This window comes from Notechis scutatus, chromosome 2 (assembly GCF_049901735.1).
Source record: "Notechis scutatus isolate UNSWTSFEM ecotype Mainland chromosome 2, rNotScu1.2, whole genome shotgun sequence".
Classification (NCBI taxonomy): Eukaryota; Metazoa; Chordata; class Lepidosauria; order Squamata; family Elapidae; genus Notechis; species Notechis scutatus.
In genome coordinates, this window is record NC_142010.1 from 221,413,776 (window position 1) to 221,702,133 (window position 288,358).

Sequence of the window (288,358 nt, forward strand, 5' to 3'; positions counted from 1 at the left end):
ATTCTTTGAGGAACCTACCTGTCTCTGAGCTTTTGCTTGCAATGGATCTATACTTGGAACTCTGAAAACATTGCCTTGCTAAATTACTTTTTTGTTCTTCATTTGGTGTTTCTTATAGACCAGTGTAGTCTCTCCAATACTCAGTAAGCCTTCATGATGCATTAACGTCAGTGCCTCTTCTTCAGTATCCATCAAGTATTCTTCCAATGGGCTTTCTTCTTCTTCTTCAGTTGTCTTCCATACTTGCAACATTCCATGCCCATCTATTTTTATTGATAACTAGTTTCTGTCAACATTGCTGCATGGATTAAAGGCATGATTTATTGTCATTATTTTTCTGACCTTCCTATTTAGGGCTTTTAATTCTGCTTGAGTCCAGTCCACTATTCTGGATGTGTATCTAATTACTAGAATTGTCCATGTGTTAATTGCCTTGATGGTGTTTCTTCCCCCAAGTTTGGACTTTAGATCTTCATTTCTCATGAAATATCCACTTCTAACCTTCTTTTTGACTTGATGTTATCAGTATGAAAGATGCCCATGTATTTGTAGTGACCATCTCCATCCAATCTCTTGATGTTATTTTTATAGCATACCTTAATTCCTACAGTTTTGACTATTGATTATTTTTATTATTTTTATTTTTATTAATAATGCATGTTTATACAAGAGTTATGCCCATCACAATTTCTTCCTCTTGAAATGCCATAGATAGAACTTCCATGATATTCTCATATGAATTTATAGTAGCTATAAACAACTGTTGTTCATAACTACAATATATTAGTACATTACATTCTAATTAAATCCAAATAAAAAGTATTGGAGATTAATACTATTCTGGTTCAGTAGAAAAAAAATGACCTCATAAATAAATGCCACACTGAAGTATGTCTATCAGTTTTCCAATAGTTTTTTAATCTTGTCAAATGTTTTTAATTTTCTACTTAATTCTCAGGTTACTTTTTTTGGAAAGTATAGTTATTAGTGTGTGGTTTTATTTAAATCTTCATCAGTCTGCAGCCCACCCTGGCTGTCCCTGTTTTCTATACCTGATGGGAAACATTTCTTTATGATGTAACTTGGCATTTAATTGAGCTATGGAAAAGAAGAAAACTGTAGAGTATTTAATAGATGAATGAATAAAATGAAAAGTAGGCTCACACATACTTCTTTAATTAGAATAAATCTATGAATTCCATATTATTTGCTTCAAATGTCATTCCCCCCTTTTATAGGTGGCAAATTAAAAACTATTTATTTCCAATAAATTGAATAAAAATAATGGCTGTAAGTAAGTCAGAGGAAATGTCTATTGCAGCAGAAATTGTCTTTCTGAGGTATCCTTATTGAACAATGGCCCTGAAAATTGTCTGGCTCTTTAAGCCTGCATCAGATGCTGGATATAGTGCTTTGTTTTGTTTGGTTAAATCTAGAAAGGAATTTTGAATTAAGTTAGAGTTTTCTGTGACAGAGAAAACAGTCTTTAGAGTAGGCAAATTGTATTTCTCTGGTTCAGTGCTTTTGCTGTGCCACAGCTCATGTCAGGAAGAGTTTTGCATTATTGAGAGCTGGTGGGTTTCCTTGTAAATACCCACCAGAAGTACACACAGGAACCATGGGTTCCTTGTCTGCTTCTTATTCCTGTCTCAACACAAATGCACAAGAGCTCCCTTTACATGAACGTAAAAATAAAGTGAGAATATACAAATCTCCATATAAAGTGAGGGTCTAATGAAGGGAAGGAATAACCATCTATACACGCTTCTTTGAGAAAAAAAGTGCTTTTGTTTTCCTTTCTATCTCAACTAGATTTCACCCAGGTAGTTTAATATCTGGTGTTACAGAATCCAATGTGTTTTTAATGGAGTGCAAAGGCAAAAATGTTTCCTCCTCCTAAAATCATTCAGAATGGAAGCCTGGCACAGCTTACCTTCATTCAATTATAGCTAGGAGATCCATGCCAGCTGCAGCAATTTGGTCCCCAGCATGGAAAAGAGCACAGGTTTATCCCCCACTGGTATTCTGGCCTTATTCCTTTTGAGCAAGGATGTTACTCTTAAGGCCAGCATTGGACAAACTCTGACATCTTTTCAACATTGTATGGGACAAGTCTAATACATCTGTGTCATAAATCTAACGATCTGTATCATACAGAACAAAACACTTCAACTTGAGTGGTGCTTAAGGAACTGGAAATACTTACATAGAAATAATAACTTCACACCTATTAAATCTCAATCTTTACCTATGAAAGATGAGGATTCTACTTTTTTTTTAAAGGGATTATTTTGCCTTCTTGGACTGTTTTGGACAGAAAAGGCAGAGAAATAAAACATGCTTAAAATATATTTATATTGTCTACATTTTCTTAGAGACTTCTGTTGGGGTATGAGGGAACTCAGTGGTCCATCTGATATATTTGACATGCTCATCAGCATTCTTGCATATCATCTCTACTACATTAAACAGTTGAGGCTTTGCTTCCTATTCCATACCTTCAGAGCAGAGGTGGTATTCAGCAAGTTCTGACCAGTTCTGGAGAATTGGTAGCGGAAATTTTGAGTAGTTTGGAGAACTGGCAAATACCACCTCTGACTGGCCCTACCCCATCTATTTTCTGCCTCCCGAGTCCCAGATGATCAGTTGGGTCTTCCTTTGTTGCCCTGCACAGGAGACCAGAGCTGGAAAGCAGGTTAGTGAGGTGGGGAGGGAATGGGATTTTGCAGTAACCTTCCCCCAGGAGTGGGGAGGGAATAGATTTTGCAGTATACTTCCCCTGCCACACCCACCAAGCCAAGCCATGCCCACTAAGCCACACCCACAGAACCAGTAGTACAAAATTTTGAATCCCACCACTGCTTCAGAAGTATACCAGCTATAACACAGGTAAAATTTTTGGGTAGTGATTCACAGGTCAGCTGAATTGCTTCCAAGAGATACCAATTTACCTCCTTTAGAAATTGAGGCAATTGAGGCATTACAACAAGTAATTGGTTGTTGTTCCAATCCAATTCATGGAGTGCAGAAGTTGGAACTGCATGTGTATGACTTCAATCAGAGTGATTATGGATGAGAAATAACCAAAATCAGAATGCCTCTTACAGAAATTATTGTCCTCAGTGTTAAAAATGAATAACTGTTGATCTTTGTCAAGAGGAACTTTCCATAACTAGGCTCCTACCATATCCTAGTTCCTACTTTCCCTCATATTTAGATAACAGCATCTAGAGACAATTGAGCAGATCCATATAGGAAATGTGATATCTTAAATAATAAGAAAGGTTACCTACAGTAGATGTCTCAAAGGAAAGACTAGCCTGCAAGACAGATTCTTATTTCTGCCAGCATCTTCATGGTACTTTTTTCTACTGACTTTCCAAAGCCCATATCTACATTCTTATTCTTTCAGAGAAGACATTTGTTGTTGTCTTGAGTGTTGTGGGTACTATTATCTCTCTTATACCACTATTGACTATTAACCATATTTAATTTTCATGTTACTTGAATACAAATGTTTGTTCTTTGTTTTTGACAAACACAAAAGAAGGATACTTCTTTTGGCACTATTCATCCAAAGCATTGCCTTTTTGCTTCAATGACATCTCCTCTGAGCATGAAGCACATTCACAGTAATTTAGATTGTGTTACACTGGCCTTCTTTATTATATCTGAAATGTAAGACTGACTAATTTTATTCTGAAATACAGGAGAAGCTTAGCACCATTTGGAATTAGGTCTCTATTTAAATTGCACATAATCGGGGGGGGGGGGGGGTCTCTCATTGTGGTAAACCCATACTCTTTATTAGGAAATTATACCTGCATTGCAAAAAGTTTTATAGATTATCTTCCATATGTGAGTCTACTCTGCTGCCCTTTGCCCTTTCACATTTCCAAGATAAGACTTTCAGAAAGAAGAAACTATGGTACATTAGATTTTAAAGCAGGTGTGTAATTTTTACTTTTTTTAAGTCATGAGCAAATTGAATTTTGCAGTATTATGACTGGGTAGAGAAGCCAGCAAAAAGCTATGAGAAAAATTTAAATTTAAAACAAAATAATTGAATACAATTAATATGATTGTGCTTTATGAATGTAATACAGTTATGCTTAAAATTATACTTCACTAGAAGAATTTGGAGATATATTCAGGAACTCTAGCCAAGATTTTAAGGCATTTCATTTATTCCTGATGCTGCTAGCTGTACACTCCTATTTTTAAGTATTCCCATTAAATATTAGGAAGTAAGTCTCTGACAGGATCATTAACAAAAGAGTTTTTTTGCAAAGCTAGAGGCATTCAGATGTTTCTAATTGCATAATTATATTAGCGAGCTTCACTATAATATTTGGTTTTTTAAGAGCTCCAAATTTGAGTCATTAGATTAGCCAATTAAAATATATTGATTGACTAAGAAGTCACCCTCAATTAACCATGTAACACCTTTCTTTTTTTAAAAAAAGTTTTTTTTAACATTAGGTATTTACAAGAATTGTAATTGGCAGTTTTTCTTCATTTTCATCTAGGAAGCTGTTGCATATGTGCTTGATCCATCTAAGAAGACAATGCTTTTTTGCCAATTTTTTTTGTTTTATGTTCATTTAAACTTTCATTTTTCACTGCCCAAAATGTCAAATCTTGGAACAATACCATTGTTGCTTATCATTTAATTTCTGGTTAATGGATCAATTGTACTAAACTATATCATCTGTAAGAAATTGTTGATTCCCTTCATTCACATCTAAAAGGAAATAAATATGTAAAGTAAGTAAAAGTAAAAAAAGAAAAGAAATATTTAAAGAAATGACTTCCAATTTTCATCACAATGGCAACAAATTTGTAATCCTTCATCTCCTATAAAGTTATATGCAAGTGCATCTTCTCCCTGTAATTCATTCCTTATTCATATGCAAATTCATACATTATTAATATTACAGTCCTGGTGCCAGCCAAAAATCCAAAAAGGATTTCCAGAATTTTATAGAAACATGTCTTATTTTAACCATGGTCAAAGAAACTAATTTTCTACTCCCCCTTTTTGCTTCTAGCAGCCTTTATCTTTAATTCATTTAGATGTTGTCCTATGATATGATTTCTCTTCAGCTTTTCTTGTGTTCTTTTCCCACAATAGCTTCTTCAAGACAGTAAGGGGTCATTATGCAATTTGTTTTCTTAGCTTATCGTTTGTATTTCCACTTTAATTATCATCTCTGTTTTATAATTCACACTTTTTTCCTAACATTTCAACAATTTGTTTATATTCTAATAGTTCTGCATCACATGAGGTTTATTTCAGATCTTAATCCTGCAAGTCTTCCAGGGTATTCTTTTTCACATCTGTTAGTTCTTCTACAACATCATCTGGATATAGTCTATCCATAGAAACATCATTGCTGACATTGTAGGTGTTAGTTTTTGTTCTATTCTTCAAATATTTTCTAAAATATTTCAACCGTCATTTCATTTTCTCTCATTTTGTCCTAAAACTGATCAAAGACAAAAGACAACCTTCACTCTTTTCTTTTTCTTTTCAGTCCCCTTCTAGTGTCTAATTTTTGAAACCATAATCTATGATATTGCATTCTCTCCTTATACAGAAAGTTTCTTTTGTTATGGTCACAACATGGTCTTCACTTGTTGGAGACATGCTAGTTCACTATTCTTCATCCAGAAGTCTGTAATTGGTAAGGATCCTCATGAAGCAATAAAAATCTCATTCAGGGTGAGAAACTGGAAGGCTGATTTCAGCAAAGCATTTACATAAGATCAACTTGTGGTGTGGTGGCCTAGAGGTGGAGCTCTTGCCTCATCAGGAGGCTGTGAGTTTGATCCTAGGTAGAGGCAGATATTTTGCTCTCTAGGCAGGATGAGAATATTTCTGCTGAATATAATTCCACACTGGCAACAGGAAGGGCATCTGGCCAATAAATACTCTGCTCCATTCAGTTGCCCAGACTCTACCCCACAAGGGATTATGGGGTCCTTAAAGGAAGATGATTTATATAAGATCACCTTATTGGTTACATACCTATGTTCTCAGTTGTCAAGAATATTCTGTGCCTTGACTGCATTCTCTATGAACTGATTCACATCACATGTAAATTTTACATGTTATCACTTATATTCCATCCCCAAAGTTACTTTCTGAAGATCCTATTTCTTCATTATTGCGTTTACTAATAATTGTTTATGTTCTTTTTTTCTCTCACTTCTTATTTTCAGCACTGACCTGTATTAGATCTGAAGCATGTCTGGCTAACTTTGTCTCCAAACCTCCATTGTACATATATTCTAGAATGGACTTGTTTTATCAGTTTTAGATTAATCTTTCACTTTTTGATTCTACTTATAAAACATCACACATAGGTGTTTTATAACAACTTCTGATATGCATGAATGGTTACAGAGATATCAAAGCCATTTGCTAAAAGTACCAGTGATGGGAAATGCCAGTCTTCAATTATTTTTAATATTCGTCAACCATGTAAATTGCCCATACAGAAAAGAAGCAAGAAACTGGACTAATTCCAATATAAGCTTGCATGTGAAAATTAATAATATTTTTATAAGTCCAGTCATATTCTCCAGCATCCTAAAATGAGATAAATTCAGAGGTTAGAAATGAGATCCTGAACATAAAGTTATGATTATCTTTTTAAAGTCATATTGACCCTTGGCAATTTTAGAACAGTAATCAAATTTTAGCCAGCACTGAGTGTGGCCTGTGGGCTACATTAGCCAAGGAAAGCCTTTTTTAACCTTTCCAATTGGGATCCTACATATTTTTTGTTAAATAGACATCAAATACTTTAATCTGATGGCTCGGTTCACAAATTACTGCAGGGTCTTTGATGCTCTCTAAGCTTGGTTGTGTGAAAAATAAATTTTATATTAAATTAACTCCATTCCTGCACTGTCTCTAACTTTCCCTAAACCATTAACAGATCCACAGAGATCCAAGACTATAAACAGTGTTGCAAGCAAAGGTAAATACATTGTTGCAAAAGATCGCTCAATTACGTCTCCACTAAATAATTTGCAGCTGAGCTGAAACTGATTGAATCAAGAAAAAATAGCAAACAGGGAAAATCCTTTACACAAACTTTCTTGAACCCAAAAATGAGTTACCTAAACTCATCCCACAAATCAAAGAAAAGGGTGTCTGTAAACTTAAGAGAAGTTCATTGAAATATTTTTGCCACTGAAGTTACATGGACTCTAAGTTAAACAACACACAAGGCATGTATATACTCACACTCTGATTCCCCACAAAAAACACCTTTCAGTGGTGGGATTCAATTTTTTTTACTACCGGTTCTGTGGGCATGGCTTAGTGGGTGTGTACTGTAAAATCTCCAGTCAGAGGTGGTATTTGCCAGTTCTCCGAACTACTCAAAATTTCTGCTTCTCCAGAACTGGTCAGAACCTGCTGAATGTCACCTCTGCCACCTTCCCTATGAATATTTCTACCCTCTGTACCCCTCTGTACCCCTATATCTTCAAGGGTGGGTTAGTTGCTCTGAAAATAAATGACCTCTTTTCATGCAGCATGTTTGGTGTTCTTCTTGTAAGATCCTAGCTTGGATCAGGACCTCAGAGTTGTTTTTTTGCAGATGTTTCAATGCCAAACTAGGTAACATCATCAGTACACCAAGGTATATGCAGTTCAACCCTGAGCTACAAATAGTTTGTTCTAATAGTAACACAAATTATTGAAAGACAAAGCCATGATATAGTTTTGTTTATTTTACTGCAGCATGGATAGTTAACTATTGTTTTTTCTATAGCATGCTTTAGGACTCCATGTTGTGTGTGAATCTGGTGATTATAGTTCAGTTAAATGATGGCTTTAAACAATGCACAATTTACTATAATTTGAAAAACTAGCTACTGAGAGGACAGTGTAGTTAAAAACAATTTATAAACATAGCTTCTGGCATATTGTTCAAAGCAGTGCTTTTCAACCTCAACCATTTTAAGGTGTGTGAGCTTCAACTACCAGAATTTTTCCAACCAGCATGCATGGGAGTTGAAGTCAAAACATCTTAAAGTTACTGAAGTTGAAAAACACTGGTTTAAGGTGTCCTTATGGTAAAAGAAACTTGCTTCTTAGGGCTTTGTAATTTGGGGTAAAGAAAGAAATCTAATATAGGATTAGATAGCAATCCAATGATTGCTGAAAGCAGCCAAGCTGCCTCACCCAGTTCCTGCATTGTTACAGTTGTGATGCAATGTTCCAGGTTTTTTTTTAAGTGGCCATGATTTATACCTTTTAGGTGATATTTAGAAACACACAACAAAGGTAGTTTTCAATATTACGTTGTGAAATCAGAAAGTTTATCTAGTTGAGAAACTGGTTGGTTTGATTTGCTTAAGGACCCAGATTCCTTGCTTATCAAGGCTGAACATCTGAACCCTGAGCTTCATCCAATAATAATTTAAATTGACAGGTCTGACTAAGAGTTATATTGAATGACTGAATTCTGATCCTTGGAGAAAAGAAAACAAAGTAGAACAAAAAATCTATGGCGTATCATACACACTTGATTTCTATGGCTTCAGCACAGGCATAAATTAATGGGGTAATAACAAGCAGCTGCAATAACATAAGAGGAATGATGTGTCAATGGTGCTGGAAACCCATACTGTGCTTCAGGTTTTAATATACAAGCAGCCCTATGGTTCAAACTATGTTTCACCTAGTCTAGCATTTGTTCCCTAGCCTTGGATTATTTCAGGTACTTCAGAGAAGGTGTGGATACTTTTATTTAGTGATCTGCAGCTGACATGAGAGCTTCGGGGAAAGGCAAGAACACAGTTATAGAACAAATATATTGCTTGGTATCACTAAGTAGGGCTGGGAATAAAGAATAGCAATAAAAATCCTGCAATAAGCTGCATTGTTAGCCAGGGTAACCAATAGTGTAGTAGGCTGACTGGCCATAAACAACTTTTAATAGTCTCTGCATCCAAAGATCTCTGAAACAAACATAGATTCTTTTTGTTATTATTATTTCAATAGAGGAGGCAGATCTGTGCATCTAAACTGACTGATACAAATCACTTCCCCAAGACATTAAGTGCTAGAATTATTTCCTGCATTATGATATTTTTTAACACTCTGTGAAACAAAAAACAAATATTTAGGGAGGGATCACACTGCCTCTATCCCATTTTTTATGCCTGATCCCCACTGGACTTTTCCTGACTGAATCATTAAAATTTGACAACATGAGACCATGAATGATGGGTGATTGTGATTTTTTTCCATGGTTGTTACAGGGAGTCCTCAACTCATGACCACAATTGAACACAAAATTTCTGTTGCTAAGTGAAATATTTGTTAAGTGTATTTTCTCCCATTTTCTGACTTTTTTGTTAACTGAATCACTGCAGTTGTTAAGTTAGCAATACAATTGTTAATTAAGGAAATTTGGTTTCTCCATTGACTTTACTTGTCAGAAGGTCGCAAAATGGACACTGAAACCATCATAAATATGAGTCAGTTGCCAAGCATCAGAATTTTGGTAATGTAATCATGGGGATGTTGCAATGGTTGTAAGTGTGAAAAATGGTCATAAGTCACTTTTAAAATGATGTTGTAACTTTGAACTGTTGGAAGTCAAGGACTACCTGTACATATTTTTTGTCTCTGCTGTTGTAATGGCTTTTATTGTTAATTTTAATATTGTTTGCAGCCAAGGGTTACTTGTAGATATGGGGCGGCTATGCAAATTACTTAACTGAAGAAATTATTGTGCAGCAATGTAGTTTCCTATAAGTGAATCAGGAGATATAAGAAAATTGTTTTGTATGCCTATAATAGGTGTACTTTCTAACTCAGATTAAAAAAAGGGGGGGGGGGAATTCCACCCAGACTCCAAAACAAAATAGGAAACTTGCTTTGCATTACCATTTCATTTCTTATAGCCTTCAGTTTTATATATATATATATATATATATATATACCAGAACAAAGCAAAATCTACTCTTGAAACAAATAGAAATAGAGAATTTGGAAATGATTTACTAGGGACATTCTTCTGCTACAGTGTGTTCCCTGTTATTCATTGTGAACAGGGGCAACCATGGAGGGGGGGTATCAAAAAGCCATGTTAATTGCAACAATATGAGCAATCATGCTAAGCTCCCCTTTAAGCCCATGCATGAAAGGTGTAACATGTTACATTTAAAAAGACTAGGAGTTTGATTAAAAGATCACAGATAGTTGGATACCACAAAACAAACCAGGCATAACTGGTTTGTTGTAGCGCAAATATGCTAGTGCATGATAATAAACGTACATTTGTATACTTATATATGCACATATTTCAGACAACGTTTAGTGAAATGTTTAATTATTAATGGCATTGCTTTTTGAATTGGGTCATGTCACTTCCAGAGAAGACCAAATTGTTCTAAAGGAAGTCCTGGACCACTTGCTATTAGTTATATCGAGAAGCATGGTTTTGGAAGAGCTGTGTTTAAATCCCTGTTCTAACACTTGGTCACTCAACTTTCTTTCCGGCTTCAGTTGCCATTGCAAAATTGGCATATCAATAGCTAAGATGAATTGTGTTGAACTGAAACCGTGTGGTAACATGATTTGAACATTGTAGCTATTATAACAACTGGGAGCAATTTCTGCTTATAAGAATAAACACCAGGAGGTCATAATTGCTCCACTGGAGTTTGAAAGAAAAATATGAGCCTTGGAGTTTGGGACAATAGACTAGACTGGAGAGGATGTTTCCTCCCAGTGTAAGCTTTCTGTTGCTTTGTTTCATTATCTATGTAATATATATCTGCTCCTGTGCTGATGAACCAAAATGTCTAGTTTTATAATGCAAACAAATCCTTAGGAAAGAATACAAGTAGCTCTTTCGGCTGAAACAGATGTAAATTTTCAAATTTGACTTTCCAGACATCCTATGTACGGAGGGGAAATGTTGTGTGTGCAGGAAACAATGTTTGCCTAGAGCCATATGTGCTTTTCTGCTGCTAGGTTAATATACCTATTAGTCTTAATTGTCCTAGCTGAAGGGTAACATTTAAAATCTACTGCTTTGGGCATTCCTTCCCTTCTTAATTTACACATCTCCTTAAATTTGTCTTCTTCCAGAACTTTTTTCTTAATGCAGATTTTAGTCACATCATGCAGCAATCAATAGACTGAATGCCAGTTTAACATTCAGTGACGAATGAGCATATTTTATCATGTTAACTGAGACTCCTGTCTTACACATGACAATGTGTATATTCATCTCTTCTAGTTTTTGTCTCCCTTGTTAGTGGCTGTGCTATCTCTATATCAATGTTCTGGCTGGCTGCAATTACAAGTTTTCCCAGCTGGGAACTTGTTGATTTTATTCCCCTTTGGGCTCAGTGACATACTGATCTGTTTTGAAATGAGATTCCAATTGTTTCACCTCTGTGTTTTGCATCTTGTTACTACTCTGTAGTAGAAGAGAGGGGTCTCATTTCCCCCTTTCTTTCATCAATTGTATATAATCTCTGCAAGCTGAGATGAAAAAAAAATTGTTATGGCTAAATTGCAATGTATTAACCAACAATACCTTTTTGCCTTCTACAAAACTTATTCTGATAAGTTCTGGAACTTACCTACAGCTCACAATCCTAATATTAATTGAACTACTAGTAGGATTATTATACTTTTTATTGTGTAGTGAAATTGCAGATGAAAACATACAGAATCCACATCATCTGATAATTTGAGTTTATTTGGAGAACTTTTTTTCAGCAGCCTTTTATGTTGCCAGCATCACTTTCTAGGTTTGCTAGGTTTCAATTTTTTTTTTACTACCGGTTCTGTGGGCATGGCTTGGTGAGTATAGCATGGCGTGGCTTGGTGAGCATGGCTTGGTGGGAGTAGCAGGGGAAGGATACTGTAAAATCTCCATTCCCACCCCAGTTCAGGGGAAGGATACTCTAAAATCCCCTTACAATCCCCATTCCTGGGATAGGTTACTGTAAAATCCCATTCCCTCCCCACCCCACTAACGTACTTTCCAGATCCATTCTCCTGTGCAGGATAACAAAAAAAGATCCAGACAATCAGCTGGGACTCAGGAGGCAGAGAATAGATAAGGGCAGGGCTAGTCAGAGGTGGTATTTGCCGGTTCTCTGAACTACTCAAAATTTCCATTACAGGTTCTCCAGAACTGGTCAGAACCTGCTGCATACCACCTCTGGTGTAGCCCTCTGCCTATTATATGTTCCTACCTATTTCAAGAAGTTGACTCACCTCACTATGTCCTTCTCCATTGCCTTTTCTGTTCAAGTGGGCACAAGGACTTAACTGTCCCTTTATTAATTGTGTGAGTTTTTCAGAAGGCAACCTTATATTTTTAGAAAATATTGAAAAATGCTCAAATATTGATAAATTTTCATTGCAGTTTGACATTGGATTGCATAATCTTGTTATTTAGACATGGTTGTAAAGAGTTTTAATAATATTGCTTTATGGGTGAGAATTTAGGCAATGAGGGATTTTTGGTTACTTATTCCTATTCTATTCTATCCCATTCCGTTCTATTCCATCCCAATCCTGGAATATCAAATATATTTTCCATTAGATGAGATAATCACTCATCTTCCTACACAAAACACTCTTGATGTTTTAACAGTATCTAATATCACTTTTTCCTGGAGTATTTGCTAAAATAACTGGCTATGGTCCTATGCAGACTTACTTGAGGCTATGATTGTTAATTCGTTAAACAAAATGGAATATAGTTATATTTTTGTTCAGGCTTCTTGCTTATTTTAGTTTCATGAATAAAAAAGTAGTGCTTTCAGAGACAAAAAGAAGAATGAACTGAATGATCTTGTGTATGTTTCTACAGATCTAAGATTGACTGCATCTCACATTTCATTTCTCCAAATTATTTCTGTGTGTATTAGGCCACTCTATATAGGAGAGAACAACGCAACAGAAGAGGTTATTCTACATTCCAATACTAAAATAAAGGAGACTTAACAAAATGTGTGAAGTACCACATAGTATCCCTAATTTCACATGCCAGAAAAATAATGTTTAGGATCATCCATGGGGATTAGAGCCCTGTATGGAAAAAGAGGCTGAAGAACACAAGATATTAATCCTGATGCATACTGGATAATTAGAAAGGCAAAAAATAACAAAAATAAGTAAGTATGTGCTTCAATTATTATAGAAAAGCCTTTCATTATGTCAATCACATCAAATGGTAGAAGTTGGATTTATAAAGCAGCATATTAAATATTTATATTTTCTTTTAACTGAATTCAGTTTCAGGAGGAAACAATTTCTTTATACATCACCTATCTTGTTTACAACCTTTTCTATATTTCAGTAAGATTTGATTGGATGCCATTATTCATTTTTCTCGATATTTGAAATAATAATAAATAGAATGCATTTGGAAAAAGCACATGCAAGCAAGGTTATGCATATGGCTTAGATATATATTCCTTAGGGAAATGAAAGCACTACAGAGGTTGATCAATGTTATTTATACAACTTTAGCAAGAATTCTGTTTAGACAGTGGCATAATCAATGCCATTCAATATAGACCCACCACACAGGGATTGTGGTAATTAGGATTCCTGAATACTGTTTTATATGTTCATCTCTCTGAGCTGCAGAAAGTTCAGAGGTTAACTTTCTGAGGTCTGTGAAACTATTACCCTGTTTCTCCAACAATACAGCCTCCCCCAATAGGAAGTCTCAGCATGTTTTATAGGCATGAAATGAAATTAAGCCCCTCCCCCCAAATTAAGGCCTATATTAAAACATGCGAAATGGGGGGGAATGGTGGGAGGGCTTGCCGTTAGGAAGTACTTTTTTTGCACACCCGGATATGGTGCTGCCTGCGTTGACCCCGATATGAAGTGCCCCACCAACGCCGAGGTCAACATCCAAGCCGTCGCCACCCACCCACCCAAAGATGCAGGGGGGGGATTAAGTCACCCCCAAAAAGACAGCCTAGCCATTTTTTCGGGGCTCAAAAAAAAAAAAGACCCTGCCTTATTATATGAGAAACACGGTAGAAACTCAATTTTTGTAGTCATGCTGCAACATGGAATAATAATAAGTAATGGTGATGGTAATAATAGGGGTAAAATTGTTTTTGAAGATGGGACCAAGTGTATTGCATCTTCACTGGAAGGCTATTTTTATAAAAATAAGCATGATTTACTAGCTATACTATAGTATCCATGTGTTCACTAGTTATTCTATAGAATCCATACTATAGGATCCATGCATACTATAGCTATACTGCAGGATCCTTGTTATAGGATCCACGCATACTATAGCTATACTATAAGATCTGAGCATGATTTACTAGCTGTACTTAGGACTCGGAACTAAAAGTTGAAGTGTGGAATCCTTGTGCTCTATAGTTCTCTATAGGTAAAATTTCCAAGCAGATTTTAGCTTGATTGCTTAATCAATTTGAAAATGTGAAGTAAAAGAACTGTCATTTGGGGATTATAAAGGATGATAAGGCTTTTTTGTTTTTCATGAAACTCAGTGCCTTAAAGAAAAGTATGTAGATCCTCCAGGTCTATAGGAAAATGTTTTGCCAATATCTGAAACAAATGGTAAGTCAAAGGACTTGACTATCACGGCTATTGAAAAAGAACATTGAGTTGCTTGATGTGAAGAAAGTTATAGGCAGGTTTTCACCATGTTGAAGCCACAAATAAACTTACTTGTATTGATTGATTTTAAAATACATCCTGATAAATCTGACAGGCATTATTGGAGGTTTATAATAATCAGTTCAAAGCATCCATAGTGTACAGATTAAAACTTGGATTTAATAAGATAAATAAATTAAAAATGCACTTATTGTGATGGAATATCTCTCTCTCTCTCTCTTTCTCTCTCTCTCTCTCTCTCTCTCTCTCCATCCATCCATCCATCCATTTGAAACCATTTTGATTCCTGGTGACTAGATGAACAAGTACAGGCAGTTGTCTTGACAACATTTTAGAAGTAATTTTATGTAGTATTCTACCTAGGATTGAGAAAGAATGGTTGACTCAAAGGCACCCAAGTACTTTATAGGCTTGCAATGTGAATCTTGGCATACAAATTAAAAACAATAATCCCCAAATAATCAAATATTTATTTAAAATGGCAGTTTTGTTTCTCTGGATAAGGGTGTGTTAGGGCATGCAATAGCTACATTATTTATTTATTTCAGAAAATTTAACAATAATTTAACATAATGGAAAATCCTCACTTCCCCAAAAATAAGTCTTCTTTGAATGAAACTTGGATCTTGGTTATTTTAAGTTTGCCTAATTTTCTTGGCAGCAATACAGAAATACTTTTCTATTCCTTTTTTTTATATACCTTTCCTTGCATGAGTTCTAGTACACTTTAGGAATGAAAGTCAGCTAGATAATTTTGGGCTAGCCACTCTCTCTCAGCCCAACTCACCTCACAGGGTTGTTGTGGGGCGAATGGGGGGAGGAAGGAGTATTAGGAATGTTTGTCACTGTGAGTTATTTATGAATAATTAAAAAAGGTGGCATGTAAACAAAACAAAAAAAAACCACAATTTATCTTTTGTTGCAGTGACATTAGAATACTCTTCCTACTTAAGTGTTGCAATATAAAAATGTATAGGAAGGCAGATTGGGCTTTCAGGTTCTTTCCGACATCCATTTAAAAAGAAGGATAGCCTGATTAAAATGACCGGAAGATTATTCCAATTACATTGTAAATATGGTTCAGAGCTAATTTTATGAAACTTTATCATATTCATGACTCCAATTACATTGTAAGACCTAATTTTATAAAAGCTTATTGTGATTTTTTAAATTTATTTATCTCCTTTCTGCCTTGCCACAATCCAGAGATTTTTTTTTGATGGCTTACATAAAGTATAAACCCAAATTAAATTCCATATAATTATAAACAACAAAGCAACCTCACCAAATGCAAACTACAACAACAGAAATAGAAAATACAAGCGGGTTAACTGAAATCGGGAGACTGTTCTTCAAAACAAGTCAGTCTTTAAAAGATTCTAAATGTTAGCAAGGATCTCTACTGTAGGCTGATATGCAGCATTGATGGTGCCACAGATAAAATCCCCTCCCTGCTTTTGATTGCTGAAAAATGTGGGATAAATAGCAGTTTCTTGTGACTCCACTGAATTGGTTATCCAGGATTGGTAGGAGTATGTGATCCTGCAGATATTCAGGCATCCAGCTTTATAGGTTTAAACTAGCACCTTATTGTACACTTCAAATATACAATATATTGTATATTCATGACCCATTGATGGAAATATATGGGAATACCATCAATTTTCTCTATCCTTTGCATTTTTTAGTGCCAAATTATATTCTAAATAATCTTCACTAAAGTTGCTAAGGTCACGCAGAGAACAGCTGAAAGCTTTTTCAGCAAAGGCATACACATCTCCACAAGTGATATTGCAGAATGTTACCAGATAAGTTTGAAATAGCACTCCAGATACATACACATATACATGCTATTGCAGTGTGTGTGTGTGTGTGTGTGTGTGTGTGTTTTGTGTGCGTGAAAGTTTTAAATGGGCCGTACATCAATGAAAACAGATTTCCTTTTTTTCTTTACCTTTTTAAAAAGTCATTCCGCACAAAAGTCCCCCAAAAACAAACAGTACGCATTCCCTACTTCATAACACATAAATACAACTCATCTCAGTTCATTTCTGTTAACTGATGGGACAGAAATGCATAGCATCCTTATGAAAAGAGATAGTAATTATGTTAGATTCTACTCCTATAAAGGCCATTTATAGTAAACACAGCAGTGAGCTCAGAGTTAAATTAAAATTGATTAGATGTGCAGTGGTTCTTCAAAGCTTTAGGGACTGTACAATTAAAAATTCAAAGGTTGCTATTTGGTTTACTTGTGAGATTGGTACTTGATTTAAGCGCCCAGCAGGCCAGTGATGGGAAAACACAATGGGGGACAGAAATGAAGATATTTCGTTTCCAACACATACCTGTTAGGAAAACAGATAACCACAATTATCAACTAATTTCCTTTATTTAGGCTCTAAATATATAAAAATTGAGAGTCAAATTTTAACTTTTTAGTGTTCTTCAACATTAAGAATAGTGTGTCTATAAGCCATTTTAATTTTTAGTCCACATAAAATGAACTATAGCAAAATACCATTTATTAAATGACCATACAAAACACTTTAAAGTACTAGGGAAATTGCATTTTTTCCCTGGAAATAGCTCTATAGAAATCTTTTATTATCACTCACTGGAAAATAGGTCATATTCATGCTTTTATTACAGAATACAGTTTGTTCATCATATGAACCAAAGAGGAATTTTCAACATATGGTCTGGATAGAATATTGATTCATTGTTCAGAAAACAAACTTATGCAGTTTAATTGGATTTATGGGCAACTGTATTAGCATTAGACCAAATGTAACCACAATTCAGACATCTTTGGGTCACCTATTCACCATAAATTGAAAGCAAGACACACACAAAATACCATAACCTTTTGATGGGAAATAAAGGGATCAAAGTTTTGCCTTCGCAAAGAGCACCCAAAGACAAAACAATCTTTTAAAGATACCATTAAATTGCGATTCATTTTTTAAAATAAATTTTACATTTTGATTTGATTCATTCATTCATACATTCAAATTACAGTATATGCTACCTGATTCCCAACAAATTTGGATAGCTTACAATTAAAAGTAAAGTAAAGTTAAAACAAAAAATAAAAAAATCATAAATGGCCCCAGGAACAATGTAAGAACCTTCACTGTGCCATGAAACCTGGGGAAATAATCAGGTCTTTAATAGTTTCCTGAACATCATCAGGGTGGAACTATCCACGTGTCTGGGAGGGGGGTGGTAGATATCATTCCAAAAGGCAACATTGTGACAGAGAAAGGATGTTCCTGGGCCCTGCAAGATGACACTTGATAGGATCCAGAATGCATTCACTTTGTCTGATCACATCAGATGTATAAGAACAATCGGAGACAGGTGGTCCTTCAAATGTCCAACTCTAAAACAATGATCCTGATGTATCTGACATCCATACCTTCCTCTGCCTATCCTGGTCTTATCATTCCTACATATCACAAGTGGAGTTTCAATCATACTGTTATGTCTACAATCTTGATTTGGTTAATCATATCCTATGGACACCCGTGGATGAGCATCACATAGGAATTTGAAAGCTACTAGTTAGACCAGGAAAGAGAAATGATTCTGAAAGGTGACAGTGGCAAATCTCAAATAAGCTTATTTCAAGAGGGTTCTTAGGTTTTAAATATATAATAAACTAGACAATTTGAAAAGCATATGCTCAAGGGTTGGGGAATTATAATAAAAATGAATTAAAATAATATTTAGTTCCACTTAACTGATAGCCAAGTCACAAAAAGTCCAATCAAACTGTGTCTATGGAAATTCTCAGTCATCCATGTCATGGTTTTCCCAAAGATGCTTTTTCAAGAGGTAGTTGGACTTTCTTGCTTTTCTTTAAAGATGTTCCACTTCTTTACTCTTCTACTTAGATTACTCAGGTGACCCTGAGGACACAGACAAACCTCCAAGTAGCCTCAATGGTTCTCTAAAAGAATGCAAATGACTAGCTGTCTGCAAGGAATATAAACCCAGCAACCAGTCAGAGCTGAAGAAGCTTTTTGAATTAGAAGTGAAAAGTCTTCAAAGAAAAACACGAATGTACAGTTGCCTCTTGAAAAAACATATTTGGAACAATAAAACAGTAATAAATTATGTAGGTGAAGGAAACAATGGAAAAAGAAATATTTGATTTTCTAGTATATTATAAGCATGTACCCAAAACTACATATTTTCAGGTCCATGTATTCTAGTAAAATGGTCTGGTTCTTTGAAGGAAGAGGTATTAGCAAAAAATGTTAAAAGGAACATTTGCTGCAGTTTACTTCAGCCTTCAGGCCTATTCATTATGAATAGAATCTAGTGATCAGTCATAAAGGTATACTACTTTTTTCCTCACCTTGCCCAACTTGTTGTATTTCATTACATTTTTCCCTAACCTCTGTCTTCATTAAGGTTGTATGATAGTTTTCTGTAGAATATTAATAAAGCTCTGGGAGACTTTAAATAGATGTGTATCACTCAATTGGTCTACTTCTCAAATCTTTCCATTATGAATCTCATTAGTAAAATTAGGCTGAATCTGATATTTACATCTTCTGTGAACATGCATAGACACATTCAGGCACTTAGAAAATGGTAGCTTTTGGGGTTTTATCATGCCTGAATGGATATATGTGTTTTAGTTCCATCACTGAATGTCTGTAACTAAGGACGTTGATTTCCCTTCGTCAATTTCCCTCCCAATTTTCTCGCATCAGAAAAGAATTGAGATGAACAGATTAGCCATGTAAATAGTTATTGTATCCATCATTTCATGTCTTGTAGGTTCTTGTTTCCTGTTTTTGAATCAATTACATTCCCTCTCTAACATTTCAAAGCCTATCTGAGATAAAATAATATCCTGTTGTCTTTAGCGTACAAATGTACAAGGGCAGTTTGATTTTTGTTAGCATTTTCTATGTGCTTATCATTGCAATGACCTTTTATCAGCAGACATACACTGGGCATCATTTTATTGGGTTTTTTCCCTCCCTCTTCTACCAATATCCTCCCTGTATAGTACAGCACCCAACTGAATATTGTTAGTGCTAATAATCTCATATTAACTGTCAGTCAAAATGTTATTCTGTGGACCTCTATAAGAGATTTATTATGATAAGGAGAAGAAGGGACCTAAACTGGAATACCATAAAATCTTGCAGCCTAATCCATTACAGTGCTGCAATTGCATAGCTTTGCTATCAAATTTTTATTCTAGCTTAGACTGTGTGTCTGCTAATTAGCATAAATAATAGAAGTGGAGTGGTTGCATAAAGAGCTATGGAAACCACAAGGTTCACAATAAGGCTGTACTTCTATATGCAAATAAAGTAAGCCATTTTCAAATAGGCATGTAGGACCTGCAAAAAAATTGTGGGAGAATAGTTGCTGTTTAAAAATAGTGTTCTTGTACAGGATTCTAACCAATAGTTACATCCACATATGAAACAACAAGGCCAGATATGTGATTTTAATTGAAATAGGATGACACCACAAGAGAAAAGTTGGTATGGTATTTATTATAGAAGATCCAATGGATTCAGGACCAATATTACTAAGGGAAATAGATAAATTTGGCTAAATAGCAGGGTTGAGAATTAACAAAGAAAAGACTAAAATGTTAGTTAAAAATTTAACAGAAAGCAGACAAAAAGAATTTAAAAAAAGTAATGGGATTACAAATTGTTAACAAGATCAAATACCTAGGCATATGGTTAAGACCCAAAACTTTAACTTTGAAGGAAGACAATTATACAAAAATACTACAACAAATTGGTAGAGATTTGGAAAATTGGTGTAAAATGCAAATTTCATTACTAGGTAGAATTGCCACCATCAAGATGAGTGTCCTACCTAAACTATTATATCTATTCCAAATGATTCCTATACAATTAGACAAAGAATTCTTTAAAGATTTGGACAAGATTACTGTTGAGGTAATTCCCCGTTAGGAGAATGAGCACATACAGGGAGACGTATTTGAGAGAAGTGTTTGAATAATACACACACAGTACACAGATACACTGTACAGTAAATGTAGGTTTTTACTTCCAGAAAGTTTAAGCAAAGTTCAAGATATGCAGTCCAAAAGTCATTCACAGGTAAATCAGTCAGTTTTTCAATCCAGGGATAATCCAAATATCAAAGTCCAGTGTCAAAAAACAGTTTAGTATTAGACTTACATTAAATCCAAAAATAGCAGTCAATTAGGAAAAATGGAGCAACGGCAATACTTTCCAACAGAAGGAAACAGAGATACACTCACACTCTCTTCTGAGACTCTGACAAAGACTAAACCACCCAGGTTTCTGGCTCCATCTTATGGCCGTTTGAGAAACCACACCCAACTACAGTTTTTGCAATCTCTTAAAGACATAGTACTAAAATGTCTATCCTGGCTTATATATTTCTAACCCTGTTAGATGACTTATATTCCTAACAATTACTATGAAATTCATTTGGGCAGGTAAAAAAGTAAGAATCAAAAAGACTTATTTACAAGATAATAAAAGCAGAGGCGGCTTTGGACTCCCTGCCTGGAAGACCTATTATAGAGCGACGGCGCTAGTTTGGATAAAGAATTGGATTAAATTGGAAAATAAAAGAGTTTTAACATTAGAAGGTCATGATTTACAAATAGGGTGGCATGCCTTCTTGTGGAATCTGAACACAAAAAGTCATACATATTTTCATAGACACACTCTGCATAAATCTTTGATAAAAATTTGGTCAGCTATTAGGAGAAATCATTATATTAAAATCCCGACATGGTTATCAACAATGGAGGCAATGTTTCATCCCAATACAATGGATATTAGTAAAAAGTTTAAATACAATCAAATTTTAGATAATGAAGGAAAACTTAAATCGATCCAAGAATTAGAAGCTCAAGGACTATCAATTGACTGTTGGTCCTATCTCCAAGTAAGCAATGAGATATGACAGGGATTTAAAAGAATTTGGATTAGAAATTAAAAAATACACAATTGGATAAAATACTCCTGGGTCCAGAAAAAAACATGATATCTAAATTATACAATTACCTGTTAGAATATGACCTAGCTGAGGAAATTATGAAAGGACCAATGATAGCATGGGCATTTTTTTGTGTGCTATAATATAGATCTAGATGATTGGGAAGAGATTTGGAAAAGGAACCTCACATTAACAAAATCAGTATCCTATAAAGACAATTTATACAAAATGTTATATAGATTGCAATTGGCACCCTCTAGATTGGCAAAAATGTATCCAACAGCAAACCCAACCTGTTGGAAAAGTAAGGGACACCATGGTACCTTCTTCTTATATCTCTGGTGGAAATGTCCAGAAGTTAAAAAAAAATCTAGATCAGGATTAAATTATGGATAGAAGAAATAATCCAGGATGGATTGGAGTGGAAACCTGAATTGTTTCTCCTGGGTATAATAAAAGGGGATTATTCACTTAAAGTAAGACATCTGATTATTCACATCTTAACAGCAGCACGAATCTCACTGGCATACTACTGGGTCCAGAAAAAAACATGATATCTAAATTATACAATTACCTGTTAGAATATGACCTAGCTGAGGAAATTATGAAAGGACCAATGATAACATGGGCATTTTTTTGTGTGCTATAATATAGATCTAGATGATTGGGAAGAGATTTGGAAAAGGAACCTCACATTAACAAAATCAGTATCCTATAAAGACAATTTATACAAAATGCCTAATTTACCGCCTATATATTTTGTTATTCAGAAAATATATGAATGCGCTGAAATGGAAAGGCTTACATTTAAATTAAAAGAGAAAGATGATATGGAATATTATCGGATCTGGGAGTGGATAGATCGTAAAGAAAATCAATGTATAAAATAAAAAGAAATAAGAACTTTAAGAAATATACTACCATATATATGTTAAAGGACAGGAAATCATAGAGTACGAGCTTTTATTCCTCTCTCGTTTTGATTAAGCCAAATAAATGATTTATTTATAAAATTATATAGTTGTAATCCAGGAGTAAGAATAGATTAAAACATAATATATATTATTAACATAGGTATTTTACAAGGGATAGAAAGTAAATGCCACTTAATAATCTTGATGGAATATTTAAATCATATTGATGGAATATTTAAATCTATCAAACCGTACTAGAGGAAAACATGATTGGTTGCACTATAGAAGCTGTTGTAATGTTTATTTGTACAATTTTGTATTTTTTACTTTTATATTTGTATATTTTAATCTTCAGTATTTAATAAAGTTTTTTAAAAAATAAAAAAAATGAAATAGGATGACAAATTGGAAGAATTGGAAGGGACCTTGGAGGTTTTTGAGTCCAACCTCCTGCTCAAGCAGGAAACCCTATGCCATTTCAGACAAATGTTTGTTTCTCCAATCTCTTTTTAAAAACCTCCTAGTGTTGGAGCACCCACAACTTCTGAAAGCAAATTGTTCCAGTTCTCACTGTTAGGAAATGTCTCCTTGGTTCTAGGTTGATTCTCTTCATGATTGGTTTCTATCCATTGCTTCTTGTTCTACCTTCAGATGCTTTGGAGAATAGATTAACCCCAATTCTTGTATTCTTCATATGTTTTATTCTCTAACTCCCCTATCATTTTTGTTCTATTCCCAACACTATTTCTATAGTTTCAATAGCTTTGCAACACCTAAGACTATATAGAGAAGTCAAGCTTTCTAGTTGCCATACCAATTACCCTAGATAAGTCTAATACAGTCTACATTGAGATGTAACTGTTTTTTACCATCTTCATTTCCTATTAAAGTTTCCACAATTCTGGATGGAAGAATTATTCAAGTTTCCGTCTAAATATATGATACTGCTCCAACCTTATTGTCCAACAGGAGATATTGGGAATCTCCATAAACCTAAATATAATCGCAGTGCTAAACTTTCTCAGCACATTTTCACAATCTGGTTCAAATCATAATATGCACAAAGATACTTCTTATTTTTAAGTATTTCTATTGAATTCAGTCTAGTTTAAGCAGTAGTGAAAGAATGCATAGAATTGGATAGTATCACTATTGAGTAGTATCACTAAACTAGGGGAAACTGAAGTGTTGAAAAGGATTACAAAATTCAATCAGAAACCTAAAATAATATGATTTGGCTTGTATCAGTTTAAAGTAATTTTGTGCCATAATTAATACTGAGTGTATTGTAAAACAATAAAGTTCAACATAAGAGGTTTTTTGTTGTTGTCTCAGCTATTAGATATAACAGATTTAAAGCAAAAATTCCATTATGTTCTGATTGCAACTATTTTAAATGTATGCTTCAGAGCAAATAAATCTTCAATGATGGTTTTTAGATTAAAGGAAATGTGTTTACTCATTGCTGTGGAGCAGAAAGGCAGCATCTGCTTTTTCTGTCAGGTTGCTGAGGCACAGCAGGTGATGTCCAACAAGGTTTTATTACATAAAGATTTATGTGAATAACCAGAATGCTGATCTAATAACTATGAGGTCCTGCTGGTCTTCCTTCCTACTTGTTTTTTTGAATTCATTTCAATAAATAATTGTCAGGATATAAAGTTCCAGAAGCTTGAATTCAAAAACCCATATTAGGAACACAAGAAATATAGCAGAGGAATCTTAAGTTTTAAACCTTCAAATTAGTATTTGGATGGCTGTAGTTTTTGTTGAATATTTGAAGTATCCATAGGTGTTTCTAGACAGCCAGTTTGCTGTAATGGTTAAAATAATCAGGCTGGAACCCTAGAGATAACATGTTTTACAATAGTGCTGAATGTCTGTAGCTCAAGTGCAGGATGAGGTTGAAGGTTCTTTTTCTGAGCTTGTGGTTTTTGGTTTCTGAACATGTCATTATCAGGCTAGGTAACATCTTCAGTGGAATTTAGAGGATATCAGTGTTGGTGTTCTTTTTATAAGGGCTCAAGTTATGAGTGTTCCAAGTGAAGGTCATGTGATGGGTCAGCTGTGTCCCCACCAAAAAAAATCATATTTTTTTGGAATGGTGGTGGTGAAGAAAAAGGATGTTATAATGGAATTTAAATGAAGTAAAATTTTGTTTCTAAGTCTACCTCTGTCTTTTATTAAAAGGATATGTTTTGTGCAACTTTCCAATTGTTTGTGTTCATGTCAAACTAGTTTTAATGTACAATTAAAAAAAAACAATGTCTCCAAAATATCCACTATTTATTTTTATTTGTTCTTTTTTAGGGAAGCTTTTCTAATGGATGCTATTTTATTTCTAGCTCTTCTCAGTGGATAGCATGATCAGCACTAAAGTAGAAACCACTTTGGTTGATCATGTTATTTTAAGATAACCCATCTCCTTCTACATTCCTAATTTGGAACCAATTTCTGTTCCAATGTCCATGCTTTTTCTGCTGGAAGCTGGGGGAAATATCCTCCCTCCTCTCACCTCCCTCATTCTTACTAATGTTATCCTTGTAACAATTCTAAATATATCATGCAGGAAGTGGATAATGCCTTTACCTGCCCAGTGTAACCTTGTTTAAAAGCAGCTTTATTTTGACAAGAGAATAGTTGACTGCTATTATTTGGATTTTAAATAATGATATTTAATACTGATGTCAGCAGCAGAGCTGAATTTTGCAGGGTTTTACCCACAGCTCATACCACTCCTTCTTTGGAATGAGGCTATTTCTTTTTTACTTTTACTTTATGTAGATCAAAAGATTATGATTGCAAATGCTGAACTTTTATTCAATCACTCCAACCAAAATAAAACTGTTCCCGGAGGTCTTTTTTTTTTTTTTTTTTACTTATCTGAATAGCCAGCATGGGAGTTCATTGCTATTGTAGTAAGACTTTGAAATTATACTTAGCAGTTTCCTGCTTTGTAATCTTTGATTGTGCCTCGATCAATGTGTAGACAACACAATTCAATTCACTTAAACCAGGCAAAAGGGGAAAAATAGTAACTCAGATGTCTGATATGAATTTCAAATTGTACTTCACTATCAATAACAAATGACCTAACAAGACTATTTCTCTGATGTTTTTGTTCTCTGCTCATATATCCTTCTTTCCTATAAACATTTCTAACATATTAATTGGCTGGTTCCCTGTATACATACTGTCTGTCATTGGTTGGGAACATATAATCACTAACTAGAAGCAAACTTAGTTGATGATAGAATTCTCCCTCACGCCTAGTATAATAGAAGTAATTATTTACCTGTAATTGTTATTTATTTACTTCAGCTTTACAGGAACAAAAGCATTCTTCTAAGATTGGGCAAAATATAATGAGCTGGTAGACCTGATCTACAAATAGTTATCCAGCTGCAAGCAAGGTTGCCCTGCTTATCTTGATACTATAATGATGTCATTCTATGTCCTTCCCCCCAGAACTTCAAGCTATGAAGAAAAATGCAGGATATAACCTTGAATAAAGTCCACACTTCATTAATATTTTTCCTGTATGAGTTGGAATTAGAAAATCAGTGCTAGACTCCCACTACAAGAGATAGTTTCAGTTTTCATTGCCTCAGAATAATAAAAAAGGAATCTGTTTATATTATTTTAGCCAGGATGAAAGTGGATGCTCAGAATTAGATTCCAAGAACCAAGTGAAGAAGAGGTGAAAACTGATAATTGTAGCCACAGGATAATCCAGCTTTTTCAGGAATTACTTATTGTTCAGTCACAGCCATAAAGGAAAGGAAAGACTGACAATTTATGTGATGATCTGTAGTCTCTCAAAATAACCCAAAACCCAAAACATATATTAAAGTCTGGTAAGGCCTTCAACTTAACTTCACTGTTTTATTAGGCACAGTTTAAAGTCACAAAAGTAAATAATGAGGCAAAAAGAAAACCAAAACAAACCGCATTGATGAGAGTTCCGAAGCAAGCCAAGATAACTAATCACAAACTCCAGGAAATAACTGAGAAAAGTCCATGGGAAGAACGCCAGCAAAGATAAACCTTTTTCAAGGTGAACACTAATTGACTCCTGCAAATTCTAACTACGCAGTTGCAAACTTATATACATAGCTCCCAGCTGCAAGCCACGAGGACGATCATGGTAATCTCCTCTTGAGTAGACCTCACTTTTCCCTGGTCCTCTCCTCCCTGTGTGACCTAGGATGGATAGGGGATGGGCCTGGATCCTGCTCTGACTGCTCAGCCAGTCTCTGCCCTTCCCCAGCCTCCTCCACCACCTCTGGAGCCACACTCCCACTTCCTGTTGGCTGTTCCTCCTCTTCCTCAGAGTCAGTCTCCACCAAGGGCATGACAATTTAGGCAGCAGAGTCCTTACCTTTTATGGCTTCAAGGGCCCTGTTCCACTGCCTGAGTAGCAAACTGAGCTGATGACTCAATCAAGTCTCTGTGCTACTAATTTTGGCAACATAGAGTCACACTAATTGCATTAAAAGATACTCCATTTGGGAAAAACAGATGCCCTACCCATTTGCTCCAAGAAATTCCTGCATGCTTTTATATGGACAACAGATCTTCATCTCCTGCTTCTTCTCCTTTAGCCAGCCTTTTTCCATCAAATGCCTTGGCTAACATAGCTAGTCAGTATTTGGGAGGTATATTCTTGGCTGCAAGCCTCTGTCTATAAATTCTATAATGAAGAAATTTGCATTTTTCAACTCTGATTTTCTTGGAGAACAATGCTGGAATATATCCTAATAAACACAAATATACATGCCATGTTGAGCAAAAGTGATATTAGGCTAGTTGACTCTCTTCTCCTAATAGGCAACATCTCCTAAAAGGGTCATAGAAAGAAATAATGGCAGTACGTTTTCAGTATACTTGAGAGTAAGCAATGAAGAATCCAGCTTCTCTCAACGTGCATTAGACATTCCAACAAAAAAATTATTGGTAAAACATTCTGCTACCATATTTTGCTTATATCTGTTTTTTTCCCAGTGCTTTTTGAGATAAAGCACTATGCTCAACTAATTTTGATGGTGCAGTCTGTTAGACTTTAAGAATGTCTTTCCCTTACATTAGAACAATTTTGCTGCTGAATTTGCTTCAGGGAAGAAAAAAATCTCATGGATGTCTGTATAATAACCATCTGTTAGGATTGCAATATTTACTGCACTGCATGGAAAGAAATGCTAGGCTTTATGCATTGAACTATGGATTTTACATCTTCAGTTCCATTAAGGTCCAAGGCAGTAATTTTATTGTTCATCCACATAAAAACACAGGAAAATTGGTTCATCACCAGATAATCTTGAATGTCTCTTATCAGGAAGAAAGTTTGTATTAGAATTTCTATTACAAACTCCTGTTCAAGATAATGAAATCCTATGAATAAAACCCTGTAGAAATAGCACATTCACCTTTTGAACTAGGACACTTATTATCTTATATATTGTTGTTTTTATCATTCTCTTTTTATGTGGGAGCTCAACTGGTGTATAAGGAGTTTCCTTTCATTTTACCACCCCCCAAAAAAATCAAAACCAAAACAGAACAGAACAACAACAACAACAACAACAACAACAACAACCCCACCAAATCTTACAAAGGAAATTATTTTGGGCCTTCTCAGTACAACAAATGGAGATTGGAACTGGATCTCCTCAGTCCAAGTCCAGTACTTCAACCACTATTCTAGCCCTTCTTTGTAGCAAAATGAGAATCATTGATTTATATGCTGTTCAACATATTTGAAGAGATTTAAAAGCATGCAGAATGAGCCAAAAAGTGGAAGAAAATTGCACAAAGATTGAATTATTCATGATTCTCATGGGGATCAGATTTGATTTCACAGGCAACCTGATGAAGAACGAATGGATACAAATGAATAAGAATGTGGATCTTATGGTATTTAATTTTGTGATTTCAAATATGGATCATTTTTCATTCACAATGCATTGAGAATAATAACTTGCCTCTTTAATTGGCTGGGGTGAATAAGCAGATTAATGTGGATAACATTGAGTTCTAGGGGGGAAAGTGCGGGGACAATTCTTTTTCGTGTTGGACATTGAACCAATATACATATATAGTAGGAATGTTAATTAATAAAAGAATATTAAGAGAGGTTTTAATCATGGTTACTTAGTAATCAACCAACACGACTATTTAAAGAAATATACTCTTTTGTCAATTTGTACTTCAGCTTTTGTTGATTGTTAATCAGTCTTGCCTTATTCATTGGTAAGTGAGGCAAATGATTTGGCTATCTGACTTTGGCTATTCTGAATATGCAGCATATAGATAACTGTAATTTGTTATTACAGTTTTTGTTCATGTTTAATTGCAGGGATAATGAGACCTTTTTGTCTGATGTCTATTCTTAACCATAAAGAAGGCTTGGCCTACCTTCAGTGTTATGTATAATAGTGCATAGAAGGCAAGGGAAAACACAAAGGGAAAAAGGGGGCTGTATCTTACCATATTGAGTCAGATATCCATGTCAAGTTACATCATCCTGTCATGAAATTGAAATAGGCTGGCAGTATGTCACAGGTTGTAGCTTGCTACACTAATCAGCAGGGGCAGATGGAATTCTGGGGAAAAATACTCTGGGGAGTGGACCCATAAAAGGGAATTCTCATTCCAAACAGCTGCTGTAGTATATAAAACATCACCTATGAGATTGGCCATTCTGTCATCAACTTGGCTTACTTCTCTATTTTCATTAGTTGTTGGTTGACAGAACTTAGTAACAATTTTGTGTATACTTAGCCTAGCCTTCATGATGGGATTGTTCCTTTCCTCATCACATTGTGGTATATTATAATAGGAAAAATGAAATCTCTGGAAATAAGAACCAGTATCTCAAAAATGAGTAAAAAATAACACCATCATCCAAAGACAGCAACCACTATCTGGAAGGAACTGATTTTGTACACTTTACAAGGAGATAGCTGAAGAATAAGAGTAACAGAATTGGAAGGGACCTTGGCAGTCTTCTAATTCAACCCACTGCTCAAGCAAGGAAGCAGATCAAATAAAATAAACAAATGAATGGCAATTAATCAATGTTATATATAGTCACACACAGCCTGCTCTGGAAAGAGAAAGTGCAAGCTAATTGCTTCTTATCCTGATATATTTTCCATTTTCTCAGATTGGCTCTGGGCTGAATCTGGTTGTATGAGAGAGGTAAGAATGTATGAGTGAATGCACTGGTGCTTAGATTGTTAAACCAGTAAACTTCTATTATTGGAACCTAGTAACTTATTGCAGGATCGTGACTGCTTCCTAGAGGAAATTCTAAGTGAAAGTCAGGAACCGACATCTCACTATGTGAGGTATGGAAGTTATCCCTTAATAAATGTTCTCTGTAGACCAAAGCTGTGTATCCTATGGTCTTAAAGTGCCAATTTCAGCTCCACTGGAGTATGATCTAACTATAGCAATGTGGTAATAGAAAACCTCCTCCCATTTCTTTCACATATTTTGAGGAAAATATGAAGGTTGATTCAAATCTGAAATGATATGAGACAAGCCCATGACTGCCAGGGAAGCCATGAATTCCCGATTTTTGCCAGTTATCCTCCAAGGCAAAGAGGTAGAAATAAAAAAAATACCAAAGAGTGAATATTTTCTACCATTAGCAAAAAGACCAAATCAAGAAGGCAGGAAAGAAATCCTGGTAAAATCTGCTACAATACTATCATTCAGTATATTGGTATATTGGTTGCATTGGTTATGGGATTACCAGCAGACTGGAGATCTTCCTTTTCCTGTAATGGTCTATCCAAATCTTTTGCCATGTCTTGCTTGATCCAAAATTTGTGAGATATGGTTCATGCTATCCCATTCCTACTGGGATTCATCAGTCTTTGCTTCCTTAAATGCCCCCAAAAGAGTTTATATATCACTAACCAGGCAATCATAACTGGCTAGCCACTGAGTTGGATCCTTCACATATAACTCAAATTTACTCATCTGTTCTGACCCAACCAGGTTCCCAGAGAGCAAACACAGACAAAGGCAACAGTCCCCACCTTTCAAGGTTTAATCACAAATGCTGTTTCTTTACAGATAAAAGACTGCTTTCTAACAATTATCTTCGACAAGAAAGAGCCTTGCTAAGTTGTTTGTCAAGGCTGCCAAAAACCCAGAAATAAGAACTAATTTACAAGATTCACGAACTAAGATGTCCACCAGTTGAGCTAAGAGCTTCTTTGCTAACTGCAAAGAATGCTTTTTCAAACCTGACTTTTATCCTCTTGAGGAAGGGGCCATTACCTTGCAGCCTTACTCCCAAGTCACCTGTGCTGCTGTAATTGTTCTTTCCTCTGAGTAATCCTTCATGCACGTGCACTTGGCACAGGCTCCTCGGGAACCTCCTCGTCACTGCTGTCAGCCCCCACAATCTTTGAAGGCAGCAGTCCACTCCCTGATGGTCCTGGCCCCTCATCAGAGTCATCGCTCTCCTCAGCCATCTGCACCTGCTGCTGGCTAATCACAATATAATAACACAAACTCTTTTAAATCAATATACTCATATCCTTTCCCCATTCCCTAACCTTCTCATTAGTAATGGGTTTGGTGAGTTTCACCCCAAGTTTACATCACAGAACCTGTTTTCCATCCAGATAGTTCTTAACAATCAATGGAAGGACAATCTACATTGATGTATTCCTAAGGGAAGTAAAACCAAAACATCTCTAGCACATATTACTCTTGATATCAAAATTCCACAGGTCTATCAGAGAGGGGAGGAGATTGCTTAGACAACTGAGTTTAATGCATTGATATCCATGTAGGCACATCTTTTTAAAACTGAGTTTAGTTCCTGAAATTGGCATAAATCCATTACTCAGCTCAATTAATGTTAACAAGTTTATTCTGTCTAATTTGTTTCTATTTGTCAAAGTTCTAAAATCTACTGCACTGATATCTAGAAACTCTTACATTAGATTAGAACTAAGGACACACAGCTTCAGGTTCCTCATCAACCATGAAAACTGACTGACTTACTTTTGGCCAATCATTTTTTCAAGCATCCTATCCTAACATTGTTATGTGCATGAATAATGATAAATCCCCATGTAAGTATCCTTGATCTCCTGAAGAAATGGCAAGCTACAATATCAGTTTCTTCCATTATGTATTTTGGGAGGTACACATTATGGACCTTTTGTATCTTTTTTCTGGAAGTAGTGCAAGGAAGATTTTTATTTATTAATGTCAATGCTTCCTGCCAATCCATAATACTTTTTTTAAGTCTGCCACTTCACACAGAGTAATCTATTTGGCATACCACAGTCCATACCTTGAATGTTCAAATAAATATATAAGTATTTATTCAACTCTGGATTTTGATCATAGCTACTGCTTTGATTCAGAGCTATGATCAGATGATTTCATCATATTGGTGTTGGGCATTTCAAGAGATTCTTGCTATAGATGTAAATCAGTAGACCAGCTTCCATCAAAACGCATAATCTAATGATTGATGGATTGGGAGATATAATATAAAGTATTTGGTACAACAGCATCAGCAATTGCAAAAGAAGAAAAGGAAGACAGACAGGTCATAGAAATTCCAGTTTGTTGCATTTGCAAAGGATTTTCTGGGTCCTTTGCAAATTCTGCTAAATCAGCAATTGTTTAACATAATTGCACTATTCTATAGATAAACTGGATTAGCCACAATAATGTAAACTGAACTATACTCCAAAATTATTCAGTGATTCCTAATGTTAGGTTTTAAAACAAAAGAAGCAGTAGAATGAAAAAGTTATATTCAACATTTAACTGAAAGCAAAACCCTAACCTGTTTAGGTTCATATTGAATTACTAAAACTTCTTTATAACTTCCATAAGTTAGACAAGGGCATATTAACTTTATCCAAGATATGACATTTTCCTGGTTTATTTTTTAACATGGGTGAAAATGAAAAAGTATGAGAAATCTCACTAGGAAACCTTACATTTTTTGAAAGATTGCCAATCTGATTTTTCAAACAGGTTCAGCAAGATAAATTTATGTAAGCTTAAGATAAGCATCCAAATGCAGGGATGTTTATCCAAAATGAATGGAAGTGTGGTGCCTTTTTAGGTTCACACATCAGTAGTTAGGAGACTATCTTGTTTCGGTTGATTTTTGTAGTAAATTACTTTTTCCTGTAGATCAGATATTTCTATCCTGACCAGAGCAACTCATCTTGCTGTGGATTTGAAATAGTTCAAAATAAGATGGTTTTTAACCATATTCTGACTTTGGAAAGAAACTTAGTCATGATGATTGTATCAAACAAGTAAATAAAATTTAATATGAATTTATTGGAAATGCTTACTAAAATTCATATGATATAATGTTCAACGGCATTTGCAAATTGACTATTACTGCAATAGGAAGTATAGACTGTGTGGAAGGTATCTTTTGGTATTGCAATATCCATTTTATGGGATTAATATCCACTTGCCTTGAACATAGAATTCTCTTGTGTCGGTCTGTGTGTGTTTTAAGTCCTTGATTTTTTTAAAAAAATCTAGATTAAAATGTAACCGTAGAATTTACAGCTCACTGTTTGTTCCTTATCCTTCTTTCAGTAACTATGAACATTGTTGATTTATTTCTATGTTCTACTCAGTGCTTTCCAAATTAGATTCCTACTGTGGTTGGAAGGGAAAAGCAAAAAAGCAAAGGCAGGATTATGAACATAGACTGATGATTTTTTTACATGTTTCTTTGTGAAATCTATCTATCTATCTATCTATCTATCTATCTATCTATCTATCTATCTATCTATCTATCTATCTATCTATTTATCTACCTATCTATCTATCTATCTATCTATCTTCTATCAATCATCTTCCATATATCAAGATGAGACCTAAACTAAGGGAAAAATAGCAGAAATTGGTATCTTTAAGGTAGATTGGGGAGCAGGGGTTTTCTTCCCCCTAAATGAGGAAATATTTGGAAAGGTATTCAAAATTCATCTATAATTTGGTGCAGCTAAATTACATTTTCCAACATGTAGATAGTATCCAACATTTATTTGCAAAAAACATAGAAAACTAAGATATATAAGTAAATTGCTTTGATTAAAATGTATAAAATAGTGTAGTGTGTGTGTTCATGTTTTTACATGAAGAAATATAAGTGATTTCAGTATTGGAATAATCAATATGGCTCGTGGAAGCCTTCTACTTCCTGAATCCTTCATGGTTATCAGACACTGCATTTGATCCCTGCCATCATATTATAATTGAAGTAAATGCATATAAATATCAGCATCCAAGCAATGCTGAAGATCTACCGACATTTTTTTCAAAGGAGTCTTACCTCTTCTGCATTTTGCTGTTATTTTTGCTGCAGTCATTGGGATTATTTGAAATGCAGCTTGTTTTCTTTCAAGTCATGGTTTTCAATGCTGCTGTTTGCTGGCCAATTGTTTGGATATAGAGTAAAGGAGGAATACATATAAAATGAGAAGGCCACATGGGCATACTTTCAAATCATCCAAATGGTTTTGTACCTAGCTGGCATCAGCTCTTTAGACTACATTTTTTTTTCTTTATTTAGAATTGAAATCCTTTAACAGACATGATCCCTCAAAATCCTAGATTTTTCTGAAAAACTGTTCTATTTTTTTAACCTCTAAATTAAGAATTGATAATTAGAAGATGTATTATGACACTATGCCAGAATTACAACTGAATCTCATGTGTGTGTTTTTTTAAATGAAGTTAGGAAGCATTTAATCATATAGAACAATTCCGCTATATCATTTGAAATGCCTTTGCCAGTCAATTTTCTAGTGGGAATTTCCCCAAGTAAAAATGAAATACCATCAGCATCAGCATCAGCTCTTTAGACTACTTTTTTTTTTCTTTATTTAGAATTGAAATCCTTTAACAGACATGATCCCTCAAAATCCTAGATTTTTCTGAAAAACTGTTCTATTTTTTTAACCTCTAAATTAAGAATTGATAATTAGAAGATGTATTATGACACTATGCCAGAATTACAACTGAATCTCATGTGTGTGTTTTTTTAAATGAAGTTAGGAAGCATTTAATCATATAGAACAATTCCGCTATATCATTTGAAACGCCTTTGCCAGTCAATTTTCTAGTGGGAATTTCCCCAAGTAAAAATGAAATACCATTTCTTCAAAAGCTGCAGCTAAATGATCAGTGTTAAACATTAGAGAGAATACCTCCATCCCTTCTTGTCAGAAGTAGTAATGAGGCTTCAACTGCTTTGCCATAGACAGTGTTTTGCCTATTATCCATTATCCTAATTGCTTTTTAGAAAGACACATTTAAACATATTTTCTTTATTGGCTTCAATAAAAGTTTTATTTGGACAGGAAGCCTAAGGAAAAGTAACTCCTTAAAAAGACATGCCTTTATTTCACCTGAATTCTATTTGCAGGGCAGTTTTGTCAAGTTCTTTTTAGTTCCATTGACCAACAACCGCTTACATTAATTTACATTTTAATCATCTTTTCTAAAGTCACTAAGTGCACTCCCTCTGATCATTACATGGTGTCCTTGCTGCACCGTTTGACACATGATTAATAAGAGTGATCTTTAATTTGCTTTTTTAAAACTGCTTCTTTCAAATACAATTTTGTCCAAAATATCAACATGGGTGAAAAGATTAAAAGAATGCTGTGAATAAAGCAATTAATTCTGACATGAAATTACAGAAATGACACTCTGTGAAGTCCGTTGCTATACTGTTTACTTAAAAAAAAAGACAGGAAATGAAATATGATTGGATCAACCATTCAATATACTAATAAAATGCCTGTGGATTTGGAGTTACTGAAAACTTAGTCAAAGAATTTAATTTGGGATATTCAGCTGTTCAGTTATCTGTAAAATATTTTAACAGAATCTGAAAAATGTGAAACTGATAACAACACAACAATAAAATGGACCAGTTTGAGGTATGTCATGGTGAATGTTCCTATTATTTTAAATAGAGTAAATATATGGTGGTTTTTGGGTCTCTGATTGGATTTTTAAAAAGCATTTCACAGCCTACATAACTGTAAACAATGTTGCTTGCTTCTTTTGGCTTAAACTGCTTAGTAAGACATGGGTGCATAATTAAAAGGGAAGTAAAATTAATTAAACATTTGGGCAAGGAGAATAAGTTTTTTGAAACATTTATGACTGAGGGCTATTGGGTCATGGTGAACTAAAGATGATTCCATGAAAAATGGACACAACAGTCATGGTGAAATGAAGAGTAGAATAAATCAACACTTCAGTAATTCCTTCCTGGAATATATGAGGACTTGACATTGCTACATGTACTCCAGACAATTACTCCTTATCTAGAATCCTTCCTTTGGGAAAATGCTTTAGTTTTGAATTCTTTTAAAAAAACACCATAATAAGACTTTTAAAGAAAGGATCTTAGAGGGAACTAGAAGAAACTAAAGATTATATTTAAAGGACAAGAGCACTGAAACTCAACTTACAAATACAGAACAAAGACAAATATTTTAACATTGAACATATTTTTGAACAATGGACCCAGAAGTTAATTCTAACAGTGTCTGCATTTATAGATAGTCTGTATTTAAAAGATGCTGTGCAAGAGGAACAAGTATTACCTGACAAGATTGACACTTATTTAAAAGTGGGTTTAAAAATGACAGGCTACAAGAATAACATGGAAAAAAGATGTTGCAATGAACATACAAAAGAAACCATCTGATATCTTAATAATTAAAAGGAATATACAAATAACATACCAAGAGAGTGACCTAGATAATTTATCTATATTGGATATACAACAGACTCTTATTAAAGCTTTAGAGAATTTTGTGAGAAGGAACAAAGAATACACAAAAAGAAATCAAGTTCTAGAACCAATTGAAGGAATTAAAGGTAAAGATTAATAGAAGCAAAAGAAAGAAATATAAAGTTGGTGTATTTGATGAATGTTAAAACTTATACGTTGTATCTATAATAATTCTTAATGGACATTTCATTTTTATTTTTTATTTTGTTTTATTTTGTATTTGTTTTTATTATTGAAATTGTAATTTTTAATAAAACAAAAATGGAGACCTGTATGTTTGAGTCCATATGTAAGAGTCCATGTGAAGCCGAAGCATCCTTTTGGGTGTGGAGAATCCAAAAAGTCAACACTTTTTGACTTCTGGCCTTTTCTTATATATGTAAAACCTATTATTGCACTTACCAAGCAAGCATATTCAAGAGATAAGCTGCTTTATGTTGTGAATGTGCTGGCTCAGGTCTTTGGGATTTATTTTTTAAAATGGAAAGACTTCCTGTTAAAGTTAGCAGAGAGGGATGGTGGCCCTCCTAATACACTTTGATCAAAATTAGCTGATTTTTCAATTAAGAAAAGCAAGGCTATATTTAATTGTTCATTTGAAGGACTTTAAATATAATTTTCAGGGCACAGTGGCCAAACAATTAAGATACAAGGCTTGTTGACCAGAAGGTTGGCAGTTCGAGATCTAGGTACTATGTTATGGCGTAAATTGCTTGCCCCATCTCCTTGCCCATTTTGTTCAATTACTTGCCCATCTCTTGCCAACCTAAAAGCAAATGTAAATAAATGTAAATAAATAAATAGACACCACTTTGGTGGGAAGGTAACAGTGTTCCATGTACCTTTGGTATAGAATCATGTTGACTACATGACCACAGAAACATCTTTGGACAACACTGGCTCATTGGCTGTGAATTGGAGATGAGCACTACCTCACTTGAGTCAGACATGACTGACAGGAAACCTTTGCCTTTTTAAAAATAGTTTTCAAGTAAAGTGTAGCTCAAAGTGGTCAATAAATATACATATTTTAATCCAAACTTTTTATATGGTGCTTATTATTGTACAACAATTGTAATGTGACCTATTTCTGTTTGTATCAGTCCAAAAGCATTTTTGCTAGTCATCTGGGATTTTCGCTCTCTAAATTATAGGTAGCCTAAACATTAAGTGGTGTGATTCATTCTGTAATCCAGGTTATAAAGCTAGTTTGATAATGCAATTCAGGAGTTCCTCGGTCTTTTATTGGACTATATAAAGTCTATGCTTATTTCCAATTTTATGGGAATCATTTGAAACTAAAAATTCAGCCTTGTTTGAATGTTCCTTTTCATGGCTGCAATTCTTCCTAACCAAGAGCGTGTTGGCTCAATTTTACCACATTTTAAAATACCTTTTGTTATATATTTTCTAGAGCTATGAATGATTTTTAAGTAAGTCTTTATTTTTTTTTTCATCAAATAGATTTTCAGATGTTTAACATAAAATATATTTTGGCAGAAATATTAAATCTCATTATTTGATGTTAACATTGCTTTGATTCTTCAGTTAAATCCCATGTTAAAATTGAGTGTTATCCTTATTAATTCAATACCTTGACACTAAACAATAACAGTCTGTATATTCCATAATCAATTTTAAAGTGTACTTTGGCTGAGCAACTGTAGATGCCACATTGTTAAGCTATACAGAAATTCAGAAAAAACACCTTGGTCTTTTCTCAGTAGATCATGTTGAATAAGACAATTCACCTGGCATTTTGGTGTTGCATCAGCCAGCCAGTCCTTAATAGAAAAAGCTTGCTCATGTCTCCTTTGAGAAATGGTTCATAGTTGCTGAAGCTCTGACAACAGACCTTCCATTGGAACATTGGACCTGCCTTGTATGTTTACGAGCAGAGCTTGTCATTCAGACAACTTGAAAAAACAAAGTAAAACTAAACAAATATCTACAATATTATTCAGCTGAATTGAAAGAAGATGGGTTTTTTTCTACATTATTTTCAGGAAGTTTAAGATTGGTTTTGCTTTGTTTCAAATCTCTCTTGTTTATGTTTATTATCTTACTTTACTATTAAAAGTATGTTGAATCCTGTTACACATCATTCCATCACATTTAAATCTTGCTGGTTGTCCAAACTTTCCAAATAAAACAACAACATAGCAACATGACAAAATGATATAGAAATCCAACACCAGTTGAGTGAAGAATTGACTAGAATATTTTGGATATTCATAATCTGATACATGTCCATTTGAAGACTGTACTGAAAGATATCTAAGCACCTCATGTTGCAGTCCATACTAGTGGATAACAGCTCATACAATTAAGGAATTCCCTCTAATGTCAACCTCCTTAACTTTTTAGTTCTAGTCCTGCCCTCTAGGATAACAGAGAACATGTAACAGCCCTCAGATACCTGAATACTACAGTATTGTCATATATATTCTCAGTTATGGTAAAACTATTCAGTTCCTTAAGCTGTCCCCCATATAGCTTAGTTTCCAGGTCCTTTCACCATGTTGCTCTCTCCTGAATTTTGTCCAATTTGCTTCTATCCTTTTTGAATCATGACACACAGAACTGGACTCATAGTTCAAATTTATCTGATCTAAGCAGGGCAGAGTGAAATAAAGACTTTCTATGGTTTAGATCCCATACTTTTTTTTTCTTCATAAATGCTCATACATAGTGCTATATCTTGTTTGATTTGTGGTTCAAAAATATTACATATGTATTTATACTCCTCATTGTTAAATTGAAGCCTACTCATTTTAGTTCATTAATCAAGACTTTCCAGATCAGTCCTAGAGAACATACAGATACATTTAGTTGCCAACAGTTTTTTTTTTTTTGAAAAGTAATAAATTCACTGCTGCCACCATCCCAAAAAACTGTTGTGGCTCACTGGCAGCAGGTGTAGACAGCTGAGGTCTCTGAGAGTGAGGACTTGGATGAGGGGCCTGTGTGTGATGCAGGGATGGGGCCTGGACTATCAGAGAGTGGGGTGCTGCCTTCAGAGCTTGTGAAGTCTGGCAGCAGTGACAAAGAGGACACCGGGGTGCCTATGCTCAGTGCACGGGCATGCAGGGCTTCTCAAAGGAAAGAGCAGCTGAAGCAGCATGGTCAACTTGAGAGTAAGGCTTCAAGGTGATGGCTCCTCCCATAAGGGATAAAAACCAGCCTTCAGGGTTGGCTTCTTTGCAGGAAGCAAAGAAGTTCTTTCAACTCCAAGTTCTCGTGCAAGTCTGTTCTGTTTCGTGTTTGGATATTTTTGGTTTGGAATATTTCTCTGCAGTTAATTTTGTATTCTTGGCAGCCTTTCGTAACCTTGAAAGGGCTTGCTCTTATCAGGAACAATTCGTTTTAATGATTCTTTGCTGTGAATGAACAGAATTCACAGAGACGCATTAAAAAGGTTTGCTTTTATATATACTTTGTGTTTATTTGATTTGAACAAGGCTTAGGTCAGAACAAAGACACACAGCCAAACTCATTGCTGCCAACAGCTCCAAGTGCTGCTGCCACTAGTTTGCTACAAAGCTGCCACTGGCACACCTGGTACTCATTTGTGGCACACAATGATTTTTAATCTATCGGTATGGTCCTTTCTCCTCTACAAGTTATCCAGCCTGTTCTAGTCTTTTAGAGTTATCTAAAATAGTAGTCATCCCACAAAATAAACTTGATCACATCTAGTCATTGATAAAAGTGCTAAACAACACAAGACATAACACAAAGAGTAGCATCTTTGGAATTTAACACAAAAGTGGAAAACCAGGTAGATTGGAGAAATGATTGCACAGTGACATATGTGCAAAAATGCACATATACAGTACCTTCTTATCAAATTTAATGAAATAAATATGAAGACAGCATATTGCATCCATATGAATTTGTCTTCTTTTTTCAAATACCACACATTCTTTTTATCAACTTATCCAAAATCTAGCAAAAAAGTATAGGAGGATTTTTCTGCATTAACAATAAAATATAACTCACATCAGATCATGAAATATTGGAATATCTATTATCTTCAAACACAATCAGACCATATTGCTATATCATTCTATATAAGACTGTTGATTTACCAGATGATTGTCAGAACAAACTTTCTAGTCAACAGCAGACATACAAAACATTAGACATAATGAAATATTCAATTATATGAGAGATTTATATCTGTTGAACTTTTGTCAGTCCTGTATGGCTTGAATGAAACATTCTTTAAGGAAAAAAGATGTTACCAATTTAAACAAGCCGTAGGTTCTCAAATAACAATTTTTGAAAGACATGAGGATGATTCGCAAGCAAGAAATAAAATAACCAAGTCAGGAAATTAATGAAGTGCTTTCTTTTAACATATAACAAAACATTTTTTTTTCTTTTAAGCAATAACTCTGCCATATACAGTACACTGGGTCAACTCTTTCTCATCTGGTACCCTCTTCTGTGCTGACTAAAAAAGAAAGGACCTCAAGTTCATCACCTGTCTGAGACATAAAATTGAGTATGCCAAACTATGTTGCATAAAATCAAAATTATTTATTCAGTTTTGATGCTGCAAAACTCCAACCAAATTGTGTTTATAATTTGGAGAGTTCAAGTGAGCCTCTCTCCCTGTTCGTTGACTTTTCTGTCCATTTTTGTATTGATAAGGTAATTGCATTGCCCTCACCCGGTACTCTTGTTCCAGGCTATGAATGGAAAGGAACAGACTCAGACTCAATCTTGAAAAGACTGAATAACTTTTTTTTTTATTCATATGGTTCCTGGAACTTTCCACTTTAGTTCCATTATGGGGAGGTGCATAGACTGAGTGAGAAACCTAGAGATTCTTTCTGTTCACAGCTCCTTGAAGAACAGGTGACAGTTGTGGCCAGGAAGGCTTTTTGTGATGACCCGTAGTCTCTCAAAATAACCCCAAACCCAAAATACATTAAACTCCGGTAAGGCCTTCAACTTAACTTCACTGTTTTATTAGGCACAGTTTAAAGTCACAAAAGTAAATAATGAGGCAAAAAGAAAACCAAAACAAACCGCATTGATGAGAGTTCCAAAGCAAGCCAAGATAACTAATCATAAACTCCAGGAAAATAACCGAGGAGGGCCCATGGGAAGAACGCCAGCAAAGATAAACCTCTTTCAAAGTAAACACTAAACTTTGACTCCAGCAATTCTAACTGCATAGTTACAAACTTATATACATAGCTCCCAGCTGCAAGCCACGAGGAGGATCATGGTAATCTCCTCTTGAGTAGACCTCACTTTTCCCTGATCCTCTCCTCCCTGCGTGACCTAGGATGGATAGGGGATCGGCCTGGATCCTGCTCTGACTGCTCAGCCAGTCTCTGCCCTTCCCCAGCCTCCTCCACCACCTCTGGAGCCACACTCCCACTCCCTGTTGGCTGTTTCTCCTCTTCCTCAGAGTCAGTCTCCACCAGGGGCATGACACTTTTGCAGAAGTTTATCTTGTTCAACAGTTGCACCTATACCTGAACTGGGAGAGTCTTCAGACAATTGCTCATGTCTTGGTCACTTCAATTGGTTTCTTATAATATGCTCAACATGGTGCTGCTCTTGAGTACTATACTATTTTGCAATCTGTGCTGATTGGCTTCCAGATACAGTTCTAGGTGCTAGGTTATCATTTATAAAGCCCAGCATGGCAAAGAACATAGCTACGTAATGGATCACCTGCATCCATACGTTTCTGTGCATTTGATAAGATCAGCTACAATGAGCACACTTCATATCCCATATATTAACCAGTGTCATCATGTGGGTTCTAGGAAGTGTGTCTTCTCAATGATGGCTTCTGATCTGTGATATGATATTCTTTTCGGAATTCATATGGCTCCAGAATTCACCCTTTTGAATTTTTTGTAAGCTGTTGTTCTCCCAAGTCCTGGAATAGACTGATTGTTTGAGTCCCTCCCTTCATCCCACTTGGTTCTTTGGCAATTTGGACTCCAGTTAATTCTCTTGTCCCAAAGGTACTTTTTCAAGAGGCAACTGAACTTTCTTTTTCTTTGAAGACATTTCGCTTCTCATCCAAGAAGCTTCTTCAACTCATAGTTAATTCTCTTCTTTTCCTTGATAGTTTTTTAAATTTATCTGTAAGCCTCTGAGAGTTACTATGGAGTCAGATAGCCTTAAAATACATAAAATACATAAAATAATCTATAAGTTATTATGTTAGATAATAAATAAATTAATCTCTATGGTGCTAGCATAGAATGTAAGAGTTGGAAGAGACATTAGATGTCACCTAATCTAATCCTCTGTCCAGTGAAAGAACTACTATATCTTTCACAGATCATCATCCACCTCATGTTTAAAGAATCCCTGCAAAGGAGACTCTCTCCTGATGCTACTGGGAAAAAACTGTTTCATTCTTGTTCATCCAAATCTGCCTTCATCCAATTAAACCCTCCGGCAAAGCATGATCTATGTTACACTACTTAAGCAGTATAAGATTGCAAAACCACTGCTTCTTTATTCCTGCCTTGTTCTCTGGAATGTCTCCTCACTGGAGGTTCACCTGATCTTGTTCTTTGGAAATGATCTAAAATCTTTTTTTTCCAAACAGGGCAGAGACCATGTAATTTTGTAATCCTTATCTGTTGATATGCATGATTGGTATTTCACTACTGTAATTCATCAGTGTATTGTATTTGTCTATATGGTTTCATGCTGTTTCTGGTTTGTACTGATGGGTAATCTCGAAATAATGAAGAAAGAAACCAATGGCTTCAACTATTCCTTTCTTTTCCTTTTCCTTTTCTTCTAGGCACATTATTTAGTTGTTTTGTTTGACATACTCCAATTTGTTTTTGTCCTTCCTAAAACCATGATGCCCAAAATTGTTTCATTATTCTACATGTGGTCCAATCAATACTGTACTACGTTTCTGCTGAGGTATCCTTTTGGAACACAAGGGTAACAGCCATTGCTGTCTCTCTTTTTTCTAGTTGGCTGCAAAGAGTGGGTTGAAGAGGGAAGGATCTTTAAGGCTAATACTGAATACTAAAGCAATGGTATATGAAAAGCAATGAATCTTCCTGTGTTCCTATAATGGTTCCCAAATACACAAGCGTGACAGGCCTCTTTGTCCAATTATATTGTTACAAGGGATCCAAACACACAAAATAGTGAATGAACTTAGAAAAGTTTGGACATCTCATAGAGGGGACCAAATATTCAATCAATTCCCCATTACAGTGCCTCCAGAGAATCAAAAGCCTAGAAATAGAAAATGACACTTTTATATATTTATTTACCGCATTTATTTAAAAAACACCAACTAGCAATCAGAAGACATAATGAAAATTCTTTAATATCTCAACATATGCACAGACTCAACCATAGTTTTGTCTGGGAAAAAAATGAGCATCTTAGACTAAACTAAATCCAAAAATGCTAAAGAATTCCTGGAAGTTTGGCATTCAAATATATCATCCATCAGTAGATAACTACTATTCAAAAGAGAGAATTAAAAAAGCTAAGAAGGAAACAAAAAGATCAGAATACACTATCTCCAGCAACCAACAACCAGATAAGCAGGGAAAACACTATACTAACAATCAAACAAACAAACAGAAGACAAACAAGAAAATACCAAAGAGAAAACCATACCCTCACGAATACTGGCAGGAGAAGCTACTGTATATAAAAAAGGAACATACCCCATACTGACTAGCAGTGATGATATTACCTAGTCAGGTAATAAAATGTCTGAAACAAACAACCAAGCTCAGACAGCACCAAGGACTCAAGCTTTTAAATTAATTTTCTAATGTGGTTTCGTTTATTGATTTTGCAGACTTCCAATGTAATGTGAATGATAGAGATTTCTTTTCCATTTCACTCAATATATGCTATGTCTTCCCATTCTTTGTGTCTCAGAATTCTGCTATTCTGCATTTATTAAAGGAAACACAAAAATTACAGTATATTCACATCTTGGTTTTTATTCTCTGTAATTTGCAAAACCTTCTAAGGTTTGTAGACAAGATAAGAATATTATTCTAGTCAAACTATTATTTTTGACTTGGGAAAACTAATCAATATTACTTTCAGAGCAATTACAATACTGACAATCTATACAGTAAGAATGGAAATAGCTGTAACAAACTGCCTATAATTCTGAATTAAATTGCAGACAGAAAATAAATAAATGGAAAAAAAACAATATTGATGGATTGCCATAAGAATTATGCAGATTAAAGAATCTAATCCTGCTAGTCATACAGTTTACAAATCTATCTATAAAAGCTTCATTTATAAATTTTCAGATGCAGTAAGATTAATATATCTGAATTGGTAAACCAAGAAACAGTTTTGAATATCTGCAGTTTTAGAATATATTTTATATCAAATTAAAAATTTATGCCCCCCTCCCCCCATGCAATCATCTCAATTAAAAAAACCTTAGGTGCTGTGACCAGTCCAATTCCAGCTGCTATGGAAAAATCTGAAAAACACAGTGTCACACTCTTCCTGTTTTTAATGTGTAATTTATTTTTTCTATTTTATCTGTAAAATAAATGTCTACCATATCCATTTCTAGCTCTAGTTTCATTTGATTTAAAGTCAGTGTTATGTGAATCTGTACTAAATGATGGAATGTACCTGTCTAAATTTACTATATAGGTATACAGGTATTTCAGCTTGTGTAAGAGAAATAGGAACTTTATGTGTACTTGCATTATATTATTTACTTGTGTCATCACTATCTCACAAGTGAGAGGCTCTAGCACTGTATTTGTCCTTTGATCCAATTGAAATAGACTTTTATGTCTATTCCTATGTCAGGAAATTTGATAAAGCAAGGTGACCGAACACATGGATGCTTTAGTATGGAACTCTCTCCATTCATTTAATCTTTATTCCCCCTTCCTGATTACTGTTCTGTTTCAGTAATGTTTTTTTTCCCTTTTTCTATTTCTCTCTTCAATCCTCACAGTCTTGGAGCTCCTGCATCCTATCAATTGCCAAGAAAACAGTAGTTGTAATCCAACATTGGATTATATGGATGCATCCAGAATAGACCGGCTGAGGCAAGGAACATAAGGATGAAATAGGAAAGACAATATGAAAAATAAGAAAATAACATTGGTCTACAAGGAGAAAGCATTGGAAATTAAAGTAGCTTAATTTTACCAGAATTGTGTCACTAATAAAGGAAAATTAAGTCCTGAGTATTCTAAGATACAGATTCAGGTCAAAATTGCATAAAATAATTCAAAATTACAAAGGGGATTTCCGATTATGCTCCATATTTTTTTCTGCAAAATGTGATATAGGAATGAAAATGGCGTCACACCAACCATTATAAATGTATCTTTTTATTGATATCAATAATGTAATTCCATTCATTTATTGGTTTTTCACGTAACATTTTCATGCGTTTTCCATGAAAAACTGACAAGCTCTAATATCAGATTAAACAACAAGGTTCCGTCTTTATTTGGTATGTAAATTGCAGTTTTGGCTTTTTTCTGGTGAATTGCAGTAGGACATGCCTGGGGAGATTCCTGCAGTAATTGACAAGCGTGGGCACACTCCATTTCCCTTGGTATCTTCTCTTCATGCCTGCCATATCCTGGTGGAATCTCTCCCTATGCCCATCACTCGCTGGCCCACAGTTCACAGGGAAATTGTTTAAATGTGAGTGTAAGAAGTGCATTTTCAGTGACATGTTTGTACCAAGTGCTTTATAGGACCTAAGCAAATTTTCCACACACTTTTCATAGTCAGCTGCCTTGCTCTTCTCAAAGTGAAAATAAATGTATACACTTCCATGTGGTACCATTTCCATTGTTCTACCGTATTTTGTTGAGAAGTTACAAGGCATCATGATCATTAGATACCTCCCTTCCTTATATACTCAGCTGTGTATAATTTTTTTCCGTGAAATATCTTGAAAACTTTAGCCAACTAGCATCTTTATCACCTGTTTTCTAATCCATCTAATCAAAATATGTAAAATTAACACATTTTATCTCAGAGGTCAATAATTTCCCAAAATTTGTAGGTCAGTGTAAGTGTAAATTATAAAACATTTTGTTTCAGGTATCTAACTATTTATCTAAATCTAACTTATGAAAATTTCTTTTGGCCCAATTCTTTACAATGTATTACTTAGACGTTTTAGATAATTTAAGTTTAAAGGTGATTTAAAAATATTACAAGCTTTAAAAGAACTATAAGCAAATTTATTTAATTAATTAATTTCTATAGATAAATAAAGCTGCTATTTAAAGTAAAACTTCAGTATTGCTAGATTTCTTTTTGGCTTTTACTGTAGACAATAAAATGTGTTTCTTATCTCTATTAATACAGAGTTAAATTGGGATGTGAAATATGCAAAAGTAATTTATCAAAAATCTTGCATTAATGCAAATACACAATCTTCACAGTGCTACAAAAAGTTTGATTACAAATTAGCATCTAATAATTGCATCATCGTCTAGGTTTTATTACTACCAAAAATCTGCACCAGAATAAGCAAAGTAAGTGAAAGATAAAACACTTTGTTGGACTATGCTGAATGTGTTTAATCAGCATGAACTTTAAATAGAATCCAAAAGTTAGTCATTTTTTAAAACATGTAATAAATTTCTTAATATCTTTATAGAGAAACAATATGGTCCACTTCCAGCCATCCATTTCACTGGCCATGGTTCAGGAAAGCAACAAAAGATACAATTAGATTTAAGCATTTATTGGATTATTTTCATGTTTATTGGATATTATTGTTTAAATTTGCATATACAGAAATAATAGGTTAATTCAGCATTCTCCACTCTGATGCCCTCCAATTGTGATGGTTTACAGTTTTGATCATCCACAGCCTGTATCTTTAGTGTAAAGCCTTCCAGAAAAGTGATTTGAGTAATGTAAGTGGCAGATAAGTTTTGAAACTTTATATCAGTAAATGTATCTTAAACTTATGATATAATCAGCCAACTATTTAGCTTAGGAGAAGTGGACATATTTAGGTACAGAAGCATGTACTTCTATCAGAATTGTTTTGTTTTATGCAAGAATAGACAAGATAAATATCAAGGATATTTAATGCTATGTTTAGTTCAAGCCCATTCTGGCTATTTATCTTAAATTTTTGGAAGTGGTAGCTCTTTATTTTAACTTAAATCCCCAGCTGCTTTCTTTATTTTTAATTCATATAGAAGAAGTATACATTTTAAAATTAAGTCAATGTGATTAGTTCTTATGTATTCAATGATATTCTATTTTGTTCATATTAAAAATTAAAATTTGATAAATTTTGGAGGATTGCATTCAAGCCTCTTGGAGAACATATATGGCTTTGGAGACTGAGTTATGCAACTTGGTTTTTCAAAATGGCAGGATAAGCGGGTTTTATTTTTGCTACATCCTATAGCCATACTCATACAGAACAAATATTAACAAGAATGGCCTTAATTATGTAGATGAATTTCTTCAGGTGAATTCTGAAGAAATTCAGAAGAACTTCTGCCCCTTTTTGATGAATGTTGATACAAACTTAGCTGCCTTTTTACAATTCTTCCAATCTGTAGCACAGCTCTCAATTAAATATTAATAACGTATTTGATATAATACCTTTGGAATATATGCATGTGAATATATACAAAATATATTAAGTAAAATGTTTTAAAGAAGAGATGTTGCAAGGGGTTCCAGAGAGGCAAATAATTAAATTAATATCATGCTTTTAGGACAAAATCTCTACTCCTTTTGTTAGTGTAATCTGATGTCATAGATGTGTACAGAACAGGGAGGGGGGAGTATGCAGCGAAAGAGTGAGATATCCCACTTACCATTTCTGATTTTAAAAAATGGATCCTGCAGATGTCCCTGATGAAACATATGCAAAACCAGTAAACCCATGTCTAGATGGAATGGGATCATAGATAAAGATAAGAAAATGAGCAGCAGCCTAGAAAGGAGTCTCTTTGAGCAGCAAAATGGATAGCATATAAACTAAATAAATCAATTAATAAAATTCCATGAGCAAGAGAAAGGGGGCAAAGATTTTATCCCACATATTTTCCAGGGGCGAAAAGTGGCTTACATTTGTATAAATATATATTCTTTGTGCAACTTTTTAAATGTATTTTGGATTGATGGAGTGTAACTTGCTCAAAATCACTAAATGAATTTCCATAGCATAGAGTTTTCAGATATTGGAACATAGGTCTCTTCAATTCTACTTTAATCTACTTTAATTTACCCCAATGCAGTAAAATATACCAAATCTTGGCTTTAGAACTCTTATAGTGTGAGTGAAAATGCACAAAGTGATAAAATGAATTATTATTAATTGATCCAGCTATGTAACAAACTTATGGGATTTTGGGAAGCCAATTTCACATTTTTTAAAAACAGTCATCCAGCATGAATAGCATTGTATTGTTTAGCTGTTGATAGATATTTTTAATGAAAAAAGTAGTATGTATAGCAATCAACATGCTATAGGAAATTCATTAATGAGAGTAATTTTCAATTGGTAAGTCTGCAAATAACAGGCACCATTATTTGGGTCTAGGACAATTTGTCATGACCAACTTACCAGAGCCATTTTGCTGCAGCCAACTCACTGTAGGACAACTCACCATGGCCAACTCACTATAGGACAATTCACCATGGAAAATTCCATGAGGGAAAACTCATCACAATAATTGTTATCTGCCATTGTTTCTTTGACACTTTTTCCATTTTTGTCAGGAGGCGGAGAATATATCCAACATACCTTCCACTTCCTATTTTCCTCACAACAAAACTATGAGATGGTTTGAGAGAGAGTGATTGGCTCAAAGTCACCCAGATAGTTTCCATGGCTAAAAGCAGGAGTTGCACTTCCAGTCTCCTGCTTTTTGACTGGTGCCTTAACCACTAGCCCAAACCAGCAATACCAATAGCACTTAGACTTATATATCACTTTATAGTGCTTTGCAACCCTCTCTAAGTGGTTTTACAGAGTCAGCATATTTCTCCCAACAATCTGTGTCCTCATTTTTACCTTCCTTGGAAGGATGGAAGGCTGAGTCAGCCTTAAGCCTGGTCGGATTTAAACTGCCAAATTGCAAGCAGTCGATAGTCAGCAGAAGTGGCCTGCAGTACAGTACTCTAACCACTATGCCACCGATGCTCATACCAATTCTTACTCTAAGGCTTTTAGACTATTTCATAGTAGTAGAGTCCATGTTATCCATATCTTAATCATATTTTTCAGCTAGAATGTCCCATAAGTTATCAGACAATTATTTATATTGATGGAAAACAATATGGCAAATATTCTTAGAAGATGGGAGACAAAGTTCAAGAACATATGGAGACCCATGTTAAAGAATGAAGGCCTTAAGACCAGGTTGCAGATATATTGGGCTCGATCCAGCAAAAGCTTTACATGAATAGCACAACCCATTTGAGCCACAGGATGCTCTGGTGCAGTAAAGTTCTGCTGGCTAAATGTGGAAGGGACAATTCCTACTATTTTGTTGAAGGTTCCTATGTTCTCAAATAACTGTGCAGAGCAGTGACAGAGTTGGCACCCACACTAACAGAGCAACAAGTAATCAGCAGAAAATAGCTTCCCCTTTCTGCTCTGCTGATTTCCTTTGCCTTCATAGAAAACAGGATTAACTCCATCTCTTTTGCATGCCAAGTAACAGAGAAAATGGACCAAAAAATTGAATGTACCTTTTTAAAGTATTAGTGTGTGCTTAGCAAAAAGCTCCTCAATCAAACAAGCAAGGCAGGGTTGTAAATTTTATTTCCAAGTCTTCTTATAAGAAATTGAATTTTTTCAGTATTTCATTCCACACTGGCAAACTTGCTTTATTTTATCACGTTAGTTACATTTCAGTTATAAAAATATGTAAGTAGATAGAAACTATGGTCTCTCTCTATTTCATTAATAAGTAATCCCTAGATAATCTAGAAATAATCCTGGACTAATAAACAGTTCATAGTATTGAAACTGAAAAGAAGATTGTGCTGCTATCGTCAATCATTTATTTAAAGAGGAAAATGGAAAGATTACTTAATGAACATTCAGAGCCCTTTCAGTTATTCAGGAGGTCTTATGGCATTCAGTATGGCTTCAGAACAAGACAAAAATATTGTGGATTTCTTAAGTTTAGTACACCATCATGAGGTGATCCTGAAGACTTTACATACATGTCTTTCCACAATAAGACTTTTTCTAGTTCTTGAAATGTCCAGGGTTGTCTAGAAAAACAGACCATGGGAGGGAATACTTTAGAATATATTTCTGGCCTTTAACTGAAAAGCTAGAAGCAAGAGACACTATAATTATCAAACACATCTTTGTGATAATACTAGTCACATGAAAGAACAGAAATGTGCAAACTGGAAAAAAAGTTTATGTTGTTGTTTTTCCAAATATTGGGGAAATATTTTGAAATATTTTTGGATTTCTAGAAATATATTATTCAGAACAAGAAGAGGTTTGTAATTTTTCTGGTTGCAACCTAGTCCCTAAATAACTCATCTCAAGTTGGATTCACTCATATGTGAATCATATGTGTGTGTATATATATAAACAATGGACTTATATTTATATTATACTGATATAAATGCAACGGTATTTGTATCAGTATCTACTATATATTTTTTCTCTCTCTCCCTCCATTTAAACAAGATAAAGCAAAATAAAATTACAATAGATCTACAAGAATTTCAAAATTGTTGTCTTCCGGGAAAAGTTTTTCAAAAGCAAATAGTTTTTTTTTTTAATCAAATTTCAGGAGAAAAGATAAAAAAATTGCATTTGGGGCCCAACAACAGCCAAAAGCTTTGCCACTAGCTGGTATAACAACTATTTAGGTTAAATTAGAACATGAATGAACATCTTTTCTTTCCCCATTCCTTCTTATGGCTGCATACCCTAAGGGATAATCTGACAGAAACCAGGTAAAATGTGTGTACTCAATTACCTTAATTTAGTTACTGAATTCAACCATTTTCTCAGTTTTTGTGATACATTAAATTACAAGGAAACAAAAGATAATAGCTTATTCGCTAATCATAAGAAACCTGAAACTGAAATTTAAACCAAACAAAGGTAGCCTGTCATGAGGCCATTAGGCTTTTAATAGTACTGGTTAAGTATGTTCTATGAATATAGCCACATTGAATATATAGAAAACCCACTGATGGGAAGCCAGAGGCAAAACCAGTCAGATTCCATGCCTTTTATTCATATTTTGCCATATCTTTTTCTCAATCTCAGTAGGTGGGTGGAGAACATCAAATTGCTCTTGCCAGGTGTGAATTGTTTGCGGCTGAATGCACAGAATTAAATTTTGGTTCTGACTTTTCCATCACTGGCAGAACAGCCATCTCCACATTGATTTCATAATAATATTTTTTACTAGCTGAATCCCATTTTCCCCCTACAATTTTTCCTCCACTCTGAAACCTTTTGTTTAAGTTCAGTTTAGATAGGTTAGTATTTCCAAATGTCCTTGTACTAAAGTGCTGAGAAGTTCTTCAGAAACAGGTGTCAGACTAATTTGAATAATTTGTTTGCAAAGAGGTTACATTTATCACTGACAGCAACAAAATGGTCTTATGATATTTCAAGAGTGGCATGCTTATTACCGGAGAACTTTTGGATCACAATTCATTTTATCTGAGAAATGGGAAATAGGATTAAAACACACATTCAGTTGTTGTAAAGAAGAGAAAAATTGAAGGGAGAGAAATTATAAAGGAGGAAGTGAGAGATAGTGAGAGTTACCTATGTAATCATCCACAAAGAGCAGTAGATATTCTTGGTCTAAAAAATGAAGTAGTCTTGATTGTTGTTCGATATGTAAGAAAGAATGGTACATGAATTCCAGTTCTTCTGTATGCTATGAAAATGATCTTCAGAATTCTTTTGCTTGAGAATTGTCATATTGAGGTTTGAGATAATGTCCAAGAGCAGTGTTTTTCAACCTTGCCAGCTTAAAGATGTATGAACTTAAATTTCCAAGAATAAAAGTGGATTCAATAAGTGTAACAGAATGAGCTGGCAAGTAGATCAATTCTTCATAATACCTCTTCAGAAAAGGGGAAGGCTTGAGATAACACACAAGTGCTTCAGACATTTGCTTCTCATGAGGCAACCAGAAGACACAGTGTTTGGCAGGTTAGAATGCTGAAAGATGAGGGAAATCCAAGATCAAACAAAATTTAATGTAAAATATTGCTAAAAATATTATTTAGTGGACAATATGGTAGTCCTTGCTTGGAAAAAATGTAATTTCAACTCTACCATTCAAAAGTCAAAGAACTATATTAACTATCAGCCTGGGAGCCATTTTTTCTTGGCGTCTTCAGGGCTGTCACAGCAATAGCTAAGTGAGCTATGGGAACAGGATGGGGGAGGTAGAGATAACAAGGGTTTTGTAATCAAAATAAGATTCTTTCCTCTGAGAGCAAAGGGCATTCCCACCAGGTGTGAGGAGGCAGGACATGAGTCCAGATGAACTTTGGACTGTGACTTGATTGGGTCATGTGATGGTCTGAAGGGGCAGGAAGATGGAAGATGTGGTTTTTACTAGGGGGAAACCCAAGCGACTTTAGATTTGGGTTTCCCCACATGTGGCAATATGACATGCCTAATAAATCTTTTCTTTGAATAATATGTCTGCCTCAGAGTTTTGATTCTGTTGGGGATGTTACTTAGAACTCTGACACTAACTTCATATCTACTGTCTGGCCATAATACATTATGCTGCAAAAGCCCTACAAATGATTGAAAAACTCTGACAAATCTTGGTACAACTATAGATCTACCCCCATTAGTGGTTTTTTTAAAAAAATGATGGAGTTATAGCAGTTCCTAGGCTTCTTTTTTTTCCTCATAGAAGGATCTAAGGCTCAGGCTTCCCCTTTATACCACTCTGGATTTGACACAGTTTGCCCCCCTCCACCCCAGAAGAAGATATTGGGAAGATTTTTTAAAAATGTAAAGAATACGCTTATTTAGAAGCTGTTTAACCAGTCAGATTTTAGAACTAGCAGTCAACCTAACAATTTAATTGTTTCCAGTAGCTTCAGGATTTTTCAAGATTTTGTCTATGAAATTCTCATTTTTGTATGAAATTCCAAAAGGTGACAAACTAATGTTCAATAACTATCATCGGACAGATATCAAATTCTACTGACAAAAGAAAAAGAAAAAAAAGTCAAGAGATGAAATGAGTTGAGCGTTGTGACTAAAATAGTTTCATTCAATGATCTCTTGTAGCTGGCCTGAAAAACATACAAGACTATTGCAGTATTGTTTGCTTCACCAATAACTTCCTATCCAATTTTTATTGTAATAAATTGTATCTATCAGCAACAATTAATAGCAAAACAATAGTACTACTTTGTATACCTTATCGTTATGCATTTGTTTATTATTAAGAAATAATAATTGGTGAGAAAACAATCTTTAAACTATTTCACAAATTTAGATAAACCATAACGGCATGTTTTACAAAAAAAATGTGGCTCTGTCCATATAGACCCAAACTAAGACTGGCTTTTGAAGAAAAATCACATTTTTCAGCTCCAACAAAGATTTGTCTTACTATGATTTAATGTTCTGAGCTACCATATGGGAAATATGGTGAATTGGACAGTTTGACAACAAGACAAAAGTATATTAAATTGTTTTGCTGTTTATCTGTCTTTTGAAATAAATGATGTGTAGGAATGAAACATTAACTTTTTTAGTCCATTTATTTAGTAGATTTATTACTATGGGTAAAACATTTATTTTTAAATAGATACTGGCTTTCAATGAGTTCAATTTCTTTTTGACAAAACTTACCACAGTTTTATGAAGATAACAAATGCTTGCACAGTATGGGGTAGTCATTCTTCTAAGTGCAGGTTAAAATATGTTAATAAGTGCAGATAGTATTCTATTATTACTGAATTTACAGAATGATGTTCGGCATTTATATAGAATAATTATAACTAAAAACCAAATGCAAGATTCCCCACCTCCCACCCCCCACCCCCCACCCCCAAAAAAAGATTAAGGTCAACTATGATCAAAGTCTGGTATCTTAATTCCATATTTTTAATTGAACACAAAATAATATTAAGAACCCCAGAGCAATTATTGTGCTGCATTTTCTTACTTGGCACATAAATTAATAGGAATATTGCTAGATGAACAATGGCAAGCAATTAAGTGCATTGTTTGGTTAAGGAAAATAAAATAAAAATATAGAAATAAAATCCCTTTGAATTTGAAACTATGAAATTATTTCTGTCATTTCTTAAAAATATTTTTAGTACAGCAGGCTACAGAAAAAGGAAATGATATGATTTTTTTCAAATATACTCACTGAAATAAGCTATCAGTGATTTGTATTGGGGCTGGACAAATTTTCGTAATCAGGAGATTTACTTTTTTTTTTTTTTGCCAATGGACCAAGATATGAGAAAATGAAATAAGGAATTCTATTGTGAATATGATAAAAGCCAATTTTTACAGTCTTCTGTATGTCAGAAATCAGATTTTAAAGTCAGATTTCAGTATTTTTCTCTCAGCAAGACCTCCTTTCAAGTAAAATGCTCAATCACAACTCATCAAGGTAGTGTTGATCCTTAGCTAACATATAGGTAGACATTTTTTCATGATGAACTATCTAAACCTAACCTTTCAGATTTTCCAATTGTGCATCCATTGCCATGATAAACAAGTCAATATAATTTGCTGGTGTTTATCACTTTATCTTCTTTCTTTCTACCTTTCCTACCAGTGTGGATTTATCAAGTATCTTTAATAAATGATATATGATCTATGCCATAGATCTAGTTTGTTGAAAGTCAAGATTCAAAATTAAGCTTCAGGACAAAAATTAATAACATCCAAAAACATGGATATACATAACATTTGGTGGTTTTTTTCCTTTCAGCTTAAATTAAACATTTGCAATATTTGATCATTTCAGGATTTGCAAAAACCAGGCAGGAGAAGTGATCATCTTGATGTTAGTAAACTACTGGTGTCTACCCTTATTGACCATGATCCTTAGGAATGTATTAGGAATTGTAGTTCAGGAAAATATGGAATAACACATGTTCTCCATTCATGATGTACTCCTAAGGAGATTCAAAGAAGGCCCTGGAGACTGTGTATTCGTAGTATAACTGTCTTTCAAAATTGTTTATTTTAACATTTCCAAGACATAAGATTGTAATCTGCTCTTAATCTTTCCTTCTATTAGTACTTTCTATCATTCTTATCAGGTATTGAAAGGCTGCCATTCACTAGGAGTTACCATTTACATGCTCTTTTGAGAAAGGTATGTCTTGCTAACAGCTTAAATACTTGCTGTGATATGGAGGTGATGACACTTTTAACTACACACATGTGTTATGAAGGTAAAAAACTTGAGAGACAATATATTGTACAAATGGACAAAAATAACTGAGAAGATAAGAATGACCTCTTGTTTCAATGTCACTGATTTCTAATCTCCACAAAGTAGTTTACAAAATGAACAAGGACACACAGAGAGCAAATTGGTTACTTCCAGCCACCAAGCTCTGTTCCTACCTCAAAGTAGTCATTATCTCTAGGTGTGTTTAAAATTGACATTTTAAATATTCAAAGCTTTCGTGTTGTTTTTTGTGGAATATTTGAATGTTTCTCTTTTAGGAAAGAAGAATACTTGATTGCTTTGTTTTTCAATAGTCAAGTTTTAGAGGCTTGCTTTGTATTGTGAAATAATAATAATAATAATAATAATAATAATAATAATAATAATAATAATAATAATAATAATAATAATAATAATAATAATAATAATAATAATAATTTAAAAAGACAGCTTTACTTGGAACAGCTTCTATCCTGTGGTGATATCTGTAACACCGTCAAACATTCAGATTTGCCTATCCCAGGTCTTTGGTAAGGACTCGATAGGTACACAAAAATACCAAACCTAGTCTGTACATCTGGCTGACTGTGTGATGAATAATAATAATAAAAATGTATCCAAAAAGGCAGCCATATTTTCAAGAGTCCAGTTCTTGCCTTCAGATTAACACCAAATCCTGACTTGGCTGAACAAACCATTATTTTGGTTAAAGGAATGTTATAAAAAAATAATAGTTTAGGGGACTCATGACAAACTGAATCTTTGGCTACACCAATCCTTTCATTTCAGTACACAATCTAGATATGAACATGTTCCAAATACCAGCATCTGCAGATTAGATTCCAAAATAAAAGCAGCAGAAGTGATTTTTATAGATTTGAGTCTGTTCCCTCACATTCTTCCCAATCATGTGAATCACTGTGTCATATACTGTAAAATAAGTCTCAGTGTGTTTAAACACATTTGTCCTATGAAAAGCATTATACAGAGTCAACCATCATGTTGAAAACAAATAGATACAATATGATTAAAACTTACTTATCTAGCAGTAATTTCTATTTGGAATCCAGAATTATGGAAGTTGTAGGTAAATATTACAAATAATTAATTAGAAATCCAGTATAAATTAGGAAGTTGGAAATATATACTATCAGTTATAACAAAAGTAAAGACCAGCTAGACTTATACTATATGATATCTTGAGCTGAACAAGAATTGTTGGAATCTTAAAAGGATCCAGCAAATTGAATAATTTAAATGAGAGTAATCCACATGCTTTAATCATGAAGCAAGAGCCTAATTCCAAGGAGTAGAAAAGACATTTTCTTATATTTGTGCAGAAAGCAAATGATTCTCCTTTCTAATGTTTGGAAAGAATTGAACTGCTGTTTAGAGAAATTTGAATCTTTGGAAGAAAATGAGCCTTAAAGACCATGGTAATATTTTTCATGTTCCCAGATAGCAAATGAAATAAAACTGACTTTGATTGATAATTTATACAGCTTTATCCCCTATTAGAATTTCATTAAGTTTGCCAAAATGTTATTTAGTTCATTTAAATTTGCCTCAATTATTTTTATCTGAGTAAAGATGGATACAGGTCATGTAAGAACTATTTATAGTCCTCAATCAGCAGGTAGCTCTTAGCCCAATTTCAACCCCTTACCAAATTTAGAACCTGTTTACTTTTAGGGAAAAAATATTTTACTCAGCGTATGGCAATGTTACATTAGCCAGAAGACTAGGGTGCTAATACAAAGTCGTTGTTTGGCTGCCAACATTTGCTAGTCAATTCTGTTCATGATCATTCAATATCCAGAGTGCACCACAGGGGGGCAAACTAGCTCCACATTCATAAGGCCATGTCACCCTGAACTTTTTTCACCACCAATGTCACTTTGCCTTCAGGTGTCACATCCAGGCAGGTCCGGTACCGGTCAGATTCATACTGATGCTCAAAGTGCCTTTTTCCCTATTGAAAAGTGGTACCTATTTATCTACTTGCATGTAAACATGCTTTCGAATTACTAGGTTGGCAAAAGTTAAGGGAAGTGATGGGAGTACACTCAGGGGTGGGATCCAACAGGGTCAACTACCGCTTCAGTGATTTACGATGTGCTTCCCTGCATGCTGTGCGTGCGTGTAAATCTTCATCAGCTTGCTGCCTGGACAGCTGAGTAGCACTGCATGCAGGGAAGCAGCATTTGAAAAGGCACTTTTTTACTGCTTTTTCATCTGCAGCTGTGCCTCACACGGCAGCTGAGGTTGAAAAAGCAGGAAATAAAGGTCAGGTAAGACCCGGGCGGGTGGGTGGGCCAAAACAGCAGCAGACATAGAACCAGTTCTATGTCTGCTGCTCTTCAGGCTACCGGTTCTACAGAGCCAGACAGAACTGGTAGAATCCCACCCTTGAGTACACTCCAACATACAGTGCTAGGACTCAGAATACAGACCTTCTCCAGCATCATTAAGCCACTGAGCCATCGCGCCTATCAAAAACAAAAAACCATAAAGAAGAAGGAAAAGAGTGATGATCAGAAAGGGGAGAATTGAAAAGCTGGGTAAGAAGACAGGAAAGGGGTAATAGCAAAAAATAGAAGGAGGGATCTAGATTGTGCTTATCATTCCTGAAGGAAGCAGTGATTGGACTGTAAAATACAATCTGCTATATTTGCTTTGCAATATTAAGATAGAAAAATCTAAAACTAGTTGGCATCTTTTATCACTGAAGGGAAACACACACACACCCACTCTGAATTTCTGCTAAAACTTTTTTATTCTCAAAGCAACCAAGTAGTGTGGCCAATGCATATCTAAAAATATCAGAATCAATTTTTTATTTTTTTAAATCATAAGAAATATTTACATTTTAGCTGACTATTGTTTGAGGCTAATGATTTCTTTAGGGAACACAAAAGGAGAGTTCATTTCGTGTTTACCCAGTGTCAAAGAACAAAAAAGGAAACACAGAAAATTGCTCTGAATGAGAACTTTCATATCACAATGCTGGTGGACAGAGTCTAATTGAACTGGATATATATAGCAATTCATAGAACGATGTGGTGAGTAGGCATTTATGTCCAACCTATTGTGCTAAATTGGGACAGTAAATGAACATAGGTTTCAAACAGATAATGTTTTTATATGACCAGTGCTATATTATGTTGCTTATTAATTTCTGAGTGATATTGTCAATGTTTATTTCATATTCCTTGTCCCATGTTATCATTTCTATAATGGACAAAGAACATTTTTATTGGATCCTATAATGTTTATGCAGAACAACTCTATTAAGATTACTAGGGAAGTACAAAAAAGAATGTCTCATGTTTGTTATCAATGTAGCACAATTTCTGAAATAATCTTTCCAGTTGAAAAATGAGCTTTAAAGAAGGTAAATAAATGTTCTCTTTGCTAGTTGACTTTACACAGTTCATTTTTCCCCTTAAGAAGTTTCCTTTGCTAAAGGAGCATTCAAGATTCATATCAGCTTTTTTTTAAACATTATGAGCCAATAGCATCTTAAAAGCCCTCATCACCATTAGAAGCAATAAACAGTTATAGCTTTTTATGGAAAGATATATGAGGGATAGGTTGAGATGGAGACAGAATTTCCCTTATAGATGCATAAAGAACAATTTGGATGGTCAAACATCTGTATTATTAGACTCAACTGTGATTCCCTTCTCCCATCCCTGGGTGAGAACACAAAATGGTAAACTATCTAGAAAAAGAAATCAACAATATGGATTAAACTATGTCCTTAGAGCACAGTTTATGGGATGCTACTAAATATGTTCTGTTGTAGACAAACATGTCATGGTTAAGCACCCAATCTAGTTAGAAAGAATGAAATCTGACAATGAGTTGAATTGAAATTTTGTAACTTGGATTCAATTTTTTGTATCAATCTTCATTATCACCTGTAATTTTCATCTTGAACATCATAACATTCCCCAGCAAGGAAAATACAACTGAATAAGTTATATCTTTCCCAGAATTCTTGCTATTGTAACAATTGCAATTTTTAAAGCTTCTTTTAAAGGAGATTCAAGTAGAATGAATTTTAATAATCCAGGCTAAATGTGATGAAATCATGTGTCCTTACTAAAAAGAGCCACAGTTGGCACACTACCTTGATCTGTACAAACCAGCTGATCTGTACAAACCAGCTGAGCCTATATGAATAAACTGAAACAATATTTCTGGTTTATTCTTTAAGAGGGAGAACTCACTTTCAGAATGGCCTGGCACAGATTTTTTAAAATAAAATATCAATATTAGGCATGTACAGTGAAAAGTATCAGGATCAAAAAAAAATGCAAGACTCTCAACATTTCAGTGAGAGGAAAGTAGTTCTCCCCTTTTCTGAAGAGACCTTTACAGAATCTATGTGGAGCCTAATCTGGCTGGAGTAGGCTATGCATATCTGAAAGAAGATATATTATGTCAGCTTCAGAAAGAGAGAATCTCATCCTGGCTCTGCCTTTCTTCTTGCAAGAAGTATAACATAGAATAATCCTTTTTTCCCCCCCGACAGAACCAGAAAGGGAAGAAGAAAAACAAAGAGAGAGACAGAGTGAGAAAAATCCCTTTCTTCATGCAGAAGAAAGGGAACCCAGTCTCTGCTTTAGGCAAGGAAGAGCTCTTATATCTGATCAATTCCTGTGTTGAGAAAAGGGTTATTTCAACATGCTGAGTTTGAAAAAGAAGCTCTTGTCTCTGATCAGGAACTTGTCAAAAATAATACAGTTTTTCTCATCTCAGGTCTAAGAAAGAGTGTCTTTGTTATGGATTGAACAACACAGATAGCAAGCCTGGGGAGAGTGGAAGGAAACTGGCAGGTCAAACTAGAAAACTCCATAGAATTGTGCTATGCACCAAGAATGGTACTTAAAAAAAAGATTAATGAGACCTAAAGCTATTTGATAGTTGATCGTGTTCTTGTGCTGGCAACCATAGATTTGATCAGATGAAAACATAAAGGTCAAATATGGTTAGATATTGTATTTGAATTCACCCTGTATATCTGAACAAATTTACACCCTTTCTTTGTCTATATAGTTATGGGGAAATTTCTAATATTTTGATACAGCTAGTATTTGATTTAAACAACATTAGTTCTAAACCATTAGGTTTCTTATACAAAAGTATAATGCATCTTGGTGAGGGTAATTATGTCATGCTTCTTCATGGGAAATCCTACCTGCGTCTCTATAAAATATGCAATTGTATATAAGCCAGAATTCTGGGAGTTGAAGTCCACAAGTCTTAAAGTAGCCAAGTTTGGGGATCCCTGAACTAGATGAATAGACCTTCCCATAATAAGCAGAAGAGCTAAATAAATCACACCATAAGATGTGAAGTGCATGAAGAAATCTTAAATATCTATAAAGCATCCTCTTCTTTTGTGATTGGTTATTTAAGGGTTTTACTTTCAAAGAAGAGAGGCATAAATGATGATAGCAAGACTATGCCTGCAGCTATAGATCTACAGAGATTGAGTTGAATTTACGCAAGTGTACAAGGCAAGTACTTAAAATAACATTAACCTCTGCTCCACATGCATTGGAATGTCAAAATTGGTATGTATCTTTCTTTGAAGAGCCCTAGGACGCAACAATTGATAGTTACATTTTTTTTTCTTTTACCCTCCAACATGACTGTTGCTCACAGAATTATGTTTTCAGCCATTCGGGTAATTAGCATTGGAGTAGAGTAGAACAATAAACTGTGATAAATGTTTCAGAGCTACAACTTCATAAACAACTGAGCCCATTTTACACCTCAGTGACAGATATTATTAGCATGGTTAGCACTTTATTAACACTGAAAATGTTAGGTAATTGTATTAGAAGAGTTCGGAACATAATTCCCACTATTATCAGGAAAAGGGATGCACTGAATTTAAAAAAATTCTATCATTATGTGCTCAGATAACCAGTAATTACATATACCTGCAGATTCTGAGGCTGATATCTGAAATATAATATATTTCTTTAAAGTTTTCTTAATATATTTCCTTTAAAATGTTCTAGAATTCCCTCTTTTAGTTATCTTTCCCCAAAATCTGGAATATCATAGACTATAAAATACATAGAATGCAATTTATACAGCATAATGTACTTTAAAATGAAGCTACATACTATAAATACTTTTCTCTGCAACCTGGAAGTTATGAATTGTGGTAACAAATGAGGATCCAGATTGTTGGGAACAATGTGCTGATAGTAAACCACTTAAAGAGGGCTGTAAAGCACTATGAAGTGATATATAAGTTTAAGTGGTATTGCTTTGCTATTTCCAAAAAAGATGGCTTTTTTAAAATATTAAACCTTTATAAGAGATGTACATTTATTGTTGAGATGACTAATTGCTTAGAATGCTAAAACTGAAGTTAGCAGAAAAAGTTAAACTTTTGCTCTACACCCTACCCCTTTCTCCATGTCCAAGGTTTCTTTTAATGAGAAGCTGCCTTATTGTTATGGGTAATCTGTTTTTTCTGGTTTTGGGAGTTGTTATTGGTATATATAGTTTGATGACTCTTTTGACTTCAAGGAAAAATATGTTGTAATGGTCACTGTTGAAAAAGGGTTCTTTAATTTGTATTCTGTAAATTGAATTCAGACTATTGCAGAAGATGAGATCGAGGCAGTTGTTAAGTCTACCCTGTTTCTCGAACAATACGGCCTCCCCCAATAGGAAGTCCCAGCATGTTTTAAAGGCATGAAATGAAATTAAGCCCCTCCCCCCAAATTAAGGCCTATATTAAAACATGCGAAATGGGGGGGGAATGGGGGGGGCTTGCCATTAGGAAGTACTTTTGTTGCACCCCTGGATATGGTGCTGCCTGCGTTGACCCCGATACGGAGTGCCCCACCAATGTCGAGGTCAACATCCAAGCCGTCGCTGCCCGCCCACCCAAAGATGCAAGGGGGAAAATTAAGTCACCCCTGAAAAGATAGCCTAGCCATTTTTTCAGGGCTCAAAAAAAAAAAAAATAAGACCCGGCCTTATTATATGAGAAACACAGTAGTATTGTTGGTTACTAGTTGTTCCAGTCCCAGATTTGTTACAGCATTGTAGAAGGTTGCATGTATGGGTTCAGTTGTACATTCGTTTAGGGTCCAGTTAATATGAGGTAGATTGAAGTCACCAAGAAAGATAAAAGCATGTGAGCAGGATAATTCTAGAAGACTGTCTTATGTAGAAATAGATGCAATGCATCTGAACTGGTCTCACTCTATTAGGACAAAAAATTAAAAAGAGGAAATGTTCTGTTTTTATCTGTCTTTTCTAGCATAGCAGGACAATCACTTTCTAGCACATTTTATTTTTCTCCTAATATTGAGAATTAGGGGCCAGGTTTTCAAAAGATACAGATTGTATCCTAAGGTTCAAAATGTACAGATTTGAAAAAATTCTTCCTTTGGCAATAGCAAAGTTATCCTACAGCTTGATTTTCTATGACAGGCTTCAAATAATATAATAATAATGTTTTCTCCCTAGGGACTCTTGAATACTGTAAGACAACCAGAATTTATTTTCAGGATCCTTGCCAAACCACAATACCTAATATTCTTTGAAGAAAACAATCACAGTTAATTTTGTCTAAAATCAATATAGGTAGTAGTGTGGCTGTGCCCAGTGCACTAGAAAAATTTACTTCATCTATTTACCATTTTCTAATTTTATATAATTTTGAAAAATTTCCTTTGGTTGGGAGGGCTATAGCCAAACTGCATAGCTATGTATGGTTTTTTTCCCTTTATGCAAAAGTAAATGTGGTCATTAATGTGAATGTAAAAGGCTTTAATCTAGGGCCACATGAATTTCTCCCTTAACTTTGGGTGGACTCCCAGGTCTCAGCTGCCACCAATTTTTAAGCTTCAACTTGATTTTAGAGGAAAATTATTAAATGTAAGGAAAGTAATATTTTTAAGAAATTTACTTTTCTAAACTTAAATTATAATAAATTTAATTGTTGCCTTACAGGTTAGCTGGTTGCACCTAAAATGTTATTGGATGAAATTTATATTTGGTATTGAGACTACAGCCTGTTATATTATTGAAGATGTGATGACCCAGGGCATGGCACAAAGGCAAACAGTCAAATAAGCAAGAAGAGTCCCTTTATGTCCAACTTTGCCCCCAATGTCCAGGTTACCTTCGGCTGGAGAAAAACTCGCCCAGGAACAATCTTTAAGGGGAAGAAATTCAGTCCAAAAACAAAGTATATACAAACTGTAAGTAAAACTCCAAACAAATCATGCTGCAGTAATTAACTTGACAGGGCAGGAGAAGGAATTGCAGACTTGAAAGCACAGCAAAACACACACAGTTGGGAAGATGCCAGGAACATAGATAAGCCTCGACAATACCAGATAATTCACAATTTGCTCCCAACAAGTTGCTGTGCGCAACTTCCCTTATTAAACACTGTGTTCCCAGCTGCAGCTAATGAAGGAAATCAGGGCCCTTCCCTCCCTTTAAACACTGTTCCTCCTTGCATGCCCTAGGATAAAGAAGGGGTGGGCCTGGGTCTTCCTCTGAATTCTCTCTCCCTTGCTCTACCTCTCCCCTGCTCTGCCCAGCTGGACTGTTCCCTTCCGCAATTTCTTCCACAGCCAATGGAGCCACACTCCCAGTCTCTGTCAGATGCTCGGCTTCCTCCTCCAAATCAAATTCTGACAGGGGCATGACAGAAGGATTATTGTTGTACAATCTAGACAGCTGCAGTCTTCCAGATTCATACCATTCATTTGGATACTGGGAAAATATTTATAGGTACAGGATATGAAGTTCAAAGTTCAAATGCTTTATTGTCATTGTACATCATGTATACAACGAAACTCATTCAGCCTCTAGTGGTGCAGTCCATACAAGAATACAAGACAACATGAATAATATAAAGAATAGTCCTCATACAAATAGTTAGGAAAAACAACTAATCATACGTTTCCATACGTATGTCATATTCTGTGCAACATGTACATTACTCTGGTGTATGATCTTATATCATGGTATATACATATTACACACTACATTGGCATCAGTGAAGTTCATCATATTAATCTGTTTGTGGTGCTATATTGTGTTTGGGAGTCTGACAGCCCATGAGTAGAAGCTGTTTTTAAACCTGTTTGTCCGGCTGGCTATACTTCTGTGCTTTCTGCCCGATGGTAAAAGTAAAAAGAGAAACTGGCCAGGCTGTGAATCATCCCTAAGTATCTTCTGCAGAAAAAGCAAGACCTGGGGAGAGATACCAGTGGTGTTAGGGGGCAACCAATGGTTACTTGTGTCAAATTAATCACTCTCTGTAGTGCCTTCTTGTCCACAGCTGTTAAACCAGCATACCATGCTGTTATACAGTATGTGAGGACACTTTCTATCATGAACCAATAAGCAGTCAAACCAATATTAATTATACATCAAATTAGCAGATTAGAGCAAAAGGAACTGGAGATAGGCCAACAGTACTGTCCATATTTACTTTAGGCTCTTTATCACAAACATAAACACATATACACATACCATTGCAGTATCTGTAAAAACCTGGGTTGGTTAGGTATTTGCTGTTTAGCTCAAATCTGGGCAGTGTTGAGAAAATATCTCAATTTTCAATCAAATCCCCTCATCAAAACATACTTGGGAATAAAAGGAAGTACCACCTACTTTGAAGCAGTAATCCAAAAATATGGCTTTGAAGCACTTCACAGAGTTGATGGCTTTTCTTTGCTCCTGAAGTTATTGTATACCATTGTCTTAACCTTGGTTCTATATATTGAGATGCAGGACTACAAACTGAGTGATGAGATGGATTCTCTGACATTGTCACAAATGCCAATCACTTTAAATCCTTCTTTAAATTAGCAGCCTATGAGAGCTCTTGGGGGAGATAAAGTTAAACAGATTTTGGGCTTCCTTCACTTTTTTTTTTTAAAGCTCTCAACATCTTTGCTATGGCCAGCCACAAATCTTACTCTCCCAGCTAATGCAAGATTACACTTCTTTGCTGGTCCTGCCAAAACAACTGGGATGGGAGTTTATTCTAAATATGGCCTCAAGGTTGACCTTACTATTTAATTTTGCAGAACTGGAACATTGTTGTTCATTCTCTTGACAATGTGTGAGTGGCTGCCAAATTAACACTTAAAAATACTGGATCAAACCTTTTGTTGCTTTAAAAGTAAAACTGGGGTGGCAAGGCTATGAATGCTATTTTAATATATGTCCTGTCTATTTTTCTGGCAGCAAGCCCTACTGCATCACTCTACTTGTGCTAGCTTTGCTAATTAACATGAAGAATTGGCAGCAAATCATAATTGTAGTATAACAGCTCCTACCAACATTGAGAGGAGTCTTTTAAGGAAGGTCTGTGCTTGTGAACCAGCTATGCCAAATGTCCTGTCACTACAGAAATGCTGAAGAATAGAGAGCAGCAAAGCTTCACCATCCCACAAGGTAGAAGCTATTATTCTTTGGGGTTATGCCAAAACTGACATCCCAGACAAGTGAAGGGGGAAGATAAAAAAGAGTTCTTGAAGGGTTGTATTATTATATTGGAGGAAGACAGTTGGTACATTTGTTTGTCCAACATCTCTATGAGCTCTTTGCTGGACAACTGTTGCTTGCTATCCCTGCCCTAAGCAAAATACAGAACAGATTTTTTTTCAAAACAAACCATTGTGGTAAAACCTTTAAAGTTCTCCAACTGAAACTTGGCAAGATTGAGCAACTCAGTTATTTTTATTTTCTTTGGCCAAAAATATACAGTAGCTTCAGTAGCTTCAATATAGGCTATATTAAAAAACAAATCAGGTATCAGTTTGAATTGTGTTTCTCTGAATCTTGAATAAAATCACAGCACCTTCAATGTCAAATCTCCAGATCAAATCAGGTCATAGTGCTTAAGACAGATCTACTGTTCTAAACTTGTCCCTAACCTAAAAACTGGAATGCAGTGCCCTGCATTATGAATTCCAGCTTTTTAATAGCAACATATTCTACTTATATTCTCTGCTTTTTCTTTTACTTTGTACATTTCTTAGATTGATTAGGGAGGCAAAGAGATTGATTGGCTGTATAAACCATAACTAGAGAGTAAAACAAAGATGAATGGGAAAATATACTAACCTGTTATTATAATGGACATTGTCATAAAATATTGTGAACAAATTTTTTAAAGCTGTATTTTTTCCATGAAAGTAAAGATGACAAGTATCCCAGGTCCAGAGGCAATACTAAGATATTCTCTACTCTAATTTGATCAGTTCATGATTCCCAACCAAATCTCTCCAGAGTATATTTTTTTCCCAGTTTTCAAATGATATCAAACAGGAGAATATAGTAAATTATACACAATGCATAAATATGCTGTGAAGACATAGCTGTCTAAATAAATAATCTCTTATACCAATACTGCAATTATAGCCACAGACTGTAATTAACTCAGACTGTAATTAATTAAAAGGGAGTAGTTCACCATTTAATATGAATCCAGTTGAAATACTGAAGAAAACAAACATTATTTAGGATACAGCTCCATGTCTAGCTGTCTTAGAATAAGTCCTATTGAATTGAACAACACTTTAGATTTCAGTAGACATAGACTATATAGATTACACTACTAAACTTTTAAGTATAAGAATAAAAAGTAAATCATGTGATAGGCTATAATCCTAAATCTTCCCTAAAAGATTAGCCTCTCTAAGCATAGTATAACATATGTTTAAATAGTTATACATTGAGTTACACTATTAAGATATCTTTTTCCAAAGCTAAAGTATTATGAGTTATCCTCAGATTGTTTCTCATGATGAATCTTGTTCAAGACATATGCTCATTTTTAGAGCATTTTCCATTACTCAGATTTAAAAATATAACATCAATTTGCTTTTACACATTTTATTGCTTAGAACAAAAATGGTTTCAGTAAGAGTGGCGCTCACAAACCACTTGCCTGATATTATCTAGGAACAACTGGAAAAAAAGTTCAACATCCCACTCACCCCAGCTGTCTTTAAGATGGGGAGTGTTATTATTTTAATTCATATTATTGAATACAGTGCTTTGTAAACCTATCCCCCATTGACTTTTCTGTTGGAACAGCTCTGCATGTACAGAGACCCAAGTCAAATACAAAGTTGTACGCATCGCTGAAATCAATAGGCAATTATAAGACACTCCTGGATTAAAAAGCATGCAATGTATTCCATGTAGCAATTGAAGTGCAACCACATCAGATAAGACTGTTCATATGAAAATCATGTGGGCAAGCTAGTGGCAAAAATAAATTATAGCCTTCTGGGAATCCAACAATTCTAGGGTATATAACAGGAATGTGTTATTCATCTAGCCAGTTGACAGCCAAATGGGAAAATAGAAATGAGGTTACATTGTATATGGTGGATATCTATTTTGATAACTAAATTAGGGTCCACACAGTAAACAAGGTGACTGGAACAAAGCACTAAGTAATAGTATGGCTTATTTCTCTCTTTCTCATTATTTAATATACCATATCATAATGGTTTGGCTAATTTGTTCATATTTTGTGTTAATCAACTCTAAATTGATTCTTTCATTGGACAAGGTTTATTGGCTTCGTGTGTTCTATGTTAAAGAGATATGGAGCCTCTTAATCCTATTGAGTCATCCAAACTGAATTTTAAACAACCTCCAGTTATAATTCTATTTGAAATTCTTTTTCCCCGCTTCGAAATAGTAGCTCATGCCTTTTTGACTGTTCCATTTCTAATTTCTATGATAACTCTGTTTATGCACAAAACATTCAAAAAGGGCTGTCACAGAAAGTGGCATCAATACAATATGATCAGACAAAATCTTTCTATTCCACAAGCTCTAAAAAGACACGAGTAAATTGGTTTTACCTGCATCTTAACTAAGCAAGAGTTGCTCCTCAGAATTTTATTTCCATTTTTTAAAAAAAGAAAACAGGTGTTTTTTCATTAACATTCCCCAAAATTTCTAATCTATTCAAACAACATTTTAGGAAAATCTTGAAGCATAAGAAGTGTTCATGAGTTTAATTGTTAAGAATAAGCTTGTTACTTTTTGGAGGCTTTTAAGAAAAGTATCAGCCAGCACCCTGGGAAAAGGAAGGGGAAATCTTTTTTTTTTCATCAAGCAGGTGTAAAGCCACAAAACCAAGAGAGAACTTATGGGAAACAAAAAAAAAAAAAATTTGCCACTTATTTTGCCATGGAACTACTCTAGGCAGTTTACAATAATAAAAAGGAAGAAAAATGAAAAAGTATGTAAACAGAAGAAAAGTAAAATAATAGAAAAATAAAGTAAATAATGACAAAAGAATACAATGAGAATAAATACTTCAATATACTAACCAAGAATGGATGGGTGGAGACGAGACAGCTGGGAGAGAGGGAGTGGAGTTTGCCATCAGTCTAGCAGCCAGCCACCTATAAATATAAGAAAATCTTATCCTAAGTATAGTTTTGTATCTGTAATTGTCATATGGTTTAATATAATATTTACACAAGGTAGTAAAATAACCTCATTTTAAAAAATATTTTGGGTTCTTCATCGTCCTGATTTCTGGGAGATTGAGTTTATTGTTTTCTGTCTTCTGGGTAAATGGGGTATCTAGGCTCTCCTGGGTCTTTCAGAGACCATGCATGATGGAAATAGAATCCCACCATATTCTCAAATTTGCATGTGACATTTAATCCTTACCTCAGGCATTTGGGTAAAAAGTTGTGAGTATGGAGACTGCAGTATATGAGTACATGGTGATTTAGAAATCTGATTCATATCATGTTTTAGCAATTGCATCATATACACCAACCATTTATGGCTGTAAGAATCTATCTATAAACTAGATAGTAGCAAAAAGTGTTTTCTATAGTTCTTTGCTCCCATTGAATGGTTGGCTGCCTCGTTACCTCCCAGGTATAACAATTCTATACCCTACAAACATATTGATTTGTGTGTTTGTGTGTACAGTTGTGTGTGCATGCAAGTGTTTATTACACACAAACACACTTTGCTTCTGAGGTATAGCATGAGTTGTGTGAAGTGCAAAGCTTGCTGTCTATCAAAAAAGGCTAAGTAATAAAAAAAAAAACCCGCTTACTAGAAAAGATAGGCTTTTTTCCGAGAGCTATGAATCACTTTAGTGAATGCTGAACCTCTTCATTCCCCCTCTCTTCTGAACTGCTTAGAGAATCAACAGTCTGGCTGGTAAACCATCTGTTTGCTGGTGCTGAAGTGCTTGGAAAATTGGTTAGCTGATTGGTTTCCTCTCCTCTATTCCTAAAGACAGTCCTAATTTAGGTAGCTTTTACAACCTTTCCAGAACCCTCCTTATGCCCATAATTATTACTGTCATGCTCCATTTGCCTCTGCCCACCGATTCCGATGCACAATGCTTAAATTGGACTCTAATGCAGAACAAAATGTAAGCCATCTCTCTCTTGCTCCTAGCATCACCTATCACAATAGATTTCTTCTAAGTTGAATGATTTTCCTCATATTAAGCCTGAATATTGGTAAGGCAAAGAAATTTGTCACAGCAAAATTCGGGTGAAAATGTTACTAATAAATATATGTGAGTAGAAAAGCTGAATGTCAAATTGAAGTAGAAAAATAGATCATGATGATGCGGTGCAGAAGAGAGTATCTGATGAAATATTTAATGCAACAAATAAGAGAATGCCTTTGCAAACCTCTAGTGTATCCAGAGATAGGAACACCCATAGGATACTTGTTATTCTGACTTTCTGGAAATGACCTCAAACTGTAAAGGTTTCTTTAAAAACCTGGAACAAACCAGATTTTGTTTCAAATACTGTGAGCTAGAAAGTGTCATCCCTGCAGAAAAGAAAATGATAGATTCAGGGGCTCACTGTATGGCGTTTACCAGTTCCAAATAACATTCCAAGTAATGTTTTCCTTCATTTTATTAGATAAAAAGACTCCACTCTTTTGTGGAGGATCTGAGTCTTTTTCCCTCCTTTATCTGTAAAGAAACCACCACCAGGATTCTCCAAAATGATAATGCAGAGAGTATTTAGGGTAAATATATGTAACCTAAACTTTCCAAAAACAGCCTCCTAAACATGTAAAAGGATGTGTGTGTTTACAATGATTATCTCGAGTATTTTACAGATGTTCACACATATCCATCCAAGATGTTCTGCCTCAAAATCTTGGTATCAGCCTTCCAGAATGTTCAAAATCTTGGTATCAGCCTTCCAGAGTCTTCCAAATGGTGTTATAAAATTGTATTTCTTAATAAGTAACTGGAGAAGTAATTATGACCTGAAGGGAAAGTAATCATGGCAACAATTTTAAATTTTAATTCTATTTAAATCATAGGTTTAAATCACAGGGCTGCAGAATTAAAAGGATCATTTAGTCCAGGGATCTCCAATCTTGTCAGCTTTAAGATTTGTGGATTTCAATTCACAGAATTGAAGGCTGGCTGGGGAATTCTGGGAGTCAAAGTCCACAAGTCTTAAAATTGCCAGGTTTGGTGACCTCTGATCTAGTCTGACCTTCTGCATTTGCAGGAAAACTCATTCAATCATAAAAAACATAGCCCGGCCTTTTCTTAAAAGCTAGCAGAGATGGAAAACATACAGACTCCATATTATAAAATCATTTCATATTTAGTTTTTCCCTGGTTATTATGTCTCAGAGTATATTCCCCAGCATGTCAGTCAAGACCAGGCATGAAACTATGTTCAGCAAAAGTTGTACATACCTAATTTAGAGATATTAGAGCAGGGATGGACAACTCTGTCCAGCTGTACTAGGTCTATGAATTGGCTCTTATTTAATTCAAATTATTGAAATAATCAATTCAGGTTAAACATTTGAACCACATTTATGCTTTAAACTGAATTTGCATTGATTTAGAAACATTATTTAAACCCTTATTTTTAAAAAAAATAATTTTGTTTACAGCTTTGCTTTACATAATCTAACACACATCATCTCTAAAGCACAGGTAAAGGTAGGGCCAATGTTTTCAAAGGAAATCATTGAAACCCCAAATGCTGTCCCAAATCAGGGTGATGGAAGAGCACAAAATTAGTGCCTCTACAAAGCCTCAAGCATCCATTATACCTGTTATTTCCTAACTCTTCATAAAATAAAATAATAAAAAACTGTGAGTTAAAATTGTCTACTTTTTTGATGTCATATTGCCATTGGAAGTCCCCAAACAGAATTTATCTCCTACTATTAAAAAAAGAAAAACCTTACCCTTCCCTTTCCTGAAATGGAGGTTTAAAGGGTAGCCAAGAACATCTGTCTGTCTGTCTGTCTGTCTATCTATCTATCTATCTATCTATCTATCTATCTATCTATCTATCTATCTATCTATCTATCATCTATCAAACTTATTTGCTGCCCATCTAACACAGTGGTGGGATTCAGCTGGTCACACCAGTTGAGACAAACCAGTTATTAAATTACCCAGACCCCACTATCAAAGATCCTGGATGCTGTACTGCAATGGAGAAATGGGAAATGGAGTGGCCGGTGCGAGGAAAAGAGAAGGCCACTTTCTTCTCCTTGCTCCTCCTCCTCCTCCCCTCTTGTCAGCTGCTCTGTTGCCCATTTCTCCATTGCAGCACAATGCAGCATTCGGGATCCACTTTGATAGTGGGGGAGGGGGGGAGTAATTTAACAAGTGGTTCACCCAGGGTCAGGTTGGGCCATGCCTTCCACAATAGCCAACCTGACCCTGAGTAAACTAGTTGTTAAATTATTTGAATCCCTGATCTCACAGTTTAGCTCAGGCAACTCTGAGCAACTTACATCAAGATAAAAAGCATATAACAATTATAAATATAAAATGGATTAAAGTTACAAACAAACAAACAAACAAACTGAAAACAAGAATGTGGAGGGGAGAGTTGGGGTACCTTATCTGTTAGCAGCAGCTTCTCCTTCAGGGCTGCATGCTAGCTAATAAAGCCATACACTCTCAGAAATATTTTTTAAAAATAGTCAAAGAAAGGAAGAGAATTGGAAATCAAAGCTGAGTCCAAGTATGAAAAGGCAATATTTTACAGCAAGTATGGGCAGTCCATCCTTCTGTCCACCCCCACCCCCCTTTATTCATTTATGCAGTGCATTGATGTAATTTATCTATTGCTTCTATACTCATAGCCTAGGTAGTTTACAGATGTTAAAAACTGCAATCCATGAGGCGCTATCTGTTAAGGAACATTAGCTGTGGCTGGGCAGAAATAAGCAGCACATGGTAGTCACATCCAAAATGAAATGATTTTTCTCTCTTCAGTAACCTCTTTTTCACTTTTTGTTATTCTCTTTTCTTTAGCTGCCTTCCAGGATGGGGAAAAAATGTCTCCAAACCAGAAATCTGAACTAAACTCTTGAAAGGCTTTTCAAGGGCCAAATGAAATGAGTTCAAAGGCCACATGTTGTTTTTCAGCCACATGCTGACCACCCATGTCTTCCATGGTCAAAGAGTTGAAAGATCAATTCTATCAGCATTTCTACTTGTTGAATGGGAGCCAGTGCCAAACACAGTGTAACTAGAGACGAGAACACATGTTATAGAAGATGCAGCAGTGCTACAGGAAGCAGTTTTCCTCTTCTCTTATGATTAAAAACATTTGTTCCACATTTGATGTCATATTTTCATTTTAACAGAAGAGCTGCCTTCAACAAGGAACAACAATAGGAGGCTTTATTTGCAGCTAGGAAGAAATTCCCAGTATCAAAATTCTTCCTTTGGCTCATAGTTTTTTTTCCCTACTCTGCCTTCCATAACAACCAGTGACTTTCTATTCTTATGTTCTATATTTCAAGAGGAAACAGAATTTTCTCTTGAATTGTTTATAGTACAATAGCAATAGCAACAGTATTTAGACTTATATGCCACTTCACAATGCTTTATAGCTCTCTCTAAGCAATTTACAGAATCAACATATTCCCCCCAACAATCTGGCTCCTCATTTTAGGATGGAAGGCTGAGTCAGCCTTGAGCCTATGATAAATCTTTATGATTTCTTGTAAGTATTATTGTAGTAAGTCATCATAGGTGTCTGTTCCTGATTACAACAGTGGCAAAATGACAATATGTGTATCCCAATGGTGCATAGTGCACCATACTCTCTATCCTTTCACCCGTGCCTTGTAACATAATATGGAAATAGAGAAAGAAGCAGAGTTTGCACTGCAACATCACAATGCACACTGTTATTTCTTATCTCATTCCTTCGCAGTTTTCTATGTACATTTCTATGTACATCAAGGTTCTCAATCTAGGGCACATTCATATATGTTCATGTGCAGGTTTGTTTTTTATAGGGAGCTGAACCACTTGCAAGTTTTTGAGAAATGATTTATTTTTTCTTGCTAATTACAATGCTGAATGAAAAGTTATACAAATGCTTAAACAGTGACAAAATACTGTTCAGTAAAATGTGCTTCTTACAATATAAAATGAAAAAAGAAACCCTTTACCTCCCAATGCTCAAGTTTACCCTTTTTGAAACTAATGGAATCCTTTTCTTGATTACAATATTGCAAGTAATGCTTCACTGAGTTTTAGTTAAATTGACATACATTTGTCTTAAGACAATTTTAAGTAGTCTGACAAACCTTGATTCTTCTTCTGTGTTTTACTTTGATAAATCCATTCATTTTTAGTTCCATTATGCAAAAGTCAAAAGGTAGTTCCATTTTTAATAAGTTAGATGAACTACAATTCAATTTTATGAAAAGTAATGGAATGAGAGACTCTTCAGCCTTGTTAATTGGGTTAAGTCAATTCAGCCTTCCATCCAAGCCAAGGTATTCATTAAGAGAAATACCATCCAGTGTTATAGAGCAGTAAAGTCAAAGAGGATGAGTTTCTCGTTGGAACTGAATAATAATGTCTAATCTACATCCAAATCATTATTTAAATGTAGAAAAAAAGATATGCATGCAAGGAAATAAGATTAATGCATTTAAATTAATGTTTTAACTTGAGGTCCATAGACAAACATTACCAAGAATCACTATGAATCAGGGTCTTTGACTCCTACTTAGTGCCATAAGTGGGAATTAATTTCATAAGCTGTTACATTATGTAACACATTAACAGATATGATACACTGTTCACCACTGGTCAATTTCTATTGGACATCTTGGTACTAACTGGCTCTTAAGATTTTTAGAAAGATTGCTGACCATGAAATATTTTAGAGCAAGATACAGTGTAAATTCAGGATCATATAACTTCATTATGTTCATCTGACTATAGATTCATATTCTTTCTATGTAAATTTAAGAGACAAAGCAAAAAAACCTGAAGTCAGCCAGCCAATTGATTTCTACGTATTAATACACCTGACTGTACAGATTAGAGCAAAGATCTCCAAATTTGGCAACTTTAAGACTAGTGAACTCCAGCATAGCTGGTATTCTGGGAGTTGAAATCCATACGTAACCAAGTTACCAAGTTTGGAGATCTGTGGGGTAGAGGGTGCCTTCTAAAGCTGCTCCATGAAAGTTGCTCTATATAGTACCAAGTTATGGACAACCATCAGAGCAGCAAACTTTGATCTGGGTCTTTCTTCACTCAGACTTTGATCATGCTATCTCAGAGACCATCTTTGCATTAGAAAAGAAGGACATCTCTTAGTGCCCCAATAACTATTTTCAAGAACCCAGGGAAATTGAAATTGAATTCTTTTTCCAAAGCACCAGTACTTTTCTCATCTTCTCACACCTCTGCAACATAATAATTAATTCCAATTGTACCATGCTCAGTAAATATTTTCATCCCTGTGCACCTGGAGAGACTTCTTACTGTCCCTTCTTTTTTCTTACACCTGCTGCTGTTTCAGGCTTTTTATGATGTCAGATGAAGTAGGTACACAAGAAAGAGCTTTTCAGCAATGATACTAAGAAACTAAATAATTTCCTATGAAGATCTTACAAGCCTCTTACTGTTTTGAACAAATTTTAAAGACTTTGTTTCTAAAGAGTCTCATACTTTTCATGTATAGTTCTTTAATCTGTGATTTTAATAAAGTAGTGCTCTTCTGTTTTATTATATTTATCTGATGGTTCTACTGACTTGCCCATATTATTAAGTTTTGTAAATTACTGTATTTAAAAAATAAAAAGGTGGAATGATAACAATAGAGGTGATGGAAGATTGAGACTGGGTTACTCATTCAGATCCCAATTATATCAGTGGGAGTAATTTAGGAAACAGCCCTAACTCAAATGAATGCCTTAAGGGTTAAGGAATTTGTTACAAATTCTCTCTGCTGTGAGAACATGTGATATATTACTACATAAAAGATATGACTCAACTGATGACCTGTCTTTGCCAGAATACTAATATCCACTTGTGTGGTTAATCGGAAGGCATGGAAAAAAGCATGGGTAATGGCCATCACTTGAGACTTTCAAGAAGAGATTGGACTGCCATTTGTCAGAAATGGTGTAGGGTCTCCCGCTTGGACTAGATGGCCTACAAGGTCCCTTCCAACTCTGATTATCTGTTATCTGTTAGTCAAGGAATCACAACTTTTCCCATTACCATCTCCACTATCATATACCAACCTACTATGACTTCACACTATCACAAAGATAATCTTCCTGACTCCATTAAGATTAGAAGAAATGCTCCTTTTTCTTTCTTTTTTAATGTTTAGTCTGCCATCAATGCTGACTGCCTTGCCTGTATGCCATAACTAAGGCACCTGACTTCTGTCAGGCAAAGTCAATGAGAGAAGCCAGATTCTCATGATTCACTTAACAACAGAAGTGATTGACTTATTTTGCTTATTGTGTCACAGAAAAGTCATAAAATGGGGCAAAACTCACTTAATTGCCTTGTTTAGCAATGAAAATTTTGGGCTCAACTGTAGTCGTAAGTTGAGGAGTACCTAAACCCTACTTCTAAAGTTTATAAAATGATTTAGTTTGTCAACTCCTTATATAATGCAATTGTAATACTGGGTAACATTACAAATCTTTGTTCTCCCTTTCTCTACTAATATAAAAGTCTTAGCTTGCTAAAGTCTTCAAGGAAGGAAAACTCTCCATTTTTCAAACAAGTGACACAAGACATTCTTTAGAATTGGTTTCCAGTGAAATTTGTTTTTTTTTTCCCCCAGACAGTATTTCAGAGAAAGAAATTGGGCAAAGAAACTGTGTAGGAGTTTGTGCAGGGATTAGAACCTTTTAAAGTGATTAGGAAAGCTTTAACCTTTGATAAGTTGGCTGAACTAGTTTTGACCTCTTGCATGGTAATAACAAACAGTGAGTGCTAGCCATTTCCAAGGAGGCTATTGAATAATGTTGATTTCATAAGGCACCATGCAGAGTCCACACGAATATAAATGTGACACATTTCTCTCTGAAAAGAACCATTGCTTATATGTGGAATAAATTCTAACAAATCTGGAGGCTGGAGAGAGAATAAAGTACAATTCCACAAAATTATTCTAAGAGCTGTGCAATGTTGATGAGCAAGAGGGCCTTCCTTTCACCTCCCCACCACCCACTCCCAAATATTTTGGCTTTCTTAGAACCACAGGAAAACCAGTGGTTTTTATTGTGAATGTTTTTAAAGAAGTATTGCTGTGTGACATTTTGGAAATAACCGTTATGCCATTGTGCAGAAAGTAGATGACATGTAATAACCCCTAAATGAAACTCAGAGGGGGGGCATTGTTTAGATTGTAATAGTCTTTCTTCACACAATAGAACTGACCAAATCAGTCACTCCTTTAATAGTTCATAATCACAGATTCTTGGTCTAAAAGAGAACACAGCTACAGCTAGAAAATAATCACCTTCTGGTTCTTTGTTTAGGATTGGCATTTAAACCAACAGCAGTCCTCTTATGGACAGAGCAGGAAAGATACAAGTCCGACTTCTTTCTACCCATGTTCCACTCCTCACATGAATGCAGGAGAAGAGTGAAACACAAGACAAAAGAGTGAGGATTCCCTGAACAGCTTTATTGTCACCATATTTGCTTCCGGGTTAGCAGACTGATTATAATAGTGTTTTTCAAAATTGGTAAGTGTAAGATGTATGGACTTCAACTTCCAGAATTTCCTAGCCAGCATTCTGGCTTCTGGATTAGAGGACTAATCTTCTAGCTCTTGTTCCTACTGCGGTGACATAAGTATACATTAAGATTCCAACAGCAACAATGTGGAAAGGCTCTTTTATTGCTTTCTATAAAACTACCACCCCCAACTTCCAATTTAATAAATTCCTGCCCTGAATTTACTGCTTGTGTTCCATCCAACTCTTAAGGTTTAGCCCTGCTCATTATTAGATTTTTATCCAATCTTTTTATGTACTGTATAACTCAAGGTAGAGAACATACTTCACACTCCTTCTTCCTATTTTCCCAACAACCACCCTATGATTAGATTGAACTGTGGTTGACCCAAAGTGACTTACCTAGCTAACTATCAAGCCTAGAACTTCACATATCCTTGCAGAACTCCATGCATCTTAAAATAGATTGACAATTAGGATTGTTTCATCTTTTTATTTATTAGTTTCCAGAGTTGCACATGTTAGAATAAATTTAGATGAAATCCTGTTAATACATCTAAAGCAATTTGCAGATATAATCAGAGAACTGTATCTATTTGTTGCCTTCTAGAAGTTGGCTCAATATGGTAGCCCCAAGAATACCCAGATCCCTTTCTAAAGAATATTTAAAAGTCATGTTGGGTGAACATTGGGATTAATAAGCCTTGTGGTCTCATTTGACATTATTTGGCCTATATCTCATCTGTACATTACATATCCATCTCTAACACTTTTATGCTGTAAAGAAATCCATGAGTGGATCTTCAAATATTAGCTTTCTCACAGTGAAATACCCAATCTTTACAGCAACTCCAAGATCTGAAAGATTTAACAGATATCTTAATTGAATATAACCTTATAGTATCAAATTGCTAAATTAAGCAAGAGATGTACATATTCAGAGCCTACATTTAAATTCCCCTTTAGCAGTACCTAAATTAATATTTAAAAATACACTTGAGGAAAATTTAAAAAAATCAAAAGCATGTAGCTAGTGAATTATTTTTTCCACCAGATGTCCCCATCTGAAAGTTTTATGATGTAACTAATATTAGTAAAAACAGAACAAATTAGCAAGCAAGTAGAACTTCCAATTCTTATTTTCCTCACTACTTTTGATTTGGAGGCACAGTGCTATTTAAAAGTCAAACATTCTTCAACTATGATTGTAGCTATGGTGATTATTTGGAGATTTAATATATGCTAAACAAGTTGAAAGGTAAAATTGTTGTAACAGCCTAATGAAAGCTATAGTATGCTGTACATGTGAGCTGCCCTTCAAAAGTACAAAACACAGCAGCGCAGGAAATTATGCAAGTTTCTAGAAGAACATGTTACACCTCTTCTCCACAAGCTGCATTGGTCATCAGCCTGCTTATGGGTCCAATTCAACGTGCTTCATTTAACCTTTAAAGCTTTAAATGGCATAGGACCAGATTACCTGAGGAACTGCCTCTTCCCAGTTTAGTATACACATCAAACCAATCCAGACAGAAAAAGTGCTGCAGGTTCTGTTGGCTAGGGAGCTTCATATAGCATTTCCTAGATGGTGGACCTTTTCTCCTGTTGCCCTTTACTTTATGGAATATTCTTCCCCCTAAAGTGAAGCTGGCTTAAATCTTTTTAACTTTCCAGAAATCCATCAAGACCAGTTTGGGTAATCAGGCCTGGGTATTCCAAGGGACTAGTAGATGATTTAAATAATTAACACCTGCTATTTACCTATTTTTATGCTTATATTTCTTCCGTTTTTAATATTGACATGTGTTTGTATGTATTGTTTTAGCTTTGTTGTATGGAGCCTAGACTTACTTATTTGTGAATTGAGCATCTACATCAATATAACAAATGAATAAATAAAATATAACAATGTCACAATGCAAAATCTGCTGCTCTTTCCTACATCTGTTGCAAGATTGCATATGTGCCATTGCAGGACAATGATTCTTCTCTTCCTCCTCTTCTTTCTACCTTCTCCTCTCTTTTCCTTCTCCTTTCCTTCTTCAAATGAGATGCTGCAGGTAGAACATTTAATACAGATATCTACCCTGAATGTAGGTTTCAATAAGGCAAACATTTATTCCCAAACCATACTGAATAATCATCCTCCTGAATCAGTCTAAAGATCAATCTAATATATACTGATAATATTTTCTTGGGAAAAAAAATAAAAACAAATCTGAAAAGGGAACAAATCTGAAAGATATCCACAAGGGTAACTTATTAATCTGATTTATTTATAATGTATAAATAATATATTTATGAATAAATAAAATATTTATAATTTATTTATAACTTTGGTTTACAAATGAAAATTCAAGACAAAAGCCAAGAAAATAAATGTTTAATGTAAAGAAGACCTTTCTGAAATAAAGGTCTGTCCTTTGTCATAAAGAAGGTCACTAAATTAATATAATTTAATTTCCTATATTCTGCGATGGACGGAAAAGATTCCTGTAGCATATAAAACTGAATGATTTCTAGAAAAGAAAATGATAGTAATTTGTAGGCTTAACCTTCTTTTTCACTTTCAAATCTTTTCAAAATCTATTTGAAATCACTGTAATAATTTCTGAATGTTATACATTAATTAAACACCAAGTTAGAGGTAAGTATTTATATTATAGTAATCCAATTGTGTGCTTCTTCTTTATATGCAAATCTGATATATTCTGACTTATTTTCTTTTTTATAAGCTTTACAAACATTAAAATTAACATTTTTAAAACCTTACTTATAAATGTATAATATAAATTACAAAGCTATATAACAATATAACTATATCATTAAATAAAAGACAATTTATTTTCCAGAAGAAACCTAACATATAAAAGTATGTAATGAAAGAGAAAAGAAAAAGAAAGTTGTATACAAATTGACTGAAGAGGTTGGGATGGAAAACAGAAAAGACAACTAAAAAAGGCAACAAAAATCCCAACAAAAGTAACAAAGCAAAACTAGAAACAACAAACACCTAAATTACATGTAATTCAAATGTAAAATAAAATGTTAAAAAGAATATATATATACATATATTTTCTTAAGTTTTTGTGGGTACTTACATGTATGGTATTCAGCTTTGTTCGGGTATTTTCCCACGTCATTATAGTTGTGCTTTTAAAGTTGTAGCAACGTTTTGTATTGTAGAACACAATACAGAAGCCTGATGATGGCAGATGAGATTCTGCCGAAACATTGCTACAACTTTAAAAGCACAACTATAATGACGTGGGAAAATACCCGAACAAAGCTGAATACCGTATGTATGTATGTATGTATGTATGTATGTATGTATGTATGTATGTATATGTATGGTATTCAGCTTTGTTTGGATATTTTCCCACGTCATTATAGTTGTGCTTTTAAAGTTGTAGCAATGTTTCAGCAGAATCTCACCTGCCATCATCAGGCTTGTATATTGTGTTTGTCTGTGAGTCAGGTTTTCACAGCCATTTCTGTTTAAAATTTGGTGCTAGCCTACTGCTGTGCCAGAATGGTTTTTTCTTCATCCTGATTGGTTGGGAGTCTTGGTCTGTGTTTATTGGTCTTGGAGTTTGCTGTGTTCTGCTTGATTGGTGTTTCTAATATCTTCTGTCTGTTTTGTAGCTTTTTTTTTGCCTTGATTGGCTGGCAACATTATGTTTCCTGTTTTGGAGGCTTTGGGTGCCTGTTTGGGGTGTGTTTGAGCTGGAGGTATCAGGGGGGATCTCTTTGTGCCCAGGTGTTTGCCTGGCTTGTGGTGGGGAGATTTTTTTGTTTGTGAGTGCAGGCTTCCAAATAATGGACAGTCTGGTGGAGTCATCTCTTCTATTCATGCTTTCAGGTCTTTTTTCAATCTCTATGGCTTCTCTGATAATTCTGTAGCTGGGGTATTCTATAGTGGCTAGGGTTTTGGTGCCACTGAAGTCGATGCTATGACTTGTTGCTTTTATGTGTTGGACAAGTGAGGAAGTGTGTTCCAGCTTTTTTACTGCATTTTTGTGTTCATCCAGGCAGGTACTTATTCTTCTATTGGTCTGTCCAATGTATGTGACAGGGCATGATGCACAGGGGACTTCATATATGCCTTGGTTGTCCAGGTCAATTTTATCTTTGGGTTTTCTTTGGATGGCTGCTATTTTTCTGTCTGTTTTGAAGGCAGTCTTGATGTGATGCCTGTGTAGTATCTTACTGATTTTGTCTGTAGTACCTCTTATGTAGGGCAGGACAGCTGCTCCATAGGTCTGCTCATCTTCTGGGACTCCATTATGTCTCAGTGTGTTTTTGTGGATCAGGCCAGTGATTTTGCTTTTGTGGAAGCTGTTGGCTGTCAGTAGTCACAAAAGCAATATATATAATTGTTTTGTTTTTCAATTACAATGTCTTGCAAAAAGACAACTAATTAAAAATGATAATAAGGAAAAAACAAATTAAAGTGGAAACAGAAGTGCATACTGTAGGAGTAGGCACACAAGTAAAGCTTCAAAGTGATTAGTCTGCCTGTTTGTAAAGTACAGGTGTGTATCGGGCTCTTCTTCCTTCTTTCAGTTTAGACAGCCCAGTGGGGTTATATTTCTTCCCATATTGACCATAATTTTCAACAACACAACTATGAATTCCTAGAGTGGACTATCCAATTTTGGAAACATTAGGATTAGTAGACTTCAACTCCCAGAATTCCCCAATCAGCCGTACTGGCTGGGGAGGTCTGGAAGTTGAAGCTCACTAATCTTAAAGTGGGCACCCCTGCCCAGTGGTGGGATTCAATTTTTTTTTTACTACTGGCTCTGTGGCTTGGTGGGCATGGCAGGGAAAGGATACTGTAAAATCTCCAGTCAGGTGGTATTTGTCAGTTCTCTGAACTACTTAAAATTTCTGCTACCGTTTTTCCAGAACTGGTCAGAACCTGCTGAATACCACCTCTGCTCCTGCCCTATATGTTATTACCCACCCAGTCCTGTTTACAAGCTGCTGGCTAAAACATTGAGGAAGGGCTTTGGAGACTAGTTGCTGCTGCAGGAGAACACAGAATTTCATTATTGGTTGGTGCTATCTGGAAATGTAGGTAGAAACATTTCTTTTGTGCCTAATGGAAGTGCCACCTGCTATCCAATTTCATGCATATGTTTTCATTTCCTTCTATGACCATTTACAAATATGGAATTTTTTTTAAAAAAAGCTTAAAAATGGATTAGTCTATCATCATAGAATCTTGTCATGAATTCTGTTATGTAACCCACGTCAGCGGGCTCCAAAATCTAAGAAAGCCAACTCAATCACTCAGGCTCAGAAGCAACACCAACACAAGCACTCCAAAGGCTAGTTGTTCTGACCCGGCTCCCAAACACAACAAACCCTCTGTAGTTAAACAAATGTTCCCTTTATTAGGAGCACCAGCAGCCCCAGCAAAAAGTCTCTCTCACACACAGCAGGCTAACAAGACTGTCCAGCAAGAAGATGAATAGTTGTATGCCACACCTATTCATTTCTGCACCCTGCTTTTTATCCCAAGCTACTGTGGGGCTTCGCTAGCAGCAGTGGCTATTCTGTCTCAAGGATCAGGCCACTGCTCTCCTCTCCTCTGCCTTCTGTGCATCCGCATGTCAGACATTGGACCCAGCTGTTTCTCCTCTTCTTCATCAGCCTTCTCTAGACCTGGGAGCTGTTGACTCTCCATCTGATGGCTGATGGACAGCCAGGCTCCACCTCTGCCTCTATCTTTGACAGTTCCATTCCCTCAGATTGCCTTGATGCTAGTCCTGAATCCCATGCCTCCTCCTCATCTGATTCAGCTTCTGGAGGAGCCAGCGGCTGATAGACTACAACACTAGTACACACAGTTTACTATTCCACTCTTCTTACCCACTTCTACTATAGCCATATTTATACTACTCCTTGTGAGCCTTAGTGCTGGAAAACAGGTTTTTTTTTCTCTTCATTTGTGTTCAGGATGCTTGTTTTTCCACAGACAACACACCCTACCACCCTGTTGCCTCTCCGTCCCACTTTTATAATTACCATGCTATTTAGCAACAGCAGACAGACAGGACAAGATAGCCATTTTGTAGGTCATTGTCTCCTCACACATTTATTCAAAAATAAACAAAGTCTGGATTGGGACAACATGCCACAGCCAACTCTTTGAAGCCAACTTGCCATGGCCAACTCATTGTGGGATAACTCACTGCAGGACAATTTAACAATTCTGTTCAATTACTAAAAATAAAGAAAAAATATTTAATTTTTTGCTGTTTACATTTCATTCTGTCCCTCCTTTTGCATCCTTTCTTTAATTATTCTATTCCACCATTCTTCAATATTAGTGTAACTCTCATTCTGCAGTGAGTTGTCTTGCAGCAAGTTGGCCATGGCGACTTGTCCTACAGTGAGTTGGCCACAGCAAGTTGGCTGTGATGATTTGGCTGTGGTGAGTTTGCCATTGCAAATTGTCATAGTCCCAATGACTTAGGGTAAACCCTAAGTCTTTGGAATGGAAAAATATGAAACCTCTGATTAAAATGCATTATTATAATCTTAAAATATGCATTTTTACTCATTTTGTACAATATGGGCCAAGCAGTGTGTCTCAACATTTGTTGAGATATATAAACAAAAGGATGAATCAGGCTGATTTTCTTGAAAATATAGATAGAATTAAATCTTAGAGCATTGCTTAGTAAAAGTGAAGGCCAGCACTTTGAATTATGTTCTGCAGCAGACCAGAAGCCAATGCTGTTCTTTTAAGACAGTCAAGCTGTGCTTTGTCAGCTTATTTATGTAGTATTTTTTAAAAAAGCTATCTAGAAATTGGTGGAAAAAAAACCTATGCTGTTGTGAACAACTACAATGACATTAAAGCTTTGCTAATCAGCCTTGTCCATGGTTGTGATCCTTTGCATTCAGTCATTCAGGTCTAAGTGATCGTAAAATTATCTCAGCCAACTTTAAAGCATTCCTCCCCAAGAGTAGAAATTGCAGGCTGATCAATGAGCCTGAAGCAGTCACTTAAGGAAAACTACACACTTAAAGCTAATTTGTGCTGATTTTGTGCTCTCTAAAACTACATCAGAGGATGAAACTTGTAATTAGATTAGATGCAAATGATGTGGTCATAGTGACACCTGTAGGAGATCTGAATAGATTGTGGACATATGCAGAACTGTTTCACATTTTTCTTGTTGAAACCTCTGAGGGAGGGAAAGTTTTATTAAAGAAAGTGTTTTACTGACAGAAATGAAAGGGGACAGAAAGAGAAAAAACCCACTGTCAATCAGCACCTGCTGGAATCTTGATGTCACAAGCATTACCAGCTATGCTGAATGGATTGAATTCTACATTTTTCCATAAAGTTACTCAGCATACAGAAAACCAGGTAACTTCCCACATTTATTGCAGAAGAGGGCAATGTGATATATTTTTATCAAGAAAATGTGAATTTTAAGAGATTGCTCTGGGAAACTGGATAGACATGTGTAGAGAAAGCAGAAAAGAAAGGTTTTTCATCTCTGTAGAGCACTTCCACATTGGATTTTGCTGCTTTTCCCAAATGATGATCTGTCATCAACCAGCCCATCAACAATGGATGGGAAGCAGATTCCAGCTGAGGTGCCAACAAATTCAAATGGCCAATCAAACGAATTTCTGTCAGCCTTTGTCTCAAGTGTCATACCCCTTTCTCCATTGGCTATGAGTAATCATATCTTCACAGTACTCTTAGATTCAAATGTGAGATGTTTTCTGAGCCAGACCACTGATTTTCTGTTTTTGTTTTTGCTTCTTGGTTTCGGGAAGATGTGTAAGACAATAATAAGGAAGAGCCAATTGATCAGATGAAGTAGCTCAGCAGAACTATGGCAGCTCTCACAACAGCTCATAGCCAGTTTAGTCTAGTGCAGGGGTGACAAACTCAATTTCATTGAAGGCTGCATCAGAGCTGTGGTTAACCTCGTGGGACTGAGTGGGTGTGGCTTACTGGGTGGGTATGGCCTACTGGGTGGGTGTGGACAGCTTGACACCACTGATTGGGCATGGCCAACTGAGGGGCATGGCTGATTGGGTGGGCATAGCCAGCTTGATAACACTCCCCAAACTGCTGGCATGTTTCCTCTTTACATTGGGTAGACTGGGCCAAAGTGATGTGGGCTAGCCCTTACATTTTTCAGGATGGCCCCATGAGCTGTATCTGACCACATTGTGAGCCAGTGCCAGCCCATGGGCCTTGTGTTTGACATCCCTAGTCTATTGGTTAAGGCACTAGTCTAGAAACCAGGGGATTGTGGGTTCTAGTCCTCTCTTAGGCATGAAAAAACAGGTGGGTGATCTTGGGCCAATCACTTTCTTTTAAGGATGTTGTTCTGGGAAAAATAGGATGTGAAAGGAATATTAGGTATGTTTCCACTTTGAGTTACTAATATAGTAATAAAGGCAGAGTTTAAAAATCTAATAAAGCTGCAGTGAGGATAATCATTTGGGAAGTATTGGTGGCACAAAGCCCACATGAAAACATCCCTAGAAACCGAGAAGCCATTTAAGCTATCAGATCCAGCTCCCTGCTCAGCAGAGGGATCACAAATAAAGCATCTCTATTACATGTATTGGCCCAACATGTCCTATCAACTATTCAAGGCAGCAAGTTCTAGAAACAAGCATGGGAGAGATTCTGGGAATGTTCTTTAATAATTATAGGATTGAATTACCAAATCTTGAAATCCTGACAGAATTTCTGTCTCTTCTTATACCAAACAAAATCAATGCAGAGTTATTTTGTGTTTCTCACACTTTTATTTTTTTCTTGGAACTGAATATCTACTAAAATTCCCACCTTTAAAAAATCCCTCATTCTTCCTCCATTTCCAGGGAAAGTCTATATTTCTTCGCACCTCTCTAGGAATGTCTCTTCTTTCTTTCTTTCTTTCTTTCTTTCTTTCTTTCTTTCTTTCTTTCTTTCTTTCTTTCTTTCTTTCTTTCTTTCTTTCTTTCTTTCTTTCTTTCTTTCTTTCTTTCTTTCTTTCTTTCTTTCTTTCTTTCTTTCTTTCTCTCATCTATCTATCTATCTATCTATCTATCTATCTATCTATCTATCTATCTATCTATCTATCTATCTATCTATCCATCCATCCATTCATCCATCTATATCTATCTATCTGCATGCCGTGGAGGTGCAGTAGTTAGAATGCAGTACTGCATGCTAACTCACTGCTCACTCCAGAAGTTTGATTCTGAGTTCTGAGTGGCTCAAGGTTGACTCAGCCTTTCATCCTTCCAACGTCGATAAATGAGGATCCAGATTGTTGAGGGCAAAATGCTGACTCTGTAAAGTACTTAGAGAGGGGTGTAAAGCAATGCTATTGCTGTATATATATAGAGAGAGAGAGGTATAGCCTGAGAAGTAGGGAAAAATGTAATCATCAACAAGGCAAGTAATATATTACATCTTATTGTTTTGTAGATTTTCATTTAACTGAATTGTTTTATTGCTAATTTTGGTAAGAAGTAGGATTGCATATTTATTGGTTTTCCTATTTTGGTGTGTCTAAATTACTTGGAGTGTTATTGGTTAGAGTGTTATGTTTTTTGTCATTTTAATTTGTGAAGATTTGTAATTAATGTCAATGGTTATCTTTGACATTCTGATGTTTTAATTGTCTTCAATGGCCACAAATGAAATTTAACGCTCTTCTAAATAAGCTTTTGGTCTATCCAGTAGGATTTACACACTTACATATATTCATGTGTGTGTGTGTGTGCTTGTGCATGTGCTTGTGTGTATGTGTGTGTGTATGTATATGTATGTATGTATGCATGTATATGTGTGTGTGTGTATTCTAACCATACAAATGGTATATCCACTATGATTTACACACTTACATACATACATGTGTGTGTATCCTTGTGTATGTATGTGTGTATATATGTACATATGTGTGTGTATATGTATGTGTGTGTGTGTGTGTGTGTGTATCCTAACCATACAAATTTATCATGGCTTGACATGTAGTTATTTTAGGAAGTGTCTATTCCTGTCTACAATTCAGCTATCCATTTGTTTATCCATGATCTTTACCTTTTGCTGGTGAATATAGAAATAGGAAGCCATTCATGTCACCAGTCACATTTTTATTTTAGCCTTTATTTTTTCTTTCATGGTTTCTTTCAACTGATGCATTATGTGTAACAGAGGAAGGCATTCTGATAACCCTCAGATTTTCTGGGTCCAATCCAATCATAAAAGAATAGGACAGTCATAATCAAAAACATATGTAAAGAAGCAGATGGCCTATCTTTGGTGTTTAGTGTCTTGGCTGTTCATTTTCTTCAGCTAATCAGGATTTATCCACTACTTTTCACTTTTTATGGATCATCTGTACAAAAGACATGAGAAATGTTTGCAGGCTGAAGGAATTTAAAGAATTCAGTGGCAAAGATTGACTGAGAGCCACTTGGTCTGGTAGAAAACCTTGGGTCAAACTTTTTTTCTTGCATATTCTCAAATGAAAATAAAAGTAAATACAGTTATATAAAAAAGAAATGAACAGGAATGTTAATAGAAGGGCCAAGAGTAAGATTTCCAGGTTTTTTTTAAAAAAAAAAACCTAGGAGAAAATGTTTGAGGGTTGTAGTTGTTTTTAAATAAAATATTTCTATTTGTGTGTGAAGTCTAACAAAAACATGAGGCAATTGTAACACAGTTTCTGACTAAATTGCAATAGTATAATCTTGAGACTTCCAACAGAAAAAGGGGTCATAGGATCTGTGATATGAGTTGGTTTCATGATGTTTTAGGCCATTGGGAGAGACTCAAAAAAATTAAAAAGGCAGCTTTCGTTGCATGTACCACAGAGGGGTGGACTTTAATTGCATGGCCACAGCTACTATTTTCATTTTTTCACCTCTCCTCCTTCACCCTGAATGCCACTGTATTGTTCTTCCTTAATAATCAGTTATCAGCATGTAATTTTATATTCCTTCAACAACTTACTCTGGCATTCTCTGGTGTTCTCCAGCTTTCCATCAAGACATCTTAGATTTAACAGTGTAAGAGATAACTCTTCTGGGATATTTATTTATGTATTAGATTTTTATCCTGCCTTTATTACTTTATTACAAGGCAGCACACATAACTAATGTTCTTTCCTAATTTTCCTATAACTACCCCCCTATGAAGTGGATTTGTCTGAGAGAGGGAAGAAGTGGTCCAAGGCAGTGGTGGGATTCAAAAGGTTTTACCACCAGTGCACTTTGTGTTCATGCACATACTTTGCGTGTACACATGCACCAAACGCACACAGGTGCAGAGGTGTTCCAACACACCTCCTGCAAGCCTGCACTCTCCCGGTCACTTCAGCAGCTGCCATGCGGCAAAACAGCTACGCTTCAAAAGCAGAGGATAAAGGTGAGTATGTGAGCCCGGGAGGGCACGTGGGCCCAACAGCAGAGTGGTGGAGAGAACCTGTTTGCTCTCCACTGCTCATCGCCGCTACTGGCTCGGCAGAACAAGGCTGAACTGGTAGAATACCACCAGTGGTCCAAGGTCAGCCAGCTGGCCTTTATGCTAAAACTTACACTTTCCAGGTTTCTATGCCAGTACCCTAACTACTATACCAAATGGAATATCAGGGAAAATGAACTGCAAATATGATGGGCTTTTGTGTGGATGGGTGTGAAGAGATGCTTTTGATTAGTCTTGATTCTTAGAGTTAAAGCGGAGCAAGAAATAGTCTCCGCCAGAAGAGCAGAAGTGAACTTTGTTAGGATTGTCTATAATATCAATTTTCTAAGCCTGACTGTACTTGGTCTCCCTTCCCTCTTATATGCCAGTGAATCAGGGAGAAACCTGCTTGAGTTTATTCTAAATGCTATTTTGCTTCCCAAGATTTCGATGTTTCAGTCCATTTTCCATATAATTTCCATATTATCTATTCCATCAGGATTATCTCCCTGATTCTCTACATATTATTTAAATCCATATTCATTTTATCACACCCAGAGAATATTTTTATTAGTGCATATAAAAGCTATGTATTTCAGAAAATAAATACTACATGTAATATGTAACATTTTTACTGCTTTGTCTGGCAGATAAGAAACTACAGATAACTTTTAATATTTACATTCTCATACATTATGTTGACTCACTAATGCACCCAACAACCTTCCGATGTATAAAATAAATTATTTGAATCTGTAATTTCATTTTTTATAACCAATGTTTATGATGACAATGTATTACTAATCTGTCTCATTAAATGTCCTATAAAGCATTTAATTTCATGCAAAATCTTCCTTAAAATATTGGAGTAGAATAAGTTATAATTTTAATATATTTTTCAAAATGTCACGATTTGTAAACCTGTCATAAAAACTCCATAAACCCACTTTAAATATGTGTAACTCAGCAAGTCCTTTGAATAATATGGTAGTTTCATTAATGTACATAATTAGAACTGTAAAGTAAAGATATTAAAATCTCTATTTCTTCAGGCTAAATAATCCCCTGATGTACAATAGGGACAAAACTGTTTGTATATTTGAGCAGTAAAAACAAGAGAATATATTAATTCATATATTGTGTTTATCTGTGTGTGTGTGTGTTCTGGTGATATGCAAAAGGATTCAAAATTCACTTTCCATGTGAGACATGAAGACAAAAACATATGTTTCCTGGTAAAATTTCTATGAGATGATGCTCTGTGAAGGAATTTACGAAACCACATTAAAGAATAAGGCAAAACAAACAAACAAGTGAAAATTCTTCCCCAATAAAACTGAATTTGTAACTAAGGCATTCAAGATAGAATATGAATGTTAGAATTAGGAGAACATGAACAGCTATGATCTTTGGATTTAAAGGGCACCATTCACCTTAAGTGGGCGTTTCACTTCCATTCAGTTAATAATCATCCTACCACTGTCTGTTTAATATCCTTCTACCTCTCCAAAAGGAAGCAAATTGAGAAAGAAAGTATCAATGGGGAGTGGAAGAAATTTCCAGCAATAGTGGGGGAGAGCTCCAACTCATCCAGCAGGAATTAATAAGACCCTTTTCTCCACTTGTGAATGATGGGCCAGTATACCTAGAGTATCATTTCCTGATGGGAGATAATCCCACTGGTATTCTCCATAGCTTATCAAAACTTCAAGTTCTTTCATGATATATGTTCTGGTGTATTTAGAGAGCAACACAAGATGTGCTAGGCCTAGAGATGGCCCTCACTGTATTTTGAATGCTTGGACAACTCCTTGAAATTACCTTTGTGTTTCATTTAATTCCCAAGGGATTCGACCCTTTCTTGCCATTTTGTGTGAAGCGGGAAAAAATGAACATGGTTTTGATGATTAGATAGAACAGAGTATAGAAAGAAGAGAATTGTGCTGTGACCATAGAGTAAGAGATCAATTTATAACTATATTTACAACTGCTGTACAAAAAGTTTGGAAGGTACTTCTTTGAATTTTTTAAAATTTCTACTGTTTTTGTTTTTCTCTTTGATTTCTTTCTTTTTCTTACCTTATATTCATTTGCATTAATTTTATTTTTATCTATCTATCATCTATCTATCTATCTATCTATCTATCTATCTATCTATCTATCATCTATCTATCATCACCTTATTCATCTATTCTCTTGGGATTCAAATAATTTTCAAATCATCTTAAGTACTTCCCTTCCAACTCCAAGTCATGATTTATTTAAACCAAATATCTACTGCTAAGGAGTTTTTGTAACATTCATCCTTGAAAAATGGTTCTACATAATTTCTTGAAGACTGGAAGATGTTAAGACTTAAGGAAGTTTGAAGTATTCAGGTTTCTAAAAAGTTGATGAAAATTCAGGCTCTTATCTTTTATGTACAAAAATTCACTGTTTACTAAATTCTTTGTTTGAAATTTATTTATTTATTTATTTATTTATTTATTTATTTATTGTTTGTTTGTTTGTTTGTTTGTTTACCTGTCTATCTATCTATCTATCTATCTATCTATCTATCTATCTATCTATCTATCTATCTATCTATCTATCCTATTTCTAAACTGCCCATCTCCCTCAGATGAGACAGGGAAGGAGAAAGAGAGACAGATAAACCTTTCCAAGGTGCTTCCTACTTATTTCTCAACAAATGATTTTAACAATATCATATTAAAAGAGTTTCAAAAGATGATTTAAGTGCAAATGTAAGTGCATAGTAGGCCACCTTTCCTCCAAATATCACACTGCTTGTGAAGCATCAGGAAATCTGTTGTCTAGACTATGGTCACTAAACCCAGAAGCCCAACTTTGCCTAACAAATCTCAGCCATAAAAGCCTACACCAGTACAAATGCAAACTATTTATGAGCTTCTTAGATGTCAATAGTCATGTATGAACAGCATTGTGAATTTAAATAGTATTTAAATTCAAGTGTTTTTTGGACAATGCACAACTCAACTTCATGAATTTACTCAGGTTACTCCTGTGTAGTGCAATATTCAGAATAGATTATTTTATTTCAATATTGCAATCCTGAGATCTGCTGGTGGTTTTCCATTCAAGTATTAATCCTGTACATCTTCTTGATTGAGTGTTTGGGGCTGCCAACTGAGGAGTCAGCATTACCCCCAGTGAAAATAAAATCATATATTGATATCACTGCAAATCCTCCCCTTTCAGATTTTTATCCCATTATTGGACACAACTACACAAATCATGGGATTTATGTCATTATGGGTCATGCACCTTTTTTCACTTTCCTGAAGACTGGTGACTGCTACCTCCTGGAATGAATATTGTTATTTTACCAAAGGAAGCCACAAGTGTAATTTTATTTTGAGAATGGAAGGAAGTTCTATTTTACCAAAGCAAGCAATGTCCTTATAACTGCAATGTCTTTCTTCCTTTGTGGTGATTTCTTTGATGTCTATGCCATATTTCTCTGTCTTTCTCTTGATCTCAATTGACTTTTGGTAGTACAGCTCAAATATCTTGCAAATCAAAGAAAATATTTGTTTCACAGATTGAGATGATGAAGGACACAGGCAGATCTTGACATGCGAGCTGCAAGAAAAACACTCCAATAAGAGTTGACATAGAATAAGAGAAATAGAAATAAGTTAATCTTTCATTCAATTGAAACTTTTCATCAAAGTAAGACTTGTGCTTTTTAGAAATACAATTATTATATGGACTGATTTGTAATGATTACAAGGTTAGTTTCTTTAGAACACATATCATCTGTCACCTTGAGATACAGCAAAGTTACTGCTCTCTCAAAAACATACAAGCAGCCAGCAAATCAAAATGTATTCTTTGTAAGCTGAAAAGTATTTTCTATCATTGCCTTGAAAGGCAGAGTCTCAACTCATATGAATAATCTTATCTCTTTTGCATCTGATCATATTATTTTGTACAAGGCCAGTGTGAATTGTGCATTTTTTGTGAACCATGACTCTACAGTGCTCTGGGAAAAAAGAAATTCTAAAGTCACTTTGCTCAAAGGACCAATGTAAAACAAGGAGGGTCCCTGCATTCTCATACAGCATATTCATCATTCTCTATGGTAAATGAATTCACTCCTGGCAGATCTTCACAATGATGACTGCAAAATGCAAATTTTTAGATTAGGCTTGTCAGGTGCAAAGTTGGAAGCTATTATTTAAAACACTCCTCAAATCAACAAGAAGGTATGTAGGAGCAATATTTTCCTCTCCACTGTGTTAGTGGCCAATTTGCTCATTCACCCCTCTTTGTAAAATTGCTAAAATTTTCATCACATAAAAAGGCATCCTGCAGTGGTAAATCTCGGTCTTCCATTTTTCCTATTCATTGTGGAACTGGTCTGAAGCAATCTGATTCAAAAAATGTGATGTGCAACCCTTTATGCTGACTTTCAGAAATGGTGCTTATTTCACACAGTTTATCAGAATACATTTTTTCTGATTATAGGCATAGTTTATTGAAGAATATGACCACTGGGTTCAAGATCAGAAACAGATTTAACTAGCAAACTTTGGTGGTTGAAGATCATTTCAGAAAACATGGAGGTGTGGCAGACACTGTTGTTTGGAGGAATTGTGAGGAGAAATGGTCTAATTCAACCTTCCTTCAAGTGATCCAGATGAAGATCATTGGTTTCCTTTTTCTTTGGTCAACCAGGCCCAAATGTGGTTGGATATTCTTTCAGTTTTGCACCCTGAATATAGGCTGTGGGCATACTGCATTCGTCCAACAAACTTTTATTATAATCATCTGATTCTGTCCAGTTCAATATTGATTTTTCCAAAGTCATGATGTGCAATCTTGTTATGTACCCAGGGGTGGGATTCTACCAGTTCGCATCTATTCACTAGAACCGGTTGTTAACTTTCTAAGCAGTTCAGAGAACCAGTTGTTAGAAGAAATTACTGGCCTAATCCTGTAAGGAAGGCAGAAAGGAAACATTCTGGTGTTGCTTACAGAAACTACCTCTCCGTTAACCCATTACATTCTTGGCAGGACTAGACTTCCTGTCTCAGGAACATCTCTGGAGTTTTTTCCCCCTCCTTTGCTGGTACTTTGCTTGTGTGGAGTGACCATTTAAAATTACAATGGCACTGAAAAAAGTGACTTATGACCATGTTTCACACTTACAACTGTTGCAGCATCCCCACAGTCATGAGAGGCCAGGTGATGAGATGCATGCCTCGATGTGATATTGAGTTGGCCACACCCAGCCAATAACATGACCACCAAGCCATGTCCACCCAGTCACATGACCACCAAGCCACACCCACCACCTAAGCCATCCCCACAGAACCAGTTGTTAAAATTTTTGTATCCCACCCCTGTATGTACCCAATTGTTTGTTTGTGTGTGTGTGTATATATAAATACACACACACACACATACACAGAGAGAATATTATATTAATACAATACAATGTTCATTATAATATCAATAAAGAACAAGAGAACCATTTCTGGCAGAGAGAGGTGATGGTGTTCTCAACTATGTTCCAGCTCCTCTCACCCTGAAGCAGCAGCTGCAATACTTGTTTATTGGTACTCTGAGCATTTATTCATCTAGTAGTATGTATTAAAAGCAGTGAATGCAGAAAAAAGACTACAACAAAGTAGGCAGGGACAATGCTATAAAGGCATTCTACTTACATATAGTATGATTGCACAGTATAATTAGTGTTTCATTCATGCATTTAAACAATATTTAAAATTATTATATTCTTTGTTCTTAACCTCCTAGCAATCCATTTTCGTACTTAGCTTTTAGTTCTAGTATGAAGAACAGAGAAGAAAGATGCCCTTCAAAAACCTCTCATTTTTATTTGTACCATCACAACCCTTTTCTTTTTTATGATCACTTGTCTTTGGTCTAAAATAAAAAATAGCACTGTGATAAAATATGTTTGCTCAGTTTCCCAAAAGATTGTTTCCCTTGGTAAAATAAGGATGGTTTCCTTCTAATACTTTCCCTTCTTTCTCAGATAACTTTAGAACATCTTTCAAAAGTCTTTTTGCGGTATTTGGAATTTATTTTTATCACTGTGACATGATGGAGGGTTTTTTTGTTTGTTTGTTTGTTTCACAACTTTTCATTACTCTGGCTGCCCATACTTTCTGGTTGGAAAAATATCCCTTGAGGGTCATTTCCTCAAGAGGCTTTTTCTTGGTGTTGAGGCCAGGAATTTATAATCCATTAGAGAGATGATTGTCCAGGATGCTAACATGAATCAGATTGCTGACTTTACAAATAAAATAAGGACTGAATCTTAAATCCACATGTGAATATTTCACCAAAATTGTCCTCCCTGTTAAAAAAATATACACAAAATAATAATTATCATCATTTTATCCTCTTCACATGGAGAGCAAATTTTCTGTCTGTCTATATGAACACACACACACACACACACACACACACACATTGTATATAAACATTATATGTTCATACATATCTACATATACATATACACACATACACACACACCACTCACAGTATATGAATTACTTTTTGAAATTTTTACCTCTCTTATTTTTATAATGACACATAGAGATACACACATACAAACACAAAATAATAATTTGTCATGAATCTCTATATAAATTCTGTGAATTTTTTGGTGTCATGTTTTAGATAAAAAGACTACCTTCGGTTTAACAATTTTTTTAAGTCTTAAATGAGGTGTAATTGTATCTTTAGTTCAGTGAAGACATTTCATGTCTACGTTTGATTTGGTTGTTCTTGGTTGGTTGGTTGGTTTTGTTTTAAATGGGGGCCAAATTTAACCATGGTGTTCTGCCTTCCTTTAAAATATATTACTGCTTGTCTTTGGGACAAGACATTTTTACCTATTTTCCAGAAACGCTAAAGAATACAACATTCTAATGATCACCATACAGTGAACATAGTGGGTTGAGCTGAAATTCAGTCATCCTTCAACTTCAGCATATTGACATCAATTTTGCTTATATTAGTCATGATAATTTTAATTTCTATTCATTTCAGTGAGTTTCCTCTTAGATAATTACATTTGGATAAAACACACTATGTCTGATCATTTCCATGCCATTTCCATTTCCTAATCCTTGCAAATCAGCTAGAAACTAACTGCAATCATTTTTTTTTTTAATTTCTGCCAACTTATAAACATTGGGAACATACAGGAATTATTATGAGTCAATCAGTACTCATCTCCAATAGAAGGGTTCATCCAATCAGTGTCCCACCACATACGCTACTGTTGACATTGGAACACACAAAAAAATTACTTTTTCCACTGCAGACTAAATAGAAATAAATATAGCACTAACATTCTCTCTGGCAAAAATTCCTAGTTGTTCATGAAAGAAAAATCCTGAACAATTTATATTAGGGTAAATGTTCTTGTCACACACACAAGGAGTCATTCAGCAATCTCCTGCAAATAATAAGATGATAGAATGCTGGCCTTTTTATTAATAGGAACTTTAATAGGAACTCTAGCCAGGATATCATGGATATTTGGTGCTATGATAACTGGATTGGAAGAGAGAAAGAGAAAAAAGGGTCATTGTTTAGAATGTCTGCAACTGTTGTGGCTAGCCGGCAGAAGGTACAGACAGTCGAGGAGAGCGAGGACTCAGATGAGGAGCCAGGACCATTAGGGAGTGGACTGCTGCATTCAGAGATTGTGAGGGCTGGCAGCAGTGATGAGGTGGTTCCCAAGGAGCCTGTGCCAAGTGTCTGTACACACAGGGCTGCTCACAGGAAAGAGCAGCTGCAGCAGCATGGGCGACTCGGGAGTAAGGCTGCAAGGTAATTGCCCCTCTTTCAAGAAGATAAAATCCAGAGGTGAATCGGACGTTCTTTGCAGGAAGGAAAGACATTTTGAAACCCAACCCTCTTAGACATTGCAGTATCTTAGTTGGTATTTGAAGACTCTTGTGTTGTAAAATATTTCTAGGTAACCTTATCTGTTTTTCTGGGCAGCCCTGCACAATTTTGGTGAAGCTCATGCTTATCAAAATTAATTAGTTTGCAGCAGCTTTTTAACCGGGGATTCCTAAGAATCATTAAAAGGTTTCTGTTCCCTTTGGTTCGTGTTTGTTTTATTGGAAAAGGGTTTGGGTCAGAACAGCAACAAACAACCAGAATGAACATAATGCAAAAGTTCCATAAGAGAAGAAAGGTTGCTAAGTTCCAGGTATGAAGAGTCTATAATATGATTAAGCTGTTGAGAAGGTATTTGCCATTTTGGGAGGTATTAACAGAATCATAGAATCCAGATCATTATTGATTTGTTGATTTCTGTCAGAAGCACCACAATTAAAATAAGGCATGCTATGTGACATAAATTTAAGATGTAAAATACAAGATTAAAATATGTCCAAATTGAACAGATCTTGCCCAGAATCTAGTAACATTAATGGTATTCTGTCACATTGCCATGAGGTCCTCAAGAGAAAGATGAAAGGCAAATCCTTTCAATCCAGAAGCATCCCAATCAAATCATGAAAAGTAATGGTTCCATTCAAGTCAGACTTGGTCAGATCCCGCTTAGAACATTCTCTTCAGTTCTGTATATTACAGCCTAAAAAGGATATTGTCAAGGAGTGGTGACTTCAAAGGAGAGTTAACAAGAAATTGAGGAGACTGTAAACCAAATCTAAGGAATAGTTACATGATCTAGGCATATTTAGCTGGAACAAGAAAAGATTGAAGGAAGAAAGAGTTGCAGTCTTGTCATGCAGCGAAAAAAAGTGATTTTGCTTCTCGTAGCCCTGGAAAGCAGGACCAGAATCAATGGATTGAAACTATATGGAAAATGATTCAGCTTATACATTAGGAGGAATTTCCTGAACTATCAACCAATGTGATATGTTCCTTATGATATAGTATGCTTCCCTTCACTGGAAATTTTCAAAGAGAATTAGAGTGATCCTCTGATTCTGGAAATACTGAGTGTCATGGTGAACAAAAAATAAACTAATGAATTCCAGTCCACAGAAAAGAATAGAAAAAGAAAGAACACTGAAAGTTAATGATGGTTATGTAAATGATCTTGACAAAAGAAATTTTGTTTCTGGACCACTGTCTGAATTATCTAGTGTTGGAATGAGGCAAATTACAATTCACAGGGATAAATTTGTTTGTTCAAATCAAATAGGGAGCTTGACCATGAGGGCCTTAAACAGAATCCTGCAGAGATTAGAATTTAAAAAAATGACAATGAGTTTGCATTATTGAAGAATGTATAGGTTTACTGCAGTCATGAAAAAAATGACTCAAAAGCTTATGCCCTTTGCTGCTATATACACTGAAAAATAAGTAAAATGAGTGTCTACTTTCAGTAAAGGAAATCTGTAATAAGTATAATGAAACATTGGTAGAAAGATTAAAATATAGTAATTTGTTTTAAAAAAAACGGAGGAGAGGAGCATTTGTACTTTAAAAGTATATACTTCTCAGAACTTTAGGTGAATGAATTTAGCAATATTGTAAAGAGCACCTGGATTAAAATCCTGGGAGAAACAAATGTTATATATTTATGTATTTATATACAGTAACTGCTCATCTCATATTTGTGACTCTGGGTGGCACATACAATTAAAATCCTCACTATTCTAACTTTCAACCAAGAAAAAGATGTATACGATATTTTCCCCCAAACAAGCTGTATTTTCAGGAGATATGAAATAATATTGATGCGGACTTTAATTAACCTAATCTGTGTTAGAAGAAAAAAAAAAAAACATACCAAGTATGTTTACTCCAGGAAATTTTGAACCAATTTTGTAGACACCTTTGTCTGTCAGAGGGTAGAATAAGACATAAAAGACTTAACTATTTTTCACATTAGACTAAACCATAAGAATGCTTTCTATAAAGGAAATATTAGAAACACTGACCAAGAGTGATTGCATTACACTGGAGTTCTTTATTTTTAAGACAAACCAGTGATGGAATTCAAATTTTTTTACTACCGGTTCTGTGGGCATGGCTTGGTGCATGTGGCATGGTTTGGTAGGCATGGCAGGGGAAGGATACTACAAAATCCCCATTCCCTCCCCATCCCACTAACCTGCTTTCCCGCTCTGTTCTCCTGTGCAGGGCAACAAAAGAAGACCCAGCCAAGCAGCTGGGACTCGGGAGGCAGAGAAGATATGGAGGTGGGGCCAGTCAGAGGTAGTATTCCAAACTACTCAAAATTTCTGCTACCAGTTCTCCGAACTACTCAAAATTTCTGCTACCAGTTCTCCAGAACTGGTCAGAACCTGCTGAATACCACCTCTGAGACAAACTAGAATTGAGTATAGTTGGGCAGATATCTTGCACTAATAGAATTCCATGTCAAGGTAATAGGAAAAGAAACAAAAGAAGGGTGGTGTTTTCAGAACAAAAGGAGAGCTTGAAAGCTAATAATAGCCAAAAAAAGCAAACATAGCGGCTCAAAAACATTAAGGAAAATATGAAAACAAAAAAGGAAATGTAGGAGTATAAGGAGGGCCAGATCAGTCCAAACAATGGTGGGTGCAGCATTACAAACCAATTTCTGCCCTGGTACATCACACAAATGTTGAAAACATGTAGAAAAGGGATAAGGATTGGATCGTTATATTTCTTCTGCTATCTTACAGATCTCTGGGCAGGTCACCAAGAAGAATACATAAAAATTGCTTAGAATTGTAGAAAAAGAATCCCAAAGGTTAAAATTGAAGTTGATGTCAAGATGAAAGGATTCTTCAAATATGATAAAATAATAAAAAAGAAAGCATCAGCATAACAGTTGCTCAATAAAAAATGGCAAAATGCTAATGTAGATTTTAAAAGGGACAGAACTATTCAATTCCTATTTTGAATCAGTCTTTTGTGAGAAGAAAATACATATTTCAAAGGAATTGTGAAAAACCAGGATGAAAGGACTGAAGTTTAAGATTAATAGAAACACACTTGTGAAAAATACATTTAATCTGAACTTGTTTAAAACTTCAAGATATTACAGAAATTTGGTGATGGTGTGGTTAAAATTTTATGTAGTTTTATGCAGAATGGGTGAAGAGCCAAGTGACTGGAGAAGGCAAAGTTGTTGTTCTTTATAACAAGAGGAGAAAGATCCAGGCCAGTCACATAGCTATACCTGGTAAATTTCTGAAAAGATATATAATGATAACTCTGTGACTATTCTGAAAATAATATATTAATTACTAGAAATAAGCATAAATATATAAAGAAATATATCTACATACCGCTAAAACTCTCATTTCTAAACCATTAACTAGGCAAAACGGTTCATCATAGGGCAACAGATTTTTATCCAAGGTATCACAAATGGATTAACTTAAAGAATATGTCAAAAATCCAGGACCCATGACTCCCAAGGGGGAAAAAATTGAGGGAAGTTGTGACTGTCTCAGTGCTGCTGGGCTGCTGCTGCATTCACATGCTTATTTTCAACTTTCCATTTCCCAGTCACTCTTGCATCCAGAAACATCCACTTATGGATGGAAGAAAGGGGAAGGGAAGGGGGAAGGGGAAGGAAAAGGAAGAAGCATCAGGAAGAAAAAAAAAACTCTACACACCCTTTCTAGCTCATGCATGGCTTCCGGAACTCCAACTTGTACTGCACCTATACACAACCTGTCCAACTTGTCTGACACGTCTTCTACATTCCCACACATTCTTTCCAACTGATACTGCACCCCCCCATGCACCTTTCCTGACCTGTTCTGACCTGATCTGTTCTGTACTCTTTTCAACAATTTTTTCTGACCGTTGCCACCAATCTGTATACTTTCTTTGATACACAGGGTACATCTTGTGTACACATCTACCCAACCCACACCACACACATATACCTTCATACTCTCCTAACCCTTGCACTCTCCCTTATTTGAGTGTGGCATCTTCTGAATAAATCTACAAACTCCTGAGTCATGCTTTCCCTTGGTACCCACTGAACCCATGTGACATAGGCCTCCATCCTGTTCTGACCCAGCCTTTGCAAGTAATGAGAAACCACTTATTCAGGAGTAAAACAACCCCCCTTTTTAAAAACAGGCCACAAACAGTCTTTATTCACATGAGAAGTCAAGATTAAAAAAAGTCCTTCAATGATTCAGCCAAACAGAAACAGTCCCTGTTTACACCAGCTGAAGCAAATACACTACCTGTTTTTTCCCAGCAGGGAGACTCAGTTGGCACCTCAAATAGAGTTAGTTGCAACAAAGCTTGTTCTGACAAAGGAATTTGACTGGATTGATGTACACTGGAAAACTAATGGTTGTCTGTGACAACAGGCCACTCCCAAACCCTTACTATTAGGAGCTGGCTAACATCTACAACTTCTGTTCCCCGAGAGCCAGCTTATTGCCTTCTGTTGCTCTCCTTTCCTTTCCTTTCCTATCCTCTCCTCATGAATTTATGGGGGAAGACAGCTCTGTCTTTGGCTCTGCCTCTGCTTCCTCATCAGACCCTTTCAAAGGCTCTGAAGCTGGCCCAGACTCCCCCTCCCCCTCCTCCTCAACTGACTCTGCTGCTAGCTCTGCTGGCAGTTGATGGGCCACAACACATCTACCTTCCTCAACCTATTCAACATCTCTGGCACATACCCTTCTCAATTCACAGAACACTTGTCACACGTCATTCTATTCTCTTCTCAACATATAGTCCTCCCTCCCTCCCCTACTTGAATGAAGCCAATTAGTTTTATGCTAGTCTTGGACTTGTAACTTTCTGCTGGATTTTCACTGACTTCCTCCCTGACAGCTTCCCACTAGAAGAGTCAATGGGAAAGCTGGAGAGGGAGTGGGGAAGGGAGGGAGGGAGGGAGGGAGGGAGGGAGGGAGGAAGGAAGGAAGGAAGGAAGGAAGGAAGGAAGGAAGGAAGGAAGGAAGGAAGGAAGGAAGGAAGGAAGGAAGGAAGATTTCCATTGTTGCTTGCCAGCTTTCCAAAAAGAAACTCAATTAGGAAGCAAAACAAAATAAATTCATTATTTGGCACTTGTCATTTTGTTAAGAGAATATGGTCTTCAACAGAGAAGAGTCTGTTCTGCTCTGTTCTGATATGTTTTTTTCTGAATTAGGATGAGTCTATAGAAAAACACCAATAAACAGATAATAGGAAAGGAAATTGAGCAAACCTTAAGCCTTGAGCCAATGTATTGAGGAATGCAGGATAATGATATCTGCGGGGATCTAATATAGAGGGGATAAATCTGTCTAATAGATGAATGTTTTACTTCCCCATTTTTACTTCATGTACAGATTTGGAAAAAACAGCAAGGATTTCTTTAAAAGTGTAAATGGAAATCATCCACCTGGTCTTCCAGTTTCTAGCCTGTGCTTCACTACACTGCACTTCACCACACTATGCTAACCTGGCTCACTCACAATTATTCCAAAAGAGAATTTGTCCTGGAGGAGCATCAATGTACCATGTTGCAATAGTTGATAGTGGCATTTGTTGTCCTGTCATTCCATGACAAATTATCTCTGTACTTAGTACAGTGTTTGTCAACCTTGTTGACTTTAAGATGTATGGACCTGCCAGAATTTTGGGAGTTATAGTCCACACAGGTTGCAAAACACTCTTCTAGTATTTGGCTTGGAAATAATCCTCAAGTTACTTGTAATTTATCATGTATTCATAAGTAAAATTATCCCCTTAAATATTAATGCATGCAAGGCAAATTGTTTTGCTTATAATGTTCACATATCTTGTGAATCCAATATTATTTAAAAAAAATAATAACTTAAGAAAATATAACAAAGGAAATACTAACATCTCCAAAACACAATTACTGTTGGAAACAGCAATCACACAGTTCCTCACAGTATGGCAGTGACATGACAGAAACAGGGAAAAAGTCCACTGGCTTTGCAACTGCCAACAACCTCCTTCTCATCTCCACCTGGGTCTCTACATTTAGAAAAATGTGCTTTCTAATGTGTTTCTTCTCTGCTTTCCTTCTTCATTAGAGAAGTTGACTGCTCACCAGATCTCCTGCTGAGCACAAAGTAGCCACACTCCTGAAGGGGCAATTAATGTCAGGAAAATAATAATAAGTAAACTGGATATTCTGTATTTTACAAATATCTTGCAGATTAGAAAGATTGTGGTATAATAGGACCCAATGCCTGATCAGCTTTCTGTTGGCTTTTCCTATCTGTCACTTTTCCTGATTAACAGTGCTTGATCAATAGATTTATATTTTGAACTTTGAGATCACTCATGCATGTTATTGTTAAGATATCTCAAAATGCATAAAGTTTCTTGCAGAACTGCAATTAAATGTAAGCTATATTTATTCAAACTTCCAGGCATGGGGCCAGTTTAGCAGAAATTCTGCTAAACATTGTTGTCCCTAAAGTGTAATAGTTTATCACAAAGCCTTGATGTCAAAAGAAACACTTTGAAGTTTGTGTGAACGTACTCGTGAAATTCTTGATCAGTTGAAAAATTATATAATATACAATACACTATTTTAGCCAGAATGTTTCTTTTACTCTTAATTATCCCCACTCCACAGTTCTTGCTTTTGATGGTGGATATCAAGAGATAGCTAGCAAATATCCAGGTGTATGTATGTTGAACTTTGTAATCAGAAACTACTTGGAAGATTTAAAACCCCTTTTTGCTTTTCATATTTCAAAAAATGCTTAATAATGACAAACATGTTATTCTTGTTTAACAGTACCCCAAAGACATTACTAAGACCTTGGGAAATATATTATAATTTACCTTCTACCTTCCCTAAATATATCAAACTGAATTATTCTTCCATTAGAAAGATCGATTTGTAACGTTTACATGTACAACTTTTGAAATCCTAAATGAGCTATTGCTAATAGTTACAACAGCAATTGTATATCAAACTGTACATAGACAAATTAAGCACAGAGAAATGATTGGATGACATTTGCATTAAGTGATGAAATGTAATATGCAAAGCCAAGGCCAATGAAAAGTTCCAACAAAGACAGGTGCGCTCCAATATACTGTTTATCACAGAACTAATGAATGTTGAATCTAATCCTGTACTAATATCTTCTGTTTCACAGCTGTGCCATTTATTGCTTCCTGTTTTTGAAAAAAAGAGAAAAAAGTTAATAGTGAATTGTGTCTATTCACCTGGATATTTGCTAGCTATCTCAAAATACAGTCCTCTACTTAAGAAATAGTTTGTCTTCAAATATTGTTTGAAATTAAATGTTTCCAGATTTGAAGATTATATAAGAAACATAAAAATTGCTTTTCAGCATGAAAGAAAGTTTATCTTTTGAAAATGGGTTGTTTTACTTCTTAAGAGAAGTTTGATCTCAAAGCTCCTGCTGGAAAATCAATTAATTTTTAAAAAACTATGGATTTAAATTATTGTGGGTGATACCAATTGTTAATGTGTTGCAATAAAAGCTACCTTATAGATTAAATTTATTTTGTGTTGGACAGGTTTTCCAAACTATATGAAAAATTGCAGCAGAACAGGCTGTTTTAAACTGTTATGAGCTTTAAAAATGGGCATACACACACATACATACGTATTTGCATGTGTGTGTGTGTGTGTATGTGCATGCGTGCGTGCGTGCGTGTGCATGTGTGGTATGTATGTGAAATGTAAATTTGAGGAAATGTAAATGGAGAAAGATAAGTATGAAATAAATGGAATTTCAACTTTGATTTTATTTAGCAAAGTGCAATCAGTAATCTGGATACTGAAAACAATAGCTAAATGCTATTATATCTTCCTCCCTCTCTCCCTTCTTTCCTTCCATCTATCTATTAACAATAAGAAAGCAGATATTCTCTTCTATTGGAAAACAACATAGCTGTTACTCATTCACACACCTGCATTGTATAATGAATATATAAAATAATGGAATAAAAACTTTGATAAATCCACTCAATTTAAAATCACTAATATTAAAATTAGTATATTTTCAAAAGAAAAAATAATAAACAAAAATTAGTTTTGACTCTATTCACATAGGTTATTTTTCTCCCCAAGTATTCTGCTTCCCACACTAGCTGACCAAGCTGTCAGAGGAGTACATCAATTGGCCTTGAATGCAATATCCATTTATGTCATTGTTTCCTAGCAACTGTATCCTTTAATGCTGTCTATTGACATAGATCCTTTATGGACATCATCATTACTCTGTCTAATAGCAAACTTAGTTGGTGAACAAAAAAAGGATCATGGTCAAGCTAAAGTGTTGTGGAAATACAAATCTAAATCTATGAGGAAATTGAGCCCGAAATGGATTTGCCAGTACATCAGAAATGAGCAAGAAATGGTGAAAGAACAGTATATTCAGAGATAATAATTGCAATAGCTTGAAGGAGAGAGAATTAATTGTTCCCAGGACAGGAATGGTTATTAAATAAACTCTTGCACTTCAATGCTATCCCAAATATCTGTTAATTCATAAAGTAGGAGGAAGAAGCTGTGAATTTAAATTTCTGTGAGTCCTAAAGTTTTTACATTTTGACACTAGGTATGTAGTTAGCTGTTCTCTATGGCTTCAATCCAAGTAAATAAGTTGAACTTTGAACTGTCAGGAAAATTGAGATTTATTGTTGAATTCCATTTGAGAATACTAATAAGCAAGATGTTGAACCCAAAATCTGAGGTAAATTAGATTAAGACAACAAATGTCCAATATGTTATACCTCCAGTTTTTAGATGATTGGTCAAAAACTAAATCTGGTCCCAAAACCTTAATGAGGGACAGAGCTGGTAACATCAACCTGAAAATGATAATCTTGCTTAGCTTGACTCAATTAGTTTTGACAAACTAGTGAAGGGCTTGTCATTTAAATGCAGTCAAATCTGATTCAGGAACTGAAGATTAATGAGAAAAACTGGGGATGGTACCTATAGATGACAACAGTATTATTTCCATAAATAAATAAGTCAATTATTATGTGCGAAGTCAGAAAAAAATAATAGACAGTTCTAGTTGTTCAGCTGGTATCATAAATATAAGTATTGTCCCACAGTTATGTTATTGATTGGCCATCTGACTGTAAAGTGACAACCCAATAATAGATGACTATATTTCAAGGAGACAACTCTGCTTGCCAGAAATGTGTACTGAATTGCAAGCTAATACCAGCTGAACTGCAATGCCACAGAGAAAATATCTGGATGTTAAGAGAAAAAACTGTCTCCTCAAGTTGGGTCCTTCCCAGGAGATAAAAAAAGACATTTTACTGAATAAGTAAGTATACCATGACTAAAAAGCACTCATTTCCTTGTCTTGTGATGGCAAGTCTGCTACAAAGTCTAGTGACCCAATTTGTCAGGAGCCTGATTGGGGTCTGAAGAGATATCAGGACTCCAGGAAACCAGAGAATCAAGTGATAGATGTCACAAACTGTGTTAGAGTGGTCAAAATCTTTTCAGAGTGAAGGTCTTCAGTACCATAAAGGTTGGTTGGTTGGTTTACAATGCTGCAATTGATTAAACTCTTGATGGCATACAAATAAAATAGACATGATCACAACATGACAAAAATAAAAACAAAAATATACATTATTCACCTACCTATGCCACAACCCAAACACCTTTAAAAAAAGATGGCTGGGATTGTGACTAACTAGAATTTAATTTTAACTAGAGGACCATTCCAAGAGCTTGGACTGTTATTGAAAAGCAACAACTCAATGCATCAACATCCTGACTCTCAGTCAAGTACCTCCATTGACTGAATTAAAAAAGGTTGATTTAATTACAAAGTCATAAGGGGTTATATAGATTAAGACTTTCAATTGCAATATTAGTTCAATACAGAATTAACCAAGACATGGCCTGTTATCCATGTGTTACAACTACCAAAGCCATTGGAGTCCTGAATTTCTTTTTTGCCAGTTCTGATACAACTCATGCTGCAAAACCAGACTTTGATGCACTGGAGAAGTGTCATTTCACTTCAGCTGCTCAATGTCTGCGTGGATGCCAGCTTTTGAGGACTTTTGCAGCTGCTCTAATGGTGTCATCCACCAGCACAACAGCTTGAGACAATCCTCTATAATCGCACTAACCTCACAAAATTACCCAACACACTGAACAACAAACAAAGCAAAAACTTGAACCTCCATTCAGGTTTACCTATCCATTCCAGTTCTGTTCCCACTACTCTCTTCAACACCATCTTGAGGTTTTAAACAAAATAAAGAGCTCTGATAGATGACAATCATGAAAAAGTTACAATATTTATCCCACATACAGAATCTAGTGGAAAGTGCAATTGACTCCAGTGACATAAAACCCAAGTACCTGCAACAAAACCTACTGTAACTCCAGAGGTCATACTGATTTGACCTTTTCCAACAGCCTTGGTTTTACTTAGGAAAGGGCAATGACCAAGGATTTCACTTTCATCTTTATTTTCTCAGATATCTACACAATGCACAGGCACAATTGAACCCAAAACTGAAAGTGGGGAGCTTTCCACTCCTGAAACCCAACTCTCATAAATCTGACCTCTCAGAGTTGCATTATTCCAAACTAAATCCACTGGAATAAAGAATAATGATAAAAGCTCTTGAGGGTAAAGACTTTGTGATATAGCATGCTATAATTTACTGTAGCATCCTTCCAAGAATAATTATGCATCAACATCAACTAAGCAACACATTTGTTGAAGATAGATGATAGATAGATGATAGATACATAGATGATAGATAGATAGATAGATAGATAGATAGATAGATAGATAGATAGATAGATAGATAGATAGATAGATAAAGGGAGTGAGAGAGTATGAAGTCACTTAAGAAGGGATTCATTGAAAAAGGTATAGCATTGCCCTTTTAAAGTTTTGGGTATCAGACTGTTAAAAATCCTCACTTTACTTTGATCATATCCAAAAGGTTTTGCATGTTGACATACTGTACATACAATGTTCAATAAAGTGATGAAGAGAGTCTTCAAAATTTTCTGACAATAATTATTGAATGTTCTTCAAAATTGGAAGAAATGATTCAGAGGCTGCAAACTGTCCTGTTTTGTGGCATAAAATTCAGAATAAAACACTAATGAGGGGCAAAGCTGGAGTGAAGTTCTGAGTCAGCAAACAAGTAAACTATACAATCTGATTTACCAAGTGAAGAAGAGTAAGGGGATAATCCAATGATAGTCCCAGAATCAAAAATCAGCTAAATTTACAAAGAGAAGTTACTGGTTTCCGAATGCCTGCCAGATTTTTTGGTATGAAAATCATATTGGACTTTGTAGCCACTCTTTGTGAACTTAGCAAAGTAGGTTTGAATAACAGAACATAAGGTTCAAGTTATTTTCAGCAGGGAAATGTCTCCAAGACAGTAGATTTTATACTAAATAAGTTAACTCTATTCCAGAAAGAAATTTGCTGGGACTTACAAGCCACTAGAAATGAAATCATACAAAATAAATAATGAAGATATAATGGACAAGTAAACCTGCATAGTTTTCTTTTTTCTTTTTCTGCAAACTTTGCTCAATAGATGTATTTTTACTTTGTTTTTGTCTAATATAAGAAATTTATCCCAACTTGATTACTTTATGAATAATTCAAGGGGGCAAACATATAAAACACATTTCTTTCCTCCTGTTTTCCCCACAACAACCTGGTGATATGAGGTGAAAGCCAATACATGAGAATATTTGTAGTTCAAGCTTGAAATGAGAGGTCCTTGGTGCTCTCTGAGCATGGAAGTTGCAGACATTTCATTACCCAACCTAGGTTGCATCATCACTTCAAATAAATGGGGTTTGCTCAGTTGACTTCCACATCTAAAGTGGAAATTGGAGTCATGGTTCCCATTTTCTACCTTAGTGCTTTAATCTCCAGATCAAATTAATACTGTGGCATATTTCAGAAATAAGCAGCAATCATTCTTCCATTTATTAGTATCTTTTGATCTGGCTCATGTGAACCAAATCTCATGGATAATGGCTATCAAGAAGAATAGATTCCTCTTCCAGTGTTTCCTTTATGTTCCTGAAGGCCAATAGTGTGATTTGTATGACCAGCCTCAGGCTAGGCAAAATTGCTAAATTAGCTCCCAACTGAATATATATATTAAAATACCTAACGGGGAAAAAATCCTAAATTAATCGTTTTTTAAGTACATACAGTACAGAATTAACTACTTCTTTAACTACCATTTTCCTGATAACACGAGTTTTCTGAGCATAACATATTAAACAACTTGTCAAGGCAAAATTCACTGGGATCGTCTTTACTGCTTACATCTCAAAAAGAAAAGGAGTTTGTTTAGCATTCTTTTATCAAATTCAGAAAGTGAGATTTAAAGAATTGTATCAATACAGTCACTGAGATGACATGAGCAAGCATAATCCAGTTGATGGACACTTTCAAACTCTATTTAACTGAAGTTTATGTCACGGAGAAGTGGAGTCAGCTTTTGTACGCTCGAGAATACACTTTATTTATGTATTTAAAAAGCACAGTACATTCTTCTTTAGGGAAGGGGGTATTAATTTGGCATGCAATGCAAATGTAACTCCATTTGTAAGTTCAAACTTTGCAGGAACTGAACAATACACATCTTTTGGAATGTGCATTTATCTGAATTTTATAATGCATTTTGCCATGTACAGATATAGTTTATAGTTTGAACAAAAATTCATGTACTTTGAAAATAATGTAAACATACATCACATTGGGTAAAACTATTTCCAAATGTGTATATCAGATGAGAAATTAAAAGAATAAAAATGCTGTGAGAAATTCCAAAAGTGTATATCAGACAGAAATTAAAAAACAAAAAATGATGCTATGATATATATAAAATACATCCAAATTTTCAGGCTAATATAGATATTGAATTAATGTAATTCAATGTAAAAATGTGGGCAATTGAAAAATGATGTTTTCCTTAGGTTAATCATATTTTACATAAAGGTAAACTGATATGAAATCCAGAGGATTACCACAAATATCAAGGCATGCAGTGTTTAAAAAACATGTCATAGGTCAAAATGATAATTTAGACATGTGTAGTGTGGACACATATAGTATAATTCTTGTTTCTGTCTTTTGACAACTTTTATGACAAATGAAACATGGAGGAGCTGGCAGTTTGGCCATGTTTTATGCAAGCAGCCACCCTGACATTTCAACAATGATTTTTTAAATCGTAATTCTTACATTAGGGAAAAAAAGTAGTAGTGGCTGTATATTTTTCTTCCATTCAATTGTGCCCAAATCTTGAAGATTGCTTGGATATGTCCCTGCAATTTTTCTGGTAAGGTTTTTTAGAAATTGTTTGCCATTATTTTCTTCCTACGGCTGAGAAAAAGTGACTGGCCCAAGGTTACCTAGCTGGCTTTGTGCCTAAGGTAAGGACTATAAGTCCCATAATTCCTGTTTCTATTCTGATGCCTTAACCACGGCACCAAACTGGCTCCCAGTAGCTATGTGGCTTATCTGAAATAAACCCAACTTTTTCTCTCAATCAATTTTTATGATATTGATGTGATTTTGTCTAAGCATTATTTATTTTAGCATTATTTGTTTATTTATTAAAATTCTGACATATGCTGACCATCTCACCTAAGTTTCATCCTTACCTTGTGCCAGAAGAGTACCATGCATCAAGGGGTAGAATGGGTTTCTAAGGGAATCATCATACCCATTCTCCAATCTATCAAATGTTGTTTGAAGACAAACTCAGTTGCCGTTTCCCTGCAAACTTCAAAATACTAAGATCCAGTAGGAATCCCAGCTCCTACTCTAAGAAAAAAATAAATAAAAATAAATTGCTCCATCCATACCCCAATTTCATGTTGCATGCATTTATCTGATTGGATGCTGAAAACAAGATGAAATGAAATCCTCTCTGTGGCTTCAAAAGGACATTAAGACACCTTGCCCAGGATCCAGGAAGCATGAAGCATGAACAACCACAAATGGGGAAATGGCAAGTTTTTACTGCTGTTTCATATACACTAAAGCTGGGCCAGAAATAAACAGCATCAGCTTTCATACACAGCTGGGATCATAGAAGTCCAGAGCTACTTTTGAACTAGCAGCCTTTGTATTTTTCCTGACTAGGAACTTATACTGTCTTTATGACATCCCCAGCCATTGCTGAAGCAATATAAATATAAAGCTCAGCCTCATTTCTCTTGTATCAGCACAAGAACAAAAGTTGAATGAGAGTCAGAAGACACTATAAATCACGAGCGAGGAAAATAACCTTGTTCTGGAATTCAGCTCAGTAAACATTGTTCAAGGTGAAGATGTGAAGACTTTTTACCAGACATGGTAGCCCTATCTGAGCAATACATTTGCTGCTACAGGGAATTCAATACAGATGAATTGATGGCATCACTGAATAGTCATCCATATGTACAGAATGATTGTCTTGCAGTGGCAAACTTCATACCCTTCCTCCAAAAAGTCCTTCTGGCATGCTGAGATGGCATGATTGCAGCTCATGTAGAACCATTTAGATGCAAAGGTAGGCTACCTGTTGTATAAAAAATCATATACAAGATTCTCATTTTTCAATTCTACTCATAAATCTGTATTTATATGTTCGCTACAACTGCTTTAGAACATGCATATTTTTTCATTATGTTCATATTCCCCAGAGTTCCTAAAATCCTTTAAGCAGTGGATATCTTACATTTAGTTTCTACAAGAAAGAAATAAAGATATATCAATCTGCTGAAAATATATTATCTTCATTATTCACTCTTTATATCTTGTATTGGGTTATGACTTATGTTGCTGCTACTGCTGCTTCTACAACTCCCCAGTGAGGTATTACTTTGACATGTTTGTGAGGCTTATGTGCTATGAGGAAGATGAAAGTTGTGCCAGAGGTTCAACCATATTGGACAGGTCTTATTAGCGGAACTAGACAAAGACTGTCTCTCCCATAAACAATATGGTGAGACACAATTCATAGAAACGTCTACTGGATTGTTCATCACATGGGTCAACAAAGACCATACTAAGTGCTGGAGTTCCTGGAGATCTATTGACAAATGGGCTATAAGACTTGGGACTGTTTACTGAGCAACGAGGGCCAGCAGCTCCAGGACTACTGGAAATGTCTTTTTACTTGTTGCAAATACACAAATATTAAAAACAAAGAAATAATTATCTGTTATTACAAATCAAGTCCATTGAGAAAAGGATATCTGAAAAGAATGCACCTGTTCTCCATTCTTTTCAAATATCCTCTTTGTTATTTCTAATTCTGGATAGAAAGAACAGGATGCAGAATCAGACTATTGTTTAACAGGCCTAATTAGGACTGGCAAACTCCATCACTAAGTCATGTGATCATGATGACTTATTTATAAATTGTTTCTTTGTTAAATTTATATGCCACCCATCTCACTGTCAAGAAACTCTGGGCAGCTTACAAACGTCATAAAACCAAAACTAAAAAACATTAAAATGTTAAATATTAAAAAGAACAAAGATTAAATATTTTTTTAAAAAACCCAGAAAACAATGAAGTGAACACGGGATCTTCTTTCTAGATCACTAATCACATCCAATATAGAATGCTGCTATCAGGACCTCTGGCCATTTGCCAGAGCCAGGTGTTAAGGCTCTTATTGAAGGTCAAAACAGAGTGAATGTCAATTGGAGGGGCAATATTGCAGAAAGTAACAATCATGGCAAAAAAGGTCCTCTTAATCCCTGCCAGCCAGAATTCTTTGACTGATGGGATCTACAACATGATCATTCCTATGGATCATGTGGGCCTGGCCAATACAATTTATATGAGACAGTTCCTCAGGTCACCTGGACCCATGCCATAGTTATGACAGCAGTTCCTGGTCATTAAGCAAGATGTCATGTGACCATGTCTTGCCATCAAATGCCAACTTCCCCATTGATTTTGCTTATTGGAAACCACTGGGGAAGTTTATAAATGGCTATCATATGACTTTGGGATGCTGCAACTGTCATTAATATTAACAAGTGCCAAATCATGATCGTTAGATTATGGAATGCTGTAATGGCCATTAGTACAATGACAGGACCCAAGTCACTTTGTCAGTGCTTTCATAGCTTCATACAGTCACCAAACAAATGGTTGTTAAGCAAGGACTACCTGTATAGAAAATAATATATTACCAGTCTGTATATGCTATTGAAAAGAATCAGGAAGTATATTCTTACTACCTGAAATATAGGTGGAATATAGAGTATGTATGGGATCCTCTAAATGCATTTGTACATTTCTTTCAATCTATATAGCATAAAAAAAATAAGTGTAGAAAGAAACTTAGTAGTTATGAAATTCAGAGATACAGTATAATATCTTTGTGCAAAAAAATGGTCCATCTATACACAGCAACAGACAGCCTGTATAACCTGGATTTTTGCAGCCCAGATATTATAGCCCTAATAAAATAGCAACATTAAAACATGTGTTCCAGACAAGTGTTAAGCAGTTAAATCCATAATTCTGATAGGTGAGTTCAACTTTCCTTTTGAAATTGGAAGGACTTCAAATCACTTCTGATCACGGAAATCCCTCCAGAGAGATGGGTATAAACAGACAATAGTTTCCAAACCTGGTTGCAAAGCATTGAAAGTCACTGAAATCTTTAAGTCTAGAAAATTGGCACAGCAATCCTGATCTCTTCCTCAGGGCTATTCTCTTCCTCCTTCTCTAAATTCATCCCTGAGTTGGGATTCGGCAGCACTTGTTACTACCACCACATACTAAGTCCAAGGCTGACTATTGGATTCTAGCTTTTGCCGTTGGCTTTGTTTGTTTTTGATCAGTTTACCACTGTTGGACAGAGAATTGGCTTCCCTGAGCTACTGCCTGCCCAATATGTTAGGAAAAAAATATCTTCTTAATGGCAAGGTCTGGTAAAGGAAATTGTTTCTGCACCAGTTTTGAAAGTAACATGGAGACTGAAAGTTTTTGCAGGAGAAATGATGATACACAAAAAAGGAAACACAAATCTGTTTGTGTTTTTTTTAAAACTACTCTTCCTCTTCATTATCACTACAATACCACATTAGCCCAATTAAGTACAATTCTACACCAAGGTTATTCCAAATCACTTTAAAAAAAAATAGTCCGATATGCTAATTTGGTATACATTCAAGTAATACACTGCAAACCATCACATTTTCATTGAGTTTTAACTGAAAAGAAACTAAACTAGAATGCACAATTGTCATCTGTTACTTTTTCTTTTACTTTTCCTAATACATGGATGAAAGCTTCAGGAAGACCCAAATTTCCTGTTTTCTTTTGAAAGAGAAATACTTGCAGTAGACTTAAGTGGCCTGAATCAAATTGGGATTTAGGTTCCAGTGTCACAATGGGTTTGTCCTTCCCTGTCAATTTTCAGATGACTTGCTGTTCCTATTATTTTTTAAAATTGTGTTTCAAAACATTCATGGGGATGGAAAGGCTGTATTTGCATTAAACAAAAGTGGTTTATAAATAATAGAATAAATAATAGAATAAATAATAGAAGAGGAATGTTTAGAAATATCTCATGTTTAGAAATATTTTTTTACAAAGAATATTTATTAGAATGAGTATAGGAAAGAGCAACAAAAATGATTAGGAGACTGGAGGCAAAACATAAGATGAACTGTTGTGGAAACTAGGTCTGTCTAATCCAACGAAGAAGAGGGCTAGAAGTGAGATAATAATAGTCTTTCAATATTTGAGGGACTGTCACAGATAAATGGGAGTCAACTTATTCTCCAAAGCACCTAAGGGCAGGACAAGAAGCAATGGGTGGAACATTATCAATAAGAGATCTAACCTGAAATTAAGGAGAAATTTCCTGTCAGTGAAAACAATCAGTGGAATGGCTTACCTCCAAAACTTGTGGGTATTCCATCACTGGAAGATATTAAGTAGAGATTGGAACGGACAGCCATTTGTCCAGAATGATACAGGATCTTTGCTTGAGCAAAGACTAGAAGACTTCGAAGGTCCCTTCCAACTATGTTATTCTGTATTCTGTAAATATTTTTTTTTAATTTTGTTTACAGGATTTTAACAATGAAAAATACTTCTTTAGTTTCATTTGGTGATAAAATGATATGTATTTATGTAAGTAGAACAATTATTAAAGGGTTGGGAACTATGTAAATAGTAGTCATTGTGTATTGACTTGATTCCACACAATTTATCATGTTTTAACAGTGTTTCATGAATTCTGGTAGCTAAACTGACATATAGTCCTTAAGTTTAAAATATGTGTTGCAGAGAAAATGGCAGAAGTTTGGAAAGCAATAAAATGAGTCCAAAATTCATTGTGCTGCTATATATCTGAAGATGGCATCTGTTTTCAACATATATAGATTATTGCTGACTCATTCAGGAAAAGAGTTTTCAGTATCCCATTTCCAATTTTATACAGAAAGAAGAAAAAATACTAATACTGTGACTGGAATGCTTTCCTCTGAAATGTGATTCATCATCTCTCTCTAGGGCTGATTCAAAGAACTCTGGGAAATGAATGAATAAATCATTGATCAGCAAAGATTGAATTGTTTCTGGGCACATCCAGTGTATGCATGTTAATATTCTAGTATATAATACCAAAGAATTACTCGAGTTCTTTGGGCATCTTTCTTCCACTGACTTTCAACCCATATTTCATGTAAGCATTTTCAGGGTGGCCTTAATTCTTATATAACAACTTTATAAGAAAAAAGATTCTTGCTTGTGTGTGATGATAACATACAACATTGCAACTCACTAATTTCATAGTGCATAGTATTCCATGATACCTTCATTGCTTGTTTTGTATCAGGTTTGTCAGATTATGACTTCTCTTGGAGGATTGTCAAAACAAAAGCACATAGATACAAATTGCAATAGTTTCTCAGATATGTTCTCCTTTGAACACCGAATGAAATAAATTACTTTTGAATACTTTAGTAACAGATGTCAGCCATCTTGCTTATCACTGAACAAGCAACATTTGAACTAAACAGCCTAGTATCACATTGAGGGATGGGATTGCTGATTGAACACAGGTGTAATGGTTGATATACTGTCACAGAGTCTGACATTAACCTAAGATCTTTGTTGAAATACTTATTACTGATGGCACGAATGTAATTGCTAATTTTCTGCCTGAGTGGTTACATATTTTCTCCAATTCTTAAGAGTTATTCATCCTTTTCCCACTGCCCATTTCTCAGAGTTTAAGGCAGATGTGTCATTGGTCCACGGACCAGTAATTGAACCTGTCACTTGCAATCTACTGACTTCATTCCTCAGAAATGTGACTACTACTTCATTCACTTTCTTGCTTATTTTTTTTCCTTCTAGGAATCAAATGTCTTACTTGAACCTGAAGCTAACAGATATTCATTGCTTGCCTTTAGAGAGCTCTGATCACCAAGCAAAGAAACTGGGAATAACTTTTTCTGATTGTGGCTTTGCATTCATTGTGCAACTCTGGCTCTGAATAAGCTGCCCTTTCCAAGTCTAATTTTAATAAATGAATCAATCAGATTGTGGGATTCAGTTCAAAACCCAGGAGACTAAAGTACCTCAGAGGCTGTGACTGCAGAAAATTCAGACATACCAATATTTTTGTCTAGAGTTAATCCCAATAGCAGCCGTGACCTTCCGACTGATGTAATAGAGAGAGCTGAGGAGTTTTGATGCCTGGTCAATCAGGTGTTGTTAACAATGCAATCTCCAGTGAACCTTCTTTTTGAGTTATTTTCAAAAAGGCCATGTGTAAAAAAAATGCCTATATTTATACAGTATTGTGTTAACTTCACAAAGGGAGGGGAATGATAAATTTTCAGGCATAAAGCTGCAGCTGTCATCAGCAATACTCACTAATTTTAATCAAAATGTTTTCAAAGCAGCAGTCCTGATTTAGGGCTGAACACATGTTATGCCCACTCCCTTCTTGAGGCTATTGTGGAAAGCAATCAACAAGAAAAAAAATCTTTAAAGATGTCCAATTCATATCATTTGATGTCATGGCATACTTATATTTAAATCCTTTCCTTCAAGTCCACACTTTTATGCCCAGTGGTGATACTAAACAAGGTTGCTAGGCTGGATGACAGCTCAGTTGTTCAGTTTTTAAATTACAACTCTCAATTTAGTGGGAGGGGACCCACAGTGTCCTTACTTGGGATCAAGAAGAGTATCATTAGGTCTGATGGGACCAGTTCATAGTTGACACAACCTCTGTAGAAATAAACATTTGTGGCATACATATGCTTATAAGTTTGAAAGCATGTGTATCTCATTTTTATAACACCCATGAGTATAAAATTTGGTCAGATTGCCCAGTCTTGTTCAAACTGAACATGATTATCATACCAGTGTGATGTTGCTGCTTTCCTATATACTGAATATTTTTGATTGCTCTTATTTGGAAACTATTTTGTTTCATGCACTTGACCATCCCAGCAAGTTTCTTTTCTTTAAAAAAAACCATTAGGTGACTGAACAAAATATAAAAGCAAGCTACCTTTTGCTGGGAGCATCTTGAACGAGTTATTGCCATTTAAACCATGAACTTTTTTTTATTTGGTTTTGCACATGCAAGAAGTGATTGGTAATTCTCTAATCTAGCCTTTGCTGGGTAACAATTTATAGCATATTGTGCTTCTCAAATAAAATGCAGTCAGACTCATTTGGAGGTCAGAGCTCATTTCATTTGCTTCCACTGATTTTCTCCTTTTTAATGAGATCGAACAGAAAAATGTTAGATCAGCACATGGACTTTCGGATATGCTAATCAAATGATATCCAGGTGCATATAGTGTAACAGAGATTAATATAGCACTTCATTTGTTATTTTGAATATTTATTAGCAATGGTTCAGTCAAAATTCACATAACAATAAATGATTTATTTTCAATAAATAAAAATATATAGTTCAATACAATAAATAGATAGAATAAAGTCTAACGGTAGTATGGTTCTATCACAATGTAAAGCTAAACAATCTAGAAAAACTGGGCTAATAAAAACTTTTCCTTTTAGCACTGAAAGGAGAGGAATAAGATGATGCCTCAGCAGCTCTTTGGAGACAATTTTAAAATGAACCACCAAAGTAGAAAAGGATCCTCCCACAATGTTTCCCCCCTTCCAATTAATTCAGGGAATGGAAAAACTTGCTGCTACATCAAGCAATAATTGTTAATATTTAAGAAAATTTATAAAGAAGAATGTGATTTTTCAGATACATGACTTCATGAACAAGGCCTTTAGAACTCAAAATCTGAATTATTCTCAAAAAGTGTTGAGTAGCTGCTAAATCTATTCCAACTTCCCAGATACAATCTACCATCAGACTTACTGATGAAGAAGGTGGTCTTTTTTTTAATTAATTGAATTCTAGAAACATTCTCCAATGATCATTTCCATACAAAGTTATTTTCAGCAGTTAACCTTAAATGATATTAGTGTACTTGATTGTTATATCAAGCAAACTAACTTGATCATCAAAAGTGGGCATACCCAGCTTTATCTACCCTTTGTCTCATGTTCATTTTTAGCCACAGTCAACAGATAGTTTATGTTAGTTGAACACTGTGGCTAGTCACTTCTCTTTGTGCTACCTGGAATTTGAAACTAACACCTAACTTTGATTTCAAATTCATGGCAGCACTTACAAGAAATGGAAGTTGCTCCAGCTGCAGATGATTAAGAACTGAGTGCAATGGAGGAAAGTAATACGAAGTTATGCACAATCTCATTTATTGTGCTTGTTAACTTAGTAACAGTTTATCAGGATATATAAATACTGAAGGTGGTTTATAATTACATCCAATAAAAGAATCCCAAGCCACTGAATCCATAGGCCTTCATAAATAGGCTATCCCTGACTGCAACCTATTCAAAAGAGAAACAAGCTGGTTAGTATTTTGTAATGAAACTGAACTGCCTACCCATAATATCTGTCTTGTCTAGACTGAGTTTCAGTGAGGCAAGTGTCGTGTCCGTCGCGGGAAGGAAGCTCGGAGTCAGTGACTTAGTTTCAGCTCTTTATTGGCTCCGGATACAGCTTAAACTCGAAGGGAAAAACTGCGGCTTTTTATTTCCGAGCCGCGGGCGTTGACCCAATGGCACCGCCAATCTCCCGCGATTAGTTTCCACCAATCGCGGGGATTCGCAACGGCCAATCAGTGCGGCTCGCTCGACCAATCCGGTCGCCGCGCGCTTTAGCCAATCGCGACGCGGGCTACGAGTATGTAAATTGACTTGTACAGAACACCCTCCCCTCTTGGTTCGGTCCTACGTAACGTAGTCCCGTAGGTAGGCGGGCTTCGTACTTGCCTACTTGACTTGCGCAGCTTAGTTGTTGTTTGGCTCCCGGCCGGTTCGGTCGGGACCTCTGTTTCTCTTGGCCTTGTCGATGGAACCTCCTGGAAGGTGTCGCTGGGCCTCTTGTTGCAGCTCCTCCCGGTCTACCCGGGTTGGTCGAGCTGCGACTTTCACCGCTCCTGCCTGGTCTTTCCGGGCTGGTTGAGCTGGCCTGGCTGTTTCTTCCTGGTGAGACTTCGGCTGGCTGTTGACTGGTGAGTATTGCTGGTTATTTTCTATTTGATCCCCTGTATCTTCCCTCCCCTCTTGGTTTGTGTTAACGGGGTTGTCTGTGTCTGGTTGCGTGTCGGTTGTGTTTTTTGTTCTTGATCTTAATTGATCGATGTGGCGTTTCCATGTTTGTCCATCGGTTGTCTGTAGCCGGTAGGAGTGGGGTCCTGTCAGTTGGGTTATAGTTGCCGGTACCCATAGTGGGTCTCCGGTAAGGTTTTTTGCATAGACTGCGTCGCCTGGTGCAAAAACCCGGTGCTTGCTTGATGAGTCCGGGGTTTTTCCGGGTTGTATGTGGGGTGTAGTCTGTCGAGTGGTGACCTTAGTTTTCTCCCATTAGTAATTCTGCCGGGCTTTTGTTTGTCGTTGTGTTTGGGGTTATATGTTGTATTAGGAGCATTTTATTTATTTTTTCTTGTATGTCCCGTGTTCGATTTTTTGGAGGGTTCTCTTTGTAAATTGAACCATCCGTTCTGCCCTCCCATTGGCCGCCGGATGCGCCGTCGCTGTCAGTGCGTGTCGTATGCCTCGCTCCGCTAGGAATTTTTCAATTCCAGCGAGGTGAACAGGGGTCCGTTGTCTGACACGATGACATCCGGGAGGCCGTGGGTTGCGAAAAGCTTGTTTAAGACCTTGGTTACCGCATCTGTTGTGGTGGTCTTCATGTTGCTTACCTCCAGCCAGTTGGAGTAAGCATCCACCGTGATGAGGAATGTGTTCCCTTTTGTGGGCCCGGCAAAATCTATATGGAGTCTCGACCATGGCCCCCTGGGCGTTTCCCATTCTAATATTGGTGCTGCGGGGATTCGGTCTGGTTTCTTGGCAGCGCGAGCACTTGGCTACCCAGGCCTCGATCTCCTTGTCCATACCTGGCCACCAAGCATAGCTTCTGGCCAAAGCTTTAGTTCTCACAATCCCGGGTGCCCTTCGTGTAATAATTTTAATACTTTCCCTTGCAATTTTTTCCGGTATGACCACCCTGTCCCCCATAGCAAACAACCTTTCTGTAGTGACAGTTCTGTTTGCCGGTTTCGAATGTCCTGAATGCTTCATCGTTGTCTTTCTCTGGCCATCCCTTTTCTACCCAATGTAATACCCGCGCCAGACGCCTTGTCTTTATTAGTCTCTCGGGCAATGTCTGACGCGGGTTATGGGTAGATCGGGCAATGTCTCTATGCTGAGGGTGGTCAGCCGTGGGAGCTGGGTCGTCGTCTAGGTCGGGAAGCGGAGAGCGGCTCAGCGCGCCTGCATGGGAGATCGTCTTGCCGGGTCTGTGTGTGAGCCGGTAGTCGAGGCGGCGGGAACTCGGACCACCTTGTCATCCTGGGGGATAGGATGTTCGGGGTGGCCTTGTTCCCCGCCAGGATGCCCAGCAGTGGCTTGTGGTCCGTGATGAAGGTGAATCGGCGGCCGTAGAGGTACTCGTGGAACTTCTTTACTGCTGCGACGATGGCCAGTGCCTCCTTGTCTAATTGGCTGTAGTTTCTTTGGGTTTGCTGAGTGTTCTCGAAAAGAAAGCGATGGGTGCTTCTTTTCCGTCCGGAAGTGTATGGCTGAGGACGGCGCCGACGCCAAATGGTGAGGCGTCGCATGTGACGGCGATGGGTAGGGTCTCATTATACTGAATGAGGACGGCATCCGAGGTGAGCAGGTCTTTGGTGTTCTTGAATGCGGTGTCCTCCCGCTTTCCCCAGGTCCATTTGGCCGTCCTGTCCAGGAGCCTATGCAAGGGCTCCGCCAGCTGTCGCCTTTTGGGGCAAGAACACATTGTAAAAATTTAGCAGTCCCAGAAATGCCTGCAGCTCTGTTTTGTTCTTGGGTGTGGGGCTTCCTTTATGGCTTTGATTTTGCTTCCGGTTGGGTGGATGCCATGTCGGTCTAGGAGGTACCCCAGGAACTCGACTTGCTCTGTGCATAGCTGGCATTTCTCTTTCTTCACCTTTAGCCCGGCCCCTTTGAATTTTTCTAGTACCTCCCTTAGGCGACCCTCTAGTTCCTCCTGGTTGGCTGCCGACACTAATACATCGTCAAAATAGGGAACCACCCCTTGATTCCTCGCAGCAGTCTCTCCATGAGGCTCTGGAAAATTCCTGGGGCTACGCTGACTCCAAACTGGAGTCGGTTACAACGAAACGCCCCCGGTGGGTGACTATTGTTTGTGCCTCGGCGGTTTCTTCATCGACCGGCAGTTGCTGATAGGCTTGCGCCAGGTCGAGCCGCAAAGACCTTGCCCCCCCAGCGAGTGCAATAGGTGTTGCACTACTGGGACGGGTAGGCGCTTTGTTGCAGGGCGCAATTGAGGGTGGCCTTATAGTCCCCGCAGATCCTTACTGACCCATCTGGCTTGACTGGGGTGACTATAGGGGTCTCCCACCGGGCGTGGTCGATTGGCTGCAAAACCCCTGTTTGACGAGCTTGTCAATCTGCTCGTCTATTTTCTTCCGGAGTGCAAAAGGCACCCGCCTGGGTTTTAGGCGATGGGGGCGACATTTGGGTCTAGGCTGAAGGAGATAGGGGGCCCTTTGTACTTGCCTAGGGTGCCGTCGAATACTTCTTGGAAATCCTCGCCAGCTGCTGCTCCCAGTCGGCCTCTGTGGTGTGGTTTATTCCCGTGACCTCGATCCTGAGTGGCGCGAACCATTGGAGTCCTAAGAGGCTGGGTCGGTTCCGGTCCACGATAGTCAGGGGAAGTTTCAGGTGCGGTTTTTGAAAGTCACCTCGAACTGTCCGGTCCCAATGACGGGGATGCGGTTCCCTGATAGTCCTTGATGATCAGCTTCTGGTTCTCCAGTCCTCTTTTCTGGATGTTTGGCACCAGTCGCTTGAGTTCTTTCCAGGCGACCATGGAGAGGTAGGATCCGGAGTCTACCTCCATCCGGCATGGCTCGCCCTCAATGCTCACCTCCACGTAGACCTTCCGGGCATCCGTGGTTTCGGCATGGCCGATGGTGACCGTCTGGTGGGTTTCTTCTCTCTGGCGGCCTTCCCGTTCCGTTGTCCTCGGTTGTCTCGGTTCCAGCGATGGTTGGCTTGGCGATCTCTGGTCCTCGGGGGGGTGTCGTCTCATCCCCGGTTGCTTGGTTCTCGCCGGCGGGGGCTGTGTGTCTTTCTGAGTCGGCAGACTCGGGCGATGTGGCCCTTCTTGTTGCAATGCCGGCAGATCGCGTCGATGAAACGGCATTCTGATCGGTGATTTCCCCCGCACCCGGCGCACTGGTTCCCCGACTTACGACCCCGTCGATCTCGCCGGTCCCGTCCTGTTTGTAGTCGGTGGACGTCTTCCTCCTCGTCCGTGGTATCGGAGGTGGAGTCCAAGTCCCCGTGGTGTGTGGTGGTCTCTCGTCGGCTTGTCTCGGGGTTTCAGTGCGGTCCCCGTTGTCTGCCCTCCGAAGTCTGGCTGCTGACCTCCGGGTGGCTTCGGCCGCGGAAGCTTCGGCCAGGGCGCCCCGAGGTCGATGTTGCCTTTGCCATCAGTCGACTTTTTAGTGCCTGATCCCTGAGGCCTAGGACCACGCGGTCTCGGAGGACATCGTCCAGGTCCCTGAACTCGCACATCCCCCTAGGTCCCGCAAGGCGGCTATGAAGTCGCTGATGCTCTCGTCCTGCCGCTGGTTCCGCTGATAGAACTCATCCCGCCGGATGAGGATGGGCACAGCGGGGGCGTAGTGGTTCCGAAGGAGTGGCTCGAGATCGGCCCAGTCCATTGCCTTCACATCCTCGGGCTTCGCGAGGGCTTTGGCCATCTTAAACACTGCGGGCCCGCAGTGTGTGAGGAAGACGGCCCTTTTTTCTGCTCCGTCGCATCCTTCAAATTGCTACTTTCGAGGAACATCAGGAATCTATCCGTGTACGATTCCCAGTCCTCGGTAGCTGGGTTGAAGGGTGCTGGTGGGGTCATGCTGGCCATCTCGCCGGTCTTTGTCTTCCTCGGGACACGTGCTCGGTGGTTATTCTCTGGATCCCATCCTCGTCGCCAGTGTCGTGTCCGTCGCGGGAAGGAAGCTCGGAGTCAGTGACTTAGTTTCAGCTCTTTATTGGCTCCGGATACAGCTTAAACTCAAAGGGAAAAACTGCGGCTTTTTATTTCCGAGCCGCGGCGGCCGCGGCCAATGGCACCACTTCGAATCTCCCGCGATTAGTTTCCACCAATCGCGGGGGATTCGCAACGGGCCAATCAGTGCGGCTCGCTCGACCAATCCGGTCGCCGCGCGCTTTAGCCAATCGCGACGCGGGGCTACGAGTATGTAAATTGACTTGTACAGAACAGCAAGTTTCTATTAATTTACAGTGTAGATGAATTAATGTCTTGATTTTCTACCATCTGTACAGAGTCAGGGTGGTTCATGTGCTATAGCACAAAGTGCATTCAAGAAAAAAAAATCCAAGGACAATGACAATAAAAGCAAATAGTAATTGGTCCATTTCCTATCACATTCAGTAAGCTTCATCAAAATCTGATTAAAATGAGAAAAATGAAATTATTTTGTTGCTCTTACTCAATGCAAATGCTAATACAGAATATAAAACTTTTAGAAGGTCATTATAGAATTGATCTGCAGTAATGCAAAAGTTTTCCAGCTTATTTAATATGCACTGATTAATTGCAACAGAAATAACAACTTGGAACCTAGTCTACGCAAATGTTAACATTTTATACTAAAAATACACACCAGCATGATACCAAATAGGATAATATGAAATGTCACAGAAAGGTCTAGGGTAAGAAGAGTAGCAGTCTTATCTGCTTCCCTCTATCCTTGCTAAAAAATCATGATTTCATTGATTTTAAATGGGGTTGCTCAAGAGACTGTGCTTCAGATGGGAGGTTAATAGCTTCGGTTAGACCAATAGCAGTACAAAAAAAATATTCAACCTTTCCCTAACAATGTTACCCCATTTGAGATTTATCCACTTTTAGAATATCCATAGGTGAAGATGACAAAACCAAAGTAATCTTGTTCTGAATTTGAGTGAATGTATTGACTCTGACAGTATTGAATGCCACACAAAGGAACATAGAATAATACAGTTGGAAGGGACCTTGGGGGTCTTCTAGTCCAAGCCCCTGCTCAAGCAGGAGACCCTATATCATTTCACACAAATGGTTGTCCAGTCTCTTTTTGAAAGTATCCAGTGATGGAGCACTCACAACCTACGAAGGCCAAATATTATATTGGTTGATTGCTCTAACCATTAGGAAATTTCTCCTTAGTTCTAGGTTGGTTCTTTCCTTGGTTAATTTCCAACCATTGTTTCTTGTCTTGTCTACAGGAGCTTTGGAAAATAGTTTGACCCCCTCAACTTTGTTAATGGATCAAAGGAAGAAGGGGATAACACAACATAATTTATACCTTTAAATGTAAATCAGGGCAAAGCCATATATAATAGCCAAGCATAGGGAATGGGATATTGATTCCTATTATGATTTAATTCTACAGGGAAATATAGGAGAAGGAATTATTGCTCTATTATACTCTTTGACACTTGGGATATTTTCTTATCATATAATATAAAATGTCAACAGAAAATATAAATGTAGCTGATAATGCCAGTTCTCTTACTAACATTCTCTTCATTATAATGGAACCATACAAAACATTTAGAAAAATACCTACAGATACTAAGTGCAACAGCTATCTTTGTTTTTATGTATGCAGTTATTTAGTGTCCCCTCCTGCCCCACTATTTATGTACTTAGCCTATTCTTTGGCATTTTTTCAAGAACAGACTGAATTGTTTGATTAACATAATGATTTTTTTTCTCTCCTTTCCCCATACCTCATTATAATTTTATTATTTGATCCATTCCTTCAGGTCCATCTGAGTCATGATTATTGTTTGTTCCCTTTTCCCCTTTCCTTCTTCACTTTTAAACTATTATCTTAATAAATGATTATTTGGGGTGATCATTCCACCACCATCAACAAAAGTATTGTAGAAGTAAGAGGTGAATATAGCTTTAAAGAATCATTGTGGTTTTTTTAAAGCATTGAACAAAAAGTATGAAATAAAACCTATTTTAAATAGCAGAATGCCTCATCATTTTCTTTCCATCATATGTAGAAAATAGTGTATGTGTGTGTATACATATGCATATATATATATATATATATATATATATATATATATATATATATATATATATATATATATATATATATATATATAAATATTATATATATATATATATATATATATATATATATATATATATATATATATATATATATATATATATATATATATATATATATATATATATATACCGATTTGCCGGCGTATAAGACGACTTTTTGCCCTAAAAACATGCCTCCAAGTGGGGGGTCGCCTTATACGCCGGTAAATACATTGTCACTCGGGTGCAAGAGCGACGGGGCGGAGCTCCGCAACTTGCGAAGCCCCTTCAAGCCCAGCCGAAGTCTCTCTTCCTCCTCCTCCTCCCACCCACCCACCCACCCTCCGCCCGGCTCGGGCGCGCTGCGAGGCCAATCTGGAGGTGGGGTGGGGGTGGAGCGGGAGGGCTCTGGCGGGGCCGCTCGCCAGCCAGCCCCGAGCCGTGTAATGGCCCGGGAGTGGGGGGAGAAGGTGGTGGGGGTGGACTGTGGCGCCCCTCCTTCTGGGCAGCGGGGCGGGGCGGCAATTTGCTCCTCCCGCTTCTCCCTCCCTCTTTGAAAGACCGGGAGGGCTGTGCTTGGGGCGGGGGTGTCCTCAGGAAGTTCCTGATGGGACCCCGCTGGGCAGGGCCACCCGGCTCCCGAGCTGCTTTCCAGGGTCCCCTTGGGAAGAAAAGGGTCCGGTGGGCGGTGGAAGAAGGCGAGCGCCCTCCTCCCGCCCCCTGTCCCGTCCCGTCCCTCCTCTTGTCCCCTCCTCCTCCCCGCTTAAGAGAGAAAGATCTGCCTCCCCTGCACCGAGCTTCCACCCGGCGCCGCGTCTCCCGGCCAGCGCGCGCATGCGACTTGGGAACCGGCCAAGCGACTTTAAAACCGAGCGGAGGCCAGAGATAGCCGGAATTACCCTCCACACCACACACACACACACACACACACACACACACACACACAGAGAGAGAGAGAGAGTTGGCAGCTGTCCATCCCCCACCCTTGGAGTCCCGATGGCACGCACGCGGGGCTGTCACAAAGAAAGGGAGAGGAATTGAGTGCCAGCCTGAGAAAGGCGAAGCTGCCTCTCTAAAGCATTTTGGTGGCTTTGTAAGTTTGGGGGAAAGGGGTTGGGGGTGTCAATCAAGAATTATATCCAGAATACCCCAAGTGTTACAACTTACCGTATTTGCCGTATGAGACGACTTTTTGCCTTGAAAAGCATGCCTCCAAGTGGGGGGTCGTCTTATACTGCGAGTATATAACAAAAAACTATATTTTGAGTGGAAATGTTGGGGGCTCGTCTTATACGCCCAGTCGTCTTATACGCCGGCAAATATATATATAATATAATATAATATAATATAATATAATATAATATATATATATATATATATATATATATATATATATATATATATATATATATATATATATATATATAATATATATATATATATGTTTTCTTAAGTTTTCGCGGGTACTTACATGTATGGCATTCAGCTTTGTTCGGGTATTTTCCCACGTCATTGTAGTTGTGCTTTTAAAGTTGTAGCAACGTTTCAGCAGAGTCTCATCTGCCATCATCAGGCTTCTGTATAGGCTTCTATATATATATATGCATTATATATATAATGTTCAGAATCTACAGTACCTTTTAAGGCAAGGTTGCCATTAGAAATGATTGGCCCCACTCTGATGCTTCAGGCAGCCTCTGCTATCTGAAATGAAACACCAACTTCTCACATTTTTATTCTGTTCTCAGGGACCAATGAGTGTATCCCTATATTTCAGTCCTTTCAAACCAACCCACCATATTTAAGCATTAAATCTATGCACTTTATACAGACCAGGCCTATTTGTTTCAAATTAAAAATCATTACTCTCAACTATAATTGTAAGTTATCAAACACCCTTGTTGGGCCAATGTGATTGGCCCAAAGCTTTCCAGTGAGTTTTCAAATTTGAGGGTATATTTGAACTTGGGTCTCCAAGGAGACCTGGTTAAATTCTTTAACTATTACACCACACTGGCTCCACTAAAAGCTAAAAAAAATGTTTTATTTTTAAAGAAAGTTTATACAAAGTAATTTTGAAGCTTTGGGGCCAATGTCTCATTTGGCATTTTTCATCCCTTCAAAAAAGATGCTTGCTTGATTTTGTGCCATCAAATTGTTGTTGAGTCCTAGTAACTGCATAAGTAAAAGAGGACTAGAAGATGTGGATGGACTTTATTACAGTGCCAATAAATGCACTGGAAGACTTGAAAGACCTTTGTGATCATGGAAAAATACTATTACCTTATACTTTTCTTAGCATTACAGGACAAACACATAGAAATTTCACTTTGTCCTAACAAAAATAAAATAGATTATTTTATTTTACTCAAACTGCAACAATTCAGACTTGAATTGAATCAGATTATAATATGTCCAAATCTAATAGGCCTTTGCTATGGTGTTCATGATCACTAAACATCCACATTAACTATTCTAATATTTCTATCTGTGGAAGGTGGGTTGGGGGGGGGAATGTGAATACATAAGAACTTACTGCACTGTGGATCCCAGGCCCAGCCATTAAAAGAAAAAAATGCAAATAGAAAAACCCAAAGTGTTTCACTTGATGGGTAAATTTGTAGAAAATGACAGTTATGATTAATCGTGCAGTTGTAAAACAGAATGTGTTCTCTGACTCACCTTGTATAAAATATCTCAAATTTCATATGCATGAAATTCAGGGCTTCTGAAATAAGAAGTGCATTTTGTAAATCAGACCCCAAAGAAGAACGATTTTAGCTCTTTATAATAAACCTCACAATCTTTTTTTCCCCTACCAGGTACTTTGTCTTCCATAAGAAAGTCCACTGTGATAAATTTGCTGGTTGTCTTTCACAGCTAGGAGTTTCTTTGAAGTTAGTTACTGACTTGCCATGAAAAGCTTTGCAACATCATTGAACTAATGGGAAATTCTTATGCAACCTGTAGGCAAAATTTTAAGAAAAGAAGAATAGAGTTTTAAGAATAAAAAAATACTAATGGGGACTTTTTTTTCCTGTTTGTCAAAAACTTCTTTTCGGACATGTATTCCTATTTTTCTATGTTCTACATTCAGGGAAGACAAATTGTAGAGCATTCTACAATAGGAGAACCAGTGAGCTTTCTCTTATTCTGCCCTTTCAACCATGATTGCCTGAATAAATTAATGCCTCCTTAACAGTCACAATTGTTTTGTGAGTTTCTGGTTTTTATGCTTCCTTTTAATGATATCAAGCCATGAAATGTGCCTGTTTTTCAGGTCTCATTCTTTTTGAGAAAAGAGAGTGCTCTTTATAAATCTTTCAAAGAGAAGATAATTTCAGAAAAATCCTCATGGCAGTAATGTGATGTTGGCACATATAGTTATGAGGTGACAATATTAGAGCTTGCTGTGGTTACAAAAAGATAAAAGAATGAAGGTTTCGTGCATCTGCTAAAGAAAATGGATAGGGAGATCTGCTCCTCAATATTTCATAGTACAAGAATTTGGGAGAATCCAAAGAGGTTGAGCAGGAAGAGATTTATTGAAAACAATAGGAAATGCCTAATTCCAGCTGATGCAATGATGTTACAATGTAGAAAGCTTTGCTAAGTGATGGATCATAGTCATTATGGTAATTAATTATAACAATGTGTCACCTTCAGAATTAGAAATAGTACTGCTTGAAAACAATAGCAGAAGTTCACATTTTTCTCTATAAATTATATGTTTAGTGCCTGTGGGAACAGGATTTAGAATAGATGTGTTCTGATTCAATAAAGATCTTCTTACTTTTTCTTATAGTGTTATTCTTCTGTTTTTGGATGTGGGAAATACATAGAAAGAATGAAAAGTAAATTTATATATATGCCCTGAGCACTTTCCTATCTCCCAATGTATACTTCTCAATAGCATTTTCTTCCCTAAATGTGGACAGTAGGCTGGTGGTAAATAACTTTATGTCTAATGCAAACTGTAAGCCTTCAAAAATACAATAACTACTATTGCTACTGAAAAAGGCAATGCCATAAATATCGAAATCATTGTGGATTTTTTAAGCATAGTAATTGTATTGTTAACATGGATTCTTCATTGCAGCAACTATTCTTATCTAGAGAAATATCCTAATGCATCTTTCCATTTCACAATTTCTGATGCTTTTTAGTGTTTATATTCACCTTTCTTTATTTTACCTAAAATTTCCTAATAGTTTATTTGAAACTTTGTAGTTGCAGCATTTCCACAACAGATCATTGGAGGATAATTGCATGAAAGATGGTAAACAAAATTAAAGTTGCATCATATAAATTGTGCTAGAACTTTTAATGATTTCCAGTAACTGTATGTTTTTTAACACAATGGGAAAAAAAGATTTTTCTCTTTATCCATATTAATGATAGTCTGTACTTTAGATATAATGGCAACCAGAGGTGGTATTCAACAAGTTTTGATCAGTTCTGGAAAACCAATAGTGGAAATTTTGAGTAGTTCAGAGAACCGGAAAATACCACCTCTGACTGGAGATTTGACAGTATCCTTTCCCTGCCACGCCCACCAAGCCAGTAGTAAAAAAATTTGAATCCCACCACTGATGACAACTATGTTTTCTTATTTCATAAATAAAGCAAAGTATACCTGGACTCGCACATTGTACTACACTGTCAACTCATTTTCATCCATCAGATAAGGAAATTGAATAGTTCTTTTTATTTGACAATTAAGTACAGTTTCACCTAATGTCTTTACCCATGACAACATATTTTGCTTATACCATGTTTAGTAAAAACAAGATAGGATCAAAAACAAAACAAAAAAAAATGTCCCTTTTATAAACAAACCAGAGGTGGGATTCAGCAGGTTCTGACCAGTTTTGGAGAACTGGTAGCGGAAATTTTGAGTAGTTCAGAGAACTGGCAAATACCACCCCTGACTGGAGATTTGACAGTACCCTTCCCCTGCCATGTCCACCAAGCCACGCCCACAGAACAGGTAGTAAAAAAAATTGAATCCAACCGTCTTATAGGAAACTATATAACTATATGGAAAACTACATCAAGATATCATCTAAGCAGGAGTTTGTTTTGTTTATATTGAGATAGAGCAAAAGGAGTAGGCAATATAGAGGAGGAAGATATAAAGGGGACCTTTATTGTGGTAATTTGAACACAAGTAGAATCCAAGTGATGAATAGGCCCATCTCAGAGTGCCAACTTGCTGTGGAAAGAATAATTTGGTACAGTGGTTATGTCATAAGGCAAGAAGCCAGGAAAACTGTTAATTCTAATCCTGTCTTGGGCATAAAGCCAACTGGGTGGCCTTGGGTTGTTACTTTTTCTCAATCCTAGGAGGCAAAGGCAAACCATTTCTGAAAAACCTTGCCAAGAAAAGTGTAGGGATTTGTCCAGACAGTCTCCAAGAAGCAAATATGATTTAAGAAAGAAAAAAAAATGAACTGGGAAGTGATCCAACCAGGGTCAGCAAGAGTGCCAGATTTGCTCCATGTCATGATTAAGGCTTTTTTGATATTTATTTATTAAATGTATATAGCTGCCTATTTCATATATGTAAATCCGAGTAAATCTGGTGGTACACATAATTAAAATAATCACAACCAAAAAAGCAATCAAAATAAATAAAAGCAAACTCATTCTCAATGCAATCAAAAGAATTTAAATTATAACAACAATACTGGCAACAAAAACACAGTATGAAGGAATGCATACTAAGCTTAGCACAAAACAACATTTTATGGGCTCCACGTGTCCATGGAATTCTTGGCAGAACCAAGTTTTAAAGGCATTCCAGAAAATCAATAGGATTGGGACCAATTCACTTCAGGGGGAATGATGTACCATTCTATGGGTATTACCAAATAATTTTATTAAAATAGATTAAAAATAATCAAATACAACATTGATCTGAGATTATATACGGTATAGCACTTTTTCTCCACAGATTTTCAAGATAGGTTACCTTATGTGGACTATAATATTATTCTACATTACTCTTTTAGTTTGTGATTCACATTTGTCCTAGTCTTTGACTTTTAAATGATATGTTAATTGTTTCATTCTATACTGATCTTTGACTGAAATAAAATGTGACTGACTGACTGGTTACATAATTTAATAGCTAAGAAATATTAAGATCTTCCTAAGAATGTAAACTTTCCAGTGCCCTTCTCTTCTGTTAAATCTGCAGCTAAATCAGATATAATCTAAGTTTTTAACTATGTTCACTTTTTTGTATCTCTGAATACATTTCTGAAGTCTAGAGTAAACATTTTTTTCCTCAGATAAATTAATATTAGGAATATTCTGATCTTGAAACTGCTCCAGGAAGCCCTTAATGCTTGGGAATTGTTATTAACCCCATGGTTGGCCTGCTGTTATAAATAATCAATCCATTTTATAATCCACTCCTGCCCCACAAGTGGTGGCTGAAGCAAATATGTAAATTCATGTTTTTACAGTTTTCTTCCCTGGTATGGTATTGTTAGCAACTAGAGCTTGAAAAAGTGTTGTAATGTATATGGCTTATTGACCTCAGAAGTATCTGTATCCATATATATCCTAAGATGAAGAAGCTACAAATCAATGTTGACTGAGTTGTATTGACCATGTAATCAAGTAGTGTCATGGTATGTCTTGTACAACATTATTACATGAATACCAAAAGAAACAAGCAAAGACTATATAAAGACTTAATGATAGAGTTTTTAAATATGCACACTAGACGTACCATATAGAAAAGATGAGTTAAAGTGAAATTGTGGACAAAAAAGTCCTTCCTCAATTTACAAATTATTTTAATGGATATCTTGCTAGAATATAGCTGATCAACAGCTAAATAACATTTCTTTCATTTAACCTTGTAGTCATGGACCATTATTCTCAGCAGCTCATGCAGTCTGAAAATTAAGGGAAGCTTATATAACTACAATGTCTTTTTTTTCAAGCATTAAATATTGCAGGAGAGATTTATTTCACTGGAAATTAACAAGGAAAGAACATGCTTAATTCAGTCATTGCTTACAGCAAGAGATTCTTGCTAAGTATATGTATTCTTGCTTGTTATACTATGTAGAAGAAATTTTATTACAAGTTTCCTTTTAAACACAAATCAGTGCATACTATATTTGACCTCATGATTGAGTTGGCCATGCAATAGGAAAGATTGAAACTATCATTCTACTTCTACTTCATACTTGGCTCAACCTAATTCCAATTCATAGTTGGCTTAACCTAATCCAAAGCAGGTTAACTGGCAGATTGCCCAAGCATTAATTGTAGTCTTCTTAAAGTTTATGTTTTCTTAATCTCTTAAAGTAAAAATGAGCTGTAGTTTTCAGAATGCAGGCTACATCACCTTAGGCAATATGTTATGAGCTAATGGTGATCTGCTTCCACCAAAAGTGAATAGATTCTTTTAATTTAATTTGATTTGAATGAAATACAAATATGATGTCAAGTATGACATTTTAATAATGCTTTATTCTTTGCTATTATATAGTTTGGTTAAAAATTTTTTTGAAAGAGGTCTGGGAGGTTTGAATCAAAGCTTTGAAGAAGCATGTTATGCACTAATTTGAAAGAAAAAACTGGTGTAAATATTATCTGGTTTGCTTTATCATTTTGCATATAGTCATGAAAATATTGCTAATACTTCATATATTTAAGGAATCATGGATCAATATCCATTTTTATGTATTACCTTCCAAGTGTTTAGAAATCTTATTATACAAATGTTTAAATTATACATTTCATTGTCTGTAACTGAATCTGAATTTAGGAAAGAAATATCCAGTTTTAACAAGACTGGTAGGAACTATCCCATGAGAGCAGAACTTATTGCTTTCAATGTAATTTTGAAGTATTGTCACTTTTATCAACTGAACAGGATTGCACAATGAAACACAAAGTGCTCAAAACAAACTGATACAGGGGGTGGGGGGAAAGACCATGCTTAGCTAAGTTAAGCTTCAAAATAAGTTGGAACATTAACAGACTTAATTGGAAGTGAATGAGTATTATTGCTGTAATGTTCATTTCCATTCCTTGAGTAATTGTTTCTGTGCCTGCATATTCTTTCCTGCCTGAGTGCAACATGCATATACTGTGATTTCTTTTAGAATGGGATTTTCAAAATTCTATGACTGCTTTACATGCAAATTAACAGGAAAAAAGTCATCTTGCTGGCTGAGTATAGATTGAAAATACATTCATGCTTAACAAAAGGCAGTTATTAGCTAGCTGAATAGAAATGGAAATTGAATAGAAAGTGAAATAGAAAGTGTTAGAGACACTGAAAGGACTGTGAAGTGATAAAGATACTTTTATTCATTACTACATTCATTTTGTGAAACAACAACAACATGAGGAGGAGACGACACTGGATAATATCTTTAATAAGGCCAGACTTACAATAGGTTATGAAACAGAGTTTTCATTATGTTCTCCAAAAGCCTATAAGCAACTAATTAAAGCTGCAGGATTGGAAAACAAAATGGTGACTAGTTCACATGTACAAACTTTCCAGAGAAAGAAACCATTCCTTCAGAGAAATGTAAAGTCACTAAGGGGGAACAAGAATAAAGAAATATACTTGTCAGATAACTCTTGGATGTCTTAATTTTATTCATTTATATATTTGACTTCCATGGCTGCCCAATCAAGAAGCAACTCAAGGTGGCAATAATTCCACTTCGAAAAATCAACACTCAGCTAGGATAGCAATGAAGCCTGACTTGCTGATCAGAATCATGAAGAAGGTATTTCCTTAACTGTGTTTTTCTAGCTGTTGCCTATTCAATTCACCAACCCTGTTTTATGTTAGGCTAACCTATTCAAATAAAAACAATGTTGTGAAAATAAAAGCAGAAGCATCCAGATGATGATAATAATGTAAACTCTGTCCCTTTTCTACAGTGTTGTATCTTTCTATGGATGAACAAAAGGAAAGGCCTCGCATCATAGAAGCAAAATGCTGCTGTTATCGTTTTGAGAAAAAAATATTTCTGGATAAATAAGGTATACCCTTATTTGTGTTTCAGTGTGAGGCAAGGAGATTTGATAAAGAGTTGAAATTTAATCTGATTATCTTTTATGTGTCATAGTAATGCACTCTATATCATGAATTTGATCAACAAACAGGTCGCAATATGTTAATAGTATTCAAAATGACTACAGAAACATGATAGAAGTTTCTTCCCATTATAAGTCTGCAAATCAATTTGCTCTTTTTACAAAATGAAAATATCTGTCAACAGCCAAAAGAGAGGGCGATCCCTTCTGTGTTTTTTTGAAAAACAAAACAAAACAAAACACAGTAGTGATATCTATTCTAAACAAGTATTTTTAGCAGTAAAATCATATCCATTTCAGACCAGATTCAGATGGAATCAAGAGTTTACGAATCAGATGAACCTAATTTTACTATTGCCTTTAATGGACTCTAGCATGTAGCTTCCAATTCTAAATACAAGCTGAACAAAGGAAATTCTAAGTGGTTTGCATATTAAGATTAAAAACAATTTCAACACAACAACAACTAGTAGTAATGGGAACCAAATGAAAGCTAAAGTGAACCCCTAGCAATAGCCCTAGTGAAAACCAAGACAAGAATCCCATCTAATATTGGAGAGTGGATCATAACTTACTTATCTTGTCCCTGGGTCTGTTTAGAAGAAGCAGATCTTTATAGATTTGCAAAAGCATTGCCAAGTCAGGGCTGTTGGAATTTCTGGGAGAATGCCCCCCCACTGCCCATAAGATAGATGCAGTTATAGAGATGATCCATGCATGTGATAGTTCCTGTAAGGTGGCACTAATTTAGACATGGGACCATTCCCCACACTTTAAATAATATTATTATACAAATGTTGGCAAACTGCAACTATCTATAAATCATGGGACTGGAGAATCTTTCCCTCTACACTGAGATACCCAGATACTTTGATAGGTTACAAAATAGATTATAAGTGAAGGCAAATATAGCTATCCCAGGATAATGTTGCAGGATCCAATCTTGGTCATTCACCTGGACCAGAGGTTTAGTCTTCTGAGCTTTCAAACTCATGCTGGAGCATATCCTCAGAATATTTCTGTCTAACAGAATGTGTTATTCTGTTAGAATGTGTTTCTGTTCAGAATGTGTTATTCTGTTAGAGAGAAGTTCCTCAAGAATGGTCTCCAGCACAAGTACAAAAACATGGAAGAATAAACCTCAGGTCCTGGTGATCAACCCAGACTGGATCCTGCAACAATATAGTATACTTACATAATCTTATTCTAATCAAGCTGCATGCATTCATTACAAGAACAAACAAGTTTGGGAAGACTCTTCTAGTATACCATACATCTTCATGCAGACCTCATGCTTTCCTGATATAATGCTGAAGATAAAAGAAAACACTTTGGTATGTCTCTGTCAGAAGGTGGGTAATGATAGAATCCTAATATTAGTACACTATTAGAAATCAATTTAAAAAGCAGCATTTGCATTCTGTGCAGAAAAAAATATTATTTTTTCTGTTCCCAGAGATATATGCAATGCTGCACATACATGTGAAACAATAAGCACATATGTATATATCAATAGTCCAAATAGTCCAAATAGAAGACCATCAAAAAACCTCATATCTAAATAAAGTTACATAACAAATTAATGCAATTATTTGTCCATTATTAATCTGGAAGTATATTTCATTGCATTGGCATGTTCATTTCTATCTTTTGAATAAACTGGATTATCACCTTTAGTTGTCTCGGGATTGCTTGGAAAAGGACATCATAACAAGAGCTATCTTGCTTCTCAAAAGTGAACCAGCTGCTAATTACACCATGTAGGAACAATTCTATTCAAAATCCTTCTTCCTGCTTGGATAACCACACTACCATGTGCATAATTATATTAAATTGTGTTGATAACATGAGAAAACAGGAACTCAACCATGACCCATGAATCCTGCTGGGAGAAATCTTGGGTAGTCAAGCTAGAATTTGTCCTTCTCCTGAAAAACAAAACAAAACAAAACAAAAATTGCAGACAGACAGTGGTTGCACTCATTATCAAAATATATTAGTAATTTATCCTCAGACAGGCCATTACTGAAATATATAATTCTGCTCCAGTCATTCTAGCAACAATTAGTACTGTTTATAAGAAAATATCATCCATAAGGAAATGTGTTTTCAAGTTGCATAGAAATGAATATTCCTGTTTGTAATCTTCACACAAAAGTAATATTGTTAATATTATATTTGTAATTAAATGCTGAAAGAGAGTTATGTTTTATCTACTATTACATTGGATCACTTGGCTATATGGTTTAAATAGCAAGAAAATTCATGGGAAGAGATGGAAAACTGCAGAAGCCAAAATATATCCCAAACTTCTGAGGTTAGAAAAACAAATTCTAGAAAATGGAGGATGGGCTGGAGAGATAAACATTCAAAGTGACAGCATGTAAAACACTTGGTATAAAGCAATTAGTCCAGCAACTGGCAAGCATATAAAAGTTTTCAAACAAAAGATTTCAGTGGAACAACTCTACCTCCATAGGGGAACCTTATGTTTTTGAACCACAAATTTGGCCACATTTGGTTGCGATAACTACATTAATGATTGAAAGAATGAGTACACATGAAAGTCCAGGTGAGAATATTCCATTACATTAATGATTTGTAACACTGGAACTTTGTATAACTTTGTGTTATAAGTCACAAAAAGTCTGGCTTCTCTTCTAAATAATGGCTAATGGAAACGATGAGCTGGTTTTATTTTATAGATATTATTATATATAACATAATGGTAATTTTATTAAAAGCTTTTAAAAAGATAGAAAAACTAATACAAACTAGTACAAAATTAGATAGAAATCAAGGAGAAAAATAAAAGTGCAAAAAAAAAAAAAAGCAGGGAAAAGATGTAATGACGTGGCTTCTGATCTTCTTTAGAGCTGTTATAAGTATAATTACAAATTTTCCTTTCTCTCTAAAGTTACGTGACGTTTTCTAAAATCTATCCTGTCTAACCATCAAAACCATAAATCATAAGTTCATTTTTTTTCACATTTTATGCAAAAAGTCCTTAAGGGCTTTCCAATCAGAAATAAACATATTTTCTACAATCAGTGAATTTGGCCATCTCAAGTGAATTCCAGCACTGAGTTTTCACCAACCGTTTTTCTATTGTAAGGCATTTGCGAGTCTTTCCATCTCTATGTATAAACTAATCTCATTATTGCAGATATCACACACAAAAGCAATATTCCATGCCTCCCCCCATTGTCAGGCCCAAAACAAAACTTTCTGGTCTTAATTGCATACTATTCTTTAAAATTCTCTGAATCCATGTACACATCCAACAAGCAGGGCAAAATATCTCTTCTTGGCTACATTTCCAACAAACATTTGAAGTGCCTTTGGCCAGGGGTGTCAAACTCAAGTCGTCATGGTATCGTCACATGATGTATTGTGCCTTTCCCCCCCTTCATTAAACCAGGTGTGGATGTGACCAGGATGTAATGCATCTGGCCTGAAGTCCATGAGTTTGATAGCCCTGTCCTAGGCAATCTTTCTGGAGACATATACTAATGGTATATAATTTTATTAAAAATATTTTTTAGATGATAGCATAGTGTAAATTTCAGTTCTTTCAACCATATATTCTCCCATTGTTCCATCTTCATATTACAAACAAAAAAATTAACCTACTTTATCATATATTTTTTCACTTGTCTGTTAAATCCATCCCTTCTCAGTTTCCCTTGCAATTAGTGTCAGCAATGTGGAGTTAATGACAAAATAACATATGCCAACATTGTGACATTGCATGCCTATATACACAGAAGGGCACCTGTTGTTTCATCTTTCTGACCAAACGAACAGATTCAGCTGACACCACTGGATGCAGTTATTGTCTGGTATCAATAAATATTCACTTTGTTGTTATAATGCAGAAAGAGCTATGCCACAACAACCTTTCCAGTTTTTATGATCTTCAGGAAACAAAGAAGCTTACTAAAGCAAGCAGGAAAAGAAACATGGGAGTACCTAACTGAAGCCAGCTGCTCATAAAATGCTCCAATGTATCATAGCATTTGATTACCCAAGGCTCTCTTAAATAAAAATAGAAACAAAGAGTAAGGTTTGGAGATATCTAAGCTAGCACAGTGGAAGAAGTAAAGTGGCTGTAGCTTTATCCTCAGGAAAGCTGAATGTCACTTCAATAGACCTTACATAGCCTCTAGATAATTGTCATCCAAATAATAATGATACAATCCTTTTCATAGCAGCCTCATTTTCTGAAACATGAAGTGGGCTTAATATATTCATATTGAGTTTCTGACCATTTCCTAAGAAATGGATTGTTGAAGTCAGTATCAGTAATGAAGAAAACTCCACTTTGATTTCTTAGAGGACAGGCAGTGATTCAAAACTCATATAGCATCTTGCTGTCAACTCATCCATTTTCTGAAGGGGACAAACCACTGGGAGGTACTCACCTTTCTCTCAAAACATTCCAGAAGCAAGATAAAAGTGTTGGACATTGAAGCTGTGGATTTTATACAGACCTCCCTCCCAGCTCTGGAAAATACACTGCACTACTTTTTTTTTTAATCTGTAGGTACTTTCAACAGAAGTACAGGCTGTCCCTTTTGACCAGACATGATGAAATCAAAGCTTAGATTCAGAAAGCTTTGATTAACAATTAAATGCATTTTGCTGAGACAGAATAACCAATGCTTTGAAGTCTTAAAGCATCAAATGGCATGGAAATTAGCACACAACCATTCAATGCTTCTCACCAATTTTCTTCTCTCTTATTACCTTTATTATATGTCTATAGTGTTGTGTTTTTTCTACAGGGGACCTCAATACATACTATAAAACCATTGATAAAAAATTCACTTGGGCACTTGTGAATTATTTTAAACATTGGAAGAAGAGAGAGGGAGGGAGGGAGGCATTCTGTCTATTTACAAATATGAAAATTTAAAAATGATCAGTTAACCAATACAATTAGTGGCAGAGCTTTAGTGACTAATCCATTCATGTGCAGATACTAGATGTTATATTTGCCAATCTCTCATTGGGTTTTTTTTTTATTTTGGGTTTTTTCCCCCCTTTACAGCAGAGGAGGTTAAGACAAATTTTCAGGCACTCCAAAGAAGTGTGAAAGTTTTTCTATGAGGTTTGAAAAGTTAAAAGCCACAGAAAAATAAAAGAGAAAATAATGTAAACAGAAAAAGAGAAAATATGGAAAGATAGAAGGAAAAGAAGAGAATAGTACAAATCAAAGAAAGGGAAAGAAAAGGAAAAAAAGAAAGAAGTTACTTTTGAACTTTTTTACACAATTACAAACTATTTCCATCCCACCAAATTACCTAGCATTGTTCCCTATTTCTCATATGTAGCCTTTTTTAATCAGTAAATCCAGAGATCACCAGTTCATTTTTACTCATTTTCAGCAGAAAGTCCTTAAAGGATTCCTAGTCTTTTATAAAATTAGCCAGTATTTATCTAGTGGTTAAAGCACCAAGTCAGAAACCAGGAGACTGTGAATTCTAGTACTGCCTTAGGCATGAAAACCAGCTGGGTGACTTTGGCCAGTCACTCTCTTTAAGCCCAACCCACCTCACAGAGTTGTTATGGTGACAAGAGGAGAAGGAAGGGGTATTGAGTATCTTTTCTGCCTTGAGTTATTTATAAAAATAATAAAGTCTGGCTAAAAATAAATAAAATAATTGTTCATTTCTCAATTAAATAAGTGAATCCACTTAACTAATCTAGATGGTTTTACACAATCAATAAATCACAACCAGATATCCTATAAGGATTATCTCTTTTACATGAACATACACATAAAGCAGGGATGTCAAACTTGTGTCTTTATGTTGTCGTCACGTGATGTATCGTGACTTTTACCCCTTTCACTAAAAAGGGGATGGGGTGGCCAACACGTGACACATTTGGCCACATATGGGCCATGAGTTTTACACCACTGACATAAAACATACACATGACTATCATGACTTTCTTACATAAGAATAATGTCTATCATTTAAAATATTTTGAGCTATAGTATTTCAAGTTTCATTTCCTCCCATATACCTCCTTGGCAATGCAATTGAAGCATACTTTAACTAAACAGTATGGCTTTGCAGCCTATACCTACATACATACAATATTTAATAATGAAATTGTAGCCTGTAAATTTTATTCTACAAAGTGTTGGGATTTAAATTTCTCAGAAAATCTATGTGACTATTCAAATTATAGTGCAATCATTTTTTCATGTTAACTTCTCACTCTGAACAGGAGTTAAATAATCTTTTATTTATCATAGCAGAAAAAAGAAACAAAAGTAATTGATATAGAATAGTCTATTTATCAAGACTATGGCAGTCAAACATATCCAAAAAATAGCCACATGTATCTTTAGCCAGACACATTATGATGCATATTTTAGGTTATAAGTTTGTATACTAAATTCTTAATAAATTTAAAATGTATATAATACCATATGTAATAAATATAATGTGTCCATGAATATGTGTGCATCTGTTTTCCCTGATACAAAGAACAAATCAAAATGCAAATTTATGTATATCTATTCAGATGTAAATCCCTGACTTCAGTAGAGGTTATTTCCAGGTAAGTGTTTTGTGATTGTAGCCTAGCCCTAGACTATGATTCTGCCCCCACTTAAATGGAAATTAATCCCATTGATATCAGTTGGACTTCCTTCTAAATATGTATATATAGAATGGTGCAGTTAAATAAAATAGAATCTTTATCTAAATTCTCACTTCTGAGCTGTTGAAATCCCTCTGCTGCAGGGCATAACTATATGTATGCATAATTATAGAACAGTTTCCTAAAATACTAAATGTTAGGTAGATATTCAGGAGGGAAGTTTCAAAACATTTTACTTCCCTTCTTTAACTGTATGTTATATCAAGAACCGCTGCTAATATACTTAATCGTATTAGTCTTTTCCATTTTTTTTCTCCTCAAAAATGTTATGTTCTTATTATAAGAACATGTTGCAATTCTTGTGTAGGTCACAAATCATATGAGAGCCACTGACTACCACTGAATTTGTTTCAGTCTGAACAACCAGTTATGTTGAGAAAATAAAATGATTTGCTACAATCAGATGGTAACCTTTTAGCTAAAAGGGCATTTAAAAGAAAAGGAACATGCAATTTCTGATCCATTTAACATAAAAGGTAATTTTTTTCTATGTCAAGTATTTATAGGAAACAGATTGACAACAAACTTACTCTACTTACAAACTAAAGGATGCAAATTTTCATCAATACGAACAAACCTATCATCCAACCTAGAAGGTCCCAGAAGTTGAGAGAAGGGTTCATTTGCAATATGTTGCATAGGTATGCTTGGAAGCACTGTGGCACAGGCTTCCTGCCAAGAAAGACCATGGGCACATCAACCCTAGAAGACCTCAGAGAGGCTCAAAATGGGGTGGGGTGGTAATTGACTCCCAATTACCTTGCTGGTAGCATGCCCTAGGATGACAGGATCTTTCTGCATCCAAAGCTGCCATAGTTGGAGACTTTTTAGGGTGCTACCTGGGACTAAGAGGCAAGAGAACCCAGGGTGCTTACTGCTACTTGGGAGAGTCTGAAAATTAGGGTTAATCTGCAATCAAGTGAAGAAAAAAATGTAATTTATGTAAGCTAAGAACTGTACTTGGAAAAAAAAACAGACCTATGAACAGTCTCTCAAAATATAATCAATTCATAAATATAGCACTTTCTGTAAAGCATATTAAACTTTTTTTAAAAAAAATAGGGAGAAATGGAGAGAATGTAGACTAGGATATACTAAGGGTGGCCTAAGGAGATCAACACCCTATTTCAAGGTGTGCATAATTATTATCTAGCTTCTTTTCCTCAGGGAAAATGGACTAAAAAAGAGATTTAAATGACTCTGAAAAGTCAAAAGTTGTAAAAAGTCTTTCAGAGGAATGCAGCACTCTTGAAATTGCCAAGATATTGGAGCATGATCACAGAACCATCAAACGTGTTGTTGCAAATCGTCAACAGGGTCACAAGAAACATGTTGAGAAAAAAAGACATACCTGAACTGCCAAAGATTTGAAAAGAATCAAACATGAAGTTACCAGGAACTCATTATCATCCAGTGATGTCATATTTCAGAACTGCAACCTACCTGGAGTGCCCAGAAGTACAAGGTGTTCAGTGCTCAGAGCATGGTGAGGTAAGGAAGGCTGAAATCCGACCACCACTGAACAAGACACATAAGTTGAAACAACAAGATTGAACTAATAAATACCTGAATACAGATTCTTGATGGATCAGATGGATGGGCCTGTGACTGGATCAGTAATGGGCACAGAGAGCTCCACTTCGACTCAGATGCCAACAAGGTGAAGGTGTGGTACTGGTATGGGCTGGTATTATGAAAGATGAGCTAATTGGACCTTTTCAGGTTGAAGATGGATTCCAAATCAACTCCCATACCTACTTCTAGTTTTTAGAATACACTTTCTTCAAACAGTGGTACAGGAAAAAGTCTGCATCTTTCAAGGAGACCATTTTTATGCAGGACAGTGCTCCATTGCATACATCAAAGTACTCCACTGTGTTGCCTTAAATATGAAAGAATAATGACGATGCCCCCTTCCCTACCTGACCTAAACCCTATTGAGAACTTGTGGGCCCTTCTTAAATGGGAGATTTATGGTGAAGGAAAACAGTACACCTCTCTGAACAGTGTCTGGTGGGGGAGGGGGGGCTGTGGTTTCTGCTGCACAAAAAGTTGATCATCAACAAGTCAAGAAACTGACAGACTCCACGAATGAAGGGCTTACAACTATATTGAAAAGAAGGATGGTTATATTGGTCACTGATTTTTTTTTAACTCAAAAACGTTTATTTGTAAATTTTGAGTTGTTTGTTTGTGATTCTCATTTAACAGATGAAAATATTTTTTTTTCATTTTTTCATTTAGTTGCATAATAATTCTTCATGCTAATAGTTGCCCAATAATTGTGCACACATATTCTCCCAAGAAAGCCATAACTTCACTTTTATTTTCTTAAATATTCAGGTTGAGGTTTATTAACATTTTGGATTGACCAAGATCACTGTAGTTGTTCAATGGTAAAATTAATCCTTCAAAATACAGCTTGACTAATAATTGTGCATACAGTATAGTTACTCAGGGCAATCATAAACAACTTCTTTCTTTTCTTCTTATAAATTAGGAAATCAAGATTGCATTTTTCTAATAGAACACAGCCATAATTTCACAGTAAGTATTTCTTTAAGAAAAGTTTTTAGCTTTATCCCAGAATAAATTTTAATAATTCTAAACAAAGGTTTATTTGGAGTGCTAGCTGAGTTATTGGATAATCAAATGCCAATATGATTGGAACAATACAATTGCAAAAAAATCCTACTTTTACTCGTTTTTTTTACGAGACTGAACATCCCTGGAAACAAGCAGCCTGGAACCACCGCCTCACTTTTTTCTTTGAGCAAGTCAAATTACCAATTAATGCTAGTTATTTTCAGTCCTATCTGCTTCTTCTGTTACAATGCATAGGTTGAAAGAGTCACAAGGAAGAGAAATTGGGTGAGAATCACAAGAAGTTAAAATTGCATGACTCATTTGCCAGTGCCTTTTTATTCTGAAAACAGAACTGAGAGACAGAAAAGCTATGGTCTAGAAATGCCCTTACATTCAACTCTGTTGCATTTGCCATTTTAAAATCCAGTTACTCAGTTTAAGATTGTTTTGACGTTCTTCACAGTTATTTTAATCACCTTAAAATTGAATGATAAAATTGCTAGTTCTGCTAATTTACTGCTAAATTATGGCAGTGTCCCAGATCAACAACAAAGCCCATAGACTCCAAATATGTGTTAAATATCACTGGGCATTTAGTTCATTGTTTCAAAATTCAAATACTTCTCCAAAACATTTAGTAAAATAATAATTGGTACCAAATTGTCTGTGCCAAAGTGCTTTTTCAAGAGGCAACTGGACTTTCAAGACTGGACATCACAAAACACTATTAGCTCATCTAATTGGCAATACCCCCCATCACATCAACTATTCACAGGACTACACCAGTAAGGTTTGGAGACTAAAGCTGGACCTGGATGAGATCATGATTTTCTATGATGTGACTTCCGTCTTCACCTGTATTCTAACAACCAAAGCTGTCATGGTAGTGAAAAAATGAATTAACCAGAAAGTTCAGTTGTCCCTTGAGAAAGCACTTAGGACAACCATGAACTAGATGACTGAGAATTTTCATAGAACATAGACACAATTGCCTGTGTTTATAAGATATTAACTGGATGAAATGACAATATAGTCCTAGTGTTGGAAGAGTAGGAAGCTTCTATGCAATGCTCTTTAAGTGTATCTATCATTTGGAGGTCCACTTTGAACTTCTTCAATATGTAAAGTAGAATTGATTTTCTTTTTATGCTAAAGCCGCTGGGGAAATAAAATAGTCTCAGTAATTTGGATTATGAATCCATTCTTTCCTCTATTTTCTTTCTTCTATGAAAATCAGTTCAGAAATTGCAGAAGAGCTAGATGGTATCTTTGATTTGTAGCTCTGGGATTATCCATTGGAAAGTATCTCTAAACATATTTTATAGCTTGATAAGCAGATGCTTTATGATAGAAGTCTTTCTTTTAATTCTATAATATGTACTAAGAAATCTACTCCCAGGTTATTTTATATATACAAGTTATATATTTAAATACAAAAAGGATTTTTCTTTTTTCAGTTGAGATGTCAAAACTTTCCAAAGTTTAAAACCAACTGTCCCATATTAATAATATGTTATAGTTCCAGCTCACCAATGATTTAATCTTTATAGAAGTCTCAAATGTGTTCATTGAAAGGCAAATGCACAATTATTTTGAAATTTTAGTGGGCAAGTCTAGTATTTCTACAGCTGGAAATACTAGACTTTCTTAAAATATCTTACTCTTTGAAATGCATCACTTCAACCCACAGTCCCTGAAAGCTGTAATAAAACTTATTGTTTCTGATAATACAATTGCCTTCGTATGTTTTTTGAAAGTTCTTCTTTGCTAAGTTTTTGTTACTCAGATCCTGCCATTCTGTAAATGTAGGAGATAAATGAACAAGTTTTGAATTCATAGAGATGTAAAGTGCATAATGGAAAGTAGGCATGCCTTCATAGACATTACTTAGTTTTTACATCCTTGTGCATGATTTATTGCTTAAAATGACCATTAAATGCTGTAAAATAGAAGGTGATGTTATTTGCTCAGGTTAGTTTACCCTTACCATTTGTTTCTAGGCAACATCCAACATGCTATTTTTTTTCTTTGATTGATTTCTACCTTTTTGTTGCCAGAATAAAAAAGACCATTACAATAAAAGACAACTATATTGGGAAGGTAAAATTAAATAAAATGCACCACAGCTGACAGATATATTACTCTAAAAGAGGCAGTTGCTTAGGACCACATAACTTCCTAGCCAAGACCCTGTAAGAAAGTAAGCTCTTAAGTTCTTTCCTAAAAGCCAACAGGACACAGGGTCATATGGGCTTCAGAGAGGGGGTAGGGACAGTGATGATACTCAAAAAGGCATCAACAACAATAGAAAAGGCATACTTTTTAGTTCCCATAAATTGACTTTATTTTATTGACAGGGCTCAGAACATGATGGCGCTGTCATATCTTCTAGGATGAGTGAAGACAATTAAAAAGAGGAAATCCCACAAACACCTACTGTATGTCCTATGCTATAAAGGGCTTTACACATGACCATTAGCATTTGAATTGTATTTGTAAGCCCACTGGAAAGTAGTAAAGTTTAAAAAATAATATTACACAATCATACTAAGGTGCACCCACTTCACTTCATATTTGGGCCAGTTGCAGCTTCAGAATGTCTTTCAAGGACAACCTGTAATAAAGCAAGTTGCAGGAATCCGCTCATAAGATATGACTGACCATAAGAAGGGTTTCCCAGCCTAGGAATAGTCATAATTTCAAAGATCTGTTCAATATGTAGTTGTAAATTCTGGTGACAGGAACACGTTTTCATTATTGACATACTTAAATTTCAATGTTTTCCCTTCCATGAGATATGAATTTCTACTATAATGAGATTAATAAGGTAGAAAAATCTAGGCCCCAAATTAAAGTGCAAGGCTTCAAACCCACATGTCTGCCATTTTCCTTAAATGGGACAAACACATATTTTGTCAAATTTGTGGTATCACATTGCCGTCACATGATGTTTTGTGATGTTTTTTCCATTTGCTGAACTGGGGTAGGCATGGCCCACACATGTCACATCTGGCCTGCATGCTGCCAGTTTGATATCCCTGGACTAAGGGAAAAAATAATGCAACAATGGCCAAAGTGACTCATGTTTTTTTCCCATCATCCATCTGGATTATTGCAATGCATTTTATATGGGGCTGCCTGCCTTTAAAATAGTCACTCAGAAACCTTTCCCTGCTCCAAACTGCATTAGCCCAGTTGTTGGCGAACAGCCATACATCAATTGAATTGGGAATGCTGCATTGATGACCAATGTTTCCAGGTGCAAATTCAGTAGTGTTAAATTGTTTTATTATATCAACTGTTTGCCAACAATTCTACATTGATTGACTCCTCCCAACAATTCCACCCTGTTCTGTCTTTTTTACTGGTCAAACAAAAACAAAGCATGGAAGGAGTATACTTTCTACTACTTGCTTTATTGAAAAAATAGAAGAATAAATTCAACTGAGTGTGCAAGAATTATGACATAACAGTAGCCCAAGATCTAGATCATACACCATTTAGAACACAACATAGATCACAGACAAGCTTAGTTAATAATCCAATATACAACCTATCTAGTGTGTGTTCCACTACAAAATCTGCTTGTGGCTATACATTGCTAGGAATAACCATAATGATCAGGTTTTCTGTTTCTGCTCTCGGCTACAGAATAGCCATCCTCTTGAGCCCAGAAAGCACCTTGACATTCTGGAAGTTAGTAAAATGTACTTGTCTTGAAGGCATCTGAGGGTTGGAAAGTAGCCACCATCTTTGTTCTATTATACTATATTAACAAAGTAACAGAATATAATATCATTGTTGATGTTGGTTTACTTGCTTTTTTATTTGGCACATAACCTACTTTTTGTGAAAGACATTACTAAATTAAAGTCACTACCTTCTATTTGCTTCATCCCCGACACACAGACATAGAGTTTTTGCTCTTGTACTTTCTTTTTGGCAGTGCTATAATAGTTAGTGAGGTTTATATTTCAAGAATTCTTAACAGATGGTGAAAGACTACCTTCCCCAATTCACTGGACTTCAGCCTTCTGTTTTAAATATAAGAAATATGCTATTTCAGGCCTCTCTCTCTCTCTCTCTCTCTCTCTCCCCTCTTTCTGTATGTTTGTGTTGTTTTGTTTTTAATTTTATTGTGGAACTTTCAGTTTCAGAGCAATAAACTTTCACAAATCTTTGAACATACTTCACTTTTCTGTTGGTAACCTATATGAAAATGTAGAATGCTGTGTTTTGGTTGCATAAATATGCTTATTAAAATTAATCTTAATGTTCTTGTATATATCCTTCATATATATTTTATGTTATTGTTTACTCAACTGAAATGCTTTTTGTGGGCAGTACATGGTAAGTGACCATTCCCTGTACTTGTAATGATGGAGTTTTTTGCCTTATAAATGGAATATTTTTAGTGTCAATATGGATAAGTAATAGGAACCAAGTATCATCATGAGAGTACTGAATATGTGAATACACACACACAAATTGAATTTTCAGTCACCTTTACAAATTCCTACAGGGGTTGAATTATTCTACCTTTAAATCATGTGGTGTGTGTGTGTGTGTGTGTGTGTGTGTGTGTGTGTGTAAAATTCCTCTTGGTTATCTATATTTTCTATACTCTCCATCCCCACGCAGAGAAAACGCTATACCAAGAAAACCATTTTCCCCTCTTTTTCAATTAGCCTTTCCTGCATGGTATGTTGCTGTACCATGTGGTGCTATTCATTTGAAGTGGAGTTAAGGAAGGTTAAGAGAGAAAATTTGAAAGAGGTGAAGGATGTTGATAGCTCTGCAGAATGACGGATATCAGCCTCAAGGCTATGATGCCTTGAGAGGCTCCTTCTTGAAAAGTTGGCTTTCTCACAACTCTCTTCTACATTTTACTCCTCAGAGCCCGTTTTCTGTAGGGAAAGTATAAGGATTGCTAGCTAGATGATTTCATAGCAGGACATTGTAATTTCCACTGACGTGATTAATTTATTTGAGGAATATATATACTGTATATTCTTAATTCTAACTACATGATAACTCCCAGTTGATCTTTTTAAAAATAAAACTCACTTCTTCCAGGAGAGACTTGAGTATAATAGAGGGCTGACTGCATCATGTATCTTAAGGATGATTATATCTTTGGGCTGAACATATACTTTATGGGTAGAAAGGTCAGATTCAGCCATTGGGCTCTCCAGTGATCTTGGCAGATAAGAATGCTATTGCTGTTCAAATTGTTTTGTCACTTTCAACTCTTTGTGACCTGGTGGACTTCATTTCACCAAGATTATTGAAATGGCTTCTTGTAATTTCATGCTGGGTCATCAGTAATAGTTACCATTTTGTCTTCTGTCAGTCATTTTTTTCAACTGACTTTCATTATTCTCAGCTTCAGAGTATTCTCCAATAATTCTTATTTTGCATTTTGTATCCAAAACAGCCAAGCTTTATCTTTATTATAATTTTTTCCTTTAAAAATCAATTATACACCCTGTGACCTAAAACCTAACTAAACCTTACCTCTAATTCAAAAAAAAGAACAACATCACATGAGATATCAAAATTTCACAATATCCCAACAATTTTGTGTATACTGTTCTCTGGAATATCAACCCTTCAGACATCAAACTTTCCCCAATCCTTCTAGCATTGGTTAAGGCCTTAAAGACCTGGTTTTGCCATCAAGCCTAAAACTGTAATAATGTAGTTCAGTTCATTTCTTGACTGTATTTATTTGGGACAATTGTTAGTGCTGTTGCTCAGTGGCTATTTTATGTGATTTATAATTTTGCTTATTATTTTTATTCTATTTTCATTTGTTAGTAAACCAGAGTCATGAATACGAGATGGGTTGCATGTGTACATTTAAAACATTGTTATTGTTGTCATCATCTTCCTTCCTTCCTTCCTTCCTTCCTTCCTTCCTTCCTTCCTTCCTTCCTTCCTTCCTTCCTTCCTTCCTTCTTTCCTTCCTTCCTTCCTTCCTTCCTTGAAGGAAATAGCACTTGACCCTTTTATCTGATCAGGAAGTATCCTATGTTTCTATGAGATGAAAGCCAGATAAACTCAACAAAAGAAATAATCAGTTTGCTAAGTTTTATGTCATATGGTTTAAAGATTGATAATCTTATGACTTCTTGATTTTGAAGACTTTGGTCACTATGCATTTCTGATAGTAAGGCAAATCCCAGGAAATCAAACAAGAAATAGGCTGCCTAGTTCTGTGGTTTACTGCTGTTTTAGATTCTAATCTTCTAAAAGTTTATTTTTTGGGGGGTGGGGGAAACTTTGCAAAAGCCGGTAATTGAAAAGTCTCCTCGATTCTTTTTTTTTTTTAATTTTTTTTATTGGTTTTTAAAAACAAACATAAACAAACAAAACATAAAAACATCAAGCTATCTTCCATAGGTGTACATACAGTGTGCCGGTTGGTTTACAAATTGTTTTGTGCTTCCATTTCGTAGTCTTCAATTACAATTACATTGCATATGATCTCATATTGTCAATCAAAAATTAAATACCTTAGTATCATTATTAATCAATCATTTGACTATACTTTTATTCATTCATGTTTTACAAGGTAATAATAATTTACTTAGTTTATTTTATAACGGTTCATATTATCATCCCAAATCTATTCTAAAATCATTTTGTAGATATAATAAGAAGTACATCTTTGTATATTTATTATTTTCTAAAAGTCTACATATTTCATTACTGTATTTTATTGTCTAACCATTGATAGAAAATGTTGTATTGGTCGAACGGACACACCAGGCAGACACAGGAGCTGAAGAATAACGTTTCTTTATTTGAAGTAGTAACAGATTAACGTGGCTGCCCAGCTGGGCTGGCAGCCGGCTGGCTGGAGCCGGAGCCCCAAAAGCCCCGGTTGATGCCGTTTGACAGCTCCTTATATAGTCTGCTGTCAAACGGCACCAACCAATGGGAAGAGTCGGTGGTCCCGCTCAAAATGCGGACCAGGTTGAAGACTTAGCTAGTCAGGGACACAACACCCCTTTCCCCTAGCTAAGGCATGCGCTGCCCAGCCTTTTGGGAATACAATGGTATAAACAAGGAAATTGAACTAGTAGCTGCTTTGCACACCTATCCACTAGGCTTACAAAAAAATGGCACCCCACCTGTCACAAGGCAGGAGCCTGAGAAGGGGAACCAGATAAGATGGTGAATAAACATGTCTGGTGACTGCCTGCATGGGGTAGGGCAGAGGTGCCTGAACCCTAAGGCTGGAGGCTCGTTCTCCTGGCCCCCTTGGGACACGAACATCCAACCTCCCACCTACCTAGCTTTCGCCCCCCCTGGGGAGTGTAGTGCTACTGTCAAGGGAGACAAGCCCAGGTGGGGAGAGACCCTGGAGGTGGGTGCATGGAAGGACTCTAATGGTGGGTGCGCACCTCCTTGTTCAACGCCTGACACCCACCGCCCACTAAATACCGGATCCCATCCCCCAGAGTCACTGGGAAGGAGGGGGTGCAGAGAGAATTTTAATTAACAAAAGTGAGAGAATGAAGAAAAGTCTCAAACAACTCAGTGAATCATGGAAACGAACACCAGCCATGCTCAACCCCGGAGGGGCTGCAGACCTTCAGAGCCAATGGCTGCACCCAGTCCACAATGGTGAAGAGCTGCACTGGCAGTGGCCCATCGCTCGGCAGCCGGTGGGAGTCGAGGAGGCGCTCGGGCTGTCGGCGGCCGTGGCGGAGGCGGCCAGGATGGGGAGGTGACTGCAGCGGAGGTCGCGCGGCGGCGGAAGGCCGAAGAGGCCGTGCGGTGGCGGCGACGGAGAAGACCGAAGAGGCCGTGCGGCGGCGACGGAGGAAGACCGAAGAGGCCGCGCGGCAGCGGCGGAGGAGGCCGCGGCGGCTGAAGAGGCAGCTGCAGCGGAGGCCGCGGCGGCGGAGCGAGGCGGCAGCAGCGGAACCTCGCGGCGGTGGCCGGAACAGGAAGCAGCTGCAGCGGAGGCCGCGGCGGAGCGGAAGAGGCCGCGGCGGCGGAGGCCGCGAGGCGGCGGCGGAGTGAGGCGGCGGCTGCGGAGGCTACGTGGCGGCGGCGGCAGAAGAGCGGAGGCCGCGGCGGCGGCAGCGGAGGCGCGGCGGGGCGGCAGAACGGAGGCCGCGGCGGCTGAAGAAGCGGAGGCCGCAGCGGCGGCAGCAGAGGCGCCGCGGCAGCAAAGAGCGGAGGCCGCGGCGGCGGCAGAAGAACGGAGGCCGCAGCAGCTGAAGAGACGGAGGCTGCAGCGGCGGCAGCGAGGCCGCGGCGGCAGCAGAAGAGGCGTTCGGCGTCCTCGGCGGAAGCGGCTGCAGCGGAGGCGCTCAGCGTCCTTGGCGGGAGCGGTTGTCGGCGGCGGCGGCGAAGCGAAGGCGGCAGAGGCGACAGCTCGGGAAACCGCGGCGGCGGCAGCGACGGTAACGGCGGCCGGGTCGGTGGGGGGGTGGAAGCGGAGTCTCGCCGGCCTTCATGGCCTTGAGGCAACGTCTGGACCTCTGCTAGAGGCTGTAGGCTTTTGCGCTCTTGTAGCGCCAACGGGGTGCCCTTGGCACAGGAGGCGGCTCTATGCCAGCTCTACGGGGGGTTTCGCCGGCCTTCACGGGCCTTGATGGCGACATCTGTTCCTCGGCTGGGGAGGCTTTCAGACTTCTGCGCTCTTGATAGCACCAACGGGGGTTTCGCTGGCCTTCACGGGCCTTGATGGCGACGTCTGTTCCTCGGCTGGGGAGGCTTTCAGACTTCTGCGCTCTTGGTAGCGCCAACGGGGGTGCCTTTCGCACGGGAGGCTAGAGTGCCTTTCTCTTCAGTCAGGGAGACTTTCAGCTTCGCGCCTTCAAAAGGGCGCACGCAACAGGGCCTGTCAGGCAGTGACTTTCTCCTCAGCTCAGGGAGACTTTCTCCTCAGCTCAGGGAGACTTTTTTCCTCAGCTGAGGAGGCTCTTTAAATTTGGCGCGCGCAGAGAGACTGTCTGCGGCTCCAGACATTCTGTGGCTTCAGCTCTTTCTTCAGTGACTTAGCTTCTTGCCTGGGTGTCTCTTCTGACATCCCACCTTCGTCGCCAGTGTTGTATTGGTCGAACGGACACACCAGGCAGACACAGGAGCTGAAGAATAACGTTTCTTTATTTGAAGTAGTAACAGATTAACGTGGCTGCCCAGCTGGGCTGGCAGCCGGCTGGCTGGAGCCGGAGCCCCAAAAGCCCCGGTTGATGCCGTTTGACAGCTCCTTATATAGTCTGCTGTCAAACGGCACCAACCAATGAGAAGAGTCGGTGGTCCCGCTCAAAATGCGGACCAGGTTGAAGACTTAGCTAGTCAGGGACACAACAGAAAAGATCCCAAATTTTGTAAAATTGTTTATCCTCTTGTTCTCTAATTTCAAATGTCAATCTACTCATTTCAGCACATTCCAATATTTTCTTAATGATTTCTCCTGTGATGGTATTTTCTCATTTTTCCAGTTTTTAGCAAATACAATCCTAGCCGCTGTTAATACATTTACAATCAGGTATTTCAAGTCTTTACTATATATTGCAGGTAAAATTCCCAATAAAAATATCTCTGGTTTCAAGTCTATATGTTTTTTTGTCATTTTTTCCAACCATATGTGGATTTTAGTCCAATATCTTTTAGCATCCACACAAGTCCACCACATATGGTAATATGATCCAGGTATCTGATGACATTTCCAACATTTTTCGGATTTATTCTTGAACATTCTTGCTATTCTTGTCAGGGGGAAATGCCACCTGTAAAACATCTTATACAAATTTTCTTTATATGCTGTTGACATTGTCATTTTATAATTTTGAGACCATAATTTTTGCCATTTTTCTAAATCGATCCCATATCCAAAATTCTTCCCCCAAGCAATCATCGTTTCTTTAACTTGTTCTTCTTCTAGTTTAATTTCTAATAAATATCCATACACTTTTTTAATCACCTTTTCATCAATACCTGTCAAAATCTTATCTAAGTCAGTCAGTTTATCATAGAAACCTTCTGTTTTAGAATCTTTATCATACCTTGAATGTATTTGCGCATATGAAAACCAATTCATCTTTGTACCTTGTTCCTCTAGTTTTTGCATAGATATAAGTTCACCCTTTTCATTCAATATTTCACCATATCTAACTGTTTGTTCCTTTTTGTATATTATAGGATAAGAAAATGCTTCAATAGTTGATAACCAGACTGAAATTTTCAAATAACATTGTCTTTTAATCTTCTCCCAGTTTAATCACAGAGACTCCTGTATATAATGTCTTCTAAAATACCCCTGTGTTTTAGTTCCTTTATATCATAAAAAAGCGTGCCACCCTAACAACAAATCATGTCCTTCTAATGTCAACAATCTAGTATTTCTTAGTGTTATCCATTCCTTAACCCACATAAATTTGTAGCTTGGTAGTACAACTCCCAATTAGGCAAACCAAATCCTCCTCTAATTCTAGCATCTTGCAAAAGTTTTAACTTTATTCTCGCTTTCTTACCTTGCCATATATATTTCAACACAATTTTATTTAAATCTTTAAAGTAGTCTTTTCTAAGCAAAATTGGAATTGTTTGAAACAAATATAAAATTCTGGGTAATATGTTCATCTTGATTGTTGAAATTCTCCCTATTAGTGACAGTTGTAAATTTTCCCATTTCACCAGATCTAGCGCTATCTGCTGTTTAAGTTTGATATATTTATTCTCTTTTAATGTACTACATCTTGCTGTCAAATATATCCCCATGTACTTAATCTTATTGGTGACCTGAATTTTCAATAGGTCTTCCAGTTCTTCCTTTTGTCTTAATAGCATATTCTTTGTCAAGATCTTTGTCTTATCTTTATTTATTTTATTTTCAAACCAGCCACCTTTGCATATGTCTCTATCTTTTCTATCAATTTTGATGCTGTTTCTAGAGGGTCTTCTAAGATGAAAACCAGATCATCTGCAAATGCTTGCAGCTTAAATTCTTCCTTTTTGATTTTCATTCCTTTTATATTCTTTTCATCTCTAATATTTCTGTTTAGCACTTTCAAAGTTAACACAAACAACAAAGGTGATAGTGGGCGCCCTTGTCTTGTTCCTTTTCTTATATTGATAGAGTCTGTCAGTTCTCCCTCTATCATTACCTTTGCCGTTTGCTTATAGTATATAGCTTCTATTGCTTGAATAAATCTTCTAGCAAAACCCATCTGTTCCAACAGTAATAACATGAATTGCCAATTCACATTATCAAATGCCTTCTGTGCATCTAGAAATATCAGAGCCATTTGTTTTTCAGGATGTGCCTCATAGTATTCCAAGGTGTCCAAGATTACTCTCATATTGTCTTTAATTTGTCTCTTTGGCAGAAATCCATTTTGATCAGGATGAATAAAATTATTTAAATATTTTTTAAGTCTTTCTGCCAATATTGAAGCAAAGATTTTATAATCTGCATTTAGTAGAGAAATGGGTCTATAGTTCTTAATTTGTAATGGGTCGGCCTCCTCTTTTGGAATAAGTGTAATATAGGCTTCTTACCATGATTTAGGTATCTTCTTCTTTAACATAACTTCATTCATAACTTCTAGCAATGGAAGATTCAACAATTCTTGTAATGTTTTATAAAATTCTGCCGGAAGTTCATCTGGGCCTGGTGCCTTTCCATTATTTTGCTTCTTGAGTGCTTCAGTTAACTCCATCATCGTTATATTGCTTTCTAACATTGTTTCAGTCTCTTTAGGTGTCTGAGGTAAATTAGCATTCTGTAAGTACTGTTTAACTCTTTCCTCATCAATATTCTCTTGCATATATAATTTCCCATAGAAGTCTTGAATGATTTCCTTCTTCTCTTTGCTACCATGGCAAACTTGGCCTTGGTCATCTATTAATTGCAATATTTTCCTTGATTCTTTCTCCTTTCTTAATTTGTATGCTAACCATCTACCTGGTTTGTTTGCGTCTTCAAAGTAGTTCTGTTTAGCACCTCTAATTTTCTGTGCTAATTCTTCTTTTTCTATTTGACCCATTTTGTGTTTAATTATATCCATTTTTAGCTTGATGTCCTTTTTCTGTGGCATTTTCTGTAGCTCTTTTTCAAGTCTTTTATGCTCATCCTCTAGGGCCTTAGAGGCTACTCTTTTCATAGTATTCCTTTTCCTTGTATAGTCTATTATCAAGCCTCTAACATATGCCTTCATTATATCCCATACATTCTGAATTGATGTATCTTCTTTTTTGTTTTCTCTAAAGAAAAAAGCCAATTCTTTCTCCATCCACTGTGTGAAGTCTTTTTCCTTTAAAATAGTATTATTTAACATCCATCTAGATCTTCTTTTTTGTCCTTCCCCTTTAATTGTCATTGGATTGTGATCTGCCCAAGTACTTGTTTCAATATTTATTTCTTGAATATTAGTTATTAATTCTGTTGACATCCATATCGTATCTATTCTGGACCATGATAAGTGTCTATTTGAATAGAAAGTATATTTTTTAGTCTTTCTCTCCATGTATCTTTTAAGTTTATTTCATCTACCATTTAAAAAAAAGATTTAGGGAGAGTCTTTCTGTTTTGCTTTATTGTTTTCTGTGCTGTATAGTCCAATTTATTGTCTACAATTCCATTAAAATCTCCCATCATAACTATATTAGCATAGTCCAGTTCGATTATTTTCATATGTAATTTTTTGTAGAATTCTTCTTGTTTGTCATTCGGAGCATAAATTGCAATCAGGAGTGTTTTCATATTATTGTCCATTATTTCCACCATTAGTATTCTTCCATCATCATCGGTATAAATCAATTTTGCTGGGGTGGTCTCTTTAATATATAAAACCACTCCTCTTTTCTTACATTGGGTCAAGGAAGTAAATATTTTCCCTAATTTTGGCTGTACCAACAATTGGTCATATTGTTTTTTAATATGTACTTCTTGTAGACAAATTATATCAAATTTTAATTTTTCTAATTTATGAAAGGTTTTCCTTCTTTTAACGGCTGAGTTAAATCCATTTATATTAATTGTAATCAATTTTTTCTCTTCCATGGTTATATTTTATAGTTAGGTTTAGCAGCTCTCGTAGATCTTAGTTCACGTTGTTCTTTGGCTTCCACTTTTCCACCTACTGCACCTTCTTCTTTTTCAGTCGCCATTTGGCAGTCCTCTTGGAATTCAATTAGTGAGATCTCTTTTTCTGCCTCTTCCTCTTTCCCTCCAAAAAATTCTGTATAAAATAATCCCACTTTCTCAATTGAGGCAATTCTATGTCTCTGTTCTTGCCATGTGAACATTAAACCTTCTGGAATCAGCCATCTATAATTCACCTCTTTTTTAAGTAGCATTTTAGTCAGGAATCGGTATTCTCTTCTCATCTCTCTCACTCTTCTGGGTATTTGTTTCAAGACCACAATCTCCTTGTCTTTATATTTCAATATTTTCTCTTTTGCCACTTGCAAAATTTGCATTTTAATGGATTTCTTTGTAAATCTGATGTGAACTTCTCTTGGTAAGCTATTTCTCATCGCATATCTTGTGAAAACTCAATAAACCTCATCTATTCCATCCATCATCTTCTCTTGAGTTATTTCCAAAGCTTCAGCCAGTATTTCTATCATTATCTCAGCTAGGTTTTGTCATTTTTCTTCCTCTACGTTTTGGAATCTAACATAGAATTCTGATTTATCCATCTCCCATCTCAACATACCACTTTTATCTTGTTCAACCACTGTTAATCTATTATCAATATATCCAATCTTCTTGCCTCTTTGTTTATCTTCTTCTTCAATTTTTTGGAATCTCTCATCATACTTCAACATCATTTGTTGGATGTTCTCCACTTTTTCATTGGTTTTCCCTGTTCTTTGTTCAATGTTCTCTGTTCTTTGTTCAATGTTCTATGTTCTTTGTTCTCTATTCTCTATTCTCTTTTCAATATTCTCTGATCTTGCTTGAATATTTTGAATTCCTTGCATAATCATCTGCAGAGTCACTTTTTCTTGTTCTTTTTCTTGCTTTAACATTGTCTGTATTGAACGTTGTCCTCCAGATGGTGGAGAGGAAGAAGTAGAAGTTGAAGAACCAGGAGCTGTAAATTTCCTACTCATTTTAAGCAATTCAAAATCTTCAGGTTCTTCCAAACCTTAATCCAATTTTGAAGTAACCAATTATAGTTCAAAATAAAAATAGTAGAAAAAAGAAGCCCAATAATAATAATAATAATAATAATAATAATAATAATAATAATAATAATAATAATAATAATAATAATAATAATAATAATAAAGAAAGAAAACAGGTAGGACAAAATTTCTTCAGGTTCTTGTATACCTTAATCCAATCAATAGTTAGATGAAGAAAAAGGCTTAAGAAAAAAAAAAAAAAAAAAGGAAAAGGAAAAATTCTTCAGGTTCTTCAACACCTTAATCCAATTGAAAGGTCTCAAATAGAAAAAAGTGCATAAGAATAAACCAGAAAGGTAGATGGAAAAACAAAAATACCAGGAAAGGAAAAAAAAAAGGCTTTTAAGGCTTTCCCTTTAAAATAAAAAGCAAACATAGAGATTGGACTTCCAAAGAAAAAAAAGAAAAACAAAGACAAGCTCCAACAAAGCCAAAAACCCATATAATTATTACAAAAAAAAAAAAAAAAAAAAAAGAAATACAATAAAGCTGGTAAGGAGGGATAGCACAACTTAGAAAAAGTAGAAAGGGCACACTGCACTTTGTTTAATTATCCAAGGCTCTTATTATAGCTCTCTTCTCCAAAAACTTATCACCTTCCCCCCCCCCCTAAGTTTCAACACCAGACTCCAGCTGTTGATAGAAACCCAGAAGAGCACCTGCAATAATACTCTCTCATGCTTTCCCCTCTATCTTATCAAATAGCAATGTCCTTGAAAAAGAGTCTCAGTTTTTTCTTTCTCAGCTTTGTCTGGTCACAGGGAAATAGAATATTTTCAAGCCTCTAGTTGGCAGTGTTACAAAGTTTCTTTGCTCTCACTTTCCCCCTCCTTTTCCGAGCAGGATATAATAAGAATTAATAAAAAAAGAAAAAGATATTTCTTTTTTTAAAATGAAATAACTAAAGGGAGCCTCTAGCCTAAAATATTACAAAATCAAAAAGGAGAAGAAAAAAATAGATATAAACGAAAAAACCAGTCCAGTTTCAAAATACAAGATCATATATAGAAAATCCAGCAATGAGAAAAAAAAAATTACTTTGAAATTCCTGTTTAAAATCGGTGCTTAATCACTTCTGTCAAAACTTTTACAGATTCTTTCTTTTCCTTAGGGTGTCCTTTCAGATCTCAGAATAAAAAAAAAGTTCTCACCAAACCGGCACACTCTCTCTTTCTGTTCTCTTCCATTTCGGAGCTGTCCCAACTTCAGCAGCTTTAATGGCTGCCTCTTTGCCGCTGGCAAGAAGAGCTTCTCCTGGATCTACCAAGGACTTTGCGGTATCCCTGGGATCAACAGGATGCGTTCTTCACTTTCACCATCTCTTTGGGATGGTTTAGATCCGATAGGACCATCCAGGAGCAAAGATATCGACAGCGATCTCAGCCCTCCCAGATCGCATGCTGTATCGTCGCGATGCCAGCTCCGCCCTCCTCCCTCCTCGATTCTTTATTCATTTGCACAACATCTTTTGCAACCTGACTTTATAGCTAGAGGAAAACAGTGTGAATCTGAGATGATTCTTTGCTTGAATAGTCACAATGAAACATACTAAAGCATTCATATCTTGAGAGGATATTTGGAGGTAAACAATTAGATGTTCTTAAACAGAAAACAACTGTTCTCCAAAGAGTCTATTACTTTGGCCATAATAAGATGATTTACATTGACTATGTCACAGTGCAAACATTTGATGATCTTCCTGAGTTATGAAAGGCCAGTTACAGAAAAAGACTTTCTAAAATTTACAATTATATTCATTAGATTTGATTACAGCATGCATATATATATAAGTATGGTATTCAGCTTTTTTCGGGTATTTTCCCACGTCATTATAGTTGTGCTTTTAAAGTTGTAGCAACGTTTTGTTAGAATCTCATCTGCCATCATCAGGCTTCTGTATTGTGTTCGTCTGTGAGTCAGACTTTCACAGCTGTTTCAGTTTTAAATTTGGGGCTAGCCTATGCTGTGCCAGAATGGTTTTTTTCTTCATCCTGATTGGTTGGGAGTCTTGGTCTGTGTTTATTGGTCTTGGAGTTTGCTGTGTTCTGCTTGATTGGTGTTTCTAATATCTTCTGTCTGTTTTGTGGCTTTTCTTGTCTTGATTGGCTGGAACATTGTGTTCCTGTATGGAGGCTTTTAGTGCAGCTTGGCTCTGAGTAAATGGACGGCTATCATATATTAGGAAGCTAGGTTTCATCTGGGTGCCTGGTTGGGGTGTGTTTGAGCTAGAGGTATCAGGGGGGATCTGTTTGTGCCCAGGTGTTTGCCTGGCTTGTGGTGTGGAGATTTTTTTGTTTGTGAGTGCAGGCTTCCAAATAATTGACAGTCTGGTGGAATCATCTCTTCTATTCATGCTATTCAGGTCTTTTTTCAATCTCTATGGCTTCTCTGATAATTCTGTGACTGGGGTTTTCTATAGTGGCTAGGGTTTTGGTGCCATTGAAGTCGATGCTATGACCTGTGGCTTTCATGTGTTGGACTAGTGAGGAAGTGTGTTCCAGCTTTTTTACTGCATTTTTGTGTTCATCCAGGCGGGTATTTATTATTCTATTGGTCTGTCCAATGTATGTGGGCAGGCATGATGCACAGGGGACTTCATATATGCCTTGGTTTTCCAGGTCAATTTTATCTTTGGGGTTTCTTAGGATGGCTGCTATTTTTCTGTCTGTTTTGAAGGCAGTGATGCCTGTGTAGTATCTTACTGATTTTGTCTGTAGTACCTCTTATGTAGGGCAGGACAGCTGTTCCATAGGTCTGTTCATCGTCTAGGTCTCCATTATGTCTCAGTGTGTTTTTGTGGATCAAGCCGGTGATTTTGCTTTTGTGGAAGTCGTTAGCTGTCAGTACTTTAGTCAGGTGCATAGTTCAGTCTTTATGTGTGTCTTGTCTGCCAAGTGTTTGGTTCTGGCGATTAGTGTTTTGTCCACAGAGTTTATCTATGCTGGGTGGTGGTGGGATTGGGCGTTGAGGTAGCGGTTGGTGTGTGTTTTCTTCTGGTATATGGTGTGTCCTAGTGTGCCATCTGTCTTTTTGTAGATTTTTTGGGGTGCTATAGCATAATTGAATCCTTTGGTTAGGACATCTGTTTCTGTTTTGGTGAGTGCTCTGTTGGAAATGTTATATATTAATTGTTTCAGGTGTTGTTGTGAGTTGTTGGGGGCTTTCTTGTCATGTTCTAATTTCTTTAGTTTCTTAAAGAGTTTGTCATTTTTGTAAGTGGTTTCAGTTTCAGCTCTCCAAGTTGTAAGTTGTTTTATCTTGTCCCAAAGTAGAGTGTGGATTTTGCTGCTCAATTCCAGGTGTAGTGTTAGCAAATCTTTGTTTAACCGATCCAATTGGAATCTCTTTCTGTGGAGCTCGTTCCTGAGTAGAGCCATTTCAGTTCTTTTCAGGATACGTTTTGTCCACGGAGTTTATCTGTGCTGGGTGGTGGTGGGATTGGGCATTGAGGTAGCGGTTGGTGTGTGTTTTCTTCTGGTATATGGTATGTCCTAGTGTGCCATCTGTTTTTTTTTTTTTTTGTAGATTAGTACATCTAGGAATGGTAGTTGTTTGTTTGTTTGTTTGTTTCCATTTCAGGATACTAAACGTATCCTGAAAAGAACTTACATGTATGGTGTTCGGCTTGGTTCGGGTATTTTCCCACGTCATTGTAGTTCTTTTAAAGTTGTAGCAACGTTTCAGCAGAATCTCATCTGCCATCATCAGGCTTCTGTATTGTGTCCGTCTGTGAGTCAGACTTTTACAGTGGTTTCAGATTTAAATTTGGGGCAGCCTATTGCTGTGCCAGAATGGTTTTTTCTTCATCCTGATTGGTTGGGAGTCTTGGTCTGTGTTTATTGGTCTCGGAGTTTGCTGTGTTCTGCTTGATGGGTGTCTCTGATATCTTCTGTCTGTTTTTTGGCTCTTTTTGTATCTTGATTGGCTGGCAGCATTGTGTTACTTTAATGGAGGCCTTTAGTGCAGCTTGGCTTCGGGTAAATGGACGGCTATCATTAGTTAGGAATATATATACAATGACGTGGGAGAATACCCGAACCAAGCCGAACACCATACATGTAAGTACCCGCGAAAACTTAAGAAAACATATATATATATATATATATATATATATATATATATGTGTGTGTGTGTGTGTGTGTGTGTGTGTGTGTGTGTGTGTGTGTGTGTGAGTGTGTGTGTGTGTGTGGGTGGGTGTGTGTTTGTGTTTGTGTGTGTGTGTGTGTGTGTGTATGTATGTATGTATGTATGTATGTATGTATCAGGATTGATCAATTTTTCACTGGTTGGGAGCTGTGATATTTTAGGGAGGTGAGGGGGATACTTCAAAGAATGTAAGAACAGTGACATGGAAAAAAGAAGAAGAAAATATGTGGTGAATTTTTGAACACTCTTTGGGGCATTCCTTAAATATTTGTTTTCTCAAGATAAATCAGTTTGAGGTTTCACTTGCTTTGATTGTTGTATGCCACCCATAAATGCTTTCTATGAGATGAATGGCTGTACAAATTTGATGAATAAATAAATTTTGGAAAATGATTGGAAATGAAAATACTATTGGCTTTTGTTGCATAAAACTGGTTGCCCATTTCTCACTAAACATGTGCAAAGATCCACCAGATTTATAGTAGTCATGCACCATTCAGGATGTTACTAATGTAACTGATGTGTTTGTTGATGCCTGATGACTGAAGTATTAACAAATTCCCATAAATCCTTTCTGTATTTTGTATATCTATATGTCAAAAAGCAGAGGATAAATTCAGACAAAGAACACAGAGATATAACTTTTTTTTTTAGTGTTCCATAAATAATATATACTTACATAGATTTATGGTCAACCTTTCATTTTGCTATGTCAGAAGAGTTTGAGGGCTGGTTGAGTGGCCCTTGACTGTCCAATGGTTTTAATAATCCTTCACCAAACTTTTTGGTATGTTAAGTGCAATGATCTGACAGATTGTTTGATTGTTCATAGGAGGATATTCTGGAAGCACTGCACCCAACTAATCAAAGAGCAAGTGAGGCTCAAACTACTTGTCATTATGTCTGATAATTTTCTGATTTCTGATGGTAAAATTGAGGTACAATAAGCACTGTAGGCACCAGATCTGATTGAACAAGCTCAAGTGAAGAGGGCTAAAAGATGCAATAAGACGACTGAAATTATTATCGACTAAGTAATCGTACATCTATTTTGACAAGAAATTGAAATGAAAATGTGATTGCTGAGATACTTTATAAATGAAAGTTGACTACAGAAGAACAAACTTTTCTGTTGCAGGATAATCCATAGTCTTACAAAACAAAAAGCAGCCCTTTCAATGTTTTGAGACAGTTATTGTATTCAAATTCAAAACATTATAAAACATAAATGTGAGAGGATGAAATGATTGTCGATAAATAAATATCATGTAAACAAAAGAGTGCCTATTTAGTTATTAATATATTTATAATAAATAAGGAAAACTACATTGTAAGTTGCATATCAAAACAAATGGCAATGGCAAACCATTTCTGAAATCCTGCCAAGAAAAGTGTAGGGAACTGTCCAGGCAGTTTCCAATAATTAGTTAGAATTAAAATATATATATATATATATATAATCAAATATATTTAAAAGATAAGGAATTATTTTATCATTTTAAGAGTTTTAAATTCAACAGATAGAAAGATTTCCTTTTTATTCTACACCTATAAAATTCAAAACAGGAAAAACAGCAAATATGCCAAAGATTTTTATTCTGACTTCCCAAGCTTCCATTCTTTTTGTAAATGGTAGTATAGTGGTGTTCCTTTATTTATGAGGAATAAATTTTCAATTTTGTTCTAATTGCTAAGGTAGAAAAGTGTTGATTTGAATCTGGGTTTTCCTGAAGGTAATCTAATACCCTAGTTGCTATGACATTGTGTCTTTCTCTGTTTGCCTACAAAGAAAATCATACATTGGATGTTTGATTATTTTTATAAAATCATATTTATGAAAAAGAAAGATAAGTTAGTTAAAGTTAGCAATTGTCCATTGAAGAAAGCTAGGGTGTTGTATGGAATATTTGTAGCTCAGGGGCAAACTGTCCTTAGGGTCCTTAGTGCTCTCTGACCTTGGTTGTTTTCTTGCAGACATTTCATTACCAAACTAGGTAACATCATCAGTGTAACAACGAAGCTCAGAGAGCATAAAGGAAAGCTATATTACAAAAATGTTCTGCAAAGAATATATATTTATTTTTAGTAAAAAAAAGTATTACATAGCTGATCTTGAAGCTTCTTGGATGAGAAGGGAAATGTCTTCAAGTAAAAACAAAGATAGTCCAGTTGCCTTTAGAAAAAGCAACTTTGGGACAATCATGACCTGGATGACTGAGAATCTCCACAGATCTTTGGCAAATTCCAGTTGAGCTTCTGCATAAATAATAATTTAGAAACAAACTACATCACCCACTTATCCATTATCTCCAATTCTTGATAAATCTGGATTTTAGAATCTCAGCTATAAATTTCAGGGTTGTTTTTTTTTTAATCTAACTATAGCTTGCTTATAAAGACAACTACTATACTATAGCTTTTGTTTTAATTTATGGCAATATTGCTGCAATATTGAGGCAATCTACATAAGAACTCATTCAGCTAACTATCATTGCGTTGTTTGAGGGATTTTAAAACACAGACCACAGCTCATTAGAGCAGGCTCCTGTTAATCTTAAGAGAATTGAGTATTGATGTAGCTGATGGTATTGTACACAGAGCATGAAAGAGAACAGAAAAGAAGCATTAATATTGTTGAATATATTGTACATGGAGCATTCAAAATATATATGCCTTTGACACAGTTGAGAGGAATAAAATGTATAGGTCATATGACTTTGTTTCATGGCATTAAGAAGCTTCTTGGATGAGAAGTGAAATGTCTTCAGAGAAAAACCAAAAGTCCAGTTGCCTTTTGAAAAAGCATCTTTGGGACAATCATGACCTGGTTCACTGAGAATCTCCATAGACGCCATTCCAGTGACAGAAAATGAAAAGGGTATGAAAGTCAAGAAAGAAAGTGAAAAAGCTAGATTGCAAATAAAAATCAACAAAACTAAAATAATAACAGCAGCTGAAAAGTATTATATCAAGATACTAATTAAGAGTGAAGAAACTGATTCAGTTGGGATTTATTTTCCTGGGTTCCAAACTTGACTAAATGGGAGTTACTGAATCCAAAATTAAATGTAGGATAGCTGTAACTACCATGGAGAAGATCTAGTAAAACAAGTGCATTAGTTTAAATATCAGGTATAAAACAGGAAGTGTGAAGTGCTTTTTCTGTAAGAACTTTGTAAAAGGTGAGCAATAAAAAACAATACAAGAAAACTAGTGTCCTTTGAATCATGAATTTGGAGATGTCTACTGTACATAAATATTGTGACTGAGATTTTAAATTTCATTTAAACTTCATCAAGTCACAAATATGACCAGAAACTAACATTACCATCTTAAGGCTGTTTTATTTTGTTTGTGGCATGTCATCAAATTCCTTAGAAAAATCAGTTAGGCTATGAATGATGTGCTAGAAAACAAGACTGCCAAAGAACATGTTGGATAGTTGCCATAAACACTTGATAAAGGTTTAAAACTACAAAACATAAATTAAAGTTGTAAAATATAAGGCAGAATGGAGAATGCTAACCTATAAAGTCTTTGAAAATTAGTTGTAATTGAATAGATAATGGTAGACATCACTTATGAAATAGTTTTAATCTGGAATGGTTATTGTTCAATACTATTAAACTTTGTGCCAAAGAAGCCTATCAGCTGACATCAAATGATAGATTCCCTTTTAATGTGTTCATGCAAAACACTTGTGCAAAATATGAGCAAGGTAAGTCATCTGTTTAGCTATCTGTTGAAATTTGTATCCTCCCAAATTCAGACCCACATTAAGAAAAAAATGATTGGTTAATAGTTTTGTTGAGGTAATTCCCCGTTAGGAGAATGAGCGCATACAGGGAGATATAGTGAGAGAAGTAAAGAATAACACACACACAGCACACAGATACACTGTACAGTTAATGCAGGTTTTTACTTCCAATAAACGTTTAAGCAAAGTCCAAGATAAGCATTCCAAGTCATTCACAGGTAAAGCAGTTAGTTTTTAGTTCAGGGATAATCCAAGTGTCAAAGTCCAGTATCAAAAACAGTTCAGTAACAGACTTACATCAATGATCAGTAACAGTCATTAGGAGGAACGGCAACTCTCTCCAACAGAAAGGAACAGAAAATTGAGACTAAACAACCCAGGTTTCTAGCTCCATTTTATGGCCATTTGAGAAACCACACCCAATTACAGTTTTAGCATTTTCTTAAAGACATAGTATTAAAATGTCTATCCTAGTTTATATATTTCCAACCCAAATAACTGTTAGGCGACTTACATTCCTAACAACTTTTCTTGACATTTGATGGGAAGGAAAATGAATCCAGAAATCATGACAAATATCTGGACTTGTTATTGGGACAGAGTAGTTCCATATTTAATAACAAAATATGTTGATTTACATTTCTGCTGCAGAAGATTTATAGAAAAGAAATTTAACTTCTCCATGTGAGGAGATTCAATAGTGCGTGTTGATGATGAATACATTTTCTCTTTTTGTGATTGCCATTATCATTCAGATAAATATATCAAACTAGACCGGAATCTTCTGGCTTCTAATTGAGCCAACACCTCTGTTTGGATTTGGTAATTTGGCTGTTTAGGATTGGTCTTGTTTGTTTGTTTAAGATGTTTACTTATAGATTGCTGTTAGCTGGGAGACAATCATGAATTACATTGATAGAATAAATGGTTATGAAGTAGTCAAGCAACATTGATTGAATAGTTTACCTCTTGACATTCATTGAAAATATAGCTATCTGAGCATGAAGCAGGCCCACAAATATTATCTTGTACATTTTGATATATATTACTTCTTTCTAACAAATCAGATGTCTAGGAATTCTGAAAGAAACCAGGCTCTTTCAACTGTTGTTTTTTTAAAGGTATCATCTATATCATTGATAAAGGCTACCTATTGCCTGTTATTTGAGTAGAATCTCCATTCAAAGGAATTCATTAGTTTGCAACCATTACTGGTATGGATTGTTTATGTCTGCATCAAAGAAAAGGAGGGCAGAAAAGAATAACGGATTTGAAAATGTTGGAGAAGATGACAGTACTGTAAAAGGAGAAAATATTATTTTAGTAGCAGAATTATTTTGAACTGATGAAATTATGGAGGAGCAGAAGAATATCTCCATATTCAAGGCTAGAATATGCCTTATGAATACACTGTATGTTACTAGAAGGTAGACTATTGAGATAGAATGCATATGTCCATTTTGATGGCTTTTGCTATTTTTATCTAATGCAATTTTAAATATGTTCTTCTTACAAGACATGATTTAGGTTTGTGCTGTGGATGATGCAAAAGACCTTGGAAAGAATGATAGGTGTCAAGCAATGTGGAAGCCAAGCAAGCTATTTTAATAAGGTGAGTCAGTGGTAGCAGCTGGCTCAGGATCCATTTTTCTAGTCCATTTGGCAAACTATAATACTCTAATGGTTGATTTTACAAATCTGATTATCATCCAGCAGTATGGTTTAAATTCACACTGCCAGCCCCTCCATTTCTAGATAGCAATGTTTTCTTTTAGTTTTTTTTTAATAGTCATGACCTTGCTTGCTGTTTTCCAGCAGTTTACGATAAAGTTTTTCTTGGGAATAAAAACTGCAAATATTAAAATATAAAACATAGAATAAAAGAGCTGGACGGGACCTAGGAAGTCTTCTAATCCAATCCTCTGCTTAATCAGGAGACCTTATAATTGTCCAGTCTCTTTTGAAAGATTCCAGTGAAAGAGCACCAACAGGCAAGTTATTCCATTGGTTGATTGCTCTCATCATTAGGAAATTTCTCCTTAGTTCTAGATTGATTCTCTCCTTGATTAATTTTCACCTTTTACTTCTTGCCCTACCTTTAGGTACTTTGGAGAATAGCTTGACTCCCTCTTCTTTGTGGCAGCCCAAGATATTGGAACACTGCTATCATGCCAACCCTAGACTTCCTTTTCATTAGACTAGACATAGCCAAGTCCTATGACCAGCCTTTATATGTTTTAGCCCCTAATCATTTTTGTTGCTCTTATATTTGTTTGGAAATTCAACCAGATTCAGAAAATTATTTAGGAAGATAGTTGACAGAGGTGACATTATATAGTAGGATTTATTTGCACAGTAAGATTTCTCATTATCTAATAATGTTGTCTGTACATTATTAGATAACGTTGACTCAATTGCTTAGAGTTTCAGGCAAACTCAATTGCTTAGAGTTTCAGGGGTGGGATTCAAATTTTTTAACACTGTGGGCGTGGCTTAGCTGGTGGACGTGGCTTGGTGGTCATGTTATTGGCTGGGTGTGGCCAACTCAATATCACTCACATCGAGGCACACATCTCCTCGCCTGGCTTCTCATGACTGTGGGGTGCTGCAACAGTTTTAAGTGTGAAAAATGGTCATAAGTCACTTTTTTCAGTGCCATTGTATCTTTGAATGGTCACTCCACACAAGCAAAGTACCAGCAAAGGAAGGGAAAAAAACTCCAGAGATGTTCCTGAGACAGGAAGTCTAGTCCTGCCAAGAATGTAATAAGGATTAACGGAGAGGCAGTTTCTGTAAGCAACACCAGAATGTTTCCTACCTGCCTTCCTTACAGGATTAGGCCAGTAATTTTGTCTAACAACCGGTTATCCAAACTGCTTTGAATGTTAACAACATTCTAACAAATAGGTGTGAAGTGGTAGAATCCCACCCCTGAATGGCATCAGCAATTATTGTTGAAATTATTTTTCCTCCCATTCTGTTACATGATTTTTAAAGAATATAAGAAATGATACAAATGGAAGAATAAGTTATAGGTAGTGAAATATGGAAATATTATGAAATATCATAAAACTGTTATATTCTAATGTATCTTTAGATACATTATTATTAGTGTAAGGTATTTCTTAACTATTTTGGAATCAATTCCCACATGCTGTTACTAAAATTTACATTAAAACTTCAGTTCAAATGATTAAAAAAAAGACTTTTGATAGATTAAACCAGTACTGTAAATTGTACTTCAAATTAGGGTATAAACTACCAAATACCAATTTTAAAGGTGTTTTTTTTTAATATGTGTAAGTATTCATTTCCATTTTTTTCTTTTCTTTTTTAACCTAATAATAAAAAGATCATTAAAGGATGACAACATCTTCTCAGTAACTCATGACATTTCTATGATGAGTCATGTATTAAAGCACCTGACTGGTGATAGGAAAAAAAATCTATTGAATGTGAAGTTATTATTCACATTGAGCATACACCCACATATTAATTTGCCATTATTTCTAAGAGAGAATCACAGATCTGTTTCCTTAAAAAAAAAAAATCAACATTAGATTTAACAGACCGTATTGTTAGTATATATAGCCCCAGGATTATTTCCAACAGGAAAATAAATTGACTTAATTTTCCCCTTTGTATTTCCTACAGGAATTTTAAAGGAGAATTTTCATTTTCCTATTTATGAAATTTTCAACAGGGATATTTTAAAAAAATGTCTGGACAAAGTCTGGATAACTATCATTCACTGAAAGAGTACTTGCCCAGCCAAATAAGTTAGATCAGGAAATTTATCTTCAGTGAAGAACTGCAGGGCAATGAATTTGCAACTGATTTGTTTGTGATGGAATTATTCTGTGCATAGAATAATTTCAGCTTCAAGATTATTCATGAGTTTCTCATCAGAATGAGTCATCATGAAACTGCTGCCACTTTTGTTTGCCATCTTAATCCTTTAAAGCAGAAGACCTGGTCTAGAGATAATCAACATTTTTATCTGAACATCTTTTTTTAAAGTTCCAGGAAAATATATTTGTACAACTTAAACTTTTAAGAGCTCAAAGAAGATCTGTTTGCAACTGCATGCTCCAAATGCTTTTGTTGGTCTCTAATTTATTTTGAATCTTAATTGTATTATAATTTATTTTAATATGTTCAAAGATCCTTATGTTGTGTGTTTTTTTTTTTATAAATATATATATAAATATATATATATATAGCATGTGTGTGTAAGTGTATGTTGTGGCTCCTTATTCGCCCTTGGGATATGAGTCAAGTGAGAGGACATGCAATATGAGCCAGCATGGCTCAGTGATTGGAATGATAATCAGGAAGAGGAGATGGACGTGACAAGAGAGGACAGACCTGATTTAGTAGAATGGTCAGGACCTTCGACCTCCTCTGGCTCAGTATCTGATCATCAGCCGGGAATGGCTGACAGAGAAGTTTTAAGAGAGTCTTCAAGTGGAGACGAGAACTTGGAGAATTGTTGGTTAGATGTCAGGAATAGACGCCGCTTTAAGAGGCAAGGCCAGCTGGACGCAGGAGACGGGCAAGTCAGTAATTAGGAAAATTAACTGTTGCCTAATAACTATAAAAGGATCCACCTGAGTTTGAAAATTTGTCAGGAACAAAGCGTTTAATTTACGTGGAGAAGCAACGGTCAAAGCTCGGAGGCTTGTGGATTTAAGCCAGGATTAATGTGCTGTAGACTGTGAATAATAGCAGTTGTTATCTTCTGAAACTCCTCTTCGTTTGTTTTGCTTTTGAGGATGACTGCTTTCTGGCATTGCTTATTTGATTTTGAAGGTGGGACATAACATATATATATATATATATATATATATATATATATATATATATATATATATATATATATATATATATATATATATACATTCTTGAGAGGTAATAAAGAAACACTGCAAACACTGCTTGCACTGGCACTAGCCAGCACTAGCTTGAAGATGGCGAGTGGGACCTCGCCAAACGTGCCTAGATACTTTGAATCTTACGCGGGAGGCCCGAATAACCAAAGATCCACATACAAATACCACGAGAACCTCAGAAAACAAATATATATATATATATATATATATATATATATATATATATATATATATATATATATATATTTGTTTTCTTAAGTTTTCGCGGTATTCGGCTTGGTTCGAGTATTTTCCCGTCATTGTAGTTCTTTTAAAGTTGTAGCACGTTTCAGCAGAATCTCATCTGCCATCATCAGGCTTCTGTATTGTGTCCGTCTGTGAGTCAGACTTTTACAGTGTTTCAGATTTGAATTTGGGGCAGCCTATTGCTGTGCCAGAATGGTTTTCTTCATCCTGATTGGTTGGGACCAAGACACAGACCAAGACTCCCAACCAATCAGGATGAAGAAAACCATTCTGCAACATATGCAATCAAATCGACTGAAAGCTGACTCGCGAAAAAAAAGTTCCTGGTTATTGGGATTTGCTCACATAGGTCCTTTCTCTTGCACCTATAATACATATATATATATATATATATATATATATATATATATATATATATATATATATATATATATATATATATATATATATATATATATAAGTTTTTGCAGGTACTTACATGTATGGCCTTTGGCTTTGTTCGGGTATTTTCCCACGTCATTGTAGTTGTTCTTTTAAAGTTGTAGCAACGTTTCAGCAGAATCTCATCTGCCATCATCAGGCTTTTGTATAGTGTTCGTCTGTATTTCGTCTCACAGTAGTTCGGAAGGAGGTGCTCACAGGCAACACTATCAAAAGCCTGATGATGGCAGATGATTCTGCTGAAACGTTCTACAACTTAAAGAACAACTACAATGACGTGGATACCAACAACTAAGAGATATATATATATATATATATATATATATATATATATATATATATATATATATATATATATATATATATATATATATATATATATATATATATATATATAGAGGCACAAAACATTTTTTTACAATAGAAACAAAGACATATTGATTAGCATTGGTTAACTTCTTGTTCCTTATCCCGATATGAGAAAATCCATGCATAGCACTAACTTTTCAAATGATAAGTTAACTTTTATACACAACCTGTACTTTCTTGATATTTTATTTAAACACTACATTTATACAGTCACTCATCTCACACGTACATGTCTATGAGTGTTGTATATTGCCTTAAATGACATTCTTGAGAGGTAATAAAGAAACACTATAAAATATTTACTTTGGAGGTCTCAGCAACTGATTCATTCTTAGCCCTATTCGTCTTAATCATGGTCATTCTGGTAGAAAGCTTTCTACAAAAGTTCCTGGTTATTGGGATTTGCTCACATAGGTCCTTTCTCTTGCCTTTCATTTCAAATTCTTATTTGTAACCTTCAGAGTATGCTGCAAAGCCCATCTGTTTCTGAATTGCTTGGAAGGAGGTGGGCTGAAGGTTCAGGATGTAGAGGAGGAGACTGAAAGATTTATGCTGTTATTAATATGTAGATATGATTACAGCCTTGGTGAGTTGAAACAATGAGTTTCTTTGGTTCAGACTTTCTACCCTTCTCTTATCATTGTATTTCCTGATCATAAGTTCTTGTAAGTAGCAGTGGCTCAAGATAGATTCTTAAAAGCAAACATCAATTAAATAAATGCTTGGATTTCTCTCCCCCCTCTCCCATCTCTCTCAGGGTTATTCCTAGGCTTCTTCTTCATATACATGGCAATAATATAGCCAGTTTTGCTGACATAGTAGACAGAACACATATTAATATACTGTTCCTTCAATCTAAATATTGTCAAAGGTCCTTAGTATACATGCATTTAACTTCATGTCATAGCTATCCAGCATGCTAAATCAGTATATTTTAATATGTTTATTGACTGATTTAAGTTCTATCTTTTATCCAGAAGTCCTATTTAGTATCCATGTATTCCTCACTCCTATCCCTTCCCCTTAGCACCTTGTGAGATTGTTTGGCCAAATAAAAATACCTGACCTATAATCCCCTATTAACTTTCCATGACTAAGGTGAGCAGGAATATGTGACTCCATACTCCTAATCATGACTTTCAGTATTATGTACTGCTTTTCAGGGGTGGGATTCTACCAGTTCGGACTGGTTCGGGTGAACTGATAGTTCTGGTGAGCATTTGGACCCACCCACCCTGCTCTTTCCTGTGCTTTATTTCATTGTTTTAGAGTGGTTTGCCACACCTCAGTGGTTTGCCACACCTCAGCTGTTTTATTCACAGGGGCTTAAGTAGAAGGTAAGCATTGGAGCTGAAAATGGGCTTTTTAAAATGCGGAGCAACAACCGAACTGGATGTTACACTGGTTGAATTGCACCACTAACTGCTTTCTAATAATAGATAACAAAAAGGCTCATATCATCCACTACTGCAAAGAAGCAGTAGATTTGCGTTTCATTTCTAATAATCAAAGACCTCATTTATTCACTATTCTTTTAGTCACTTCAGAAGAGATAAATCATCAGAAGTATACCCTGGCCTTGTCTTATGACTTACTCTGTGGCTTCTTGTGTAAATATTGAATAACTGAACTGTGATAAGAAAGCTTACATCTTATAAAATCCATCATAACTTCTCCTGTTGCTATCGCATCAAGATCAGCTGAAACCGCAGAAACACTGCTGCTTTATGGAATATCCAGAGACAACTATTTTTCCCCCTTTTAAATCAAAGGAAATAAAACAACTGTCAGTAATTGATTATAACTAGATATTACCAAATTTTATCTTTCCTTGTGCTGGGGGAGACAAGATGAAGATGGTTAAACTCTAAAAAGGCAAGGAAAGTTTATTACAAAAGTTACTTTTCTCAATAGAGAACACCTGCATGAGTTAGTGGTGGGTTTTTTGTTTGTTTTGTTGTTGTTCTGTTGATGCCAGAAAGAAGGAAGAAGTGTTCTGTTGTTCTTTTATACTAAGCAAGCTGATGGGGGAGTCTCAAGTTATTAGTCTTCTAACCATAGGAAAGCAATCCATAAAGGAAGGGGAATTAAAAGTTCCCTTCCTTGCTATTTTCACACCTAATGCCCCTAATGGTGAATAGGATAAAAAATGCAAAATGTCAATGCTTTCCAAGCTGTTGCTTCAACATAAATCATACCCCTTGTTTTTCCCTATCTCAGGTCAACTGCTGTCCCCCCCCCCCCCCCCACTTTTTTTTTTTTTTTTTTAAAAAAAGAGCAATCTTGTATTTTCCAAAATCCAGTAGAGTTTTCCATGTAAGTCAGAGACTATCTTTATTAGAGGTCGTGGATTGAGCAATAAAACCACTAGATCTTCATGTATCAGATGGAATGAACTGTAGTTCATGAAAGCTTATGCATTTTAATAAAGTTTCTGGTCTGAAAAGCTGCTATTAGACTCCTAATTTTCAACATGGGACCATCTGGGTATAGGCTGTTGCCTAGAGATTTCCTGTTAGTGATTAGCAGATGAATTGAGGTTGGGGAATTGAGTGTTAGCAATTTCTTCCCATATGTGTGAGACGGTACAGAGAATTCTAATTGATCTAGGACTATTTCTTTCCCTTCCTTTACTTATATACACCTTTCAGTAACCTATTCATAATGTCTGTCTATATAGGTATTATTTGCAGCATACTTTTCCTTTTCCTGTGCTCTAACTGCCACAGCAACTTGCAACCATGGTTACAGTTACTGGGGAAAACATCTGATTTCAAAATTGCCAGTATACTATCCTTTCACCATCACAGCTAGCGATAAGCTTTTAAAAGCAGTAGAACAATGGTTGCTTGATGCTTTACTAATGCTTCTTTATGGCAATTTCTCATAATGCAAATGGCCAGACAAGTATTCTTGGATATTGATTGGTCAATTGGACTGGTAGGCAAATATAGTTTTGTTGTTCCTGGGCCTGCAATAGCTCGAGGTAGGAAGCTTATTGAATGGTGTGCTTGAAATATTTGATTCAAATATTGAACGCTATGAATATGTTAAAAATATAACATGTATGCCTGCCAGTTGTGGGCTATAAACAAAATACAAATAAAACAAACAAATGTTTGTACTTCGTACTTTCATTTTATCTCTGATGATTTTAATGTTTTTACAGTGTAGATCACCAAGAGTTGCTTCAAAATGAGATGTGTAGAAAATAAATTTAATAATAATAAATAATAAAACCAGATATCCACCAAGACTAGAGATCTGGTAGTCCTATAATCACTGCAGGTTGAATCCCAAGCAACCATGGGGAGTAATTGGTGAGAAGGAGTTGGTAAGATAGGGAAATCTGTGCTCTCCAAATAGTAGTAAGCTACAATTTTTAGTGCCACAATCAATGGTGATAAATGATGAAACTGTAGTTCAGCATCATCTGGAGGAACACAACTTCCACAGCCCTATTCTATAGCCTTCTTCTGGCAGAAAATATAAAGGCAAAATCAAATCAAATAGCATAGATATGCTATATATTGAACCCAGCTTGGGAAATAGAGGGTTGCTATGTCTCAGGTCCAAAAGAAGCTTCCCACATTAGAATATCCTTGGATTTTGTCAGTACTAATGTTCATAGCTCATAATTTGAACTTTGCACATACTTGTGAGATATGCTAATACATAGCAGAAACCTGTGAGATACACTAATTCATAGAACTGTGGCTTAAAGCTGCTTTTGTTTATTTAATATGATTTAAATATGTTGACTGATTCGTAAGTTGTTATGACTATCCAAATACTTCAATTACATCACATTTAATGTTTTTCATTAGCTACTTTTGAACAAATCTAAATATTTGCTTCTTTTAAAACTGTGTTCCATCTTTGTAATTACACATACATGTGACTAGAACTACAGTGTTAGGATGTATCTCCTAATTTAATTTGTATGTTTCATTATAAAATTCTTGCTCTGTTTATTTTGCTGGGTAACTGCCATCTAGCATAAATGTTTGAAATCAAAAAAGCTAAAGCATTACATAAATGTATCTGCATCCAATATAGTACTTTGCCTCTGAGTAAAGGTAAAGTATATAGGCATGTAAACAGTGGTGGGATTCATTTTTTTTTTTTACTACCGGTTCTGTGGGCGTGGCTTGGTGGGTGTGGTTTGGTGGGCATGGCAGGGGAAGGACAGTGTAAAGTCTCCATTCCCTCCCCACTCCTGGGGGAAGGTTACTGCAAAATCCCATTCTGTCCCTACCCCACTCACCTGCTTTCCAGCTCTGTTCTCCTGTGCAGGTCAACAAAGAAGACCCAGTCAATCAGCTGGGACTCAGGAGGCTGAGAATAGATTGGGGCGGGGCCAGTCAGATATTTGCTGGTTCTCTGAACTACTCAAAATTTCCGCTACTGGTTCTGCAGAACTGGTCAGAACCTGCTGAACACCACTTCTGAATGTAAAGGACATCTGTAGACATGTTCTACAGATTCTCTTTTATTGATAATGTAAAATAGAAAAAGAAGTAAAGCTGTGGCAAAGCTGTTTCTTGAATCTGTTGCTTCACAGGACACATTTCTGTATGAACACACTTGCAAATTTGGCTTTGTCATTAATTCATTGTGAGTGGATTTTCTTTTATGTTCAGCCAATAAATATCATTTAAAAGGGGTCAAATGAAGCAAACATAAGCATTCTCTTCATAGGGTTTAATTAACAATGTAAATTGGCTAATTCTGTGTCATTTTCTTCCTTTAAAAAATCTCACTTTCTAAGTTATGTAAAAATGTATTATAGGAAAATGTATTTCAGGGTCTCTAGCATTTATGTGGGAGTCAGTTTAGTGTAGGGATTCAGGCATCAGGTTAGAAACTGGAAGATCTTGAGTTCAAGTCCTGCTTTAGGCATAAAGCCAACTGGGTGACCTTGGGCCAGTCACCTTTCAGTCCTAAGATGGAGGTAATGGCAGACCACTTCTGAAAAACTTTGCCAAGACAAGTGCAGGAACTTGTCTAGGAAGTTTCTGAAAATTGAAGCTGATTGAACAGAAACAAACAAACAAATGTTTATGCATGATTTTTCTTTTTAAATATTTCAGTCAGGAATAAGATCAAGTCATCCTTATCAACATTACCATCATGAAGGAATGTCAAAACTTTTTTGTCTTCATTATTTACATGTTTGTCTAAAATATGTATATAATTGATATTATTCTAGTTAGTAAATCAGATGTAAATGAGATGCTGTTTAAGGATAGTAATAAGAATTGATTTTGAATGAAATGTTTATATTTGAAACTAATAACAGATTCAAACTCATAAAAAGATAAACTATCCACTGACAAATGCTAACTGATTGCTTATAATTAAAATAGTGCAAAGCAAGGAAAGTCACACCAAACTTACATCTATTTCCATGTATCTGAGTATCATTAAGTTGAAATCATTCTGTGAACCATAACAAAGTTAATTTGAACCATGCTTTATACCTACCTGTCTTTCTCCTTTCTATTTGATGTAATATCTTACATAAATTTGGCCTACCCAGAAGAAACAATTGTCAGTAGAAATATCAGAGTCTTGCTTCTCATAAAGATGTTTTTCTCACTGGCCAGTTATGCTTTAGTTAGTAAGAAAACAAAGATAAAACAAGGTGACAGATAATCTTGTACATGTATTGGAACAGTTTTAAAGAATGAATTTGTCTCCATCTCCACCTGTTCTATTTGTTTTTATAATAATTTTTAGAATTTCTTTGTAACTTACTCAGAGTTTTTTATTTTTTATTTTATTTATTTATCTTGTGAATTGAGAAGCTACACAAGTCAAATGAATCTAAACATAAATAGCTTGCAATAAGTTCACATGTTCTTGATCTTTACTTCATTGGTGAAGTGTAAGTTTCTAAAAAGAACTATCTGAAAATAATAGGAACCATGTTGGAAGTACTGGGACTTGCAACCCAAAATGTATAGGTGCCATTTTGTATAGGTGCCATGGAAAAAGTGTAAAATCAGGTAAGAGATACAAGAAGGTTAAGCTTCCCAATCATAATTTGATTAATCTTCTTGTTTAAGATTGAGGAATGAACATTCTTGGTCTCCAAACCAGAAGAGAAATGCAAATAAGGCTGCAATATCAGTGACTGAGAAGCAGCAGTAGATTGTTGATGGTGAATCGGATGTCGGATTAAAACTTTGAAGGCAAAATCCCACCCAAAGCAGATTCAGCAGCATTGGGGCACATAGTAGATATGAACTCCCCTAGCTGCTTTCCTTTATTCCCAGTGTTTCTTACATTTTATTGCTTAATTTGTATTATGATTACTGGTGAACATGGCTATTTTGGCTGTTTTTAATGTTTTATTTATTGCCATCCCAAAAGGTTGTCTGTCTTGTTGCTATGCTCCATATGAATTGACCATAAACAGACAAAATAAAAAGAAAGATGATTCACCTATGGGTGGGTTGCCAAGTCAAGTGGAATAGGAAGTCAAAGAACTTTGAGTAGGCAATAGTCAACCTTTTTATAAAGAAGATCCCAGAAGGTTTGAAACATAGAATACCTTTTGTATTGTAATTCATGCTTCATAACACTCATTCCCTTCAAAAACTTATTAAAAGGTAAAATACAATCCTAGGAGGTATCATGAAGCTATCCATGTAGTCTTCATGGCAATTGTATAGATGTGTTTGCCACAGCCTTGTCTTGAAATTATTGTTTCCTGAGTTCCTAATCTAACCGACAGCCCTGGGATTTCCCTGTAGTCATACATCTAAGAACTTACTTAATTAGCTTCTGAGCTTAGACAAAAATCTTGGTATATAGTTAAAATATTCAGTATTTTTGTAGGTCTTAAACATGTCCAAGTTAGCCTCCACAGGGAGACTTAGAGGGGCAAATGATGATACATCCATAATTATGTAATCATACAAATGAGGCAAGTACGCTTTTATGTGATTGCACCTGACATCATGGCATAATGATATAACCTTACTATTTGTCCACTAATTTCAAGAGATATGAGACAGTTCAATGTTATTGTGACTTGTCACAGATTTCTACATATATATCTATAGATTGTTATACTGACTGTTTGTATTATTACATATGAATTATGTAATATAAGCTACCAGATCCTCATGTCCTTTTGGAAAAAGCATTTCTGAAATGTGTGTAACTAAGCTAGTCTTTAAAAGCTAATTAAAACTTTCAGTAAATCAATTGTATCGGTTTTTTAAACAGGTGGTTCTGATAGAAATGTGTTAGAGCCCGTGATTTTGTTGTTGTTTTTTCCACCTCTGAAATGCAATCTTGAACTCAATTCTGTCTTCATTTTTAGTGGGCATTGGGTCAAAAGCAATACTAATCAAGCAGCTGTGCACAGCATAGGACACAACAGACCAATAAAGTTATTATCACCTCTTCTTACACTGAGGGACCACAAAAAAGACTAGGAAAAAGTTAAAGGTTAAGGATTTGTTATAATCTGTCTTGGGAGAAGGTATCACTCTTTTGAATGATAACTCTAGAATCTAACATAGCACCAAAGTGACTATTTTCTTCTGAGCCATATTTTTCCTCAATAACATTTTCCACTTTAAAATGTTATTTTAAACTGAGTTAAAAGCATTCAATAATTATTTCAAAAGATTTTCCCTCTGCTTTTCAAATGTGACATTTGTCATAATTATATGAATAATCAGTAGTTATGAAATACATTTTTTGAATTTTTACCTTAGATACAAAAGTAGCCAATTTCTGAGCACTTTTTCCTCAGATTGTCCATTTAATCTCTGTCATAATAGGGGCATTATTTCTAACAACACAAAAACTACACTTTACCTGAATAATCTAGAACCTCCTTTACCCACTCGAACATTAGGTTTCAATTTGTCATTTTATTGACAAATTTTGCTATGCTGATTCATTCTCAGTAAGTAACAGGAGTCAGTAGAAAGCTCAGACACTCTGTGTTCAATGGAAGACAAAGTTGCTGGTCAATTGTGATAGACTGGGAGAAGTTAATGTTAAGAAAAGAATACTTCAAGGAGACTCACTATCATCACCACTGTTTGTCATTGTACTGATTCATCTCTCACCAATATTGAATAACTCAGGCCATGGCTATCAAACATCAAAATCATCTCCCAGGATATCCCTCCTCCTTTAAATGGACAATTTGAAGCTGTATGGAAAAACAACCATCTGAAATAGAATTGCTGCTGGACATTATCCATATATATTGCCAAGATACTGCAATGGAGTTTGAACTGGACAAATGCTTTATACTCACCATCAAATGGAGAAAAACCGTGAAAACTGAAGGAAGGTGTTGTGTTTGGTAGACGGACACACCAGGCAGACACAGGAGCTGAAGAATAACGTTTCTTTTATTTGAAGAGTAACAGGTTATCGTGGCTGCCCAGCTGGGCTGGCAGCCAGCTGGCTGGAGCCGGTTGATGCCGTTTGACAGCCCCTTATATAGTCTTCTGTCAAACGGCACCAACCAATGGGAACAGTCGGTGGTCCCGCTCAGAATGCGGACCAGGTTGAAGACTTAGCTAGTCAGGGACACAACACCCCTTTCCCCTAGCTAAGGGCATGCGCTGCCCAGCCTTTTGGGAATACAATGGTACAATTAAGGAAATTGAACTAGTAGCTGCTTTGCGCACCTATCCACTAGGCTTCCAAGAAATGGCACCCAACCTGTCGCAAGGTAGGAGCCTGAGAAGGGATACCAGATAAGATGGTGAATAAACATGTCTGGTGACTGCCTGCATGGGGCAGGGCAGAGATCCCTGAAACCTAAGGCTGGAGGCAACATGTCTGATGACTCTGGTGAGCTAGGGGGTTGACTATGAAGAACAAGGCCTAAACAAAGCCTAAGGCCAAAAAAAAAACAAGGAAGCAGGCACATTGTGCTCTCCTGGCCCCCTTGGGACAAGAACATCCAACCTCCCACCTACCTAGCTTTCGCCCCCCCTGGGGAGTGTAGTGCTACTGTCAAGGAATACAAGCCCAGGTGGGAAAGACCCTAGAGGTGGGTGCATGGAAGGACTCTAATGGCGGGTGCGCACCTCCTTGTTCAGCTACTGACACCCACCACTCCCTAAATACAGGATCCATCCCCCAGAGTCACTTGGAAGAGGGCTTCCCCAGAGTCACTTGGAAGGGGGGGGCAGAGAGAATTTTATTTAACAAACGGTGAAAGAAACGAATAAAAGTTCAAAACAGTTCAGTGAACCAGGAAACGCTAGCCATGCTCATAACCACGAAGGGACTGCAGACCTGCCGAGCAAATGGCTGCACCGAGTCCACGATGGAGAAGGGCCAGGAGCTGAAATCGCAGCAGACCCATGAAGAGCTGCACCAGCAACAGGCACAGCCCCACCGGCTTATAGAGGAGCAACGCCAGCAGCACCGGCAGTGGCCCGTCGCTCGGCAGCCGGTGGGAATCGAGGAGGTGCTCGGGCTGTCGGCGGCGGCAGTGGCGGAAAAGGTGGCGGCTGCGGCGGAGGCCGCGCGGTGCCGGAAGAGCCAGTAGCGGCGGAAGAGCCGGTAGCAGCGGAGGCCGCGGCGGCGGCGGAGGCCACGCGGCGGCAGCGGCAGAAGAGCTGGTAGCAGCGGAGGCCGCAGCGGCGGAGGCCGCGCAGCGGCAGCGGAAGAGCCGGCAGCAGCGGAGGCCACGGTGGAAGAGGCGGCAGCAGCGGAGGCCGCAGCGCGCAGGAACAGTAACAGCGGCCGAGTCGGGGGCGGCAGCAGCGGAGGCCGCGGCGGTGCAGAGGCTGCGCGGCGGTGGCTGTGGAGGTAGAGGCGGCTGCGGTGGAAGAGGCGGCTGCGGCGGAGGCCGTGGCGGCAGAGGCGGCCGGAGCAAGGGCGGCAGCAACGGAGGCCGCAGCGGCGGCAGAGGCGGCAGGAGCGAGGGTGGCAGCAACGGAGGCCGCAGCAGCGGCAGAGGCGGCCGGAGCGAGGGCGGCAGCAACGGAGGCGGCAGCGGTGGCAGAGGCGGCAGCGCGGGAGGCGGCTCTATGCCTGCCCAGCGGGGGGGTCTCGCCGGCCTTCACGGGCCTTGATGGCGACGTCTGTTCCTCGGCTAGGGAGGTTTTAGACTTCTGCGCTCTTGGTAGCGCCAACGGGGGTGCCTTTCGGGCGATGTCTGTTCTTCGGCTGGGGAGGCTTTCAGACTTCTGCGCTCTTGGTAGCGCCCACGGGGGTTAGGGCAGTGTCTGCTACCTCAGGCAGGGAGGCTAGAGTGCCTTTAAACTTCGCGCTCTTTGAACGCAGGCAGTGGTGCCTTTCTCCTCAGTCAGGGAGACTTTCAGTTTCGCGCCCTCAAAAGGGCGCACGCAACACTGCCTGTTAGGCAGTGACTTTCTCCTCAGCTGAGGAGGCTCTTCAAATTTGGCGCGCGCAGAGATTGTCTGCGGCTCCAGACATTCAGTGGCTTCAGCTCTATCTTCAGTGACTTAGCTCAGCTGTCTTGCCTGGGTGTCTCTTCTGATGTCCCATCCTCGTCGCCAGTGTTGTGTTTGGTAGATGGACACACCAGGCAGACACAGGAGCTGAAGAATAACGTTTCTTTTATTTGAAGAGTAACAGGTTATCGTGGCTGCCCAGCTGGGCTGGCAGCCAGCTGGCTGGAGCCGGCTGATGCCGTTTGACAGCCCCTTATATAGTCTGCTGTCAAACGGCACCAACCAATGGGAACAGTCGGTGGTCCCGCTCAGAATGCGGACCAGGTTGAAGACTTAGCTAGTCAGGGACACAACAGAAGCAATATGCCCTTGATGAAAATAACATCAAGTGTTTGGATGAAGATGATCACTATAAATACCTGGATATCCTCCAGGCTGACAACACCAAGCACACTGAAATCAAGAAAAGGAAATAGAAATGAATGCATCAAGAGAGTGAAGAAGATCTTAAAATCCAGTGGACAAAATACCATCAAGGCAATTAATACCTTAGCAATTCAAGTCAATTCAAGTCACTAGATACATAGCTGGAATAGTAGACTGCACTCAAACAGGACTAAAAGCCCTGGATAGGAAGACAACAACAACAACAACAACAACAACAACAACAACAACAACAACAACAATAAGGATGATGACAATATTGATAATAATGACAACAATAACAACAATAATGACGATGACAACAACAACAATGATGCTGACAGACTCTACTTACCAAGGAAATTTGGTTGGCATGGAATATATCAGATGGTTACAGAAAAAGAAGATATTGGAAGAATATCTGAAGAACAGTGAAGGAGATGCATTGAAGCTAGCATACCAGGAAGGCTTACTGAAAATTGGAGAGACTAAACTGACCTATAAGAAACACCAAATGAAGAACAGAAAAGAGGTGTGGAAAGACACACTATTACATGGGCAATTTATTTTAAAAAATAGCCAGATCATAACAAGACTCAGCATGGTTAAGAGCAGGAAAGTTAAAGAAAGAGACAGAGGGGCTAATTCTAGCTTTGCAGGACCAAGCCTTAAGAACAAATGCATACAAAGCCAGAATTGATAAGGCAGAGACAAATAGCAAGCACCATTTATGTAAAAAAAACCTGAAAAAACATTGGATCACCAGTTTAGTTGCTGCAAGGAAATTACACAATGACTACAAGCAATGATATGACAAATTAGCAACAATAGTACATTGGAAGATCTACAAGAATTACCATTTGCCTGCAAGCAAAAATGGTGGGACCATAAAATAGAGAAAATAGCAGAAAACAAAGAAACTAAAATGCTCTGAGACTTTAGAATTCAAACCGACCTGCCCCTGCCACCACATTCCAGACTTGTCAAGACAAAAAAAAATTTGGATAGAGGACATGGTAGTACCTGGAAACAGCAGAAGAGAAGAACTGGAGAAGATAACAAAACAAAAAGACCCGCAAATAGAAAAAGAATGATCCTGGCAAAAAAAGCATAGGTTTAGGTGCCCTGGGCGCAATCCTTAAACAACTGTAGCACCACTTGAACATCACTGGTGTTGACAAAATCCCCATCAATCAATTGCAAAAGACAGCTCTACTTGGTGCAACTTCTATCCTGTGACAATACCATTATCACCATCAAATAACAACATCCTTGGGAAGGACTCTGTAGTATATAATAATGCCAAATCCAGTCTAAACATCTAGGTAACTGGTGCAACCAACTGAAAGATTATTACATTTCTGACTTAATATTCTCAAGCGGTATAAACCCATTATTTCTATACATAGTTCCATTGAATGTGTGAAGGAAGAGAAGGATTATATCCACAGCCCCCTTTCTTATGCAGGAGTATGAAACAGACTTAATGTGACTGTATAAGCTCAGTATTATCATGATTCTTACTCAACCATCAGAATCTGAATGGTGAATACAATGACATGGCCTTTTTCCAGATTGCTATTGTGATTACTACAGTATAATGTGATAGTCCAGCAGTAATCAGGTTTTAAAGATGTGGAAATATGTGAGCCTTGCTAAATGATAAACAAGATTGATTTCTAATTATAATTGGGACTGCAGCTGTATCCCTAATTCACACAAGCAGTATTGTGACAGCTGTATTAAAAAGCAATTATATGAAATAGTTCCATTTGACTACTTTATATGTACCAGTTTACTATCACTGAGTAATTTAGTTTTTGTGGTATAACTAAATCTTAAAGAATAGATTCTTTGAAATCATGACTGCTACATTAAAGTTTTAACTCTACTGTTAAATCTGTTTGCATATTATTTATAACATATAAAGTAATTTATATGACAAAGTTTTTAGCAATATATGGAAGGTTTTTTTTGTCTCATTTCACAGAACTATTTCAAGAAAATAGTTGTGCAATCAAAAGAAAAATCACCTATCAGAGGTAGTGTCAACTGACAGAGCAGTTAAAAGCACCTATGGAAGCAAACACCAAGTATTAGAAATTAAAAAGCATATTGGACTATAATACACTAAGGACCACTTAGGTATAATGAAACCATAAACTAGGTCTTTTGTTCACTTTGTGCCTTTTAATGAAAAATTTAATTTAGCACAAATAACAGGTGCTTGAAGCATTTACTGCATTTTCCTAATCATCAGCAGAAACTACAAGTGCATGTACATGCATTCCCCATCTCCCTACTCCCCATACAACATGTTCTCCCAGCTACCATCTGGCTGCAATCAAACTTTTCAGGATGTCTGGATGAATTATATCTTTAAGAGGGTTTTTTGTTTTGTTTGATGGTGGACAATTCTAGAAATATTTGTGTAGAACATGCAGAATTAAACATCATAGAGGGCCTCAAATGGTAAATCTTATATCTCCCAATTATAAATTATGATATAGCATTCTATAATCAAACAAGTCTTAAAATCTCTGTGATTCTGCCAACTCTACAGGATTTGAGATAACTGAGGATCCAGAAAACTTCTACAAAAGAATAGCTGCTTTTTCTACTCTATGAAAAAGCCATATGTAGAATATAACTCAGGGGTGGAATTCAAATTTCTTAACAACCGGTTCTGTGGGCATGGCCTAATTTGTGGATGTGGCTTAATGGTCATGTGACTGGGTGGGCATGGCTTTCTGACTGGGCATGGCTTGTGGTCATGTGACTGGATAGGCGTGGCTTGTATGTAAATATTATAAATATTTCTGTAAATATTGAATTTTTTTATTTAAAAAAGAACAACTTTTACCCAAAATCAAGCAAAGCAGGCAGGCAGATTGAGTTGCTCACAGAATCACAGATTCACTTAGAGATCTATGATTCTGTAATCTGCTATCTGAGTCTGCACTGAAAAATAGAAGCTTCAGTCCTAAGGAAGGCTCAGCTCTGCATTTAGATTAGCTAGAAAGCAAGAAATCCAAGGACTTCCTACTTTCTAATTAATCTAAATTTCCCGGCACAGCAGAACAGCTGGTGGTTGGGGGGCAAAGGGAAAAATAGCAACTTACCAAACTCGGGCAAGTCGGATGGTGGGGATGCCAGGTAAGGAGTGAGTGAGAGGGCAGGGATGGGAAGGGTGGGGCCAGCCAGTGGTGCAATTTTCTGGTTCTCCAAATTGGGCAGAATCATAACAACCAGTCCTATAGAACTGGACTAACCAGGTAAAATCCCACCCCTGATGTACTTTTACTTCATAGAGAGGGTGGATGGACATAGTACTCAGAATTTCATCAGATTTCATTTCTCTTCCCCACCTCTTTCTCCTTACCTTGCTGAGTCATCCACCCTCTCTTTCATTCTATCTTTCCAAGCCTTATAGACTTCTCTAGAAAACTAGGTTTTTGCATAATATATCTGAATACTTTTAATAAAGATGAATAAAATAAACCCAATGTCTAGGATCTGTCCAATGGTGGTATATGTACTTGATATTTTTAGACCTCCATGGGATGCCCCTCCACAAAATGAGAATTAGCATAGTGCTACGCACATTAGCCTGTAAAAGCAGAAAGTCTCTAAAGTGAGCAATTTAAATAATTAGGAATTACTTAGTGTCTTTAAAGGGCATACAAAATCAATGAAGTACTGCTGTAACTATATTTCCTGCTATTAACTGGAGCTTATCTATTATGGTTGATATATTTAATATATAAAAGGATACACTAATAGCTGCCATAGGACAGTCTCTTTGTTTGCTTTGCTTGTTATTTTTTAAATTGATGAATAAATAGATTCTTAATTCAAAGATAATATACCATTTCGTACATGGAAAAGTATATTTTCCTTTTGTTATAGATAACATGTACATACAATAAAAGGTCCACAATAATATCCTTGACAAAGTTGGTTACCTCTGCAGTTACATGAGGCAGTTCATAAAGATTTTTCTGGAAAAAGGAATAAATGCATGTATTACGTAGAAATTGAATTAGGGTTCAAGTGGCCTTTTGAGTTTTTCAAATTTCTGTGCAGAAAATTAAAGTAAACAACTTATCTACATGTCTCCAGGTTACTCAGGGGCAATCCTCCAAGGCATTTCAAGGACAACTCCAACTTTGCATCTGAAACATCCAAAAGAGGAACAGTTTTCTCACCATTTAATTTAAGAGAGACTATTAAAAAATAGAAAACATTTGAAAATGTTATGGAGTTAATCTCATGATAATTTTCCTATAATGATACTTTCTCTCTGAGCATCAGTGCAAAACAAATAAGTATAACTGTTCTCATGCATAGAAGACAGGCGGAGGATGAACTTAAGAGGCTGTTTGATCAATGCACATGCTGATATAGCTGCATCATTGTCTCACTGAGCTGACAATAGTCTCACCTTCATGTGGGAAATTTTGGATGGGGAGTATCCAAAGTTTTGTTATGCAAGTACTTTTTAGTTCCTTGTAACTGGAATAATGTATAAGTGCACACATTGATATGGATTTTTGTGCTTTCAGTAAACTATACAATTACAGATTGAAATAAAATATGAAAAAAAGACAAATTAATAATATGGCTCAAAAATTGAAAATTGTCTTCCACATTTCAGAAGGGGAGGGGGAAGAAAATAAGATCTGCAGTAACCACCAGAAAGTAAAGGTGTCAGAGTATTACATAGGAGTGTAATGCTAATTAAAGTTGTTACAAATATTAAAGATTATGGGTATGAGTAGAAATGTTTAATGTAGCTATTTGGTTCACTTCACAATAATTCTTTTTTAATTCCCCCTGTAACACACTGAAAGAATTTAATCATAAAGCTGTCAGACATATTACTTTATAAGAAGCAGGAAATGTTATTAGTTATGGTGCTGCACAATCCATGATTATGCTTTTATCTAAAAGGCTGCTAATATATCTTCCAGTAGCCTGATGTTTATTTCTCTACTGCATCTCATACCTAATTAATTTCAACTTACATTTTCATGACAATTGGAGGGGGGAGCATGCAACAGTCCAGAAAGGCAGCATTAAGGCTGATAGCCAAACTCAATGCAATTGTCATGATTTGTCCTCCTTATTAACAACTTTATTCAGTAGATCCTCAATGGACAAATGACTCAATAGAGACAATTGTCTTTCAATAATTTAATGCCTAAATAAATTGGTGTATGTATTGAATAATACTAGACCATGTTAAATATAGCACAAACTTTTAAAATTATGGTGCTGTCACTTAAACTTCCTAGCATCTATTGTTCAGGGGCAATCTGTAGTATTACAGAACTACAATTATAAGCATTACAAATTATTTAGAACCCATCAACTCACTAGTTTAGTCCTGGATGGGGAGCACCAGGTGTTAACTATGCAATACCCTGGTATCCTCTATCCTCCTTTGTGTCATCACAGAAAATAGAAAATAGTGAACATAACATCACCAGTATTTTATCCACAATGCTAATGCACTCACATTGTTAAGGGTGATGCTGGCAGATCCTTTCCAAGCTTTCTGTGACCTTTCTTGCTGATTAATTAGCAAGAAGATGGTAAAGCAGTATTTAAATCTCTAGTCCTAATTATTATATCTGCATTACTATTAGGTTACATTCTTCAAGCTATAATTCATCCATTTCCAATTGCTTATGTGATATAATACTGTGGTTAATGTTTCTACAAAAGAATCACTGCTATATATTCAGTACTTAGTGAATCTAAAGGTACATTTGGGGCAAAGATGACTAGCTATTGAGTTTTGTAATTCAATAGAAGTGCTATTACTTGTTCTTATGGCAAAGTACTTATTCATTTAGGCTTATGCGGGCAATTGTATTATTCTGTAGTTCTAGCTAAAGCAATTTAGTATATCCAAATACTTTCATTTTCTTAAATCCATGGAATATACACAAATTAAAAAGGAATGACGGCATCTATAGTTTATGTTAGGAATGTTTTCAAACTCTATGTTGTAAATAAAATGCATTTTTTCACTTGTAAGTGTCCTAGAATGAAAGTTTCAGTTCCTGATTTATTGTGCCATAGGATGTTTTATAGAACAGGTTTCTTGAACTTTCAAACAATATTTTTTTTGTTTTATCCTGAATATTACATTAAATTTCACTTACTGTTTACAAGAATATCAAATGCTACAAAGTCAGTCTGTCTATTGTGCTCTACTCTTAAATAATTAACCTGAAAAAACTGAAAGTAAATATAAAAAAGCATTTCTTTCAGTAAATTTTCATCTGTTGCCAAAGCTTCGAACCAACTTTTACTTTTAGACTAGAAATTTAAGGATGTTGTTCTTGCTTTTTCTACCATTAGCATCTTTAAGAAGCAAATTTTCCATCCCATATAAATATCTGAGTAGTTAACATTATATTCATTTAAAAAAGAAATTGTGTAGAAACTAAGGAGGAGAGACTGAATGATATTTAACTTTATATGAAATAAATATCATATCTACCAAGATGAATGGGTGGCTGGAGGCAAGTGCAGTTGAACCACACTGCAATATTTTGGAAAGATCAGTCACATTAGAGCCAGTCTGGTGGAGGGGTTAACCATTAATCTTGAAATCAGGAGACTAGAGTTCTAGTCCCACCTTAGGCACAAAGTCAGCTGGGTGACCTTAGCCTAGTCATTCTCTCTTAGGCTGAGAAAGGAGCAATAGCAAACCACTTTTCAGAAGCCTTCCCAAGGAAACTTCAGGGACTAGATAGGTAGTTATTAGGAGTCAAAATTGATTCAAAGGCATACACATGCAAAAAGTCATATTAGCCAAGTTTCAGGGAGAGAAAAGTCACAAGAATAATATCATGACATTCTGCTCACTATGTCTCATTTATCTTTACCATTTCAAGGATACATTTCCTGGTCCAGTTAGTGGAATTTTTTTGCTAACATGGTGACATGACTAGACCACATTTAGGAAAGATGCCAGTATGACTTGTAAATCAATATATCAATTAACAGTGGAGTTCTCATGTCCCAAGTCATTTGAATTTGAAAACATTAACTTTGTTAATGGGATCACCAATTTTGCTTTGATGTCAAACACATGACACTTTTGAATGCATTTTTTAAAAAATGTTTCCTCTAGCACTCCTGTAATGCTGCACTCTTGTTTTTCACTAGAATTAGAAAAAACATAGGCAACAGAAATATAAAGCTATTTTTGCATCCATATATTATTAATATGTTCATGATATTGTTACCAGGGTAAATGGTCTGAAGGCAGTTTTCAAGCACCTATAGTTCTATGTAAGTTCTTGCAAAAAAGAGTCAGTAACAGTGCTAAGATGGATGTTGAAATCAGGGTCAACCAGTTTCATGCTATTTGTCCGGTTATTGGGAATCTCTTTAGGATCAAAGCAAACCCAGCAATGCATGATCTTATTATTATCATTATATTGTGCAAGTCACATGCTTTTATGGGCACCTAGCTATTAAATGGGGCAAGCAACTATAGGCAGCCAAGTGTAAAATAATAACCCTGAGAGCAATGAACCAAAAGAGAAAACACATTGCTTTTTCCTTCATAAAACCTTAGTATACTGGCTTCAAAAGAAGGTTGCTGCATAAATGGATTCAAAGCTTTCAGATAAGCTTTGTCTGTAGTGAAATTTGCATTAGAAAGTTTGTATTAAAGATCTTACCAATTACAGAAGTATTACTCAAACTTACTTTAATTTAATGCAGTGATTTCAATGATGTTAATAATTTTTCCCCAAGTAAAAACAAATTATAAAGTAAATTGATAATTTTTTGGAAGAATTATTGTGAATAAAATGAAGGCTATTAAATATGTATTGGTTACAATATTTTTCAATAAATAATGCCAGTACTAAACACAGCTCCTGCACTAAGGTATGTGATTTGGATACCTGAATTTAGCAACCTATAAGATTTCATACACTGAATGTCCTAACAAAATTAATTGCTCAAAAAATGTACCAAGATACATGTCAAACATATGTCTTTAACCCCCAGAGTATACAAGCATAATTACTATAGATTCAGATGAAAGAAAAATGAGTAGCTATCATGGTCAACCATATACATACAGGTGTGTAAATCTGTTATGTTCATTTTACCCAGAGTTTTTAGATTCAGAATTTTATTCTAATTTTTAAATGAAGAATTATTGTCTATACTTGATAAAGAAAAAACAGGGTTTACATTTTTTAAAATCAAGGTAATAAAGAAGAGGCCAGCTAAAAAGTAATCCTTGGCCATTGGAGATATTTGAAGATAATGATGGGGGGGGGGGGGGGTGGGGGGGGGGGGGGGGGGGGGGGGGGGGGGGTTTTGGGGGGGGTTGGGGGGGGGGGGGGGGGGGGGGGGGGGGGGGGGGTGGTTGGGGGGGGTTGGGGGGGGGGGGGGGGGGGGGGGGGGGGGGGGGGGGTTTTTGGGGGGGGTAATATATCCACCAATGATCATGTCAATCATGATGATTGCTTTGGGGTATATGCTAAGATAAAAACTATCTGCTTATAGAGTAATTAATGCTAAAATCAGTTTACATTATATATTTCCCACATATAAATTATGTGCTTATGGAAGTCCAAAATACGTATTCTAGTTGCTATAATTCCTCTCCCTTTTGCCACCTGATAGGGAATGATACAGTTCTTGGATCTGTTATTGAATCTTGACTATTTACAGTAAGCAAAAATGGTTTGTAGTTCCAGAAAGGACTACTACACAAAGCTAACTTATACAAATGGCTGAAATTGATCAAAAAGTTGTGATAGATCTGATTAGGTTAGATAAAAGGAGAACTAGACTGTTTTAAGAGTATTTAAATATTTAATTCCAGACCAACTCAACATTTTTCTATTCATAAAAGAGCTTCATGTACAAATAAAAGAGCTACCTAAAGAATCCAGTAAAAAAAAATCTAAGCTTTTTCTGCTTCTGTGAAGAGATCCCTTAGGTTCCTATAGGTAGGAACATTTTGTGGGGCAAAAATAGCTTCAAGAGAGTGGCATTTGCATGAATCTTAGGTTTCTGAGCTAATTAAGTTCAGATCTTGTTCCAAAGGATGCACTGAAAAAGCAAATAACTAAAGGACTGTTGCACAGAAGAGGGAGTGGTCTTTTATTTGTTTATTTATTTAAAAAACTTACATAGCAGCGCACTCACTCTCAGTGATTCTGGGCACTTACAAAAATAAAAACCCAATATACAAACAATAAAAAGCAATAACCCCCTATCCATCTGGCAACATCAAGCAAGCCACTTGATGGACTCCATCCCATTCTGGGTTCCCCCAGGCTATTGACAAAACCAGGTCTGCAAGGCAATGGTGGGGTTCAATTTTTTTTACTACCAGTTCTGTGGATGTGGCTTATTTGGTGGGCATGGCTTGGTACTCATGTGACTGGGTGGGTGTGGCTTGGTGGTCATGTGACTGGGTGGGCATGTTTGGTGGTCATGTGACTGGGTGGGCATGTGACTTGGTGAGCATGGCCAACTCAATGTCACTCACATCAAGGGGTGCCTCACCTGGCCCCTCCCTTCCCAGCCATTCCTTGTCACACCCAGCCTCAACATATCTATAGTTCTGTAAAAATGTTCACCTTTTTTTTACTTTATTATCTATGTGCTATAGATGTACTTTCATGGACCACTGAAAGGAGGAAATGGCTCACATGCTTTGCCCAAGAGTGTGATAGGCAACAGGCTTTTAAGGGGCTGCCAGAAAGAGGGAGGCAATGTATTTTCCAAAGCACCAGAAGGCAAACAAGAAGCAATGGATGGAAACTGAACAAAGAGAGAAGCAAACTAAGACTAAGGAGAAACTTCAAGACAGTGAGAACAATTAACCAAGACCTGCTTGTCTCCAGAAGTTCTGGGTGCTCCTATGCTGGAGGTTTTTAAGAAAAGACTGGACAGCCATTTCTCTGAAATGGTATAGGGTTTCCCCCAAGGTCCCTTCTAAGTATTATTCTGACACCTTTACCAGGACCTCTACTCAGAGTTTGGCATCCTCACTTTTTCATGCCTGAGCAGGGGGTTGGACTAGAAGACCTCCATAGTCCCTTTCAACTCTATTAAACACACATGTATTTATGTTCTGGACTATAGACATGTAAACCCTGAAAAATACCGGGGCAAAAGAAAGGCAGTAAAATCACTCTAGGTGTAGGGAGAGTGTATAATATTAATATATGATAAATAATGGAACAATTAAAAATAATAGCACAGGGTTTTCTCTCTCCCCCCTTCCTTCCTATTTCTTTCTTTCTTTCTTTCTTTCTTTCTTTCTTTCTTTCTTTCTTTCTTTCTTTCTTTCTTTCTTTCTTTCTTTCTTTCTTTCTTTCTTTCTTTCTTTCTTTCTATTTTTTTCTCTTTCTCTCTCTCCCTTCCTTTCTTTCTTGCTTTTCCTTCCCCTTCCTTCCTTCCTTTCCTTCCTTGTCTCTATCACACACACACACACACACACACACACACACACACACACACACACGGTCTGGGAAAAACTTATTGGGTGAACTCCAGTGCAAAAAACAGCAGGACAATGAATAAAGCAGCCACCCCGGCACATCCATCCACCCTCCCTTTCAGAGCACATGGGCGGTAGGGGGGGACAGCGATAGCACGGCTATGGGAAGCCCCAGAAATTCCTGGCCTTTTCAGGCCACAACGGCAGCAGCCTCGGAACATTGATCCACCCTCCCTTTTGGAGCACATGGGTGGCAGCAGGGGTGGGGGGCAGTGGCGGCGCAGCTATGGGAAGGCCCAGGAGTTCCTGGCCTCCCTATTGGGGCACCTCCACCACCCTTCTCAGCCCCAGCACAGCAGAGAAAGCAAACGGGCTGCCATTGCTGCATCACCCTGAGGGCTGCCTGCTCGCCCATCTGTCAGCTGGAATGGCCTGGAAACGGCGCCCCACCTTGGCCTCTTCCTGCCTAGCCACTGGCTTCTTGATGCAAGCAGAGGCTGCTGGTTGCAGCTAGAATTAGAATAAAAGGCTGTGTGGTTGTGGCGGAAAGAACCAGGGCAACACCAGGCAGCTTGGATGAGCAGGCATGAGTGGGGTGGTGGCTGCTTTTGGGGCAAGAAGCTCTGGTTCTTTCTGCCAGAGACGCACAGACTTTTCTTTCAATTCTAGCTATGCCCTTGCACTCTCCACTGTGGGAGCCCAGAACTGCTCTTCCCATCACTTCAACCAGCAGCCTCTCCTCCTATCAAACCAGTGGCCAGGCAGGAGGAGGCCCAGGATGGGTGTAAGGTGGAAGAGGCCCAGAAAGGTCCCAGGCGGTGGGGGGAGAGGCCTAGAAAGGTCCCGAGCAGTGGGGGGAGGCCCAGAAAGGTCCCAGGCAGTGGGGGGAGGCCTAGAAAGGTCCCGAGCAGTGGGGGGAGGCCCAGAAAGGCCCTGGGCGGCGGGCGAGGCCTGGAAAGGTCCCAGGCAGTGGGGGGGAGACCTGGAAAGATCCCAGGCTGTGGGCGAGGTCCTAGTGCGACTCATAGGCTTACCTGTGAGCAGGCAGATCATGGCTGTTCAGTTGGGGCGCAGGCACCACGCGGGGAAGTCAGGTTAGAAAGGCAAGCCATAGGAAGGGAGGAGTGACTAGGCGGGGTGGGCGGGCAAGTGGCAAGAGCGAACATCAGATGGGTGGGGCAACTGAGAAACCAGCGACCAGGCAACCAGTTTGGGGGTGTGGCCAGCCAGAAGTTACTACCGGTTTGGCGACCCATGCCAAATCACTGCTACCGGTACTCTAGAACCGGTTGAATACGGCGAACTGGTTGAATACCACCTCTGCTTCATGGTCTTGCAAAGAGTGTCCTTTAATATCAATAGTCATAGCATTTAGATTTATGTACTGCTTCATAGTGCTTTACATCCCTTTCAAGTGGTTTACAATCTTAGCATATTTTCCCCAACAATCTGGGTCCTCATTTTACCAACCTCGGAAGGATGGAAGGTTGAGTCAACTTTGAGCTAGTCAGAATCAAACTCCTGGAGTGACCAGTATTCTAACCATTGTGCCACACAACTCTTAAGAGTATCTCTTATTCTTTATTGTTCCAGTACAAGTAGATTAAAATTATAAGGCAGGAGATTCAGGCCAAACATCAGAAACATACTCTACTAGGTTCTGCCTGAACAGAAAATTGGTTTAATAGCCTTTAAAGTCTGTTTCAGTATTACACTTCCATGATTCTGTGAATTTTACTACCCTTTCTTAAAAGCTGAGGGGCGAGCAATTTTCCACCCCAATTTTCTCTCTTCTATCACCATTCTGTTTTTCTCAGTCCCCATTTTTCAGTGATTTTATCTACTTGCCTGCACAATGTCCAATGGTTTTTCTCTTCCTCTTTCGGAATGAAGAGAAAAATTAGGAGTCATGTTTTTCCATTTTCCTTCTATCCCTCTAAAAAGAATGCTGTGATCAAGAGCAGTCTGCAGTGCAGCAACTCTCACCAGTGCTGAAATGTTTCTCCTTTTGATTTTATTTAAAGTATTTTAAAATAATGTGTCAATGAATATGATTAATGATCATCAGATTGTAGCAGGAAAGTGTTGATGATAGCTCTGCAATAAGCAGTCAATATGTGGTTGAAATTGATTCATAGAAAAAGTAATTAACGTTGTTTATAATATTATAAAATTCTTAAATTGCCCTGTTAATTGCACAACCCAGATTCAACACTTATATGTAGAGACATCTACCTCTGTTTGAGTCATATGCAGATTCATCACACTTTACATGAAGAAACTGCAAGGAAATTACTATGTTCTTGTGAAATAATTTTTAAGTTAAGGGAATAGGCGTGTCTGTCATTGGTGTTACATTTTTCACAATGATTTACACAGTTAGGATCTTTAATTTCTTCAGCACTTTATCCCAATCAGAATGAGAAGGGTAAAGTCTATTGAATAATTTCTAATATTGTGTATAAATCAGCTGCTTATCTTTAAAAGTCTTTAAAAACTTTTAAGATAAATTGTAACAGAATAATCTGGTAATCTGGAAATAAATCCTCATTATAACTGGATCACACTAATTAGTCCTGTTACTTAATTATTCTTCCATGCCACTGTTGCTAAACCTCCATGGCATGAATTCAAACCAAAGCTTATTCACTGCAAACTTTCTATAACTTGGCAAATCACCCTTTCTCTCCTCCCCCTTCCATTTCTTTCATTGGTGGCTAAAATATGCATACTAGGAAATTCATTCCAGCATTCGTTTTCTTTTTCAAGAGATTGTCAGGAACCATCAGGAACTAACTACTAATTAAGAATGACTCAATATGCTTGTTTTTCCTTATGGAATAAGTTTTACGATATTTGTGATGTTAGAAAATCATTATTTCCCACCTCCCCAGCAGATTTAGAAATCTGTTTGACATCTGATTAATATTTGACACATATAGACAAATTAATCCTCCGCCATCTCATTTTAAAAATACTTCCTTTGCTTCATTACTGCTTTAAAAGTCTCATCCTATTTCCATTTCTAGTTTTCCAGAGCTTTTCAAACAAATTTAAACTGGCCAGTAATCTCCTCTCTATGCATCCTTAGAATGCTCACTAAGCTATGTTACCTAATTTATCTAAATGCCCATAACATTTGTTAGCTGTGACCTGAATTAAAACACAATATGGAATCAATACCATCCTTCTTCCTTGTTATTATGCCTCCAGGAAGATCTTTAGCATCTATGCATATCTTAAGAATGGCAGCAAGCAGAGTTGGTTATAAGGAAAAAATAAATAAAATGAAACATGGAAAGGGAAGAACCTTCTACCAAATAGAACTATATTTCTCAAAACTGTGTATTAAACCATATTTGCCTAAAATGATTGCCCAGTTGGAAACAACAATTGAAAGAGATTGGAAACAAAAAAACAAAGGGATGAAACCAGATACATGTTAGTAAAATCAAGAACACTGGGATTTGGGGGGGACGGGACAGTTAATAACATCCAAATATGCTTGCTTTATCAGTTTAAGAAAAGAGGGGGCAAGAACTGCCTTCATCCAAGTAAAAGATGTTTGCATCAATTTCAGAAAAGCACAATCATTTTGTAAATGGTTCTATCTCAACCTCTTTGGCTATGAGGTAAGATTTTCACAGTATGACCATATGTCCTTATCATATCCAGGAGTAAATAATGAATACCTAAGGTAAGTCACTTAATTTGCTCTTTATACATTTCCAATGATGCTAAGATTGCTTGAATTTTCTTCAAGCTTATTTTTTCTCTCATTTAGTTCACGGGAAATCTGTTTCACCAGATATTCCAAACTCAGTAGCCAACCTATAAAGCTATTCATCTCCTACCTGTTCTCTGAATTGCTGTAGTTATCACCTGGAAAGATGTAAAACCAACAGACTGCCCCTATTATCATACCAAAGAAAATGGACTAGGACAAAGAAGGGGGGGCATTCAAGAAATATAATACAATTTGTTGGTCAGATAAGCAGGTGGTACAGTTCTTAAATCTCATGTTATCCATTTCTGAGAAAATTTCTGCACACTGTAAATTCTAAATATGCTTCACATTATAAATAGAGATATAATGGAAGCCATACAATTTTATCTGTGCAGAGGGATGTTGTATATCAGAAAGCAGGACTCAAAGATAGAGAATATCTACATTTCAATGTGAAATGGAAATTGTGTCCAATATATAAAAATAGAAATACATCATATGTAAAACATATATAATGAAGCAGCTATTCTCCATTTTATTGGCATAAATTGAATGTGCCCAGATAAATGACAATATCTTGTGGATTTTGGTTAATCGCAAAACCTAATCAGGATAGGAGCTGGCTGGTGCATGGATGAAAGATCACCAGCTACTCCAAAATCCAAAGTGAAAAGCTGAGGGGTGTGTGAGAGGACAGGTACATTATGGGGTGTGTGTGTGAGTGACAACAATAGCAAAATGTTTCTGCTTTGTGAAAAAAATATATCCATGAAACTAATCAAGGAGAGAAGCAACCTGGAATTAAGGAGAAACTTCCTAATAGTGAGGACAATTAATCAGTGGAACAGCTTGCTGTCAAAAGTTTTGGGTGCTTCATCACTGGAGGTTTTTAAGAAGAGACTGGTTTATATAAATCACCAGAGTTGAACTCAACTGAGAGGTGACTTGGACTTTTGTCCAGCTAGATGATAATATTAGTAACCTTGGTTCAATCTCAAAAAGTTAAGGAGGATTGTATCTGGATGAAATTTGGATGGCAGCCCACTAGATTTCCTCTGAAAAAGCCTTATATTTTCCTTGCATTGTTAATTACTTTGTTTATTGAGAAGTTCCTTGAAATGAGAAAAGTTGTACATTATATTTAATTTGGCTTAATATAGTGTATAAATATATATCTTCTTTCCCCGATGTTGTTTGGGACAGAAATACAATAACAACAACAAAAATAACAAAATAGCACTATAGGGTAGAGACACATTCACTTCCCTATAATTGATTTGTGCTTATTTCTTTTAATGAATTCAGACCCTAAATGATCAATCTTTGCCAGAAACCATATTGTAGTGTATATTCTTCCCCAGCCTCCTACTCTAAAAATATTTAATGAAACAAGCTCTTTTAAATAAGCTGTATAAGAAACACTTTTACTACCCACATTTGGGTGTTTCTTTTTCTTTTTGTTTTAATAGTGTAAAACATTGTAGAAATCATCCCAGAATTAAAGCAGTCAGGGAAGTGGCATTAAAATAATATGCTGATTGAATCAACAGATTCATGCACTAGGAAAATAGGATTGCTCCATGGCTATCTATTGAAATGCATTTATTTGTCTGATTAGTATTTAAATTTGCTGCATACAGTGGTTTAGCAATATTGTCTAATGTGCAGAATAATAGTTGGATGTAGCCTTTGGGGGTACTATATAGTATATTAAAATTACAGCACCCCTTATGTAGAAAGAGGCCTATGATGATCCTAGGGCTTTTGGAATGTTACTTCAAATTGGAAGCTTACGGAAAATTAATGAGGGATTTAAAGGTATATACTGGGGAATAAGCAAATAGCCATTGTAAATATGAAGCCTCTGGTGATAGGAGCCAAGTTAATCTTTGCCTGCTAGGTCTTTTGACTATAATTAAATAATCTTTGTGGAATTATATTGAATGGTATTACAATGCAAAAATAGTGCACTCGAATATTGCAGACATTTTCATGCCCATACTTAAAGCTGTAGTCCTATACACACTCTCCTAGAATTAAGTGGTATTGCATTCAAGATTTCATAAGTATATTAGTCTTCATCTTCCTCCTATTCCTATTCCTCTTCATCATTATCTAACCAAGCAGTTTTGCGCAATCCTTGGGCAAAAAAGGAAGCACTGGAAGCAGATTTAATTTTGCTACATTATTTCATTTCTTTTTAATAACTTAACCTTGATTTCAAAACCTGATAATCTAATTACATTTTGCTACCTTCTCCTTATCAGAGGAACTGATAAGGAAAGCAAATTGCAGTAGCAGATGCCCACAATTATTTCTTTATTAATTTATCTCCACAAGTGATTTTGTTCTGTGTTTATTCAACATTCATATTGTAAAGATATAAAGATATATTGTAAAGATATAAAATGTGGGGAATCACTTAGCAATATATGGAGTAAATGTTGGAACTACTTGCTAGGTAAAGGTAAGATTCAAAAATGTTTATCTTGCATCCATGCCCTATTCAAATTGCTGGACTGGACTGAATTGTTTCCTCTCTACTGAGTTTAATAACATGAAAGTCATTCAAATAAAACCAAAAAAACAATGAGAAAAGGAACAGATACTCACATTATCCTGTTCTCTACATATTTAAATAGTTTTAAATAATAATTTAATTAATAATTTAGCATAAGTTACCTCACAGATTATTGTTGCTGGAAAATAGAAGAAGAAAAAGTATGCTGTATAATCACTGCCTTGAGTTATTTATAAAAGTAATGAAAGTGGGTTAGAAATCTAATAAATAAATAAAATAAATAGATTGAAAGCTTCAGTTTAGAAGTTTCCAATGCCTAGAAGCAAACTTTTTAAAACTGACTTTTCATTTGTTTACATGCTTATCTCTCTATCAATCATTTATCCCAGTTTCTCGCTTTTCATGTTGGCTACAATTCTACTTTTATGTTTTCTTATACTAAAAAGACCTGCACAGTTAATTTAAGCACAATGGGATTAGGGCATTGAAGTTCAGATATAGCAGTTTCTCACCCACTTGGTACTTAAAAACCTTCAATTAACTGATTTTATAGTAGTGACTCATAAGGGTGAGAGAAAAGGGTCAGTTCAAATTGCGACTGCTGCTCCACATAATTTAGCTGCTCTTGATTTGAGGATGACCTTTTTGGTTAACTATACTGTCATAAAAGTAAAGACCCTAGGAGAGACACTGACACTTCTGTTATATTGTAAGCTTTTGACAAATAAATAAATAAATAAAATAATTCAGTGTGTCCAGAAGTATTTTACAAGAAGAACACTACACTCCTCTGTTCGCAACAGAATATCCTACACCACCAGGCTTGAGATTTTGAATTTGGACAACCTAGAACTGTACTGCCTACGGTTTGACTTAAGCATAGTTTATAAAATAATCTGCTTTAATGTACTACTAATCAATGACTTTTTCACCTTCATCTGCAACAATTAAAGATCACGCAATAGATATAAACTTAATGTACACTACTCCAAATTTGATTGCACAAACTTCAGCAACAGAGTGGTCAATGCCTGGAACACACTACCTGACTCTGTCATCACATCCCCAAACCCACACTCCTTTTCCCTCAAACTAACCACTATTGACCTCATCCCCTTCCTAAGAGGTATTTAAAGGGCATGCATAAGCGCACAATCGTGCCTACCATCCCTGTCCTATTGTTATACTTACGTTTATTATCTTGTAAGCTATTGACAAATAAATAAATAAAAATACAAAAAAATACAAAACTTGAAAGAAGAGGGCTGGAAATGATGACTAGTTGGGAGTGTTTACACTATAACTCAGGAATTTCCAAAACTTGGCAACTGTAAGACTTATGAACTTCAGATCCCAGAATTCCTCAGCCAGCTATTCTAAATTCTGATAGTTGAAGTCTACCAGTCTTAAAGTTGCCAAATTTGGGGACACTGGCAATAGGTGTAACTTGAATTTTAATAGCCAATAAAATGTCATACGATTTTATTGGTTGTAACATGGTAGTGGTGTGCCATTGCCATTTTCTGGGATTTCCAGGACCTTCCCTGTGGTCTAGCTTACAACACATAGAGTTGTAGATCTTTTAAAAGAGGCTTAAACATCCCTGAGGAATATTGTATTTGATAAACACTTCTTTGTTCTGTCCAAAAAAAAAAATCCACCTGAAAATTTAAAAAAAATCAGTAAAAATGTTTCCTGGTTTTATTTTGAATCTCACCTCCTGGGTCTCGCAATAATGCTTTATGGGGGAATTGTGATTTAGAAGTTCCAAAAATGTATCAAATTGGCCTTACAAACTCAAAATAAATACCATTCATCTCAATACATCCTAAAATTCATCCAATTTTGATTTGGATTACTTTATCAAAGTTACTCCATTTCAGAAGATGGCTATCTTTGAAATTTAGAGTTATTCATAGAAGGAATTACATAGACACCCAGAAATATCTTGTAGAGTAATATCAGTTTTGATCTTCAGAATTACAGTAGATTGCTAAGTTAAGTGGAGAATTTGTCACATTTGAAAATACGTGGCAGTGCTGAAAGTGAAACTTGCCCTATACTTTGGTCTGATAACTCTTCACAATGAAACAATCTCCATGGCCATTTTAATGTTAACTACATTTTACAAGAGTACAACAAAATGTATTTATTTTTTGCATAGATTTATGCCCTATCACAATTATTCCAGAGGGTAAAATTCATATAAACATACTGGAGCTTCACATCATTGAATTCAGTAGAATCTATTTCTGACTAGCTATCTAAAAATTTGTACTTTTGAAACACATATATTCTGTTATTTAGCTTTATGTCAGTACACTAGTATTTTCCTCTATGGAGATTTATTTTTATAGACAATTTCAATGCAGCATTTAACTAATTCAAAGTGGGGAATTTCTCCCTGAAGTCATTGAAGCACATCTCATAGTAGTCCTGATCTTCATAGTCATTCCTGTATTATTCCTGTATTATTGTTTATTGTCATCAGTCTCCAGTAAATGTATGTCCCTTTTTCTGTCAAGGGAAAACCTGTTCATCTTGTCCTCTCTTCTCCTGTAAAGATGGCTACTTCTACCAAGTATTGTGTTGTATAGCACACAAACAAATAACTCAGTCGGCAGCTTATCTCAGTCACCCATGTGCCTACTCAGCAGAATTCACTAGCTCAGCTTTCCAATTCAAAAGAAAAAAAATACTGTTCTGTACCCTTGATCTGCAGATCACAGACCAAAACCAGCCATAATCAAGTGATATGGGTTTTATCCAAGGTGCTATATGCAGATGTTGTGGTGATAGTAGATTATTTAAAAATTGGAAATGTAATGCTTCTTCCCAAGCAGTTGAATCTATATTTTTCAGTATTGGCTTTTTGCATTTTTAAATGTATCTTCACAATAACAATTATCAACTGCATTGCTTGTCTTTCTACATAACCTGATCAAAATTTGACTCTGGATTATGTTCTTTTAGCTATCCAATTATTATACAATGACCATAGTAAGGATGACTTCTTGATATGGCCATTTTCATATACTGCATGCAATTGGAAATGTTGACCACATAGATCAACAAGGACAAGCTCTTAAGATACTTGATTGCTTTAAAACACAGGCAAACAATACAAGTCATGGTAAGGTGAACAATGTAAATTGCATCAGTCATCTGAATGTTACAAATTATATAACTGGTGTTATTTGATAGCTCATGTTAGGATACTTACAATGTCACTTGCTCCTCTTGTTGGATGTATGCAAGGTTTCAATATACTATATCTCAAGATCCATTGCTCTTCCAAATCTTGTTCAGTGTTAGTCTCCAAGTATTTTAAGCAGCATTGCATTGAGAGAAATATAAGCAGCTTCTGGAGACATCAATTAGAGCAGAGGTCCACAAACTCTTCAGCTCAAGTTCATTTACAGATTGTTCATTAACCTCCTGCCCATCCCAAATATTTGCTTTATGGGAATGGTGCAATAAATACCACTATCATTATTAGCACAATGAATAAAAAAAATATTGTTGCAACAATAACTTTAATACCACCATTAAACATCTGACCATACCAGGTTCTTGAGTTGAATTCAATAGGTGAATAAAAATGCCAAATACAATCTAAACATCTGGCTGTCTGTGCAACAAATCATCATCATCATCATCATCATCATCATCATCATCATCCCTGCAAATAGAAACAGAATGATTGTGGCAAAAGAAAACAAATGTATGGCAGTAGTAATTGCTTTGGGTATAACTCCAGAACAACTGGAGCACCACTTGAACACCATCAGCATTAACAAAAATCACCATCAGACAATTATAAAAGGCAGCTTAACCTGGAACAGTTTACATCCTGCAATGATATGTTTATCACTATCAAACTTTCTAACCCAGGGCTTGATAGGTAGATAAAAATGCCAAATTCAGTCTAAACACTGGTTGACTGTACAATGAACAACAATAACAACAATATAGTGGATGTAGTAGAATCTGGAGACAACATTTACTTACTGGCAACAATTCCAGCAGTCTTATTTTCTATTGTAACCACAGGATAGTGTTGGTCATTAAATAGGAAAAGACAAGAGTCCCAGACAAGCTGCATGGGAGGACACACATATTTACTGTACTATGGGGATCTGCCAAAAGCAGGCACTATAGAGGGCAACGGGTATGCAGATACCAAGGGTAATGAAGTGTCTTGCAGGCAGGTACTAGGGAAGGCAAGAAGGCTGTTGAGGGCTGTGGGTGGATGCTATGAAGTGAGGGTTGGTTGGCAGGGCTGTTGGTGGGTGCTAGTGAGCATGGCCATGGTGGGGGATTCTTAGGGTGAACATGCATTATAGAGTGTGGATGGGAAAGAGGAAACTATGGATTCCTGGAATCTATAGTGGGGTTTCTCAGGAGAAAAGGTTACAGCAGCAATTTACTTGCAGCCTTACCTGCTGGCTTCTCCATTGTGTGGACAGCCAGTAGGGAAAGTCACTAGTAGTGATCAGGGACGTCATAATTGTAAGCCAGGGACCCGAGTACCCAGATTGCAATCATACTGCTGTGGGGCTGCAACTTCTGGATCAATCATAATCCTCCTTGTTCGATGCCATAGTAATTTTGAATGGTCACTGAGCATCTATTGACTCCATTCCATCAATCCTTGAGGGTCAACATGGATCTGCTCAAGGATCTTGGAGTACTCATCTCTAATGATCTAAATGCTAGAGCCCACTGTAACTACATAGCCAAAAAGGCATTAAGAGTTGTTAACCTAATCTTACGTAGATTTTTCTCTGGTAATATTACACTACTTATTAGAGCATACAAAACATTTGCTAGACCAATACTCGAATACAGCTCATCAGTCTGGAACCCACATTATGTATCTGATATTAACACAGTTGAGAAAGTCCAGAAATATTTCACAAGAAAAGTTCTCCACTCCTCTACTCGTTGCAGAATACCTTATGCCACCAGACTTGAAATTCTAGACCTAGAAAACCTAGAACTACCTTTGGTCCGATCTAAGTATAGTATATAAAATCATACATTGCTGTGTCCTACCTGTCAATGAATACTTCAGCTTCAACCATAACAATACAAAAGCACACAATAGATACAAACTCAAGGTAAACCGCACCAAACTTGATTGCAGGAAATACGACTTCAGCAACAGAGTGGTCAATGTCTGGAATACTCTACCTGACTCGTGGTTTTTCCCCCAAACTCCAAAAACTTTAACTTTAAACTGTCTACTATTGACCTCACCCCTTTCTTAAGAGGTCTGTAGGGGACGTGCATAAGCGCACCAATGTGCCTACCATCCCTGTACTATTGATTCTTTTTATTTTTCTTATATGTATCAATTCCATGTATTCATAACTATGTTTATACTTATACTTATTATCTTGTAAGCGATTGACAAATCAAATAAATAAATAAAATAAACACTGACCACATGGGCAACATTGGTTTAGAAAGTATTCATTTCTATTAAGATGGATGTTTGCACCTTCTTGAAAGAGTTGCAAGCAAGTTAAAATTATATAATATGATAGAGCTTTTAGTGTCTTCTATTTGCTATTATATTGCACGATTCGCAGAGTACAGTATAGTGTAAATCAAGAAGTAATGCTTTTGCTTCTGCTGATTTGTTTTCAGCATTAGCCCTGTCCCCTTTAGTGAGTACCTTATTTTACTGAAAAATTCTAAAAGATAGGAAAATATTCCTGAAGAATTAATTAGCATTGCTAGCATATCTTTGGATAAAGAAAATATTGCAGTAGTTCTATATTTCCTAGCCATTGCAATGCTAAAATATTCAAGAAAATGTGCAGCATTAGAATAAATATGTAAAACATAAAGTAAGTGATTTAATCATATACTAAATAAGGGGACTGCTGTGAACATTTCAAAAACGATTCAGAAGTGCTTTGGAAGTCAAGGGCAATTCTTTTCTGCTACTTGTTAATGCAACCTGTACTTTCAGACTTCTGCACAGTATCTTAAGAGTTGAATTAAGTTTAATAATTGACTCCTTAAAGCAGTAGCATTTTTTTTCAGATTTGTAAACTTGAATAAAAGAGACCGAACATTTTATTAATAGAAGCTATGTTTCTATATTCTTTATTCTTTGTTCATTCTTCTCAAGTGTCTGTTGGATCGTTCCCATCTTCTCCTCTAAATTTTGAATCTTACCCTTCATTTCTCCCATTTCCATCTTCATATAATGGTTATTAACCATTGTCTGCTGCATTTTAAGCATCGTTTCCTGAATAGCTGTTAATGTTGCTTGCGTCGTCTGCATGTTGGCCGCTTTGCTCATCTTTTCCATATTCAACATTCCTTCTATTGTTTTTTGGCCCGCTGGAGATGCAATAGACATTGATGAACCAAACATCATTTTTTTCCCTTTCAGGTTCGCTGTTGTAGTACTGGTCATATTCCTAACTTTATTGTAGATATCTTCCCACTTTACCATTCACTGTTTAATTTTTCTTTTGTTATTGGTTCTATTCAGTGGTTTCCCTTAGAATATAAATATCTTTTCCCACTTATGATATTCTAAGTTATTCAGATTCAATCTTTTGTAGAATTTGAAACTAACTGAATCACCAAAATTAAAAAGATAAAGAAGGGAAAGAGCTAAAGGGATGACAGGAAGGATAATATCAAAATAAGAGAAAAAAGAGAGAAAGAGTGTGATGTAATATCCTAAAATATACTTGCTGTAAATTGTTCTTATACAACTATTGTATATTACTATATTATGGTAAATCAACTGTATTCTTTATCTTTAACTGTAAAGTTCAGTTTCCTTTAAACAATTCTATATTCCACTTCTTATATATATGACCTTACTTATTTCATTAGTTGTTAGTAATCAATCAATCAATAATCATAAAAATAGTATTTCACCAGTTTTCACAGTTTCATATCATTTAAACTTTTAAATTCTTAATAAATTCAATCAAACCTTAATCAAAATGTTATTTCATTAATTATATTCTATGAAAAGAAGTCCAGTAATATTCAATCACTTTCCTTTCCTTGTCCGTTCACATTTTGTTTAGTCACAGTCTGTTACATCAGCTTCTCTTCTCTCTGTATAATCTCAAAATGTCACTTCCGTTCTTGGGTTTCGTCCTGTCTCTTACTTTTTTTCCACTGTTCTTCTTCTTTTACAAGTCACAAATCCATCAGGTTAAACTCCAAATTCCTAGATAATCAGTCTAAATCAACTCCAAATTTTTCAGAACAAGTCCAAGACACCAGTCAATCTTTAATCAACTAAATTGGCTTTGATCTCTGTCTTAAGAGTTCCTTGTTTTCACCGCAGGATTGCCATTTCCCTTTGGACTTCCATCCTCTTATTTAAGACTCACAGTGCTGCCATCTCTCTCTGCCATTTCTCTCCTCAACTTTCACTTTCCACCTCCTTCACTCCAAGTTCAATACATCAATTGATGCCAAAAACGCTGTTCATGCTCTGGTATCTTCCTCATTGGGCTAAAGCGCTGCGACTTCGGTCTGCCATCAAGATGGCCAATCACTCACATGTTGGAGCAAATGAGGTCTCCCTCGAAGCTGTCAACAGCCACCACTGTCAAACTTCTTCTCGGGCTTTGGAGTTTAACCTTCGTCTTCCCCTCCAGGGTCTACATGCCCCTCACCGGGGCCTCCAAATGCACACATTGGGGATGAGAGAGCAGAGCTTGCTCTTCTCTCCCCACCCTGCCGCAGCGCTGCAACCGCTGAACAAACAGATAAGAGATTGGAAGGGATGGATAGGAAAGTAACAGAGATGAACAGAGACTTAGAAGATTAGATTATCCATCTCAAAATGGAACGTGCAGCATTCTATTTGAGGTTCAAAAATGTATTGGAATCCAAAGACGAAGACCTAGGAGACATAATGTCCCACTTAATAGCAGAGGCATTGCAAAGGGACCAGCAGGAAATAGTGAAAGAATTAGATGAGATCTACCGAATCCATACAAACTACGCCAGATGAAACAAGCTGCCTAGAGAGGTCCACATCAGGTTCACCAGAAAAAATGTAAGAGACATTGTATATAGAATCACAAAGGATGAGCCGATGGTATATAAAGAAAAAGAGATTACAACCTTGAAACTAATTCCGAGGCGGGTAGGAGAGTTGAAGAAGGACTACAGATCTCTGGCAATACTACTGAATAAACGAAATATCTGGTTCCAATGGCTGGTCCCTGAAGGAATGCTGGTGATGTGGCAAGAAAGAAGAGTAAAAATTTATTTATTTATTATTTTATTTATTTGATTTGCCAATTGTTTACAAGATAATAAGTATAAGTGTATACATAGTTGTGAATACATGAAATGGGTACATATAAGAAAAATAAAAGAATAAGAGAAACAATAGGACAGGGACGGTAGGCACGATGGTGCGCTTATGCACGCCCCTACAGACCTCTTAGGAATTGATAGTATTGAAAAGGTGCAAGAACTTTATGATCAGTTGATGGAAATAGAGGAAGAAGGGAGCATTAAAGAAGAGTCAGAAAGCAAGAGTCAGGAGGACCAACAAGAAGATCAGCAACAGGGAATACAGGAAACGGACCAAGAAGAGAGAGGCAAAGAAAAAAGAGAATACCCAAGGAGAGAAGGACTAAGAACAAGACTCCAAAGAGAAGCAAGAACAAACAGAAGATTTAGGTAGACTCAGAATTAACAATGGAAGAACAGATTAAATTACTCTCAATAAACATCAATGGATTAAACTCCCAGATCAAGAGGAAACAAATATTAACCAAATTAACTAAACTACATTGATATTATATGCCTACAGGAGGTACATATCCAAAAACAGCACAAAAAATATCTAGAATATCCCAAGTTGGGTGTATTATTTACAGCATTGGCAGATCAAAAGAAAAGGGGTGGGGTAGCAATTTACGTAAAAAAAGGGATAAATGCAAAAAAAATCTATGTAGATGAACAAGGCAGAATTATGATACAAATTAATTTACATCAAAAACAATTACTATTAGTGGGGATATATGCCCCTACTGATAACCAGAAGAAGTTTTATAAGGGACTGTATGATAAAATAATTAGTGTAGGTGAAGAAAATATTTGCTTGATAGGGGACTTTAATGCCATTGTTGATGTTTAAAAAAACTATATTAGTATGGAAGGGACTAGGAAGAAAAAAAAGAGAATTTTACCAAAATTTTAGCAACGTTGAAAATGAATACCTTACCGAAACTAATATATCTATTCCAAATGATTCCAATTAAATTAAGGAAACCTTTTTTTATAGAACTAAATAAAATGACATCCAAGTTTGTCTGGTTGGGCAAGCGGCCACGTATTAAAATGAAACTATTACAAAATAATAGGAGCAGAGGCAGTCTCGGACTACCAGAATGGGAGCTTTACTATCAGGCAGCAGTGTTGAGTTGGATTAAGGATTGGATTAAATTAAGAGACAAGAGAATCTTAACATTAGAAGGACATGACCTCTTGATAGGTTGGCATGCATTTTTGTGGGAAAATAAAAGTAATATACATACCTATTTCAATCAACACCTAATAAGAGACTCATTAATTACAATTTGGAAAAAAATCAAAGGTAAACACTATATAGAAATCCCACAATGGCTATCAACCATGGAAGCCATAATACATCCAAATAGATTAGACCTACGGAAAATGGTAAGCTATGAAGAACTATTAGACAGTCAAGGAAAATTAAAATCAAACCAAAAACTGAAAGAAAATGGAATTATAATCGATTGGTGGCCATATTTGCAAATTCAAAATAAATATAAAAAAGACTCAAAAGATTTTGGATTTGACAAAGGGCAGAACCAACTACCCTGTTTCTCCAACAATATGGCCTCCCCCAATAGGAAGTCCCAGCATGTTTTATAGGCATGAAATGAAATTAAGCCCCTCCCCCCAAATTAAGGCCTATATTAAAACATGCAAAATGGGGGGGGGGGAATGGTGGAGGGGCTTGCCATTAGGAAGTACTTTTGTTGCACACCCGGATATGGTGCTGCCTGCGTTGACCCCGATATGAAGTGCCCCACCAACGCCGAGGTCAACATCCAAGCAATCGCTGCCCACCTGTCCAAAGATGCAAGGGGGAAAATTAAGTCACCCCCGAAAAGACAGCCTAGTTATTTTTGGGGGGGCTCAAAAGAAAACAAAACCCGGCCTTATTATATGAGAAACACGGTAGATAAAATATTAATGGGACCGGAACAAAAATTTATAACTAAAATATATAAATATTTATTAGATTTTAAAATGGAAGAGGAAATAGTCAAAAGTACAATGATTGCATGGGCACAGAATTTTGGATACACTATTGGTTAAAAGAGATCACTGGCTATCAGATTGAGCTCAGACCGGAATCCTTCCTATTAGGAATCATTAAAGAAAGACTACTGAAAGAAGTAAAATACCTAGTGTTACATATTATAACAACTGCCAGAATAGCCTTTGCGAAGGTATGGAAAACACCAAATACCCCTAATGAAGAACTAATAATACACAAAGTAACAGAAAGTGCTGAGATGAATATGCTAACAATGAAATTGAAAGAAAAAGACGACTCTGAATTCTTTACAATTTGGAACAATTGGTATAAATGGCTAACAAACAGAACCAAGAAGTGAGACAAAAATGTGAATTTAAACAACCCTTAAGAAAGTAAAATAAAATTCTGTAAACTATATAAAGAACTAAGAAGTGAGACAAAAATGTGAATTGAAACAACCCTTAAGAAAGTAAAATAAAATTCTGTAAACTATATAAAGAACTAAGAAGTGAGACAAAAATGTGAATTGAAACAACCCTTAAGAAAGAAAGTAAAATAAAATTCTGTAAATTATATAAAGATATAAGAATAGTAATTATAGCTAAAGATATTATTTAACAGTAGATAAATGCAATATAATGTATTATGATATTTAAATCAAAATCTTGTATAGATGCCAAGAACGTTGTTGATACCATGATATTTTACGATGTAAAAAAAAAAAGAAAATTAATAAAAAATATTTTTTCTAAAAAAGAAACTATGGCTGTGCCTTCATTGATCAAAACTAAAACATTCCTTTCAAAACACATTTAAAACTAAATCTAGTGCAACTGGCCAAAAATAATGGTGTGTTCCTAATTGTTAAACCATTTTATTTAATCAATGACATTAGGGTCATTTTCTAAACATATTGTAACAAAAAACCTCTGGCACAACTCATGTCGCAGTGGCATATGCTGCAAACCAACAGGCTATTTGCCAGGATTGGATTCAGGACAAATGATGCCCTAAAGACATCCAAGAGTAGTGTCTTCCATTGTTTTACCAACAAGACATTAAGACTCAATAAGTGATTAAAATTAAAGTTGAGTGAGGCAGTGAAAGAATTAAAGGCATGTTAACTAGGAGAAAAATCTCTGTTGTGTCCCTTTTCCCTTGCTCCTCAAACACATCTTTATTTTTCTTAACAGTTATCCAAGACTGCTCTGCACATCCTTCACAACGCACAATTTTAAAGAGGCAGGCTGAGGGTTAGGGTTTCCCCAAATCCTTTCTGTCCAGTATTTGAATACATGCAGTCTCCCATCTGGTGTCTCCCATCCAGGATTCAAATACATGCATTATTTTCTTTGCAATTTTGCAGAAAGATGAAGTAAAGAGCTTAAAAATAATCAATGACTATACTTAGAATGAGTATTCCTGTCAATGATCAAAGATCTGTTTTATGAAGTTTCTGCCGGATTATACCACTATTTCTAAACACATTTTGTGAATTATTTAGAAGTCTTCAGCTTGATTAACTCTGAAACTGTGTTATGCTATGAATAATCCCATGTGTGTCATTTAATTGGCACACTATTGGAAATTAATTCCATCAATGGAGTTAGATAGTATGGAATATACAGTGCCCAAACTCAATGAATTTGCTATATCTTATAGTGTCAGCCTGATATTTTATTATTTATTGATATACCTTGATCTGCAACCAGCATTTCTATGGATCACACTGAATCAGTATGTTTTTGCATGTTTTTATATGTGCATTTACCTACCCACACACATAAATATTTCCTGTGGCCATTTTCAATCCCTTATTATATTTAATGAAATTCAATGAAATAAGGCTGACCAGGATGTCCATGAAGGTAAAACATTTTTTCTTAAAATCTAGAACTGGTACCTCTACAGAATATATATTAAATCCATTAGCAATAGCAATCTTGTGCATTACAGGTAAATTTATTTACCCTACTTTTTCTAAGGGGCAACTGCCTTCTGGAACAAGTTCTATCACTAGTATTGGACATAGAAACTTTTCACCCCTCCTTGGTCCGTGCTCCATGAATTCTGCAAAGCTTACATTTTTTTCTGAGATGAGTTCACAATGAAGAAATCAAAGTTTTTCTTGTCCTCCAAAATGGTCTTAAAAATAGGTCTATCACAAACGTTATATAGATTCCTTAGGCAAATGGACAGTTGAAACTTGGAGAATAATACTGATTTTAATGGCAAGCAGGAGAAAACCTTTTATAAAAATCTTGTTTTTATATTGAATATATAAAGAATTTCAATATTTCTATATCTGTGATAGTAAGCATGTCTCCCCCTTCCATAGATATAAAATATTATTTTTTTTATATTTTTGCATGATCCTTAACTAACTTATCCTTGTTCCATGGAAAGTATTTGCTCATGATATTTAGTCAGTTTTCCATAAAAATAAGTCAAGTGATTTAAGCAGCAGGGAGCTGAGCATTACATTAATGAGTATTCTGGTAAGAAAAATCAAAACTGGTGGGGGGGAGAGGGAAGCAAGATGCCACTTCATGGCTTTGTGTCATGGCTTTGTGCCTTATGCTGCTAGAAATGTCTCACTTATGTTATCTGTTGCAATAAATAAAGCAGGTCCCAGAATTCTCTAGGTCTGCTTACTGTATATTCATTACTGGAAACTTGGATACATTTAAGAAATTCAACAAACATGCAATCAGTAGGGGTTTAAATATTAAACGTTCACCAAATCCATTATGAAAGTTTTGGGTGCTCTCTTTAATTCTCATTACAGACATTAACCTACTTATGAACAGATTATGTACTAAGGGGCTGTTCACAAATCTATTTTGTTCACAAGTTAAATAAGCATAACAAATATGCACAGTGCAAATCTTGCCTTGCATGGCTAGAGGTCCAGAGGGCTTTGGGTAGTAACAGGACAGGGCATGGTGGGGAGGTCAGGAGAGGGGTAGAAGGAGGTTGGTTTCTGGTGTTCTGAAAATGTAGTATAGCATGCTGGAAGCTGTTCCTTCCCTACCTTCTCCCAATTTTCTTTCCTGCTTTCATTCACTGCTGCCCAAGGTTCACTGGACCAGATTTTGCTCAAATGCTGCTGCTTGTGTGGGATGAAAAGTGTGTTGCCTGTCTGCAACTTTGGGGTTGGGGAAAGACAGGGGGGCAGGGGTGGAATTATCCTGGTTTGGACCAATTTGGGCAAACCCCTAGTTTCAGTGATCAGCTAGCTTCAAACCAGTTCGCTCTGACACGCATGTGTATCCACCCACTTTCCCCTGCTCTTTCCCGTGCTTTATTTCATTTTTTAAGAGCACAGCTGATTTGCATGGCAGAGCAGTTTGCCACGCCTCAGCTGTTTTATTCACAGGGGCTGCAGTTGAAGGTAAGTATTAGAGCTGAAAATGGGCTTTTTAAAATGTGAAGTGCAAGCTAACCGAACCAGTTGCTATACCAGTTGAATCACACCACTGCAGGGAGGGCTTGATTTCTGCTGCATATGCATTTTGTTAATATGAACAAACCTGGCAATCTTGATATGATTTCCAAATGCCAATAAATTTGTTCATGTTGGCAAAGTTCACAACTCAAAAATTTCTTAGTAATGTCTGTAATGGCAAGAAAAGAAAATTGGAGATACGTCCTAGCTCTAACTGCAACATAATGCATATCAAAATATTCACAGTTAGAACTGTATTGTAAATATCCAAATTGTCAGTACATGAAAAAGGAGAACTTGACATCAATCAGATAACCTAATCTCCAGAATTGTAAATGTCTTTCAGAGATTTAGATTTTGATCTAGGAAAAACAAATGTTTTAAGAAAGAGAATTAATATTTGATAGTAAGTCCTGACTTGACTAAGGTTTTTTTCCTCTACCTTGCTCTGGTAAGATAGTTTATCACTGACATCTAGCATGAAATTTAATAATTATTTGATGTAATCTTTTCTCCTTCACCTAACAATTTCTACTTTACCTCTAAATCTCTGGTAACTGCAATTCCACCCCAGTACTTCCAACCCAAATTCCAAGTGATTTAAAAGCTACCCTGTTAGTGAAGAATATTAACAGTATAGGATTCTCTCAAAATATTTTTGTCATACACGAAGCCTTTCATATATGACCAATCAAACCTGGTTTACACTTAAACTCTTACTGCATAAAGGTCTTTACAAAACCTGGGTACCCACTTATGATGAAAGCAAAGTTTAGGATAGATGCTATGAAAAAAAACTTATAAAAAACTTATTTCCACCATATTTTTGCCTTTTACAGAGCTATTGTCCTCATTAAATGCTGCCTCAAACAGTGACCATTTGCAAATAAAACAATTATGAAAAAGTCATTTGCAACTAGTGTCCACATTTACCACCCTCACAACATTTCTCTGTTATGTGTTCAGCATTATATTCTATATAAACTGTCCTATGTTAAACTAATTTTTCTCTCTTTCCACCCCTTTGGCAGAGCAGAGAGAAGCCTAAACAAGCTATCCCTTCTTGAGATGCTTTTCTCTGCTATACAACACTTCATAAATATGCTGCTGCAAGTTAACAAATTTAACTCTATGGACTTAATTAGTTATTATCTTCCAATGGCTCACAGCTGCTACCTAAAATTGACAAGACTTTAATCAATTGCACACTAAGTGGCTTATAATTCACAGCTGGGAGAACTGTAAATCCACAACCAACACTAGTGTATTTCTTTTGATGCATACTCCCCAATATGTGCCTACTTACTCTCTTGTAATCCCTTCCTCTCCAATGTATGCAAGTATTCCTCTCCAATGTATGGAAATATAAACATTAATTCTCTCTTTGCTAATTATCCCAGTGCTGGGATGAACATTCCTAAGGACTGGGGAAGGGGGAAAAGGGTCTATAGGATTTGCCCTGTTACTTGACTTTCTCATTAGTCAAATTCCAGAAATCTTCCCCACCACTTGGGCTTATTTGACTGTTTGGGATTGTATCCCTCTGATGCTGTAAAGCAACAGAAAGCTGAAGTAATAAGCCAAATCATGGTCACATGACTTTTTACTTAGTCATTGTTAATCACTGAGTTGCTGGAATCAGCTGCTATTGTTAAACAAGGACTACTTGCCTTGCTAAATCACAGTAACTGAATGTGAATAGTAAATAGGAAAAGGGTGCACTCATATTTATTCCCAGATCTGTGCTTAACTAAAGATATTATTAAAAGTTATTGTGCATGGCAGAGTAATACAGTGTGTATATATACCATATGTGTATGTATGTGTGTGTGTGTGTGTGTGTGTGTGTGTGTATACATATGCATATCTCTATCTATCTATCTATCTATCTATCTATCTATCTATCTATCTATCTATCTATCTATCTATCATCTATCTATCTATAGAGAGAGAGAGAGAGATGGAAGGGACCTTGGAGGTCTTCTAGTCCAACCCCCTGCTGAATCAGGAAACTCTACATCATTTCATTGGTTGTCCAATCTCTTCTTAAAAGCTTCCAGTGTTGGAGAATTCACAGCTTCTGGAGACAAGTGGTTTCACTGGTTGATTGATCTGTCAGGAAATTTCTTAGTTCTAGGTTACTTCTCTCCTTGATTAATTTCCATCCATTGCTTCTTGTCTTTCCCTCAGGTGTTTTGGAGAATAGCTTGCCTCCCTCTTCGTTGTGGCAACCTCTGAGATATTGGAACATTGCTATTATGTCACCCCTAGACATACCCAATTCCAGCAAACGTTCTTAATATGCTTTACCCTCCAGTCCCCTATCTATCTATCTATCTATCTATCTATCTATCTATCTATCTATCTATCTATCTATCTATCTATCTATCTCCTCCTCTCTATCTGGGCATGAATATAGCTAAGTGGCATTATCTGATAGTCTTCAAAAATGAAATAATTCCAAAATCAACCCTTATAAGGTGTGATTTATTCCTTGTGTACCTTCTCAGCTCCTTTCTATCTTTACTCCCAATTTCTCTGAGCTTGCAAGCAATTCACAGTCCTATTAATGAAACAATGGAGCAAAATACTTGGGTCCCCACAGAAGTCACTTTTCTTGATCTCCTGCAAACAAACTCTAATCATCTTGGCTATTTATTTACTATTCAGGATCTGAATAGTAAAATTGAAATTAAATGTCAAACTGTTTTACTGTTTTAATTAATTTAATTCCCCCCCCATCTTTACTATGGGATCAAGTGTATCATTTTCTCATTTGTTGTTTAACAAGTAAAATGGAAGATAACACTGCAAGATATGCTTCTCATTTCTGTTGTCAGTCAGAAATATTTTCTTCAAGCTTAAAATTCATAAAAAGATCAAATTACCATCACATTCTACATCTAGACCTTCTAATAAATGATCAGTATGCTATGATCTTTGTCTCTGTCTAATTTCCATTCTCATGGTTGTCTTCTGATTACCCTGGAAATATCACTGTCTGGAAATAATATGATTCATCACATGAAGATATGACTCTAGAATTGAATATGGGTAATGCTAATCTTTGAGTATTGTGTCTCCACCTAGCCTGATGCTGAAAGTGAATGGAACATCATATATATTTTGCAGAACTACTTTAGAGGGATGACATCTGAAGAACTTTCATAAATAGGATATGGGTAATAAATTTCAAGAGAAGGGGGCAAACTTTTTTCCATTTTTTTCTTTCTGTAACTTAAAGATTGATGTCAAAAGATAAGTGTATTGTTTCCATGGGACATTATATCCAGCAGTGCTACTACCTGCTGCACAGAAAGGAAAGAAAGAAAAAGGTAAACATTGGAGGAAAGAAAACCCCATAAGTCCGTATTTTGAAGCATAGGATTTTGTCATCATATTTTGGCAAATATTTTGAAATCTAGAATTCTTTCCAGCTGCCAACACCAAATACCATTATGAGCAATTTCATAATAGTAAAAAAACAGTACTAAGCTTGCTTGAAAATTAGTCTATTTTGAACTTATATAGTAAACTATGTTTAAGAAAATGGCTTAAAGCAATCTGGCAAAATGCCTTAAGTAGACATCTGGCAAAAAGGAGGACATGTCCTGCTTTTAGTCTCCATTTCCTCCTTAAGCTGCTTGAGCTGATACTTGAATTTGACAAGACCTGAATCAGTTACTTGTTAAAGGATTTGGGTCTCTTAGCCAGCTCTAGCTAAAGCTCAAAGACTACCACAGGAGAAGAACTATTGGAGAAAAAAAATCCCTGCTGTTGAGAGAGATTGAAGGCAAAAGAGAGAAGGTGATGACAGAGGATAAAATGGTTAGATAGTGTTATTGACTCAGTGGACATGAGTTTGGTGGACCCCGGGAAACTGTAGAGGATGTGGGGGCTGGTGTGTTGTGGTTGTGGGGAGTCAGATAGGACTTAGTGACTGAACAAAATAACAACCAGGTCTAGCCCCTTCCTGCTATTGAAAACCAGTCTTTCTGTGGCTGGAAGCAGTTAATTTCATATATAGGTATGATTATTTCTTTTTATTCTAGTAATGTTTGTCTCAGATGCCAAGAAAGTTAGTATGGCCTCTTTTTCTTCCCGTTTGTCCTCCTTTCAATTGACAATGTTCCCCTTTACCTGTTTAGATATTTGGGAAGCATAAACTAGGTCTCTTTCTACTTATATAAAACATTAGAAGATTCTTATATTGCTTAGTGCAAATCATTCAGGATTATCCACTGGAAAGGGGGTAGATAAAATCCCCCCCACAAAAGTCAACAGTCATAACTGCACCAAGCGTTGCCCCTTCTAGCTCATGCACATGACAGACATAACTGTAATCTTGACTTTTTAAACTTTCATCCTGCCACTCCCTGATAATCTGGAAATCACTATCAGTTTTTTTTTTCTAAAATGAATTGCTTTATTTAAATCACTATTTTTTCCCCTAAAAACTCTGATACATAAACATTAATGGTATATTATTTTTAAGGCATTACTTTTAGTGCCAAATTATATAATTTGATTACAAATAATGCATAAATATTTTATTGTGGCTAAAATTAAGTTCATGCCATTTTTTATTTCCTATATTGTTATTGTAGAAAATTGAATCTGCAATGCAGCTCGAAGTAGTTTTGAGTGACGTTCCCATTTTGTCTTATTTTTCAAATGAGTATTTCTGTTTTAGCACCTAGTCTGATTCCCTTTTCCAGAAGACATAATTCAGCTTTCTATTTTCATCCCATAAAAGAAAAGAAAAGGAAAAAGTGAGGTTGGAATGACAATATAAAACAGAACATGTCAGGATATTGAATATGAATGTAATCCCAAGGAAAATTCTGTTATAACAGGTCAAACAGTGATTTAAATGATGTTACATTTGGAATGTGCTATAAATGAACTTCTCAACAAAATTCATAGTATATAAATTTGCAAGTCCATGTTACTTAAATATGCAGTTTAACTGTGAAATAAAATTAAGTATAGGTTGGAAAAAGAATTGCATAATTTGTTTTTATACTTTGTTCATGCCTCCCAAAAATATGCAGGGCAATGCATTGAAAAAAATACCATAAATAGATATAGAGATTCAGAATCAATAAGGTTTAAAATAAAACATTGGAAATTGTCCCTCACTCAAATAATTCTGTGACATTTGGCAAATCTGGTGTAAGTTTGAAAGTCATATCTTTCAGAATAAACAACACTTTTTAATATATTCTCAGATAAATTAATTTATTTGGTGTTGATGTACTATGACAGCTCCTTAGCAGGTTCTGCCTGTTATTATTGTATAATGATTTGGTTCTAGTTAAAGGAGAAAAGTATATTTTCCTGTGGTAACATAAATTTTATTAAACAGCCCAGAAAATAATGAAAACTTGTAAAAAAAAAAAAAAACTGGCTCTTTTCATTTTCATCTGACTTGTTTACCAATGTCAATATCAACTAATGTTATGGCCCCCAAGCATGCTCAATTAATTCAGGGTATCTCCATGTGAATCAATGTGTTCGGCAAATACCGTATAGTAATGACCCAATTAATATACAACAAGAGTATTAAATTAATGCTATACCATATCTAGAGTTTAATCAAGTTGCTTTCTACTTCTAGTGACCACATAGATAGATTTTGTCCATGACGATATATCCTTAGCCTGTTCTTTCAAGTATCCCAATGGTGCACCCATCACCATAGTAACTGACTCCATCCAGTTTGCAACTAGTTGTCCTCTTCTTTTTATTTCTACTTTTCTCAGCATTAGAGACTTTTCCAGAGATCTTGTATAACAGTGATCCCCAACCTTTCTTATGCCGCGGCCCGGTATCCCCAACCTTTTTTATGGTGTGGCCCGGTACCGGCATTAGCTGGGTGCCGCCATCTTTTTTTGATGAAAAAGTGCTTCCGGTGAGCTTTTCCAGGTAGAAAGCTCACCGGAAGCACTTTTTCATCAAAAAAACATGGCGGCGCCCAGCAAACCAGCGGCCCGGTAGGACTTGTTCCGCGGACCGGTAGTTGGGGACCCCTGTTGTATAATGTGTCTGAAGTAGGTTGACTGATGTGAATGAAAGTAAATATGCATGCCCCAAGATAATGTTGCAGAAATCCAATCTGAATTAGTCATGGGACCAAAGGTTTATTATTCCAAGCTTTCAGGCTTGGGCTGGAGCCGATCATCAGGGAACTTCTCTCTTTCCAGAATATGTACATTGGATTGTTCTCCATGTTGTATTTGTATAGTTCCTGGTTATATGTAGCTTTGTTGAATGACTGGCTATTAAATTGTTAATTGTTGTTGTTACCTTGTGCCACCCTGTCCTCTGCTCCTAAGTACCTGATAGGCTGGTGGTAAATCAGGTTCCCTATTGACTGGCAAGGGGGACATTTCCCAGGCTTCAATCATTTTTCTAGCTATATTTGTCCCTGCTTGGCCAATAGTTATAATAGCTACAAAATTGAATACATGTCCTTGCTCATTGCAATATGAGGCTACCAATGAGTTTGGCAGTTTGAGCCTGGTCATTTGTTCCTCAAGTGAGAATTCTGGGTTGATTTGTTCAATAATCCATTGGTTTGTTTCTTGGTTATCCATGATATTTTCAGGAATCTTCTTCCACACCACTTTTTTAGTCCAACTTTCATCTCTGTTGAGTATCACAGGGAATACCATGGCTAACATAAGCCTATCTTTGTAGGCATAGCTACAGTGTGGTTTTGAATATCTTTTACAAGGCTGACATGGCTGTGATAACAAGTCCTAGCCAGTGGTGTATTTCCTCACTACTTGCTCCTTTGTTGTTGACAGGGTTAAACTAATCCAATCCTATCAGTTGTATATATCTATGATAATTGGAAAAGAATTTAGTATTACAATAAGTCATGTTAACATTTCTCTGGTCCAAGGGCTCATGGGATACCAGGTCCTTCTTGGAAACCTATCCAAATCATACCTTTTAAATTTAGTCAGTGTGACTGTGTGTTACAGAAATGTTAATAAAGACATTTGGTTAGTTTTTAGTCAGTTTTTGACTTTATGTGGTAGGATCAAGGACCATGAATGATGTGAAGTCACCAAGTTACATGTTTGTCTACTCCTACAAGTAGCAGTTAAAGTTTGTAGAGCAGAAAAAACAAATTCCCTGTAAAGTAATGAATGTCATGTTGTTGTGTCATGTCATGTCATGGCATAGCATGTCACATGCTTTTCATTTACAGGTGTTACTGTGGAAAGGAAAAGGAGAATGACAGGTTTTTCTAGTTCTCATCTCAACTATATTATAGTTTTTAATACAGCACTTTTGATTCACAATAATTTCTAACTAATTGAGCCATTAGTTTTATAGGTATGAAGAGCAGTTTAACAACTTATGCATAGGAATGGGAGCAAAATTCCTTTCCATTTTTAATTTAAAGTTATTTACTTCACCTATTTAGCCTTATTTGTGAAGTAGGCTTCAGTTATTTGAAGAATTTGACCACGTTTCCAAATTTGCTATAGTTTTCTTAACTCAAAATGCATTGAGAAATGATGTGTTAGGGGAATTATGAATATGAACCATTGGTGGGATTCAAATTTTTTTACTACCGGTTCTGTGGGTGTGGCTTGAGTCAGAGGTGGTATTTGCTGGTTCTCCGAACTACTCAAAATTTCTATTACCGGTTCCTCAGAATTGGTGAGTACCTGCTGAATACCACCTCTGAATGAACACACAAGATACATTATGTTAGGAAGAAATAACTTTAAAATATTTATTTCAAATGTTTTATATAAATATAAATATAGTGTGTGTGTGTGTGTGTGTGTGTGTGTGTGTGTGTGTGTATGTTGGAAAGGCTTAAGGTTGGAACAATGACAAAGGAAAACTAGATCCCATAAATAGCCATGTAAGACTTCATAGGTTACAACCAGTAGTTTGAATTCTACCTGGATGCCTACTGAGACTCACTGCCGCTCACAGCGGGATGGTTTAATAAGAATGCTCTGAAGGACTCAAAAGTTCCTGTGCCTCTTATTCTGGACCAATTGCAACTCTTCAGTCTTATGAAGAGTACATGATAGGAATCCATTTGGAAGATAACTAAAGGATAAGTGACCCTGATTAGGACCTCCTGATCCAGCAAATGACACAAATGCATACATGATGAATCTAGCAAAGGTTCTTTTGGCTACAGACCTCACATGTTCCTTGAACAAGAGCTGCAAGTCCAGGGAGATTCCCAAGTTATAACTTGTTTTTTGGGGGGCAGTTGTGCCCTTTGCTGGGCACAACTTTGAGAACTAGAAAGAGTTAGCAAGAGTGTGTCCTTCCCCATTGAGTCTTTGACAGCCTTCAGATACTGAGAAAGAGTTTCAGTAATATCACTTGCTTGCTCTGGGGTAGAGATGTATATCTGATGATGATACTTAATCCTGTGCCTGAAGATGGTCTCACATGGTGATTTCATGTAGATGTTAAACAAGATCAAGAAAGACTTGAGTCCTGAGGAACCACATGAGAATGGAGTATTAATCCAGACCTTTTCCTCCTCTATCAACTAGAATTAACCTTGGAAGAAAATGAATGGATTCATCGATGGGCGGGATTCTACCAGTGCTATCTGGATCTATAGGACCCCTTGTTAACTTTCTAAGCAGTTCAGAGATTGAAAGTTATTGAAAGTTCATAAGCAATCAGGAAAAATAAGGATAGATGTGGCACTGCCTAGTCTGTTCAACCATAAATCATCCACAATCACAATCAGATACATTTCTGTGTTGCATTTTACATTTGATAGCTCAGGGTAGATTACTTTTAACAAGATGGTTGTAACTTCCTCTTCTAGAAAGGCACATTTGCTTTTAAAAAGAAGAGGAGAAGAAAAATTGTAAAAACTGTAATAAGTTCTTATGTGGACAAATATTCCAGTGTAAACGTTTGTAATGTGTATTAAACATAGAAGGAAGTTTGCAGTTTTCTAATATGGCTGCTTACATAAAGCAGCAATTGTATTGTTCTCTGCAGTCCAAAACATCTCTGTAAGGAGAGGATGTTGTTGTATATGTACACAAAATCTCTTCTGAAGACAACATAACATACTGTCTAGGGACTGATGACATGATTTTGAAACTAATGATGTGATTTTAATTGGCTGTAATTCAAATGTACAACATATATTTGATGTGGGATAATTATACAAGTAGGGACCAGTATTATCTGAATATCCCTTGGACCTTTTTTAGGAAACTAAAATTAGTTCTATTAAGGCTGGCTGTACATTTTTTGTACAAATTAGCTAGATGTGCAAATAGCATTTATAAGCAATTCTCTAGAAGACATCTAAACTAAACATTTTAATGAACACATCTTTTTATAATGATAATCCCAACTGGCTTTTCAAAATATACTGGACATTATCTTAAATAATATAATTTTTACATCATTACTAACCCCTTAACCTTTCTTGAACAATGTTTAATTTGAACAAATAATTCTTATCCCCAATTGATCACAGGCCAAATGCAACTAGTTATACAAGTTTATATCCCTTTTTATCATTTCTTTCATTAAAAAGGGCAGCTTCTTTATACCAACTTAAACTATTGGTCTACCCAATTCAGTCTTGTCTAGACTGATATTACATATCCAAGATTTTAAATAATTACATCCCACTTCTGTCCTTTCTTTCTCATGTTTCTTTTTTTAATTTACCAATGTAAACATTAAATTGCATAGTCTTCAGACTAAACACATCCTTGTTCTGGCTTAAAATTATTTGCAGTTAGTGATATCCCTTGTCACTGAAAAAAAGGAAAAAGAAATTTTGTGAATGAAGTAATTATAAAACCCCCCCCACCCACAAAAAAAAAGATAATTACAATTTATATCAGTGTTTCTGAAATTTAGCAAGTTTTGTCAGCTTCATGTCTGGTTTGGGAATTCTGGGAGTTAAAGTCCACACCTCTTATAATTTAGTTTTAATTAGGAGATTTATATTGCCACCTATTCGCACATGGGGATTCAAGGTGGTTTACAAAAATATAAAAACATCATATAAAAAACAATAAAACTAAGAAAAGAATCATATATAATAAAATAAAATAACTCCCCACCGCCGCCCCAGTGACAACACATCATATGAGCCATTTAATGGATTCTATCCCACTCTGCATTCCCCAGGCCCGCTGGCAGAACCAGGTCTTCAGTGCCTTCCAGAAGAATAGTAGAGTGGAGGCCATTCTAATCTCTGGGGGAATGCTGTTCCAGAGGGAGGGACCCACAACATTCCTTGCTCTGCTCTGCTGGGTCAGGGCAAGAGACTGTCCCTCAGATAACTTCAGGTAACCTGGTCCCAAGCCATGAAGGGCTTTAAAGTTGACAACCAGAACCTTGCTGAGTTTGAGAAGCATTGATTTAAATAAAGACTACAATAACCACAGAACCATTACAACTAATATATATATCATAATATATGTATGGAAACCTCTTTGCACCAAATAATCATTTTGCACTCAGACAGCTACAAAAGATACTTTCTTTTCAGATGGAGAAGGAAACACATAATACATGACTATTAGGTGAGGAAAGGAAACATGAAGCAATCACCAACCCCTAAACTTCTTTTTGGTACACTAAAATGAAATTATTATATGATTTTTCCCAGACACAATTCTGCTGATTTATGTACATACATGGTTTAAAATTTATGACAAAGTTGCAAATAATTTCACTGTATATTAAAGAGACATCAATAAGAGATTTACAGCAGCTTTTGTAGTTATGCATCTGATCAATAATTTGAATCTTTTTGTCTATTTTCAGTTACTGTCCTTGTGACTAATTATGTAAAATTCAAGTCAATTCTTCTGCTTCCATGTAAATTTGCAACCTGGTTGTTTCTCAAAACCTTCTTTTTCATGCAATGAGAAATTCAATATTCATTCAAAATTCAAGGTTCAAAATTGTATTCTACTGAGTTCCATTGAGGACCTCCCAACATTACATGATTAGCCCTTCTGCCCTCCTTCATGAAAAGAGTAACAAAGGACTTTTGAATGTTCTCCTTCTCAATACTTTGTGCATGTCTTATTTGAGTGACAGTGGAAAAAAGTTTCTAAAATTATGAAGAAATGTTAAAATATATTTGTAGCCCTATGATGTCTGTAACATGCAAGAAAAACTGAGATTTTCCTCCCTGAATTAGGCTGAAAAAGAACAGAAGATAAGTTGTCAAATATAAAAGGAAAATTATCACAGGATGATCTTACTTTGGAAGATTACAAGTAACCTGAGTTTTTACACATTTTAAATAGATCAATGTTGGCAAGCAGTAGCTTCCTGTGATAATTAATGTTTGTGTATAGCATCTTAATGGCAAAACACGCATAAAACCATTCTGTGGTAGTGTTCATTATCATGCAGTGTGTAGAGGGAGATAACTAAGGGCTTGTTGATAAATATGTTAATTTACACTAAAGGATTTATTAATATCTTGTAAAATATCTAAAGTTTACCTTTTAAAAAATCATTTTACTGGCATGGAAAGATGCAATGTATTGAAACAATATTTGCTCCTGATTATATATAAGCAACATTAGAACAAAATTAATATGTTCAAAATTTTTCCTTGGGGAGGGCAAGTGGGAGATATAATCTTTGGCTCTTGATGGATTGTTATCTAGAAAGAGCAGGCTCATTTTCTAAGAGTTCTCTAGGACTCTGGATCAGCAAATGAGGGCTATGGTTAGGAGAGTCTTTGTCCAACTTTAATGAGTATATTAGTTGGAGACCTACTAAAAACTGAATGGACATTCACATTCTTACCATTTTTCAGGTAGCCTATGGGAATTTGCTTTACATAAATTGCCCTTAACTATCTGAAAAAATTGGCATATATAAAATGCAGATATGTATTTATTTATGGAGGAATCTCAGCATTGTCACAGAAAACCATTGCTGTGGGAGTTTCATTGATTACTGGTTTGTTTCTCAGTGCATTTCAAGACATGAATTCTCACCTATAAAGCCAAGTACAGCTTTTTAAATAATTTACAGGTTGCTTGTCCCAAGTAAATGCTGCCCACTCACCTGGGTGAACATATTTATTGAAGGTGTCCCATATAGAGATATGTAGAAGTGGCATGGAGGCATGAATTCTCATGCCAAGGTAAATTGGTAAAGTAATCTTCTTATCAGCTTGTGGGCAATGAGTAAGACTTGGCTTTTCCAGAATAGATGCAGAAATTAAACAGAGTAAAATCTATGCAATTAAGGAGACATAATGTGGCATTATAGTTGTTTTATGGTATTATTTGCATTGTACTATGTAAAGTTTCTAGAGGCTTTAAATTCAAGTGACTAATAAACTGAAATAAATAAATATATAAATAGTTTAAAAAGAAAAGTCTGAACATGTAGACTTTTCTATACCCATATTGAGTGTGAAGCTCTACAAAGAGTGCATGTTACTGACTGCCACACAATCATATATCTGTAAAATCAGGACTTGCAAGCATATCAGTGTTTCTAACATAATTTTCACACTGAAATATGCCTAGGAATACAGAATATTAAAATGCACTTCTGTCTCATTCACACAGCATGACTGAATGGACAGTGTACATCCATGCACAGCCATTTAGTCCATTCCATCAACAGAAGTATCACCGGTACATTCTGTTGCTCTTTCCTTTTTGACAAAAGAACAGAAAACCCTTATAGAACATTTGCATTATTCCTTTCAAAAGTTTATTAAATTGAATTATTTGGGAACTAAGGGAGAATAAATGTTTCATTAAGGATTAATTTCTAAGGCTGCTAGCTTGGAGCATTTCTTGTAAAGTGAAGCACTGCCATAAACTTTACTAACCTTGGCAACTCTGTGAGAAATTGTTGAGCTCTGAAGAAAATAAAAAATTATCAACTTCAGGCACCTCCACTCAGTTGCCTATTATGTTATTTTTCAAGGAAAAGACTCTCATTTGTTTGACATTGGGTGCTACCAGAGCATAAGTCTTGATAACCCAAGATAATTTATTTATATATTTCCTAGGCAAAGCAAATTATAATACTCATATTAGACTCTTTTTCTATTTTAAAATCTATATATTTAAATGTATTAACGTGCACTTCTTGCCCATTATTCATTTTCTTTATAGTGAATAATTGCATCAATATCCTATTGATATTGAGAGCCAGGGTGGCACAATGGTTAGAATACAGAACTGCAGGGCTAACTCATTGCTCACTCCTGGAATTCAATTCTGAGCAGCTCAAGGTTGACTCAGCCTTCTATCCTTCCAAGGTCAGTAAATTGAGGATCCAGATTGTTGGGGCAATATGCTAACTCTGTGAAGTGCTTAGAGGGGGCTGTAAAGCACTATAAAGCAGTTTATAAGTGCTATTGCTACTGCTGTGTTGCGTGTCTGTAAACAAGCTTTCAAACTTTGTTCTTCCACTAGGTTATCAGGTTGCTATTTAGATTAGAACACCTGGGTTAGGCATTTTAAAACAAACACATATTGCTATGTCACACTGCAGGACATCCCATTATCATCCCAATGTTATTTATTATTGGACCCTTCTTTGTTCTCACTGCATCTAATTTCAAGTGTGTTTAACACTCATCCAGTCAATCACAGCTTAACCCAAGTTAGGTTTTGAGCTAAACATAGGGAATATCAGCTCAACATACTTGAGAAGATCAGCCAATTCACAGTCATTCTCCTTACTTATAGATACACTTTTTGCATTTACAGGTTTCCACTCAGATGCTCACAAACATTGGATATATAAGCCTTCATGTAAAGCAGAAACAATAGGGAGATAAATAGGAGTTGATTTTTAAACTATATGGAAGAAATTAACTATTTGACATTGTACTGCAATTATATTATTGGAACCTTGCAACTCAGGTGTTCACTTTGAAGGGAGGGATTCCTGAGATGGTAAAAACATGCCAGGTTATGGATATTCTATTATTTTGATTTTCCCATATTTTGATTGTTAAGCAATTTGTTCAATTTATTCAGCCTTCAAGCCAGTCTTGACTCTTGGTGGATGAGTCCCTGCAGTTTTCTTGAGAAGGATTTTCAGAAGTGGTTTTCAGAAGTGGTTTGCCATTGGGTTGACAGAGCTGGCTTTGTGCCTAACGTGGAAAATAACTCATGGTTTTCTGGTTTCTGGCCTGATGCCTTAACTAGATCAAACTGGCTCTCTATATTATTCTACAAAAACATTTTTGTTTACAATCAATTAATACAATTTTCAAAATAATGTCTCCTTTTCTTGTCTCTCATTTTATAATAGGCTATTGTTGTTTCAATCTTTCAGAAACTGAGTGCATAGTTAGATCTTAAAACCTCACAATGTTAAAAATGTTGCTTAAAGGTTACTTTAGGAAGTTGAATAGTTAATCCATTGTTTACATATGCCATGCTATTAAGAAATTAAAACATTTAAACAATGTTACGAATTGATTATGTATCTGTATCTCTGTCTCTGTCAATATACATATAAATATATAGGCAAAATCATCTGCAGATGAAATAATATGTAATATGAGTTCTCAGTGTTTTTGTTTAATTATAACTGCTAAGTGTTCCAAGCCATAAAAAATAATAATTTAGATAATGAATGTGTTTCCTGGAATTGTAATAATAATATACTGGATATTCTTGATTAATAATCATACCCTCAAGGTGGGACAGTATAATTTTCTTTCAATGTCCATATAAAACATAGTTCAGAACTTGTATCAGAATTTAATCTTATATAAACTTAGGTTATTGGCATCAACTCATATTCAGGTATTCAATAATATAAATATATCAACACAGCTGAAGGAAAAGCCATGAATTGTAGAATTATTTGCAAAAGAACAAGTCACCTTAAGAGAAAGGTACAAAGATGACCTTAATTCATTGGTTGACACGTCTCAGCAACTTCACATCTTTACTCCTTAGCATATAAACAATATATTTAGAGGGACAAATGAATGATGGACATATTTAATACACTATATTCTTGCTTCTATTGCTTCACCAAAAATATATTTCTGCTCTCAAACAATAGATGTGGCCATTCATCAACTGTATTTCATTTGGGACCAATATCTGTTAAGATATGGTTCCTTCACTGATTTCAGCTTTCACTGTTATACTATTTCTGTCATCGTGTCTATTTACTATAAAGTTTTTAGAGGACAGAAATGTTATAAGCAAATATTTTAAAAAGAAAATAAGTCTAAGGAGCCTTAACTTTTTCATTGTTCTTGTAAAAAAATGAATTGTGATTCTGCTACAACACCTCTAATATCATCAAAATAAACTCACTGATTGAAGTATTTTTTTTAAAGGTTGACTTTTTGAAAAAGTTACAAGTCCATTGGAAGTACCAGTAGATTTTCTTGGTCATATTTTGTTTCTGTTTCTTGTTTAACTGGGTTTTGATTAGTGAGAAAATCCTCTAAGTTTTATTTAGTTCATCAATGTACTTATATCAATGTACTTGAACATCAAGTGAGAGCTGCACTGAAGGCTGTGAATCCCAGTAAAGCTGCAGGTCCAGATGGGAATAGTGGTGGATAATGGTAAAGACTTGTACTGATCAACTAGCAGGGGTCCTGACAAAGATCTTTAACATTTCCCTGCAAACGGCCTGTCTTCCATCATGCTTGAAAGCCACTATTGTCCCAGTGCCAAAGAAAATAGCAATTAACTGTTTAAATGACTTCAGACCTATTGCAATAACATCAGTAGTGATGAAATGCTTTGAAAGACTGGTTCTCCAATATCTTAGGACATGTCTCCCACCAGACTTTGACAAACATCAGTTTGCCTACAGGAGGAACAGGTCGACAGATGACGCCATAACTACTCTCTTACATTCTGTAGTGAGCTATCTGGAAAAATCTGGAAACTATGTCAGGATGCTTGTCTATTTTTCACCCCTTGTTTTTCCTACTTTTTGTTGGAAAACCAGTTAATTCTTGTTTTTAATCATATACCATCTTTATAACTCAAAATAGCATTCATAATATTACTGCTTTCTATTTTCCCCATAACAACTTGAGCTGGTAAGTTGGACTGAGGTAGAGTGACTGGCTCAAAGTTATTTTGCTGACTCTTATGCTTAAGGGAGGACTAAACCCATGGTCACCTAGTTTCTAGACCATCATTTTAACCACTGCACCAAACTGGTTCTCTCATAAAATAAACATCAAGCTACATTTTTGCCATAAAATCGAATGAAATGTACTATATGCATGCTCAAGTGTGGAAATAGGAATTCACTGGGAGTGTGCTTGGTGAAAACTAAATTGGAAATTACCCACAGGCATTTTCCAAAATCCTCCTGGATTTATTTATTTATTTATTATATGGCACATATTAGCCAGGGTTCACCAAGTGGCTGGCTGCCTCTGTGAAAGAAATGGAATCCTCCTGGAGAAAATCTATCTCAGGGGTGTCAAATTCATGTCCCTACAGCAGCATCACGTAATGTATCAGGATTCTTTTCTCCTTTGCTCAACTGGGTGTGGGCGAGGCTAGCACATGACATGTTTTAATTTTATCCATTCAACTCTTATTTAAGCTTTAATGTATACCTTTAAGATTATAACATTCAATATAATACATAACTTCCAATCGAATTCTGCTTGGTACATTCTTAAAATACACACTATATTCTTAAAAAAAGATTATATGTGTGTAAATAAAGCACTCTTTCCATTCCAATTCAATTCTATCATTAATATTCATTAAAATCTTAACATCTTTAACATTTCTTTTCAATTAAATATCATACTTCCTTGGGAACACTTATAAACTTTCCATAATTAATTCCTTTATTTCCCCATATTTCTCTTCACTTATATTTTATAAAGCATCAATAATTAAAATGTTCCCATCCTTTCCTAATTTAATTCTCTCATTCACTTTATTTCATTTATTTATTAACAAACATTCCACTAGATTACGATAAATATTTTATCCATCATTTTAATCATATTTTCTAAAAATTTCTATTTGTAATATAACAATGCTATCTTATGTACCTTTGCAGAATCCCTTTTGCAATTAAGTTTTCACCCATTATCTCTAAACAGGCTTATACTTTCAATTCGTATACCTTTTCCCTGTTTCTTTATATCTTGTTTCTGTCCTTTATAACTTCTTTTCCTTTCCTTCTTCCCTCTCTTCTTCTCCCTCTCCTTTTTACCCCCTTGTCTCTCTACTTCTAATTCTCTCTTCTGTAATTCCCTCTTCTGTTGCTTTCTAATATTATACTTATTTTTCAAACTATTCTTCTTCTTTTTGGTTGTTTTTTCAAATCTTAAACTTTTCATTCTCTTTCCCCCCTTTCCTCCCCCCCACATAACATTAATTGATCGTTACAGATGGCTCCATCCTTGTCCCAGTCTTCTTGTTCTGCAAGCATTTCTTGTTGTTTCTCATAGTTCCAGATCTCCATTTCTAAGAGTTGAAATATGAAGCCAAAAGAACCTTTCCCTTCTTGTGCATCTCCTTTGTACTTTTTAAGTTCAATTTTCAGTTCTTCTAAAAGTGGTGCCATTTTAAACACTTTTAAACAACCACCCAATTGATTTTAGTCATTTAAATGCAATAACCAAAAATCCAAAGGTCACCAAGTAATCCAAATAATCCAAAGCTATTTCTTCTTGCTTCTTTTTTCCAATTTCTCTTCCTGGGGTTCTATTATTTTGTTGCCAAGTTTCAGTTAAAATGTATCTTTTAGGAATCTTGTTGAGGTTTCACTGTAAATTCCTTTTAATTCCAGGCAGTCTCCTCCATTTTTGCAGATCCTGCCCTTTTATTCTATTTCTCTCCTTTCCTGCTTTTAAAGGCTTTTAAGTATCCAGAAATCTTTATTATCCCTTTAACATTTTATTTTCAGCTTAAATGCCTATTGATGTAAAAGTGGATTTTTTTTAAATTTCTTGCTTAAGTCTCTTAGCTGTCAGTATAAGGAAGGGAAGAAAAAAAACCCAAATCCTTTCCCTTTCCTCTCTCCTTCGCTGCTTCAAAATCTTCTTTGGGAACAATGTTATTTTTTTATATAGTTTAAATTCCAGGGTACCTTATGTTGTTGCTTTTGCAGTTTAACCCAGTCGACCAAAACTTTCTCTGCTTATCTTTCTCCTGCACATTCTTTTCCATCGAGTTCTTCTTTGAGGTGGCCATTTCTGACCACCGCTGCAACCGCTTTCGGGAAAGGGAGTAATGGCCAGCTGGGGAGGAGAGATGCAGCTCTCCTCAACCCTGCTGGCAGTCTCCCACCTCTTCACCACCTCTATGGGGTGGCTTAGCCATGAAACCAGCTGGCTTGGGCACTCTGGTGGTGAGCACGGATCGAAACCGCGCATGATCGCGGTTTCGGTCTGTCAGCAAAGGGACTCAAACCGGAAGTCCATATTCTATTTGTTTGAGTGTGGAATGTTTGACTATCCTTCTTATAGCCTATCAGTAAGTACCCCATCTAAGATTTTAAAATATTAATTTAATTAAAAATAAATTTATGCAAGCTAAATAAATGCAGAATAAATTGCCAGATTTTCTCCAGGAGTATGTTGGAAAATGCAATTTTATTATAAGAAAATGATTTTTTTCTTTTTCAGATTTTATTATTTAGTGTTTCAGATTATATCTGTAAAAATATATCTATCTATCTTGATAAAATACTAAAGGGCAGTAATTATAAAAATTAACATCACTTTCACTCAGAAGATTGGCATTGTCTGTAGTGGAACATACTGGACCTATTAAACAAGGTTAATCATACAGAAGTTATTGAATATTGAAATAATTTATTTCAACAAATGTCACTGAAATTCTCTCCTGGGTTTAGTTAAATCAAGTTTAAAATAAATGGTAGACATAATTAAAGAAAAACTATTGGAACTACATTTCTGTTTATTTATTTTTTTATTTATTTTAAAAAGCTACCTACCACTCTATTTTAGTTTCAGGATTAACTGAAGGAATACTATATCAAAGGAACAGGAAATTGATAGTAAACATTATACAAAGGCAAAAGCAACATATATAAACCAAAATCTTTATGAAAATTTGGAAAGTATGAAGTTGTTAACACAAAAACCAGTTGTGAATAAATCACTATAAGATTTAATCTTGAGGGCAACATTAGAAAGGAAACTTTACCTAAAGAGATGGTGCAATGGTTAGAATGCAGTACTTCAGGCTACTTCTGATGACTACTCACTACCTGCGGTTTGACAGTTTGGATCTCATCAGGATCATACTTGATTCAGTCTTCCATCCTTCTGAGGTCAGTAAAATGAAGACCCAGATTGTTAGGAGCAATATGTTGACTCTATAAACCACTTATAGAGGCTGTAAAGCACTATGAAGAGGGATATAAATCTAAGTATTATTGCTACTGCTAAATATTTTCAACTCCTTTACATAACTAAAGTTAATAAATCTCATACTCAACTTTTTGACTATCAAGAGACATAAAGAAGGATTTTTTTTTCTGTACCCCTAAATAAGGTGTATCTTTCACGTCTATGTGGGGAAAGAGATAGTATTACCTCTTAGAATGCTAAAATATTCTATAAAAAGAGTCCTGTCTGGAACTAATTTAGGAAAATAACTCTCTCTCTTTTTTTTCCCTTCTTCTTTCTCTCTTAATACAGATAGATAGATTTTGTTGGGTCCCCTCAATCCAATTTGCTCCATTTTTCTCTGAAACCGAATTTCTGCTTATCTTCATTGAAAACACATTTGGCTTTCTTCTGGTTGATGGAAAAGTCACTATAGATTTTTAGTTAGAATAATCATTCCAGCATGTAAAAATATATGCAATAAATGCCTCACTAGCAGAGCTTAGAAAGCTGTTATTTGTGAAGGAAAAGGTTAAATCGGAATTCAGAAATATATGTGTATATATTCCATCCACAGTGCTTTTGTGTTATTTCTGTATTCAGGAAATGGATTGCCTACTTATGTTTCCTCCCTTAAGAGATCTGGAAGGAAGAAAGTAATCTATTTCATTTATAGTGATACACTGTATACATCATTTATTTTTCACAATACATAAATGAAAAAGCAATTTTACTTCTGTTTATTACAGCATTTTTGTATATCAGTTGGATAGAGATAGATAGATAGATAGATAGATAGATAGATAGATAGATAGATAGATAGATAGATAGATAGACAGATGTGATTTTTGAAAACAATGTATTTTTGTTTTAGGCTTTCTTGAACAATTAAAGACAGATATCAAAAATGTGTAGTGTATATATTGTTTTAGAATAAGAATTATATTCAGATAAATTGAAAGGAGAAGTAATATTCAGAAGGAAGAAAGATAGTTATTTAAAAGAAGCATTGCAATAGTCCTTCCTAAAATAAAAATAATTTAGTCAAGAGCAATTTCCTACTGGATTGAAATATTGATGTTTTGTAGTCCTAATTTGTTTATCTAATATCACTAGATATATTGCTAATGTTCTCCAAAACCAGTTTAGATACAAATAGCTTTTACTCACTACAATTATACAAATTGGGAAAGCATATGATCAGAAAATTGTTATGGTTCTCAATTTTCCCCTGGCTTTTTTCTCAGAGCTTACATTAATTTATTCATGTCAGAAGCATCACAATTAAAATAAGGCATATTATATGACATAAAATTAAAACAATTAAACAGTTTTAACCAATGTGACAATAAGCAAAATTAAATGAACTATAATATATAATTATAACTAAAGATTATAATTATTTTTTCCTGGCATCTGAAGCAATAAAGCACTCAGGTATAAAAAGCCTCCAGAACATCCAAGTTTTTATGAGCTTCCAGAAGGTCATGAAGCTACAAAACAATCATATATGTTTGTGCACTGAATTTTTGCCTTCAACTCCAATAACATTCAGCATTTAGTTCCCTTAAGTACAGAAGAATCAACTTATTTCCAATTAATGTCTTCTTTGTATGATCTGTTGTAAATTTCTTCCCCTTTTGCTATTTTTTTCTGTTTCCCATTGGAAAATTCACATTGTGCACTTTCTGACCTATTCTGCCATAATATGCATTGTAAATACATTTTGATTAATGTTCTATTTTGGAAAGGAGCTAGGGATAGCAAAGTTTTTATTTCCCCATTAGTTTAAGAGACTATTGGTGGAATTTGTACATAAATGACAAATGACAAACTCTGAAATCTCATTAATTTAAATTCTGTGATATCAGCTGACATAATTCCCTGAAGCAAGGACAAGCTGGCACCATCCTTCATTCCACATGGAAAAGCCAGCTGCATTGGCAGCTAAAGCTTAGTTAACTACCAACTGCAGGAGAGAATTATCCAGGATAAATGGAGGGTAACAAGCTAGTTTAGAAGTTCTGGTCAGAGGTGTTTTTTCTCTGTTGCCCATACAAAAGAAATCCTAAGGACTAAGAAGAAATAACTTAGGAGCTTTCACAAAAACACTTGGTTTGCATTGCTCAACAGGAGGGCTATCTCTGAAAATTCAGTTCAGCAGTAGTTACCATTTTATCCAGTATTGAGGATTCTGAAATAAATTTGGAGCATTCTGAATCATACTACTGAAATAATTCCTCAGTGTCAATCAACTTTTTTTTTTATGTTCTGCTTATTCCTTAGTGGAGGCTAAGACTCATAAAGCCATAAATACAATTTGTAAAATAATATAAACTCTGGGTGAAAAGTTACTTCTCTGACATTAACTTCATAGGTTCCCTTAAGCAAGCCTTAAGCAAGTTTCTATCCCTGACTCCCCATTTCTCAAATGTTGTCTCACAAGGCTATCAGACTCTGCCGAAAGGGAAATTAATAACTCAGTGCACAATCAGATTTATAGCTGGAGACAATACCAAATACCTAGTGTGGTTTTAGCCACATCTGTATTTTCATCATAGGAAACAACTGTGTTTTTTTTCTAAAACTGTAAATATGGTAATCTAATATTTATTTTTATATAAACAAATTTAAAATGTTAAAGATCTAAATGTTATTTTATTCTGAATACAAACTATTCTAGTCTGAAATAAATCAGTTGCATGAGTTTTATATTAAAATCTGCAGAATTTGCTTTGCTGGAATTTTATATATGAAGCACATTCAATATTTGACATGTGTTACACATGTGTTATTTTCGCCATTGATACTACTACAACAATTAAAATGAAGGAGCCAGTTTGGAGTATATAACTTACTATAAATTTGAGAATATCAATAACTTTATACTACCTAACCAGCTTTATTTTATTTTAGTATTTTATTTTATGTTTTTAAATGATCTCCCCTCAGCACTCCCCCAAAATAATAAACGAATGCTGCTTGGGAAATTGAGTTTCCATTGTTTGGTCACCTGAAGAGTTTTATTCTTAAGAGACTCATTCATTTATCACAATTCTGAGAATAAACTAGGAATATGCTTGGCCTCATTATGTATTTTATTTATTTAAATAAAAAAGAACTCAAAGGAGAAAATAGAAAAAAATATCAGATTTCCCACATTAATATTATTATTGCTAATAACAATAACAACAACATGGATGTGCTCAGTAATACATTAAAAAGTGTCTAGACAAAATTCTTGGACACAATCAGGATATTAAGTCATCATTTATTTAAAATCAGATTTCTTGGAATAGTAGATATACAGTATTATAATCACATATTTAAGTATCCTCGATCCTTTGGAAGAATTTGATAGTCAAAAATATCTATCCAATCAGAACTACGTAGCAGACCATATGACAACAGCAACCAAATAAATATGACCTGTTGGTTGATCTATTCATCTCTATTTATGGATAAATATCTCTATATTTGACAGCATCTTTATTCCTTATGAGAATAAACAGATAGAATACTAGTTTCTAAAATTTCATCCAGTGAAGGCATGCGTGTGTGCATACACTTACTACAAAAAAAAAGTGATATAGCTGAACAAATTTGCCTCTTCTTAAAAGAGAAAAGAAAATTACTTCAAACATGGGCATTTGGCGAGAAAAAGAATTAAACTGATGTCAAACCTTGTTCACTGCATTAGTATTTGATGGGCTAAAAGAGGTGGCTTGTACATTCTAATATCAGCAACCTGACATTCTGAGATATTACCAACCATTTGAAGTGCAAAGAGCATGCTGTAAATACTTTTACTCTGTTTGGCTATATCTATGATGTAGGTTAAGTTGCATTCATTTTAAATGAACCAACCTTGATGTATTATATCTGACATGCTCCAAATTCTTTATATAACACTTCAGCGGCTGGAAGAAGAACTATCTTACAAAATGACACATTTTCTGAATACAACCTATACAATAGTAAACATCTCAAATATTATGCTAGTCACTTTCTAATCAGAGCATAAAAGTGCTAGTAACTGTATCAAATATCAGTATACTATTGCTATTATTAAGATCAACTTCAATTTGAAAAATTCACATAATTAATTGAATGGATTTATTGCAGTATCACATAATTAGACCTACTGACTAGTTATGGCCAAAACAACCAATTTAGGTGGTTTTAAAAAGAGATTAGTTAAATTCATGGAGGTGATTCAATCTAGAACTGTAAAATGTGTGATTTTTTTCCTTTCTTTCCTCTTGAAGCAGGTTTGGAAATGAAGCAGGTTTGTGAGTAGGCAGTTTAGCATGTGTGTCTCCAAAATTTGGACTCTTTTATGATTTTAGTAACATGGAAACTTTTGAGAAAGAATATGTAGTGTTTCTTGAAAAAGGTACATTCAGGATAAATAGTAAGAAGAGCAACTAAATGTTGGGACTTTGTTTAAAACTTCAAGAATCTAGTAGTCAATTTTATATTTTTTTTTAAAGTTGTCATGCTCATACTAGTTATTTCGTGCTGGGCCACATCCGGTGGTGAGCTGCTGGATGATCGACGAGGTACGGTGAGTCCCTAGCTGTGATCTCGGGCTGGCCCCGCCCACCCACCCTTGTTCTATGCTTTCCCTAAATAACTAACTTTTCCCTTGCCTAGGCTGCCCAGGTGAGTTCCATGCCGCCCTGCTGTACTCACCGGAGCTGCCTGAGTCGATTAGCTGCCTGTTTGAAGCTGTGTTTCAGCCCCAAAGCAGTGTGTGCAAGTGAAGCGAGCACATATGTGTGACCAATGAGCCCCTTGTCAATGAAAGGGCAGCCGACCTCTGGCTACATCATATACTCACATATATTTAAAGTCCTGTTTGCAATTTTCTTTACATAAACAAATGTCTGCCCAAGAATGAATATATTGATATTAGTCCATACAATTTCTAAAACAATGTTTCATCTAAGAAATCTTGTTTTCCGTTTCTAAAATGAAAGTAAAATTCTACTGTTATGTCATAAAACCAAGAAAATATGACATTTTAACAGAAATACTACATTGTGTTAAATATATCAGTAACCATGACAATGATAAAAATCACTTCTGCATAGTAAAACAGGAAAATGTGAATAATGTCAGATAGTTCAAAAACATCATGGTATTACAGGAGAAAGTGCAAAGTTTATGACTAGCAAATTGCAATTACCTGAGTTTCAGTCTACTGATTATGATCTTCCAAATAAAGGAAATCCACAACAACCTTTGAAGTGCCAACTTAAATGTAAATTTGTTCTTAGAAATCATAATGTTCTAATTAGTTAAATCCTCTGATGACATATTAGTAAGGATAGGTTATTCTTTACATACACCTGCCTATTAAAATGCAAAACTTGATCAAATCTGAAAGGATAATATTTCTGAGCAAAGAGAGGTAATTTTCCTATCGAGACCTACATTGTTCCATAATTTTCTCCAGTGAAATGTTAAAAATCTCAGATCTAAAGTAGGCTTCTTATTTTGTTCTGGGCCAATTTAGACCACATCACAATGCTTGAACTAGTTTGAAGTGATTGACAGCTTTAACTGATTCTGTAACATGAAGAAAGTTACATAAAATTTCAATTTGGAAATTTATATCTAAAGTGATAAAATCCAATCTCCAAATAAAATCAACTTTCTGAATTTAAACTGAAAGCCAAATCAAATGTTTGAATTGCATCATATACTTCTGAATGGCTTCAATTTATTTAGACACCAGTGGGCATGCACAGAAATCCAAGCTGAAATAGTCAAATTCAATTCTTTTAGTCAAACATTCAGATTAAATTGCACTGATTTTCCCAATCAAATTAACAGTTCAAACAATATTTTACCTTTTTCACATAGGTTAAGATTGCATATTTTGAAATCTTGGATGATTCTGAACAGGCTTAAAGAAAAACTAGGATTCCTAGAAGGACTAGGGGAGACATTATAGCAGACTCCTACAAAAGGAAGGGGGTAAACTATTTTCCAAAGCACCACAAGGCAAGGCAAGAAACAATGAATAGAAACTAACCAAGGAGAGAAGCAACCTAGAAGTAAGAAGAAATTTCCTAATGTTTAGAGCAATCAACCAATGGAATAGTTGCCTTGCTCCATCACCGGAGACTTTCAAAAAGAGACTGGACAACCATTTGTCTGAAATGGCATAGGATCTTCTGCTTGATCAGGGGGTTGGACAAGAAGATCTCCAAGGTCCCTTCCAACTTTATTATTCTATGTTCCATGTTCTAACTTCCATTTCTATTTGCTCACTGATAAAAGGAATCTATTCATGTATCTGTTTAAACTTGTCTCCATTTGATATTTCAATATACCTCAAGCAAAATAACGGTAATTAACTAACAGTAAAATCATATCATTTTATACAAAGTAGGAAATCATCCATGTAAAAGGTGGATTGCAATACATCCTCAAACTTTTGACATGGATTTTGTATTACAGTTGATTTAGTTTCCCCATAATGCATATATTTAGACCATATAAGGATTCTGAGAAAAATAGTCTAATTCAAAAGCAGCACTTAAATAGTATGAATAGTATGAATAGCATGTCAGGAATAAAACTGAGGCGATCTTATCTAAGATGCTATTTCCACTATGGAAAATGGGTGGCTCCAATTAACAAACATGTTGTGACTCTATTTCTCAGTTTCTCTTTCCATTTAACTGACATTTAGTAACAGGCTGCTTCTGAAGATTAAGCAACACTTAGCCTTAGAGAAGAATTATTCTTCATATCTTTAGTATTAAAATCAAACTGGCCATGGGTGATGTCATAGAAAAAAAGTGTTTTATACATCAACTCTATTTACCAGATTGTTTCTTTTATGGATGAGAATAGAAGGCTGCATATGATGCTCTGGTTTTTGACATCAGCTAAACAGGTAAACTATAGGACTTCTTTCTCTTTGCTAGGCAACCAGGCCACGAAATAGCAAAGGACTGGAAGGTACACAGTAATAGAAATGCTGGTCTACTGCTGAGTTTGTTATGGAGAGAATTGCTATGAACTGCAATAAGTCAAAAGTACATTTAGAACTGTTTTCTAAATGTTGATTTCAATCTATTTGAATAATCGGGAAAGAAAATGAGAAAATTTAAGGCTCTATTCTTGCAACAAAAAGTCAAAATCCGAAACCAGATCCAATTCTGTTTCATAATAAAAACCAGTCTTTAAACTATTTTAACTTAATACTGAATAATTTCAATTACCAAGTTTTATGGATGAGGTCACAGAAAAATACGGAATAAGCAAGCTGTATATACTAATACCCCATTTGGGGACTCATTGTAACTTGCTTGTAATTGCTTAATAAAATTTGATCCCCAAATACGAAGCTAGATGCTTTAAAATTGAACTTGCTGTTTTTCTTTGTCTGTTAAAGAAAAAATATGATAATACCTAGCCTTCCTTGAATAATCTCCTAAAGGATAATCCCCTTTCTCCTAAATTTAAGGAGAAAGGAGTGTAAGATAAACTGGGAAGTGGATTTTTTTTTTTTTTTAATATCTTGTAAATTGTGGAGAAAAACAGCCAATGGCCTTGCGACTGGCTAATTGTGTGCAGGGGCTAGAGGGAGACAAGAAAGAAGATGGGGATTTGCCCTCCTCTTTTCTTGTGCCACAAAACCTACAGGTTTATGAGAAGTGTAGTTGGAGGTCATGGTGGCACTGAAGGAGCCACAGCCTTCTCAAAGTTCATTCCCATGGGAGTAATGGGTTCAGCATTATATAGGTTAGGGCATTTACCTTGGTTCAATAATCCTACTTATTTCACCCAACTGAAGGTTACAAAAACAGACGAGAGCTTTTATTTGTATATAGATGGTGAATCTGCCTTGCCTTTGCCTTTCCCTTTTTGCCTTTTCTTTTTTCACTCCATTCTTTCTTGAAAACAAGTTTAAAAGTGGATTAAAAATTAGTTTGGAAGACACATATTAGATCAGTTCATGCTAGAGTTATTGAGTATTGAATTTCACGGATATCTTAACTTCTACTCCTGTTCTTGATAAATACTGCCTAAATTAATGCTACAGTGCTAGGTTATATTTAGATAAAGTTTACATTCACTGAAATGCTTGCATCATCATAATGGAATAATCATTTCATTAAAAGACATCTTAACAATCACCAAAGAGTTAAATGAAGAGTTAAAGACCCTGCAAAACAATGACAATTTAGTTGTTTTAAATGGTTAGTTAACCTATGAAGAAAAATGGTTAAGACTGTTATAGAAATTTCAATGTTTTATCATTCTTCTAATTTATTTTGTACTATAAATTATTGTATGTCCCACATAAGATGTACTCTGGTTATTGCTGTCCTATTAGTCTTTTTTATAGTTCCCATAATACCAGCAAGAATTTCTTAAGTAACAAAACTTTGTTGTGCAATAGTTTGGATGAGGATTAAAAGTAAATTTAGCGAAGAGAATGGATTTTAGTAAAGATACATTTATAGGCCAATATCCCATTCATGATCAGAGCATTCAGACATCAGAGGCAGGAGTGAATATTTCTATCTCTCCTTTCCATTTCAGATTTTTTTAAAAAGTTTTTCTTCTTTTGCAAATAGATTTAATTGGCCCAGATTCTGTGCTGCTTTGGAAGAGTGTGGGGAGATAGGAGACTATTTGATTCAATGAAAATTATCAGTCCTTTTTAGATAAAATTCTCTTTAGGGTGCTTCCCTACATCATAAAGTGGAAGGCCTCTAACATCAAATTCCCTCCCTCCAAGGTCAGAGGCTGGTATGTAACCTTTGGGTAAGACAGTTAAAACCTTAATGTTCTTGGATGCTATTCCCAACATTAAAAGATTGTGCACAATAAACACAACTTAATCACCTTTAGCAAAATTTAATTCAACAGTGCGACCAGTGCGACCAGTAATACTGGGACCAGTAATAATATTTCCTTTAAAATGATCTTGAGCCATATGAATCAGGTAGGTTTTTTTTGGCAACCATAGAAAGAGGGTTGTCATAGCTTTCTTCCAAGAAGCTTTTTCTGTCTAGCCAATAGACTGGGAATTTTCTGATGGCCTCTTATCTGTAAACTAACTAGGTCTCATTCTGTTTCATTTTATTGAAGTTCAGCCAAAGTCAGCCAGATACTGCCACCCTAGTTGAGACTACCATTTTAAAACTAAATGCTCTAGTTTAACTGATTGTAGATAAGGTTGTAAAAGTATGACATTTATTCCTTATTGACCTGTCACTCAGAAGAATACTGGCTACACCTCTTTAGAGATGGTAGCTAAACAAAGATTACAATAATTGATTGCTGCATATTCATTGCTTCAGTTAAGCATGAAACAATTATTTGCAGAGTTTCAGAATTATGTTAATGCAAATGTAACCTTTCCATCAAAGGAAAAAAAAAACTAGTAAATGCAAATATAACTCCAACAACATAGCTTCAGAAAGACTACATACATACAAACATACATACATACATACATACATACATACATACATACATAGTTAAAAACAAAAGTAAAAATAAAACAAGCAAACAAGCAGCACATTTTGGTTTGAAGGTCAACAAATTGCTTTGCTTTAAAGAGAGCCTCAAAGTACAAGGCGATTTCATCTTGAGAAAATAAGTGTGGATTTTGGAGGCTTCTTGAATTCATGTTATACAGGCAAACCAATTTCTCTGTTATCAACTTTTACAGAAAACACTGGCTGACAGACTATAGGGAAACCATGCTTGCTCAAACCATTCACAATTGATAGAAATCTGAAATCTTATATCTGTCCATCCTACTATTTTCAGAATCGCCATTTTAGCCAGTTGAAACAAAAACAAGTAAGACTCTGGTAATAACATAAACAAACAATACCTTCATTATAGAATCATTGTTTTTATAGGCCTACATCCCTTCTTGACAAATCTGTTAAATTTTATCTCCAGCTATTGGTATAAATCGATTGACCTAATATGATTCTTACAGCAAAAGTCTGTTAATGATATTTTCAAAAACATTCAACACAATAGCCACCCTTAAAAGCAAAGAACAAATAAGCAGCTGCTAGACTAACTACAGAATTATAAGAATTATATTTTCATATATTTTAATCTATGTGATTTTAAACATTGCTGGTGTGAGTGTATGTGTGTATTAATGTTTTTATTATTGTTGTTGTTGTTGATGATGATGATGATGTGTATAATGCTTGTGAAAAGAGATACATTTGAACAGTACATTCTCAGAGATATTGAAAAAATCAAGATGGCAACCATGATCATATATCAAGATTCTTACCTGTATTGCATATTTGGCCCATATAAAAGCAGTCTGGTTTGTATTTGTACTTGAAAAAATTAAATTTTTGTATTGGACGTGTTTTCTGCCTTGGATTTTAAAAATAATAATAAAGGTAAGATAGAAATAAAATAAATAAATTTACAGGATAGATTGATAGGCACCATCTCTAGGGATTTCAAAGAATAAATGAGAGTTATACTTTGTTCTCTACAAATATTATAGGTAGGAAAGAAGAGATATAGGATCCTTGTAGATAATTTTAGCTCATAGAAAGTGTTCCACTGGGTTTTCATTTATGAATTTCATCTAATGAAGAGAAATAGATAATAAACTTAACTATCCCACTCAGAGACCACAACTGTTGCAACTAATGTTACGAGCAAAAATCGAGCTTATACAAAAAGACTCCACACTTCAAAAGAGGTGAAACTTCAAAGGTTTTGTGTTAAAGTAGCAATTGGTGGAAAATTGAATAATATGGATTTTTCCTTCATAATTCTAAAGTAGTCATATTTCTGTGACATATTTTTTAGGTTAACAATAAAGGTTTTGTTGGAAGAAATATCCTTCTGAGTTCAGTTCCAAGTGGGGAAAAAGACACTGGAAACATGGAGGCTATTTGGAAAGTTTAATGGTGGACAGGAGGACCACATGGCTTGAAGCTCCAAAGTGAAAAGGATGATCACATGCTTCAAGATGAAGGAAAAGAGAAGGAAGGGCTGATATGCTGAGAGTGCCTGGGTTTTATAACCTTTCTTGGGATTTGAATGGGAGCTTGTATTCTGATTGGTTGTCAGACTCCCATGGGCCATGCAGGGGCAACTCTGTAGGCTGTCCTGAGTTCCAGGCTTGGTTGAGCCTTGCTGGATGATGCACTGAAAGGGCTTTGGGCAATTGCTATAGTTTTACCTGGAGATCTTTGTTATGTAAAGTATTCTGGCCCAGGCCTTAATGGTCCACCCATTAACAAAGGTGGGGGTGAGCTTCTACTTCTGAAGTGAGTTTCTGCTTCTGAGTTTCTACTCTTTTTAGGGGAAATATTCTGCCTTTTTAATATTTTCTAGGATATTTCAATTTTCTAGAAGAGGGGTGGGTGCTAACTTCCTACAATCCCTCTTTTTTTTTCAAAACATGAGTGTTTTGACAAAAGTTTAAAAGGTAGACAGATCAGGGAGACTTGATGGGTGCTTTTAATTTTTCTGATGCAAAGGGAAAGGCATTGAAAAAGAGGCAACAGAAAAGGAATCCTTCAGTGGCTCCCAAAAGCATTCAACCATGAAGGTCCAGCAGCCTGGGAAAACTTCTGTTTTTTTTTTTTTTTGTTTTTTTGCTGCATCCAATTTTTCATGCCAATTAATTTTCAGATGTTTGATGTACTTTTTTATGAACTTACAGTCAGGTTGTAAGCATAAGCCCCTACATTCTCCACAGCCTTTAAATTACAGGCTGCCCATTTCCAAGTTTATGGTTACTACCTGCCTTGCTCTTAGCTTCCAGGGTTTGTGAAGCCAAATTGAGATTAGCCAGTGTGCAATCCAGACTATTTAGTATTTTTAAAGTTACATACAATGAGCCCTGGGACTTCTACTCATGAGACTACCAGTGCAACATATCCTGCTTTACTGGGCAACTGGGCAGCATCATTTGTGAGTCACAGTCAGGACTTGGGGTTTGGAGATTTCTTTTCTGCTATCTCTTCAGGAATTGCCTGAGGGAGATGCTCTCTCCCCCATGGAATTAACAGGGAGATTTTCTTGGGCTTAATGCCACAGAGCAGCAAACAAAAGCCAAAAAAAAAAAAAAAAGGAAGCTAGGAGCAGCAAAAAAGAAGCTAGGAGCGGCTTTGTGTGGAGGTAGGTGAAAGGGATAACCTATATCTAATTCTGAATTGTGTGTCTCTGTGTATGTCCCTGTGTATGCAGCTAGTTTTACAATAGACAATACAAACATGCTTGACCATTTTCCCTCCCACCAGACAGAAGTACAAGGTGTTCAGAACTTGCTGGGCCAGCCACTCTCAAATACAATCCTTACATGAGTACATCAAACTGGTTACAATATAAATGATGCAAGAAAGAAAACATTACAATGGATTTCACATTACAGTGTATTTCCACCCTGCCCCAATAATCTTTCTAACTATCTTCTGGGGATTGAAAAGTCTTTTAGTCTTTAACTGGTCCATCTCAGATACCTTTTTTATGTCTCTGGGTGGCATAGGCTTGGTCTGGTGGTATGCGTGGTCAGGCAAACTTGGTGTTAAATTCTGGGCATGGGTGCAAGTAATTGAGACGAGTCAGTGACTTAGTGAACTTCAACTCTTTATTAAGAATCAGAAACAGAGAGCAAAACCCTTGGGCAGCAGTAGCCCTTTTATAGAGCTAGCTACTGACCTGTTAACCAATGACCTGTGTCCACATGCTTAACTTTTGGCCAATGAAAGATATTACACTAATAGCCAATCAGGTTGCTCCATGAGGACCAATCCCAGTTTGCTATTCAAGGGCCAATCCAAAGTGCAGGATTTCAAGCCTGCTTAACATAATGTTAATAAGTTTATTAAATGGTTTTTTGTTAGTTCATAACACCCCTCCCCCCTAGGTTCCGTTTGAGGGGTGCGGTAACATATTCGCGTAGATATGCAGGTCGTTTCACCTGCCTGTTTGATTTTCGCAGTTCCACTGGTTTTTGTCTGCAGTCCGATTCCGGTGGAACGCTATCAAGGGTTTCTGGTGCGGCTAGTTCCGTTTCTGCGCGGGAGGGCTTGGCACGGCTCTCGTTGTTGTTATCCCAGTCTCCTAGGCTTGCTTCCGGGTCCCGTGGGCTTGCCTCCCTCATGCTGTTTCTGGGCGGAGATATCACCCCGCTCCCTGATTCTTCTTCAGGTTGCGCGTTACTTCTGTTAGGTTGCTGGGTCCCTATGATTATGTCATCATCTAGCCCGTTTTCGGCCTCCTCGATATCTCCTCCCCCCTTAGTTTGTGAATTATGGAAGTCACGGGAGGTGGGTGCCATTCTGGATCGAAGTTGATCTATATGGCGTTTCCAAAGTCTCCCATCATTAGTCTGTAGGCGGTAGGATCTGGGGCCGGTGGGTTGGGTAATAGTTGCAGGGACCCATAATGGGTCACCTGAAAAGTTTTTAGCAAACACCAAGTTGCCTACCTTGAATTCGTGGCACTTCCTGCTAGATCCACAGGGTTTTTCTGGTGAATAAGAGGGATGGAGGCGGTTGAGGTGAGAGCGAAGTCTCCGCCCCATTAGCAGTTCGGCAGGCGTCTTGTTCATGATGCTGTGTGGGGTGATGTGTTGGAGCAGGAGTATTAGGTTGAGCTTGTCGTTGATGTCCCCATAGTCCATTTTATGTAGGGTTTTCTTGACGAACTGTACCATTCGCTCCGCCCTTCCGTTGGCCGCAGGGTGTGCTGGCGATGAGCGTGTGGTGGATGCCCCGGTCCGCTAGATACTGTTCAAAAGCTAGGGCCATAAACTGGGGCCCGTTATCAGAAACTAAAACGTCTGGTAACCCATGCGTTGCAAATAATTTATTCAGTTTATTAATGACTGACTCTGTTGTGGTTGTCTTCATCTTTTGGATTTCTAGCCAGTTTGAATAGGCGTCAACTGTTAATAAAAACGTGTGTCCTTTGGTGGGTCCCGCAAAATCAACATGGATACGGGACCACGGACCCCGCAGGGTTTCCCACTCGGTTGGCGTCGCCCTAGGTGGGCCGTTGCTAACGTCTTGGCACTTCTGGCACGTGGTTACCCAGGCTGCAATTTGTTTATCAATACCCGGCCACCATGCGTAGCTTCGTGCGAGCGCCTTCATGCGCACGATACCCGGATGTCCTTCGTGTAACACTGTTAAAACAGTCTGTTGTAGCCTCTCTGAGACGACTACTCTATCCCCCCAGAGAACGCAACCTCTCTGGGAGAAAAGCTCTGTCTGCCGATTCTTGAATGGTGCAAAATCATTGTGGATTTGGTCAGCTGGCCATCCTCTTTCGACCCAGCTGAGGACTCGTGCCAGGTTAGGGTCCCTTTTTGTCTCGATCGCGATGTCTCTTGCTGTTAGTGGTGGCGAGTGCAGCGTTTCGATTTGGAGCATCGTGAGGGTTGGAGCTGGGTTGTCGACGGCTTCCGGAAGTGAAGAACGACTCAATGCATCAGCGTGGGGAATGGCTTTCCCTGGGCGATGTTGCAACACGTAATTGTAGGCAGCTAGGAACTCAGACCATCGAGTCATTCTTGGCGATAATATATAGGGGGTTGGCTTGTCTCCCGCTATAATACCAAGCAATGGTTTGTGATCTGTAACTATCGTAAATGCTCGCCCATATACATACTCGTGAAAGCGCTTCACAGCAGACACAACAGCAAGGGCCTCCTTATAGAGTTGGCTATAGTTCCTTTTGGCCTTTGATAATGTTCGTGAGAAAAATGCAATAGGTGCTTCGTTTCCGTTTGGAAGTACATGGCTTAAGATCGCTCCCACTCCAAACGGTGAAGCGTCACAAGTAATAGTTAAAGGCAAAGTCTCGTTGTATTGCATCAAAACAGCGTCGGAGGTTAGCAAGTCTTTCACTTGTTGGAAGGTGCGTTCCTCTCGACATCCCCAGACCCAGGTAGCTCTTTTATCAAGAAGTCTGTGTAAGGGCTCCGCTACAGTCGCCTTCTGGGGCAAGAAAATGTTGTAGAAGTTAATGAGCCCCAGAAAGGCTTGGAGGTCTGTTCTATTCTTGGGCGTTGGGGCATTTTTAATCGCTTTTAGCTTGTTATCAGTGGGGTGGATTCCTTGACTATCGAGAAGGTATCCCAGGAACTCCACCCTCTCGGTACACAGTTGACATTTATTTTTTTTAACCTTCAGGCCGGCATCTTTAAATTTCTTTAGAACCATTCTGAGACGCTTTTCTAAGATGTCTCTATTAGGGGCGGCGATTAATACATCATCAAAATATGGTACGACCCCTTTTATGCCTTGTAAGAGTCTCTCCATTAAACTTTGAAAAATTCCCGGAGCTACGCTCACTCCGAATTGGAGTCTATTGCATTTAAAAGCGCCTCTATGTGTAACGATAGTTTGTGCTTCCACAGTTTCCGCATCAACGGGCAACTGTTGGTACGCTTGTGCCAAATCCAATTTAGCGAATATCTTCCCACCACCCAGGGAGTGGAGAAGGTGTTGAACCACCGGTACCGGTTAAGCACTTTGCTGAAGTGCGTGATTCAAAGAGGCCAGATAATCCCCACAAATTCTTACCGATCCATCTGGTTTAATGGGTGTTACAATTGGGGTTTCCCAACGGGCGTGGTCGGTTGGTTCTAAAATGCCCTGGGCTATTAGTTTATCGAGTTGCTCGTCGATCTTTGGTTTTAGTGCAAAAGGCACCCGACGAGGCTTAAGGCAGATGGGAGCTATCTCAGGGTTGAGGTTAAACGATATTGGGGTCCCCTTGTACTTGCCTAGTCCATCTGAAAAAACGTCCTGGAATTCTTGGACGAGAGACTCCTCCCAGTCGTTGCTCTCAGCTCAGTGGACGCCGGCTACCACGATCCCAAGCGGGGCGAACCATTGTAGGCCTAATAAGCTAGGCCGATCACGATCGATGACGGTCAGTGGTAGTGATGCGATACGGTTCTTGAAGGAGACTTGGACTTGGCTGGAACCGACGACCGGAATTCTGTTGCCCTGGTAGTCCTTGAGTATGATCCTCTGGGGGCTGAGGTCCTGTTGACGGATGGCTGGAATTAGTTGCTTGAAAGTTTTCCAGGAAACCATTGAGAGGGATGACCCCGAGTCGACCTCCATCACGCAGGGTTGGTTCTCGATGGCGACCTTCACTCGGATCTTCCTTGCGTCTAAGGATGTAGCGTGGCCAATGGTAATAGTTTGGTGTGCTTCTTCCCGTCTCGTGGAAGAGGCAGGTGCTTTATTTCTGTAGGAGTGGTTGTTCCATTGGTGGTTCGGGTGGTTCCGATTCACGGGTTCGAATCCTGAAGACTGGCTGCAGTTATTCTCCCTGCGCTTGGGACTGGACCCTCGCTTGCTTCTGCAGACCTTTGCAATGTGGCCTCTTTTTCCAAAGGAACGGCAGAGTGCGTCAAGGAATTTGCAATCAGATTGTGGGTGGTTTGCCCCACAACCCGCGCATTGTCACGGGAATCGTTGAGTCTGTTGGTCTCGTTCGGACCAGAGTCGGTTGACCTCCTCCTCATCACTTTCTGATGGGGATTCCAGGTCTTCATGATGCGCCGTTGTTGAGTGCCTCTCGGGGCGAGGCGAGGTTTCATTCGCAAGTTGGCGGAGCGGTGCGTTGTTGCGGCGCATTCGAGCGGCCGACTTCCTGGTTGCTTCTGCTGCAGTAGCGTCTGCGATGGCATCGGCAAGATCGATGTCCCCTTTTGCCATGATCTTGCTTTGCACCGTCTGGTCATCTAATCCCAAAACTATGCGGTCTCGCAAAGGTTCTTCGAGGTTGGAAAACCCACAGAGGCCTCCCAAATTCCGGAGGTCAGCGGTGTAGTCTGTGAGACTTTCGCTTTTCCGTTGGTCCCTCTGGTAAAATTCATGTCTTCGAACCAGTGTGGGCACTGCGGGTGCATAGTGGGCCTTTAGGAGGGGAGCGAGGGCATCCCAGTCCATTGATTTCACTTCAGGCGGTTTTGCGAGTGATTTCGCCATTTTAAATACGGCCGGCCCGCAATGGGTCAGGAATATTGCTCGTTTCTTGCCGGTTGTCGCGTCCTTTAGGTTATTGGTCTCCAAAAACATTTGGAACCGATCCATATATGAGTCCCAGTCTTCGTTTGCCGGGTCGAATGGAGTGGGTGGTATAGCACCACTGGCCATGTTGGGAAGGTCTGCCCCACTCTGATTGCTGTAATGACTTTCAGTGGAGGCTGGATCCAAACCCAATTCTTTGGCTCCAATGGATGGAATGTCTCTAGGGGGCAGCATCTGCTTCCACATGTGGCAGGGCTGAAAGACAAAGAACAAGGGTCCCCTCCCCCCTTCACTGGTAATTCTATGAGGAAAGGCTTTGTAAAAAGGATTAGAGATTTGGGTGTGTTTAGATAGCTTTCAGGCATAGTTTGAGGATGAAGAAAAATAACACATCAGTATTGCAGTTACTAAACAGATAAATCAATTTCAACAAAATGGAGACACAACAGATGAGAAAGGAAAAAACTGGATTCACGTGCTTCAGGAAAAGGATGAGCAGGTAAAATCATTTAAACACATAGTAAATGCAAGGATGAAACTTTTCTTGTAAATGAACTTAAAACATTCGTTAATAACCTTGAGTTTTTCTTAAAAGCACAGAGAGGAAAGAACATTTAACTCTGTTCCTCATCCAGTCTAGTTGACCTGACCAACCTGGGTGAAGACATTTTCTTTTCCCCTCAGTGTCTCTAACTCTTAACAATTTAAAATTAATATCTGAAGGGATCACTTAACAGTTGCAACAGTTATCTTAAGGACACACAAAGACTTACACACACACACACATGTGCACATACACACACACAGACACAGACACACACACACAAAGACACAGAGAGGAAGACAAAACTCTGAGGTTTAACACACTGATCATTTCCATAATAAATCTCTGTTTAATTGGGGAAGGCACAAAAATCTTAAGGAACAAACCACATGGTTGCATAGAAGACAAAGAGACACAGAACGAAAGAAAAAAAAAATCCCACATGATCCTGTTTTATATATTGCCCTTTTCTTTTATTTTTCTTTCTTTTTCTTTTTTTTCAAGTACCTTTATTTAGCCATATAGGTTTTCCTGTATCCCTCAGCAAAGCCCATTGTCTATACATACTTTTTGTCTTTTTCTTGCTCATGCCAGCTAGGGTTGGCATCTGCCACTCATCCCAAGCCTCCAACAGCTCTCCCAGGGGGGCTTCACTCAGGACCCTTGAACTACCACTTCCCATGTTTTTCCCCTTCTGATGTTGGGCCTTCACACTTTGGCTTAGTCAGGTCAGTCAGCCACCCAGTTTTCAGACACAAGAAATTCAAGAGCAAGAGAAAAAAACGATGTCTGGGGAGACTTTGGTTTAGTTTACTTTTATTCTCATTGCACCTCATACAACAAAATCAAACGCAATCTTCCACAAAGTATGCGCACTCCTCTTTAAAAAAAAAAAAAAAACTTTGTCTCTCTTCCACAAAGTATTCCACAAAGTATGCGCACCCCTCTTAAAAAACAGCAAGAGACTCTCTCTCTCTCTCTCTTTCTGCCATGGTTTTCGGACTGGGGATAAACTGCCTGTGCAGACTTCTTCCCTCTTCCCAAAAAAGACAGTCCGTGAGACTTTCTGCCCCCCACAGATAAGTACTGGCACTCCGCCTATTTAACTTCAAGCCCATGTTTAGCGGATTTGGAAGAGCACAAATCCGGGAAAACTTGCTGTTCTTATGCAGGCAAGTACTGGCACTCCTAATTTCAACTTCCTAATTACACAATTACCTAAAATCCTGGGGTTTGCTTTTGGGATACACTAGACAAAAAACAACAACAAAAATTTTCTTCCCTCCCTTCAATCATAACCCACTCGGCTTTCCCTCTTATATACAGAAGGTCCCACACTCTGATTCTCCCCCTGATTTTCCTGTCCTGATGATCATGGCTCTGTACAGCTAGCAACAGGCAAGAGGGTGGCTGGAGGCCAAACAAAGAAATGAGATCCAGCTGCTGTCCAAGGGTGAAGCCACTCACACACATCCTCTTTCTCCTTCCCTAACAAAAGGTCCTGTGCTCTGGCAAAAACCCCATGCTCTCCAGACTCTTAATCTTTCTGCGGTTAGGAAATACACAGAGGAAGCAAGATCCAAATTGTGTTTGGGAGAAGGGCCCTCTCACACACATGCAAGCATACACATATTTCCCATGCTTTAAATTTAGAATTTAGAGGTACTCACCTTCCTTCCAAGCAGCCTTTGAGCTCAACATTCAAAACCCCTTTAAAACCTTTGTTCCAAATGGCCAAGGTCCAGGAAAACTCATCCACAGACTCAATGGGTCTGTTTGCCGGCAAGGGAATCTTACCTGGGCTTGGTCCATTGGTTTGGTTAGTTTGGAGTCCCATCGGGATCACCAATTGTTGGAAGAAATATCCTTCTGGGTTCAGTTCCAAGTGGGGAAAAAGATACCACATGGAGGCTATTTGGAAGGTTTAATGGTGGACAGGAGGACCACATGGCTTGAAGCTCCAAAGTGAAAAGGATGATCACATGCTTCAAGATGAAGGAAAAGAGAAGGAAGGGCTGATATGCTGAGGGTGCCTGGGTTTTATAACCTTTGTTGGGATTTGAATTGGAGCTTGTATTCTGATTGGTTGTCAGACTCCCATGGGCCATGCAGGGGCAACTCTGTAGGCTGTCCTGAATTCCAGGCTTGGTTGAGCCTTGCTGGATGATGCACCGAAAGGGCTTTGGGCAATTGCTATAGTTTTACCTGGAGATCTTTGTTATGTAAAGTATTCTGACCCAGGCCTTATGGCCCCACCCATTAACAAAGGTGGGGGTGAGCTTCTACTTTTGAGGTGAGTTTCTGCTTCTGAGTTTCTACTCTTTTTAGGGGAAATATTCTGCCTTTTTAATATTTCCTAGGATATTTCAATTTTCTAGGAGAAGGGTGGGTGATAATTTCCTACAGTTTGATAAGATTCTGAAATGATATCTTACAATTAGAAAATGATTTTAAATTAATAGAGAATAGAATAAGTTCTTGGGATCAAATTATATAGTGTTTAATCACAATGATATACAGTTTTGAATATTCTATTTGTCACGTATGATACCGTCCTTTATTAAAGAAAAAAGTACCCCGAATATGCTTAGGAAATCAGATTGATAAAGAACAATCACTACAAGAATAATAATAAAAAAGCAAAAAAGAAATCTCTATTGATTACACCAAAATCTAGCAGTAGTTTTAAAACTTTAGGATAACACATGCATTATACAACTGTTTCAAAAGTCTGGCCATTATACTTATAGAATATTAGAATCATCTATTTTGCAGGCACAGTTATTAAGATGTGAGAGAGATTATATGGCAAATTGATGACATTCAAAACTTAGTGAATACAAACATGGAAGTATATGAACTGGAACTCTTTCTTTCATTTGATAGTTCTGGGCAAAATTTGGATTTCTGTTTTTCCAGTTACAATATTTGCAGTGCAACATATCCAATGCATCCTTTTTTAAACATTTGCTTTGGTAACTATTGATTTCTGACATACATATACCATCACTGGTAAATGCATTGAATCCAATGGATGGATGAAATATATCCATTCTACCTTCTTTGTTCACAAATCTATGATTTTTTTTTTATTCCTCCAATTTTTATATTTCTTTTCATGAAGGCCTTTAAAAGGGAGGAACATTAGCATACATTGGATCAAACATTAATTTAGTATAACAGATGCAATAAAAATGAACCCTGATATACTATCATTATCTGGGTGGTGCTTCTAGTATGACAAGGATCTTTAAAGCTAATGGATTACATTAACAGCTCCATTCTATGTGGTTCCAATGTTATAAAGAAAAGAAAAGCAAACACATAATCAGTTAGGCATTTAAATGCTAATGATTTCACTGATTGTCTGATATGAGATTTTTTTTTTAAAAAAAACCTGATTTTTAAAAGAACTGGGTAAGAAGCATTAACAAATACAGAGCATAACTCATTTACAATTAAATTGTGGTTGGCACAAGTTTTCTGTGAATCTTTTAGTGGTTAACATCAAAACTAAAATTTGTAACAATGCAAATGTTAGAAAAATAAAAACATAGTATTAAAGCAACAATGCTGTATTTATCTTGAAAAAAATACCTTTAAAGATTCAGTTTAACCATCAGTGTATGTGTTAGCCTGGCTTAAGAGAGAGATTTGTGTGTAGATTAATTTGTGTATAGATAAGTTTGTGAACTGGCATTATGGCTTAATTTGTAGTTCATGACCAGTGTCTTAATCAAAGCTGTCTTTGCCATGGTAAGCAGTAATCATGTTTAGCATAGCTTGTGAACCTACAATACAGTAGATATTTTAGTGGCAAAAAGCACCAAAGTTTTAGTTTTGTAAGTCATTGTTGGAAGAAATGTCCATCTGGGAGAAAGACACTGAAAAAATGGCAGTTGATTGGAAAGATGGTTTATTGATGAACACAACCACCAAGCACATGGTGTAGCTGGCCATGTGGAATTGAGATGGGGTGGCTTTTACACCTCTGCATTTTGCACTTGAGCTTTCTGCTTCTGTACAAGAACATGTATTCTATTGGCTGTTGTCAGACTCCCATGGGGCCATGTAGCTGAGCTAAGTTTGGTTGAAGTTTGGACTCTCTGAGATAATGTAATGAAGAGGCATATGTTCTGAAAGGCTGTTGGGCAATTCCTATTATGGCTTAATAGCCTTTTCCTGAGTGAGGGTTAATCTGCCTTTATTCAGATTTTGCTGCAGGGAATAATGGATTATCAAATCTGCATTCCTAAAAGCTGGCCTCAGTTTAGCATCTGCTTGGGGGCAGAGAGCTGGGGCTCTGAGTTTTTTTTCCTCCCTTAGGATTTTTATTTCTCTTTTAGGACAAATATTTTATCCTGCCTTTTTAATATTTCCCAAAATATTTCATTATTCTAGGAGAGGGGGGTAGCTTCCCACATCATCAATACCAGACTAAGTAATTTAACATGGGTAATTCTCTGTTCTGCCTTTCAATCTTAGAACCAACAGAAGAAATGGTCACAAAGTAAGGTTGCAAATGGTAACAAAATAAGGGTGCAGCAGCATCCAGAAATGTTTTAAACTACTCCCAAAAATGGCAATCCAAGATGAAATATGACTTACAATATGAGGAGTGTGTGCGCAAGCTCCAGGTTTTGTTAGAAACTGTTATATTCTAGGCATGGGTGCAAGGAACTGAGACGAGTCAGAGAATTAGTGAACTTCAACTCTTTATTAAGGACCAGGAACAGAGTGAAAACTCTTGGGCAGCAGTAGCCCTTTTATAGAGCTAGCTACTGACCTGTTAACCAATGACCTGTGTCCAAATGCTTAACTTTTGCCCAATGAGAGATGTTAAAGTAATAGCCAATCAGGTCCGTGAGGACCAATCCCAGTTCGCTATTCAAGGGCCAATCCAAAGTGCAGGATTTCAAGCCTGCTTATCATGAGGTTAATAAGTTTTATTAAATGGTTTTTGTTAGTTCATAACACCCCTCCCCCCTAGGTTCCGTTTGAGGGGTGCGGTAACATACTCGCGTAGATATGCAGGTCGTTTCACCTGCCTGTTTGATTTTCGCAGTTCCACCGGTTTTTGTCTGCAGTCCGATTCCGGTGGAACGCTATCAAGGGTTTCTGGTACGGCTAGTTCCGTTTCCGCACGGGAGGACTCGGCGTGGCTCTCGTTGTTGTTATCCCAGTCTCCTAGGCTTACTTCCAGGTCCCGTGGGCTTGCCTCCCTCGTGCTATTTCTGGGCGGAGATATCACCCCGCTCCCTGATTCTTCTTCAGGTTGCGCGTTTCTTCGGTTAGGTTGCTGGGTCCCCTGATTACGTCGTCATCTATTCCGTTTTCGGCCTCCTCGATATCCCCTCCCCCCTTAGTTTGTGAATTAGGGGAGTCACGGGAGGTGGGTGCCAATCTGGATCGAAGTTGATCTATATGGCGTTTCCAAGCTCTCCCGTCATTAGTCTGTAGGCGGTAGGATCTGGGGCCGGTGGGTTGGGTAATAGTTGCAGGGACCCATAATGGGTCACCTGAAAAGTTTTTAGCAAACACCAAGTCGCCTACCTTGAATTCGCGGCACTTCCCGCTGGATCCAAAGGGTTTTTCTGGTGAATAAGAGGGATGGAGGCTGTCGAGGTGAGAGCGAAGTCTCCGCCCCATTAGCAGTTCGGCAGGCACCTTATTCGTGATGCTGTGTGGGGTGATGTGTTGGAGCAGGAGTATTCGGATGAGCTTGTCGTCGATGTCCCCATAGTCCATTTTATGTAGGTTTTTTTTGACGAATTGTACCATTCGCTCCGCCCTTCCGTTAGCCGCAGGGTGCGCTGGCAAGATGAGCGCATGGCGGATGCCCCGGTCCACTAGATACTGTTCAAAAGCTAGGGCCGTGAACTGCGGCCCGTTATCAGAAACTAAAATGTCTGGTAACCCTTGTGTTGCGAATAATTTATTCAGTTTATTAATGACTGACTCTGTTGTGGTTGTCTTCATCTTCTGGATTTCTAGCCAGTTTGAATAGGCGTCAACTGTTAATAAAAACGTGTGTCCTTTGGTGGGTCCCGCAAAATCAACGTGGATACGGGACCACGGACCCCCTGGGGTTTCCCACTCGGTTGGCGTCGCTTTAGGTGGGGCGTTGCTAACGTCTTGGCACTTTGGGCACGTGGTTACCCAGGCTGCAATCTGCTTATCGATGCCTGGCCACCACGCGTAGCTTCGTGCGAGCGCCTTCATGCGCACAATGCCCGGATGTCCTTCGTGTAACACTTTTAAAACAGTCTGTTGTAGCCTCTCTGGGACGACTACTCTATCCCCCCAGAGAACGCAACCTCTCTGGGAGAAAAGCTCTGTCTGCCGATTCTTGAATGGTGCGAAATCGTCGTGGATTTGGTCGGCTGGCCATCCTCGTTCGACCCAGCTGAGGACTCGTGCCAGGACAGGATTCCGTTTTGTCTCGATCGCGATGTCTCTCGCTGTTAGTGGCAGCGAGTGCAGCGTTTCGATTTGGAGCGTCATGAGGGTTGGAGCTGGGTCGTCGACGGCTTCCGGAAGTGGAGAATGACTCAAAGCATCAGCGTGGGGAATGGCTTTCCCTGGGCGATGTTGCAACACATAATTGTAGGCAGCTAGGAACTCAGACCAACGAGTCATTCTTGGCGATAATATATAGTGGTTGGCTTGTCTCCCGCTATAATACCAAGCAATGGTTTGTGATCTGTGACTATCCTAAATGCTCGTCCATACACGTATTCGTGAAACGTTTCACAGCAGACACAACAGCAAGGGCCTCTTTATCGAGTTGGCTATAGTTCCTTTCGGCCTTTGATAATGTTTGTGAGAAAAACGCAATAGGTGCTTCGTTTCCGTTTGGAAGTACATGGCTTAAGATTGCTCCCACTCCAAACGGTGAAGCGTCGCAAGTAATAGTTAAAGGTAAAGTCTCGTTGTACTGCATCAAAACAGCGTCAGAGGTTAGCAAGTCTTTCACTTGTTGGAAGGCGCGTTCCTCTTGACGTCCCCAGACCCAGGTAGCTCTTTTATCAAGAAGTCTGTGTAAGGGCTCCGCTACAGTCGCCTTCTGGGGCAAGAAAATGTTGTAGAAGTTAATGAGCCCCAGAAAGGCTTGGAGGTCTGTTCTATTCTTGGGCGTTGGGGCGTTTTTAATCGCTTTTAGCTTGTTATCAGTGGGATGGATTCCTTGACTATTGAGAAGGTATCCCAGGAACTCCACCCTCTCGGTACACAGTTGACATTTATTTTTTTTAACCTTCAGGCCGGCGTCTTTAAATTTTTTAGAACCATTCTGAGACGCTTTTCTAAGACGTCTCTATTAGGGGTGGCGATTAAAACATCATCAAAATATGGTACGACCCCTTTTATGCCTTGTAAGAGTCTCTCCATTAAACTTTGAAAAATTCCCGGAGCTACGCTCACTCCGAATTGGAGTCTATTGCACTTAAAAGCGCCTCTATGCGTAACAATAGTTTGTGCTTCCGCAGTTTCCGCATCAATGGGCAACTGTTGGTACGCTTGTGCCAAATCCAATTTAGCGAATATCTTCCCACCACCCAGGGAGTGGAGAAGGTGTTGAACCACCGGTACTGGGTAAGCGCTTTGCTGAAGTGCGTGGTTCAAAGTGGCCCGATAATCCCCACAAATTCTTAACGATCCATCTGGTTTAATGGGTGTTACAATTGGGGTTTCCCAACGGGCGTGGTCGGTTGGTTCTGAAATGCCCTGGGCTATTAATTTATCGAGTTGCTCGTCGATCTTTGGTTTTAGTGCAAAAGACACCCGACGAGGCTTAAGGTGGATAGGAGCTACTTCAGGGTTGAGGTTAAATGATATTGGGGTCCCCTTGTACTTGCCTAGTCCGTCTGAAAAAACGTCCTGGAATTCTTGGACGAGAGACTCCTCCCAGTCGTTGCTCTCAGCTCGGTGGACACCGGCTACCTCGATCCCGAGCGGTGCGAACCATTGTAGGCCTAATAAGCTAGGCCGGTCACGATCGATGACAGTCAGCGGTAGTGATGCAATACGATTCTTGAAGGAGACTTGGACTTGGCTGGAACCGACGACCGGGATTCTGTTGCCCTGGTAATCCTTGAGTATGATCCTTTGGGGGCTGAGGTCCTGACGACGGATGGCCGGGATTAGTTGCTTGAAGGTTTTCCAGGAAACCATTGAGAGGGACGACCCCGAGTCGACTTCCATCATGCAAGGTTGGTTCTCGATGGCGACCTTCACTCGGATCTTCCTTGCATCTAAGGATGTAGCGTGGCCGATGGTAATGGTTTGGTGTGCCTCTTCCCGTCTCGTTGAAGAGGCAGGTGCTTTATTTCTGTAGGAGTGGTTGTTCCATTGGTGGTTCGGGTGGTTCCGATTCGCGGACGCGAATCCTGAAGACAGGCTGCAGTTATTCTCCCTGCGATTGGGACTGGACCCTCGTTTGCTTCTGCAGACCTTTGCAATGTGGCCTCTTTTTCCACAGGAACGGCAGAGTGCGTCGAGGAATTTGCAATCGGATCGTGGGTGGTTTGCCCCACAACCCGCGCATTGTCGCAGGAATCATTGGGTTTGTTGGTCTCGTTCGGACCGGAGTCGGTTGACCTCCTCCTCATCACTTTCTGATGGGCATTCCAGGTCTTCATGGTGCGCCATTGTTGAGTGCCTCTCGGGGCGAGGCGAGATGTCATTCGCGAGTTGACGGAGCGATGCGTTGGTGCAGCGCATTCGAGCGGCCGACTTCCTGGTTGCTTCTGCTGCAGTAGCATCTGCGATGGCATCGGCAAGATTGATGTCCCCTTTGGCCATGATCTTGCTTTGCACCGTCTGGTCATCTAATCCCAGAACTATGCGGTCTTGCAAAGCTTCTTCGAGGTTGGAAAACCCACAGAGGCCTCCCAAATTCCGGAGGTCAGCGATGTAGTCTGCGAGACTTTCACTTTTCCGTTGGTCCCTCTGGTAAAATTCGTGTCTTTGGACAAGTGTGGGCACTGCAGGTGCATAGTGTGCCTTTAGAAGGGGAGCGAGGGCGTCCCAGTCCATTGATTTCACCTCAGCCGGTTTTGCAAGTGATTTCGCCATCTTAAATACGGCCGGCCCACAATGGGTCAGGAATATTGCTCGTTTCTTGCCGGTTGTTGCGTCCTTTAAGTTATTGGTCTCCAGAAACATCTGGAACCGATCCATATATGAGTCCCAGTCTTCGTTTGCCGGGTCAAATGGAGTGGGTGGTATAGCACCGCTGGCCATGTTGCCGTCGTTGGTGCGTGTTCAGCCACGTGCTCTGTTTGGTGCTTTTTAGTGTTCAGTCAGCTCTATCGTCTCAAGCATCCCACCTTCGTCGCCAGTGTTATATTCTAGGCATGGGTGCAAGGAACTGGGACGAGTCAGAGAATTAATGAACTTCAACTCTTTATTAAGGATCAGGAACAGAGTGAAAACCCTTGGGCAGAAGTAGCCCTTTTATAGAGCTAGCTACTGACCTGTTAACCAATGACCTGTGTCCAAATGCTTAACTTTTGCCCAATGAGAGATGTTAAAGTAATAGCCAATCAGGTTGCTCCGTGAGGACCAATCCCAGTTCGCTATCCAAGGGCCAATCCAAAGTGCAGGATTTCAAGCCTGCTTATCATGAGGTTAATAAGTTTTACTAAATGGTTTTTGTTAGTTCATAACAGAAACCACAGCTAGGATTTACTTTTTAAATCAGCTGTAACCAGTGGTGGGATTCTCTGCCCTAATTATTTCTTCCAACAACCAGTTCACCAAACTGCTCAGAAAGTTAACAACTGGTTCTCCTGAAGTGGTGCGAACTGGCTGAATCCCACCACTGGCTGTAACCTAACCTAGTCCAGGCTGGCCAGTCAGCCAGCAAAAGAAGCTAAGAAGCTGGCTGGATTAAAAAAAAAAAAAAAGGACAACAAATTACTGCCAGGATTAGTTTCCCTGATGCTTTGTGATTCAGGTTGTGGTGTAGGTCACTAAGCAAGAATAGATATCATCCCCATTGTAAATATAATGTTTTAACATGGGTTGTGAACCTACAATAGAGATATAAGTAGCCAAACACATCATTCTAAATTTCTTATGCTATCTCCAGAATATATAAAATAACCATGTATTTGCTACACTTTCATGCTATTTGCACATGCATATAAATAAAGCAATCTTCAGTAAAAATGACATTTGGGAAAGGTGTACAATTCATGCAAAAATTACAGTGAATTAAAAGCAACCAAAAAGGAGAGAATACGACATTTGTGTATGGTCATTCCAAAGAGCTTAGGCATGCTTCAACTTAACAACATTGCTGTATACTGACCCTTTCTTTCTAAACAAGCAGAAAATTGGAGTCAGGAAAACGTATTTTTTTGCTGAAACTCATGGATAACTTTGTACTGCCATGGGTCTATTCCAGCAGTATCAACTGCTTGAAAACAAATATGTCTAGTGTCTTTGTTCCCTTTTCTTCATTGGAAAGCATTGAGTGGTCCTTTCCTTCATTCTCTGCCTTGCACTTTTATGTTTCCTGCTTGTCTCTGGCCATTAGGCAAAATGTCAGTAAAATTGGTTGGTTAACTCCTGGAGCTCCTTCAGTTGTTTGAAGACATAACCAACTTTCTAATCAATTGTAGAAAGGCCCTTTGTAGTTTACTAGCAACATTCCACCCATCTCTGGATGTCTGGCAGTACTTGGGCATACAGGTTGACTTTCTACCCACAGGGCAACTTCCTTTGTATTCAAACCTTCACCTTGATCACTGAGAAAAATACTATGCCATGTAATCCTAACTGTCAATTTATAACATCATTCATTCTTGGGATATAGGTCTCGTTGCTTTCATCTAGTTTACAGCATTGCTTTGTTGAATAGAAAGTATAATATGTGATTCAGAAATATTAATATATTTCTGAAGCCAATGGATTATATAGATATGTGTGGGGGGGTGTGGGGGTGTGTATGTATATGTATATGTATGTATGGTATTCAGCTTTGTTCAGGTATTTTCCCATGTCATTATAGTTGTGTTTTTAAAGTTGTAGTGATGTTTCAGCAGAATCTCATCTGCCATCATCAGGCTTGTGTATTGGGTTCATCTGTGTGTCAGACTTTCACAGCCGTTTCTGTTTTAAATTTGGTGCTAGCCTCGTGCTTTGTTAGAATGGTTTTTTCTTCATCCTGATTGCTTGGGAGTCTTGGTCTGTGTTTATTGGTCTGCTTGCTATGTTCTGCTTGATTGGTGTTTCTATCATCTTCTAGGTCTCTGAACAGACCTATGGAACAGCTGTCCTGCCCTACATAAGAGGTACTACAGACAAAATCAGTAAGATACTACACAGGCATCACATCAAGACTGCCTTCAAAACAGACAGAAAAATAGCAGCCATCCTTAGAAACCCCAAAGATAAAATTGACCTGGAAAACCAAGGCATATATGAAGTCCCCTGTGCATCATGCCCGGCCACATACATTGGACAGACCAATAGAAGAATAAGTACCCACCTGAATGAACACAAAAATGCTGGAGCACACTTCCTCACTAGTCCAACACATGAAAGCCACAGGTCATAGCATCAACTTCAATGGCACCAAAACCCTAGCCACTATAGAAAACCCCAGCCACAAATTATCAGAGAAGCCATAGAGATTGAAAAAAGACCTGAAAGCATGAATAGAAGAGATGATTCCACCAGACTGTCAATCATTTGGAAGCCTGCACTCACAAACAAAAACATCTCCACACCACTAGCCAGGCAAACTCCTGGGCACAAACAGATCCCCCCTGATACCTCCAGCTCAAACACACCCCAACCAGGCACCCAGATGAAACCTAGCTTCCTAACAAATGATAGCCGTCCATTTACTTGGAGCCAAGCTGCACTAAAAGCCTCCAATACAGGAACACAATGTTGCCAGCCAATCAAGACGCAAAAAAGCCACAAAATAGACAGAAGATATTAGAAACACCAATCAAGCAGAACACAGCAAACTCCAAGACCAATAAACACAGACCAAGACTTCCAACCAATCAGGATGAAGAAAAAAACATTCTGGCACAGCAGTAGGCTGCCCCAAATTTAAAACTGAAATGGCTGTGAAAGTCTGACTCACAGACAAACACAATACAGAAGCCTGATGATGGCAGATGAGATTCTGCCGAAATGTTGCTACAACTTTAAAAGCACAACTATAATGACGTGGGAAAATACCCGAACAAAGCTGAATACCATACATACACACAAACACAAACACAAACACAAACACACACACACACACACACACACACACACACACACACACACACACATACATATATATATATATATATATATATATATATATATATATATATATAAACACACACACACACACACACACACACACACACACACACACACGGATTAAACTGTGGAGTTTGGGGGGCTCTCTGAGGTTGATGATTGTTTGTTTGTAGATGTTCATTACCCAACTAGTAACATATCAGTTATAGATCCCCTGATGATGTTACTTTGTTGTGTAATGAGACAGCCAAGCTCAGAGACAACCAAGGACTACATATTTCTGAAGCTTTGCAGCAAATGAAATATGTCTTGTATAAACTGGGCTTTTTTAGTTGCTATAAAATACCTCAATTATTGTAATTAATGCCTTCCAGAATCCTTAAAATATTCATCATTCAGTTTACAGATTGTCTCCAGCGTTTTTTGAACAACCTGGCATTTAATGTACAGAGTATATCATAATTCACTGCTAATCTTTCCAAATTAGACTTTTGAAGTCATTATATATTACTGCTGTTGAATCAAATTTCAGATTGTCTGTAGATCAGCAATTAGAAAAAAGTGAAATCCTTAGATGCTCTTGGTTTTTAAAATGATTGTAAACAAGGATTAAGTATTCAAAATACTCAGAGCTGTGATGGTGTTTAGTAAAAATGGATAACAATGAAAACTTTCAGTTGTGGATTTTGAAACTGTATTTTGAAAGCAAAACAATCTTTCATTTTTCCTATTTGGGAATGTAGTCACGTAGGAAACATCTTTATAAGATCATATGACAAAATGTACTCTGAGAATCTACAGTAAAGACAGAACTTTCTGTTATAGGACTTTTTCTAACAACACAGCAGTTCTGGGCATGAGTTGTATAACTTATTCCTCTTATCTCCCTTTCTGCACTTTACCTTTTCTCTCGTCATTTGTTTTATAAAGATTTCCAAGAGTGTGAATTAGAGAAAAATCAAAACCAAAATAACACAAAAATGTATGGCTAACTTCTTTATATTTGCTTGCTTGCTTCTTTCAGGATAACATCTCTGCTTCTTGTGTGGGAATGGGATGGATGTAAGAATTTGACTGGAAAGGTCATGGGCAATAACAAGCCAAAACCAGATTCTGCCCTTCTAACATATTGAGCTGGTTAATGCAAACGCTGTGACTTATACTGTATTCAACATAAGAATCTAACTAAAAAAGGCCAAGATTTGAAAAGAGATATTCAAATTTAATCAGATGTTCAGTGTTCTAGTTTATATCAAACATACATGATTCTGCAAGTTTTTCAATGCATGCTACCAGATAATATCAGGTACACAGTTATACTAATCTGTAATGTGCTTAATAGATATTATTTGTCAATCCATGTTGCAATTTTGTCCATTGAAATTTAGATTTCACTTTTATACAATCAGCATAAGTAATCTTTTTTTTTCTATTTGTCTATCACTTATGTTGCTTTGACATCAAAGGTTCATCAGAATTGTTAGTGCAAATGTAAAGTTCAGACTTTGATTACCTGATGTTGAATCATTTAATGGAGACAATATGTCTCTGGATATCAATTTCCTGCAAAACATGGGGAGAAGATGGTGTTATGTGTATCTTGTAGAAGTTAATGTCACATGCATTATGATATCATCATAATTAATGTCACTTTTATGATCTTGTGATGAAACACTTGCCCCTTACTCTCTTCAAATGTACCCATGTGTGATTCCTTTGAACAATGTTGGCCTGATAACGTTATGATCTAATCCAGCATGACTATTCCTATATGTGTTTTCTGGTTGTTAAAATTTTAGGATGGATTCAAAGGACAATAAGCAGTCTGAATGTTTCATACTACCATTTTGTAAATACTAATATAACACTAGGGATGCAATATTAGGTAAGCTGTATAGTAATTATCTTGCTTCTATAGCAGGGGTGTCAAACTCACGTCATCGTAGCGGTGTCACGATGTATTGGGAGTTCCCCCCCTCGCTAAACTGAGCAGGGGCGTGGCCAGCACATGAAACATCCAGCCTGCAGGCCACGGTTTTGATACAGGAAGTTTTACTATCTGCTGAACTATTTCAAAAAGCAGTCTGTCCCATTATCAATGTTTAGCCTAAATATGCTATCTTGAAATTTTTATCCATTTAGTTCATCCAGAACAATGAAGAACAAGTTAGTTCCATTTTTCTGCACAATTTCCCTTCATATACTTAAATCAAAACACAACTGTTAATAACATGCTTTCACTGTATCATGCAGGTAGTCCTCAATTTAGGACCACAACTAAGACTAGAATTTTGGTCATAAGTCATGACAACTGTAAACTGAGGCACCCATCTGACTTGACCTAATTTTGCAACCATTTTACTATGGTATTAAATGAATTATACAGCTGTAAGTCCAAATCACATAGTAGTTTAGCATTTTTTCAGTTTGAACCAATTGTTGTGAATGGATTTTTTTTCCAGAAATTGGCAAAAAAATATGAATTCTTGTCACATGAACATGGGACTTTACAACCACATAAATTGTGAGCTAGTTGCAACCACCCAAAATTCAGTCATGTGACCATGAGGTACAACAGCTGAAAGTGCTTTATGTATCATAAATCAGTCTTTCTGAGGCAGTCATAATTCCAAACAGTCATTAAATAACCAGTTGTAAGTCAAGCACTACCTGTAATTGAAAGAAGAGCAACATGTAGCTTAAACAAGGTTCTATGTATCTTTTTCTTGGCTGAGGCTCTCAGAATGATTTGATTTAAAATAAGTGTTGTCAAGTTAGAAGTAATTCTCTTACTATCATACATAAACTGCAATTGCCTAGACATTTTACCAGAAACAGCTTTTGCACAAAATATCACTGGAAAACAAACAAGCCAGAAGTGGTGTTCAGCAGGTTCTGACCAGTTCTGGAAAACTGGTAGCGGAAAGTTTTAGTAGTTTGGAGAACTGGCAAATACCATCTCTGACTGGAGATTTTACAGTATCCTTCCCCTGCCATGCCCACCAAGCCACGCCCACAGAACCGGTAGTTAAAAGATATTGAATCCCACCACTGAAAGGACCCAGGAATGACATTGTTTGGGATGCATTCGTCAAAGTAATTTCCAAAGTATTTTAAATTGCCTAGTATTAACACTTCACTGCTTCAGCTTACTCGTAAAATACTACGAGTACTTCTGAAATTTTAGACTCTGACAAGAAGATTTGCTGAATTATTTAAGATGGAGAAGTTATAATTAATCAAAACTGTTTTGATCAATGAGATTATACTTGTTGAGATGCAAACATTATGGTTGGTATTTTATTTGGGGCCACAATGCTTTATATCAGCCAAGTTATTTCAGAATAAGAGTTAATATATTCTTACAAAATTAACAATTAACTGAGGTATGGCTGTACTTAAAGAATATGAATTATCATACTGTCAGTTAAAATATCACTTTGGCCATAAATTCACAAGTGACATTGGACAAACTTATTATATGAAATTTAATCTGTCTAAAGTGTACTAAAATTCTGGCCTATATAATTAAATTTGGTAAGACTTATAAAAATATATATATGTACTGTAGTTATTTTTTCTTTGTCTTGAAATTCTTTTGTTTAATAATAAATGATCCACATTGCAATTTAGGCTAGGAATACAAACTTTTCACCTGCATTAGCTGAGATAACAAATCATACCATATCATTTTTTTTATATACAATTTCACTATGTAGGAATTTACATATTGAAAACATTTTTTTTTGCCAAAATGGCTAGTTTGCTATTCTGTTTCCTCTGTAATGTAAAGCAGGAATGGGGCTGCTAAAGATTTTGAAGAAAATTTTGATTAATTTTTTATGGTTTCTTTAAGTTCGTGCATTTTTAAGTAGAAGAATGTATTCCATATTGAGTCCAGTTAGTTTTTGAAGCCATTAAGAATGCATTTGGAAATAACAGTGATCCATTCTTCTGGCAATTAGTCCTTCAAAATCACATTCAAATCATAAAGCTTTTTGAGAGCAGATAATAATTAAAGTGCTGATCTTAGCAATTAAAATGCTTTCTAAAGCTTGCATCTTTGTTATTAATGTGATGAAAAACTCAAGCAAGCCAGAAAGGAATTGTCTTTCACTGTCTTCCAGTAATTGATATTTTTATTTCTCTTGATATTTTTTTCCAACCTTCTCCTAATCTTACCTTTCCTACCTTACACTAGGGCATAAAACATAGTCTGCTTCTAAATCACAACTCCTGGTAGTATTTGTTTAGAGACCCAAGTTTCTACCAGCTGAAACCAGATAATAGTGCATGTTCAATGCATTATGGAACATATCGTAGTGCAAGCATATTAAAAATCATACTGCGCTTCCAAATTTGATCCTGGTTAATTGACTAAGTCTACTCAGTGCTGTCATGAACAGAGCTATCATTTAGGACATTCACAACTAAAGGAATTAATTGCCCCATTCCCTACATATAGTTATGATAACTAAATAACAATTGGGCTTAGTTCTTAGTGGATAACACTAGTTATCTTTCTAACTTCACTTAGCTGCAATCAGGAATTTCATAATAGCCAATACAAAAAAAAAAATCTGTCTCTGATTCCTCCACCACCATCCTTTAAACTCCCTGACATCAACTGAAGGAAAATGTGTTTTGGAGCAAATATAATTATTACTTTCACATTTTAGAACATTATTCCAGTATGTAAAATGTTCTTATATAATAACTTCCTAGATCAGGGGTGTCAAACTTAAGGCCCACGGGCCAGATCTGACCTGTGGGGTGCTTAAATCCAGACTGCAGGGCCAGCCTGGAACAATCAAAGGACCAGCCCGTAGTGCCTCTGGTGGCTAAAATGGGCCATATGTGCCCCCCCATGCCTTGTTTTCACTCTCCATAGCACTCTGCCAGCTGAAACTAGGCCGAAAACTGAGCTGAAAAATGGGCCAAAATACGGATCAAAAATGTGTTTAAAATGAGCCCATTTTCAGCCAGCAGAGTGCTGCAGGAGGCCATGGACAGTGAAAATGAGGTGCAGGGGGGGGGGGCATGACCCTCCTGCCCCATTTTTGTTGGCAGGGTACTGCAGGAGGCATCAGTCCCATGGGGAGAAGGAAAATCACATTTATGGGTAAATCACATAAATTTTGGTTGTTGAAAAAATTCATTTGTAAACACAAACAAGGAAAATAATGACTTCTCCTCCTCCTCCTCCTCCTCCTCCTCTTCCTCCTCCTCCTTTCTTCTTCCAGAAAATAATTAAAGTTTTTGTAGACTTGATGTACTTCAAAAATTTTGCATACAATTTTACTCACATTTTAATGATTAAAGTTTTATTTATTTGTAGGGCTTATAATAAACCATGAACATCAGACAATTTGCAAGATCTATAATTAAGATTAAAAACTGATGAGTATATAATTTTCAACCACAAATTGTTTCTTTTATGGTACAGAACATAGGAAATCCACCTTTATGTCCTCCTTTCTCTCCTTTCTGCTGCTATTATGTAATAAAAGGGTTAAAGTGAATAATAAATCATGCTAATTACTCACAGTATTGTTTCCAGTGGCTCTGAAAATTTCAGTGTCTTTTGATATAGCAATATAATGTGAATTGTTGCCCAGTATTCATGTTTTTGTGTTTCTATGATTTTGCCTGCCTTATCCATTTTTGTCAATGAAATGTTGCTATGTTTGTGATGTTTCATAATAAATATCAAGGTATATTTTTGCCAGTCAAATCCTGTGGCATGCTCTGATTGGGTTATAGGCATTGCCTGGGTGCTGGGTAAAGACCAAACTGGAAAGTACCTAAGTAATTTTGAACAAAACAGCAACAATAATGTAATACACATTCCTGTTATTCAAATAAACTTGAAAAATAAACTTTATTATATCCAAAGACTAGGATAGAACAATACAATATTTTTTTAAAAAAAATACTTGATCAAAAGGGGAAAATTTCAGATTTTATTTTTGGTAACTAAAATAAAATAGTCCTTGCATGAATATAAAATGGGAGAAATCAAGGTAAAACTAGAATATAAAATTACTATTATATTAGACAACCCCCCAAAAAAGGAAATTATCAGTTCATTAAAAAGTGAATTGAAAAACTTTGACAAAAAATACTGTCCATATTATTTAAGCAAAGTACTGTGAAACTAAGTGCAATGCCTTTTTTTTTTTTTTTTGGCAACTCAGACTCAGCACAATTTTCTTATTAATAACTATTTAGTGAACAATCAGCAAACTTGTTAAAATTACAAGTAATTACAAGTAAAATTACAAGCAAACTTGTTAAAATTACAAGTAAAAATTACAAGGATCCAGCTCTCTTTGCCTGACTTGATAATTGGATCATGGTCAAAATAATTTCAGTTCTATCACCAGAAAAAAGTAAATTCAGTTTTCTTCACTTGCTAGCTCTTTCCCAAATCCCATTATTTTAAATATTATTTTAAATAACTTTGAACTTTGAAATGGTTATTTATTTTTGTGGAATTATGGAAATAGCCTCGATGTATGAACAAGAATTTTATCTTTAGATTTACAGACAAATACATGATCTTAGCCGGCTTTGGAACAATGTTTATTTGAATCACTTATACATTTTTTTTCCTTTGCTTTCTTTGTTCACATTACAGGATGATTAGGAAAAAAAAAAACTTTAGTCCACTGCTTCTCATCAGATGGCGACAGCCTCAATTGATTTTATAATGGGCTTTATGCAAACCAAAATAAATGGAGTAGTTAATTGGAAGAATTCTTCTTTCGGTGCACTGTAGATGTTTTAAGAACTTTCAGTCCTGATTTGTATCCGAGAGAATAAAAGCACAGAAGAGAATGCTATCTAGTTTGAGGAAAGTGATTCCTGTTCATTAAGAAGCACTCTGGTATTTTGGTCTGCAATTTCAATGGATGAGTGACAGTTCTGCCATAAAACATACATACATAAAGCAGCATTTCCATTAATGCCTCACAATTTATTTTCATGAAACTTAATTGACCATTTTAGAAAAGGAAAAGCCTGTTTTGATAACAACATAATGAAAGCTTGTAATTGACAGAAATACACAGGCTTTGGCAAGCGGAGTCAACTTTTGGGCTAAAGACCTTACAAGACGATAGGAAAGCTTCCAACGGTTGTGACAAAGGTTGCCAAACTTATTTTTTTTAGCAAGACAAGTAAAAGAGGAAGATAGTTGCAAATTAGAGACTTTTACTGAGATAAAGAAGAATTGCAACATTTCAAAACTGTTTTCCAATTATTTCAAATTGCTCATGATATATTGTGGAAAATGAAATTATTTGAAAACTTCCTAGGATAATATTATACTGTCAGCATAAGGTTATTAGATGTCCACATAGTCAGTGGACTTTATTAATATTTTCAGGATAGGATATCTATCAAATAAGGTCTGCAAGTGAATGTGGACAGATTGAAGGCAGCTAAAACAAACAGTTTCCTAGAAACTAAATTTGAGCAAGCAGCACACTAATAGATGTTTTTGTTAGAAAAAAAATAACTAGACTGTAACCCATATGGAAAGACCTGAAACAGTTAAGACAAAAGTTTTCTTTAAAAGGTAAGGACAAAAAAAGAAATATGAAGAGCAATATCTAAAACTGTCTCTGAAGTCTAGGTGACTGGAGGGTTCTTTGTACTCAGAGACATTGTAGAAAATATAATAGAATATTGTTGGAGCTGCCTATCAAGTGTGCTGAGCATGAAAGCAATATCCCTTATTACACATTCATTAAATATACTTATTTAAAGTAGTACATTCAATTCTCTTTATTGTTGTCTAGCCTAATGGGCATGGCACTATAGAGTAGTCCTTCGCAGAGTCTTTTTTAAACACAGAATATATTTCCCTTTGACCAATTTATTTGAAAAAATGTAGTCATTTTTCTTTTTCAAGCAAACCCAAGTACATTTATACAAGCTTAACATATTACACACTTGAGGCCATTACCACATCTGCTTATTCTTTTTAACCCACAATCATCTATCGTGAAACTGTTTCTTAACCAGCTGAGCTTACATGAGGGAACAGGGAATGAAGCTATGGCAAAAACAGCACATCCATTTGTCTTCTCCGTGAGCTTACATACATAATGCCCAGCTATCTCTGGAACAATTGAGAAGTGAAAAACAGGAACATGATAAGATAATTGCTCCCTGCTGAGAAACCCATGGAGAGAGAGAGTTCATGAACTAGGCACAGTAAGTTGATATTTCATGGACCTATCTATCATGACTCTACATCTTTCTAGATCAATCACTGCTAGTTCAGAGGTCACAAATGTATAGGTTGAAATTTGGATGTCAATAAGCATCATTTCACAATTGGTTGCATTTTCCATTTAAAAGCCCACTCATTCACTTGGAAAGATTGTGCACTTCTCCATCACTTTTACATCTTACTATCTAAACAGATGGGATCATCTGAAAAAAAGACAAATAAAACTAATTTAAGAATGAAAACAGCAGCTGGAAAAGTGGGAGAACATGCAAATTGATATAAACACATCCACACCCACAACACCCACCCACCCACACACACACACACATATATATATATGTATGTATGTATGTATGTGTATATATATATATATATATATGTATATATATGTATGTATGTATGTATGTATGTATGTATGTATGTGTGTGTGTGTGTGTGTGTGTGTGTGTGTGTGTGTGTGTGTGTGTATATATATATATATATATATATATATATATATATATATATATATATATATTTTCTGAGGTTCTCGCTGGTATTTGTATGTGGATCTTTGGTTAGCTCGGTTTCTCCCGCGTAAGATTGAGATCTTAGGCAGCGCTGCTGAAGTCTCATTCATCATCTTCAGGCTTCTGTCTGTCAGCTCTGTGCTTCTCAGAGTGATTCTCACTCTGAGAAGCACAGAGCTGAAGACAGAAGCCTGAAGATGATGAATGAGACTTCATCAAACGCTGCCTAGATACTTCCAATCTGTACGCTGGAGAAAACCCAATCAACCAAAGATCCATATATATATGCACATGGTATTCAGCTTTGTTCGGTTATTTTCCCACGTCATTATAGTTGTGCTTTGAAAGTTGATTTTGGGGTGTGTGCTGTTTAGGTGCGTTAGGAACAAGAAGATCTTCTTGTAAGTTTCAACGTGGTTTCACTATTCACTCAAGTCCCTGTTAGGGATAACATTGTTTTACCCTAACTGTTTTGGGTAAAGATAATAAAATGATGAATCATGGTTTGTCAGATAAAGTGTATGTGACTTTAAGCTAAAGGAATGTAATTAAGGGTGCAGCTGTAAAAGTACTATATAAGCAGCAAGGCACTCTCTGGCTCTTACTGGCTGGCTTATTGAAGACTGCGTTCTTGCTGAAACGGGGAGTGAAGAAGTGTGTTGATATTTCTCAACGGAGAGAAGATTGGACTGATTTATTGTAAGTGTACTGACATTGGCTATTCAACACGGACTTTGCAAATTGAGTATCCCTGACAAGACTTGACTGAAATTGATATATGACTACTGGACTGTTTATAATGACTATGCTATAATTCTTAAATGGAACAAACAATATTTTTGATAGCACAAGCGTATCTGTATTTTTACTGCGTGTTAACTAGAAAACTTATCTCACACATTTACCTGTCGCTGCATGTTCTGTTTAGTTTGTTTTCCTTAACACCCGTTGGGGAATCCAGTCCCGATAAAAGAAACTCTTGAAATCATCAAAAATAAATACCAACCAGCTAAACACCTCATGGAACTAACAGAACACTGCTTAACCAACACATATCTCATATACAAAGGACAAAGATACAAGCAAATTGAAGGAGCCCCTATGGGATCACCACTGTCACCCGTCATTGCAAACCTGTTCATGGAAGAATTTGAATCCAAGCCCTGGCTAATGCCACCCACAAACCCAAACTATGGTTAAGATACATTGATGACACATTTGTGATTTGGCCCCATGGAAAAGAAAACCTAAACAATTTCCTAACACACCTAAACAGTACACACCCCAAAATCAAGTTCACCATGGAAACGGAAACAAACAAACAACTACCATTCCTAGATGTACTAATCTACAAAAAAACAGATGGCACACTAGGACACACCATACACCAGAAGAAAACACACACCAACTGCTACCTCAACACCCAATCCCACCACCACCCAGCACAGATAAACTCCGTGGCTAAAACACTAATTGCTAGAACCAAACACCTGGCAGACAAGACACACATAAAGACTGAACTATGCACCCTGACTAAAGTACTGACAGCCAACGGCTTCCACAAAAGCAAAATCACCGGCTTGATCCACAAAAACACACTGAGACATAATAGAGACCCAGAATATGAACAGACCTATGGAACAGCTGTCCTGCCCTACATAAGAGGTACTACAGACAAAATCAGTAAGATACTACACAGGCATCACATCAAGACTGCCTTCAAAACAGACAGAAAAATAGCAGCCATCCTTAGAAACCCCAAAGATAAAATTGACCTGGAAAACCAAGGCATATACGAAGTCCCCTGTGCATCATGCCCGGCCACATACATTGGACAGACCAATAGAAGAATAAGTACCTGCCTGGATGAACACAAAAATGCAGTCAAAAAGCTGGAACACACTTCCTCACTAGTCCAACACATGGAAGCCACAGGTCATAGCATCAACTTCAATGGCACCAAAACCCTAGCCACTATAGAAAACCCTAGCCACAGAATCATCAGAGAAGCCATAGAGATTGAAAAAAAGACCAGAAAGCATGAATAGAAGAGATGATTCTACCAGGCTGTCAATCATTTGGAAGCCTGCACTCACAAACAAAAAAATATCCACACCACAAGCCAGGCAAACACCTGGGCACAAACAGATCCCCCTGATACCTCCAGCTCAAACACATCCCAACCAGGCACCCAGATGAAACCCAGCTTCCTAACTAATGATAGCCGTCCATTTACCCAAGCCAAGCTGCACTAAAGGCCTCCAATAAAGTAACACAATGCTGCCAGCCAATCAAGATACAAAAAGAGCCAAAAAACAGACAGAAGATATTAGAGACACCAATCAAGCAGAACACAGCAAACTCCGAGACCAATAAACACAGACCAAGACTCCCAACCAATCAGGATGAAGAAAAAACCATTCTGGCACAGCAATAGGCTGCCCCAAATTTAAATCTGAAACCACTGTAAAAACCTGACTCACAGACGGACACAATACAGAAGCCTGATGATGGCAGATGAGATTCTGCTGAAACGTTGCTACAACTTTAAAAGAACAACTACAATGACGTGGGAAAATACCCGAACAAAGCCGAAGGCCATACATACATACATACATACATACATACATACATGTGTGTGTGTGTGTGTGTGTGTGTGTGTGTGTGTGTGTCTGTGTCTGTGTCTGTGTCTGTAAATATGTATGTATGTATGTATTATGTATGTACACATGCATGCATGCATGAGCAGTGCTATGGCCTAGAGGAGAAAACACTTGCCTCCCACTCAAAAGGTTAAGAATTCAACCCTAAGCCATGACACATATTTCTCTATTAGAGTAAAAATATCTGCTACAAACTTCACATAGGCATCAGGAAGGGCATCCGGCAAGTAAATGCTCAGCTACATTCAGCTGCCCCAGTAAAAGGGATTACAGGATCATTTAAAAAATGCATGTAATGTGTATGTATATGTATATCATGCTACTTAGTGATACATCCAGCCAAATGTAGCTTATAATTTGGTTTTGATAGTTTCAAGACACTCTTCCTAGCTCTGGTCCATCTTCCACAACCTGCATATTTGACTGATCAAAAATAGGTCAGCTTTAGTGAGATGTAGCCATGTTTTTGCAATCCCATGTATTTTGAAGAATTTATGAACTGAATCTGAAGGACAGCGAAGTCTAAATCATAGAACACTTTTAGTAAGCAGAACTGAGTAGATTTTAAAAACTGAAGGCTATTGCTTTGGCATTGGTGAGTTTGCTCATGTATTCCTATCCTGCTGTGGTTTTCTTCAATGTAACTTTGTTGATGCATGTTCTCTGTATGTGATTGCTCTTCTCCTGTTGTGAGCTTTTTAAGATGTATTCTGCTTCTGGTTGTAATATGCTTCTTGCCTTTATTTTTTACTGTTGTGTGTGTGAGAGACACACACACACACAGAGAGAATAAATAATAGGCAGAGTGCTTGGCTGCTATGTGTTGATTTTAACAATATTTTGGTAAATCGTTTTTTTTTTAAAGAATAGATTTTGTACTGACCAGCCACCTTCTCTTATTCTTGCCATAGGTCTGGTAAAACTGCTGTTGTTATACTGCTAAATGCCTGTAATATGCTAAACTGGATGCTAATGAAAATGATGTAAATAAGCAATTAGTTGTTCATATGAATTCAAAGTTGAGCCCTTCAAGGGATTTATTGAATCAGCTGGAAATTCACTATATTAGAAATTGGAGAAGAATCAGAATCTGTTACAAGCTCCTGCAAGTCTGCCCTATCATCAATAGGATTTAAAGAAGTGCTTTCCAGAACAAAAATAAATAATCAATTCAATGGTATGTTTTACAAGTTGTCTGCCACTTTAAGTATCTTCAAAGCATCAAGGTACAAACAAGAGATCAAATATTGCATTCTCATTATTTCCTTAAGCTAGAATGCAGCTAGTGTTTTTTTAAAGTTTTGTTCTTTAGCAGTATAAGCATTTGAGCTGTTTTCAATTTTGCTTCATAAGAATGAGGCATATTTCCTATACACTATAGAAATTCATATATCAAGCAAGATTTTATGTTGTTTTCAGTTTGATTGAATGGAAACTTTTTTTTAACTGAATCTCAGCATGCACAAAAATTATGATTTTCAGCTTAAATATTGTTGCTTAAATATGGAACTATTCTTATTTTTTTATTGGAAAAAAATATGTGGCAGACAAATTTTTTTTTAAAAAAAACTTATTTTGCTCAGATCAAAATTCATATATAATGATTTCATATTTTGAGAAAGGGTATATTTTGTAAAGGATACCTAAAATTGTAAAAACTTTGGATCTGTCTGGACCCGTCTTCCCCAGAACTATGAATAGGCTCACCACCCCTTTCATCTTTGAATTAGCTGTCAGGGATGGTTTATGGAAGGCTATCAAATGCACCACAGAATGAGACAAGGCTGAATAAAATTAACATTCCAGAACAAAACCTTTGATCTGTATCTGCGTCCTGCCCAGGCCAAAATTTGCATGCAATCTGAATTGCGGATAAGGGGGAGGGAAAGAATAAGGGGGAGGGGCAAGCCAGTGAGCAGGAGGAAGGGAGAAAGGGCCAGCTGAGAATGAACGTCATGATAGGTCAGCTGCAATGGGAAGTCCAGGGTGAAGTGAGTGTGGCAGTGTCCCATTCCAGATTCAGTAACAGCCAAGTTGTCTTCAGAGCCCTGAATGAATTTACCCATTTATTTCTGATAATTCCTGTGAAAAAGATTATAGTTTTGCAGTAACACATTAATTTGGCTCTCCTTCACACTGATGAATCATTTTGATTCGCTTTCAACAACTTTGACATTTTTTGAAGTGCCAGTTTGTTTTATGCACAATAATTTTAGGCATATTTTTAATTAAAACCCTGCATACAAAATTTGTGCGTATTTTCTTACTCATTTCCCCAAATATGTATATATTTGGAATGCAATAATTCTTATATACATTCATTGGGCAAGCAATTTCTACTTTCTTCTATTAGGTTATTCATTTATGCATTTTCCCTATTGCACACATTTTAATCTACAATTTTCTTTAAAATGTACATTGTCCTATGCATTTTTAATAGCAAAACTTCATAATAAAATCTGGAGTGTGTAAACTGAATAAATAAATGATTTGCTTTGATTAATGAATTAATTCAGGAAGTATAAATTTAATAGGCTTATATTTGAAATGCAAACCACATATTTTTCCTTCCATTCCTAATGTAATTAATGTTTAGATGTATCTCCAAACTTTTCCATAAGACTTCAAGTGACACATATAGAATTCCTTCTCTTTGCATTTCCTCTAAAACCATTACCCATAAATTGAGTGAGATTTTATGACTAGCCAAATGCAGGGATGGGATTCAAAATTTTTAACAACCGGTTCTGTGAGCATGGCTTAGTTGGTGGGCATGGTTTGGTGGTCATGTGACTGGCTGGGCGTGGCCAACTCAACATCACTCCCATCGAGGGGCACTTCTCCTCACCTGGCCTCTTATGACTGTGGCAATGCTGCAATGGTTGTTAGTGTGAAAAACAGTCATAAGTCACTTTTTTTCAGTGCCATTGTAACTTTGAATGGTCACTAAATGAACTGCTGTAAGTCAAGGATTGCCTGTATAAAAATACAAAAAGCTTCTTTGCTTGCAAAAAGCTGCCCTAAATACCAATCATTAGATTAAAAATATCTGCAAGCTGGAGTTACAAATCAGGCAGGGTGCCTGAGCACCTTGAAGAATTAAAATGCAATGATAACTATCAGCAGCCAACTCTTGCTCATAAAGTGAAACCCTTTTGCAGAGAGGTCATTTAAGCTCTCCAGAAAGAGCACACCCAGGAAAAGCAATCCTTAGATCCATTTGCACCAGCTGGTCTCACTCACCTCACAAGATATCCTCAGGAAATCATCCAGATTTAAGGAAAGATCACATGCCCCCCAGAAAGGCAGTAAAAAATCAGTGCCAAGCTTGCATCCTGCCTCTTAGAAGTATACCCCAAAAGGACAGTGCCAGATACCACTAAAGCAGTGAAGGAAGACCCCCCTCCCCAGATTGAAAAAGAAACCATGAGGCAGGAAAAAATTCAAACACAATACAAATAATTAAATCACAACAGTAGCTGTTGCTTGTTAAACCAATTACCAGAACAAATAGACACAGGAACTAGCCAGATTTCTCAACCCAGTTTCTTTTCAGGAACAGAGATTAACCTTTTCCTTTCCAAACAAAGATGAATAGGGAAAATTATCCCATCAATAAACACAGGATTAAACATCACCAAGTACAGAATTAAACTTCACCAAAAACCAGTTTTAGACCAAAACTCAGAAAGGGTATGGAAACTCACCTCTGAATGTCAATCTTTCTATCTAGTCAAGAAGCCTTGCTGAATGTCACTCATCTTGGTTCCTTGTCATTAAAAGCTTCTTTCCAGCAGCTCTTTGTTATTCAATTATTTCTTCAAAGTGGTAACTCCAACAGGAAGTATTTCCTCCCAACATTAATGTAAAAAACTTAAAGCAACCCTTCCCCTTTAAGAAAGTCAAGCTGTCAGGTTTCCAAGTGAAATGGCTACACATATGTTAATTTCATGCTCTACACAAGCAAAGTACCAGCAAAGGAGGGAAAAACAACTCCAGAGAAGCTTGGGGAGACAGGAAGTCTAGTCCTGCCAAGAATGTAATAAGGGTTAATAGAGAGGCAGTTACAACACCAGAATGTAAGGAATGCCTTCCCTACAAGATTAGGCCAGTAATGAGGAAAAAAACAAAAGGAGATTTCTTCTAACAACTGGTTCTCTGAACTGCTTAGAAAGTTAACAACCAGTTCTAACAAATAGGTACGAAACGGTAGAATCCCACCCCTGGCCAAATGATAATCCCACAGTTTTCATGGTTCCAAACATGCTAACCATTGCTCCAGCTATTTCATACAACTGCAAATAAGCGACCAAGAATAATGTCTTATACAAACCTCTAAACTATATATTTAATATAAATTCACACATATCTTTCTGAAATAAATGGGAATTTAATAGCAATAGTGCACCATATGGTTCAGATAAGATATTAATGCATTTAGCCTTCAGTTCTATATCTAGTTTATTGCAAATAAAATATGTTGCTTTTCACTGAGACATACTTTTTAGTGAATATCTTTGGAATTTGCTATTGCATTCAAGAAAACTGGGCAAGGAATATTGTATACATTTAGCTGATAAAAGTAAAGATAAATTTTCTGGTATATTGTTTCTTTTTGCACAACATCGTCCCACTTATACTATACTGTTGTCTCTCAGCTAACTTGTTCAGGAAGAAGTCTGGAATCAGTAAAAAAAACTAATTGTATGTGTAGGATTCCCAACATGAAATTAAATTCACAAAAATTGAAGATTAAGTAGTATATAAACAAAATGTTCTTGAACATGTTGAAATTATCTTCATTAAAGTTTTTTGGCTTAAGTTGCGACATTCCTTTAATAGAAGCAATATCCATTCCAATTTAGGTATAAGCATTATTTGAATTTCATTCATTTTCATCCCTTTGACTGTCTCTCTGTTTAATATTTTTTTGAAGAAAACTTCTCAGTCATGTGCCAGAAACAACCTTATCAAAAATATTTTTTTCCCAGCAGCCTTACATCAATGCTAGCCATGATTCCTGTTAGATTGAATCACCGTAAGCAAGGCAACCATGTAAGAAATAGACTTTTTTATGCCTGATTTAATTGTAATCCCCCCAAAGGATGTAACAGCACAACAGTTCATTTTTATTACTCAGCATCATTCTTTGACTTTGAAAATATATTTTTTTAAAATTTTATTCTTTAAAAACAAAAAATACAAAAATCTCATTTCCATTAACAGTTATTGTGTCATTGTATGTACATGTTTCTTATTTTGTGACTATACATTAATTTTTTTCCTTATCCTTCACCCATTCATACCACCTCTCCCATGTCGCATAGTATTCTTGATCCTCTTTGCCTTTTAGTTCCATAGTGAATTTATCTAGTTCAGCACAGTCCATTATTTTTTGAATCAAAACTTCATCTGGTGGTATTTTATCACTCTTCCAATTTTGTGCTAACGTGATTCTTGCTGCAGTTAAGATGTGTACAATAAGGTATCTTTTATCTTTACTCAAATTCCCTTTGATCATACCTAATAAAAATGTTTCCGGTTCCAAATTCAATTTATATTTTGTAATCTCAAAAAGCCATCTCTGTATTTTCTTCCAGTATTTTTTGACCTCTATACATTGCCACCACATATGGAAAAATGTTCCTTTCTTTTGTTTGCACTTCCAGCATTCTGATTTCAAGGTTGGATACATTTTCGCCAGTTATGCCAGCGCTAAGTGACATCTACAAAACATTTTATATTGATTTTCTTTGAATGCCGTCGACAAAGTCAGCTTCTAGTTCTTGGTCCAAGTCTTTTCCTACTCATCCAAATTTATATCACATTTCTTGCCCAGGCAATCATTGGTCCCTTAACAATTTCCTCCTCTAGTTCTACCTCCAGTAAATAATTATATGTTCATGTTATAAATTTTATATCCTTGTCTGTCAAGATTTGGTCTAATTTTTGTAAGTCTTTATCTATCCCTAGCTCCTTTACATCTTTCTTAAATTTAGTTTGAATTTGCAAATATACCCACCAGTCTAATATTATCCCTTGTTCTTTTATTTTATCCAGTGTTTTTAATTCCCCCTGTTCATCTACCAATTCTTTATATCTAATCATTTTTTTAGTGTCCCTTGTATTTGGATATAATATAGCTTCCATAGTTGAGATCCAGTTTGGTCTTTTCAAATAATGCTTTTTTTTTATTTTCTCCCATGTTTGTAAAAGCGAGTCCCTTATCAAATGTCTATGGAAATAGGAGTGGATCTTATTCTTTTTATCCCATAGAAAGGCATGCCACCCAACTTGGAGGTTATGACCTTCTATCGCCAAAATTCTTTTATTTTTTAAGTTTATCCACTCCTTAACCCATAGTAAAATTGCTGCTTGATAATATGTTTCCCATTTTGGGAGTCCAAGGCCGCCTCTGGTTCTACTATCTTGTAACGTTTTTAATTTTAATTCGTGCTTTTTTCTCTATCCATATAAATTTCATTACCATCCGATTTAATTCCTGAAAAAAATTCTTATCCAATTTTATAGGTATTGTTTGAAAATAGTATAATAGTTTCGGTAGTATGTTCATTTTTATGGCTGCTATTCAGCCTAATAGTGATAGTTGTAATTTTCCCCAATTGGCCAGATCTTTCTTTATCTGTGAAAGTAATTTCATATAATTATCCTCTTTTATGGAAGAGCATCTTCCTGTTAACCAAATTCCTAGATACTTAAGTTTTTTGACATTTTGTAGTCCCAATTTCCTTTCCAATTGTTTTTTTTTTTTTTTTTACTTTCTATCAAGTTTTTGGTTATTACTTTTGTTTTATCTTTATTAACTTTTAGTCCTGCTACTGCCCCATATTCTTCCAATTCTTGGATTAGATAGGTCCCTGACTCCATTGGATCTTCCACAAAAAACACTAAGTTGTCCGCAAACACCTGTACTTTATATTCTTCTTTTTTGCTCTTGAGTCCAGTTATCTCCTTTCTTTGTCTAATCTGATTTAAAAGCACTTTGATGGTCAAGATAAAAAGCAGAGGTGACATTGGACATCCTTGCCTAAAACCTTTCATAATCTTAAAGTTTTCAGTAATCTCCCCATTTATAATTACCCTAGCATTTTGGTTTGAATAAATTGTGCCAATCATTTTCTTGAATTCAGATCCAAATCCCATATTTTCGATCTGTTGGATCAAGAACTGCCAGCTGAGATTGTCAAAGGCCTTCTGAGCATCCAAGAAAATCATCGCTGCCTGCTTTCCCAGGTGGGCCTCATAGTATTCGAATACATTTAATACTATCCTTATATTGTTTCTTATCTGTCTAGAAGGTAGAAAAACATTCTGGTCAATATGAATAAGTTCATTTAATATAATTTTTAGTCTTTCTGAAATTATTGTTGCGAATATTTTATAGTCTGCATTCAGGAGTGAGATTGGTCTATAATTTTTAATCTGTTTGTGATCTAAGTCTTCTTTAGGAATTAGTGAGATATACACTTCTCTCCATGAATCGGGTAATTTAGCAAAGTCTAATACCTCTTTGTACACATCTAACATCACTGGTTCAAGACATTCATAAATACATTTGTACAATTCCGCTGGAAGACCATCCGGCCCTGGCATCTTATTATCTTTCTGCCTTTCAAATGCCTTTTTCAATTCCATCACTGTTATTTCTTTATTTAATATCTCTTTCTGTTCCTCTCTAATTTCTGGGAGACCTTTCCTTTTCAAATATTGTTCTATATTCTCAGGGTTTATTCCATCCTCCCTATATAGTTGTTCAAAATATTTTTGTACTATTTTCTTTTTCTCAGTCATTCGATATTCTAATTTTCCATCATCATCCTCCAATTCTTGTATCAACCTTCTTTATCTTTCTAATCTTAATTTATGGGCTAATCACCACCCTGGTTTATTTGCATGTTCAAAAAAATTCTGTTTTGCCCTTTTCACCTCTTTAACTCTCTCTTCCTGATTTATAATGTTCAATTTATGCCTAGTAAGAATCATCAATCTCCTCAATTTTTCATCTTGTGGTAAAAATATTTTTTAAAAGGTGGGGATGTTAAATAAAATAAAATTTTATTAATCAAAGTCAAATTATTACAAGATTTTGTCTATGTCAAGCAAGTGTTACTGTAATAATGTGGTATTGTAATAATACCACATTATTACAGTTACACTTGCTTGACATAGACAACATCTTCGTAGCCAGCAGTTGAATAACCTAAGCATTGAAGATTCACAATCAATGCATATCATACTGATGCTGAAATTGTATTTATTTACTTAATTGAAAATGTTTACTGACTTCTATTGCTAACTAATTTTCCCATAGTTCACTAGAATTTGAGGACATGATTGCTGACAGCCCAAGTTTGAGAGCCGAGTGCCTCACAATGGGGTGAGCTTCCATTCCTTACCGCAGATCCTGCCCACTTAGCAGTTCGAAAGAATGGAGATGTGAGTAGATTAATAGATACCACTTGGGTGGGAAGTTAACAGTGTTCCAGGGGCCTTTGGCACATAGGCATGCTGGCCAAATGACCACAGAAAATGTCTTTGGACAATGATGGTTCCCTTGGCCAAGAAATGAAAATGAGCACTGCACCTAAAGTCGGACATGACTGTACGGGGAAATCTTTACTTTTTTTTAACCTTTTCACAAGAAATCAACATTTAAAAATAGAATTAGTAAAATGAAATCATAGGTAAAATTAGCCAATAAAATTAAACAAGTACATAAAACTTAAAATATTTGGGTGAAGAAATAGTTCTTAGCCTGATAACTAAAAGATCACAATACTATTGCCAAGAAGGCTTCTATTCCCATGGTTGACATCTGTCTCCATGTAGAAGAGGCATCAAGAGACACTCTTCAAGTTCAAGCAGATTGGTGTGAGAATTGTGCATTCCTTCTAGAGAGATAAATCCCAAGTTCCTTAGGGCTCTCTGGATAAGTACCAACCCTTTGAATTGGTTCAAAAATGAACAGCCCACCACTGCAATTCTCTTCAAAATAACAAGTTATAATTCAATAATTCAAAACTGAACAATTCTAGCAGATTTTTTCCCAAGATATTTAAAGAAAGCTTCTCTACACATTGCAGTAAAAACATTACAGTAAACTCCACTGAAATCCAAAAGTCAGGGATTCAGCAGGGAGAATTTGAATTGAGAACCAATTTTATTTTCCCCCAAATAAAAGTATTTATGTAAGTGTTATATAAAGATAACATTAGGTCAATAAAACAGATTTTATCAATTAAAGAGACAACAATTACAATTGTAATACACCTATTTGAGGGAATTCCAATATATATTGCAATTTGTAAATGAGCCCATAGCATAGAAATCTGATAAGAGAACATTCCAGATGTGATTGTATCATTTTTACCTCTTGCATTTTTACAATTGCAGTCAGATAAAATATTGATAAAATGTTGTCAAAGCTATCTATGCCTCTCTCTGTTTGATCCATCAGTAGACAATAGATATAAATGTGAACTGTTAAGGCAATGAGAAACAGACTATATAAAATTGTAGTTTTGGAAAACCAGTACAATATGAATTTCAAACATATTGTCAAATGATATTTATCCTATTAGATTTCCAAACAAATGTAATGAAAACATTTTGTGTGCATATAGAGAAATATTCAGATCATCCAAATAAATGTAAAGGCATTGTCTTTTACTACTTGAATCACTAATATATATTTTTGCTTAATGTTGACTTTGAAGCTGACTGACTTGCCACAAATTCCTTAGTTGATTTTTTTCATAAATTGATAACAAATATATGCATAGTTATAGCTCTTTATATAACTAAAAAGGGAAGAAAGTAAATTTCAGCAATTTCCTAGAAAACTGAAGGTTTTGGAGAGGTCACCTGTTAAAATAGACTGAGTAAATTTCTTTTTATTATCCAGACATTGAAAGTGAATAATTAATATCAAGAGTGATTGTTAGTGCTGCTTATCAATTATTTAACATAAGTAGTGTAATACAGCCTGTTAAGAATCTAGAAATTATGTTCATTATATATTATTAACTAACTATCTATGTATTGTTTTTTGCCAAAAATAAGTCAGGGTAATGAACTACAAATCTCATGACACTGGAGAAAATGATAGTAATAAGGAACTTTTCTACCTATTCATTAATGTTCCTTATTCATTTGTTTATTTAGTCCATTCTAGTAATGAATTATCTTCACATTCTCTGAATAAGTAACTGCCACTATCTACTCAGTTGTAGAGTGTAGTAGGGTAGTAGTTGTTGTAAATTAGCACATATGCTGAATTGTGCCAGTCTTTGAATTCCAGTTCATGGGAGTTGAACAGCAATCTCTCAAAAGTTTCATTCTTGAAGAATGCTTCCATTCTTCTGGCTCATTTTAGAATATGTTCAGAATTTGTATCAATAGTATATATAACTGAGATCAATCCCCAAACCAAAAAGACACATGGCACTTCTTCCAAATTGGTTTTTTTTTTAATTATTATTTCACACCCGCAGAAAAAATCTCCTCAGACTGAACACTCTACTATCTGCATCGACAATATATTCTGTGAACCAGTAGGGAGGGGCTGTCTTCACCCTCTTACAGATAATATCTGGGCTGTGTTACCCTCTTACTACTGTGGAATGCATTTATTCTTTCCTGAGAATCCATCTCTTTACTACACTCCATCACAACAGAAAAAACAATGTATAGTAAAATCTAAAAATAATGAAGAACAAATATACTCAAATAAATACAAATGAAACACTATTATAAAAAGTTCTGAACCTAAATAATGATGTGGCAAATTGTACAAATCTCAGTGACTTGGAAGGTTGTTTTCAAGTTCTTGTCTGAAAAAAGTAAGATTAAATTGAAATAACATTCTCTATCTGGAAATTTCTTCAAGACAGGAGATATAAGGATTTGCCTAGAGTCCTAACCTAGAGAACAATATAATAGCATATGCTTAGAGTGGTCTATTGAATCAGCACCACATGCACCTAACCAAAGGTGTCTAGAAAAATTCTTAAAACATCCAAAAAGGACTCCTGAGTTCAGTTTAACCTGGCTAAAGTGAAGATCTTACAAAATTTCAAAATTGGAACAGATGATAAACAGGACACTGGAGAGTACCTTTTTGTAAGCAAATAATAAATATTGGGGTGTGACTCTTTGCATAACCTTTTTTGGAGATCTATACCCCAAATTTATTGCTTAAGGCCAGTTCTAGCATTATTAAACTTAGCACAAAGCTTCCATGAAGAAGCATAGCAAGTGGATTTTATCAAGACCTTTTTAAAACCATGATGATTTAAAACAATCTCTAAATTCTAATTGGACTAAAACTATTGAAGTAGAATTAATTTTAGCCAGAAGGTAAGAAGTATCCATGTAGAATGGCAATTTTACTATTTTTTCAACCATCAATATGGCTCTAATAAACTTATTTTGAATGGTTTCAATAGAATTAAGCTTTGCAAAGGAGGAAATTTGGAAGCCACAAAGAAGCTGAGGAAAGACTGAAAGGTACATGAATGTAATGGGTTCCTTTTACACTAAGTGGTAAAATCTTGTAATAGCTGTAAAGGTACTCTCTGCAATATTTGCCCAATAAGAAAAATGATCATGCCAGGATAAGGAAGCATTAAAGTGCACTCTGAGGTATTTATAGGTATGCACCTGTTCAATTGGAGTTCCATTTATTTACCATTACTGAATTTTATGATAATGTTGGGCAAAACCTAAGACTTTGGTTTTCTGATAATCTGTTGATAAATTTTATTCTATGCAAAATAAAGCTAATGCCTAAAGTCAGGGGTGTCAAACTCACATTATCATGGTGACATCATGTGATGTATCGGGACTTTTTCCCCCTTCAATAAATTGGGTGAGGGTGGAGCCAACATGTGATATATCTGGCCTGCGGGCCGCGAGTTTGACATCCCTGCCCTAAGTGATTTTCTCATTACCACCTGTGAAGTAGACATACTAACAACATCATTGTCAAACAGTAGCTCTGGAATCACAAGATTAGTCAGAGTGGATGGATGATAGACTGAAACACTTGAATTATTGGAATTAGATATAAATTTAAAAGCAATGGAAATGTATACCTTTATAGATAACAGATAACAGATAATCAGAGTTGGAAGGGACCTTGTAGTTCATCTAGTCCAACCCCACACCCAAGCGGGAGACCCTACACCATTTCTGACAAATGGCAATCCAATCTCTTCTTGAAGGTCTCAACTGATGGTGCTCCCACAACTTCCAAGGGCAAGCTGTTCCATTGGTTGATTGTTCTCACTGTCAGAAAGTTTCTCCTCATTTCTAGGTTAAATCTCTCCTTGTTCAGTTTCCATCCATTATTCCTTGTCTGGCCTACAAACGCTTTAGAAAATAGCTTGACCCCTTCCTCCCTGTAGCAGCCCTCAAATATTGGAAGACTGTTATCATGTCTCCCCTGGTCCTTCTCTTTACTAGACTAGCCAAGCCCACTTCCTGCAACCGTTCATTGTATGTTTAGCCTCCAGTCCCCTAATCATCCTGGTTGCTCTTCTCTGTACTTTTTCTAGAATCTCAACATCTTTTTTATAATGTGGAGAACAAAACTGGATGCAGTACTCTAGGTGTGGTCTTACTAAGGCTTTATAGATTGGTATTAGTACTTCCCTTGATCTTGATTGTATCCCTCTGTTAATACAATTTAGGATTGCATTAGCTTTTTTGGCTGCTGCTGCACACTGCTGGCTCATATTTAGCTGGTTGTCCACTAAGACTCCAAGATCCCTCTCACAGTTACTGCTATTGAGCCTGGTTTCACCCAGTCTATATGTGTACTTTTGGTTTTTCTTGCCTAAGTGTAGGACTTTACTTTTCTCTACATTGAATTTCATTTTGTTAGATACGGCCCAGTGTTCTAGTCTGTCAAGATCCTTCTTGGGTGTTAGCTATTCCTGCCAGCTTAGTATCATCTGCAAATTTGGTAAGTTCCCCTTCTATTCCCTCATCTAAGTCATTATTGAAGATATTGAAGAGTACTGGGCCCAAGACGGAAGCTTGTGACACCCCACTGCTTACTTCCCTCCATGTAGACTTAGACCCATTAAGGATGATTCATTGTGTATGGTTTGCCAGCCAGTTGCGAGTCCATCTAGTGGTGGTGCTATCTATTCCACTTTTTTCTAGCTTACTAAGAAGTAGGTTGTGGTCTACTTTGTTGAATGCCTTGCTGAAATCTAAATATATTATGTCCACAGTATTTTGCTGGTCTACTAATTTAGTCACTGTGTTGAAGAATGAAATAAGATTAGTTTGGCATGATCTGTTTTTAACAAACCCGTGCTGATTGCTAGTTATTACTTTACTTGTTTCTAGATGTTGACAGATCTGTTTTTTTATTATCATTTCCAGTATCTTCCCAGGTATTGATGTTAGGCTGATTGGTCTCTAGTTTCCTGGGTCTGTTTTTTTTTCCTTTTTTGAAGATGGGAACAACATCAGTTCTTTTCCAGTCCTCTGGTAGTTCCCTGGTGCTCCAGGATTTTTGAAAGATATGGTGTAGTGGTTCTGAGATGACCTCTGCCAGCTCCTTTAAAACTCTGGGATGTAATCCATCAGGCCCCGGTGATTTGTGTTCATCAAGATCAGACAGGTGTTGTCTTACTATTTTTTGCTTATTTTAACTTTTATTTCTGCTTTGTCTTTTACAGTTATGTTTTTGATGGGTTGAGCTATAGTTTCTTTTTGCGTGAAGACCGATGCAAAGAATGAGTTAAGGAGTTCTGCTTTCTCTCTGTTGCCTGTTACTTCCTTGCCATCTTCTCTCTTTAGTGGACCAACTGTTTCCTTGATTTTTTCTTGTTATTTATATGTTAGAAGAAACTTTTTTTTATTATCTTTGACTTTTATTTCAAGTCTTTGTTCATTCTGAGCCTTTGCTTTACTGATTTCATCTTTGAGATTCTGGCTATCTGCTGATATTCTGCCTTAGTTGTATGTCCCTCTTTCCATTTTTTGTACTTGTCCTTTTTTTCTTTCAATTTGCCAGAGAGATCTTTGTGCAGCCATGCTGGTTTCTTCT